General features: G+C 40.0%; 6 protein-coding genes, 1 long non-coding RNA gene and 1 pseudogene across 16 annotated transcripts in view; 6 read left to right on the plus strand and 2 right to left on the minus strand.

Moving 5' to 3' along the window:
- The first annotated feature begins 19,690 nt into the window (after nt 1-19,690).
- On the plus strand, nt 19,691-149,405 carry large1 (LARGE xylosyl- and glucuronyltransferase 1). 3 transcript variants are annotated; one of them, XM_067581470.1, is made up of 16 exons: nt 19,691-20,274; nt 25,743-25,837; nt 60,861-61,047; nt 79,551-79,849; nt 84,868-84,950; nt 94,838-94,961; nt 95,151-95,322; nt 116,506-116,610; nt 118,957-119,069; nt 125,037-125,162; nt 126,966-127,121; nt 133,426-133,589; nt 141,188-141,466; nt 141,646-141,792; nt 144,868-145,063; nt 146,140-149,405. In XM_067581470.1, the coding sequence occupies exons 3-16, from the start codon at nt 60,942-60,944 to the stop codon at nt 146,335-146,337; spliced, it is 2,268 nt and encodes a 755-aa protein (XP_067437571.1). In that variant the 5' UTR covers nt 19,691-20,274; nt 25,743-25,837; nt 60,861-60,941; the 3' UTR covers nt 146,338-149,405. The 3 variants fall into 3 exon arrangements, with proteins under 3 accessions (XP_067437571.1, XP_067437572.1, XP_067437570.1); XM_067581471.1 differs by having other exon boundaries at nt 25,746-25,837; XM_067581469.1 differs by lacking the exon at nt 25,743-25,837.
- On the minus strand, nt 42,691-54,813 carry LOC137175658 (uncharacterized). The gene is made up of 4 exons (XR_010925667.1): nt 54,632-54,813; nt 43,775-43,824; nt 43,488-43,589; nt 42,691-43,330 (listed from the first exon to the last, which is right to left on the minus strand). It is a non-coding gene; the product is annotated as an uncharacterized lncRNA (long non-coding RNA).
- A 12,905-nt stretch (nt 149,406-162,310) lies between the features above and the next one.
- On the plus strand, nt 162,311-171,171 carry LOC137175645 (gastricsin-like). Its single transcript, XM_067581446.1, has 9 exons — nt 162,311-162,363; nt 162,501-162,639; nt 162,747-162,864; nt 163,187-163,305; nt 163,736-163,935; nt 164,025-164,138; nt 164,268-164,415; nt 170,452-170,550; nt 170,655-171,171. The coding sequence occupies exons 1-9, from the start codon at nt 162,311-162,313 to the stop codon at nt 170,811-170,813; spliced, it is 1,149 nt and encodes a 382-aa protein (XP_067437547.1). The 3' UTR covers nt 170,814-171,171.
- A 3,206-nt stretch (nt 171,172-174,377) lies between these two features.
- LOC137175689 (gastricsin-like) lies at nt 174,378-178,826 on the plus strand (annotated as a pseudogene).
- Nucleotides 178,827-186,769: 7,943 nt separating this feature from the next.
- LOC137175843 (protein bicaudal D homolog 1-like) lies at nt 186,770-251,137 on the minus strand. The gene is made up of 12 exons (XM_067581753.1): nt 250,375-251,137; nt 222,779-222,991; nt 222,125-222,277; nt 220,668-220,972; nt 219,599-219,773; nt 216,765-217,271; nt 216,486-216,664; nt 214,687-215,077; nt 213,931-214,125; nt 210,899-211,050; nt 192,721-201,452; nt 186,770-190,562 (listed from the first exon to the last, which is right to left on the minus strand). The coding sequence occupies exons 1-11, from the start codon at nt 250,591-250,593 to the stop codon at nt 200,408-200,410; spliced, it is 3,534 nt and encodes a 1,177-aa protein (XP_067437854.1). The 5' UTR covers nt 250,594-251,137; the 3' UTR covers nt 186,770-190,562; nt 192,721-200,407.
- A 2,002-nt stretch (nt 251,138-253,139) lies between these two features.
- strap (serine/threonine kinase receptor associated protein) lies at nt 253,140-259,886 on the plus strand. The gene is made up of 9 exons (XM_067582447.1): nt 253,140-253,574; nt 254,034-254,169; nt 255,898-255,979; nt 256,117-256,189; nt 256,430-256,529; nt 256,629-256,766; nt 257,161-257,297; nt 257,485-257,634; nt 259,116-259,886. Exons 1-9 carry the CDS (start codon nt 253,463-253,465, stop codon nt 259,175-259,177), a joined length of 990 nt encoding a protein of 329 aa, XP_067438548.1. The 5' UTR covers nt 253,140-253,462; the 3' UTR covers nt 259,178-259,886.
- Nucleotides 259,887-261,423: 1,537 nt separating this feature from the next.
- tmpoa (thymopoietin a) lies at nt 261,424-285,904 on the plus strand. 6 transcript variants are annotated; one of them, XM_067582444.1, is made up of 14 exons: nt 261,424-261,999; nt 270,474-270,591; nt 272,651-272,800; nt 273,196-273,323; nt 277,091-277,183; nt 278,891-279,019; nt 279,327-279,449; nt 280,762-280,854; nt 281,764-281,817; nt 281,952-282,167; nt 282,449-282,583; nt 282,690-282,757; nt 282,912-283,012; nt 284,690-284,829. In XM_067582444.1, the coding sequence occupies exons 1-13, from the start codon at nt 261,757-261,759 to the stop codon at nt 282,967-282,969; spliced, it is 1,608 nt and encodes a 535-aa protein (XP_067438545.1). In that variant the 5' UTR covers nt 261,424-261,756; the 3' UTR covers nt 282,970-283,012; nt 284,690-284,829. The 6 variants fall into 6 exon arrangements, with proteins under 6 accessions (XP_067438545.1, XP_067438541.1, XP_067438542.1 ...); XM_067582440.1 differs by lacking the exon at nt 282,690-282,757 and having other exon boundaries at nt 284,690-285,904; XM_067582441.1 differs by lacking the exons at nt 280,762-280,854; nt 282,690-282,757 and having other exon boundaries at nt 284,690-285,904.
- Nucleotides 285,905-287,719: 1,815 nt separating this feature from the next.
- Nucleotides 287,720-288,358, plus strand: part of slc25a3a (solute carrier family 25 member 3a) — a 10,211-nt gene continuing 9,572 nt past the window's right edge. For 2 of the 3 annotated variants that reach the window (XM_067582319.1, XM_067582321.1), the window contains exons 1-2: nt 287,720-287,844; nt 288,317-288,358. The exon at nt 288,317-288,358 is cut by the window's right edge and continues 133 nt beyond it. In XM_067582319.1, the coding sequence (XP_067438420.1) occupies nt 288,347-288,358 (12 nt within the window). In that variant the 5' untranslated portion in view covers nt 287,720-287,844; nt 288,317-288,346. The remainder of the gene's footprint in view (nt 287,845-288,316) is intronic. The other variant, XM_067582320.1, reaches the window with a different exon arrangement.

Below are 288,358 nucleotides of genomic sequence, written 5' to 3' on the forward strand. Positions count from 1 at the left end.
AAACTACTAAAAGGCCTTTACTTGAAGAGTTTACCAACTTTTATGTAAACAGTGTCACGGCTCTTGTCAATCAGATGTAATTGTCTTTTTAATAGCATGTCTAGTACTAGCATGTGGCAGACCTGAAAACAGAACACTACAGAAATCAAGTCTGAATTAAACAATTGCATATAGAAGAGTCTCTGCGTCAGGACAGGGAAGACTGAATTTTAGCTGTGTTATGTAAGAGGAAAAAGGCAGTCTTGGTGATTTCTTTAACGTGCTTATCAAAAGACAGGCTCAAATGTAACACTAAGATTCTTGGCTCACCTTGTGGTGAAATCACTTTGTGAAATCACAGTTGTCAAGCGTTTCTGTTACTTGATGATCAAACTGGTGTCTGTGTCTAGCAGGGCCAACGACCAACATCTCAGTTTTATCCAAATTTAAATGCAGGAAATTTAGTGACATCCACTTTTTCTTGCAGCAGCCAAGCAGGCCTCTAATTTAAGCTAAGTATGATCATCAGAATGTGAGATGGTGGCACACCGGGTCGCAACAGCTTCTCACTGTCGGTGTGTTTGTTTGTGTGAGTGCTCGTCTGCATCTGTTAATTGCACTCACAGAGACAGCTCCAGTAGGCATGTGTGCACTCGACAGTTTCTGTTATATACTGCATCTATATGAGTGTTCCAGGGGAAGAGTTACAGTCACTCTGGATGCTGCACCGACCACAGCCTTGCCTTCTGTTCCTGCGGTTGTTGCTGTTTGTTGCTGCTAGTCATGTATCTATTGTTGTTGTTGTTGTTGTTGTTGTTGCAGTTGCTGTTCTACTTCTCTGTATCCCCACTCCCCCCACCCTCTTCTCTCTCTCTCAACCCAACCGGTCAAAGCAGATGGCCATCCACCTAGAGCTGGGTTCTGCTTGAGGTTTCTTCCTGTTAAAGGGGAGTTTTGCCTTACTGCTGTCGCCAAGTGCTTGGTCATGAGGGAATTGTTGGGTCTCTCTCTCTGTAAATTAAAGAGTACGGTCTAGACCTGCTCCATGTGAAAAGTGCCCTGAGATGACTTTTGCTGTGATTTGGCGCTGTATAAATAAAATGTGAATTGAATTGAATTGAATTATATCTGCAGCCGGCATGAGGAAGTGCAGTAAGCGCGGTAAGCATGGGGGTATCCCGGTTCGGCTAAAAGCTATCCCCCATCTACCGGCTGTACCATCCATCTTGCTGGCGAATGTACACTCCCTGGATAACAAATTGGATTACCTGAGACTACAGAGGACTACACGGCGTGAGATGCTGTGTCTTTGCTTGTACCGAGACATGGCTGCCTTGCCAGACTATGTACGGCTTCTCCCCCCAAGCCATCAGGACTCTGAACACTCAGGATCCTATGTTTTTGCACTATGCAATGTATCCTGTAATGATCTTGTATATTTCCTAAATTATTATATGTAATATACAATCCCATATTATAAATATACCTTATTTATGCACCACAAAAATGTACAGTACAGTATGCAGTAAAAGATTATTATTTTACCCAAGCATATTCAGCAGTACCAACAAAAGACATGACAATGGCTGACCAGTGTACATCTGTTTTTAGCAATTTTATATCTGTTTTTAGTGGTATTTAGTAACTTTTAGTGTCTGTTGTATATGTTGTACTGTGGAGAATGATATTTTGCTCCTATGTATGCCAAGTGTGTACTACTGCAGTAATAATAAGGAACTTGAAGTAGCCCTCATAGGCACATAAAGCTGAGTATCATCCACATAGCAATGGAAATTTATTCTATGACTGTTTTTAATTTGGCCAAGAGGCAGAGAAAAGCAGAGGGCCAAGAACTGAGCCGTGAGGTATTCCAAATTTAACATCAGAATTTAGATGTGATATTATGATAGCAGACACACTGTATTCTTTCAGACAAGTAGGACTTAAGCCAAGAGAGGGCTAGGCCAGAGACACCAAAATTTAGTCCGTCTAATAGTATACAGTGATTAATGGTATCAAAGGCTCCACTGAGATCCAGTAATAGAAGCACAGAGGTGGAACTTGAATCCATAGCAAGTAGATCATTTACCACTCTGGTTAGAGCAGTTTCAGTAGAGTGACAGTAGTAATTATGACCCGAAGAAGTGGTGCAAATCAGATGACATATATATATATATACCATTCAGAGGGGTGGCACATTAATCCAAAAGTGGACTTTGCAACAGGAGACTGCTGTTTGGTTACACATTTCCAACTGTGAGTCAGTTTTTCAAAAAAGTTAACAACTTACAGTTATCCCCTAGCCTTACCCCCATGGTTATCATTCTAACCATGACGATGAAGGTTGCTTAACTTGAAGGATGTAGTCACTTTAACCCACAACACATGTTTCTCGAACCTTAAAAAGTGATCATTTTAACCCCAAACCATGATCTTTCCCTAAACCTATATGTGTCATTCTGGAATACATGGACAAACAGCCTTTAATTTAGTTTAATTAACTAAGTTTAATTTGGAGGACCTGTTGCTTTGTAGCACGACCGCCACCCAATATAAAGGGCAGAAAATGTTGCTTGGTACTGGAAAAATTTAAAGGGTTGTTGAAGAAGCAGGTCAGTAGGCAGATTTATGTGCAAAAAATATTAATGAAACAGAGGCAAGAAAAAAAAAACTTAAAGGGGACCTATTATACTAATTTCCAGCTCTATGTTTTTATTTTTGGACTCCACTAGAGTAGCTTTGCATAAATCACAGTTCAAAAAACTCTTTATTTATCTTATATTGGCCCTTTATGCAGCCCCTCGGTTCAGCCTCTGTCTCTTAACAAGCAGTCTTAGCTCCTGTGTCTTTAAAGGCCCCCCTCTCAATGAGCTCACTCTGTTCTGATTGGCCAGTTTCCGGAAGCCTGCTGAGGGGCAATAAAAGCATATAGAACATCAAACAAACATAAGTATGGGATTTCTCTGTTATTACTGATAATCACATTGTTTATGGTCACACACACACTCAGCCATGAATGCACCAAATTTAACAGAATGTCATTTACCACAGAACAGTTATACCCTTCTTACCTCAACTTGACAGTGCAGTCACTCATTACTTAGAGCCCCTAATCATGCATACCTGTCCTTACTATCACTAAGCAGATGATCTGCACACACTCAAACATAGACTGAAAAGCCTTTCAATGAAACATAACCTTGTGAAACACAAACTACTCAATTGAAATGACTGCATTAACAGATTAACTGAAACACTGGACTGAAATGAATTATTTATTACATCGAACTATACTGGCAATTTTGGGAAACAGGGCCTAGTGAAAAGGGAGAGCAGTAACTGTTTCACACTTCTGTTAACAATTTCACCTTCTGTCCATGATAATCATCACCATCATCTGTAATGTACAGTAACCACAACATTATCTGTCATTGCATTTCATCATTTCAACATACATGTATTGCCTTCAACTCCATGCCTTCAACTTGTTTAAGTCCTGACAATCTCTCACTCCCTGAAACACACAAGCCATATCTATCAATATTTCACTGGGGGAAGTGGATAAGTGGTCCAATATTGTTTCTTTGATTGTAGACTTACAAAATGCAGTGGCTAGCAATGATTTAAACAATACTAAAAGTCTAAAATCCCACTTATAGCCTGTAGAGGATACAATGTTTGTTACAAAACAGCTATTTGATTTATCCCAGAGCAAGGGCACATGCATAAAAATGTGGTTGTACTGTGTAGCTTCCATTGGAAATAGATGCAACTCAATGAGCAAGCCAATTCTGCATCATGTCTTCCATATACAGCAGACTGGTGTGCTTCTCTAGTGTCATGCCAATATTTTCAGTGGTGATCGTCTTTCATCATGAGGGGGTCAACCCTGTCTGCCACTGTCACTGACAGTTTTAAGGTTGGTTGCTCTGCTGCTGTTCAGGCGTTTCCTGCAGACTTCTGCCTCAGTCACACTCTTCTGTCACGAACTGCCACTCTGAGTTAAAGCCCCGTGACTGATGCAACGGCTCCCTCTCCCCTCGCAACTCTCATGTGGCATGAAGTTCTGTTAGACCACTTAACACATCCACACCTTTTTAGTAGGCTTGTCTTGCAGAATGGATTCAAAGTCGGTGAATACTGAGCACTGTGGAGAGGTGGATACACTGGAGTGCACTATATCATCAGCACATCTGTCCCTGTTGACCTGAGTGGATCAGAGAGAGTGTCTTTGGAGAGAGCACTCAAAGCAGGACTCACTCACTGCAGCACTGAATGCATTTGATGTGATATAACTATCAGCATTAAAGTATGTGGAACTGCACCGGGCTGCAGGCCTCTGTGTGTAAAAGGGGAGGAGTGAGGTGAAGAAGGGAAGAGTTCTATTTAAATCAGCTGGAGAGCAACATTGTGGCAACCAAGGAACACACAGCAAATTTGTAAGCCGTGAAAATAATTTAATGCAATCTGCAATAAATACAATGGTTTAAAAATGGTTGGACTACAAGACAATAAAATTATTAAACATACTGCTAAAACTAATAAATACTGAAATGAAAGTACACTACTAAACTATAAATTACTAAAATGTAGAATATTGAAACTATAAAATGTTGAAACTAAAAATACTAAAACTACACTAAAATTAAAAAAAATACTAATGAAGCCTGATCCTAATAATGTCTTTTGCACAGCGTACAGTCTTTATGGTAGAGAGAGGATCACCCAGCCTGCAGTCTCTGGTCGCCATGGTGGGGCAGCTTATGGGCCTTCTCCCTCTCTCCCTCTTTCCCCACGATTCCACCACGGTGCACCCCTAGGTACACCAACAAAGAGAGGGATACTCACACTGTCCACATCAATGCTGCCCACACCTGGTTCCTACCTGGACCACAGACAGGGTTAACCTCTGCTCCTCATCTCTGCCATTCCTCCTCCAGACACATGCTCTTTTGTTCTTTCTCTGCCTGATTCCTTTGTCTGTCTCTCTCCTCTCTTTCCTTCTTGCCATGTTGTTTGCCTCAGCTTTATTTCTGTGTAGGAGTGTTTGGTCCCTCCTCCTCAGCACGCCATTGGTTCCTTAGGCTGTAGTCTCCTCTTGAATTGGTTCGTACACAGTAAATGGTAAATGGTAAATGGACTGTACTTGTATAGCCCCTTTCTAGTCTTCCGACCACTCAAAGCGTTTTTTACACTACGAAACACATTCACCCATTCACACACATTCATACGCTGAATGGGTACAGGGGCTACCATGCAAGGTCCCAACCTGCCCATCAGAGGAAGCTAACCATTCACACACATTCATACACTGATGGCTGTCAGTGTATGAATGCCATCAGCCATCAGGAGCAATTTGGGGTAAAGTGTCTTGCCCATGGACACATCAGCATGTGGACTGGAGGAGCCAGGAATCGAACCGCCAATCTTCCGATTAGTGGACGACCCGCTCTACCTCCTGAGCCTATCAAACCTACAAGGGCTCAACCAGGTGCAGGTGTCCTGTGGTCACATGTAATCATCATGGCGGCAGTAAGTTAACATGCATTGACTCAACACAGCAGATTTCAAACTGATTTTCAAACAGATTTCAAAAGCATGCAAATAAAACCAAGCAGAACAATAAAAGCAAAGCACAACACTAAAAGCAATTCAAACTAGTTTAATAAATTATGCAATATAAAACCACAGCAAACCATGAACACATAACTAAAACCAATACTTCCACTTTGTGATGTGCAGCCGGCAAATGCTAAGTGTCCCATCAGCTTCAGCTAAACCGAATGTCTTCTACTTAACATTGAAGTAAATAAAATTACATTTAAACTAGCAGTTTTTTAAATGCTGACATCAACATGCTAACAGGCTCACACTGATAATGCTAGCATATTGATGTTTAGCAGGTGTAATGTTTACTATGTTCACCATGTTGGTTCCGCTTGTCAGCATGCTAACATTTGCTAATTAGCACTAAACACAAAGTACAGCTGAGGGTGATAGGAATGCCATTAGTTCTGCAAATATTTGTTCATAAACTAAAGTATTTTACAAAATAAAATTTTGACCTGATGATTGTGTTGTTGTTGAGGTATTTCAATAAAGAACTCAAAAGTCAACATGGTGGCACTAGAGGAAAGGAAAAGATCACCAAAGTCAGCAGAATACTTGGTCTTGGAACTATGAATGTCTGAACCAAACTCTGAAGCCAACTCTTCAAGTAGGTGTTGAGCTATATCACAGCATAAGTGAACCTTGACTTGCTGGTGGAACCAGAGGAAAAGTCAGGGGTTCACCAAAATCAGTAGGATTTATCCTGTGGCAAATTACTAATAACCTAACCTAACCAACTGATATTGCTATCACGAGTGCCATGCCACCAGTATGGCTAAAAAAGATGCACAGTGCATAAAATAGTGGCCTTTAGTGTAGTTACCTCAACTAAAAGTTAAGGAAGGTCTTTATTTGATTTTATTTATTGTTGTAATAAGGGGGCGATTTAGAATTGTAATTCCATTAAGCTGGGGGACTTGTGAGAAACAGATTTTAAAAAGAATGGTCAAACAGGGTGTAGTAGAGGCCCTATCTGTCCCTAGTATATGCAGTTTCTCGTTTATAAAAAAATAAGGAATGATCGTGTAGCAGGATGGAAAAAACTCACCGCTACAATGTCATGATAATTTATATATGGACATTTTTAATAATTATAAATGAAGCAACCAGATGGAAACCAGTAAAAATACTGTTTACAGGTGAATTTGTAGGTGGCGCCAATCCTCACACTGCTGAAACTTTGTTAACTACTGTTAAGAGGCATCTTGCATTCAGTAACATTCTGTGTCTGTCAGTAATGTTACCTGATATTACCGCTTCTTGGAATAAAGAGATTTATAGACTAAATTAATCTACAAATGACTGAGAATTAGAGAAGAAGCAGCAACAAAACAGCTGGACAAACAAGGTGAACGTGCAGGCAGCTGCAGCTGCTTTACTCAAGCACCAAGTAGCTCTAACAGCTTAAAACTGCCCAGTACATTAGACCAGTCTAACAATAAACACATTCTTCCTGCAACAGTACTCATTTAACTACAGAAACATATCCAATGTCAACTTAATGTAACAGCTGTGGTAATGCATCATATGTGAAATCATACAAGGAGAGGTTTCCAATATTTTTCTAAAAATGCAGCACAAATAAGCTTCAACACTGAAAAGAGGTTCTCTCCATATCTTCCAGTAATGTGCAGCTGAATCAGGTGCTTCTCGGAACAAGGACAACAAACTTCAGAAGAAAGAAGGACTGGAGGACACTGATTGGTTTATAGCCTTTAATAGTCCAGACCAGTGTTTTGACTACTCTACACTACACTACTGTGTCTTCATCTAAGGCAAAATGGGAATAGACATAAAAGCAAATGCATAGTGAACCTAGAACAGATGTACAACTTTCATTAGATAGTTGAGTAAACACTGGCTATGGCAACTCCTATCCTTGGATCTATCATCTAATAGATTTAAAATCCTGTTCAACCAGCTATCCCTACCTTTAGTTTTATTGTAAACAAACAAAAGTCAATGTGTCTATCCTTAAGGTTTAACAAATATGTTGAATACATTTCCTTCATCCTAAAAAAATACAAAGCTGATTCCAGTGTAGTTCACTGGAATAGTGTTGGCAGGACTGTGTTGCATCACCTGCATGCACAAGAAAAACAAAACAGGGACCCACTCATAAAAAAAACTGCTCCATAGTGCTACTAGAGGTCAGAAACTCCACAGGGTGCCTTTAATGTAAAAATGCATGTATGTAAATGAGAAAAAGTATGGATTTTAGCGTAGCACAAACTTGTCCCCACTCCTGTTCATTTCCTTTTCCTACAGCACAGTTCTATAAATACTTTGGGATTTGGTTAGATAGCCCATTGTCCTACAAAACACACTTTTAACACTTCACTTCAAAACTAAATGGATTCTTAGGCCTGAACAGAACTTGTTTCTCCTGGTTTGATCCTCGGCTCCTCAAGTCCGCATGTTGAAGTGCCCTTGGGCAAGATACTGGACCCTAAATTGCTGCTCCAGCGTGTGTGTGTGAATGGGTGAATGTTGTATTGTAGAGCACTTTGAGTGGTCATCAGGCTAGAAAAGCACTATATAAATGCAGTCCCTTTACCATTTACCATAGTCATATCATTGTTTGCAGGGCCAGTGTGTCATTAAAGCCTTCTTTACTCTCATTGTGTTCCCTGCTAATCGACTCTAATAGAATTAGCTTTTACCAATGCATCTCATTAGGTGCTGTGAGCATCCCTCGGCTCTATTTTACAACAGCAGCAGTGGCTGAGTTGGCACGTGTACATGAGCACTCTGCATGCTTCTCATAATCAGAGCTCCACCATGTATAAGACACAGGTTTATTATACATTCTGACTCCCCTGCACTCTCTATCAGAGTGGAAATCACCCAAAACTGCACAGTCACTGATGGACTCTAGTGACAGGTTTTTCTTGAACTGGAGGTCCCCTCATGTTTGCTCTTGCAATCTCCAATGTGTGACTGTGGCTATTACCAATGCTGCCATTCTGCCCACACAACGCAACAGCTTTAATTATTTTGTTTTACACCACCACACAGCTACGGAGTTGACCAACTTTCAAATTACACCTAACACGGGTTTTTTAGGTGTATTTTTTATTGTTTTAAAGATGCATTATGAGATTGTATAACAATCTCATAATGGGGAACTCACAAACGCCTGTGCCAAACATAAAAGGGAAACATCACAAAACAAACCAGAAGGAAGAAAAATAAATAAATAAAAAACAAACAAATAAATAAATAAATAAGGGAAATGTTCATATTATGCATATTCTCATGGTTATTAATTTCTACTTTATGCTAACTACTAACAAGAAAGTGTTGTTAGACTATCAAAATAAGTCTGCAAAGGATCCCAGGTTTTGTAAAATTTTCTGGTGGATCCTCTGACAGAGTATTTGATCTTCTCAAGTTTCAGAAACATAATTATATCTAACAAGGGTTTTTTTTAACCCGCTGGCAAGAGATTTTAAGAAACAGACCTTGTTACATCCAGCCTGGCATAAACCAGGACACTCAGTGGGCATGCCCTCCTGGCTATAGGTACATGGAAAAAGTTTGCAGCTCTGGCTATGGCAGTGGTTTAGCAATCATACACCAGGCTGAACTGAACTGCCCCCCCGCCCCAAAAACAAACTCATCTTTTCTCTCTGAGAGATGTCAACCAACACTGTCATTGTTGGTGACATGAATATAAATGTTGACAACCCCTGCTGTCATTTTGTAGTAGGGTTCCTCAGTCTGATTGAGTTTCTTGGCCTGAAGCAGCATGTTTATGTCCCTACTCACACCAGGGGATGACCTGGTCATCACTGACTCTGCCCCCATCAATAACGTACAGGTCTATGATCTGGGTGTGTCCAACCACAAGGTGGTCTCAATGGATTTGACATTCCTGTCATCCTCTACTAAACCTATGTGACAAATGCTTTTTCGGAACTGGAAAAGCATTGACCCAGCCATCATGACTATGGACCTCCAGCACATCACCTGCCCAGCTTCTGCATCAGTGAGTGAACTAGTGGTACTCTATGATACATCTCTGAGCATGGTCTTTGATCTTCATGTTCCTGTCACGTGAGGTCAATTTTTCACACTCTGCTCACTGATTCACTCATGACCTGCAGAAAATAAAAACAGCTGGATATGCCCTGGAATGATGCTTCAGACACTCTGGGCTTACTGTTGATAAACTGGCCTTCCCTGAACATCAAAGAACTTACTCAAAGTCCCTTAAAGATGCTCGGTCACAGTTCTACTCCAACCTAATAAATAACAATCCTGGCAACCCTAAGCATCTTTTTTCCACCATAAATCATCTCCTGAAGCCAAAATCATCTTCCCCAAATGAAGCTACAGAAAAGCAATGTAACAGCTTCATTGACTTTTTCAGAACCAAGGTCAACAACATCCACTCTCTGATATCCAGCTCTTTCTCCCTGCCTCCACCAGTCATCGACCATGTGTCCGGCAGCTCACCATCTCTACTCCATTTTACTGGCATCAGGCAGAAACACATTGAGGAAATCCTCAGGAAGAAACCCTGTACTTGTTCCCTGGACCCTGTTCCCACAGCTCTACTCAAATCAAACATCCCCACTCTCAGCCCCCTGATCACCTAAACTGTCAACCTCTCCCTTCAAACCAGTAGTATTTTCATTCAGCACTGAAACAGCTCTGCTCAGGGTTGTGAATGACCTGCTGATGACACTGTGGATCACACTATCCTCTTAGAGCACCTCGACACCACCATTGGACTGTTAGAGTCTGCATTTAAATGGCTTCAGTGCTTCAGTATTTGAGTATGTCTCACTGGGAGAATGCAGGTCTAGATCACTCCCTGTCATCTGTGGTGTTCCACAAGGATCAGTTTTCAGCCCCATCCTGTTTACCCTCTACATACTCCCCCTTGGACATGTCCTCAGCAGACATGGAATGTCTTTTCATTGCTATGCTGATGATAGCCAGCAGTACATCAAAACTGCCCCAAGCCCTTCTGCAGCTATGTCATGCATCAGCACCTGTCTTCAAGGAGATAAAGGCCTGGATGAGCACACATTTGCTGAAGTTAAACAGTAGCAAAACTGAGGCTCTCCTTATTGGCACTCCACACCAGATTCAGTCATCCCCCATACCTCATCTCACCTTTGACGGCCAGGACGTCCCACTTTCCTCCTCAGTCACTAATCTGGGTGTTAGGTTTGACCCTCAGCTGACTTTTGATGACCTATAAGACATCTATGCAAAACCTTGTTCTGCCATCCCAAAAACATCTCTCACTCCGCCCCTCTCTAACCCTGTCAGATGTAGAGAAACTTGTCCATGCCTTTATCTTCTCAAGATTGAACTACTGCAATGTGCTCTTCACATGGATCCCTGGCAGGAGCATCCAGAAACTCCCGTGCATTCAGAACAGTGCTACCAGGATCCTGATGAGACTGTGAAAACATGAACATATAACACCAATTCTGTTTTCATTGCAATAGCTCCCTGTCTCCTTCATGGTGGACTACAAAGTCCTGCTGCTCACATACAAATCCATCAACGGTCAAGTGCCTCCCTACCTACAGGAACTGATCACACCACAAACCTCCACCCGCACCTCCACCCGCACCCTCAGATCTGCCAGCAGCTTGCTTCTCCAGGCCCCCAGTACTAAGCTCCACACCATGAGGGATGAAGACTTCTGCTCTGCTGCACCACACTTGTGGAACAGCCTTCCCAACCAGGGCAGCACAGATTGTAGTCTCTTTTAAAAAGGCCTAAAAACCTTTCTATTCAGGAAGGCATTTTCATCTTACCTCTTATTACTATTTTCTATGTTATGTGTTGTATGTCATTAATACTGTAGCACTTTGAAATTAAATGTTTTATTATTATTTATTACTATTATTATTATTATTATACCTGAGGCGAGCATCACATGTGAATTTAACACCAATCTGCCATTGATGAGTGGTAAATGAGACACCCTCAACAAGTCAATGATGTATGGCAAATAATGAAATAGTGTTTAACATGTATTAGCCCTGTGTGGTCCTAACTATGGGGGGTTGGTTGGCTAATGAGGCTGTAGCCCTGTGAAATCCTGCATTAAATCAGCAGGAGCCCTTGTTTTTTAATGCTGACTCAGTGTCCAGCACTCTATTGTCTACTGCGTCCTCCTTCCTATTTTATCACATCAGCAGAACAATTGGTTAGTCTGTACAAGCTACACTTTGGTCCAGAACAAGAAATAACTACTGGCTAAACCAAATTACATTTGGTATTTGATATAAGACTCATGATCAATGGATGATGTTGGTGTTGTTCTTCATAGTGAGTGTGTCTCAGAATCAGTCTCACAATAAAGTTGTTTACAATATGTGCAGATGGCAACTATTGTATGGTTAGGTTAGGCAAAGATTAAGGTTATGGCAAATAACCAATTGTTAAAGATCCCCTCTAGACATATATTAAGACATAAAATACCCTGCTTGGTGTATGATATGTCTTTTCCACAGAAATGATAATTACTGCTTTAAAATCCTTAAAATGGCATCGACTCCTTCTCCCTCATTAAAACTCTAGAATCTATGAATATGTAAATATTGTTCATTTCAAACGTTTAACTGCTGGACACAAAATGTCTCGTACTTCACTGAAAAGTCCATTCTCAGTGTATGTGCACTGGAGGCTTTAAGTTCCCACATCACACTTTTGTAAGTTGAACATTGGACCAGGATCGGCTAGTTGTGATGTCACAAATCATGCTCATAGGCTCATCCCTAAAAATCAGATTTTAAATGAGCACAGAGAAACTTTCCCCTTTCAGCAGATGAATGTAAAAACAGCCTTCTAGTGTCAAACTGTCTATGTACATCATTCTGCACAGTGAAGCTTAAACATCCAACTGTAGGAGCAAAAAGAAATTAAAAAACTTTTCTGTCTGCTACAGAATACATATCTGCGTAGTAAATCACTCGTCCTGTGTTCTCCTTTGAGAAATCAAAAGAGAGACATTTATGTATTTTCATTAATTAAGTGGAATAGTGTTCTGTTGTCAGACCTTATTTCGATACAACAAATCAAAGCTTGCATAAAGCAATAACATGGTGTTCTCTCATAGGCAGAGCAGACAGTCACACTGAACCTGATAGCATCCTGCTACACAACACAAGAGCCACAGACTGAAGAACAACCCACACTAGCTTTCCTGCTAACGTCAATTTCTACAAGCTACATTCAATGGGGAAAGTGCACCGCTAACGTCAGTTAACACGTTAGATAGTGAATTAGCTGCTCAGCTGCAGCACATTAAACAGCAGGTAGACATACCTGAAAATGTCACTTTAGTCCAGTTAGATGCTGGTTTGGTCCTAACTCCTCAATACCACTGCTAACGACACACTGTCTGACCATGACTTATAGCTTCAACAGTTTGTTTACTGTGTCTCTCATTTCTTACTGCATATCATTGGCACACTAAATACCAGAACCCTGAAACTGAAGCAGCGAAATGGAATTCAGTCATCATTCATTTTATTATTTACACCTGTGCTTCTCCTACTGTCACATGTCACAAAATCTGATGTGAAAACTGTGGCTATAGTGGCTGTAGGTTCAGTAAGTTACATAGTCCCACATCAAATTTTGCATTTCATGCTTATTTTTTATTGCCTTATGTAAAAAAGCATCAATTTGAATCAAGTGCAAATGAGATCACTAAGAGCTTATATTGCAGTTGACCATGAAGCAATCAGTGGAGACTCAAGGAAGAGTAGAAATGTGTCTGGTAGTCGCCTGCCATTCACTGAATTCATACAGGCCACAATTTTTCATACTGACAAAATGTGTAAATTAGTATTGATTTTCCATGAGATAAATAATAGTTACTGCCATCAATCATCTTTTTCTTTAACAGTCTTTCTCAGAATGAATAGGATGATTGGCTGCTCATCCAAAACTAACCTTTGATGTTTCTTTCAGAGCAAGAAAAGAATCATATTTCAAAGTATCCAAGAAGCTCATCACTTGGACAGAGTGAGGCTGAGCAGAGCAAAGCCAGGCTAGATCTCCATGAGGATTTCCAGGGTTAGAGAGTCCTGAGCTCCTGCCAGCCAGCAGTGCAGCTCAGAGACCGGCTTCCTGCTGGGGGCTTTGAAGGCAGGCTTTAAAGTAGCCTGCCACCACTGATCCCACTGCTAGGACTTTGAGGTCGTCCCCACACAACCCAGAGCCAGGAGAAACACTCTCACACTCTGTGGAATCCTCTAGAAATGTTGATTTCACCTGCTAAGAAGAGACTTAGATTCAACCTTGTCAAATTGGAGTAAAAATCGCAGCCATGTAGGAACATGACGCAACGTAAAGAGACTCAGAAAACAGAATGTGGTTCAGATGTAAGTGATCAAAGGTTGGGATGAGCTGTGTGGGGAGTAAAACCCTGCTTGGTGCAAACTTCAGCTAAGAGCTATTTCGGTTGTATTCAGATTTTATTTTAAAAAGCACAGTTGTTTTTTTTAAAACTAGTGAACTAGTATTCACTGTTTAACTGTCAAACTCATTTAGCTGCTGCACAAATTAAGTGAGTGTGTTCTTGGGGTCTTGGACACGTTAATTGACACCTAGAGCACCACGAAAACCTCTAAATTACATTTTCTGTTGGTCTCAAAAATGAAAGGAGTTCTTTTGTATTTACCTATACTGACACATTAATTATCATCATTGTCAAAATGTTAAATTCTCAGCCTTCAGCCATTGTGTTTAAAGGATAAGTCCGGTATTAATCTATATTTTTAGCCAGTCCACCACTGAAATGCTACAACAACTACTGGATGGATTGCCATGACATTCTGTACAGACATTCATGGTTCCTAGATGATGAATTCTACTAACAAGTTTTGTGCATGTGTATCAATCAATCAATCTGATATATCATTCCTCTGTGCCATAGAGCTCCATTCTTTTCCAAAAACTATTAAAACACATCAGTGAGTCACACTGTTGCACTGGGTGACATGTTCCTTCATTACCATGAGCGACCTGCTGCCAGAAATACTCACTATACAGCAAAATAATCCGCTACTGAAAATAGTCCCCAACAAATGCACTATTTCCTCCTGTTTAAGTTACATTTGTTGAAAACGACCAGCTTTTTTTTAGGAAATTACTGAACCTTTTTTAAAAATGAAACTATATATTTCTGAGCCATCCCTCTCTGCTACTCTGTCTGTGGCTCTGGAGCTGAGAGCCACAGAAAGTCAGACAGTATTGAGAGATGGACTAACATATTGTTGGTTTTGATCTGTTCATTTATGAAAGATTTGAAATTCCTAAATAAAGACAAATCAAAGAAATAAAGTGAAATATAATACATATTGTTATATGTATTTCCTTTGTATGTATGCATGCACTGTGCCAAAAAGTTCTTATTTCTCCCATGGACAAACAAACGCAGTCCACTAATCACTTAATGGATACAAATTACAAGATATCACATCTGTGCTTGGACTACACTCATGTTATGTTGGCAGATCATTTGAGGAAAAAGCCCTCACAATATCATCTTGTTCTAAAATATTACAGCAACATTTTATCATACACTCTTTTCTTGATGTTGTTGTGCAGCTAAGTGAATCAGTCTAAAGTACAGGAGACTGTTAGAAGGTATTTGCACTCTGCAGGTATTAAGTCCCTTAAACTCTAGTATGTTCTTTATGTATTTCCCAGTAGATGTGTTTTTCTCAGCTAGAGTCCAATTACACACAAGTACCTCTGGCAACATTTGTATGCAATGCCAATGAAAAAAAATGGAATGAAAGAATAAATCCAATCATTACCATCATATCAGTGTCTAACACTGGGGTCACATTTCATCATGCTTTGTCTTGCTGCAAATTATGTGCACAGCTCTATGATTACATGATTCAGACATACGGAGATGAAAGTGATACAATGTCACTTTTGACTGTGTTATCAATACAATTCTTTCCCATTCAGAATCACTGATGAAATGTTTTCATCATGACACATCACAAAGCAGTAATATTAAAGGAGAACACAACACTGTTTGTAGTTTATCCATGCACTGATGCACTGAAAAAATTTAAGACTCAAAGATTTATTTGTAACATACACAATTGTACACAGTGTAGTGTGAAGTACTATCTCCATTGACTGTGCATGGTGTGAGAAATAACATTGAGAAAAATACAAATACATTTTTAATAGGAACATTAAATAATGTAATACATCTCATAATAACAGTATGAGTTTACCAAGGTTATCCCTACCCAGAAATGATGTCATGTCACTTGAGGTTAGTTAAGTGAATCTGTTAAATAGTGAAATTCATTATACACATACTGTACGTACTGACATGGCTTTTAAGTAAATATGACTGACACAGTATACAGAATCAAATATACATGTACACAGACAATAATGAATGCCCTTATCAGTCTGTAGTATGGAAAAGAAATGAGTTAGCTTGTAGTCTGTCTGGTAGGAGCTGAATTAACCAAACTCACCACCTTTCTTTTATTAAGTATTGTTGAAGGGTTTCAGACTATTGGCAATGAATAATGGTGTACACTGGAGGACACAAGGGCAAAGCAAAGGATCAACATATAACACTCACTGCACAAAAGACAGAGGTGTACTCTGTGGTAGTAGCTTGGCATACTCCAACATTTATTTTGTGTGTAAGTAGACAATGTCTGTTAATGAAAAACACAAGTAAAAACACTGGAGCACTTCATATTTTACTTAATAGTGAGCAGTAAATAGAATCATCACTGACAGGGGAGTAGTGTGGCTCCTTGTGCAACTATCACATAGGATTGTTAGCAGATAGTATTTGTTTGGTCTCACTGTTGGAAATTTTGAGGGTGCTATTTATAAAGCATCAATTTCACATTCACACACAATTTGGATACAAATTAAAGGACAGACGATAAATAAAAGCAGAGTCTGCAGGGGCGGATTGAAACAATAATTCATGCAAACCACCAGACCACTAATTTTGTAGGCCAACCCTATTTGTTGATGTAACAGGTACCATATTAGTTATAAATTTGGCCACTATGTTCATCTGGGAAAGTTATCCAGATTACAATATACAAAAAATTGGGACTCAAATCTCACTCCAAGCTGAAGTCAAAATTTGGCAGCCCTGTTATATTCAAGCATCAAGCATATCAAAAGAATCAAAAAACACCCACACCCACTGAAAATGAACATAAGCTACAACACTGTAAGTAAGTACAACACAACACAAAAGTTAGATTACAATGTTCACTCACTGGTGTTCATAAAGCAAACAGCACAAAATATATAAAGTCAATGAAATTGAACATTGGCTACATAACTGCGAGTATACTATGAAAGTCCAAAAAACATGCCTCTGTACAAAAGCTTTAACTTGCAGCAAATTTTCTTTCACCCTTCTTCTTCGCAAACAACTTTAAGGTGCATACTGCCACCTACTGTAAAGGAGTGTGTAACATTCTTTCACCCTTACGGGCTGTTGTGTCACACTGTTGTTAGCTACGTAGCTAGCCATGCTAGTCGTGTGTGTGTGTGTGTGTGTGTGTGTTTAAGCTACTGTTTTTGACTGACCTGGTCCCTTACTGGCGAACTTGTTACTTATGTTGCAGCATTTAGCTGCGTCAGTGTCAAGAGCCCCTCTCTTTTTTATTTTCTCCCTCTCTGCTCCACATTTCCTTTTCTTCTGACCGTCCATTTTGCTGGGAAAATTGTTTAAAATGTTATTGGTAGGGAAGCAGGTAGACGGTTGCTATGTGCGTCGCCAAGAGACATGACATCATTTTTGGGGTGTGTGCCTTCATGCTGGTGACACTGCAGTGAGAGAGTTGCACCTGATGCATGGATGAGAGGTCCATCAACTCATCCCTATTATCGCCGGTCAAGTTGACTGTTCATGGCAGGCCAAAATGACCCTCAGGCCACCAGTGTTCCTGACGGGCTGTCCACATGTGAGAGTCTGTGAATATCTCACAGATCACTTGGGAAATCATGCTCACCAGACAAGAGCTAGTGTTGCTGACTTGTGCTTACAGAGGTTTAATACCAGCATGGGTACATGTTCCTTTAAAAGAATGTAATGTATGCAGTTTCTGTGGTGTATTAGAATAAGTTACCTTTGCACATCAAAGTAATACATTACCACCTGTTATATATATACCACACACACACACACACACACACACTATATATATATACATATATATAGACTTGGAGTGATTTTATTGATCATGAATATTAACTGTGTAGGTTGGCTGGTAGTATGATGAAGCCTCATCACCTGGACTCCTGTGTTGTGCTATCCTTGATATTTTTGTAGTTGTGTGTGTTTGCCTTCCTTCTCATAATGTCAAATCTAACAAACAACAAAAACAAACATATTACAGTAGACTATATTAAATAGGGACTGATTTCTGACTTAAGTCTCAGAAGTTTTTTATTTTAGACTTCTTTCTTTAGGTAGAGTTATATATATTTTCACAAATATTAATTTAAAATAATTAGCAGGGAGAAAAAGCCCCAAAAGAGCATATACATTGGGCTACCTTTGATATTTTCACAATGTCAAATATATATATGATAATATATAATATATATATATGATATATATAATAGTATATGATGACATATTCTGACATTCATCTCAGAAATCTGAGTTAAATTAATGTGCACCTTTTTTTTCCACATGACCCTAATATTCTCCCATAGCCTTAAACATTTTCAGACAAGTGCCTCTTCAAGGCTCAACCAAAGGACTAAGTGGGCAACTTCCCCCAGGTCCCCAAACCGTCAGGGGCCCCAAAGGCCACAAGTTCAAGTCACTGAGTGGCAAAGTGTGTCGTAGTTTGATTTACTTATTCATATAAATTGAAATGCAAGTGCTTTAAGGTGACTCCTGCGTTTGTACCAAATTCTGCAAGGCACTGTTTAGGGGCCCTGTGTAAAAATCTATCTTCAAATATTTTAGTTAATATTATGCATAATGCAGCTGACAGAATTTTTACCAAAACAAGCAAAAGACAGCACAGCACACCCATTTTAGCATCTTTACACTGGCTTCTTGTCTCTTTTAGAATCGATTTAAAAATTGTATCATACAAGGCTCTGAGTGGTTTAGCAGCACCATTACTTGATCAACTGTCTCTCTCTCTATACTGTATACCCAGGCATGATCATAGGTCAATGAACAAGTTAAGTCAAAGAAGTATGGAGAGGCAACCCTCTCTTATTATGGACCAAAACTGTGGAACGACATGCAACTTCTGTGAATTCCTTTAAGAAACATCTTAAGATCTAACTTTTTAATCTCGCTTTTAAGGTGATTGTTACATTTTTATTGCTTTACCTTTTATTGAATCTCACTGAAGTGTTTTTTTTCCCTTTTTACTCATTTTTATTGTATTTCATTGCTTGTTTGCATTTATAATGCAATTTATGTGAAGAAACTTTAGCAGCATTTCATGTATGAAAGGTGCTATATAAATAGGCCTATAGCTTATTATCACCATTATTATTATAAATGGTGCATATTCTTAAATAAATTTGAATTTAATCAACTTATAACCAAACTACACTGAGCAGTACACCTAGCTGAAATTAATGCAATCTGTGCATCTAATATGATACCCCTATAAAACTGTAATGAAATTAAATCATTGTCTAAAGGTGTTAATTCAACATTATGGTCATTTTGGATCCATTAAACTGACAGATGTTTCTAATTTTTCATCCATCCCATTTATTTAGGTGATTTAAACACCTCTGTATATAACCAAATGCAATTCAACAGCACCACGAACTCCAGCCTCCAAAATAACCTTAAAGTTGAATTGACATCTCTATATGCTATTGCAGATCTGTTTTATTAGACTGCATAAGTTTTAGGTGTACCTAATAAACTGGCAATGAATAAAAAACTGGAGCATTAATTGGGGAGCACGGGGCCCCAAATGGTGCCTACAGCTCAATTTTTGGCCCTGAGGTCAGCAAGAGGTGTAATCCAGCCCTGCTGAGGTCTTTCAGTCATTTGGTCAGTCAGACTCCAGTCCTACAATCCACTCCTTTTTATCCCGCGTTCCCCCTCTGAATGCAGCGCTGTGATTGGACGCTGACTGCTTGTCAGGAAGAAAGAGCTGCTGTGTTGAGGCCGAAAACTCAGACACAACCAGGACCTGGACGACAGTGGAATACCTCTGAGGAAGGGATATATACTGTACTGAACGCCCGAGCTTCAGAGGGGCACCGGCCGGGTCTCAGTGCTGCTGCTGTCGAGGCCGCCGCGGTTCTGTTTCTCCCCTCCGACTGTGTGTCGCTGCGTGCTGGTCACAGTAACCCATACCCGCTGCTATTAATGAGACTGAAGCTGCTGTGTGGCGACGCAGCCACAAACCTGTCTGAGATTTGAGTCTTTATCCCGCCCGGAGGAAACAGAAGGGTCAGCTGTTGTAGCGGGTAACCGGGGCTAACAGCCGGGTGCCAGACCGGATACCATCCCGATAAGGCTCAAACTACATGGAACAAGTCGGCGGCGGACCACCGTCTCATTTTGTGCAAGAACTGTTATGACTGACCTATAGACGCCAGTGTCTTTTCAAGCAGCACCGTGGGCTTTATTACCGAGGGATTTATTTGATTAAAGCTCAATAAAATCTCCCGTTTGAAGCCTTTCTGCATCAGGTGAGTGGCATCCGCAGTTATACACGACTGACCAGCACGTCGACCTTACCTCACCAGGCTTTGTAGCTGTCTTAAACTGCTTGCCCCCGAGATATTTTTGACTTGTCTGTTTTCACTTGTTATAACCACAAAAAGTCATTGTGCTTAAATTTTCATTCGGGCCTTTATTCTATATGTGAATAATTCAGAGTTAACGCAGCAACGCAGCAGATTTTAGGCTCTCAATCACCCAAACCGACAGAAACCGGGACAAAAACGGTCCTTTAATTCCCTCTCATACAACACTAAATAGAGCAGGAGGAGAGGATTAACAGCACATGGGTCCAGTCAACCCTCCTCTGAGTTCCCCAGCAGTCAGACTCTGACTAATTATGCTTAAGAAATGTGGATGAACAGCGCGAAATATCTTTGTGTTAGTCTGTTGTTAGAAGTATGCTAATTCCCGTCCCTGTCCAGTTACTGCGCGTGCTGTTGGGGAGCACGCGGATGCATAAACAGCTATACTATACGTGACAGTGGCACGAGCAAAACGGCAACAGTTGCACGGAGAGACGTAACAATGTAACAGTTACAGTGTTACAGCATTACAGTGTTAAAGTTACAGCGTTATAGTTAGTGTTACAGCATTACAGTTTTGCAGTTATAGAGTTACAGTTAGAATGTTACAGTGTTACAGCGTTAAAGTTACAATGTTACAACGTTACAGTGTTACATTGGAGCAGATTAGTGGTGGCGTTAAACACGGCTGTTAAATGAGAAAGCCAATATAAAGCTAATCCAGCTAATCATTTTCCATCAACTACTCCGTCTAAAAGCAAGGTGGTTATTATCATGGTTATTATACCTAGTATAACACATTAAATGGCAAAATATATTACATTATATTACATATTACATTTCACACATTAATACATGTAGGCTAATGCAACTATTGATAATTATAAACCTTCAAAACACAAATTGCTTTGTGTCTAGATCAAAGAAATTCCAGGTGTAGAGTTCTGCTAGATCAGCTAAATTTAGTTTTAAAAAGTTTTTATTTTGAATTAACAACATATTTTGCATTTCATAGCTGTTCTGTGCAAAGCCCGTATCTGCAAAACTTCTTATGAGTTAAAAAAAAAAACAGCCATGTTTTCAGTTTTGTCACAGTATATTTTTTCAGATAGTGCAGTGCGTTTTGAAATGGTTTATGTAACATGACATGGAGCATAATTTTCTCAGCCTGTCAGAAAGATTCAAAACCAGCACATTTTGAGTTGTGTGGTTTTCACTCCACAGCAGTGATCAGTTTGTCCTGATTGGGTTAAACTATGTTATGATGGCTGCTTCCACCTGATGCTCATGACCTGGGGAGAAACTAGAAGTACAACTGGAGGCATAAAAAACACACTCCATCATTACAAACTGACAATAATCAGTGATTTTTGATTAATTGTGTAGTCTTTAAATATCACCAAAAACAAACAAAATACTGACCTTAAGATCCCACATTAGGGTTGCAAGTAACAATTAGTTTAATTATTGATTCATCAGATTATTTTCCTCAATCAGTTAATCATTTGGTCCATAAAATGTCAGAAAATAGTGAAAAATTCCAATTACAGTTTACCAGAGCCCAAGGTCATGTCTTCAGATTGCTTGTTTTGTCCATCAAACAATCCTAAACCAATTCAATTTATACACAGATAGGAAACACAGGCAAGCAGGAAATCCTGTCATTGGAGAAGCTGGAACCAGAGAATGTTTGGCACTTCTGTTTAATAAATGACTTAAAACATTATCAAAATAGTTGCTGATTAATTTTCTTTCAATCAACTGATAAATTAATTGGTTAATTAGGCTATTTCAGCTCTATCCCCAAGCTCAAACTGATGTCTTCATATTTGCTTGATGACCAGCCTATCGTCATGAAACAAATGATAACAGAGAATGGTCATACTCGTGAAGCTGAACCAGTAAATGTTCAATGTCTTTGGCTGATCAGTGACTTCAGTGTTTAATGGGTCATCAGATTTATTGGTGGGAAAGTTTCCGTATATCAACTGATTGTCTCGGCACTGTGACAGACATCAAATCGTGTATTTAAACTACATAAAAACATCTATTAACCTATTGCTGCTGTCAGATGAAATATCTCAAATGTCAAGAAAAATAGCATTGGTGACGTTGCATTTATGAGACAATCCAGTAATTCAGAATTTATGAGCATAATACTCAATAATATTCAATAGAGAGTCACACTGAATCTTATGCAAGGTATAGATAAAACTGACCTTTTGCATAAATTTATCTTGGCTGTAAAAGGTCTTTTGTCCATAATACCTATATCGCAAGCATGGTGAATAAGTTGACCTCACCTCAGAGAATTAAGCATTTAGATTTAGACACTCACACCTAATGGGTCAATAACCTTCAGACGATCAGAAGACAAGCAATATCTCCACCTGTCCCTGGACACATAGTGCATCAGTATTATTTCTGTTTGTCTTCATTAATGAGCGTGGAGGCTAACCCTCAGGGGGATGTATGGTGGAACAGCAAACAAGCCTGTTCTGTCCACTGCTTCATTGATTTCTGTGTTCAAGCCCGGCGGCATTAAACATCCACATTTTGGGTGATGCGCTCATCATGATGTAATCATTGGAGATATTCTGGATGTTAATGCTGCTTCACTGAAGATAAGCCTGAAACTGCTGTCTTATGAGCGATGAAGCAGATAGAACAGTTTGACCTCTACCGACACCCAGGTCACTGCTCCACATGATACATGTTATCCCTAATTATTGTTGCACTATTAATACATATTTTGACTTAAGATATTCACAACTGATCTGGCATTTTGCAATATAACATAACATAGCACAAATATGAATCTCTCTTTCTTGTCTCCTCACTAAATTGGGGAGAAAAATAAAAGAAGAGCCTCATCAATAATACTCCTCTCAGACTGTGTATGTTGTCCTTCATACTGTATGCGGATCCAGTGTTACTGCACTGAAGAAAAGATGATAAACAAGTCATTTACTGGAGTTAATTGGAACCGTGTGATAGCATGTCCCCAACTGGATTTATTGCACCTACCAGATTCCTATCAGGGCACTTGAGGAATTTCATTTAAATAGGAGAGACCAGCCAGATGCACACACAGAATACAACCATGTCATGTTAATGTCAGTGCACTCTGATTAGATCAACACTTAATTTAGCTGATAGGGACCCTGAACATTTAGTTCGGACATAACTGCTATTTATGAAATTATTTTCACATTATTCATACAAGCTGATTAACACCGATGCTATTGCCATTTATACTGGTATTAAGAAACCATGCATGTTGTGCATATTGAGGTTGAGAGATCTATGCTATTGTACATGATCTGTTACGGTTAGAATGAGTGACATGCACTTGAGACGATCAATGAAATAGTAATTGTGATAATGGTAATGGCTGCAGTTGTTCAAATGACAGTAAAAGCTTGTGCATTATAATTAAGATGTAACTAAATAATCCCTATAATAAAAGGCTGACTGACTGTTTAAAGGTGTCATTGGGTTTTAAACAAAGGAGTTGTCGGGGTCAAACAGTGTAGGAAACCCCCCTCCTCCCGCATTTCTGACGTTGTAATTCGGGAAGTGCATCAGTGTAACTTTATGAAACGACAATTCCATAACGCCCACTTCAGGCAGTGATTGGCCATGTATGCGGAACAAGCAGCAACTACCATGGCTTGAGGCTGAGGAAGTGCTAATGTCACCGATGGCCGCTAGATGCTCCAAATGACACCCATTCCGAAAGCCTCAACTTCTCTCTAGAAATACTAAGTCAACTTTTTTTTTCATCGAGTTACCATGGTCTGAATCTCTAAGTTCAGGTCCTCTAATAAGTGTGCAGGTGGTCATTTTGGAAATTGTTGCTTTGTTAATAAGATTTGAAGACTTATAGTAGCTTTGATGTCTGCCATGTTGGTGTTGATTGACAGCTGTGATTGACAGTTGGCTCACCTGCTGAGTGTGAACGTATCAGAATTGGCATATTTCAATATGTTTAGTCTAATAATCGTTTTATAACTGCAGGTGCATCCTGCGACTTCTTCAATGGCTCCAGCGTCTGCCAGTAGCAGTAGTTACACCCAGACTAAGCTGGATATGAAGCCTCCTCTCTCGGCTCTGAGTACATTGTTATCATTTCAGTATAAAATAAATAGGTTAAAAATGATTTAATATGCTGCAAATAACTTTTTATGTTGTTCATTTATAATCCATTTAGGCTAATAAGGCTACCAGGTAGAGTGCATTCAGTGCACTGTGGCCGACTTAGTTAGTCTAGACATAACGTTCTATTGGTTGAAAATTAAGTACAATTTCAGTCAAAATTTTTGGTTGACTACAGTCCCAAAGTGTAATTTTACTTGATTAGGATACCTGCCCATTTAGCATAATTTAACTAAAGTAGATAATGTTAGCCCAAGTGCAGCGCTCAGTGTTCCCAGTAAGCTAGCATTAGCTTGGGTCCGAGGTAGCACAAGTAGCGGGGAGTGTTTTCAGAGTGTGAAAGGCAACACCCTGCACTCCTTATTTGGAAGGTCCTGGATGCAATCGGACAAGATGGCGCTGACTATAAGCTGCAACTCTGGGCTTCGTACTGGTTCCATTGTAAACCAACGAGTGATGTCACACCTCACTACATCCATCTTTGTATACAGACTGTACACAAGGGAGAAAGTAGGCGTGATTATTTGTATTTTAGGAATGTCACTCACTAGAGTACAAGGCATGGCCCTTTGTACTTGACAATAGACTGAGAATTTTGAATCAAATGTTGTTTTATCTGTAGTTTGAATTTCAAGTAAAATGCAGTGGCCCTAAATCCTCCCCTGTGCAGGCTGTTGAGTTAGTCATGCAGCTACAAGGACATGATCCCCAACCTGCTTCCCACCAACACACACTGGCAGTGGTGTTTGTCGGAACCTCTGGCCAAGCCAGAGGTTCTGCTACCCAGGTCTCCGTGGTGGTGGGTTACTGTTCTGTCCTTGCACCACCTGTGAGCCTACAAGGATAAAACTCCTTAAATAATCTGAATTTAAGGCTTCTGAAGTTTTGCTGTTCCATTTGTTCACCATGCATTACCAGGTGTCTGTTCAGCATTTCCGCTTTTATATTAATTTTGAAGCAAAATATGAATCATACCAGCTGTTGATTATGTTCCCAGCATCATTATTCTGTTTGTTGCAGTGTCATTTCTTTCATTAACAATAAAAATCAAACAAATGTGGTGATAAAGGAACTAGAAAAGGCTTTATAATCTACAAGTAATTAGTCACCTCTTGAGTTCATATTCTCCACCAGTGGCCGGACTGACAGTCTTTTTAATTTAGACAAACAGCATGAATGAGCTGGCATACTGTGGAATCGTGCTTTTAAAAAAGTCATGAAACATGCAGCCACCCTGTTTATTTCCAACCCAGCAGTGTCCCTGTAAGAACAGAGTGAAGCTGAAATAAAGCCACAACCAAGGCTGCAGCAGCACACCTGGGGGCTGAGCAGAGATCACTGCACACAGGTATGATAAGGACGCAGCAGTTTGCTTTGTGATTTGAGGGAGCATCACAGAAACATGGCCCACTTATTATTCTAAATAATTCCTACACTCTCAGTTCAGAGAATCTCTTTTTCATTGAGAGTTTTCCTGTTCACCTCAGACTTTGAGCCTGTGATCCTGGTATTATCTGTCCCTTGCTCTACATATTTCACCAAGAGCCATATAAGAGTTTAAAAAATACAGAGAAAATGAGATAAATGTGTCAGAAATGCAAATTACGTTCACCATTTTTTTTCTAGGTCATGAAACTCGGCACAGAATATGTAAACCGAGCAAAGATTCAAACCCAGCCCTCAACTGTTTCCAAAGATTTCATTAAACTGAGGTTCATAAATAAAGATATCTCAACTGAAATTGATTAATTAGGTATTCATCTTTTCTGTTCACATTGTTTGGTATACAAATGTTCTGCAAAAAACACCAGGGGCCAGATGCATAAAACTCTGTGTAGATTCATGACTAAAACTGTGTATGTGCTAGTGCAAGCAGATTCAAGGGGTGACATATTTTAGAAATGATTTATTCTGAAAGAATAAATGAGAAATACAATAGTGAGTCACTGATCCTCGGTGGCTTCACTGGTTCAAGCGTTAACTGTCAACTGAACTTAGTTAGAACAGTGCATGTAATGTAAAACAATAACAATAATGTGGAGCACGAGCCTCATTTCCACTCCCACAATTTTCCATAAATGGATGAAGACACACCCTGATCCAGCTGTTTTCATATCAACATGCTGCCTGCTCCACCAGTCTGTACACCTGTCAATGAAACACACGGTAACCAAGGTGTGTTGTCGCCGGTGTTGCACCGGCGAGGTTCTCCAACAGCTGTTATTACATGCAGCCATGCATCTCTTTATAGCGTCATCATTCATTTATCACATGAGCCATTGATATTCCAGAAATGTAATCAATGATTAGTTTGTAGTGCTTGTATCTAAACTGACTTTACAAGGTGTGACGCAACTAAGGACAAAATAAAAGAATATTAACAGCAAAATAAAATGTTGACTCCTGTGTAAATTAAAAGAATGATAAAATTAATCACACAAAAGTAATTGATCAATGTTATGGTTATAAATGTGCCTTTGATTGGCATTTTACAGATCTCAGTGTTTTACTAAAAGATTCTGTCTCTGTAGGCATTGCTTATGCATCTAGCCCCAGATGGGGTCCTGGAACAGAATTCAGAGTCACTATCTGCAATGACCAGCATTTGCCTCATACTTACAGTGTAAGATATCTATTGGCACACACAGATGAACAGGTCAAGAGCATCCAACAGAGCACTTTCTCAGTATATTTAGAACCTTCATAGAGGGTAACTGAACCACTATCTAGGTGATCTCAGCATCATTCACATTGACCAAACTGCTGCAATACATTATCAGTTACAGCTGTGCAACTGTGTCACAGTTGATTCCCATGTTTGAGTTCCTTCTTTGATATCAGTCTGGTTTTGAATATTTTTGACAGTGTTTGACGAAGCATCAGTGCAAGTCAGAAGCACCACTGTTGGGATTGGATTGAACCCAGGTTTCAGTGGCTGGTGGGCAAATGTCATTACTCCAGAGCCACCTGGGTGCACTACATATACAGTACACATGGTTGTTCAAATATCATATATGTGTTGGTTTACACTGTATGGACTAAAATAAATGTCTGTGTTAAGGGTGTGATACACTCCAAAAACGACAGCTTGGTTTGTTGAGGCTGACATAAAAAAATGTTTGTTGAACTCAGGAGCTGAGAATGCTTGAAAAGGTGGGTCTCAGTCCACTTCCAACTCAGCTCTGGTGTGGTCCAAAGTAGACAACTACATGTATTTCTTTTCTGTTGATCTTGTGATTATTTGTTGATTGATAGATTAACTTTTGAGTCTAGAAAGTGGCCAACATTGGTGAAAAATGCACCAAACAGACCAAAACCCAAAGAGATTCACAGAGATTTACCAATATAAAGCAGCAAATCCTTACACTGGAAAAGCAGGGGCAAATGTTTGACATTTATACTTGATAAAGGACTTTAATAATAATTGATTATACAAATTGTTGGTGATTAATTCTCTGTCAATTGCCTAATCAATCACTTGAGCACCAGCTTCTGGCATGAATTCAAGCTAAACTACTATTAAATCTGCTGATCATAAAAACTGCCAAAATGTTATCTCCTAAGCAGTCTATATGTGATTTATATGATTATACAAGATAATTTGGTATCCATGGTAACGTGTATGTGCGCCAGCAGGTGAGCTCAGGAATTATCTCCAATACATCACATACTAGTGACAAGCAGTTGAAACAGAGGTGTGCGGTGTATTTTATCAGTTCCTCATTGAAAAGTGAGTCAAGTGTAGTGACCACACAGTCTGCCGTGTCATATTATGGTACAAGACTCCTCTTTTTGTCTGTTCATCATTATTTTTGACATGAGTTCTCATTTACAGTCAGGTTAATGCTCATAATCAGAAGCTTAAGATCAGGATCAATAAAGTGCAGCATGACCTTCTGTCAATTACCAGAATTTGATTTGCACCCATTAGTCCATGATGCAGGATGACGTCACCAAAACTGCCCTATGAATGAGTTACCGGTCAGTCCATATGTTTACTTTTTACTTATTTGTTTGTAATAAGTCAGTGTGAACGAATCAGATCTAAAATATGTATAATGTATTCTACCATCGAGTCTGTAATCGCTGCTTCCCAAACAGCGATGTTATCATGCTGTTTAAAGGAGTCTGTGTTAGTCAGATGAAAGCCAGTAAAATGTAATAGTGTGATTGTCGTGCAGTATTTCCCAGATGCACAGAGGCAGTGCAGTGACTGTTCATTGCCCTGAGAAGAGGCTGCTGAAATAATCTCTGACATTCAGACTGAATGGAATGGCCGCTTCCATCCGCTTTCCATCCTCATTCTGCAGTGGGCGGTCATGTGGGAGTAATTCAGCGGCTGGTAACAAGGCTGGTTACCGCCAACGTTTTTCTGTCTCATGCAAGAGCAAGTTGACTGTCTATCAGCCAGGAGCTGAGGTTTGGATACAGAAGGGCTTAGGACACACAGAGTGAAGGTTTTCATAATTCATTTTTAAATTAGATACACCAGTGCTTTATTTCTTTTTTTTTCCTTTGCTAATGCATACCTGTAGTAAACTGTTGATCCTAATGGTCAAATCTAAATGTATAGCTTCAGCCTCTGGTTGATGTTTCGTTTGTGTCATTTAATGAGTAGTTTACTGTGTAATCATCCCCTAATACACATATAAACATTCCAGATGTCAGTAACTTCTGTGGCTGTTAAATTACAGGATCATGTTCCACTCTAAATGTGACACACCCATGAATGAGATATAAGAAGTGACAAAGCTCAACGTCAGCCCAAACAAGACCCAGGCCTGTAACAGTATGACATGGACATCTATACTGTTGATCTGACTTAAACAAATCTGTCTCAATGTTTGTTTTTACAGTGTATTTCCACCTTAACAAAATAATTCTAATAACTCTGTAAATCCAGCTCCTTTCAGACATGACCACTGTAACAGTAATTGTGATAATTTGGTCAAATGTCAAATAAAAGCAGTTCAATCAGGAAAGACTGAAATGACAGATGACAGCAACAGAGAAGAACAGATTTATTTGTCAGCTAAGACATGATAGAGTGATAGAATCGCAGCGGAATCTGATTTGTTAACCAAGAATAACGCCCCTAATATAAGAGCAGGAGAAGCAGGGACAGAGAGAGGAGTGAGAATGAATGAATGAGTAATAGACAGTCTTCCTGCTTGAACTTATGCTAAGCTCCATTTGAGTCGCTTTTATATAAAAGTGGCAACAGCAATCTTACGAGCACAGCCCTAGTAACATTTCCATAACACTTCCTACATGGTTCAAGTCTAAATTTAGCTAAGGCTCAGCTACAGCAGCACAAGGTTAATAAACAGTTTTACCCTCTGAAAGGATAAGTCTCTACTTCTTTTATTTTAAAACAATCCCATGGAAAGAAACTAACAACAAATTGATCCTACTAGCATGTATTATGTGTGTATATCTGTCAGATATATCTTATATGGCCTGATCCGTCTTATTTCTCTGTGCTGTAGAGCTCCATTGTTGTCAAAAAACTATTAAAATAAATCAATGAGTCACGCTGTTGCACTGGGTGACATGTTCCTTCATTACCATCAGCACACACACACACACACTGTAGTTTATTTTGACTCAGCCGCAAATACACTGTCCTGCTGCCAGAAATACTCACTTAAACACCAAATGTGGATTCTACTGCTGCTGAAAATAATCCCCAACAAATGCACTATTTCCTCCTGTTGTAGGACATTACTGAATCCTTTAAAAAATGAAACTCTATATTTGTGAGCTGGTTTGGAGCTGAAAGCAACAGACGGGGTAGGGAAGTCAGAAAGTTGAGTCGGATTAACACATCGTTGTTTGGGTTTGGTCTTTTCACTGGATTTGTTGACAATGAAAATATACAATATCACTATCCTTATTCTTTAAGATCACTGTAATAAATGTATCACAAAGAAAGAAAAAACAAGCTCAAATTCTTCTCATGTCAGTCTATAAAGATTTTTTTCCCCCTTCGTAGGAAAGAGATGTAAAAGGAAAAAAACTTACATCAACAATAATATTGAGATCAGCACTCCCTCTCTATACCTTCATCTTTCACACATGCCAACTGCATGGATGTAAGAATTTCCAGCAAAACACTTTGCGTACAGCATGCAAGCAATTAGGAATTAAATGAGAGTCCCAACTTAACATCTTGTCATTCTATACTTGTGCACAGAAGCAGCAGAATTCTCTAATAAATTATGTACTTGATGGAAGCTAAGGGATTCTCTAGGGAGAAGCGGGGTGAACGTCTTGTACCCACCATGTTCACTCATTAAGGCCTCAACTGCAAAATAAGTTTAAAATCCATCAATGATGTAGCCTGTGAGTGAACAGAAAACTTCCTTCATATCATTACTTCCCAACTCACCTCAGAGCTACCACTCCCTCTGTCAATCAGGTGCAGTGTTTCCCATTAATTACCTGGACTCCGGTGGCCCGCCACAGTTTCATAATGAACTGAAAATGTTTTTACACTTCTTATAATAACATAAAAGATCTCTAACAGCGTGTTTTGCGCCATTGCTTCAGTGATGTTGAAGCTGGTGGTGCTTATGACTTTGTTGTTGGGTTTGTCTGAAGATGAGTTATGTGAAATGATTTAGGTGTGTTTTCACCCAGCTGCCAAAAACCGGAGCCCTGCTGGGGCTGCATGCAGATTAAATACGGGTAGGTTTAGCTACTAGCAGCTACTACTACCTGTAGGCATACTAAGCTAACCGTCACAGCTCCAAGCTAATACAAACCTGCACATTCAGTACAGTACAGTACAGTCATATTTCACCCATAAGGAGAGGAATTACTGAAAAACAGAGCAACTCAGTGCTGGTGTTACAAGTGTATTTCATTCAATCTGGGAAAAAAACGGTTCAATATTGTCTGCTTTCAAGTGTCAGTTTGCAATGCAGGACAATACTATAAAAGTCTTGTCTAATGTTATCTAAGAGCAAAAGTAACTGTATTGGAAACAAACAGCTCATTTCTGTTTCCGTGCAGCGAAGTCTGCTGGAGTCATTTGGAACCAGACAGCAGTGCAGCCTCCTCTGCCACCACACATTGTGGTTGGTTTTTCAGCCAGTCACACCAGCCACTGCCCAGATATTTGGACTGGCTGACGGGCTTCACTGCCTCTGAGCTGACAGCATGTTCAGTAACACCCTGGAAGTCTCATTAAATGCAGTTAAACAATCCTTTTTTAATTTTAGCTCAACTGATATCTCTGAGCACAGTGACACAAAACCTTAAACCTGCATCAACTGATGTTTTGTCTTCCTGTTTTCAGCAGAAATAAGTAGTGAACACAGAACACACCAGGAAATAGTTATAACAGTTGGTTATATCCATTATATTTATACAACCAATGTGTTAATGATGAAATTGTTTACTAGGAGCACAAAATTCTTCATAGATCTAACCTCTTAATTAAAGTGCACAAGATTGATGCATTTAACTTTAAAATGTAGAAAATGTTCTTCCAGAGGAGCATGTCCCCAGCCCCCCCTAGAAGGTCTGAGATCCACCCACCACAGTTTCACTAAATCCTGTGGGGAAACACTGAGGTGGCAAATACAACCCAAACATTGTGTCTTCTGGCACGTCTGAAGAAATGACAGAACATTTATGTAACAGACACCTACTGTATGTGTGAATGACAAAAAGCCATTGTGTTAACAGATGGATTAAGACACCAGTGTTACAGATTTCATTTTTTTTTGTGCTTAAGCTAAAAATAACAAATCATGCCTTTGCCTTGAGTCATTTCTTCCTTCTCTATCTCAAATAGATGTTGCAGTTTTCTGTGTTCATCTTTCTCAGATGCCCAGTGACCCAATATCTCACAGTGAGACTGCACAGTACCAAGTTGAAAGAATCTCATTAAACGCTGCTATTTCAGAAGACAAACTGAAACAGTTAAAATAGCTTGTGGCAGACGTTGACTCCCTGGTGGCTCAGTATAAGCTGTTGTCTGCTGGTTTTAACTGATAAAGACAGATATTTTAATAGCAATGAGTCATGATGAATGTGATGACATAGTTGATGTAGTTTGAATGCAGATACAGTACATGAAGTAAGGCCCGTTAGGCACTGAGATGCACCTGGATCTGAGAATTAGCAAGCCAAATCTTGGATAAACAAATTAGCTCATTTTGAATTTGGACAGAAGGGTAACAGGGAGCTGCACTGCAATCAGGCGGAGCTTCAGTAAATATGGAGCCAGGTCAGCTGCTGGGAAGATACAGCCCAGTTAACATAGCTAACCCTGAACACTGGCCAAGGTGCATGCCCCATGGTGCTCTGCCTAGGCTTAGTTCTTTTAAAAGGCTTGTTTAAGAAGTTTAGGATGGGGGATGGGAGGTGGGGATTTATCATGTTACCAGCTGAGGGGCAAAACATTTCTCTTTAGAATTTAAATCCCCTCCAGACATGTTTTAAGACACATAAAAATACTATATATATGTATATATATATATATATATATATATATATTCTGAATCATTTGTGTCTAATATGTTTTTTCCACAAAAAAAGTTAAATAATTTTCAAATTGCTAACACTTTCTATGAAGTCCATTTTATAATGCATTGTAAACATACTTATAATGTGTTATAATCTTCTTATAGAACTGTATAATTATATTTATATATCTAATTATATATATAAGCACTCAGAAATATTCATAATGATTAATAATTATAGTTATAACATAAAGTATTTTATAATATAATTTTTTGCTGTTGGCCATGCGGCCAGTGTGTCTAGTCATCTGTGGTCGTGACTCTAAAAAAAAAAAAAAAAAAAGAGTCAAATTGGAGTAATCTGTTATGACCCATTAAACATATATATTAGTTTAACAACATTCTGTGTGTTGTACTTGCATAGTGTGATAGTGCAGGCCCATGCCCTCTAGAGAGTAACGACCACGCATGACTAGACGTGCTGGCCCTTAGCCAATGGCTAAATTCTTTGGCTGACTGGTTAGCATAGCTGTCTGTGGTCTGGGAGACAGGGTTCGAGACCCAGTGTGGGAACCCTCCTTCACCACACACACTAGATTAATGATATTTTTCTCACTTTACTTAAAGCACCCAATGACCACTTAGAGTAACTTATAAATCACATTATAATGCATTATAAAATGTCAACGAGTGACCAGCAGTTATGAAGCATTATGATACTTGACCTTATGAGTCATTATAAAATGCTTTATAATGTTATAATAAGTATTATGAATATATGAGTGCTTATAACTATAATTACTATACTATAAGCAGATAATAATGCATTATAAGTATGTTTATAATGCATTATAGAAAGTGTTACCTTAAATTCCTTAAAATGACATCTACACCTTCTCCCTCATTGAAAAATCCAGAATCTATAAATATTCAAATATTTTTTTATTTTAAAAGTTTAACTGCTGAACACAAGGCGCTTCACTGTAAAGTCCATTCTCAGTGTATGTGCACTGGAAGCTTCAAGTTTCCACACTACACTTGTGTAAGTTGCATACTGGAGCATGATTGGATCAGAGTTTGTTGTGATGTCATAAATAATGTTTGTTGATACATGCCTTAAACTTTCTATTTTCAGCAGATGAATGTGAAAACAAACTGCATATACATCAGTCTGCACAGAGAAAAGAACAAGATCTATCTGAAGTAACAAGGAGAAATACATATTTTGCGTTCACATAGTTAAAAACCCAATAACTTAGGATCTCACTGTGATTTAAGTTAAGTTTTAAATCATTTTCAGTGCTTTGCTACGTCAAAAATTTCAGGTAGTGTTGCATGTTTCATTTTATGCAGGGCATTGTGTGAAAGGCACAGTTTCATATGAGTACAATTTGAATTGCTATATAAACTGACAATGAAAAACATGAATAACATAAGCATCCTTTTTTTTTTAAAAAACTTGCAAACCCCCTACAACACAATTACACACTGCCTAACAGGACTATACACACCATAGACAGGATTATCCATGCCTTTAGTACATACTGCCGACCTTATTGTCAGTCAGAACATTGATCCTGGATGAGTCTGCAAAACCTTGGTTTACGTTCAATGCCATCATTTTTTTGGATAATGTCTTTCTACAGTACCTGCAAATGGGGTGGAGCTAGACTCTCAGCACAGAGGGTGCAGAGCAATCTTGTCATTCAAATTCACAACTTTAAAATAGCTGATATGCTGTATCCTACCCTATCCTATCCATAAACACAAACTGTCACTTATTGAGCCAAGCAAGCTTATGTCTAAGAAAACATACAGTGAATCCACTTTGTCAGACAAATTTGTTCTGAAGAACAAAAAAAAAAGAAAACAGTGTGCCTGTCTTATTCAAATGTTTCAGCACCATGGACAGCACACAGCACTCTACGTACATCGATTGTTCAGCACCACTGCTGATAGACAGCGACAGGCCAGGTGCACTGTCTCAGTACCATGTCCCTCTTACATGGGAATAACATTGGTCTACAACACAAGACCTATTCAAATATAAAATAGACACAGAGATCTACTATCTAGAGATCTACAACACTACAAAGCCTATTCAAACATAAAATAGACACAGCGGTCTACAATACTATATGAAGCATAAACATAAAGTAGACAATGTACAACACAGCAGACAGGGACACAGGCAGGTCCCGAGATGCGGTAAGCATAGAGTTAAACAACTGATTAATCTAACATTCTGACTGATTTCTTTACTACCAAAATTTAAGTTACTAGAGACTAATTATGGAGGTTTCAGTCACCAATTGTTGCCCCTGCACACTAGTTTAGTGTAGTCCATTTGTATATTCCACCATCCTCTGTAGAACAAATTAATCCAAACAGGTTAATGAACTTTGTATATATCATGGTCCCTTTTTAAAACTTTATCCTCCTCTCCGTCATGGTGGCAAACATGCCAACCATTTTGTCTTTGTCAATGTTTATGTCCCACGCAACACACAGCAAAGTGAAGTTGGATAGTCTGGCCTCATCCATGCACGAACGCAAATAGCCCTTAATGAGCCTCAGACGGCTGAAACTCCATCTTGCGAGTTTCGTTCATTACAAACATAAGAAGACATAAATATCATATTTTGGCTTAAGTTTAAAAATATGCAGACTCACAACATACACATTGTTGTAGCTCATCATTTGTTGATATTATAGTCAAAGTAGAACACTATGAAAAACTAGTATAACATTACTATCAGAAAGGCTGGAATAATCTCTCTTTAAAAAATAAATAGGACTCATCATAAGTTTTGTGACTTTTTTTAGCCTCGGAATCAAGCATGCAAAGTGGGTTTGGAAATGTAATTGGATTTTTTTCACATGACCTCGTTTATGCAGTATACATTTTTTCGGACTTGAAATTCAGTCTTAATGTATTTTGGGTTAAAAAAAAATCAATAAAAAACCCCCCACAAGATTGTGAGGCCCATAGAGCCTGATGGCTCTGTGCGACTGCAGCATTTACACACTGCTTGCAAAGGCTCTGATTATATCCCATTATTGATTTAATATATTAGCAAAATAATAGTTTGCTCTAAGACTATGTCCACAACACATTTTCCCCACATTCTACAGTGACTGCTGGAACACTTTAATAAGGGTTTCCCAAATGTACATTTTCCTGATGGCTACTAATGTAGTAATTAGCTCAGAGACTGACACTAAACTGTCACTAAATCTTAATATTTCTTCATCACATCTTTGATTTATTGAGTAAACAAAGAATGATTCAGTGGTTTACTCGCTGATTGTGGATGTAATTGGCTATTCATTATTTCCCATTGATTGACTTTGATTCATTCTAATTCTGTTAACATTCAATTTTGTGGATGCTATGTTGCCACTGTGCTGCAGTTTCAGTTTCTCTGTGATGTTGTGATAGTAGATAAAGGCAACAACAGCACTCAACAGAACTGTAAAAATGTGGCTGCTGGTTACGTACCCCAAAACTGAGCTCTTGTTCCTCACACAAATATTATCAACTGCTGTGCCAGTGATATGTTGACTATTACCTTTGTGTACCTGGTAGTCTGAATGTAAGCAGATGGAATCCAGTGAGTAGTTATTTTCCACATATCAAAGTCTTGTGTAGCAACATGGGACATTTTAAACGATTCCCTTTTCATCTCAGAAGGCTTTCACAAACTCTCTCTTACTATGGCATGAAGACCGTCACTGCCAAGGGCATGTGCTATTGATTTCTGCATGGGGGGTAGATATTGACCCAGTGGGATATCTAGAGAAAACTACTAAGCTTAGCTGACAGCCAGCTGTAGGCCTCCAGAACTGTCTGCCTGTTCCTGATGGGCTCGTTCCACTCTTTAAGTTTGTCATTCTGCTTCTGTATTACTGACACAGTGGTATGTTTTTCCTTTATGTTTAGCTCACAGTGTTGTTTGGTGTTGGTATTGTGTCCTGTTAAAGCGCCAAAACCTTTTGGTCCTGACAGAGTGCATGCTGACTCCCAGAGGCCTACACTGGATTACTGATTTCAACAGATATTTTCTACATGCAAAGGAGCTCTCAGACCAAGAGACCCAGGAAGTTCTCCAATAAATGCAGTGATAACATTAAGGGTCGGGTATGTTTTAAATTATCTGGTTCCTATGAAGTGTCATCTGATCAAAGTTGTGTTTCTACCTGTTCTGAATGGGTGCACTTGAAAGCCTGTGGTCATAGTCTCATCCTGGCTGCAAACCACTGCCTCCCCAATCTCTCTCCAAGAACTCTGTCTGTATCTCAATGCAGAGAATTGGACGACTGAGGATTGGCACACATTTGTAAGACAACTGCTGTTGGCTGTTACTAGTGTTCATTCTGTCTTTTTGTTACACATATAGTGTTCTCCACAGCTGTTGCAAGTGTTCCTCACCACTGATCTTTTTTGTGGTGTAAATGGTGTTTAAAGTTCAAATGAAGAAAGAATGAAGGTCTATCTGAGTGGTTTCTACTACACTGTGAACACTGGCCAATTTGTTGCGTAAAGCTTCAGGCTCAGGTCAGGTTGAGGTGAGGTGACAATGCCAATTTTCTTCATCCATACATGTTGTGTGCTGCAAGTAAATTTGCAATGCCCAGTAGACATAGCAAAAGACACAGTGTAGCCAGTGTGCTTCACTAGCCTGGTGAGCTAATGGTCAGAAATGTTTGGATTAAATGAAGCAAAAATAGTGCTTTGGATGTCAGGTTGGGGTTTGGTGTCAAACTCCAACCCTCACCAGATGGGTTTGTTTTCAAACCTGTGTAGTTACGTCTGGTTGAATGAGACTCTGGTTGGTTTTCCTCCTTGGTATGATTGGTTTAGGCAGATCTGAATGCAGTAATAATACTCTGGTGTGGACCAAAACAACCACGCTGAGACCCTTTAGAGGAGGTGGTCTCAGTACGGTCAAGTGGAAAAATGATCTGACCTCCATCTGATGGACTACAAGATGTACTCTCCAAGTTTGAGCTTATTGTCTCCTGCAGCCCGGTGCCCTTTGCATGCTGGGATCGCAATTGAGGACTGAACCCGACTAGCAACAAAGTATGTTGTCTTCTTGAGAGAGAGAGAGAGAGAGAGAGAGAGAGAGAACATTCAAAACACAAGTTTACCAACTCATCCACTGATTTGGACCAGAGCAAACCAGCTATAGGTTTGAAAGCACCATGAACACTCAAGTTGGGGTCTCAGTTTCAGCCTCATGCAGAGCTGTAATACAGGTGTCCATAAACAGAAGCGTCCTGTTCACTATTGAACTGATGTAGGGGTTGGATAGGTGTAATCTGGGAAAATGTTTTGCTCTCAAGTCTCAAGTCCTCATTTATGGGCGTTAAGTCTCAGGTCTACAGCTCCACTGGCCTACTGTATGGTATATTAGAATTTTATCATGCATCCAGGATGGAAAGAAGAGATCTTTATAGAAATGAAGGCCATTTCATGCTGTGAGCACCACAAACAAAAAACATTTCATCTGCATTATACTGAGGTGATGACATAACCTTCTTAAAACTTCACTTCACTTTATCTGTCACCATGAACAGAAGCCCAGCTATAAATCTTGCAAATCTGATGATGTTTTATTTATTCTTGAGACACTCAGAGGTGTTGATTCAGTTCAGATGTGTCTGAGGCTGTGGTACATTGTGTTGTTGGACAGTGATTGGATTGCATTATATCATACTGTTAGTTTATCCATCCCCTATACCAAGGGTGGACAAAATAACAGTGGAAAAGGAAATCATACCAGGCAGTTAACTGTAATCAGAATTGTTTTTAATATTTTAATTGAACGAAGGTTGTTTGGATTAGCTGCCTTTTATTTTTGTTTTTAATGTTTGTTCGTTTTTTCTAAACCATGAAGTACCTATATGTCTCCAGAGAGAACAGAGAAACCAACAGCATGTATTTGCCTTGATAAAACAGTTTCTCTTTAGCGTAGGAGGCCGGGGAGAGGTTTTACAAACAGACAGGAAAGACAAATCTGTGTTTGCTTGTGTTGCTTTGTAACGCATAGCTTGATATTATCTGTCGGAGGAGATCAGGGACACAGATTTTTTTTTCTGATTTTCCCATTAATCTAAAAATATTTTACTTGAAAAGACTTTTTGTTATGTTAAACTGTGCATTTGTCAAATATTATAAAACAAGTACTATCACCCCATTATTAGATTTTGTAACACATGTCAGGAGCAGCCTCTAGCTGACTGAATCAAACAAAGTGCATCAAATAAAGACAAGTGTTATTGTTTCCAGCATGCTTGCATGACAAACATGGATAAATGGTGCTTCTCGGTTATTCCTCTGTTGTTTTATCAGTTAAGATATCTGGTGTCACATATGTTGGTATGTGTTAGTATACACAGGTACATTACCTGAAGCCAACAACAACTGTAATTGGTCAGCTTGGGGCTTCTTGTGTTTTCTCCTGCAAGTTTCTGATCTGGTGGAGATTGTAGGGAATGAAAACAGCATGAAGCTAATTGAAGAGAAGTTCAGGAGTCGTCTGCTTTTCAGTGACGCACACCTAAGAAAGATACAGTATATTTCCATTGCAAACATTCTCACTGTGATCACCGCTCTTTATCAGTGAATGAAACAACCTAAACATGGCAATTGAATTAATAGTTTCCTATTCAGCAGTGAGACAAGGCAAAGTAGAAGTTACCTGAATGCAACTCCAGTTTTATTAGTAGCCCACAGTTACTACATATCTGAATGTGACCACAGTTACAATACAGACAGATCACAAATGATCATCCATCCAGTGTAGCGGTAGTGCTGTTAAAAGTTGAGGTGGTGAATTAGCAGCACGCATGTACTGTATTCCATGTTCTGTCTTGTTTTTTGCTTTCTTTTTTCAGCAGTGACTGGTTCATGTGCTGGTTGAGTTAAATTTTTCAAGCAGTAAAAACTGGGCTGCTTTTGAGCTAGACAAAGAAATTCCTGCCTTTAGTTAGGCAGACCTAAAACTTTGTGAAATTGTCCTTTGGCATTCAAGGTTGTTTATCTGTTGCACTGAGATTTATCTTAATGCTCAAGAGATTAAGAACTGACCCGTAGAATGTATTGTTGCTCTTGGTGAAGTCTCTTGCTACCCTTTCCTATCTCTGCAAAATAACCTTCCATTACCTTGCTTTCCACCACAACTGGATACCCTGAGTATGTCAGATTGTCAGATATGAATGTGTACCGTGAATTCCTTATCAGTGTGCATCACTATGGTAATCTTATTTGTCAAGGCTGCATTGGTTATACATTGAAGTAGGCACTGGATCACGGGAATTTGTGTTTGTGTAGTTCTCCTTATGGGTTCATCTGTGATCATTTTTCAGGATTGATTATCAGTGTTGGTATTGTAGCAAATGCATTGTTTAAATGCATTGTTTTTGCAGAATTCTAAGAAAAACAGACAGCATCAGTTGTTTCAGCAAGTGCCCCCAAACAACATGTTTAGTTGCATGTGTCAAAGCCCTCTAGAGGTAAATGGACTGCACTTAAATAGCACCTTCCTAGTCTTCTGACCACTCAAAGCACTTTTTACACTAAATGCTACATTCACCCATACATTAATACATTGATGGTAGGGGCTGCCATGCAAGGTGCCCACATGTGCAGTAGGAACACACATTCACACACCGATGGCGCATCCATCGGTTCAGTATCTTGCCCAAGGACACTTTGATATATGGACTGGAATCAAACCGCCAATCTTCCGATTAGTGGATGACCTGCTCTACCTCCTGAGCCACAGCGGCCCCTACAGAGGCCGAAGTAATTATGCATGAGGAGCAATGGAGGAAATAGTTAAATGTTATTTTTATAGCTACAAAGTCTGCAGAGGGAGGAGGATTGGGTGGATGGATGGGTCAAAAAAAATGCGTAGATCGCTGTTCAGTGTTGGTTTCTTTTAACCCTGATGATGATTCCCTAACACTAATCACATGGTTATTATTGTAACCATGACGATGAAGGTCTCCTAACCCTAACAAAGTAATTTTAATCCAAACCATGATTGTTCCTAAACCCTTAACCATGTTGTATTTGTGGCTAAACCTAATCAGACCTTTACCGTAGCACCATCTGATGAGAAAACAGGTTATTTTGTGAAACAGTGATTTGTAGTGATTTTGGAAGGCAGATGTCATCCTGCTGATAGTGATTTCAGATCAGAAAATGTTTGTTGTTTTGGAGGGCACGGGCAATTTGAAGGACTTGTTGTTTTTGCAGGTGCCGATTGGTTTATTATAGCATTCTTATTTTGAGGGTTTGCTTTAGAATGCTTTTTTTTAATACAAGGTTTGATGTTGATTATCCTCATTTTGTTGTATTTGATACTCCATTTACACCTGACATTAAAATGCAATCTGTATCTGGATATGTTATTCGGATAAGTAAAAACATGTGAACAGATCAGCCAGACCACATTTGGTGGTCAAATCTGAGCCCTTTAAAGTATTTGCACGGTGTCTCTTTTAATCAATAAAGCTATTTACACAGGCCACACATCACCTTACTTTTCACTTGCATTACTCTGACCTGAAGCGTATTTTTACACAGTTTCTTCCATTTTCACTGCATAACTACAGTAATTGTGGGCTCAGAGCACTGCCAAAACGGTGACCTACACTCAATACTGTGCCTGAATGCATCATGTGTAGACACAGAGAACTAAAGCTGCTGCTGCTGCTCTGCTAACACTACACAGCCTGTGTAGACATTGGGTTAGAGAGGGTTCATAAGTTGTTAGTTGTTTGCACTGACAGAAGTGTGGAAAATGTGTGTATATATACTCAGGCACAATAAAGTGTGAATGTTTTGGTTCGAAATTGACTGACCTACAAAAAAGGATTTTGTTTGAACCAGTGTTGCTCGCTAGGTGGTGAATTTGTGAGGGACTTCAACAAGATTAAACTCATCAGTGAGTCATGTTCTGTTTGTGGTAGTCCTTGTACTGCACCCCCTCACCACCCAATCCACCTCAAAACACATACCACAGAGAGTGAACTAGGGCATGGGACTAAAAACAGAAATGGTGTCATCACTGTCTTCCCTTTGGAAGCTGAACACCGTCAGAGTGGAGAGTGACACTTAAACACAGGATGCAGCTTCTAATGAGCAGTGGCATTCAGCTATACAACTGATTAATCCTGCTGACAGTGTACAGACAAACCACATCAAACTATATATAACCGTGTGCTAACTAGTGATGTGCACTTTTAGTCCTTATCGATTAAATTGTGCTCAATTTTGAGTGTTTTCTGAATGGGAACCACCCTTTCTGAAGGTTGTACAGCACTCAAATTTAAGTTTCCTGACCTGACCAGGAACCACTTCCTGGGGACTTGCCAGGTATTAAGTTATTAGTAAGGTCAGCATATACACACTATCTAGTTTTTCTGTCTATCTAGTATCACTTAACACACATTCAGGTTAAATTTACTTTGAAGAGCCACTTAACACTTATGACTGTCAAGGTGAGTGCCAATGTATTTGCTGGAGCTTAATTTCTGGCAAATTCTAGCTTCTGTTAAGTAATTGTACAACACAATTATATTCAATTTCTGAGTTATGATAAGGTTTAAATAAATATGTCGGCCAGTAGAGTATTATTATAATATTAGTCTACATGCTGTGACACCTGCATGGATATAGTTGCTAACAACATTAGATTGGCTGAAAGCTTTTATTTGAACTGTTGGAATTTTGAGGCAACTCAAATATATCGAATGCTTACAGGCTCTGTTTACATGCAGCATCTGACCTTTTCTTAGGGCTGGGCTTTCACACATCAATACTTTTGGATACTGACCCGAATACGTGCTTAGCAACAAGTAGTGAACAATGTCAAGTGTTGAAAGCAGACATCAAATATCTGGTCAGATTCATTATCTTGTCTTGTTGACTTATTCTTTGATCAGACGGGTTCTGCTGTAAGTCATAATTTTACCAATTTCAGCATTTTTACTTATTTTTAAAGTTCTTGCACAGCTGCTTGAGTGTAGACAACACTCTACATTTGAGAATTTCTTATTTAAATGAACAAAACATGTGATGATTTAAACATGCAACACAACAAGCATAACAGGTACCAACGGGATAGTTTTAAACTTTGTTCATGAGAGCTGTGATTTGCTTCTTAATGTAGAATTGAATGACCAGCCAATTTCTGTTTTTAAGTGCTACTTCCTCCAGTTCAAGGCACTTATCACAGTCACTTTTCCCCAGAACATGGCATAAAGTGAAGTAATGAAGGACATCATGTGCTTCTCGACAGCAAGGATCTCCTCTTTCGCCCACATCCTTCTCTTGGAGGATTGGAGACCTGTACAGCAATTAACAAAAACATTACATTTTTGAGCAGTCAGCCTTTGAAAGAGCATACAGTAACAACATCGCAGTTTGATATCAAATTGAGGAAGTGCACTTTTTTTTATAAAATATATATTTCGAAATAAAATTAAAATCTCTAAAAACTCTACCTTTTTCCCTGTTTGGTGACTTGCGATGACAGGCTTGGGGAGGTGTCATGGTGCCCTGCTGTGACTTACATCCTCTGCTATGACTCACATCTGGAGACACATCTGTTGTGTGTGTGTGTGTCAGATTTACAATCTACAGCTGTTATTGCAATGTTTCAGATACATATTTAATCAATATCAAAGGAAAAAAAAAAACCTTGATCGGGACATCCATATAGTAGACAATTTTGTGGTTATCCTTGAATGAACAAGCATGGTCAGATTTAGGATCATATGAAAATACTTACCTTGTGAGTCTGACTCATTCCGCCTCAGGGTTGCTGTCCAGGTGCACATTCTGTGTGGAGGGTTGGAAGAGGGGAGGGAGGAGAGTGACTGTTATTGAAAGCAGAATTAATTCATTTGATCCTGACATGCTCCAATAACGCCAAAGAAAAACATGTATGAGATATAACTATTGTTTAATCACTTTAGATGAGCAGATTTTCTTTTTATGTAGAAATCTGTGTAGAACAATTAAAGGACCAGTGTTTAGGATTTGGTGGCAGATAGCGGTGGGGTTTCAGATTGCAACCAACTGAATACCCCTCCCCTCATCCCTCCCTTTCAAAGCATGTAGAAGAAACTATGGTGGCCATGAAACTCTCGAAAAAGCAAAAGGCCCTCTCTAGAGCCAGTGTTTGGTTTGTCCGTTCTGGGCTACTGTAGAAACATGGTGGTACAACATGGTGGGCTCCATGGAGGAGGACCCGCTCCCTATGTAGATATGAAGGACTCAGTCCAAGCTAACGAAAATGCAACAATTCATAGTTTTAGGGTGTTTTTTGCACTAATGAAAACGCAATAAAGTGGCATATAGGCTGCCCTACATGCTGGAAAATTAGTTAGCCTCCATACACTCATATGTGTGAGACAATGTGCCCTTATGGGATGCCTCTATAGTTGAAAATGCTGCTGGTTTTTTTTTTCTTTTTTTTAAATATACACTTTTAAAAACAGCTTTGTGGCAGCATTATTGTGCCTCATTTTCACTCCTGTTTGGAGCCAGTAAACTCATCAAAGCAGTTTTCAGAACTTGTTAGTATGTAGAAGTTAAAAAGTTGAATGTAGAATTTAAACACATCTTTAGAAAGAAAAAAAATCAATGTGTTTATAGGTTCCAAAAGAAAGTTAAAATGAGGTATAATACTCTTTAGGGTGGAGTGCCCCTTTATTTTTGGTACAGTCCTCACACACATTCAGTCACACCCTGTTTAAAATGTTTTGGTGTCATGGCGGGTTCAGGTCAGATGTGGAAGCGCTGTGAAGTGCAGTCAGTTTCCTTTTGGCGCCCACGTTAACTGATTGGACCTCTGCAGCAATAGTTTCGGTGTCTGATCTATTTTTTCCATGAGCCACAAGCGAATATGTTAAGCTGGGCAGGAAGTCAGACACAGGAACCACAAAACGCTGCTAGAGGCAGTACGTCATTAAAAGGTTGAATCTGCAACAACAAGGGAGATGAGAAAGATGAAGGTACGTTTGCATAAAGTCCTCTTACGGATTGCCATGCCATAAACAAAAACCATCCACAAAAGAAAGGCAAGAGGGCTAGTGCTAGTGATTTATAACATTTACTCTTTTGCAGTGGTGGAGGAAGTATTCAGATCTTAGAATACATCAGAATACCACATTGTGAATAAATAAAATAAAAATATTAATATAAATACTCCACTACATTAAAAACCAGACTTATGTAAAAGTATGTAAGTATTATCAGCAAAATGTGCTTAAATAATAAGAATCAAAATTAAGTGAAATGGTCCCTGTCAGTGTTTTACTATTATATGATGATGTTTTTGGATTAATATTACTGCTGCATTAAGGTGTATATTGCATTTTACTGCTGTAGATTTTTATGGTTGAGCTGATTAAACTACTTTATATATTATTGGGTAGTTTAATCTACAGCCTTACATCATATTCTATAAGATCATCATATGTTTGTCGCTGTCCTGTGAGAACCATGTCTCTCTAAAAAGTCAACTTTTCATGAGCTCAGAAAAACAGCCTGTTTTCAGCTTTGTGACACTGCATTTTCCAGCTAATCCAAGAGGTTTTTTTAAATGGTTTATTTAGCTTAAGAAGTAGGAAAATGTTCTCAACCCAAAGAGGAACACTTCATTCTTCAGCTTATCACAAACAGTCAAAATCACAACATTTGGAGATACGCAGTTTCCACTTGACAGGAAGTGTATGAAAAATTGTAAATCTGAAAAGTAACTAGTACAGTACATAAGTAAACAGACTTGGTTAGATTCCACCACTGTTCTTTTGTAATATAATGTTTGCCTTGTTATTCACTCCAACAGAAAAAGACAGTATAGACAGTGAGGATGAAGATCTCAGAGAGCCAAGGAATGCCAGGGAGAGAAATGATGATGATGTTAGATGATGATGAAGATGAAAATGCCAGGGAGAGAGATTATGAGGATGAAGATCATATTAGGGGAGAGAGGTGGTGATGATGATGAAGATATCAAGGTGAGAGAAGATGATGATGATGATGATGATGATGATGATGATAGGAAGAGTGATACTGATGATGAAGATAGCAGGGAGGGAGATTATGAAGATTAACAGTCTGGAATGGATAGAGATGGAAGTGAACTCGATGAAATGGAAACCAAGGAAGCCATTGAAAATCCAAAGGATATAGCAACAAATAACACAGGCGCTGCACTTCTGTTGGCATTAGAATACCCAACTGATCCTGAAAATGTTCAGAAGTATAGCATAGACTACTCTGAGAAATTTATGGAGTTTTCTTGCTCTATTGGGCCTTCTCAACCAGTTCTGAGGTGTCCCAAGACAGAGGGGTTATCAGTCCTCAGGGAATGGTACAAAGGAAACCCCTGGCTAGAGCGCTCTGTGGACAATGATTCCATGTTCTGTTTTAGTTGCAGACTCTTTTTGAAAGAGGAAAAGTATCAAAGTAAGACAGCTTGGTGAACAGTGGGAGTTAGCAACTGGAAAAGGGGCACTGAAAAAATAAGGAACATAAAGAAAGATGGCGAGATTGAGACAGAGACCACTGGGCCAAGCTTTTGAGAGGGAAGACATGGAAAGCAAAGACAGAAAAACAGAGAAATAATGGCCAGGCTAGTGTAACATTGTATCTTGCAAGGCTAAATATGGCATTCAGGAGTCATGATGAAAGTAGCAGCACATCTTCAAACAAAAGAAACTTTCTTGAACTTGTTCAGGTACTAGCTAAATATGATTCCACCATCAAAATGCACCTTGAAAATATCAGCCACATCAAGTCCCAACAGAAAAAGCCACAGACATCTTTGTTGTCCTAGAAGACACAGAATGACATGATCAAGGCCCTTGCCACCTATGTCAGAAGAGTCATTCTCAATTAAATGAGTGAAAACATCAGGGGCTAAGGCTATGAAAGAGCTGCAAATATGAGCGGAAGATGCAGGGGTCAACATTCACAAATTCTGAGCCATAATGAGAAAACTTAATATTGGCACTGCCATGCTCACTCTGAACTTGCTCTTGGTGGAGAGTGCCAAATCAAGTCGGTTTTTCAATTTATTTGAAAAGCTATACACTTTCATAACCTCATCTACAAAGCGCTGTGCTACATTTGAAAAAATGCAAGTGTCTATGTACCCTGGCCAGAGAGTCCATGAGCTGAAAAGGCTGTCCGACACACGGTGGGCTTGTAGAGAAGGTGCCCTGAGTACTTGCGTAGTATAGATTTTGAATTTATTCTACGCATGAAAACCACCGCACCTGTCTTCATTGAGACTGGCATAGCTTCTTCTGCACTCCAGAGAGAGGACCTTGATCTGTCAGTGTCATATACCATTGTGGAAGAGGTCATGGAAAGAGTGAAAGCAATGATGAAAGATGAGGAATTCAATATCCTCTTTTCAAAAGCCAAAGAACGAGCAGGGGCAGCTGGCACTCAGGTCCCTGATGATATATCTGGACAAGGCAGACACAGAAAGGTACCTCAGAGGTACAAGGACCATCAAGCCCAGAGCAAGGAGGAGCACTACTGGGGAAAGGTGTTCTTAACGTTTCTTGACATCCTCTCCAAAGAGCTAGACCAGAGATTCAAGGGGAAGGATGACACTCCAAATGGGGCAATCCTATCTGGTCTTCACTGCCTTACCATCTTAAATCACTGGAAAGGCATGACAGACGACAGAGCTGCTCTCTCTGCTAGAGATTTTTGCCGGTTGTATGATGTGGAAGAAGAAAATGTTGTCACTGAACTCATGGTGTTCTACTCATCCTATGCGCTTCCAAACAACAATGTCCAAGTTATGCCAAGGTGCCTTAAAGTCAAAGATATGGACACAGTTTTCCCTACCATGACCAAGCTCCTCAAAATATGTCACATTGCCAGTGACAACCGCTTCAGTAGAGCAGTTATTCTCTAAACTGAAGCTGATCAAGATACAGCTCAGGAACAGATGTGGAGAAGGCAGGTTCTCATATCTTCTGCTGCTATCCATTGAGAGGGACATCCCAGTTGACCCAAACAAGGTCATTGATATATACAAACACATAGACAAAAGAAGAATTCTACTCTGATTCCACCACCCTGACTATCCCCCTACCCTGACTAAGCCCCTTTATATACAGCTCATTCTCACTGACATCATCACATGCATGTTTTTGTGAAATAAATGGTTAGATAGTTAATAGTTCCCTGTGCGTTTTATTACAGAGGTACAGTAGTTATACTCACATAATAAAATATTTTAATCTTAACCAGAGTGTGTAATCATTTCACTATGTATCACGACTTTCTGCCTGCTGGTGCCCCACCGCATACAGCTGGTGCCTTTTTTATTTTTTTCATCCTTCCCCCTCAAACAGCCTGAGTCCACCAATAACATCCAGTGAGTCAGACTAACCCCACAATGACAAGAGACCTGGCAGGTGTGCGTGTATGAGAGGGAGTGGTCAAAACCAAAGACTGGGCTTATGAAAGCACCCTGACTGGACCCCATTTAATCACAAAAAACAGAATATGCTTAGCAGCTTACATTTGACTTCAGAGTTATACTGATGTAGACAAAACTAAAATTGACTTCCAAGTGCAAACATTGCACACATTTGACTACAACCAAAACTGAAGTATGAACCAGTGAAAGACAAAGAAAAGAAATTCAAATACAAATTAGTGTCTACATCTTGGAGGATGAAGATCTCTGAGGAGTCTGCTCTCAGGGGGCATTCGATTTTCTTTCAACCTGAAGAATGAGTTCAACATTATTATTGAATAGATGGTCAGCAGTAACATTATTTCAATTCAAACACAATAGATGCACATGTGATAGACAAGGAGAAATGCATGTGGTGGAATAGTTTACAAGTTTCCTGTTTATGACTTAAAATCTAAGTTACTTTTGATTCAGGTTGGCTGTGATTTCTGTCGTACGTATGTCACCTGCTGTAGGACGGCTGTAACCATTACAGTTGAGAAGAAGTAAAGGTGAAGTCTGGCAGGATTGAATTTACCTTTGACCAACAGCTGGTATGACTGGGAGAAAGCAAACTGAGCTCAAGTTCAATGACACATGTGATACACGTATTTTTTAAGTACTGCAGGGTTGAACTGACCTGTAACCAAGAACTGATGTGAATGGTAGAAAGCAAACTAAGCCTGTATTCAGAGCCATGCGTCATACACGGTGTATTAATAAGTTTATGAATGAAAGAGTCATATTAGTGTCATTAAATGTAAAATACAAAAATATAATTTAGCTACCGTGGTCCCCACAAATACAGGAGACCAGACAAGTGTGTGAGATAGTAGCCCCAACTGGATTTTTAAAAGCACATTGACACCCCCATTTCATCATAAAAACCAGAGTGTGCTTGTCATCTGACCCTCTGTTGCTACCGTAATAATTACTATGGTTGCAGTTGTTTTTGAACACTTGCATCAACTGATCCTGTCATTTTTATTAGGAGCACAGTCTCAAAATACCACACAGGCAGGCAAAGCAAATTTCAAGGTCAAGAAAATACCAAACTGTCAGAGCGTGGCTTTCACGGGTTGTTGGGCTACCACAAAAATGGCATGTATATAGTGCAAAATGTATGCACTCTGTACTACATAGTTCCCTTAAATATCCCAATAATAGAATGAAAAATGTAGATTCCATGGCATGTGGAATACTCTTTGCTAACAACCCCGCAATGCAATGCTTCGGCTATGGATAGATATGTAAATTGCAGTCATGCATCACTACATCACTATGTTTTATGGTGCAAAATAATGATTTATTTGTGCCTAAAGTTACTGCTCTCTACAGAGTAAACTATTGAGTGTATGTCACATAGGCAATGCAGGTGTGGTTGCAGACATAGCTCAGGTTGCTCACTTATCAAAAGCAGAATCTGAGTTTAATTCCAAGTTTCTCTAAAAGTAGGCATTCAATAAACCAAAGAACAACATGAAAGTGTTGTACTTGTAACTTTCCCTGAACTATCAGTGTTACTTGGCTTTTGACAACAACAACAAACTTTCAGCCAGAGAGAGAGGGGGAGGAAAAAAAATCACCATGAAGATGAATGTTTCAGTTGGATCTTTTTTGTTTTTTTTCCTTCTGTGTAGCCTCCAGCTCAGAGTTGGCCATGATTAATTGCTTCATCTGAACCACTAAAGGTTTGTGTCCCTCCCAACTAAACAGTAGTTCATCTTAGAGTGTTGTATAAATGTATAGTTCTGCTTTATATGAAAGGGAGCTAAAATGCCAAGTGTAGCTGGGAGATGTCACTGAGTGATAACCAACCACTCAACCCAGAGAATTGCCTGTCAGAACTATGAGTGAGGTTTACGCTGGTGAGGCGATTAAAGGGAACCATTTTCTGAGATATAAGGTGTACATAGATGATACACAGTGTTCAGTGTGGCACATTTTCTTTTTGAGTGCACTTATAGAGCTAGATTATAGGTCTCCATGGTGACAGAACCTCAGCATATCCCAAATTGAACCTGGATAAAGATGTAGAAGAACCTGTGAGAGAAGTGATTTTAAAAGAGAATGCTGGTTAATCATCATGAGTCTTGTTTTTTTGTAGTTTTGTCCATTATTTCTGTCAGATTTTAATGTACACATGCTTTTAATTTTGAGGTTTTTTTTTCCAAAGAAACAGATATTTTCTAACGTAGCTGCTCATCTTGTCTATTAATGGTGCAACCAAGAAAGTTTTATGTCCATTCAAGCTGAGGAAGTTCGCTAACAGTCAGTCACCTAACACTATATAGAAACTGAAACACCCTTCGAATTACCACTCTGCAACTCAATTAAGGGTCTGCTTGGGTCAACCGTATTGTGAATTAGGTCTAATTATACCTGAGTCTGCTCGCTTTGGGTTTGACTGTCCTCGGGTCCCTTTTTGATCGGGTCTGTTTTTTGAAAAGGAATGTGTCTACATTGGATTCTGGTAGGTCTTGCACAGGTCCATTTGTAATATCCTGAAAAATATAATTTCCTCAATTTTGATAACTTCTTATTTTACTCTGATGCATGCCTAATATTTAAAATTATCCATAATCTCACACCCCCTCCTCTTAGAGGATGCCTGGCCCATCCTGGCAGTGGTAGTGCCAGAAGGACTAGAGCATCTATTAGGGGTGACTGGGTACCGCAGTTCAGAAAGACAAATTTTGGTCAATCTGTTTTCTCAGTTAAAGTAGTGGGGAAGTGGAATTCTATACCCACAACCATTAGAGACTCAGGAAGCTTTGCAGTGTTTAAAATTAGCCTCAAGCTTTGGCTAAAGTCAGCACAAGTGTCACCACCAATGATAACCTTGTATTTATTGTATTTATCATACTGATTATATTTATTATCTCACACTGATGGATTGTGTTTTTTTACATAGTGTATTTGTTGTTCTGTAGTTGTTTTTTGTTTACCTGCCCAGTGACAAAAAAGGTGTAAATTAGCTGCTAGCTAACTCTAGGGCAATTACTTTTAATTGTGCACTATCCCATAAACAGAAATGAAGAATAAATGAATGAATTTAGGATTGGGTCCCAGGATTGGCAACTTTTATAGGTAGTTGAACCAGGAAGTCAGTCTGTAAACTGTAATGTATGTTTGGGTAATCACTGTATTGTCTGTCCTTGTTTTGTCCTCTTGCTAGCTTTGGCTAATTTGTGTAATTATCTAAACCAGTATCCCTTGGAATTACATTCATATTGGACCATTCAGCAGGTCACAATTTACACCCAATGTCAATATCCAGTGTGATGCAGGGAGTAGCTGCATGCAAGTACACCAGCACATATGCTTCAATCTACAACACTGATTTCATATGTTGTTAACTTCTGTAGTCTATCACCTGAAAATTCTTAATGTGATGCAAGTGTGAGCTGTTTTCTGAGCGTTGCAGCTAGGGGCGCTATAGCGTGAAACAACAAGAGAAAGCTGACCCTTTCGTTTGGGTTCACTTCTGCTCAAAACAATCATGTTGAGCAGAAGCTCCAACTGAACTTTGTCATTCTTCGTCTGTGAATGAGTCAAAGGTCACACATCACTACTACTATGTTTTCTTTTCTTTCTTCTGTGTAGTAAGTACAGCAGCACACATTCCTGCAAAGACACCATGTTTGTTTACTACTATGGTCATGACAACACTCTGATTAGCTTTAACTAGCCTATATGATAGGATCACCCCCTCCAATGTGTAAGAGCAAACGTTGAGTATGCTTACTGGATCAGACGTTGCCATTTGCATTTCCGTACTTATATGGAGCATGTTCGTGGCCTAAGGGTGTGGAGGTCAGGTGGTAGACTGGTATGTAACACATCTGACTTTGATGCTGGAAACCAAATTTCATGCAAATAAAGTTTGCTTTCTTAACTATTTACATCTCTCCCTAATCTTAACCAAGTGTCTTAGTTACCTAACCTTAACTATAATATAGTTCCTACAGGAAGATAATGGAGAAAGAATGTTTGAAACATTGCAATTGGATGTTAAAAATGTATCTCATCAAACATAATTTAGAATTTTGCTTAATCATCCAATATGAATGTTCTTGCCAAGAAGGAAGGGCCACTGACTGCTCATGCTTCTTGCCCAATTGGACTTGTTTAGTGGTGTAGCTGTGTTCCCACATCTCAGAAATTAATTTGTTACCTCCTATCTTAATGTTACAGATAGGAATGAACCCCAAGACTATGGAAATTAGACTCATGTTTAATAAACCTGAATTATCCTTTAAGTGCTGTTAATTTTGTTGGAAGATAACACAGTTGGTGGTAAACCGTAGCACGGTGGGTGGAGTGCGGATCCCAGATTTGGCTTTCCTCTTAATGATACTACTAATCATCATGACTCAATGTGTCTTTTTGTATTGAGTTTGAGGTGATGTGAAATCTTATTACTGCATCAGGAACAGCTCCCAGGTAGACCTCCTAAGCTGATTTGCATGAAAAGCAGCTTGTGTGCCCATCACGCTCTACACCTTGCTGCTGAGGATTTGTGTGAATTTTCACCTCCAAATGCCTTTATATGCTTCTAAAGCTCCAATGACATACATACTGTAGAGCCTCCTTTGCATGGCAGAGCTCACGTCCCTCCCTGCTATAACAGAATACTAATGAATGTATAGCTAAGGTAACTTAATGAAATGGAGGGCAACTCCCCCTGCACAATCAATATATTTTTCATCCTCTCTGTCAGTATGGCAGGAGGCATTTAGTCCACAGCACGCTCTGTACTCCTGTCAGGACAGTGTGGATTGTTTTGACCTGTGGCCACTCTTGATTATCATGTCAAGAGAAAGACTCTCCTCTCTGCTGGCTTCTGCAGAACAGAGGCAGCTCTTCATCTTTGCTCTTCTGCCCGTCTTCGTGGCAATCACACATGTGCTCGGTCATGCTCAATCTACTCTTATCGCTTCCTGTTCTGTTCAGCTCTGAAAGCTGATGGAAAGTTGGGTCCCTTCTCTCCTTCTAAGCCACTCGGGTGTCTGGGCAGAGTCGATGGTGGAAAGCACATTCTGCCTCTCATGTCACCACTTCTGAGGAGAGTTACGAGTTGCTCCTGTGGTTCAGTGTTAAGGGCAATCTGGGATCAAACCAGAAGTGACAGGTTTAATAAACCATTCTCAGGCACGGCGTCACTGTTCTCTGCAGCAGAAAAGATTTCTTACACCAGGGAATTTCTCATTCTCCTCCATCTTTATGATATGAACGAGTTATATGCTTTTTCAAATTTGATATACAAGATGATTGATAGCTAAACTCTTCGCCGGCATGCAATTAAGAAACAAACAAACTGTGTTCAGCTACATTCAGAGTATTCTTGAGTTTGGTCCAAAGGAACTTTGAGAGGATGCTCTTAGTATTAGGCAAATGGTTAAATGTATTGGATAAGAATATTTTTGGTATTGGAAGCAAAGTATGTGCATTCTTGAGAACTGAAGGGATGATCAAGACCAGGTTTCCACCCTCTTCAAACCTTTTTTAGTTCAAGCATCGGTGTGACAGTCAGCATCTTCCAGGGAAGCTTTCAGTGATTCAGCTCTAGCAGAAAAGACTGCACCAAAAGCTGTGTCAAGCAGTTACAGTTTCATGCTACTGCAACAAAACAATGTCTGGTTGCCTATCATGATGTCTCTTTTAGTACTTAACTCAAGAGAATCTTGGGAAGAGAAGAGGAATTCATGCTATTATTATATATTGCCCCTTGTGGCCACAATAGCCTCTCTTCAACAAATGTTACATAGTCTCTCTGTAACTACAAATTAGTTTATTATTTAAAGGGGACGTATTATGCTTTTCCTTATTTTCAGACATTTATATATATATATATAATGTCACAATGTTGGATGTTCATGTTAAAAGTGGCCGAAGTGTCAAATATAAATAGGTAAACATATGTAGCAGTAATCCCTGTGAGCAAAAGGCACTGGCTTCAGACTGTTCTGAACGCTAGGTTTCCAACGTTTTTTCTATTTTCAGCCTGAGCTGATGTCAGCTTGTGAAGGATTTCTTTATATGGACATCTGCTACATGCACAGCGCGCAAGTTCACTACTCTGCTCTGGGGGTAGTCAGGCTAAGCCATGACTCCATTACACACCGCAGCAAAGTAAAATAAGTAGTTTACCGGTTGGAGGTGTGCTGGTTGTTTGCAGCGCTTCATAAAACATCATCATCACTGTGGCTGTTTCTGCTTGTACTCTTCCTCCCTGCATTATTTCTAACTGATCCGCTGAACAAATAGCTCCAAATAGCTCCATATCTCATTGTTTCGACTGGTTTTTAGCACCGCTAATGAAGCTCTGCTACTTTAGTGAGGAACATGTTTTACTTTCTGTAAATTCTTCACAATAAGAGTCTCCTGTTATTTAGTCATTTAAAAGCTTTTAACTTGAAGCAGTAAAGCAGGAAATGTTTGGTTTGCATTGGCGGTAAAGTTACACAATTCTGATAGTTAAAGCAGCCTGTAAAGAGAAATTGTGTATACTGCATAAACTGTGAATCATGCAAAGCTACTCTAGTGGAGTCCCAGTGGAGCTGAAATGAGCATAATAGGTCCTCTTTAATTTTTGTGACTGCCACCACTCATAATTTAGTAGTAGTGAGTTAAAGGAAACCTCATCAGCCCCACTGCTTGCTGTATTTAAACCTATGTGGCTGATCTGCACCATGACATCACAAGGATACATTTAAAACTGCTGTTCTCAGATCATTCTCTCAAAGCTTGATAGTGAAAGTTCAAAACAGTACAAAAAGGAATTAATCTCTTCTTCATCATCTTTTAGTCAGCTAATTTCTTAAATAATGTGAAGAGGAATGCTTTGTCAAACATGGCTTTATACTCTGCTTGGTCTCTGCAGGTTAAATCTACATTCTGTTTCCTTTTGAGTGTCTGTGATCAACATTTAGTGCCAACTCTCAGTACCTGACTGTTTCTGTTTGTGTACAATCTTGTTAGTACAGTTGTACTTTCACCCTTCCTTCCTGTCACTCCACACAGTAATTCTGCTTTTAGAGAAAGAATAGCAAAATCCACTGTATTGTGAAGCCAATAATAATTATTGATCGATTCCTAAGGCTACTTATAATCCTCCCATCCTTTAACTTTATTATCTTTAACATACTGATTAAGATTGTCCACATATTCATGTATTTTCTAAATAGCTAAAAAGGTTAGGGAACAATCACGGTCATGGTTAAAATAAATCAACATTAACTTTGGTCTTTTATGTCAAAGTCTGATGCTTTGTTAATCCAGCTACCTCAACCTTGCAACATTTTGAGGATCCTCAAGCTTTTGCTTCTGACAGATAAGAGTTATAACTCACACAATGTTCCATCCATACAGCACACTGTGAACAGTTCTCATATAGGGACTGTTTCTTTGATGTCTGAAAACCACAAACAAAATTCAGTTCATGTCCAGTGTATTGGGGATGGAGGCAGAAATCTCAGAGACATGTATCTCAAAAACCTGGACAAATAAAACCAAAACTGTCTGCATGTATGGATACCACCAGACAGAAGAGAGAAAACATGTACTTAGTAATTTGATTGAACTGACTTTATTTTTCATCTATTCCTATGAATTATTGAAGATGGCCATTTTGAAAAAGCTCTGTAGGTTATTGAAATACAGCAGATAAGACTTGATGAGTTGGATTGAACTGGACTTGAGTTGTGTTCATGTTGGGTACCTTTGTCCATTACAGGTCTCTGTTTGGGATGTCTTCCTTTAATCTGCAGACTATTTTTCATAGCAGTTCCGTCAGAGCCATTTATATTTCTAACCTGTATACATCTAGCATTTCTGAGCATTGCCCTGCTTCACTTCAGTGCTCTCCTTCAGAGAACAATTCAATCAGACTCAGCATGTTTCCCCATGGCCTTTTTCAACCAATAAACCACTGCTCCCGTAATCATCACTCATCACTTTTAGTGTCAACACACAGCAATTTACTATTGAGCTGTGGATATAAAATTCCATTTTCTATTAACTTACTGTTGAGCCATGAGGGAAGGTTCTCAATTGACATCTCTAGCAATGACTATAAATTTGAAGTGAGGGTATGGATATCACATTACTTTTTGTACTAGGCGAGATTAGAAAGACTGAATGTGATTCGTAGCTCAACTTGCTCTCACAAGTGTTTGTGAGTTTTAGGGAGGATTGTAGCTTTTATGGTGCAAGTAAAGTTTGACCGAGGAGTGAAAGGGGTAATGTATAGAGCATGTTTGGTGGCTGGTGGCTCCAGGATTTTATGACTGCAGCTTAGTGGTTATCAAATACTGGACAATAGGATGATTAGTCCACACTCACTGTTTAAATTGTCTTTTTGTAATGATAATTTAACCCCCAAGCTTTCAGAGTACAAACTGAAAATACACAATTTATACGGTTATGTGGTTAACCATATCATACCCAGAAATATGTATCATTCAGTTTTGCAATCTAAACGTGAGAATAGTCTGTTTTCACACAAAACTGTAGATTAGAGAAGAGCATGCACAGAAACATACTCAAAATATCTTTTTAATGTCCACTTCATCTCCTGTTCATAATCTGTCAACCACAGATTAAGAACACAGAGGCCTTTGGGCTGTTGAAGAATGTTGAAGAACAATGAAGGTTACTCTGAGCTGTGTATTTATTATGAATGTCCACCAGATCTTGGAGAGCGACTTCCTGGTTCAAATTTGAACTCCTCTAGTTGTGCATGCATGTAGTTTTATAATGCTACTAGGGATGCTACAGTGATGAATTTTTCCCACCAGTTAATAAACTTATGACAACACCAGTGTTACCGTTACACTGGACATTTTACAAGATAAGATATTCGTCCATGACGCTCAACATCTTTAACATTAGATCTTTAGATCTTCCCCTTACTTATGAGTTTGAGGGAGGGCTTCAGGCTGCTGCTGCTCAGGATCACCAGCTGGTCCTCCTGCATGTAAAGCCGAGCTGCGGCGCACACAGACATGGGGATGAGCAGGCTGAGCGGGCAGAGAGCAGGAGAGTTTCTGCCGAAAACAAGCACTGAGACACGGGGAGACATGAGAGCAGCTGCTTGCTAACAGCTACGTGTGTTTACAGCAGAGAGCAGGAGGGAGGACAGGCATCTCTCTCTCTGAAGGAGTTTTGTATTTCTCTATAATGTAGCACATTGATAACAATAATTAATATAAGGTAAACTCTGGAGCCTTCTTTCTGTCCTTACTCACTGAACTCTCTGCTGTGTGCGTGGACAGAGCAGACACTTTCACTTTATAATTGTAACAATTGTAGTAATTCAGAGAGCACCCACAAACAGTCAAATGCACCACAAACTATGCTGCCAAGCGTCATGGTGTGTCTGTGCCATTTGCATGTATGTAAATTAGGTAATATTCCTACGTTTGGCATAAAATTGGCCCCTTTCTATGCAAATAAGCCTTGTTGCAAAAGCAGTCTAATTCACAAAGACCAGCACTAATTGCCACATGCAATTAGAGTGGAGTTATTAGCGTCTTCAGATAGTTGGTGTTAACTACACACACACTCACTCCTCCCTCTCTCTCTCTCTCTCTCTCTCTTTCTCTCTCTCTCTCTCTCTTTCTCTGTCTCTATTGAAATCTTCAAGCTTGTGAGGCTTGAATGATATTGAATTGATACTGAATGATATCAAGGGTGAAATCTTCAAGTCAGGGGGATCAAGTGGGTTTGGGGTGGTAGGTTTATCTCGGACTTTCAGCTACTTAAAAGTAAAAATGTCCTGACAGCTCTGATGCTGCTGCTTGATTACAAACAGTTCCACTGTATAAACCTGGAATCTGTGTGTAACAGCTGATCTGTGTAGATGTGTAGGAGAACACAGAACATTAAATACCATCAGAACCTGACTGATCTGGTGTTAATGAAGTTACCGCTGCTGTGCCGCATGCGTAAATGTGCACAGCCTCTTTCTCAGTTTTATCATTTCATCTGCTGTGTGATGCTGCAGCCGGCTGTGACACACAGCCAGCTGTGGACAACAAACAGAACATCAGTACTGATGTTTCTGCAAAATCCCAGATACATTTGGTGACACTCTAACAACATTATTGTAAGATTCAAACATTAATCTAAGATATTTCAGACCTACCTGATTCACATTAATGGCTGTAGCCTATTCTGATGGACATTTCAGTAGATTATGTTGAAGAAATACTAGAGAGGTAAAAGAGGCAAAATACATGAAAGTTGGTTTGTGATGTTGCAGAGCTCTGTGTCCACCTCTGTTAATTAAAGACACAATAAAGACACAATTTTAGGCTTTTGTGCTCTGCAGTTTTCATTATGGACCAACCTGTGTGCTGAAATGTGGAGAAAAGCCTGAAACACTGGAAAGAGCTCTGCTTACTCAATCAGACGCAAAACAAGGGTAAATTGCACTCAGTTGTAAAACTTTATGGATTTGGCCCTTTGCATTTTACAAATTAGAGTGTTTTTTATTTGATGAACGTGGGTGCTGATATGTGAAAATGAACTAAAGGGTTTTATTTCTATAAAAAAAAAGAACACCATGTAACTCTGGTAACACTGACTACCAAGGCAAGCCTTAATGCAATGAATGAATGTTGAAGATATTTCAAGTGCTTTCGTGTTTAGAGCAAATCATTTTCTTAAACTGGATTATTGTTAAAAGCCGGATAAAGATTAAATGTCTTGGTGGCACCTGGAAGTTATTCACAGTCTTTTTTGTTTGCAGTCTATCTACCTAATATTGTCGGTGTGTTTCTCCATCGTTGACTTGACTTGAAATTGACTTGATGAAGACCGTGAGATGCAATTGAAAGCCTGGAAGAAGCTAGTTAGGGGACCTTTGGTTGCAGATAATTTTGCCACCCTACTGTTAATGCTGTAGTTGTTGAAAACCTGTCTGTCTCCAATCAGTACTGATAACAATCATGGCCAAAATTATTTAAAAAAAAAGATCCCTGTTATTTTTAAAAAAAGAAAAATCTGAAAAAAAGTGAACTAATCAGGCAGTCTGAGCTCCTGTTTGAAACATAGCCTACTACCTTTACTCCATGCATCCCTGCATGACTGGATCTGCTTACTCTGTGGTCTGACGCCTTACTTGGATATGGTAATAAATGTCTTCAGTGTAGGATTTGCAATGTAAATCACAGTATCCAGTGGAGAGCTAATATCAAACAGGGGTCAAAGGCTAAGGAGCCACTGAAATGATTCATAGTCAGCCTATCAAAGCAGTGGTTGTCATACTTGAGAGACTTGTTTAATCTCTTCTAGCCTCATTTAACCCTGTCTCACTCTGCGCTCTTCACATTGGCCTTGCCACAATAAAAAAAACTCCAGAGATTGAGTAAGCGCTGGGAGGAGTGCTAGAAATCCGCTCCCTCTACTGCAGTTTACTGGGTGACACTATGATAATTGGCATCCTGGCTTGTGTATGTGCCAGCTTCCGCAGTGCCAGCCAGAGGTATTATGTTTCATCCCTGGGCAGTCTCTGGTGAAGATTAAAAATCGACTGAGGTCAACCGGGTAATTGGACAAATGTGGTTGTAACGGAAAGAGGATTTCGACTAATATCATATAATGAGACTTCTATACTCTCTGCCCTAGATCACACTAGAAATTGACAAAATTAGTTCAGGTCATCAAAGTCAGATTAGTATGTCACTGCCTGATTTAAGCAACATTTAATAGCTGAACATATCTTCAACTTGGTTGGAAGGTTAAAAGGGGTTGAACCGTTTTATTCTTTAAATTGTTATTGTTATTGTAATTGTCACACTGATATGTAAATACCATATGTGCTGCATATGGGATATCAAATCTGATGCAAATCTGACATAAAGAGGCTCACCAATATATTATATACATATTATTCAAATGTCACCAAATGTGGTATGCAGATCCACTATGTCCTCTAGTATTCTCAAACCAAATTTGGTAAAATCTAATGATTCTTCACCTCTTCTGAAATTTAATATGTAACAACATTTTCCTTTCTATGTCTCATGCTGCCATCTAGTGTTGTTGCAGAGAATAGGTTCAGAACATGCAATGCATGTTCCTGTAGGGAAAAAAAAGTGTGCAAACAAATTTGTGTTACACTTTTGATTCAGAATTGCATTGGCTGCATGGTTTTACCATTGTCTTATTAAAGCCTAGAATTAATTATAATTAAGAGATCGGCACAATATTAAGTAAATGATTCAAAATGTGTCTTTTTACTGAGGAGCTTCACAGATGTATTGTTCATAGCACCAACTGAAGCCGTGTGCTCAGCTGTAATTGTGTCTATACAGGATGTGAAATGTCTGCCTCTTCTCTAACCCAGTTTTCCCTTCTGTCTCCTCTCTTCCAGTGCCATGAATCAGCCTGGACAACAGCTGCTACCCACATAGGGGTCACTTTACCTCTCTTTCCATTTGCTTTGGTCCAGAGGATGCTGGGAATGTGTCGTGGGCGCAGGAAGTTCCTGGCGGCCTCCCTTGCCCTGCTTTTCATCCCAGCACTCACCTGGCTTTACCTGTCAGTCGGCAGCTTTCAAGGTTAGCAGTTAGGCATTTAATAATTGCAGCTGACAAAATGATGCGTTGGCACATGTGTCAACCACAGCAGTGATCACAACAGCTATGTGTGTGGCCTTCCAGCACTTGCCAAAGGTCTGCACCACACATAGATCTCTGACACACTCACACACACATCAGAACTGATCCTTTGTAATATGAGGCAGAGAGATGATCTGGATTTGCCTTTTAAAATCTGTGCTTCTTTTTATTTGTCATTTAACTGTTGGAGTCAACCAACAACACATATTGGATCATTTTTTCAAATCCTGAGCTCATACGGTGTGCCAGGTGTGTGCACATTTGTATGGAAATCGGAGCCTGACACACCGGAATGGTGATTGGTTCCTTGGCTGGAGACATTCCCAAGCGGATGGTTTCTCCCATATGATGTCAAGCTATCGTTGTAAGGAGCCAAACCAACCTGCTGGTGCCCTGTTCTCTTGATTACTCAAATCAGAGGCATTTGTCATTGGTGCTTTGTTTGCAAGATGTTGAATTTCCCTTATTGAAGTTGTGATTAGCTACAGTATCTAATTTTTCCCATTTTGTTCTGTAACAATGGCAGATGGACTGCATTCATATAGAGCATTTGACACTGAGTAGGCCAAAGCACTAACAAAGCAAAATATCTTCACTCACAATAACCTTCCATGGAACAACCCTGCAACGACTATAAGCATTCGCATTTGGGAGGGAACTGTGTACACAAAATCACTTGAGGTTTACCCACATTCACTTGTGATAACTCATAATAACAGTGAAAGTGTGGAAAAATAATAATCCCATCAAAGGGGACATATGCTTTTTGTCATTTTCAGTTATTTAAATACTGTTATGATGTCAGACAGGGATGCACGATAATATCAGCATGTCATTGGTATCGGCCGATAAAGGCTTTAAAATGAAATATCAGCATCTGTCCAAATTGAACATTTCTGCCAATATAACAGGCCGATTTGTCGCCTTCTCCTACACCACCTGGCTGTGCTTCCCTCTGTGGACTGTTTAACCTTCACACAGCTGCCCGACAGACCTGCTGCTTCTACCAGTTCTGCTTCCCCGATTTGTTATTCAGGTTAAAGTGAGAAGAAGCAGTGTGTCTTTCAGGTAGCTGAGGGAAATAGAGCCTGCGGAGGAAGCACTGGGACCGTCAGAAACAGAAACAGTCTACGGAGGAGCTGCTCTGTTCAGCTGCAGAGATAGGTAGTACCTTGGCTGACAGGATGTACCACTCTGTTTGGAAAAAACTTCTTCTTCTTTTTGGTTTATAACAGTGGTTGGCAACCAGCATATTAGGTGCATTACCACCACCTTCTGCTCCAGATTGTGGACCACAGATTAAATCCTACACATTAATCCTGTCTGTCTAATAAACTCAAAGAAAACTACTGCTCAACCCACTAAGCAGGTTCATTAAAGTTTTAATGCTGAGCTCCTGAACTCCGGTCTTCCTAAGTTCATCTTTCATATATTGTCTTTCTTGATCAAACTTAGTACAATCCATAGCCTTGGTTGCTAAGGTTGTTGCTAAGGTTTTTCCATGTGTGTATTGTCCAGTCATATTTCAGATCAGATTTTGGTGCGAAAATGTACAGATAAATAAGAAGCAAAGATATTCCAGTAAAGCCCCAGAATATAAATATAGACTTGCATGATGTGCCCCCTTTAACAATGCAGGAACACATATAAAATGAGACTTATGTCCATGAGCATGCTGGGAGGCTTTCCTACACAGCTACCTTAGGATGCTACATTATAAACGTTTTCATAACCATTTTCCATTTAATCAAATTAAACTGATTAATGCATCAGTTTTTGAATATGTTGAGCTTATATGGATGCCAGATGGCAGATTGCAAATAAATTCAGCTGAGTCACATGTATCATCAACATGTATAAAAAGGATCATATTTGACATCAACACATTTGACTGTATGTGTCTTTAACAAATTACTAATATTAGCCTAGGTAGATTCCAATAAAAGCTGTTATCCACCACTAATTTAATCCAAATAAGAAATATTACTTTAGTCACTCTGTAAAATTAAAGATGACTTTAAAAAAGACTATATTGTACAATGAACAGAAATAGACATTGTCTTTATATCAAACCCCCAGAGTTGTATATACTTATCCCACAAGTCTGAAGAAACAAATTTCCTGTAGACAAAGTCACCCTTCCCTCCCCTTTTCCTTCTGGAGGTGGTATATTAATGAGTTACTGAGGCCTGTCCAAAGTTGATTACTTCCTCCAGACAATATAGTCCAGGAGTTCTTGGAGCCATTTTAATGACTTTGACTCACAGGATTGAAATACTGCAGTAGTGCCATTATTAATTATGATTAAATTGACAATTTTGACTCGGGGTCACAGTCACTGGAGACTGTATATGTGAATACGCTCCAATAATGCAATAGTCACCAAGGTCTGCAAAGTAATTATTAGATTTGGCAGAAAATTCCTGGCGGTGGGGAGTAGTTGCTGGGAGTATGATAAGTTGTGAAAGGACCTGGCTGGAGGGAGTGTCAGCTGTAGGTGAGGCCTGAATGTGTGAGACAGGAACAATGTGCTTCCACTGGCTCAGACTCTCCCTTTCACACTTCCTCCTCCTCCTTCCTTCCTTCCTCTCTCTCTCTCCATCTCAACCTCTTTTCGTTGCTCTGTCTCCATCTTGACTGTTGTGTTTTTCCTCTGCTGTGTTTATCTGTCTGACAGAATGAGAGAGATGGCGAGTCCCTGGGGTCCTTAGTGCTTTGTCTGGATGAGCTGCCACATAAAGCAAACCTGCAGAGGGAATAAGGTCTTACTGATGGAAAATACACTATAGGGCTAAAAGTATGGGGGCACCCCAGTCCACATACTTTGTGCACTTTAGCCTTGGCCTGTTTTTAATGGTTTTGTTGAGAGCTGGGTATCAAACATGAAACTTTTTTATTACCAACTGATATATGACTGTAGCTAGCAATGGGGTTCAATAGCATTCTATCAAATCCAAATCCTTTTAATCCCTATTTAAATACATTTGTAATCAACTTAATATTCACAATCTGAGAAAATGACATGAGGAGCAGAAGATATAACATGTTGATTAAACATATCCCAGCATAACTATTATTTTGATGTACCGCTGCGACTATGTTGGTATTGTTGAACTACTAAAGCACACAGTCCTCTTGTGGTTGGAGAAAGATGTTTCTTTTCACTCACAATTTTTGGCTGAGTACCATCATCATCACAGAGCACATTATTGCTCGTGATTAACTTTAATTAGCAACAGTTCATATAATCTGCCACCAGAGATATTTGTCATTTTAGGCAGCAAAAGTAACAGTTATTGGCAGCAAAGGAGAAGCCTGCTAACAGTACCCGAATGATTTGTGCATTGTTTTTTGCTAACAATAAGAAGGAGAAAAGATTTGATAAGAGATTTGTTAGTGTCAGACTTTAACATATGCACGTATTTTGTCATCCGCTCCAGAATGGATCCAGCTGTCAGAGCCCATGCCTATCTGTAGCTCCACCTATTGAACCAAAAGCTAGCATCGAATTTCTGGTCAGATTTGTAGTCTTGTTTGTTTATTCTTTGATCAGACATTTTCTTTCAATTTAGATTATTTGTTTAGGTATAAATACTGACATAAGTACTGCTTGTGTTTAGACGAGACCGTCCTCCCGAGAAAAACTACACAATCGTCCGTAATGTCAGTCGCCCAAATACGACATATAGTTACGTTTGAGTGACAGATGCCATCTAGAGGCTGTAGTAATTATGACCCAGAGCAGTGGTTTGGCTGAGATGACGTCTACATATGTCAACAAAGTTCCTGATTCAGAGGAGGAGGGGTGGATGAAGTATATAACCCAGCAGTGGACTTTGCCACAGAAGACTGCTGTTCGTTACCTGTTTCCAACAGCAAGTGTCGCATTCCCAACCGTGAGCCATGATGACAAAGGTCTCTTACTTTTAAGGACGTTGTAACTTAAACCCACACTGTATATTTCAAAAATCATGATCTTTTCCTCTGTTTTTGAAGGGTAATCATAATGCTGCAGCATACAAGGGAATTTTAGAGAACAGTATGTTTCCAACTTGCTGCAGCTGTTTGGGGAAAGTCTTTTCTTTCTCTTTAATGCTCTTGCAGCTGAATAGAAACAAATCCCTGCAGCCAAAATCTTGCAGGAAGCCTGAAACCAAAGGAGTGAAGGTGAATATAGCAGCAGAATAATGCGATACATATGAGTGGAATGTTTTAGTGTCCATTCACTTTTTCTGGGTGTCCACATAGGTGATGTGTCATGTGATTTACTTGAATTCTGCTACAAGATTAAGGAATTAAGATTAGTCACAGTTGGAGAATGCATAATAAGCATCCTCCCAGGTGTGTACAAGGTGTAGACACTCTCAACATGTTTAATTATGTGAGTTAAATAGTTTAGTAAAGTGCTGTATTTGCATTCCAAGGATGTTTTCACACCTGCCATGTTTAATTCAGATGAATAGAACTGAGTATTCACTCAGGTCAGTAAGAATGTTGTTATCAAACTGTAGTGCAGACAAACAAACTAATGATGTGAATCACAGTCAGAGGATTCAGTGTTGTTGATGATGTAACTGTGTGACAGTTGGATAAAAATGAGTTAGCAAGGGCAACCATGGAGAAATGAGGTTTTCATGTACTTAGATTTAACTTAATTTATGAATATTTATCTATTTGTTTGGAAAATACAAAAATAACACTCAAGGGTTTAAAATATTCAGTAGTGAGGCTTGCTTTTTAAGTTTCTTGGGTGCTTTTGTAGGGTCAATCAGTGCAGAATTAAAGTGAGAACTGAATACACGAAGCTACACATAGATTCTGGTATGGACGGTAGGAACATGTCAAGGTAATGCTGAATTGCCCTCTCAAGCAATTTAACTCCACATATTGTTAATGGTAAGATCTCTGCAGAGTTGCCAGGTTTGTTTGTTTTCTGCAAAAAGGGTCATTATGATAAAGAATAAAAGAGTGGGATATGTGAGATACCTGACCTGATGATCCGGCAACCCTCAACTTCAAGCTGTGTGACGCATTGTTGACTAGCTGCAGTCCGACAGCAGTAGTAGTGGAGTCTGTGATGAACAGTGGAGATTAAGCAATTAGTATTTATAGTTCAAACATTTCAAACGTCACAGAATTGAAAACTCCTTTACTCGACAAATTAACATCATGTGACATTATATTTAAGTTGAAGGTGTTTGGTGTTTAATTAAACAACTTTATTACTGTAATAAGAGACGGCTGTTCCTATCCGATCTCCTTCCTACAATCAGTGTTTGTTTCTTTTAACTATGACTATTTATATTATTATACTATTTATATATCCCTTACCTTACCAAAAAGTTTTAGTTAGAAAATATTTACCAGAGATGCTGCTCCAGATCACAAAACACTGGGTTTTGAATTGGGTTCATTCTTGACTTTGGAAACATTAGTTTGATAAAAAAAAAATTTAAAAAAATCTCAGTCAAACCACTCACTACATTTTTCTGGAGCAAGACATAAGTACAGAGGGTTCCATACTTGGGTCAAATGATGATAACTGAACCAACCAACCAACTCCATGACAACCGAGAAAACTCCACCCCCTGAGGAAGACGGGGAGCTGCAGTTTGAAGCAATAGTTAAAGCTAATGAGTTCAGTTGTTTTGATAGCGAAAAACATTTATTGTTAATGAGGTGAGATGACTTGTTTTATATTCCTGCTCCAATCATCATGGAGACATGGAGTAACAATTGACAGATAAATAAGTACATGACATCTGCTCGTCTTGTGCTTGTGGAAAAAAAAAAAAAAAACAGTCTGGTCTGAATCAAAAAAGCAGAATATTTGGTGGGGTGTTAGTAGGATGGCCGTTTCCTTAACACTTAAAAGGAGGACGCTTTGCAGGATTCAGTGAAGCCAGGATAAAAACTGAAAATAATCCCAAACCTGTAAGACATAATAAGACTCTAGTGTACTCATCATATAGTTGAATGTCTATTTGCACTCAAATTTGTAGTCTGTGCACTCAGATGTGAAACTGACACAAATTTGCACTTCAGCCTTGACACTGACCACATCCAGATGATTTCTCTCATTCCTCCATACTGAGGCCATCATTGATAAGACACATTCGTTATGAGCATGGCTACATGGCGTGGAGAAGATGTAGACACTGACCTTCCTCAGATTCACAAGTGGGACATCTGCTTTGGGAAACAGTTTCAGATACTGCTCCTCACTGTGGCAACCTTTCCATTTCTGAAGAGCTGAGAATAGCTTCTACCATGCTATATTCCTCATAGAGTCCATCCATATCAATGTCTTTCAGACGGCAGGCCTGGATTGCATCACTGTAGTCTTCATAAGGAGCACCAGTTGTGAGGCAAAACTTTGACACTTTGCTAGTAAAGCTGTTCTCAGATAATTCTGACCTTTCACTCGCATTTCTTGGCTCTTTCATAGGAGACAATAAAATCAGCCTCACATTTCTTTGCCAGATCAGGGGTTATCTGCTTGAGTTGTTCACAGCAAAGTGAAAGAATTGTCCTTTAGCCTTCTCTCAAGTTTCCCTTTCAGTTGAGACATTACCTTTAACACAGAGGTTATGCTAAATGATTTGGCCTCAGGTGCTCCAATACAGTCTGAGAATACCTTTAAAATGTGACTGGGGAAGAGAAATTGCATCTCAGATACTTCAATGCCATCCTCTTCAAAGCATTTCCACAAAATCTCAGAGCATTCCTCCTCACCAAGACCTTGTGACAATATGCTGCAGCAGCTTGCATTCCTCCGCTTCCACAATCTCACAGAATTCCTTTAACTATGTCGTTCTGCTAGCTGAGATGTTAAAATGGCTATAAACCTTAAGCACAACATCCAAGCTGCCTGCTTCATATCTTGCTGCATTGTGCAGAATATGGGCTGAAGAGTTTGTAGCAAGCATGTCCTTTTGAGCCAGTTTCAGCTTCTAATAATCACTGTTGTGTTTTCTGTAGTTAACACTGGCGTTGTCTGCTGCATATGCTAACATTTTTTTCACATCTAGACCAGAGATCTCCAATTTAGCCAGCAGCTGATATGTCATAGCTTCCAACGTTTCAATGCTATCACATAAAAAGTGAAAATATCTCAGTAAAATGGCAAAACACTTCATTGTATCTTTGTTTGATGCATCAGTTGCCACTGAACGATGCAGTTCATTTTCTTTTACATAATCCACATGTGTCTGGACAGAGTAGGGTGCAAGGATATTTTCGCACAAAGCTTTGGCTTTTAATTTTTCCACAGGTCAACCTTGATAAGTCATTGTAGATTTCTTGATCAACTTTTATTGCGCAGTCTACACTCCTGTATGACTGGTGATACTTGACTACATGCATTACAAAGTTCTGCAGCAGAGATTTTGTCATCTTGAGGTGATGAAGCTTCATGGAAAAATGATAAAAGTGAAGACGCACCTATGCCTTGATTATTACTTTTGTGCTTGTCTGTGCTAGTATGTCTGTTGATGGCACCTTTCCTTTAGCTGCTTATGTTCGCATCACAACAACACAATGTGCAGCCTGCTTTTTGTAATGAATCCATGCTCTTCAGACCACTCAGGATTAAAAGAAGTCTTTCGTTTTGGCGGTTCTTTATTATTTGTTAGACCACAAGTCTTAAGGGAATGTATACTAACAGATAGCCTATTTTCTATTTTTATAGATTTATAAAGTATAAAATAGGGATGATCGCAAAAGGAAGACAAATGAGCATACAGCTCAAGGCTGCACCAGTAGACAGACACAGTAATTCAAAACCAAACTGTCCAACCTAAAACTGGACGGATAGCCACTCTAGATGTAAGTCTATTTTGAGGTCCAAGAAATGTTGTAGCATCTCTGTGTGCTGCTTTTTTTGTAAGTGACAAATTTTTACTAGCGCATTTCTATTTGTGGTGAAAGTGGTATGAACCAATTGGTGTCATTTATTAGAACAGCCATTTTTTACTATCTGGCATTTAAAAAAATATATTAGTCTAACACCACAGTATTGCAGTAGTGTTTACCAAAGCAGAATACAAACTAGAGTAGGCTTTTCAGTTCAGCCCCTTCCCTTAAGCTATTAGATCTCCAAAAAACACAAAGCCCCTTGCTTTACCCTGAGACACATGCCAAAAAGCTGATTTTCATCTTCACCGTCAAATTTCATAAATGAATAAGCTGTGTTGTGAAAGCCAATTTTTTCTAGCTCAGGGCTAAATCCAAAATAAAGTCTCGCTTCAGTCTCTCAGATTAGAAAAAGGTTATCCATGCTTCCATCTCATCATGTCTGGATTATTATTAAGGATGTCACAGTGGGGCAGTTTTCACCCTTGTGTAAGTTCTCCCAGAACACCACCAAATACTAGTGTTGCCAACTTTTAAATGGCTTCCCTTGGGTTACAGTGAACAAATGCTTTGACACTGGGAATTTTGGCTTTACACTCAATTTTTAATACTGTGTGGTCTTTAGACATTGCCATGTCTCTTAATGACCACTTCGGGGCAAACAGTCTAACAAGGAATGCATTAGTGAATGAAGAAACCAGTGAATGAATAAATGAGTATTAGCTTGAGCTACAATATTCTTGTGCATCGTAGAAAACAGTTGGCCCCGGAAAACCATATTAGTGAATCCCATTTTCATCCAAGTTGGCAGTAATGGGGGTCTGGAAAATGCACAATTTATTTAAAAATTCTCAATGAAATGAGCAGACCCCCTGTTTTTCCCCAAAGCCCAATATGCAAATAATGTGTCATCCCCATTAATCCTATTGCCTGTTCATTACTTCATTACTTTGACCTTCCTGCCGAATTCATTTAAGTTCCCTTCGAGGAATCGTTGAACCTTGTGAGTCGAGCTTCCATAAATGGACAACAGTCTTTCATATTCATAAGAAAACAGATGCCCACTCTCTGGATCCCCTTTGAGGAGAACATTTTGTGTCGTAGCTCAGAAACGGAAATTAATATCCCTGTGTCTTCAGCTTGACTAAGGCCTTTACACAGACCACCCACAAGAGAACTATATCCTGAAACAATCGAACAAATGATGTATCTGAGAGGTTTGTATTGTTCCTGCAGCCACTTACTTGGCTCATTTACTCAGTAGTCTTCTCTCATACAGAATGCCCTGTGGGGAAAACACACCTCAACTCCTTGATGCCCCACAGGTAACCTTCATAAACCATGTCAACAAGCCAAGGATCCACATGGCTGTAATCTGATGCATGCCTGTGAACATTTTGCAGTTTGGTTGTTTGTTGTCAGTGTCATATGGGAATGAGAAACTCTGAAATTGTGAGACTTCAGCATAAGCCTGGAATTACCTTCTTGGTCATAAAAAGAACTAAGAAGATGCAGCTAAAATAGATTAAAGAAGATGGATTGGTTGGAAAATCACTCATCATGTCATGTGAATAGTATTTGGTGTAGGTGTGATGTAGGACATAAGGTAGTAACATTAACAACATAGTATTCACATGACTTTAAGTTTTCTTTCTTCTATTTCAGTCACTTTCTAATTCCATCTCTTGTCCCAGTTCTCCCATAATTTAATCACCATCTTTGAAGGTGCAGCATACTCTACAGCACTGTAAATTGAGTCATACAGAACATGACAGTTTCAGGTCTCTGTAACTTGATTTAGCTCTGCATCAACAGGCTCCGAGAAGATGTACGGCTCTCTGCTTCACTGTGAGGCTTTGCCCTCCAACAGAAGCATTGGCTGTGGAGCAGGGTGAGGGAAATGATACCCATTATTATGGAATGGTAGTTGGTATCCTTTATGCATCATCGCTGCCATAAACATTTGATAATTAAAAAAACATGAGAGGTGCTACACCTCAGCCGTAAAGGACTGTGTGGAGTACATCAAGCATCAGGCTTGCACGCAGGTACAATGAAGACTTTTACTGAGCAATTTTGACCATGATCATAGAAAATGTTTCAGAGATTTTCTTCACTTCCTGTTTGTGTTTTTATTGTCACCTACTGCTGAATTCATGTCATATAGGAGTTACTGTTAAAACCAGTTTCTACCTTGTAAACACAGCTCATGTAAACATCCAAGTTGTAATTATGACAGGGAAACTTTAACTTTCACATTTTTACATTTTTATATTTTTTTGCAATGAATGTAATTAATATAAAATCTGTTCCTTCCATTTCACTCCCTTTGATTACTATGTGTTCTTTAAAATTTAGCAAATTTTGGCCTTAGGGCTGCATTTTAAAATTCAACATGCTTCAGTATTACTGAGTGTCATTTAGTACCACTCAGGAAACCTAGTGGTGTTGATTCCTAATCAGTAAGAATCTATGGTTGTATCAGCACTGAAGAAAATAGAAAGTGAGATTAGCAGAGCATAAAAAGGGATTTGGTGCATACATAGGAAACTGCCATGTAATTAAAATAAAAGAATAATAATTGTTCAGGTAAATTTTATTAGAACTCAACTAAAAATGCAATACAAAGGGTAACATTTGTCCTGACAGTTCAAGAACAGTTTGTTCATTTGACCAATTTAGTGGTAGTTTAATTTTTATTTAGAAGGCAACAAACTCAAGATGGTGTTCAGAATTTTACATCTCTTCCTTCTAGCAGTTTTGAAAACACAACGGCTCTAAAGAGTTTGCTTAATGCTGCTGTTAATCGTTTATTCAATCTGTAGCCCGAAGGATATAATCTTAGCATGTAACAATAAATGAAAGATGTTTTATTGTAGTTACAGAACTTAATTGTAAAGATAACCACGGGGCTGCAATGTTGTTACAGTATTAATTGATGTATTAGTTGTAGTCTGAACTAAGATCCACTGCTGTAAGCATAGCAAAGCCAAATGGCGGTCTGAAGGTCACAGTCAGAAAGAAATAGAACGAGAGAGAGAAAGAGAAAGAGAAATGCAAATTAAGACACATTACAAACTTAGTTTTACCAAAGCCACTCAACACCACAACACCAGACAAAATAGCAGCAATGAAGCATTATTTTTTACATTTCTGTTTCCCACAGTTGCTTCATGTTTTTTTACTTTCCTGACTTCAGGCTATTCAATGATCCTCGTCATACAAGAAGCTACCTTTTTGCTGGATGAATGCACACTTGCAGATCCAAATGTTTCTCCTCTTCAACCAGTATTCAAAGTTCAACAGCAGTTTTGTGCGTCATTGCTTTTTAGACATATATGTGCAAAATGCATCAAAAAAACCTGGTATCAGATCCTATACAGTGGCATGCAGATCAGATGAATTAAGTCTTAATAAACACCATGCTAAATTTAAAAACTGCGGTGACGCAGTCCTGACGGTAATTTGTGACAGGCTCAGTAAATGTCCCTCTTGGTATCTTTACTGCTGATGATCATGATGATGTCATGACAGGTCTGTACTGCAGCCAGCTTCACTTCTGGCATGTTTTGGGGGCTTCGCCCTGGTCTTCAACAAGTGAAACATGTTGCTGATTTTCCCTCAATCCTTTTGTTTAGTTAAGGATCGTTGTCCTGCTGCATTGTTCAGACATCCTAAAGCTGAAAACCTAACCCTAACCTAACTTTAAATCCAGTGTGATAGAGTAGATCCAAAACAATGACACACTTTGACTGCACTGTATGATTTCTCAAGAACAAAAGATAATTGCTGCTGTAAATGTATTGAGATGGAGAATACTTGTCTCAGCAGGTCTTCGTAGACTAAATATGCTTACTCAGGAGGTGACTAGTCTTATTGACTGAAAGCTCCACCTCATAAGTTATTTACATTCTCCCCATGAATATTCAGGCTGTTGATGCCTAAAGCAAAACAAAACACTGCCTTCCTCCCAATAATTGGGGCATTTGTGTTTTTGTAAACTTTGTTATGCAACTGTGGAAAGCAGCAAATAAAATCTAATGCAAATTTACACCCCAGGACAGTGTTCAGAACTCATCAAAAAGTGAGCTTTCAAACTGGATATTGCAGTTTTGTATTATATATATAGAGAGAGAGAGAGATATTTTGGTGTGAATCAAGGTCATCTTGCATAACTCTGCAGGTTCTCACTATTTACATATTTACTCGTAGTACTCATTACTTTTGTCAATGTCTTGACAGTAGTGGAGAGTCCACTGTAATAAAGTCTTTTGCTTTTCAAACAGGGTACAATACAATATCTACCAACTGTTTGGAGCAATGTATTTGGAAAGCATAATAGTTTCTAGTTCCAAATAGTTTTTTTTTCTTTTTGAGGAAAGATTTTACCACTATGTTTTGATCCCTTCTTTGTTTTTATCAAGTATTGTACTAACATATGCACAACAATGCACATGTCTGCGTAATTTGATGCACGTTACTGCTAATTGCAGAGGGCAGTAATGCAAATGTGTAGTGCATTTAAGCCATGCAATTGACCGTTGGTGGTAATGCGCCTAGAAACAGAAAAGCACTAGCAAAGTGCAAGGAATAGGCAGAGAAGACTGCTAGCTAGGAAGGAAATGCATTCAACAGATTGAGAATGACCCTGTGAGAAAGGAAATAACAGACTGAAAGTAAGAACTCCCTGTTCTTTTATCAACAGGGGCATTCCTCAGGGTTCAATCCTAGGTCCTTTCATTTTCCAAATCCACAAGGGGTTGTATTAATAATTGTTGATTCCACCTTCACGCAGATGACATTATGTTACAGACACATGCTTAATACACTGCAAACAATTAGCAGTTCAATTGCCCAGTCAATCTAGTAGCAATACTGGGCTGTGAAAACATCAGTTTCTTGAAGTGCATGCAAAAGGTGATGCATTGAGATTCTAGTTGGTTGGGTGATGTTTTTTTTTTATTTTTTATAAAAATTAGACATAAGTGGACATAACAAGGTTTAAGTTTCATCAGTAAACCAGTGAGCTTTAAAGACTGGCTTAAACACAGCTAGGCCAAATACAATCATATTTGCAATTGTGATGAAAAACTTTCAATGCAACTGCAGTAAAATCTAATGTCAACTTACATGTATCAGATGTTAACGGTAACTATTACATGAGACATTTTCAGCACTGACCTAATGCAACGTAAATATGTGTGCCCCTCTGTTAACACCAAAAATATAACCACAAATCCACACATTGGACACAGTAGCAGTACAGTAAAGTAAAAAATGATTGATTGTATACATGATGTATTCTGTCATGATATAATACAGCATAAATGAATAATGTTGGTTGGGTTTTCAACCTGTTAGCAGCTGTCATACAGAACAGCATCCATCTAACCATCCAACAACATTCAAGGTCACTGACCCAGACAGTTCATCAGTTTTTATTACTGTGCTGTGGTGAGTCTCTGCATGATACCATCCAGATCATACCATCACTGTCAATGCCAAGATTAGGCAGCTGACACAATCCATCTGTCCCGACACACACATACATCCATGTTGGGGACACACGCACCATACTGTGCTTCAGAAAGGCTGCTATAAACACATGACAATAATCTTTGTTAAAGGGAAATTTCTTTTCTTTTTTCTTTTTTTTTTTTTGGAAACTTGGATATCATCTGAGTACACAGTGACATCACTAAAAAGAGGTCTGACAGGTCAAGAAACACAAGCAGCCAGACAATCAGACAGGTTGGAAACAAACGTCCAGGTTAGACAAACTTATTTGGAAGAGAAACAAAGATAAGGTTAAAATTACTACCTAAACTGTCCGTTTTAAACATCCGTCACAGTTGACAGACCCACTTCCTGCTTCAATTTAGTCCCATCTGTGACCTCAGCACCCTATACATTACTCCATGATACGGTCATATACTGTTTCCAATGCAAACAATATGTGATTAAATTACAGAACATCTTATTGCATACTGACGTCACATATGAGGCTAAATTGAACTCTGACTTAACATAGTTTATTTGAAGGTAAAACTGAAAGTGAATGCACCAAGATAATCTGAATAAACTGCTGGATTGTTTACAACCTGTCTGATTGTCTGACTGCTGTTTCTTACCCTGTTGGACTTGGTTGTAGTGCTGACTTGTTCCCAGAAACAACATTATTTTAATGAGTACAATGTTATTATTCCCGATAGAAATGATGGCGGAATGATGAAAAGTAGAAAAGTCTAATAGGGTTCTGGCATCAGATAAACCTTTTAAATACATTAATCTGTTGCTCAAACTGGATTTCCTGGATCCTATTTTATTTCTCACAAGAACCTTAAACAATGCACCTCCACCAACACAGCCTCTAGAGCTGTTCTCCACTCTTTTTTGAAATTCTGCTTGCCTTTGGGGGTGGATGGACAACATGCCATATGAACTTGAAACATTCCCATACAGTTGTGGTCAGAGTCTTCCTGGTTGATATTTTCCCCTTTCTTTGTCAGCTTTTGCAGTCTGTGTTTATAGTATATTTTTTTAATTTTGAGATTATTGGGTGGATTATATAATATTATTGGCAATCTCTAGCTCTACCTTCACTGAATATGCTGTTAAATGAAGATTCCACCCTTTGATCCTTTGTTAGATATGATTGATGAGTGCTCAATCAGTGCAATGTGGGTTATTTTGTAATGCAGCACTGTAATTCACTCTTCTGTTATACTGACATTCTTTTGACTTGCTAGATTTTTCATTTAATTGTGTGAATATGAAGCCTGACTCTAAAAGAGCATAAGTAGATGCTGAATATTCACTGGATTAAAAATGCTTAGAAAAGCTATTGAACAACACTCATTTTTAAAAAAAAAATACTGAGTCGCCTCTATTCATTTATTCTTTTCTGTATCAAATGATATTTTCTTTTTGCAGTGGTAATCTGTTAAGGGTTAACATTGGGTTAGTGTTTAGGTTAATAGGGAACATTATTACTTGATGCAATTCACTCTGTCCTCCTTATCCAAGCGATTAGACAAAATGGCGTCTGGCTGGTGTAGTTCTGTGGAGGTGTTTCAAGCCGTCTGCCAGGTGAACAGATGCCATCGCATGATGGATGTGTCGCCACCATCCAGCAGATATCAGAGAGCAGGAGGGGGAGTATGGAGCTTTACAGATGATGACAATTAAATCTGACATACATGAATGCACTGGGAGCATGGTATCCAAACAGTCATGAATCACTCAGCAACTGCTACAAGCCTGTCTGTCGGCTGGCTAAGAGGTCAGCTGATTATCCTAAGAGCTAAGAGAGGAGCTTTTTAATTATCATAAGAAGCACAGGCACTCTGTCTGTTTTGTGTACATTATTCAAGTACATTTATTCTAGTACTTAAGTCTAATCTCTCTCCTCCAGTATTTAACTTGAGTCGTATTGTGAAAGTTGATTATTTCAGATACTTTATAGAATCAGGTTTTTACATTTAAGAAGCAAATTCCATGCAGATTATGTAGTTAAAAGACATGCTGCCCAACTTTTACTTTGCCATACCATGCATTCTCATATAATACCCAGTGCTGCTATAATGGCTGGGTAAAAACATTAAGGAGGGGTGATTGGTCATTGTACTATGGCTCACATGGTAAATTCAGTATAATGTAGAGTACATTTCCACAACATTAATTCCATCAGTACAACATCAGTCATGTCAAACTTACCACTCTGCTGCTCTCACTTTCACTTCTTAACACAATACTGGTTCATTTACTAGTTACTTCACATTCCCTTCTTCTTTCAGTTTTTTGTTCCCAATGTAAAGCTGCTCAAAGCTCAAAACTCACTGTCTATGTTTCAAATGAAAAGCATACCAGGAAATAGAAGACTCATGCCCTTTGAGCTGCTGGAAGAATTTTAATGGAAACATTTGTACAGGAAGAGTTTCATTGAATGCAGCTCAACAATGATCCAAAACAGTGCAATGTAAAATTGGATTTAATTGGAATTAATTGGTGAAAGAGAACAGTATTTCTATTAGGAAAGAGAAACTTTGAGAGAGCAGCAGAGTGGTAAGTACGACACGACTGTTGCTGTACTGATGGAATTAGTGCTGTGGAAATGTACATTGTAATGAATTTATCTAGAAAACAAGTGTTGAGTTTGCATTAACAGCATAAAGCTGCAACAGCAAATTAGAATGAGTGCAGATAAGGACATGGTGGCCTCTGACTACGATATTGTAAAATATGCTCATAAAACAGGGGAAATTAGAAATAAAGACCTGTTTCCAATAAAGACTATTTTTCAAGTAAAAGCCTGCTTCTCTCTGCAGTAGGGGTAAATAAAGCACTCATGTATTATGATATATAATTATATGAAATTTATGGTAATAATAATATATAATTTATGGTGATCAAATGTTTGCGTTCTTTACTCCAGGCGACATATCCAATATACTTTGTAACCTGAATCCCTGACTGTAAAACTGTGGGTGTGAACTGCTATTAATACTAAGTAATTCCAATCAAAAAGGTCAGGAGTTAGCTTTTAGTAAAACTTTAAATGCAGGCCACTGTCAGTATGACTCTTGATGTTATTATTTATTATTTTATTACTTATTGATAGATTTGGATCCTTTTACCTCTGACATAAAGCACATCTGCAGGTGGAGTAGATGAAGCCCACACAACAATTAACATTCATCACATTTTATACAGTTTAAATTTACAACATGTGTAATCTGAGCATTAACATGGCGAGTGTAGATGTTAAGTTACAGTGCATTTTAATCAGCTAATGAATGAATGAATAATGAATTAGATTCTTGGGCTTTGCTGAGGCTTTTGTTTGCATGTAGATGATGAGCTTCATGACAAATACCTAAAAGCCAAATGAATTGGCTTGGCTGCATAAAAGACCAGGTGCATCTGCTGCCTTGAAAATGCCATATGCAATCTCTGAGCAGCACAAACAAATGGTCATTGAGTCTAGTAAAGTGGGATTAGGCCCAGCAAATCCACTCTGCAAATTAACTACAGCTTGGACGAAATGGAGTCCAGAAGGTGCTTTGGTTTTCTGCGAGAGGGCTTAACTGCCCTGCATGCTTGAAAGGCCCTGTGTATATACTGGCTGTCTTCATATCTTATGGCCTCAGGGGACAATAAATCTGAAGGAAAACAAAAATGTGCCACTAAATTAACACACTTCATTGGAGAACAAACCAACGAGAAGTTCTATAACGTTACTGCAACTAATGCAAGGCTGCATATAGAGGCCTTTAAACATAAATATTTGAGGAAAAATGTGCATATGTTGGAGTTCATTGGCTTTTTCTCTGGAGGCATGTTCAGTACATGGATGTTTATTTGACAGCATGTTTCAAAAAGGGACCAACATTCTCCCAGTTGGATGAAAACAACTGGTTGTTGACTGAGATGACAGATGGTATCATACTGGAAAGCCATCTATGTCCCAACACCGATCAATGCATGTCATTTGAGCTATAACGCCTCTGGTTCCTCACCATACTGTAATATGTTGAGTTCTCCAGAGCTGTCAGTTTCCTCCTCCCCAGTGATTTTCAGAATGTAAAACCCATTGTATTCTTTAATGATCTTCAACCAAGGCCTCTCACTCTCCTCTGGGAACTGAGATTTCTACAATGCACTGGAGAGAGAGAGAGAGAGAGAGAGAGAGAGAGCTTCATCTTCTCTCTTCCCTCTGTCTCTCTTCAGGACTCAAGGCTGCTTGTTCATATTTGAAGCAGTCAGAGAAGAGGAGAGGAAGTTGCTGCTGACTTGGAATAGATGCACAGAGCTCAGGCTGCCCTGCTAATTGTACCGACTGTACTGATGGAAAGATATCTGTGTACTCCCTATCTTAAGATGCATCAACACTTTGATCATAAATGTAAACCCATCTATTCTCTTAGATATTCTCATTGTGTTTCTCTATTAAAGGAAAATTCACCATAAATTACTTAAGAAGTTATGAAATGGCTGTTGGAGCTTGTGTTTGTGTTCTACTACTTTGGTCCATACATTGAATTTTTGTATAGCTATTCATAGTTCATGAACTATTCATGGACTTTTCATCCAGTATCACCATCAGGATGACATCTTTGGTTCAGAGTGAAATATCTTAACAGCCTTAAGATGCATTGCCGTGATATTTACTCCAGACATTCATGCTCCCTTCATTATGAAGAATAACTTTTCATCTAGCACCGAAATTTCAATGTGTCTAATACTTTGATTTATGACCACATAACTGGAAAAACTAGCATCCTCAGCTTTACTCTGTGCTTTGTGCTAATGAACAAATGTTAACATGCTAATACGCTAAACCAAGACTCAGAGTGCCAAAAGTAGCCCATCATTTTGAATTGAACCTCTAAATGCCACTATGTCGCCACCACTGGTGTCAGTTTCATGGTTTTATCGTCATTTCAATACATTGCACATGTAAAAGATACCGCTGCAATAAGATATGAAAACAAAAAAAAACAACACACATTAAATGCCACAAAGTATGGGTATTAAGGTTGTCACCTACTTTGAAATGACATTCATCTTTCTTGTCCTACCCCCCGCAGTGAAGCCCCTCCCCCTGTCTCCATTGGAAACCCAGTCATCCACGCCGGTGGGTGGAGCCGGCGAGCGCCAGGCATTAGAGCTGCGGGTGCGGGCGGTGGAGGAGGAGAACCGGGCACTGCGCCGGGAGCTCAGCCGGCCACCCAGGAGTCCATCAGCACGCCTTCCAAATGGCGGTCACCGTGGCAACCAAAGCCGAACTCATTCAGAGGAGGGCACTGGCGACAATGAAGGCCAGAAAGCTGCTGCAGTGGGAAACAGCTCAGACTGTGTGCAGCAGCCGGTGGTGGATAAGTGTGAGGTGAGACATGATCAGTGTATATTTGTCATGGCAACTTTAAAAATAAAACCTGTTTTGTTAAAACTACAAAATCTTCCATCAGTAACATACCACTCAAATCCATTTTTGTGTAGTAATGCAGTATGACATTGAAGGTTGTTTCCAGGAACCAGAGTGCCATTAGTACGTTGTGAGACCATATTATAGCTTGGCTTTATTCTCCTATTAGCCTAATCCTCCAGCAGTGATGCTGTTGGTTTGCTGTTGGGAAATGGCTCACTGTCAGAAGGCTGGATAATGTGAGAGCTGTAACAGAGCCCATGCTGTGATCCCCACTCTGATAGTACCCTCACTGCACCACAGCACATCACCTTTTAGCTCAGTGGGAGTTTGACTGGATGACAGGAATAGCCTATACTTACAGGTAGTCAGATATCTTGTTACAGATTCAGGATATTGGCTCAGTACTGTGAAATGGGCTTAGTACAGTACAGTGAACATATACATTAAAAGTGGGATTCTGATCATTTGGCTTTTGAGACTGAAACTGATATCAATATTTGAAAGTTTAAAAATCTGATATATCGGCTTTCATTTTTTATCTTTTCACATACAGTACTGTGCAAAAGTTTTAGGCACCCTAGATGTTTAGATTCTTATCAATAATGCAATACCATCAGGGAGGTGTCTGACATGACAATGACCCCAAGCATACAGCTAGAGTCATAAAGAACTATTTTCAGCAACAATAAGAATGATGAGTCCCGCAACAGATGGTATGGTATGACCCCCACAGAGCCCTGATCTCAACATCATGGAGTCAATCTGGGATTACATGAAGAAGCACCTGAGATGGCCTAAATAATAAATCCACAGAAGAACATTCTTTCTCCAGGATGGTTACAACAACCTACCTGCAAGTTATCATGAAAAACTGTGTTAAAGTGTACCAAGGAGAATTGCTGCTGTTTTAAAGGCAAAGCTGCTCACAGCAAATATTGATTTCATTTAGGTTTCTGCTGTTTACTCAACTTTGTAAGAAGTTAATTGATAAATTAAGACAATTTATAGCACTATTTTTGTAAGCATTCTCACTTTACTTTTAGCGCCTAAAACTTTTGCATAGTACTGTACATACATAAAAGTAAAAATCTATTTCTATAAGCATCCCTAAATTAACCACCGACCAACCACGTGGCTGCTGGAACTTATGGTCTGTATGATAAGGTGTGAGAGTGGCTTGCTTCTTGGTTATTGGTTCCTTAAATAAGAATAAGTAGAAATGGTTTGAGCAGTAATTACACACTTATAACCAGATAACTGATGGGGGGGGGGGGGCACTCAAATAAATCATAGATTGTAATCTGTTAAATTAAAAACGCAGATCTCCAGTCAGTACAGAACCTTACTTTAGTATCTCTGGGAACAACAACATCTTCAATGTTTGTGTATTTGACAAGAAGAAGAGTCAGTGAGTTACCTTGACAACGGTAAAAATGTATTATTGTACTGTGTGCTTTTGAATAAAAACTATATGACGATTTTAAACATACATGTTAACATTTAATGCACTGCACCAGAGTTAGCTTTAAAGCTAGCTTTCATCTGCAGTCCCTTACATAAAACATATAACAGCACATATAACAAACAGTACAAAGCAAAAAAACACACAGGGATGTAGACTCCTGACTACAGTCTGTGTTAGGAGAAAGACAGAGAAGAAGAGAATAACATACAAAAGTACACAGATTGGGTAAAGGGTTAGGGTTAGGGAATGCAAGTGCATATCAGACATTTACTAAAATATATGAAGATGCACCCTACATGTTGGCTGGAAGGAACAACTTCATAATAAACTGTTTATATCTCTCTATAGCTCAGACTAAGAATGCACCAAGAGGTTCAGAGTTTATGATCTCAGTCAGACATATACCTTGTGCTCTCTCGCTGGCAGGTGTGTGATTTGTGTGTAATGCTCTGAAAAAGGATATGCCCTCAGATGGTTGCTCATCACCACCTTCAACTTTCCTCCCACATCAGCCGTCACTCACGCACAGTTCTCTGCTACAGCCAAGCGCTGTTCAAAAGCCAACTGCAGGGAAAGCAGAGCTCCTTCAGGGTCGGACGAGGGAAAATCTAGAGAGGGCAGTCTGACTGTAGCACCCTTCCAGGAGTGCTTTAACATGACCCCTCCTCATTTGGAGGGTTAGCCTAGCTGCCCTGACCCCTGCAGGGAGATTACTCTGGAAGCTCTGAGAGGGGGAAAAAATGCACATGGAGTTTTGACATGTCAAGCTGGCATCGGGGAGAGATATTTGGAGCTAAAATTGGAGTCATAACCCAGGGCTGTGAGGGAAAAGTCCAACATAATGTAGTCAAATACTGTTAAAAATCAGCTAAAGGCACTGGATTCTTCTACAGCCACTACTCTCATTCAACTGCCATACATGGTGAAATGTTTTATTCAAAAGGGAGAGAGACAATCTTATCACCTACTTCAAAAGACCACATTACAATGGAGCTACACAATGAGCAGAAGACATGCTGGGGAAAACCACCAATTGACATAGAAGTAGACATGACAAGTTGAGGGAACAAAAAAATTCAATTACGGCATGTCATCAAAGAGTCCCAGAATTCATTAAAAGAAGTCAGTTTTTCTCACTGCCTAGGTCTTATTGACCATCAGTCCTGTTGGCTGTGAAAACATTTATTGTTGGGTGCAAAGTGACTCTGCATAACACATCATTACAGTGGATTGCGTGGGCAGCCAAACAAGGATTTATCACATTTTTTATGTACAAGGGGCTCTTTACTGATTTGACACGTCACAATCAGTTTACTAGTCATGAGAAGTATTAATCCTGCTGTGAAAACATTGGTATTATGTCTTCTGTTGCATGTTTCAATGCTTTTGAGCTCTATTGCACCATCAGGTAGGGCTGTGTGATATGACGATATATATCATGTGACGAGAGAAAAATGTCTATCGTTTCATATAATGCTCTATCATTGTGACGCAAATCACGGCAGTATTTTTTGTCATTTGGAGTTTGTCCATCTTTTGCACGGATTGCTGCTGCGCTGCACATGCGCGCAGGGTTCAGCCCCGCAGCGTTGAGAAAGAGCAGAGAAGCAGCAAGATGGCAACTATAAATAACAGCAAAACTCAGTAGAGACTGTCTTTATTTATTTTATTTACCAAATTTATGTGCATTCTTTTAATTTCAGCTCAGTGTAAGGGTCTCTGCTACAGCTGCAGGGTCGAGCGGAGGTGTGTGGGCGTGTTTGTGCTCCAGAACATAACCGCTGTGAAACAATCAGAAAAAAGTTTTATTGATCTGATTTACCAGCTTTTTCACTACCGGTGCTCCCTCTCTTCATTCACTCTCTAGTTCACTTGACCACAGCTGCTCTCTCTCTCTCTCTCTTCGTCTTGACTTTTTTAAAATGAGTCGGGTAACTGACAGAAAAGTCTAACTTAACTTCTAATCTTATCAAACGAAGAGAAATGTCCTTCCCTCGTCCTAGTAACGTCTCTGTCCTCCGTCATGGCAGAGTTTACAGCTCTGATCAGTCTGATCTCCATCACGCCTCTGAATCAGGAACGCCTGCATACTGTAGAAGCACACACGGAGGCGGCTTTATGCCAGCGGAGAGAGACGGAGGGGACGGTCCAACTATTTACACATTAAATTAAAATGTGCTATATCAGGATAGGTATCGTTATCAGGATATGAAATTACCTATATCGGGATATGAAATTTTGGTCATATTTCCCACCCCTGCCATCGTTATCTGAGCCTTGGCATGGAGTTTACAAGTTTATAACAAAAAGCCTGTGTTACAAACTGGAGGAAAAGAATTTGAAAGATGTGTAAAGGGAAGGTCTAATAAATGACACTATTGAGTTGCATTGTGGGTATTGTAGGATCCATTGTATTTGGTACCTAACCCATAAAAGTCAGGCTATCTCTGCCTCTTTTTTAATCTTTCTGAGCCCCCCAACTTTATATCAGTGCAACACTAAATCACAAACTGTTAATAAGATCATGCAGAGCTACTCTCTGCTTTGACCTATCCTGGAGTTATGCATGCACATACTGTAGGTTTCTAATACATTGGAAGATTGCAAGAGACATTGTAGATGTATTCACTTTTAGCTGATTGGTTTTCAATGGTGCTTGGGTTCAAACAGTCAGGAGACAATTCTCAATCAGCTGAAAAACTTCTGATTTAGCTAATCAGCATCCACAAATCTGCTGAGAAATCATAGAAAAAAGACGAGAGTTATCAGAGTTTTAAGTTTTCATCAGTATCAAAGTCATCCAGTGATAGTTGTCTTTTCATCCATGCTCACACCACAAACAGGAACTGCTAATAGCTCATTCAGCATACTCTTAATGGTGGCAGCTAAAAAAATGGGGCCGGGTTGTAGCCTACATGTAACTCACTGAATCCATGGCAACATTATTCTTTCTTTTTACAACATCCCCCAAAGCATTATAGGAACTGTAGTTCCAAAACAGAGAGCATGAATATCTCCCAAATCGAAGTAAGATAAGGAACAACACTGTTGTCTCAGTTTTGTCTGAGGGTGAAAACCCCTGGTTTAGATAATTAGGTTAAACACAAATCCACTGGACTCCACTGTAAATATGTGACTTCTGGTGCGACTACCCCCTTAGATGTTAGCATGGCACTAGTGAGTAAAATATTGTCATAAGAACAGTGAAAGAATATCCTAAGAGAATTTTTGTTTCTACAATTTTGTAATTAGTGGTAATTAACAATAAGCCAGGCAGAAACAGACCATAAGCAGTTTGTTTGATATTTTTATGATTGGTGAATTCTGCCCTTAATACTTTGATGTCATGAATGTTTGTATGAAACACTGTTCTCTTTGTGGTTTATTTCTGAAAATCAAATATTTTTTTCTTCACAGCTCTTAATACTTTTATCACCGTGCCACACTCTTCCTCGCTTCTTCTTTATTTTATATACCTGTTAATCCTTCACTCTTTTCATCTCCTCCACAGACCATCCACGTGGCCATTGTATGTGCAGGGTACAACGCCAGTCGAGACGTGGTGACACTGGTTAAATCAGTCCTTTTCCACAGGTACAGCAATGCTCTGTTTTTCTTCACACACACACTTGTTTGTCCTTCAAAAATTGTGTGGACCATGATCACTAACTGCATATGACCTAAGCCTAAATAAAGGTTGCAGATGTTCTGGCGTTCATACTAATGACATTCCAATTTTGGCAACAGTCTCATGTTAAACAACAGAAAGAGTTATATGACAGAAGTAGGTTGTGTCCTCTTTTAAGAGGAGTTTCATCTCCAGAGGGATGAATGCCAAGGTTTCCTCCACTCTCATCAGAATTAAAGAAACCATCAAGTGCAAAATGTCCAGTACTATACAAAACTATCCAATTATCAGTCTAGTTATATGTTGTCATTGGAACCTTCACCTGATGTAGAGGAGAAAACATGCACACTCCAAAGACTCTAAAGGTGTCAGGCTGACAGACGTCCTTGAAAGAAAGGCACTTCCTCATGCTTTCTCAAGACATTTAAAATGTTGACACTGGAATGAAGCAGAGTGTATACTTTGCAGAAATAAGTTTGCATTTCTTGAAACTAAACATTTGCTCACACATAATGTTAATATTAACCTTAAACTCAAGTCCTAATGCAAATTTATCCCCTCAAAGAAGTGCCGACTGGATACATGTCTTGGGTTGAAAGCTCTCACAAGGATGCAAGAAGAGTAAAACACACAGAACTAAATGTGAATTATAGCTAAAGAGCTAAACAGCCACACACACATGAACAGTATGCGTATATACTAGGGATGTGCAGAGAGCCCACTATTTGTATTTATATCTGTATTTGTTGAGGCAGCAAAATTATTTGTATTTGTATTCGAATTAAAGTGGAAAGAGACTTAAAAATCCTGTTTTTGCTTTTATTACATTTTTAATTTTGGAAAATTAAAGTCTTACAATAAGCATTTATGAATAAACTACCTTAAGAAAGAGGTCCCCAAACTGGGTCTCGAACTGGAGTCTCCCAGATCATAGACGACTGTGCTGACTACTGAGCTAAAACTTTACTCTTCACCTCATTGCAGACAGACCTCTAACTAACAAATATTTTTAAAAAATATTTGTATGAAACAAATATTTGTAAAAAACACACTATTTGTACTTTGCCAAATAATGTATTTGTATTCGGGTACACCCCTAGTGTATACACATATACAGTATGTGTCAGGGATATGTCAGTAACTCTAGAGTGGGTACAGTGCCAGTACAGATACAGGTTATGCTCAATCTATGATTTTCATAGAAAACTTTCTTCTAATAGTTTGGTAATTAGTCATCATGATGCACTGTTACATTTGGTAACATTTGTCATTTGTTCAAACACCTCAAAGTTTACATGTTAAGGATAGGTGACTTCTTGTGGCTGTGTATATAAGAAGACTCTCAGAAACAGACACAGAGGTGGTGTGACGTAGATGCTGTGTCTAGAAGTATTCACCCCCTTGGATGTTTTCATGTTTTGTTATTTCACAACATTGAATCAGAGTAGATTAAATGTGGCTTTTTTGACACTGATCAACAGAAAAGAGTATTTAATGTCAAAGAAAAAACAGATCTTTACAGTAATCTAAATTTATCACAAATATTTTTTATTAACAGGACAGCTAAATCATCAATGGTACAGCCAATTGGTTTCACAAGTCACATAATTAGTTAAATGGAAATCACATGTATGTAGTTGAAGGGTTTCAGTTGGTTGTAGTATGAATACATCTGCATCTGGAAGGTCCAAGTATTAATGAGTCAGTGTTGTGACAAAACCTATGAAAACCACAAAGACAAAGGAACACTCAAAGCAACTCAGTGAAACAGTGATTGAAAAGCACAAGTCAGGAGAGCATTACCAAGTTACCAAACATCCCTTGGAGTTCAGTTTAATCAGTTATGAAGAAATAGAAAGAGTGTGGCTCAGGGAGACTAGTGAGGGAAGACACCAAGAGACCTGTGACAACTCTGAAGGAGATACAAGCTTCTGAGGCTCAGACTTGAGAGACAACAGTTGTTCAGGTGCAAAGAGAAAGCCATTCTTTAAAAAAAAAACTAAATGACATCTCTGTTGCAGTTTGCCAGAAGGCACATTGCAACAAAAGCCTGTTTGGCTGCTTATCTTACATACTTAGACAAACAAGACAGAGGTTTGATTAATGCTTATTTGTTAGTATTTTCAATCAGTATGTTTCACTTTTGATGCTAGAAGAGAAAAGAGAGTTTGGCTGGGGTTTCTTGAGTGTAAACGTCCCCAAAAGGGATAAAGAGCAGAGTGTTAGCCTACACTCTGATATAGTAACATAGAGGACCAGCTTCAACATAGTGGGGAAACTCTAAAAAGTGGATGCTATTGTAAATGGGTTTTTTTCACATAAACTGCAGCTCCACAAAATAATGGCCTTGGAAATAAAGCTTGGATACTACTGCAAGTGGTAAGATAATAAGCTGGACATGCTAACGCTGCAGCCTGGGTTTGAGCTGATATACAGCTCAAACCCGAATACAAATACATTATTCGGCAAAGCACAAATAATGGGTTTTTTACAAATATTTGTTTCATACAAATATTTTTAAAAATATTTAGAGGTCTGTCTGCAATGAAGTAAAGAGTAAAGTTTTAGCTCAGTAGTCAGCACAGTCGTCTATGATCTGGGAGACTCCAGTTCGAGACCCACTCATAAGGTAGTTTATTCATAAACATTTATTGTAACACTTTAATTTTCCAAAATTAAAAATGTAATAAAAGCAAAAACAGGATTTTTAAGCCTCTTTCCACTTTTATTCAAATACAAATACAAATACAAATAATTTTGCTGCCTCAACAAATACAGATACAAATACAAATAGTGGGCTCAGTGCACATCCCTAGTTTATACCAATTCTTAGGCTCCTGCTCTTGTATTATTAGTTTTGGAAAAGTTAAAACAAAAATACACCACCCTCCAATTGCCTACAAATTAGTCCTCTTACTGCAGCCCCATGCTCACGACTTCAACATGTGGAGAAATCCACAGCTTGGTAGGCCTGCCGTGGATAGTTATGGATGCTAAGTCAATTGTTAGTTAGAAATCCTGTTAAATTATGTTGAGTAGATCTCCTGTTGGACCTGCAAGATAAATAAAACGAGCTTGCAATTGCGTAACTTGATGTATGAGCACTTATCTGTTAGTGTGCAACATTATTTGATGTTAGATGTGTGTGCCATTAGTCTTATGTAAACATGAATACTGAATGGTTTATTATGCGTCGGAGATGGAGAATTCATTAGTTATCAGTCAGGGTGCATCCAGCATCACAGCGTCCACAGTTAATAGCTCTACATCTTAATTAGCTCCAGAGTTGCAGGTGAATTAATCAGAAGTGCAATGATGATTTCAGATAGAAAGTTAGCTTTGACTCCTGCTGTGCAGACACATCTTTAGACATTGTCAATTATTTTCTTTTTTTATGACCAGAGACACTTAAGCAGCACAGTCCCTGTCTATTGTTTGTCTGAAGTAACATTAGTGTTCTTGTCAGGTTGAAGTTTCTCTCCCTTACAGCTCTGTGGGGGGTCATGAGAGTCTAAACACTGTTTTACTTATGTATAAATATTCTAATTTGAAATATTCTAAGTGTGACTGGGATCAAATGAGAATCAATTGGGCTGAGGCTTGTTGATAAATTAGTATATTAGCTTTGATCCCAAATGAAGAAATCTGCAAGAAAAATCACATCTTTTTTTTTCAGAGTTCTAAATCATTCCAATCAGGACACACAGATGTACACATACATCTGAGCTTACTTTACATCTTTTGAGGATGAACATCCATAAATCTGCTTTGAAATTGTATAAAGAGAATCCATTTGATTGTTGTCTGTACATCTATGGTTGCGGTGCAGAAGGCAGCTGTTGCAGCGTGGCTTTTCATGATGCATACTGGCTGAAATATTATGTTCCTGTTCCCTCACAAATGATCTCTGGCCAAGTATAGACACTAGTTTGCAGCAGCATGTTAACCAGACAGCAGCCAAAAGTTTCATTTTGGTTATTACAGATTTAACATCAGTTAGGCATAGGTGATAATCTACCAGTGAAAACAACCAGAAACCAGATTATTAATTAATTTCTACTTAAAGCTGGAGTGTGGGACTTTTGTCTCCCCCTTCTGGCAGTGAGAGTAAAGGGGGGGCGCTCAGCTGTGGTTGCCTGACACAGGCATGCAGCACGCTCTCATGTGCACCCCAAATGACAGGCGCACAGAGAGGGCCGGTAAAAACATAAAAGTTTTGATGTTCCACTGGCCCAAAAATGTCTTTTTTGACAGTCCACCAGCCCACTGGGACTTGTCCCAAACAGTATGCCCAATAGCTAGTACAACACTGGCCCTAACCTACTGTTGCGGCTGTAAAGCAGGGGATAAATTGTTTTGAGCGTCACCCAACCCTCATGAAATGACTCGTTTCACTATCAGAACTTGATCCATTTGGTCCAATAACATTTGGAACAGCCAGCGTGGGAATGTCATGCCCAACTTGACGGCGGCGATTGACTTAATCAGCATTGTGTGAACTCATTTGGCAAGAGCTTGAATGGAACAGAGATTCATTTATATGTAAAAGTTCTGCACTGCAGGTTTAATAAGACACAGAATGTCCCATCAACATGGTTCATATATGCCCAGAATACTGTGGCACCCACTAGTCAAAGACAGCAGGTTAGAACGCTGTTAAGGCATCTACAAATAGGAAGCAATGCTATATTAAAAATACCAGTCTTTATTATACATAAATATAGTTTTGTTAAATAAAACCACTTTAGGCACAAAACAGGAAGTTGGTTGGCAGCAACAGCCTACGTTAAGGGTCTCACAACATCCAAATTGGATTAAAGGGGCGAAACAACACAACCTAGTGCAGGAGGAGCTCACAATCTATACATTAGTCAGTGTGCTCAATAGTGCAGACAGGGTGCCGTCTTACAGGAATATATGACACTGTTCTTGTTCTCTCTCCATTCATATGCAGATATTTACAGTGTGTTACATATAAAAACGGTCCTACAACATGTATAATATAGTACCACTTACAAGCCAAATTATGGAAAAATAATATTATATAGCAAACGTTGCTGTAGACATGTAGTGTCTATGAAATAAAATGTGTGGTCAGTAGATGATGAGGTAAGAGGAGTTTTAAAGGACAAAGAGATCAACATCACTAATCTGTACAGTTCTGTTCACTGTTGAGTCTTTAAAGTTTACAGATTCCCCCAACTGACTCATCAGGTGACGGCTGATGATTTGGACAGGAGTGGTCTTTTTTAGGTTGGGGACAGGTCACCAGCAGTGTAGCTAATATGCTAACCCCTGCAGGCCGTGTTTAATCAGAGAGGATGTTTAAATGTTGACTCACTGCTGTTATGCCACTGACAAATATATGAGCAGACAGACGCCTGAGAGGTCAGCCTGCTGGATTGTCATCTGATAGTGAGGGGCATTCTGCTGAATGACTGAAACGATAGAACGAGACACGGGACATTGATCGCCAAACACCGCCTGACCCCGCGATAAACTGACCTGAAGCTCTCATCAAATAGTCCCTCCAGCTGTATTTCTTCCCTATATTGTGGACCTGTGATGAAATATTGGATATGCCATAAATTCCCTGTGAAACAAGATTTAAATTATATCTACCATTTCATTCTTTTTTTTCGTTACTGTGCTCTGCTGTCAGTTAATTTGCAGCAGTCTTATGTTGTTTAGCCCATACTGTAAATCAAATATTTGCCACCAGTTCATCATTTGCGTCGATGATGGAGAGCCCAGGAGAATGGCTCTCACTGTGTGACCGATGCTGTCCCACCTGAAAGATGGCCTCTCTTTGCTGTATTCAGTCAGACAGCAGCGCTTCTCATCATTCTGATCTGTCCAATAGTAGCTGTATATTTCCTGTCAGGATAATCCAAGACTGACCTCACCAGAAAATCAACAGCATCAAGTAAGGGTGGATGGTTGGACTTTATAAAGCGTCTGACTTTGGCATTGAGGTCATTGTTCACCTCCGGTCTGCTACAAACAGTCAACATTGGTTTATTTTAACCATGACTGTGATCTTTCCCTTTCCCCGAGTAGCTTTAGTAGTAACCAGACATTAACTTATGAGGAGGTAGATCACCATAGCTCAATTATTTTCGGAACACGCTGATAAATGATCTATTATGTTGTTAAATATGATGTTTTGTCAGGTATATCAATGTCTCGTAAAAGTGAAATCATACTATTAAAGCAGAACGTAAATCACACACTTGTGTAGTTTGTCTATCAGTCACACATTCACACTGTCTCCTGTCAGACTCTTTGAAGTGGTCAAAATTATTTTTTCTAGCAAGTAGCATTTTTCAAACAGTTTTTTTTTTTTTTTTGCTTTTTTGAGCTCTTCATCACCTGTGCAGTAATTCTTTTGACAGATGATTCATTCCACTGTCTGTTTCTGCAGTAAAGACATCAGAAGACGCTTTGGACTGGTTTTCAGTGGTAATTAATTTATTTCCTATGTGGCAGAAAAAACATGAGGCTTCAGAAACTCCTGCAGGTTAAACTGCACTAACCAAACCCTTTTAGGACTGATCAACTCTAACAGATCCTCTATAAGTGGACTTGAAGATAGTCTAGCAACATTAAAGCTACCAACAACCCATAATGCAGCATCAGTACTCTCTCCATTCAAAAAGATTATCAGATGTTGTGAACAGTTATTGCCTAGTCCTTGAATAAAAGATGCTTTTTTAAAATGCATTTTCCTGAAAAAAAAAACACAAAAAAAAAAAACGTCTTATATTCAGGCCAGTATAATAAGACAAAATATATGGAAGGCTTTTTCTGTGAAACTGGAAGTGTGGACATTGCCATTCAGAGATAAACAAAAAAATGACTGAAGAAACAGATTTTGTTTTATGTTTAACAAAGCAAAAGTAAAGTAAAGTAAAGTAATACGGATGTTATATGATTAAAGCAAAGACAGAGGAGCTATGTAGTTCAGCTGGTTGGTTTTGGTTATGGAGGCAAAAGACAGAGCTGCAGACAGGTAAAGTGGTTAGGTGAAGCTGAGTGAAGTCTTTTCCCTCAGCTGTGATATGGACAGAGAGCAGCCAGTGCAGCATCTGCTTTATAACCATTTTTCACAGCAGCTCTGTGGTGTTTGTCAGGTCTGGAACTGTACACACTACCAGTAGAGAGGGAAATGTGTTCATGTATTGGACAAGTTGTACATGATGGTGTGTCTGGATCCAGGTCAAGATATGATAAAGATTTAAGTTAATGTATTTTAACAATGCAATCTCATAAACCTGCTAAAGCAATATAATCCTAATTTGCACAAGAGTGTTTGTAGTTAAGAATTGATACATACCCTACTTAAATTACATTTACTTTATTATTCAGATTTAACACTTTGAGGAGAAAGAGCACTGTTAGTACTTGACCTGTACCCTGAGTCTGGGCTTTGGAATTGGTGTTGGGTGCATCCCAGCTCCTCACACAGTGAAAGTAACTTCCTCTTTTCATGGAGGTGAATGCTCAGGTTCAGGACGATTCCTCTCTCAGCAGATGGAAGCACAATGAATCTCAATTTGAGTCCACTTTGAAAGTCCTTACTAAAACAAGATAACAGTATCACATTATGAAGATTAGATGATTAGATTATCATGGGGCCAGCCCTGATAATCAGGATGTACTTGACATATTTGCTTCTTTATCGGCATAATCCCAAGCATCCAGTGAAAGGCTTGTTGCTGTTTATCCAGAGGATGTGAAGACCCTTTCTGTTTGTGCTGCTATGGCTGACAGCTTGTATGGAACCAGAGTTCCCATACATTTTGACAGCTCCCAGCCTCCAGTACTTATTAAGCAAGTGCAGCTGACATATTCATTCCCAAAGTCATTCAGCATAAGTCACCCCATGGTGCTCACATCCTCAGATCAGTGTCACTATTTCTTGACCTGATTTGGAAGCCCTGAATACCTATTTTGTACAAGCCTCCTCCTTCTCTTCATATGTGAGCTGATGTAAGATACAGCTCCTCCTGGGTCAGACTGTACAGTCCTCTCTGGATGAAGCTTTGGTCATGCTGTCTGATGAATCGTCTCTCTCATTGTGCTGTTTCTCCCTGAGGACTGACCGCACAATCATCCCCAAATTATAATGTTTAAATGCAACACAATCTCCACTCAAGGTCCTCATACTTGCTTGCTCTGGAGCTTTCGGTCTTTATCAGCAGATGAGACAGTTTGCTCATTTGTCATGGAACTGTTGCTCTTGGAGGGTTAAGGTTTTTTGATACCTTGCTTTGAGAAATATTAGCTTTTTTTTGACAAAAGCCTTTTTTTCATTTAACAAAAGAATCCTGATGTCTAAATTTTAACAAGCAGCCAATGCATAATTAAGATGCAAATAGAAAAAATATGAAAATCAGGAAGTATGGATATCAGACAGTAAGTAGGTCAACAAAAATACAAATCTGACCAGATATTTAATGCCAATTTTCAGGACTTGACAGTTGTTGCTGTGGACACATTTTAGACAATATCAAAAAAGTATTGATGCCCTTCCCCAGTCAAAGTCAATTTACTATTCACAGGGAGTGCAATTCAGCAACAGTACTATAATGAATTAAGTGGCTCTGCAGGAGCTTTAAATTTGTCGAAATGGCTAGAGTAGTAACTTCAACTGGGTATCTTGGGATTTTTATCAGAAAGCCTGCATTACAAGTGAGTGGTTTGGTGTTTGATGCAGGAAGGGTCTAATGCAAGATACTATGAAGTTGCATCATGGAAATTGTAGGTATTAAAAGTCAGGATATTTTGGCAGCTGATGCGTTGCAATGGAACAATCTTTTTTTTATGTGCCTCTTGCAAGTCCTCCAACTTGGAAGTGCAACTCTAATCACAGGAAAGTTATAAGGGATAAGTCTAACAATATGCTATAATTTTGTTATTGTCATGAAAACCCATGAAAAGACCAAAATCAACAATGTGTTAGCCTGTGTCTCACTAATTTCTGGCTTCCCTACTCTGTCTGTGGCTCTCAGCTCCGAGCTCATTGGTTCCTACCGAAGACATAAAGCTTTAAAAACAGCTCACAAATATATAGTTTCATTTTTTTAAAAACAGCTGGTCATTGTAGTTTTTAACAAACCTTACTCAAACAGAAGGAAACATGCATTTGTTGGGGACTATTTTCAGCAGTGGATTAATCTACATTTTGTGCTCTAGTGAGTATTTCTGGCAGCAGGATGGTGTGTGTGGGATTGAGTCAAAATAAACTACAGTGTGTGTTCATTCAAGATTCAATATTTCTTTATTGTCATTTCTCAGTACTCACGTATATTGAAATGAAATTCTGTTTCTCCCAGACCAGAAACAGTGCACATGCAGAAAAAAAACGATTTAAACAAAACCTAAAAATATAAGATTGCTAAAAATATACTCAGCAAATATATTAAGAAAGTTTCAGAAACAAAAAGTAAAGGACTTATATAACTACACACAAGTACACAAAAGTGTGAAAGCCTTTAAATAGCAGCAAAGGTAAACATGAGGTAGTGCAATGAGTTTGCAGCAAGGCATTTTACTGTTGTGAAAGTCCAGTGTCACTTCCACTATGTGGTGTAAAGTGTCCAGTGAGGGGTGAGTGTGGGATGGGTGTGCGTGTGGGGGGATCCATAATTTTGATGATCGACCTGGGGGAAGAAGCTGTTGTCACACTTTTTTCCCCGATTAAATAAAATAAGCAGATTTGCCGTTTTTAGTGTAGTTGTCAATGTGTTGAAGTTTGTAAAACACAGATATAGTATAAAGCAGGTTGTGTGTGTGTGTGTGTGTGTGTGTGTGTGTGTGTGTGTGTGTGTGTGTGTGTGTGTTTCCACAGGCGGAACCCCCTACATTTCCATTTCATCACAGACTCCATTGCTCAGCAAATCCTATCTTCTCTGTTCCATACCTGGATGGTTCCTGCCGTTCGGGTCGACTTCTATGACGCAGATGAACTGAAGGTGAGGAACACTGTCTCCTCTTCACCTCAGCAATTCCCAGCTTCACTTAGAAACACTGCAGGATCAGGGCTGCATGTAACTTCAGTTAAAAGCTCTGTAAACCCTGCTTTTTGTTCATGACAGCATTTAGCATCTAATTAGTTACTGTACTGATAGATTGGTGTGTTCTGGTTTGGTGTGGTGTTTCAGTCTGAGGTGTCATGGATCCCCAACAAGCATTACTCTGGAATCTACGGTCTGATGAAGCTGGTGCTCACCAAGACACTTCCGTCCGATCTGCAGAGAGTCATCGTTCTGGACACAGACATCACATTTGCCACTGACATCGCTGAACTGTGGGCTGTCTTCCACAAGTTCAAAGGTAACACAGCTCCTGTTTTCTACCTCTGTGAAAGCTTACTGTATGTCTGTAGTCAGTGTTTTCAACAATCGCCAATTTAAGTAAAAAAGAAAAGAGAGGGAAAAAAGCCTTTGAAACAGCATTATCTGTGCTGGGCACTGTGTACATTGAACATACCTGTGTCACACTCTGCAGTCATTCTGTCCAATGTGTGAATATGCACCAGATGTGAATGAAGCATCTCACTCACAACTCAGGCTCCACTTTCTCTTCTCCACTATCTATATACACCTTGTTTACTTTTCCCAGACCAGCCTGCTTTTCTGAAGCATAGATTCACTTGTGAAAGTATATACAGTGCTGTCCATAGGTGTTTGGACTGTTTTTTTCTGTACTCCAGCACATTAGAGTTTAAATGAAAGAAAAAATATAAGGTTAAAGGGCTGAATTTGTAGAAGAAACAGAGAAGCACAAAAGTAATCAAAACTATTGTAACTCCAATTAAAATATGGCAACTAGAAGCTAATGCCTGTCAAGACATTTTAGTGCGGAATAGTTACATATTATAGCTTTAAGAAATGGTGTTTTTTGATTGGACTGAGGACAGTTGTGCCAAGCTTAGCCATTAAAAACAGTGATCATTCAACTTGTTTTAACACAGCAAAGCACAGCTGGTTTGCTGGTGGAAAACTTTTAATGTGAGGCACCAGCAGTAACTTGCCTTGTAAACAGACAAAGTTATGCACATCTTACCCAAATTGCATTGTCTGTATCCTTGAGGAAACATGTTATATGCATTTCCTTCTTCATAAAACAGTTGCAAAGCCTAAAAACAAAGCATAAACTTTCTGTCTGATCATTAGCACAACCACACACTTTAGTGCAAGACTTTGAGAGAGGTGACAGAAGTATAAATGACTAACTCTTGCTAGTTATAGCCTGAAGAATTGCTGCTTTTAAGTACTATACATACATACATATATATCTTTATTTTCTTATATTTCATTTTATAGACCAACCAATGATTCTATTAATTGAAAACAATAGAATGATCGTTGGTTATTGTTAGTTGTAGCCCTACAGTTTTGAAAGAGCCTCCCCCACACTGCCGGTGATGGCAGAGTGTTGTAGTGTCAGAGAAGCTGTTTGTCCAAAGGTGGGCCTGTCGATCTTTTGTAATCTCTTCTGTCCCCACACATTCTCAAACAATGGCTGATTCACCACTCATGTGGAGAAAATCACCACCATGACTCACCATGTAGGATTTCTCTTGTTCAATCAATATGTGGTTGACACCGGCTGGATAGAAGCTGTGTGTTATACAGGTGGTGTTTCTGTGATGAGCACGGAGGAGTAGCTTTCTGTTTTTCATCAACTACAGTATCGGTGCTGTAAATGAAACTTAAAGATATAGTCCTGTTGTTCATGTTCATTACTGCTGTTTCAACTGAAACTTGCATTAAACGGTATTATACTTTGATCAAGATTTAATTTTAACTAAATTTATACAATATTTTTTCTTATACTATATATTAAATTCCCTTTCCAGTCATAAATGTGTTTTTCTTCTTGTTCCTTTAGTTGGATGTTGTTTTCTTCACTGTACAGAATGATGTATGTGTAGAGTTTCTTTTCACATTCACCTGCTGGAAGTGACGATCAGGCATATACCTGCAAGCCTGAATTGTGACATCACAACCAGTCCTGGTTCAGTATGCAACTTCCATAAGTGTAATGTGGAAACATGAAGCTTCCAGTGCACAAACAGTGAGAATAGACTTTACAGTGAAGTAGGAGACATCTTGTGTCCAGCAGTTAAACTTTTTAAATGGCAAATATTTGCATTTTCATTCATTCATTCATATTTAACAAAAGGGAGTAGATGTTATTTTAAGAATTTGTAACCAGGTAACTGTCAGTAATGTCAGACACAAATTATTATTCAAAGCAGAGTCTTTTTACATGTCTTAAAGAATGTCTAGAGGCGACCTTTTATTGCATATACTTGTGAACGCAATAATTCACAAAGAATAGTTTGACATTTTGGGAAATATATGCTTTTTCCTGAGAGTGAGATGTTCAGATGAATATCTCGTGTGCCTGTTCAGTACAGAGCTGGAGTCAGGACATCATTAGCCTAGTTTAGCATAAAGACTGAATGCAGGGGGAAACAACTAGGCTGGTTCTGTCCAAAGTTCAGAAATACACCTACCAACACCGCTAAAACTCACTAATTAACATGTTGTATCTTGTTAGTGTAATTTCTACACCATAGTACACAATAGAAGTGTAAGATCAACTGTTTGGTTTGTTTGTTTTAGGGGTAGTTACATGCTGAAACATGCTGGAAAAACTGTGCATCCATCTACCCAGTTCTTTTATGCAGTGTATTTTGCTATAGTGCTAGTTGCCAGTTATGGTCAGTGGGCACAGGTTTTATTATTATTATAACTAACACAAAACATGAGGCAACAGCACTTTTATGCAATGGTAGAGATGTTCTGGCTCTTTGAAAATTCGAACCCTATTCTTGAACCGTGACCATGATGCACTTCATTGTGTTTATTTTGGTGAGTTTTCTTTTAAAATGACATCAGTGGCTTCTGTTAAAGTTATCGTACTGACAAAAACAAAAGTTACAAATGACAAAAGTCAGCATATATTATGAAGAAAAAAATCATTTTGAATGAATAATTTCTTTATGATCCCAGATGACATATGAGGTGCCAAGGAGGATGTGATATTAGAGAGTGTAGTTCTAAGAGAGATTAAAGGTTTCTCTATAAGGCTTCAATCGATGGGTTTTATGTGTCATCCCACCATGTCTAACGGTAAAAATGTTCATACCTGTTTCAAATGGCCAAGGGCAAAAAAGCCTGCTGTCATGATCTAGCATCCTTGTAGTCTCGACAAGGTGAAGCGACCAAATGAAGATAATGGCGCACACTTTTGGACAATATCTCTTGGAAGGGATTCATCATGTTGCACTCACATTCACATGAAAACTGACAGAAGTAGGTCTGTGAAGAATATAAACTCTGAGCTTGAGAGAGAGGTTCAAACACCACCTATGTAAACACATCCACACACCTGGGAAATCACTGATTGTCAGATTGTCTGTTTCGGAAAGCTGCAGAAATTGTCTGACACAGCCCCACCTGATTCTGCCATCTGGAAGAGGGCCTCAGATCCAAAAAGTGCTAGCTTGATATATACTCAGGCCTTAAGAGTATAAGAGTGGAGGACAGGCAAGAAGTGTGGAGACGATGGGACACAAAGTCCTGTGAGTGTATTCCTGGGAGGCAAGGTCAAGAGTAAAGATTGAGGAAGGTGCGTAGGCAGGAGGAGTGAAGGAGGCGGTGGTGAGTCACTTCAAAGATTTATGGGTAATGCTGTCCTATAGAGCAGTGCAGTCAGCAGGGGTTTGGATCAATCTTAATTAACAGTTGACTCCAATACAGCACCTCTGCCACCCACTCCCTTTGCTGTCCAGTCTGGCTGAACTGTCTAGCCTCATTATGTTTAAAGCATTACAACAGTCCACTAAGACACACTCAATAAACGTTACTCCTAGACTTTAGCTTTCTTTAAATTACCAGCTTATACGTGAGCTTATAAAGATGGTTAAGAGAGCTGATACAAGGCTGTGATGTAACCATCACAGCTCTTATTCTATATGGTCATTAACTCTACCAACCTCATATAAGTCACCGGCGTAAAAATGCATGATACATGATATCAGTGAGTTTACCTTCAGTAACCACAAACTGTCCCGACAAGGCAACCGAAATCTATGCTTAAGTACGATCACCAGGGACTATTTCTTTGATACAGTAGAAATGGCTGTAAATTCTGAAATAAAAGCCTGTATTCAAATACCCAGTCAGATGGAGGGCATTTGTAGGTGACAACAAAGAAGAAATGCAAGCAGCCAAGAGCAGCTGCTGTCAGACTCTCCGTGTCCGCACTGGAAACACAGAGTCCACTTGAGCTTTGACAGTCACTAGAAGCTCATTCATGGCTCTTGGTAAAAGTTTCTGTGTGGTACTTGTGTTGTAGCTCAGCTAGCAGCTCAGCACAGAGAGGCTCTCCAGTGTCTGTGGGGGAGTGTCAGTATGTAGCCATAGCCCTGCTGTTGATCATGTTAACGTTACCAGCCCTCAATATCTTATAGACCTCTGAATATTGCACAGTTAGTTATCGGTGGGCCCGTGTGTTGTGTTCACTGCCACAGAAAAGGAATAAATCTTTGGGTGAATAGCACAACATCTCGTCTATATTGTCTCTTATCAGACTTGCTAAAGCTACCAGCAACTCTGTGTGAGAGGCACAAACTGAGGCTACCATTAGCAGTGTTCCAATATTTATTCTTGGCGGCATTTCTTTTCTGTGAAACTAATGTACTGTAGACATTGTACATTCTGACTACTTCCTGCTCTTTGAAATATTTTTTCTTTCTTCTTCAGTTACAGATATCATGATATATCTTAGATTATTTCTTTGTGAGATATCATCTATTGCAGGATCGCCTTTGTCGTGATATATTGATATCGTGAGAAGAGTATCATGATAGTATTGTATCGTGAGCTCATCTGTGATTCCCACTTGTGATCAATAACTGAGAAATGTTGGGGAAGCATTTGAAGTTTTGAAATTTCTAAACATTAAATTCATTCAACTAAACCAAATGCCCCATTAAGTTGGTGATCTTGGTAGAAGTAGTGATTTAAACAAAACTAGCTGATTTTTCTGCCATTTACTTACCAGGGTTCCATCTAGAGGTTTATTGTCATTACAACATGATAGAATCCTGTCTGGCTCCCTGAGTGTACTACTCATTTCTGTTTCACTTTTAATGACTTTTTCTGTAAATTAGGAAGAATTCATAGCATTGTAATGCTCAAAGCTATTAACAGTGGCAGTTCTAAAAAGCAGCCTAACAGCTGTGTGTTTCTGAGAGGCAGTGATATTCTCTGTAAGTCAAATATTGGAGTCTTTTCCATTCTGCAGACATCGACTTGTCTTGATCTTTCTTGTTCAGGTAATAGTGCTGCTGTTGCAGTCTCCTGCTGGGAGCTTCTCTTGCTCCTCCTCACTCAGTTTGCTTTTCATGCACCAACACTACTTCCTCAACTTTCTATCATCCTTTGTCTCCATCATCCCACTCTCAAACTTTACTTTTTGATTGTTTTCAAACTCTGTCAGCTTTCGAACAGACATTTTTGATGATCCTGACTATATTTGTGGTGCCTTAGAATTAACTCAATCAAAAGGATCCACAGTGACCACAGATGTATTCTCTTTAACAAGACATATTGAAGTCCCAAGGCTTTCAATTCAACTTGTTTAATAACTTTATTTACATAATGGTCATGGAAGCAATATTGCCACAGAATGGTCTGAAACAATAGAGTTATTGAGCATGAGAGTTCATTTAATGAAAAAAATTAACTCAACACACACTTACTAGCTTACTATGGCTTAGCTGGTATCACATGATCTAAATATGGAATTTTTGTGCAGTCGGTGCATTTGTAGGCATCATCCCCACAGAAGCTCACAGACAGGAGCAGCTGACAAAATGTACACCACACAGATAAACATGCTTATCCTTTTCAAATCCAATCTGATAATCCAATATCTTGTCTGAACTCAGGCTTGGACTGCAACAAACTTGTCTTGAGGACATTGTCTGAATTTTCTTTCTTTGGATGTTGTTTTCCACTGGATATCGACCTAACTATTCCCTACTTGCATTTGTGGGTGTTGTACTCAAGATGTTAAATGGATATTAGAGAACTCGGCATGCAGAGAATGTTTGTCCAATCTAGTGTAATTGTTGCCAGAATGGACCCCATATTTCACAATGGGTTTGTCACATTGTCAATTAAGTGCTGCTTCTATTTTATGGATTATTTTTCCTGCTTGCCTGCAGGCCTTTTCTCTCTTTTTTTATATTTTTGGGCATTTTCTTGTCTTTAATGGACAGCTGAAAGTATATAAGCAGACAGGAAACAAGGGAAGAGTGAAGGACATTGCATAACGACAAGGGTTCCTAGCTAGAGTCAAACCAGGGATGTTGCAGTTATGTGGCATGTGCTGTAACCACTCGGTTACCAGGGCGTTCCTGCAGGCTTTTTCTTTCAGCCTCTGTACTGTGTTCTCCATATGACCCTGGCAGCACTCTGAAAGGTGAAATGTTGAATGTGTGCCCCTTTTTTTCCCTGACTGCTGATTGTATGTTCTTGCTGATGGGCTCCAAGGCCACTCAGAGATGGTGACGTACACCATTTATCCATCCATTGTCAGAAATCACTGGTGCCTGCCTGTAATTTATTAGAGTTAACCCTCCAATTCTAATCAGCAGATATTCTGGGGTTAGGTGTGGAGCCCTGGGGAAATTAGAGCACCACTCAAGACCTCATATTTCATTTTAGCCTCACTCCCACATACCATGCCCTCCAGGGAGTACAATCCATGACCCTTGCCACTTTGACAAATTTGAGGCTTTGTACCAAGGGGGAGAGGGCAGGTAGGTTGAGGTCAGGTGTTTAATGTAGAGGTGGGGAGGAGATTGAATAGTGTTGTAATGCATTCGAACTCATTCATTCTTAAACATCTCTCAGGAGTTGTGTATAGAGCCCAAGTCAATTTCTCTTCACCAGGGGTGTTTCTATTAAGCCATGTGTGAACATACTCTACATGTGTCTCAGAATTGCTTACTTGCATTAAGGTGTTCTCCCATGTTGCCAATCCCCTTGCCCAATAACTCTCACCTTCCTTTGAGTTGCAGAAGCAGTCATAATATATGAGCAAATAGAGTATGTTCAAATAATGAATATGTACTGTAATCTTTAAACATTTATATTGCACCAATAAGAAATGAATTAAAGTAATGGATGAAATTCAGTTCAGTATATCAACCAATAAATGTCGCCATTGACAGGTGTGTGTAGCACAGCTCTTTCTTGCCTAAAATGAATTGAAACGAATTGTCTGAGTTTCACAAAAGAAAAACATAGCTGGCCGATTAGAGCCTCAAACATCAAGCAAGCATCAAACAGAAACATCAGGTGAAGAAGCTATTTTAGTTCCCCTTATCAACCGTACCTGCTTAGTACAAGGTGGAGCAAATTTGGCTTCCAAAATACTCTGAAATTGAGTGACTCATGGTTTCAACCAGGTCTGGAAATAAACTGCTTGGGGATTTTGGTTCGTGCTAACTCAGTAACATCATTCAGGTCTTTCAAAGCTTTAGACATGCACCCATGCTGCAAAATCCTCTGTTCGGCAGCAACCCAAAGGTTCTCTCATGGGTTGATAACTTTCTTTAACCTTTAGGCCTTAGTATGCTTAAAAACTTTTAACTAGATAGTATGACTTGTCGTCTGTCAAAAGAGAGTGTTTTTTATCTGGTTTGATGACCAAGAACCTGCTGTTAAAGACTCATCCTGCCTGCATCCCACTGCCTTCCTGATGGCTTTCCAAGAATCCTGTGTCTTTTGAGTGTCATTGTAGTTTCAACACAATGAATCACAATTGGAGATAACTGCGCTCATTTTTTAGAAAGTCTCTCCTGGAAGGTAATTATTGCGTTGCACTTAGATGTTCACATTAAAAGCAACAAAAGTAGTTGTGCTAAGAATATTGTCTATTCCACCCATGTGTGCAAACCTGGCCAATTACTGCGTTAAGTGGCTGTGATTACTGGATAATTGGAAAGTTACAAAAGTTGTTGGACACTGTTACCCCATCAGCCCCCCACTCCTCTGATCCTGATGTCATGAATGGTGTTTCAGATGCTGTACGACAATCCAACAAGCACTTTGTTTTAAGCAAATTGTGGCCTGTAGGCTCATACCCTGATATCTTGTGACTCATTGTTCCCACCAGGTGTTATAAACATTTTGGTTTGTGCCAACTCCTTAACATCATGCAGGTTTTGCAGATATTTAGGCATGCATTCATTCAGCAGAACCTCCTGTTTAGCCCAAAGGCTCTCTCATGGATTGATAAGAATCCCACTGCCTCATAGGTGTAGTTTTGCTGTAGAGCAATGCTCTCTTTTTCGGAAACGCCCTGTTCATACTCACTCATGAGTTAAGATTAATTTCATATGTAATTAATTTAATATCTATGAAAAAAAAATGGTGAAATTACACCACGTTACATTCACTGACTACACAAAATGCATGACTCCGTCTGTGCCTGCTGCAAGAAGGAAGAAGGAGGGGCTGCACACAGCAAAATCACTCTCACACTCAGATGCATGGCGCTTTCAAAAAATAAGTAAAAACAATCTTCTCATGTGGGGGCAGATTTATTTGCTTGCATCTCCTAAATAAATTCTATGCATAGTAAACACTGGCCTCAATTCAGTGTTTCTGAGAGGTCCAACAGCACAGAAGGCTTTTATTTCAGGAGGAAGCAAGTGTTTGAACCAAACAAGACTCATGAATAGGATTTATCATGCACACACAGGCTCTGCATCTCCCTCTGTGTTTTTGTCTCTGTCTCTCTACATTTACTATGACACACTAATGCATACATTGACTAAAAGGCACATGCCAGGGCAGTCACTAACCATAACAGTGTTCTACACACACGCACATGCCTGTCACAACAAAGACATACATTAAACACAACTTTTCTATTCCTTTCATCCACCATTTTCTATTCACCAATGTTATATAATTCATGTAGCAGAAGCGCTACTACACCTACCTGCTGTCTCCATGAATTTGCTGAGGGTGACCTATTTTTAGCCTCCACTGAACAACGCAGCATTGGACAAGCTTTTTAGCACCCAAAGCTACATGCAAACACAAAGCACTTAAAGATGTAAGCATGCTCAGTGGGTTTACAGGCCGATGTAGTGTAAGTGGTGCATTAAAGAGTACATTTACATGTGGCTGTGCTACTGGGTGAGACACAGTCAATAATGCAGTGGAGGATCCTCCTGATGAGATCCTGGCACTGAAGACACAATTGATAGATGGACTAGAGCAAGTCAACAGACATGTGCAAGTAGTTTAGGCTTTTAATATCTGACTAAACCTAATTTTAGACAGATGCAGGTAAGGCTTAAAAGCTGCAGTTGTATTATAGCGGAACTCCACCAATTTTACACATGAAGGTCAGTTTATGAGAGTACTACACAACCTGTCAAAACAGTTGTATGTGTATGTGGCTCTGGAGAAGGTTTAAGAAAATAACCTTGATGTCATCCAGGCTTCTAGACTACAATTTATACTATGTATAATGGGAAATGTGGGATTCGGGGTTTTTAGAGCTTGACCCATCCATTTTTCATTCTACTCCCATCTGGTCACAGATACAGGACACTTAGATAATGGAAAAAAGGCACATTTTAGTAAAGGTTTTGTCCCCTCTGCTATAGCGGCTTTAAGTTCCTTTGCCCACTTTTGTGAGTCCACTAACTTCATGGAAATAATAAAAATCACATTGTGTACCCCATTAAAGGTACAGGAAATTTTACGTGTAGTAGTAGTATTAAGTGTAGTACTTTTGTACTTGTTGTACAGACTCAAAGTGGCAGGTTCTCACAACTTAGACTTGTAGGCACAGTAAGTGGCGTGATGGTGAGCACACAATTAACATATTCAGCTTTGATTGGGCAGTTACTTTCTCTTAGTGTTACTGTATTGGCGCACAATTAAGTGATGTGTTTCCATGCCTTGTTTCAATTCAGTCAATTCACAACGACGCACCTGTCGTGCCTGCAGTGTATTCATTTTTTCATGGACTTGTTTGAATAGGTCATCATTTCCTATTTTCATACTGTCTAAGCATCCAATAATGTTCAGTTCTTTAAGAGTTTATATCAAAAACAAACTCTCTGCAGATGTCCAGTTCAGCTTGGAAACTGCCATTGAAAATGGAGAAATGTATGTCCCCACGCATTTACATGAAGTCGGAGGGCATGCGCAGAAAGAACGCAGCCAGAAAGTAATCAGGTTTAATTGTTTACATTTGATCGGTTTATGAAAAGCCTTAAACTACCCCTCTTTAACTGATTGAAATTTCAATCGGTTTGAGACTTTTTATTCTGATTGAGACGTTTATATGGAGCATTTTTATTATTTGGGCTTTTAAATCGATTATGATTTGAATATTAGGCTCCTTGTAAATATGGCTATAGAGAGCTGTCTTCTCATCCATTGCAGTTTAAAAGATCACTGATGAACGAAGGTCAAATATGAAAGTGAGAAAGGGAGCTGCACTGAGGCGTAAAATAAGCGCTATGTCCAGCCATGAGGTTCAGCATCTTAGCTGTCTTTACGGGAAAACAACAGCTCACACTGCCTGTAATCATGTTTAGAGAGAATTACAGCTACCTGAAATTGGTAGCTGCTGTTGTGGATAATTTTAAACCTAACCTCAATTCAACATCAAGTCATTGTTCAGGGTTCAGTGTGTTGCTGCGGCTGTGGAGACTGCTGTCTCTCATTACCACAGCACACTGAAATAAAAGGCTGCAAGCCACTTCTGTTCTCCGAAACTTTTGGTGTGATTACACAGTTAAATATCACCCTTTAACAGCTGATGACACTTTGACAATGGTGTCAAAGAAACCCCTTTTATTAGCATTCATACAGCTTCTTCTTTCATTGTTTTATCTTTGTTATCTACCATTTAACCCCACTTATCTGTGCTGATGTGAGAGACAACAGAAATAGAGATAGAGAGAGGAGGGTGTAGGCAGGCAAATGGAAACAGAACCTCATCAGTGAACAGGGACTTGGCTTGATATCATTTTGATTGACACAAGCAATAATTGCCCATCACTGGCCTGATGAAGTCTTGCCAAAAAGCTGGTGAGCTGGAACAAGCCCCATACACTGACAGGACACTGGGATTGTAACCCATCTAGCATCCTGCAGCCTCAGGCCCAACAGTCCTGAAAGCACGAGGGGTTGCTGGAGCTTTTCCTTCAGAGTTGTCTGTCCCTGGTGGCAAAACCCATTCGAGAGTGGTCAGTTAGATAAAGTGCTGTACCTCGTCATCTACTAAATAAGCTGTCAGTGCCCCTGCACAGTTTTAAGTGAGGATCTACTCCACAGAATATTCTTGTGCAAGGAGAACACTTTATTTAAGCAGGTATTGTTTTGCACCATCAACAGTGTCAGTCAGGGACACTGAATATTTCTTTAAAGATCATTCAGGTTCATAACAACTTGGGTCTTACCAAAGTAATTGCTGAGATCTGGGAACACAGCAATGTCGCTAATAAGTCCACCGGCAAGAAACAAGCAGTCACTTTGCAACACATTTGCATTCTTGTTGTTAAAGGACACCATCTAACTTTTTGATTTGAAAGTGTGAAACTTAGAGAAGTAATGTTGAAAGTGAAGAGGTAAGAAAACAAAATATCCCAAACTTCAATTGAAAGAAGACTCATACATCAAAGCGAGGGCCAAAAGCCCAATTCACTCTGGTCCACTTTTATGTTGGTATGTGATGAAATTGATGAATTACCCCTTAACATTTCACTCTCCTGAAATGCAGTTTCACAAGGGAACTTAATTTGTTGAAATCATCCTTGTCCAGGGGAGTTGTGTAGGGTCAATATTGGACTGTACAGTTTGTCACTTTATGAGTTAGTGAAGCAACACTTGAAGTTTGTGTTGGAAATTCAAAACCCTCCTTTTTTTCTTCTCTTTTTTATGATGTAAGGCAGATACAAACAATATTTACAAAAAATTAAAACAATTGACGGAGCTGACTGATTCAGGGCAGCTCTTCAGACTACCTGAATGTTAAAGTAACATTACTGCCCAGCAACACCAGTATTAAAATCAATAGTTGCTTTTGCCTGGTGATAAGTAGACTTATAGCTGCTTGGGTACAATGGGTACACAGCTCAGCATCATGCAACATGAGCTTGTAAGCTTTAGCTCAGGGCAAGAAGACAATGAACTACAGACAGATTGCCACACATACAGTATTCAGATTTCAGGCATGACAGGAGTGTGGCATATAAAAAGACAGCCAGTGTACCTGTGAGAATAGAAAAATGGTCTGGTTTTCCATTTCTTGTCGCTAATTTATTACATTGTCACTCAATAAAAGGATTCAACACATGTACATCATACAATCTTATGCACATTTACAGATTGTTGCATACATGCATGATCAAAGTACACATTTCAAGATTGGTTTGGTTTTATTCTGTCATAAAACAACCTACACATAACAAATACTAAGTACATTCACCCATCTCTCCTCTCTCCCTTTCATTAAATAGGAAGTTTTACACCAGTTTTTTAAAACTGTAATAGATTCCCAGGATCTGCTGAGCTGTTCCAAATTTTAGCCCCCACACATTGAAAGCATTTAAGTCCAAAAGTACCATATTTTTTAATGTTGACTAAATTTTGACTATGTTTAGTATTATACAAATGCTGGTTTCTAGTATGTATCAACAGTAAATAGACTGATTATACATGAATGGCTGCAAGATGCTGACTTTGTTGACAAAGTTTAACCATTGTAGTGATTTGACATTATTTTATTATACTCTTATAAACAAAGATATAACAAATCATCTTATCTTACACAACACGTAAGTGGGACTGTTGTTTAAAATGACCATGATAACAGAAATGACATGTGTCAACACACATTAACAGTCTGAGTACACATTTAGAAATTTACATGTACACATGCATAGATTGAGTTTCAGTGTCACAACTCTCTACACTCATTTGCAAATTATATTGCTACAACATTGGCCCCATAAGCAATGGCAAACAACCTATTTGTTCATTAACGTTGCAAAAATATCCAGACTGCATGGATAGGTATTTCTTTAGTACCACATGAAGGACAAGTGGGGAATTGAATGTCAACATTGGACACAAGCTTTCACATAAGATATATTACTATAAATAGCTGTGAAATTTGCTGAGGACATTCAGGCTCCCCAGAAGTTGAACCCTATTGATTTAATAATTCCTTGGCTTTCCTATGGAACAAACTCCAAGGCTCCCAAGAAATTGGTAAAAAAAAAATAATGATACTGATATCAAAATTGATCAAAAGTATTGATCTCTACTGGTTCTAAAGACAGTTGTCAGGCCTATCTCCAGATAATGTTGAAATGGTTTATTGAAACAGAGGGAGTTGTAAGCACGCCCCCTTTTCTTTACTCTCATTTTCTCTCTGCTCAAACGGACAAGGTAGATTAACCATGAGCCAACCACTGGGCTGTTCAGTGGAAATGGGGTCAGAGCCACTAAAGACTGTTGACATTATAGAAAGACTAAGGTACCATCAAGTAACAGCTGTGTAGAGTTGTGGCACACAAATATTTCAGCTTCAGTAATGTCCTTCCATGGATTTTCCAAGATACACTAGTGGGGAAAAGACACATTTTACTCATTTCATTCAGTTGGCTGTTGGTTGTTTCCTAGACTCCTGGTCACTGTTGGCTTTTTAAATGTTAAGAACACACAAGTAGCAAAGATAGGAGAGAGCAACAAGAGGAAGGACATGAGAGATAGTGTGAGAGCGTAGCTGATTGATGATGGAAGGCTTCGCAGATGAGAGCTGGCTCTATCAGCGAGGCCTTAAGAGTCTGAAAAAGTGTTAAAATATGAAAATTGCCTCCTCAGCTGCTTCCCCATGAAACATAATCCTTCAAGTTTGTGGTTATTTAAAGGAAGTCATACACCCTTTAAATTTTGTCTGAGTTTACTAAATTACTCCCAAATCTGCAGGGAGAATTTCCACAGCACAAATATAATAGATGATGTGTCTGGATAATGGGCTGTCTGGATGTTGTTCTTATAACATTTTCAAAACGGCAATACTTTTGATTCATATGCAGAAAACCCAATTTAAAGCTTTGGGTAGTCATGACGATGCCCTATGCTACATTATGACATTATACCTTCCCTCAATCCCCCGCCGCCTGCAATCAGCAAAACTAATGGCAGGTGATGCTTTGGCAGCGTAACCTCCCCAGCTACCTGTCCTTGAATTAGGAACACTTAAGTGTATTGCAGTTTTCCAAGTGCATGAGACATAATTTCTTTCTTATTCAGCAGTTCAAACCTTGTGTGACAGAAATGCTTTTTAGCTGATCACTTGGCGTTCAAGGACACCGGGACAGAGACGGTGACTTGGCTCATGCCAGCTCAAGAGTTAGCATCTCATTTCACCTTTTTGTTTTGTTTTCATCATATATACAAGAGCCACAAACAACACACATTAGCTTTCCTGCCAAAGTCTTCTTCTCATCTACAAACATGAACACCTCTTGTCCTGCACCTGAACAAAGCAACCAAACAAACAAACTCCAAGTAAAAGTACACTTTCACTTGCAAAATGTCAGTTATCAGGCTAAATAGTTGATCAGCTAGTCAGCACACTAAACAGCTTAAAATCCTCTATGCAAATTGTCAGCTAGTTTAGATGTGAAGTGTGTGGTCCTTCTCTTCAACACCACTGCTAACAAAATACTGTCCTCAGGACTCTTCATGGCTAGGCTAGGCTAAAGGAGCATTTCACATTGACCTTTTCCCTGCTTCTTCATAATAAACATATTGTAAGGTTAGTCCCCCCCAACAAATACAAACACCCAGAACTTATTTCTCAACAAGCACAGTTTATTCATATCACAACTCAAAATGCAACTGCTACATCTTTTATGGCAAGTTGGTTAACAATTCATCATGTTATTCCCCTAAAAACATAGGTGACATAGGTCCTCAGGTTTCAATACACACTCCGCTCCAACTCTCTTTTGAAATGTCAAAAGAAGAATAACATATTCAGTAACCCAGCCAATACATCTAAACATGCAATATACACACATAACATGCACACTGGAGTGGCTGTGGCTCAGGAGGTAGAGCAGGTCGTCCACTAATCGGAAGATCAGCGGTTCAATTTCCGGCTCCTCTAGTCCACATGTCGATGTGTCCTTGACCCCAAATTGCTCCTGATGGCTGTGCCATTAGTGTGTGAATGGTTAGTTTCCTCTGATGGGCAGGTTGGGACCTTGCATTGTAGCCCCTGTACCCATTCAATGTATGAATGTGTGTGAATGGGTGAATGTGATTTGTAGTGTAAAAGCGCTTTGAGTGGTCGGAAGACTAGAAAGGCGCTATACAAGTACAGTCCATTTACCATTTACCATTTACACTCCAAAGCACATACCAGTCTGGAAGCTTTCCCCCTAGAGCTGCCTGTGAGCCTCACCACATCCCCGCACCTTCACAGCATAAGCACATGCACAACACAATCAGCCTTTCGCACACTTCACCCAACAGCCCTTTAGTAGCCCACATAACATAGTTCACACATGCCATTTAATGCAGCCTCAGCCCCAGCTCCTCAATGCTCCAGGGAGAAATATCGACTCACACCATAGTCAGGCAGACTCCCGCCAGCAGTTGGCGTCCAGCCAACATGACCCCCCAACTAAGCTCAGCACATCCTTATGATGTCATCAGCAGTGGGCCCGGCCACCATAATACCCAAGGTATGTTGTGTGTGACTACACACACAACATACCTTTAAACATACAGTGCAGCTGTGCACCCCACCACAGTCATCTCAGCTGCAGTGCCTTATAGTATTATAACAATACATTTAAAACCCACTGTGATGGGAGACGATTTCATCACTTCAGTAACAGTATTGATTGTGGCATTCATTGTATCAAACAGTGAAAACTAAGGGTGTGGACTAGAGCTGGCTGATTATGTTTGAAGACATTATCACAATGTTGACGAAAATATTTTATTGATTAGTTTATATTGATATACAGACGGGTCATAAATTAAAGTAAAAGCCAACATAAAGTGTCTTAGTAAGGTGTTGGACCACCACGTGCCACCACAGCTTCAGTGATCCTTGGCATTGATTCTACAAATCTCTGATCTCTTCTGGAGGAATGAACATCATTCTTCCAAAAGATATTCCCTCATGTGGTGTTTTGATGATGGTGGTGGAGAGCACTGTCTAACACGTCAGTCCAAAATCTCCCATAGCTGTTCAATTGGGTTGAGACCTGGGGACTGTGAAGGCCATAGCATATGATTCACATTATTATAGTCATCAAACCATTCAGTGACCCCTCGTACCCTGTGAATTGGGGCACTGGAAGAGACCACTCCTATCAGGATAGAAATGTTTCATCATAGGATAAAGGTGATGACTCACAACAACTTTGTATTGATTTGCAGTGACCCTTCCCTCTAAGGGGACAAGTGGACCCAAACCATACCAGCAAAATGCCCCCCAAAGCATAACAGAGCCACCAGATCCCCTCACTGTAGGGGTCAAGCATTCAGACCTATACTAGTTTTTCCTTTAATTTGTCCCCCGTCTGTATTTCAAGACATGAAAACCATAAGAAAACCTGCAATAAACTGTGTTCCACTATTCCACTAAACAATCTTTGTTTTCAAATGCAATTTAATTGGAATCAAGAAGTTAACTGAACCGAACAGAATTTTGTAAACAGATAACACAATATCATATTTTGATTTAATCCTACCTATTCCCCAGCCACATAGACTACACTCAAAGAAATGAAATAATGAAATACATTTACCTAATTTCCCACATAACTAAGTTGAATAAATGAGAAAATGTATAGAGAATTGATCATTACTAAATACTATCAAACAAATCTCACCAAACTGTATTAAATGCTACATCATTTGGTTATGTGGAATTAACTTAACACACATTTTGAATTTACTCAAGACATTTATGTTAGATTGACTACACACAGTTATGTTAAATATACATAACACAGCTGAGTGGTATTAAAGTTATACACAATAAACAAAGAAATACATAAAAAAAAATTCACAAACAAAATTAAATAATTGCCCATATCTATACTCTAGTGCATTGCCTGAAAGTCAATAATTAATAGAGCCCAAGGTGATCAAATTGACACTTTTGGAATCACCAATGTTCACAACTGAAAAACTTCTTTCTTCAGGTATCTTTTTTGTCTAGTAAGCAGTCTAATATGCCAAAATGTTCAGTTTACAGTGATATGATAACAGGTAGCAGCGAATACTAACAAATTAGCAACAGCATGTTTAGTGGTTTTCGTTGACTGATGACAAAATTTGTAAAAAATAAATAAATAAAAATAAATCAATATGTCTTTAGAGATCCTTATCAGTCTAGTGATATGAACACAGACAGCAGCAGATAGTGGCAGATACAAACAAATTAGAAACTGCAATTTTGTAGCAGTGGGGGCTGAGATTGAAATGATCAGAATCGATTAATATTCTGTCTTCAGATATTTTAGATATTTTAGATATTTGTAGCCAGCATTCCAAAATGCAAAAATGCTCAGTTTGCAGTGACATAACAGAAATATCAGCAAATGCTAATAATTAAGAAACACTATTTTGTCTTTGGATATCTTTTTTTTGACAAGCCAGCAGTCCAAAATTCAGAGCTTGCATTGATATGAAAACAGGCAGCATCAAACTTTAACAGAAACTAACAGAAAACATTTGACAGTTCTGGTTGAGGGAAAACAATGATCAAAATCAGTGCTTCCATGTGAGGTAGCAATGGGAGGATGAAGAGGTGGAGTGAGGAGTGGATGTTAGGCCTGCTGACCTTGGCATTCATCTTAACTTGTATCAGCTCCACTGACTCAGCAGTAAAAACTCCCACTGATCTCCTGATACCTCTCCACAGCTAATTTAAGAACTGCTCACTCTCCCCTCAGCCTGCATGCTGAGACCTAGATTGTGGATGGCAAGGTGTGCTGTGTGAGGACTTACATACAAACTATTATGTCCCACTCTGTAATGCATTTTACCCTGACTGTAATCGCTAAATAGCACATATTGGCTTTAATCTTTCAGGGGCTCACAAGCCAGAAAGCCAGTCGCTAAATTACAAGATCAATAGCAGCTAAACAGTGTAATGTGGATTAATCTGTTTTGAAGATTAAAAAAGCTGATTCAGTAGCTGTGGCTGACAGCTGAGTACTTTCTTTTAATATAGTGTGAAGAATCTGTTTTATAGGATATTTTCTTTGATATATTATTTTAAAACAGAGCCTTTTTCTTTTTTTTTGTTGAAACAGAGTAGAGTTGTATTGATTTTGTTTCCTTTTCCTTGCCTGTCATGGCTCCCTGACTTGAAACCCAGTATTTGACTGTTTTTGAAAAAGCTTCTGGTGGAGGCTTCACGGTCAGTCGCACATAAGTTTTTCTCATTGTGAATGTTTAAATCCAGTCAAATATAGGCTTGTCAAGCTTAATGTGTTGATGCCTTGGGGTCATTTAAAAAGGACAACACGTTATTTTATTAAAATCACATCAATCATGCTTCCCTTTTCATTTTGCTAGAACATGAACAGTGCCATGGAGAATGGTAAGACAGTTGAACATTTAAAGCTGCAGCAATCAATATTTTCATAGTAAGAATGTATCAAACAACTGTATCAAGAGAGAATGTGTCAAACTATGTGAAAAATGCTGATCGTAGTGTCAAACTGACCAACCCTGCAGTTTCCCTCAGCTCTACAGGAGCTTTTTAGTATTTTTAGCTCATTGTTATGTTTTTTAGCCAGCAATCTTGACTGTCATCAAACTGGTTTCCAGCAGCAGCAGGCAGCTGTTTTATGTGAAAAAGCTCCACTGTACACTACCTGCCCAGCGCCGAACAGCAGACAAACAGTTAGAGACTAGCTGGTGAACAAAGTGGAAAAGCTAAAGAGACATATTTTTCTCAGGAATCGGTGGAGACCAAAACAGAGCAAAAAGCAGAGTGAATACTGGACTTAGATTCATCAGGTGAACACAAACATGACTCCAAATGAATGCTAATGTTGCTGTTGCTGTCCCGAATGGCCAACACGATCAGTAATTCCAGCATTAAAGATCTAAAATAAACATGATTTGTACACCACTGTTAAAAAGAGAGTTACAAACTGCCAGTGTGGCAGCAGGGATGTGGCTAAAGGGTCAACAGAGCACTGATAGCTTAATTACACCACCATAAAGCAAAGGGTCCATGTGATTCTGAAAACATTTAGTTTGAGTTAAATGCAATAATGGAGTGTTCTTTTCATGTAATTCCAGCATGATTAAAATGTCATTAACTGTAATTAATCACACAGGTTTATTGCTTAATTGCAATCAAAAAGGATTAACCTTCATAAAAATATGAAGTAGAATATAAACAGGATGGATCTGCAGTAAAATTGTCTTTCCATCACTGATGATGATGAGATGAAGCTAACAGGCACTTTTTGATGATCCCAAACCAAAGAAGAATCACCTGTAAGGTCTGACCCAGTAAAAGGAGCAGAGCAGTGTTTTGTTTTTGAGCTCTAGTCGTCACCTTGATGTTCTTTGTTTTGCAGCCTTTTCTAAAGGGGCAGCCTGCTCTCTGCTGCCTGCTCCAATAAGCTCTCATTAATCTTCCTTACAGCTTTCATTAAAGCTGCCACCGCTACACCCATGCCTGCTCTCTGGGCTCCTATCTCCTCCCTAATGCCTATCTCCTCGACCTTTATCTCTGCCCAGCTTGCCTTCCATAATCTCTCTCCCTGAAGCCCATGTACATCCCTTCCCCTCCCGTCCCTTCATCTTGTGGCTCTGTCCTCTTTATTTCATACTGCCTCATACCTTTTTTTCTAGGGGCTCAAAAAATTTAAATTCCTATGAGCTGAGCATTGAATTCAATTTGCACCTTTTGTCATGGCAGCGGTGTGCCATTTCTGAGGTGGCAGTTAAAGGTGCAGTGTGTAGAATTTAATGGTATCTAGTAGAATGGACTTGGCAGAAATGGAATGTAATATTCATAAGTCTCTTTTTATTAGTGTATAATCAACTGAAAATAAGAATTGTGTTTTCATTAGCTTAGAATGAGCCCTTTATATCTACATAGGGAGCAGGTCCTCTTTCATGGAGCCCGCCATGTTTCTACAGTAGCCCAGAAGAGACAAATCAAACACTGGCTGTAGAGAGGGCCTTTCAAGTTTCATGGCCACCATAAGGCAAGGCACGTTTATTTATATAGCACATTTCAGAAACAAGGCAATTCAAAGTGCTTGACATAAAACATTAAAAGCATCAAGACAAAGTGCACCGTAGGTTCTCCTACACGCCTGGAAGGGTAGGGGGAACCTGCAACCTCACTGCTAGATGCCACTAAATTTTACACACTGATACTTTAAAGTTCTCCCCCAGTTTGTCGTCGACTCAGACATAAAAGCTCACATTATGAAGGGATTATGTTTCTACTGGCTCTGTGTTGAACTAGTTGACCCTGAAGTGTCTGCCGCTGATCCCCTCCAACCTCTATTTCTGTCTGCACACAATCCAAAGTGTAGAGAAGCCAAGAACAGCCAGTTATCTGGAGATCATGACTCAATTATCTCTTTATCTCAGGATAAAACCAACTGCAACAAATTATGTTTTATTGAGTTTAGAATTAGTTTTTAAAGCTGCTATCCTAAAATTTGATTATCATAAAGTCCATAAAGTAGTGGGCTTTATTTACCCCATCTGCAGAGAGAACTAGGGCTTTATAGGAGACAGTTTTGTTCTGTTTTTCTAAAAATGTTTGATCATATTTTAAGATGTCATCCTGTCTTCTGATCTGCTCGTTTTAATTTGCTGTTGATGCAAACTCAACGCTTCCTATTTACTTGTTCACAATTAACTGTATAATGAACCACAAGACACAAAAAACATCTATAATATAATATAAATCTATGATGAAACCAACTCAGGTAGACCACTATATTTTTCTTTAGATGCTCACATTTGATTTGAGGCAACAAGTCAACAACTTTGCCCTTTTATGTGTTTAAAACTATCTGAAAGTATTTTGAAAAAACAGAAAATCACTAGCTGATGTAAGAGTAGACAAGTCAGGTAGAGGGAAGTCTGCACACCAAAAGAAGTCAATTAAAATTATTCATCATGAAATAACTTCTGGATGCTGAGATGCAATATTCAACTCAAATTTAACTGTTTTGAAAACCACCACATTACTCCAGCCAAAACCCTCAGGACATAATACATGACTACAAAACAACAAATTCAAGAAATAAGATCGTGGAATTAACTCTGCAGTGAATTAGAAGGAATTAAAGGAAAAATATATATGATATAAAATGGAGTAATAGAACTTGAAAAAGCAGTAATGGTGTTGTGTTTGTCCTTTGTTCAGGTCAGCAGGTTCTGGGTCTGGTGGAGAACCAGAGTGACTGGTACCTGGGGAACCTGTGGAAGAACCATCGGCCCTGGCCTGCGCTGGGCAGAGGTTTCAACACAGGTGAGTACAGGAGGACTTCATGTTGGTGTGTCGAGGCTTCTCATGTTGTGTCCCAGTTCTATACTACACTAAAGATAAGCAGGTTGTCAGTATGTAGTGTGTTATCACTGGAAAATCTTATCAAACCACACCCACACAGTCCTGATGGAGTTTTGGAGTATTAAACTCTTCATAAATATTATTTGATGTTACTAGTACGAAACATTATTCAGTCAAAATTTACTGTATAGAGAAAATACTAATTTGCCAGTTTTTCAGGGCCTATTTGTGGGTGGTGAAAAGACAGCTGCAAGTACATCTGAAAAACAAAGCAAGTATTAAATCAATTTTAAGATTAATTAGCGGCAGCATTCTAAAATGATAATTGTCTTCGCATGTATTGCATCATTTCCTGCTAGCACAAAACTGTTAAAGGTACGGTCACATTAGACTGCTGTCAACATCTGTTGAAACCCATCCAATGGACAAAGTCAAACATGCATTTACTGTTTCAGTGTGATGTCCAGCCCATTTGTAGGTCAGAGTTCAGCTTTGTTCCACTTCGACTGGGCGGATGAGGTTGTTGGGCCAATAGAAACACTGCTGCACTGTTTGGAAATGGAGAAGTTATTACAAATATACCAGCATGTTTCATCACCATTTTTAGTACATTATAAAACACTGTTTACAGTTCATGATCGCTCTGTTCAATATTTATTTATTAGCCACATCAGAAAGTGACATCACGTCCTTTTCAGGCCGGAGTGGAGGGAAATTTCAATGAGGAGAAATGTAATGTGACTGAACCTTAAGGACATTCATTTATTTTATACTAGCTGCAATAAAAGTAAGTATATGACAGAGGAGTGAGAAATATGTTCATATAAGTAAGATGAGACAGACTATTTATACTGAGGTACTGTAGCTCTTCCTTTAATATCTCTGCTTGTATTGGACCATCATTGGTGTTGTTACAAATCATTAAGCAGTACTGCTTTATGGCAGTATTCCATTTTTTAAATTTTTGCTCCAGCACATTGATTGGTATTAATTTGCTTAACTAGTCAAAGGCAGCTACTCCTCTCTGTTTACTGTTTCTCAATTGATTTTCCAGAAAATGTATTATATCACAATGTACTAGACATCAATAATGCAATATAAAATAATACAGTGATGGATAATGGATTGGTTCAAACCAAATGAACCATCTTTAATAAGAAAACATTTTCAATGCTGTCTGCCTTTTTTTTTTGTTTTCTGTCTTCTTTTTTTCCTCCCAAAATTTTAATCTCCACATTTCAAAGCCTAACAGTGAAAACAAAGAGTGTGCAGTGAGGCAGTTTCTTTCCCTGCAAGAAAACAGCGAATTTGCACAGGCATTGATGAAATATGTAGGCGTCCACAAGGCTTGTTAAAAGTTGTATGAAAAAACATTTTCAAAAGGGTGTGGGGGTATAATTTCACACAGCCCCTCAGAGCAGCTGATAGTAGGATTGATTGGATTCCATTACACCTTGTTGTTATTTTTCCCTGCCTATATTTTTTCCCTCCATCAAATCCAGCAGCTTTTTCCTTCAGGAGACATATATCTCTCTCTGTGCTGTTTGGAGCAGAAGGATAATCTTTCTGTTGACTATAACCCAAAACAAACAGCGTGGCCGGCTGCAGCAGCTTTGTGAATTTTACAGCATTTCAGCAGCAGCGGTGTAAAACTCACCTGAACAGGTCTGTTTTGTAAAGGTTCTGTGTCCTGCTATTAAACTTCCTGCCAGTGTGACTGAACAGCACATTTCAGAAATAGAAAGGCACGTGTTGCATTTACACAGAACAGCAATTTGACACAAAGCCTCCAGTTCAGCTGCGGTTGGTCGGCTTTGTGGCGGTGGCCGTGGCAACAGATGGAGCACAGCAGGATGTGAAAGATGGTTTGTTTGTTCCGATCCGAAAAAATTACTCACCATGTCCCTCCCTCTGAAAATTGGCTGCTTGATTTTATTTGTAGCAGCCAAGAAGATTTCTTTTATTAGCAAGGGGCCTGAGAAAAAAGTTGTTGGTTGTGTGGTGACAAAGTTAGCAGAGAAAGAAGAGTGATTTGAATTTCCAGGAGGATTTTAACATGTTTTCTACATCCAGTGCCAGTCTGTCGCTAAGCTTAAAGTCTACAGCTTTATCTCAGAAAACACAAGGCTGTGATTCAGAGCCTCATGATGGGACTTTATCACCTTTACCAGGCAGCAAGATACTAATCTCTCTGTTTCTTAAGCTACCATATCTCACTGTGTTTGTGTGTGTTTGTGTGTGTGTGTGTGTGTGTGTGTGTGTGTGTGTGTGTGTGTGTGTGTGTGTGTGTGTGTGTGTGCTTTTTAGGAGTGATTTTGCTTCTCTTGGATCGGCTACGTAAGCTGAGATGGGAGCAGATGTGGAGGTTGACTGCAGAGAGGGAACTAATGAGCATGCTGTCTACCTCTCTGGCTGACCAGGTAACACAGATGTAACCACACGTTGTGACACCTCAGACCTGGAAACGTAGGATCCCACTTAAACCACACATTTGAATACTGGGCCAGTAATGTAAACTAAAGTTAAACACCTTTTGTTTGCAGTAAGGAGTTCAGTCTGATTCAAATATGTTGTCCTGTCCATGTCTAAATACAAATGTGTTTATAACAGTTCCAAACAGTAGGATGAAAAGCCTGCAAAGATCTAGCAAGATACTAGCAAAGATCAATAGAAAACAAGGGTAGAGAAGGTAGCAGCTTCTCATTTTACTTACAAATGTTGAACGGCAGATCTGGTAAGATTCAGTGAGGAATTAGAAAGAATTCGTACTCAAGTGGTGAATTTATTCTGTCCTCATGTAACGTTCCAGTATCAGACTAGGCAGATAGCTAACAGAGTCCAATAAAGACCTAACGCTGAAATAGTTTTCCACTCTTTACTGAATATCCTCTGGTCTGATTGAACAAACTGTAAAACTGAAATGGAATCACAGAGTAAACATGTTACATAAATACATTAAATTGTTGCCATCTTTACAGTACTCATATTATGTGATGTTAGCTAACTTACACAGCCTGTTAGCTCTTAATTAGCTTAAAGCAAACCCATTATGCTAGTTTTCTTATTTATCTTAAGCCTCTTTCACACATAGTTCCCAGTAAATTGCTGGGATAGTCTTTCAAGCACTGCTAGTGAATTGGACTATTTACACATGCAGCTACATTCAGGAGCATTTCTGTCTTGCTTCTTTTCACACATAACATGGCAATGCCAGAATAGAGGGGGCAGGGGACAGTCCAGCAGATGGCAGCAATACAACACTTATGGATGCCACCCGCAATAAAACTACATGGACTGAGAGGCGCCCCCTTACTTCTGAATCTGTCCAGTTTCCAGCCATTATTGCTTGTTTTCAAACAAAATAACTTATATTAAAGAACATATTGCCTGTGAATTATCAAATCACCCACAAAATCATTGGTAAACAAGTAAATGGGTCTTGTGATTGGTTCACTCACTCCACATGAAAGCGTCTTTTGTCAGACAGACGTAACCCCTTCACGTGCTTGTCCCTGCAATCTTACTGCTTTCATTCACAACACAGCCATACCGGCATTTTCCCTGAAATGTTACTAGGTCTTGAGGTGGGAAATTTGCGGTACAGATTTCCCTGAATATCGATCCATCTGGTACCTGGGGAAACTGTGGAAAAACCAGCTTGACTTGAGTCATGGCTCAGTGTGATTACTCCCAAAACAATGGAAAAATAACGTTAGCAGAGCAGAGCAGTGAACTTGTGCGCTGTGTGTGGAGCAGATGACCATATAAGGAAAAGTCGACATCAGCTCGGGCTGAAAGTAGAAAAAAACAATGGAAACCGAGCATTCAAAGCAATCTGAAGCCAGTACTTTTTGCTCACAGGGATTACTTCTACATATGCTTTCCTCATTATTTGACAGTTTGGCAACGTTTAATATGAACATCCGACATTGTAACATTATATATATATATGACTGAAAATAAGCAAAAATATAATGGGCCCCCTTTAAATGCACAATATGTAATTTTCTGCCCCTCGGGTTCTCTCAATAAAAACAATAATAAAACACTGAGTTTGATGATGTCATGAGTGTGGGATCATGGGAATTATTTTGTCAGTTTCTCTTGGTTAGGATTCCTTCAGTTTTCCTCATTCAGGAGGTTTTTACCAGAGCTGATTATCCACAGAGGTCTCCTCCTCTCCAATACAAACAGAACCAGTGAATAAAATAGGTAAAAACACTGAATAAAGAAGTTTCACATTAAAAATCAGTGTTTATTCTACACTGTTCAGATGACACAGGACATCCAGCTGTGAGCCGAGCTGCTGCTAACGTTTGCTCAGCTTGTTTCTCTGATAACTTAAGATCCAGACATTCAGGAGGTTTTACCGCCGAATTATCCGTAGAGGTCTCATCCTCTCCAGAACACCAGAACTGTGATTAAAACCGGTAAAAAAACCCCCACTGAATAAAGCATTTACACATTAAAAATCAGTGTTTCTCCTGTGCTCTTTAGTGGACACAGGACAGCCGGAGGGGCTGAGAGCCAAGCCGTTGCTAACGTTTCAGCTTGTTTGTTTCAGCGATGACTAAAATCCTTCATCAGGTTAAAAGGTTTAGTTAAAAATGACCAAGATCTAAAAAGTGTATCGTAAAAATGTGACTTAAAACTGGATAAAAAGTCAATTTATGACAGCTTCTGGCAGACAACCACAACACTGATGCATGTGTGCAAAGGGGATATGATGCCATTGACAGGCAACCAAATGAAACAGACCATTACCTTGATTAAAATTAGGGATTTGTTTGGGGTTGAACATTGTTGGAAAGATTTGGGATAATATAACTACACAACTCTTCAAAATATATAACATAGGTCTAGTTGTTTTCTAAAGACATTTTAATGCAGAAAAGTTACATGTTATACTGTAAACTGTACATTTTTGTTACAGACCAAATGCAACTGTTCTGCAGTACTTAAAGGCATATGTGATCCATATTTCACCAAGGAAAGGAAGGCAATGAACTGCATGCTTGTTCCAACCACCAGTCAACTAAAATAAAGACATTTCCCTAAAGCCTTGGCATTGATTCTACAAGTCTCTGGAACTCCTCTGGAGGGATGAACACCATTCCTCAAAAACATATTCTCTCATTTGGTGTTTTGATGATGGTAGTAGAGTGCTGTCTAACAAGTCAGTCCAAAATCTCCCATAGGTGCAAAATGGGTTGAGATGTGATGACTGTGAAGGTCATAGCATATGATTCACATCATTTTCATATTCATCAAATCATTTAGTGACCCCTCATGCCCTGTGAATTGGGGCATTGTCATCCTGGAAGAGACCACTCCTATCTGGATAGAAATTTTTCATCATAGGATAAAGGTGAACAACTTTGTATTGATTTTCAATGACCCTTCCCTGTAAGGGACCCAAAACATGCAAGCAAAATGCCCCCCAAAGCATAAAGGAGCCACCAGATCCCCTCACTACAGGGGTCAAGCATTCAGACCTGTACCAGTTTTTCCTTTAATTTGTCACCCCTATGGTACATACTGAAGGTCATAAATAGGTGTTATCTTACCCTGTGCTGTGTTCCATATCTAACACTGAAAGGGCATACACTGAGACCTTGGCGAAGGATTTCTCCATTATCTCGGAGCTATTCAGAGCTCATCTAGACGAGAGGTACGTTTATGAGATTTTAATTAAACCTTCATTAAGTAAAGTCCCGCAAGGTATGTAGTTTGGAAAATGAACGGGGCTTTGGAAATCGTTTCAGCGTTCCATCTGCCTACTGCCGTATGAGCTCCTCCAATGGACTGTCAGGCCTCTTTATCGCAGCATTCATTATGTGGCTATAGAGTTTTTATGTCTCCCATTAGAAAGCTGGAATCTGCCACTGAGACTGTTGTCTTGTGAACCCGCAAAGATCTCAAAGTCAAGAACTCTCTCAGATGTAACCAAAGTAGGTTTCCTCAAAGCCATGTGAAGACTTCAGCTTTATGAGTGTGATTACACATAAATTAGGAATAAAAGCCTGAACATCTGGATATGCACAAAACACTGACAAGACTGAAGAAGAGTCAGGACTGTTAAAGTGGCCCCATAGAAGTAACATCTGGAGCCAATGTTTCACAGTAGTATTGTTTTTAAGGTGAAGCTGTCACCTGGGTGATATTTCTCCCCACTAGCACTGTTCAAACACACAGAACCTGATTTGAAACTTTTGCAATTTCCAAAGATATCAGATATATCAGGCTGTTTTGGGGGGAAATGTTTATCTTAATATTTTCATCTGATTGAATGGTGCAGCCAAGTGCTAGTTTTGAATATTTCACTCTGTGTAAATATCATATAGCCTCAGTGAGGACCTGGAACAAGCTGATACACAATAAGATACTGTCAAATAGTGTGGAATTAGATGATATTTCCAGCCTCGCAGCTACTTACAGTAAGTGGAAATAAAGGGGGAAAACTAGATTTCAAATAGCTAATATCTGGAAAACATCTGATTTAGGCTGACTCACTTTATTAGCAAAACATTTCAGTCCTCAGAACTTCATCAGGCAAAATTCCTACACACGAGCCTGCCTGATGAACATCTGAGGACCAAAATGTTGTGTTAATGAAATGAGTTGAAGTGTGCCGGATTCTTTGGTTCTTTTAAAGTCAAGAGATTATGATCCTATGCAGCTGTCACTAAGACTTGATAGTGTGCAAGAACTTTTTTTGAAATTATGAACAATTACAATCAAATCACTGAAAATGGGGTTTCTGTATTTTATTTGTTTGGCAGACTATGAACATTTAAATTTTCTGACATCACTAAGGCTCAGAGTGTCCCATCAACATGGCTCTTTATATCCCTGGAACCCTTACAATCTCCTCTATCCCTTCATGTGTGGATATCTGTGCTGTGTTGAAAACATCTGAACATAAAGACAAAACATTACAAAATTCTTTAGTTCTACTCACATGCAAAGTGATGTCATACTGGGTGACACATATAGTGGCTATAAAACAAGCAAGAACCTTACGGTTCAAAGGGTTAAAACACCATAGCTGTGTCTTTGTTTTTTTTCCTTTTATGTCAGTTTTTTTATTGCATTCCTATGAAACAAACTAGTTTCCCAGTTCAAAGCTTTAGATTTTTCAATGATGCTTTAGCTTTCAGCTCATCATTTGTCTCAATGATCCCTGCTGAGTTTTCATTTTATACAAACTCAGTTTTGTTTTAATGATTGTTATCATGATTTTCTGTGTTTTTCTCTTCTATTGGCTGCTTTTATATTGAGGTGCATTATTTCCTCCTGGTTGATGTATTACAACCCTCTGCAGTCTGCAGAAATACATACAGCCTCTGATACACCTACTTTTAACTATGTGTTCATATGTGCATGATGGCTACTCAGTGGCTGTGCACAACCTCAGAAATGTACACTATGCATCTGCAAGATGCAGTTACATCTATGACTGGTATATCGGTTAGGGTTGGGCCGATGGGTGATGCCATCGTCCATCGCCAATGGCTGACAGTCATCGACCACTGAGCCTCTACCATTGTAACATCATGATTTAAACCCCCCCCTCTGTCCATCTTTTGCGTGGATTACATTACTCTTATTCACAAAGCTTTTATTGCACTTACAGTAACACAATGAGTGTAGTTAGTTGTCGTCACATGCACCCCGCCCGCAGTGAAACAGAGGAGAGGAGAGAAACTTAGTGCGACCATAAATGACAGCAAAATGCAGCAGACACTCACACTGAGCTGAAATGAAACGAGTGCACATAAATTAGGTAAATAACATAAATAAACAGTGTCTACTGTGCTTTGCTGTCATTTATGGTCATGCTGAGTTTCTCTCCTTCTCTCCTCTGTTTCACCGCGGGTGGGGCTGAGCGCTCTATGCATTTGTGAGTGTGTGTCCTCTGAGTGGAGCAGAGGAGAAACAGTGAACCAGGTGAAGTACTGGAGTTGATGACAATTACGCTCGTCACGTTACTGTAAGTGCAATAAAAGCTTTGCGAGTAAAAAGCCAATAAGAGTAATTTATCACCCTTACGTCACAGCTGCATGCTATACCACAAGCCTAACACATCACTCCTGCACTGGTGGCATGCATGTGCTTCTTTGTGCCTCTATAACTGTAACATGAATAGAATAATACATACCAGTATAATATACCATACAGCACTTTGACATATGTGTGTAAGTATGTTTGATCAAATATATACTGTTTTAAACACATTCTCAAACACAGCTTTGTGTGGCCATCAATTAAACAGGCAGCAGGGTCAGATTAGACTGTGTGGTGCAGGTCTTTAGATGATGAAACATAAGGCAAAACATAAGGCTCAGTCCATGTGTGTGTGTGTGTGTGTGTGTGTGCCCGTGCAGGATATCTTCAATGCTGTGATCAAACAGAACCCATTCCTGGTTCACCAGCTGCCCTGCTTCTGGAACGTCCAGCTGTCCGACCACACCCGCTCTGAGAAGTGCTACAAAGACGTGTCAGACCTCAAGGTGAGACCCTGCTGTCTCCACTGTGCATACACTCAGTCACTTCAGACATACAAGACCTGACCTGCATTAATCACGAGTCTCAGAGCAGAAAGACTGTCTAAGCCAGCCCCGCACTCTCAGTGACACACATTTGGTTCTGTTTTTGGCAGGCTAAAAGGATTTTATGGATTTTTTTGCTAACCTTGAAAAGGCATCCTGTCTTTACAGGCATTTGTAGAGCTATCGCTTTAGTAGTTCACAGTGGGTGGACAATAACACAGCATGTACACATACAACATATTTGTATGGACAAATTCAAATAAGCTTTGTGTCCATTCATCAGATCAGATTCATCTGATTCTTTCAATTTCAGCCTTTTTTTCCAGCAAGGAAATGCAACTAAATTAATGTAATTAGGCTCCCTGACAGACAGATTTAGGACACCTCAAAGCTTCACCAATTATGCTCAATAATGCCTGGAGGTGCTATTTAAATGGTTTTGTCAGCGTCATGGCTCATTTGATATAATTGCTCCAAGCATAAATCAGTATGCCTTTCAAATGAATCAATATCAAAATACTAACATTTAAATGATTGTAGATGGACGATCGTTGATGTTGTGGTCAAATATCTCAAGCAGGCATGATACCAAGATAGTTGGTGATAGACGTCAATGTAGGCTCTAAAAGAACAGGAAGTGGCATATGAAAGAAGTTGAGGAGGGAGGTGGAGGTGAACATTCTGCTGCATGTTTATGAGGACAGCAAATTTTATGATTGGTTAAAGCTCCTTCACTTGAACAATGGAATTTCCTACAGCACTTGATGTATCAAAGCTGAAACTGTAATATTTCAAAAATTATAAAATAAATCAAAAAGTTGAATGGAAGTTAAACATGCTAATGTATCTGCTGATCAAATTGGAGCAGGTTTGACGCTTGTTACATACTGTATATTTTGATATTGCATCTATAGATGTGCATTATAAAAAAAGTTGAAAACAAAATTTCAAACATTATGAAACAAATATTTTTAAAATAGAAGCTGAACCTTTTGAAGTCTGAACAAAGCTTCTACTGCACATACAGTATATGGAAGTAGTTGAAGGACAAAAATGTGTCCTGAGGAATAATAATGATGTCAATAAAATTGTGCATTGCATTGTGCAAGTGAGCACCTGATGTCAGTTTACTGTCAGAATTTGTGTACAGGGTGCGGCTGGTCAAGCAGAATCGGGTGGTGGTTCTCCACCGTGACCTGCTCACACCCTACAGACCCTTGACTTTGTTATGAGGGGGATAAAAACAGCTGGGAGCCGTAATTTGCCTGTTATTTCTCACATTTTCAAACACATCATTAGCATTTGACTGTACCCTTTTTTTTCACTTAATGGGCCATCGTTGTGTCATCCTAACAGGTCTCCCAGCCCCTGCAACCTTTGACCAAAACAGATGCAAACACAAACAGTTAATAAAAATTGTGTTTTATGAATGGAGTGAATGGCTGGTACTATAGATATTTTGGTTTGTTTATCACTTTTTTTGTTTATTACATGATTCTATTTGTGTTATTTTATAGTTTTGATCTTCAGTATTGTTCTACAATGCAGAAAATGGTAAAAAATAAGGAAAAATTAGTAGGTGTGTCCAAACTTTTGACTGTATAAATGGCAACAAACTAAATCCCAGCACAGGTGCATCACACTTTGGTAGAATTCATCTTTTTACATGCCTGTGCATTACAATGAAATGTTCTGAACATAATGATTTCAACGGTAACCTGATAACCCTCTCACTGCTCTCCTCTCTGTGGTTCTTCTGACCAGGTCATCCACTGGAACTCTCCCAAGAAGCTACGAGTGAAGAACAAGCATGTGGAGTTTTTCCGTAATCTCTATCTAACCTTTCTGGAGTATGACGGCAACCTGCTGCGGCGAGAGCTGTTTGGCTGCCCCAGTGAGGCTGACCACAACAGCGAGAACGTAGGTGGAAACCTCTCAGTGAGACAAGATGACGCCTTATTTGACTGCAGTTGTAAACAATGAAGTGCTGCAACTGTGAGCGTTAACTGATTTAATTTGTGAATTTCTCAGATAAAATTGGAGATATGCAAGGAAAGCTGCTGGTATTCAGTTCTGTGGGTTTTTTTTTCTAAACAAACAACTGTAATAATTAGCCTCGGGCACTGGAGGTAATGCAGACTCCTGACTGTGAGGCACAGTCAAGTCATAACCAGTGTCTATCTGATGGGGCCTCCTCTGTCAGCTGGGATACGATGCTTCATTTTCACCTCGGTGGGGGGAAAATGTTGAAGGGAAGAGTTAATGAGGTGAACTATGGGCCCTGTTAATCCACCCTGTTCATCAAACCTGCAAGAGAATAAGGACATGGTTAGACAGGAGAACAACACACTGGAGCCCACTATAGACTCCACGTTATGTATTTTACAATCATTGAAAAAGCAACAAGGGATCAACCACTTTTAAGCACTGTTTGGTAAGCCAGTTAAGCAAGTAGCAGCACTTGTGCGACAGACAACAATGGATGATTTTACACTTAAACAGCAGCCAGAGTCACTGTGGACTGAACAGATGGACTCTTCATACTGTACGCATCACTGATATCTTGTTTCTGGTATGAATTTATGGTTACTGTGAATGAAAGGCCTAAATTTGTGTGTTTACTAGCAAATTTTTCTCAACCAGAGAGCATCTTAATGCAGATTAATCTGGCCTGTCCAAAAGAGGCGAGTATCGTCTGCCTGAGGGAACTTGAGCACTTTATTGACAATCAAAACAATGTATTAGTCAGAATGGTCGACACAGACAACCATTCACCTGAGAATAATAAAAGGAAAACCCGCTGCCCATCTACCAATACGGATGATTTGTTCACATGTATCACCTCTCCTCCTACACGGGAGATGGAGCTCATTCACTCAATGGGAAGCTAGAAACACTGGATTTAATACGACAAAATATTTTGGACATTAAAGAAAGCCTGGAGTTCAACTAAAATCAAGTAGATGATCTGTGGAGGGACAACGACCTACTCAAAAGTAATGTCATTGTGTGCAATGTAGAATGGATCAAGTTAGGGAGGAAAATAATATCCTAAAAGAAACTGTCCTCGACATTCAAATGCATAGCCTGTGCGATAATCCTAACAGCTCCAAGCAAGCTTTGAAGGAGTTTTTTTTGAACTCCTTAAAACTTCCTTCTGAGTCGTTGACAACATCACATTCCACTGCAAAAAGCAATGAGGGGCCGATGCCATTAATTGTTAAATTCGAACATTACCAGCTTAGGGGTGTAATGGTACACTAAGTTCACGGTTCAGTATGTGTTCGGTCATGGTTCCGTACAATATCAGTACAGCAGGAAAAAAAAAGAAAGGTAGAAAATAACATTTTAGTCTTTCATTTTGAAAAAATGTTAACATCCAACAATGCCTCATTGGACAAAACTATTACTGAAACAGTTTAGTTGTGCTGCAGTGGAAAAGGAAAACAACCTTTATGTTTCTTGCAAGGAGTCAGGACACCTGCTGACAGCTGTTTTATGCTGATTTATGGTCTAACTGTATATAAAGTAGTTCAAACCAGCTTCACTTCCAAAAGGTACAATGTTCAGCATGAACAATAAATTCCCCAAAGAAATTTCCGAAGGGCCTCTCTCCAACCAACATCCAGTTGGTTCAATACACTTGACTTACCAATCACAAAATTTAACTGGAAAAACAAACAACTGAGAATAAAACTCACAACACTACAGAAAAGTAAACAGCTTGGAGGTTTAATGGCCCAAATTTCCTCCACTATTACCAAGCTATTCAACTACAATACATCATGAAATGTATTCACTCAAATGTTTACCAAGACCTATTGTTAGAATGCAACGAATTGTCCATCAAAGATCTACCATTTCTCTCAACAACAATCAAAAAACATAACTACTACAGGAACACAGTCATTGCCACAACTCTGGAAGCTTGGTGGAAAATCAATAAGGTCACCAATCATACAGCCTCACCATGTAAATTCACCCCAATTTGGAACAACCCAGACTTTGTGATCAACAAGTGTACCTTCTCTTTTAAGTCATGAAAAATCAAAGGAATCACTCACTTAGAACAATACCATATTAACGCTCCATGAATTAACCTATGGAAATTTTTAGCAGCAGTGCTCAGAATGAATATAGGGGAAACACTGAGTTGGAGCACCTAGTGGCCGTCTGGTGCTTCACACCTCCTCCTGAAGTTCACCACTGGTCAGAAGTTGGTTTTTACAGAACCAGCCTGCACAGGCTGTAGAATTATGTAAATGTCAGCTCTGTGGTCAGTTAATCACATTATAATTTTCCATCATGGTATTCCAGAGTTTTTTTTTTGTCGACAGTCAATTCTAATGTGTCCTTAACTCAGGAAATAGTTTGCTCACTCAATTTTTCAGAGTTTGAGCAGCGATTTAAATCCCATTAAAGTGATGATTAGACTAATGAAGTCACTGAGGGATTGGCTCCAGCAGCACACTGCAGACTGGGCTCCTTTAGGGCCACAGTGCCACTGCAGCCCAGCCACTCACTGCAGCTCCACTAATCACAATGTTCACAAAGTAGAGAGATGCCACACACCAAGTCCTGCTGACAGCCCCTCAAGCTGTTTCCCCACTGTTCCCCAAAGCAAAACCATTGTGCTTTGTTGAGCTTCAGTGATTCTAGTGTGTTGATCACATCCTCACTTGAATTGAAATCAAGTTAGATAGACTTGCGGGCAGAATGCTGACATCCATTCATACCTGGGCTGATGTGTCGCTCTATTAACACATCACTTTTGTGTATGCACACACTGTGCAGTGGGCTGCAGTTTTGTGCTCAGACAAATCCTATATCACTGTTTGTTTTGTTTCATCAAGTTGACAAGAGAATGGATTGGAAAAATACATTTTACTTGCATTCAATTGTAACAGCTTGGTGCCAGATTGCCTTATGTAGGACTAGAAGCCTGAGTATGTGTTATGCACTGGCAGACTGGGACATAGAAAAGCCCTCAAAACTTAACCCATACTGCTCCATCATAACCAACCCAAAGATATATCACGTATATGATAGTAAAGCTCCTGGTTTCAGTGCTCTCTGCCCATGGAAAAAACACAGTCCCAGACATATTTTCCTCCTTCATTTTATTGACCATGTATGCTCTACATGTAATTCTGAATATTTCCACCAGCTACTGATGGCAGCAAAGTGTTGGTATGCTGGCATGTTGTAGGAGAGTGGTCACCAGCCTTTTTATGCCCAAGATCCCTGGCCTCATCCTTGGTGAAAGGCAAGATCCACCTGTTTGAAGCACTGAGAGAAAAAGACAGACCAGATTGTACTTCCAACTTGAGGCCTTTTATTTAGGCTAACTTTATTTGAATTACATGAAATGCTTTGATCCAACTTTCAAATTGATGCAATCAAGAAAACACTGTGACTAGCGTATCAAACAGGCCATAGCTGTCTTGCTTTCAGAATTTTGCAATACATCATATCTTCAATTCTAAGTTTCATTTAATTTCATTTCAAAACACACAAAATAAAAGCATTTGACCTATATTCCATCTGTATGAGGAAAGTATTTTGTTCATAGTAGACAATAAAGAAAAAGAAATCAACATACTTGCAGTGAGCAGATTATATGAAGCGCTATTGTTAACTGTTATGCTTATCCGCTGAAGCTTCATACAAGTTACTACATTTACCATTAGCATTTTAGAAAGTAGAACTGTAATGTGTGCTAACAAAATTCTAAGTCAGTGTAATTAAGCTAAGTGCAGTTCTATGTCCCATCTTATCCAGCATCACTTTTGACGATGTCACCAGAGGGTGAAATGATGGCTGTGACTGAATACTGTTTGTGAGTGCTTTGTAGCTTGGCTCATAGCTACAGACAGTCTAGTCTGAGGTGTCTGTCAGTAAGGCATCTCATGTACTTTGATTTTAATTATTTTCATCTGTGAAAACACCATTTCACAGAGGTAAGTGGATCCAAAGTAGGCACTCTCTCAGTGCACATGTGGTCTCTCCGCTGACATGTCCCCAAAAGTCACTGTCCCTTGATCTGACTTTCACTTATGTCATTTTGCAAATCAACCATCCCCATTTCAACTCCACTTGGCAAATTAAATACTTGCTGGAATTTGGCTGCCACTTGTTCTATGTCAATGGGCAAGAATGGGTTTGAGACAAATGCAACAATATCTTCCATGACGTCTAACTCACCAAAATGCTGATTGAACTCTGTTGCCACTTTGTCCAGGTGAGCACAGTACCTCTCACGGTGAAGAGCATCTGTCTTTGATGGCTTGTGACATTTTCTGCAGGTTGGGAAAGTGCGTCAGCCTCCCATTCTTTAGATGTGTGGTCCAAACACTGAGCTTGGCCTTGAACACATTCATTGCGCTTATCATGTGGGGCAGGTGTTGGTCTTTTCCCTGGAGCTTGTTGAGTGCATCCAGTTTTGCCAGTAGGTCTGTCAGAAAACTCAGGTCCAATAGCGATGCATCATCTGACAGTTCCTTGTGCTCCTCATTCCTTTTCAACAGGAAAGTCTTTATCTCAGGCAGCAAGTCAACAAAATGCTGCGGCACTTTGCCACAACTCAACCATTGGACATCAGCATGAATGGAAGAAGGTCTCTGTAAGCGACATCAAGCTCATCCAGTAACGCCTTGAATAAGCGGTGCTGAAGCGCTTTTGCTTGAATAGATTTTATAAGTCCACGACCTTCCAGCTAAGGCCTGCTGATGAATCACACAGTGATAATTCACAGTTGGGAAAATCAGGGACATTACAGCACAGTGCTATAAAACCAGCACGCACACAGTGCATTGCCAGGGCCCCATCAGTAGTAATTGCCACCAGTTTATGAATGGAGATATCATTTTCACAGACATATGTTTTAAACTCATTGTAAATATCCTCACCTCTCATTCTCTCCTTTATGTGCAAAAGAGTGAGGAAGTCCTCCGTTGTTGTAGAATCCTGGAAATCCATTCTGACAAATACAACAAGCAGAGCTGTGTCCATTACTTCCAGGGATTCATTGAACCGTAGTGAAAAATATTCAGTGACAAGTCCCAACGCTTGATCCATGCCCTCTGACAGTGACTCGACCCTTCTTGTCACTGTTGCAGGGCCAAGTGGTACACCACAGAGTGCAGTTTTGATGTTGTCTTTGTTAAGCCAAAAGGTAACTTACAACAAATAATGCTTCAGTAGCAGCCTTATTTTTAACAGCAGGTTTTGTGAAAAGCGATTTCTGGGCCTTCAACCCCGATTTCACCTCGTCAACTTTCCTTGCATGGATTGCACTCTTCGGGGGGTAGCTGTCTTTGAATTTCTGGTGGTTAGTGTTGTGGTGCCGCTCTAGATTTCCTCTTTTAGACAGTGCTTGAGTTTGCTGGCACAACATACATATATACTTGTCTTTCACCAAGGCAAAAATAAATTCCTCTTCCCATTCTGGATGGAAACTGTACATTTTTGTCTTCTTTCATGCAGCCTCCGCCATGCTAGCTTGCTACCTCAAAGGCTATCACCAGCAAGTGCCATATATTGATGTTTGTGTCAGTTAATGTACTGGTTCTGGAGAGAGAGGTGCTTGCAAAACTGAACATTGATCAGGCATAATGTATTTGTGTATTTATTTTTCTCTTATTTTCAGGAGCTACAGGGAAAGTCTCAAAGGTTTACCAGTCGATCGCAATCGATGCGTTTGCAACCACTGTTGTAGGACAAGCAACAATGTTGTCCTTTTGTTTAATGTGTTGCAGCCATTTGTAGCTTACATTTTTAAGGTTTAAACATACACTGCTGCTTCAGAGGAAGAATTTGCCCCGTCCATTCAAATGCCACAAAAGATGCTGCTGCTTGCAATCATTCAAAATGTAACGATAATGTATGCAAAAGGAGAAACATCATGACTAAACAAGAATGCAAACATACAGATTTGAAGCAGCAACATATCAACAGTGCACATTTTGAACACTTTAAACCTTAAAAATGTGAGATAACAATAGTTTGATGAACCCAACATCATATATACAAATATTATAATAACCCTGGTAAAGTGTGGAATATATGAAGTGACAAATTATCTGTTTTAGTCATATGGTGATCATTGCGCAGAATGCAGTTTTTATACAGCATGTCAACAGACTCTGATGTAGCCACATACTCAAGGTTAACTTTCTGGTCCATAAAGCTTTCTCACTGTTTGTGTCCTCCTCTCTATCTGCAGCTCCAGAAGACTCTGTCTGAGCTGGACGAAGATGATCCATGCTATGAGTTTCGTCGAGAGCGATTCACCGTCCACAGAACACATCTCTATTTCCTCCATTATGAGTACGAACCCAGCTCTGACAACACTGATGTCACCTTAGTCGCCCAGCTCTCTATGGACAGGTACTGTTCTACTGTTCCTCTAATTATTTATTAACCTTTCCTTACATTTAAATGGGGTGCTCTCAAAAACTGCCTAACCAAGAGTTTACCCCCACTTTCTGCAGCAGGTCTTTATACGTGGTCAAGTGTTCAGGGCTTCAAGTGCTCTACAAATTCTATTGAGTAGCCAAGTGGAGGGTGTCATTTTATGCATAGATAAGGTTGGATAAGAGAGAGTTGGAGCTCTTCCCAAGCTTGGATGAGCAACCACTTCAATAAATATTTGGTTCTTGTAAGCCTGTGTACATAAACACTTATGTATTGTAGTATTGGGTGGGGGGAGAAACATCCAATCATAGAGCTTAAAATGCTATTATTTGTGCCACTAACAGCAGAAGCTAAAGATTACACTTTGTAGGAAGTGGCTCACTTTCTGAATCAGGGTTTCAGACTTTCGGATTCAGTTTGGGATGAAATCAATAACTGTAGGGCTCTTGAGTATCAACATATTTAGAGCTATCCTCCATGCATAACTGATGGGAAACAAAAACAGAATTTGAAATTATAAAATCTGATGGCCATGACCTCAACATATAGGGCCCTATTTTAACTGTGCAGGTGCAATGACAAGTGCAGGGTGGTGGGTCTTGGACACAGAACGTGTGGATGTCTCTATGCACACCTGCTGTTTTGGTTCATGTATGTGCAGCAGCGCAAAGTACAAAAGGGTGACTATAGATCAGTGGGTGTGGTGATTATTAAATACTCTCTCAGCTAATCACATGGATCACACTGCTCTCATGGCTCTGAAACAGCTCAGCCAGTAATAGTTAAGCATGATAACGACTGCTCAACAAACAGAAAGCTTTTCTTCAGGAAATGTCTGTGGAATGTCCAGAGCACCACAGCATGAACACACATCACCACAGATCTGCAGCCAAAGACAGATGGACAGTCAGGGACACTGGAAGTAGGGGTGCTGAGGGGGCTGCAGCACCCCCTGCTGGCAGGGATTGTAACTGCAAGGCAAAAAAGTTCATTAAACACATCAATAAAAAAATATTTTTTGAGAAAAGGATTTTAACATGAGCAGTCATGTACTAATACATAATGAACATGGTTGTTCGTTAAATGGTTGAATTCCACCCTTTAGTTATTTTTAGGTTTTTTTTATGATATTTGATTTCATTTTAGAATATTCAATGTAATTTCTGTGTATCTGATGCACTAACACAGAGCATGTAGCTAGGCACAAAGGATCACAGATGTTAGTGACCGGTAATGATGGGTTAGGACATAGAAAAATATGGACGTTAACAAGGACGTTAATATGGACGGTTTCTGAAGAGCGGTTTTAAAGCTCAAAGTGGGCGGCTTCGGCCGTCGTCATCTTGGCACTGCCTGACTCCACCTAACTCCAGGCTGATCCAAAATGAGCAAAAGAGGTGGAGCTGAGGTGAAGCCAGGTTGCTGAAACAAGACACTTAGTGACTAGCGACCTGTCACTCAAAGTGGTCACGTCCTTAATCATGCATAACTTTACAGGTTAATAAAATTTAAACAGGTGAGTTATAAAAAAAATTACAGTTGTCATGAAAGGGGAAATAGGCTATAGAGACCAAAATGTTTTTTTGTACCAGGCTGTAAACATTTATTTCTGCTGTAAAGTTGGGTATTTTAACATGGGGGTCTATGAGGATTGACTTGCTTTTGGAGCCAGCCTTAAGTAGCCATTTGAGGAACTGCAGTTTCTGGCACTTTCGTATTGGCTTCATTTTTCAGCCATGGAGGTTGCTGCTTGGTTAGGTATCACTAACCAGTGCCAAACAGCAAAAATCCTCACCCTGCCAGAAAACAGCTGTCACAGATCTGGTAGTGCAACATACTTCGAATGAGAGTAAGAGGATGTCTCTGTAGTGTGGAGTTGCGTTTTGGAGTGCATTCTTCAATGAATGTGTGCTTGTGTGTGTGTGTGTGTGTGTGTTATAGTTTAAGTGCTTTGTTCTGTTGCTGCCCGTATAGCGTGCCTGTGGCTCAGTCAACAATAAATCATATTACGTCATGATACATCATATCACATTTTGTTAGCGAGACGTCAATACCTGAATAGCTTTGACATACAGCATGTCGGTGTTCAAGTTTGCTGTCCGTTGTAGTGTAAAATGTTCTAAACTGGTGTAAAATATTGTTGGCCATTGAAATTAATACAAAAAATAATGAATGTTGTGCAGCATTTAATATGGCATAATTTCTCTCAGCACCCCCAATTCTGACTGACTTCCAGTGTCCCTGGATGGAGTTTGATTTTCCTTCAGTTAGTAACTATAATAACAAATACAAAAAAAAAAAATTTGATGAAGCTGTTTATATGATTGCATCAGACCGAAGCTATTTCAGCAACAATTCTAATATATCTCACATCGTAAATGGTCACAGTCTATGACACAACAGTGTTTGCACTGCAATATATTTCAAGAATAAGACATGAAATGCTACTTTTGCTAAAAAAGAAAGTTGGAAAAGAGAACCGATCAGTCTGATGTGTGTAAAGGTGTGCATGTGGTTATTCTGTAGTAGCCTGATGTCAGGTGGTTTAATGAAGGTAAACACAGTGAACAGCCGTGTTTAGTGGCACTGCGCTCTGGTGCAGTATTTCTCTAATCAGAGGCTGCAGATTTATCAACATATGAGTCCTGCTGCCTTCAGATGCTGCAGGGATTTAATGAACTGAAGGAGAAGCTTCTCATACTGTATAAAGCAGCTGTGGACAAGAGATACTGTAAGAATCACTCACATTCATTGATAGATCAATGCACACTGATTTACTGACTTTCCTGCTTCAACCACATTAAACATTTTCTGTATCGATTTCGGTTGGAGTGTTTAATTGAAATAACTTCTGCCTCTCTGCTCTGCGTGTGTGTAGCTCAGCCCCACCCTCGGTCAAGCAGACACATAGACCTGCAGCTCTTTATGCATCCATGACATAGAGACAGAGAGCAGAGCGGAGCAGAGGAGAGAGACAGAAACAGTGATGTAACCTGGTCGCTATGCTACAAGTCCAGACCTCACACTCTGCACACTGTTACTAGCTGGGGGCTACACACCCACTACCACTACCCAAAGGTTGATGTCCTGAAGCGTCCAGAACACAGTAAAATAATAAGAAAAGAAGTACATACAGGCAGGGGGCAGGGTCTCTGAAGATAAACACATTGCCACACATTTGTAGTGGGTCTCAAGTGATGATTGAGAAGGACTATTCAATTCAATTTTTATTTATATAGTGCCAAATCATAACAAAAGTTATCTCAGGGCACTTTTCACAAAGCAGATCAAGACCATGCTCTTCCATTACTTTTGTATGAGTCTACACATTGGTTTTTTTTAGGAAAATCCTGCTTAGCATACCTTTATAATATAAATATTTAAATTATTAATCTGCACATTTGCTACACGTATTTAGTTTTCTCTTCTTCATAAAATTACCAAAGTGTAAGCGGATTGATGTTGCACCAGAAAGAGATGTCGTTCTGAGACATTTGTTTTCAATCTAGGACCAAATTTGAACTAAAATACAACAACTGGCTTTATGCTGCTTAATTTGAACAAACCTCTCACCTGTGCACTCTGCACTGGTCACCAAAATACCACACAGACGGGCAAAGTGAGATTCGAGGTCAGCAAAATACCAAACAGTCAGAGCACTGCTTGCGCTTGTCATTGCGCCTCCACGAAAATATATATAATATTGTTAGATCATTCAGGAGACTCTCTATGCTGAGAAACTTTTAGGATATCATTGACAGATTGGAATTAATCATTGACCAATTTGCAGCTGTGTTCTGTCATTCATCACACAGATACTTCCACTGCTTGCAAAGTTGATAGCTTCAAGGGGAAATTGTGAAAGTGCATGCCTTCATCTCTAATTTGTAAGACTCATCATATTGCCATTATTGTGGAGTGCAGAGAGGAAGAGGTGCAGCTGAATTGAAACCAATTTTCATGGTGCAGCTGTTCCCAGCCATGTTGAATGTTTCCTCTGCCTCCACTGATATTTTTCCTATCCAAGGTCTTTTCCATGTACATGAACACACATGAAAAGACTCTTAGCTCAAATTGTAGATGGGCAACTAAGCAGGTTTATACTTCATGTGATGGAGTTCATTTACAAGCCATGAAGCAGAATGGTTGTCAGTATTCTACTAACACCATGCTGAGACACAATGGGGCATATTAACAGATCTGCAGTATCTGATGGGCCATACCACGTTCAGCTTTTAGTGGATTTGAAACACCCCACTGTCAGATTTAATAGAGAGCATTATGTTAGTTGTGAGGATACAAAGAACATCCAGGGATTTTTACCATCGAACATTATCAATCTGCCATTTATATGCTAATGTTGCAGTTTGTTTCATTGTTAACAGTCAGCAGGAGTATTATAAGCACATTTTTGCAATGAGCATGGTGTTTTTCCTGCTAAATTTGAAAAGTCCATATATCCATTAGTTCTGTGCACCTGCTACCTTTTCTCTTTCTCCTCCTCATAATGGCATTGCAGGGTTTTCTGCCAGAAAAGTTGTTAGGTCCAGCAGAGGACCTAACAGAAATAAAATCCATTTAAGTGTTCTCAATACCTAGCCAGACAACGGATGCTACAATTATAAACTGAAAGTGTCTGCTCTGTGACCGTCCATAGCAGCAGCAGCAGAGTCACAGCACAGAATCGCAGCACAGAGTAGCGGAGTTAGACATCTGTCCTCCCTCCTGCTCTCTGCTGTAAACACACGTAGCTGTTAGCGAGCAGCTGCTCTCATGTCTCCACGGGTCTCAATGCTTGTTTTCAACAGAAACTCTCCGTTCTCTGTTTGCTCTTGGTGTGTCTCTCTACGGATGGCAGGCGGGTTGCTCCGGTTCTGGTTCTAAGCGGCAGTTGTCCTCTCCACACAACTACTTCCCTCACTTTTCAACACTTTAGGGATTAATTGCATATCTCTCTGGGACAGAAGGTGTTTTGCCCTCCAGGAAGGCAGTTCGGAACAGCTATAGAAACACTACTACCTGTAGATGTTCTTGGGCAACGCTTCATACAAACCAGTTCATTCCAAGCATACTTTGACTTTAACAGTACTGTTTGCAACCATCTTACCATGGTATTAGGAGTAAATACTGTACAACACATTTTGCAACTGAAACAAGTCAATGCCAAGTGCTGGAAGTGGATTTAAAGCTTGAGGATAATCAACAGTCTCTTTAATGATAGTTGTCTTTAACTGCAGATATTCTTAAAATCTACCAAACTCCATGTCCATTATCACCACGTCAAGGACCCGTTGTAACATATGGTTAAAATGAAAGATGTGACAGCTTTTCTCAAGACAAATCATGAATTTTGAGATCACCAGTAGAGTTAATTAATATGTCAAAGTTGACAGAATTGTTTCCGCTGCAGCCACCCCCCTATTTCTGCCTTCTGACTGAACAAATATATTTGTTTTTAGTGTGGTTAATAAGGTTGGGGATATTGCATGTCTGAAAATGTTCTCTGCTTGCTGTGTTTGAGTTCTTGCTGGCTCAAGGATGGTGAAGGGGGCAGAATAAAGCCCGGAGGTGTGGAATTCCACCAACAAGACTGTCAGCCAGGCTGCTTGTTTAGTAAGCATCCGATCTCAGCAGAGTGGAGAGATTCATCAACACATATTGAAAATTCCTGCTGATACCATTGTAGCAAAACAAAAACAGACTGATTGCTCTTTCAAATATGTTTTAGACATCCCACAGGCTTTCCTAATGTGCTACGAAATGTAACCGTCGACACAAAATAGTTTATCTAATCTAATAAATATTCACAGTATTTGTGGAGTATGTTCACTCTCCCAAAGGATTAAACCTTTATATTTGAATGACCACATGGTTCTTTAAATCCACCTCAGGACAAACAACACTTGAGCCCTGTTTTAATATTGCCAGTGTGGTGTGTGTCCTGCTCAGCTATATATTATTGTGGAGTGTGTGTAATAAGCTTTGCCTCCTCTAGGGGCTGCTAGCTGGCTTAAGACTTTGTCTTGTTTTAATGAGGCCCATGCTGTGGAGGGAAATATTGGCATTCTAGATCCAAAACAGTGTCAGACACTCAGCAAATAACACAACCCCACCTTCAGATAGAATACCAAATGAATTTACTGAAGTAGAAGCATGCAGAGTAACTAGAAGGCGAAAAGGGAGTGAGAGGAGGAACTTGAGTTATGAAATCAAGGCATACAGGCTTGAGAATTTGAAATACTGAAAAAATACCTAACTCGGTAAAGTGAAAAACAATGACTCTTCATTCCAGCTTCACCACTTTACTGCAGATATTGTGTATTCAGAATGAGTGACACTGAGCAGAGGCCAGCCTGACCAACAATGTTTTTAAAGCTCAACTCTTCAAAGAAGTCTCCCGCTAAGCCACGGTTCCTCAAGCTTTTCTTAACGTAACAAATATCAAACAAATATCAGTACCCCATTTGCATATCAAGTCCAAGGTTGAGTAACTCATTATTTCATATCTTAACATAAAGCAATTAAAGCTGTGGGCAATAATGGCTAATTGTAATGGTAATGTTGTGTCACGTCTCACTTTTTAAAGTCACAAAGAAATAATGGAAACAGGAACAACTGAAAACAGCTGCAGGGCTCCATAGTTTGCAAAATCTTCTAGATTCCAGATAAGTAGCAGCTACTAGAACACAAACATCCTCTCTTAGAGCATGGATGCTCTGTCCTGTGTGTAGAATTGGAATGATTACTGCTTCTGGTTAGGACTGGGTATCGAACCTCCTTACTGTTTCATTACAGAACAAAGTGTGTCATGGGTAGTATTGTGTATCGAAAATTGTCAGGTAACTAATGCTTGGTCCGATGTTTAGTCTTGTTTTACTTATTCTTTGCTAATTTGTAGACTGCATTTCATTAAAGAAATGTTCTTATACACCAGCTTGTGTTAAAACAACATTAAAGAGTAACTCCACTCTAGATTTTGGAAGGAGGAAAACATGTCTGCATTCTATAAATCTCTTGAAAATCTGACCACACCCAACATCACAGTTGGATGTGGTCAGGTGTGACATGCTGTTACTTTTTGTAGCATGGAACTATAATGTCACTCTACATCACTAGAAGTTAGTCAGATTTTGTTAAGAAAAAAAAAGATCCTGTCAAGAGGTGTGTCACTATTCCTAAGTAGTAGTGAAAATCAAGCATTATATTGGCACTGGTATCTAAAAATGTTTTCTGATTAAGGTGATTTTTCTGTAATTCTGTAAAAATTTCAAATGATGTCCACCCTACTACTGATATGTCATGAAGTAACAAAAGGTAAGGAAACAAGAGAAGAATGTGTCTGATTTCTCAGAATTACATTATAAGTTATCTTGTTCAATCAAGTTGTCTAATCCACACAAGTTATTATCTAGTTAACTGATGATAGTGTGCTGTGTGCACAAGATGTTATCTAATATGTTGTTTACAGAGCATATGGACCTTGTGCACATTTGTGGGGTTTCCCTATGAACATATATTGCATAGTAATAAACATTTATGTTGCCACTTTGCCTGTGTTCCACCCTGTGCAGGCTCCAGATGTTGGAGGCCATCTGTAAGCACTGGGAAGGCCCCATCAGCCTGGCCCTGTACCTGTCAGACGCTGAGGCCCAGCAGTTCCTTCGCTACGCTCAGGGCTCAGAGGTGCTGATGAGCCGCGGGAACGTTGGCTATCACATCGTCTACAAAGAGGGACAGTTCTACCCGGTCAACCTTCTGCGAAATGTAGCCATGCGGCAGGTCAACACACCCTACATGTTCCTGTCAGACATCGACTTCCTGCCCATGTACGGCCTCTACGAGTACCTCAGGTAAGAGGAGAAAGAGAGATGGAGGCAAACCAGCCGTGTCCAAAGTGTTATTAACACCTTTAAAATAGGCATTTAGGTTTGGAAACAAGATTTTTAATGCATTTTTAATGCTCAATCAGTCTTTTTCTGAGCTCTTGTACATGTAATAACAACATAAGCCTCTGTGTGTGTTTTTGTAGGAAGTCAGTGGTGCAGCTAGACATGGCCAACACCAAGAAAGCTCTGGTGGTTCCAGCCTTTGAGACTCTGCGATATCGTCTGTCCTACCCAAAATCTAAGGCTGAGCTGCTCTCTCAGCTGGACATGGGCACACTCTTCACCTTCAGGTGAACCTCCTCTCTGTTTTTGTCTTCAGATATTCATTCAAATAATACACTACATTAGCAAGTTTCATTGCTTCCTCTGTGGTCTGATATATATACCGATTCAGCTATCCTTACTCAGTCCTCAGGACCACATTCAAAAAGACCCACTGGCAATTGTGCTGAGCTAGCAATACATAAAACATAAAAATCCAATACAATTGAGAAAAGATAATAAGCAATTAAAATGAGGGACAGTTACATTAGGGCTTACAGTTAACTTGTTGGAATGTTACTGTAAACACATTTGAAGGTGCTGTTTCCTCACTGAAAAAATATGCAAATACATGAACATTTCAAATACACATATTAACAAGAAACATGGCTTTCTACTGAGAATACATACCCTACTTGAGTGACATTGAAACATATTATTTCTCAGAGACAAATCTTATATTCTCAACTATTAGGCCTATCTATTCAAGTACCTTACTTAAGTGCAATTTTGAGGTACTTGTACTTTACTCGAGTATTTCCATGTGATGTTACTTTCTACATTTCAGAGGGAAATATTGTACTTTCTACTCCACTACATTTATTTGACAGCTTTAGTTACTTTTCAGATGAAGATTTGACACAATGGATAATATAACAAGCTTTTAAAATACAACACATTGTTAAAGATGAAACCAGTGGTTTCCAACCTTTTTGGCTTTTGACGTCTTACAAAAAGCAGTGTGTAGTCGGGGTCACATACATGTCTATGAGTTGTTAACAGCTCCACCAAATAGTGATTTTTCCATCTAAACTTCTCACATGCTTTCATTTCAATAAATGTTCAAATGATCCAATATTTCAGCAAAGATCAAAGATTAGAGAAAAAGTCCAAAAACTGAAAACAGATTTGTGTATCAGATCTTTGTTTTTTCTTCTTTCCTCTCCCATTAATCATCTCACCACCCCTCAGATTTATCTGCTGACCCTTTGGAGGGGCCCGACCCCTAGGTTGGGAACCACGGGACTAAACTAGCTAACTGTATATAAAGTATTGTAAACTAGCTCCACCTCCAGCAGCTACAACAGTAACATGCTGCTCTAACACTGATGCTTCACTATTAATAATCTAATGATGTCATATATAATAATATATCAGTCAGAGGGACCAAACCACTACTTTTACTGCAATACTTTAACTACATCAAGCTCATAATACTTATGTACTTTTACTGCAATACTTTAACTACATCAAGCTCGTAATACTTATGTACTTTTACTGCAATACTTTAACTACATCAAGCTCATAATACTTATGTACTTTTACTGCAATACTTTAACTACATCAAGCTCATAATACTTATGTACTTTTACTGCAATACTTTAACTACATCAAGCTCATAATACTTATGTACTTTTACTGCAATACTTTAACTACATCAAGCTCATAATACTTATGTACTTTTACTGCAATACTTTAACTACATCAAGCTCATAATACTTATGTACTTTTACTTAAGTAGGATTTTTCATGCAGGACTTTTACTTCTAATGGAGTATTTTTACATTGATATATTGGTACTTTTAGTTAAAGGTATACTATGCAGGATTTTTTGGGTGGTTTTTATAAACACAGCATTCAAAGTTGACCCTTCCTCCCCCGAGCAAGAGACAGAGAGAGCAGCAGTGGTCGAGTGAGCTAGAGAGTGAGCAGCGCTGGCGAGAACAAACCCGGTGACTCAGAGAAATAAAATGTTACTTTCTAATTGTTTAACAGTAATTACATTCTAAAGCACAAATAAAAACACCCACACCTCTGTACAACCCTGCGGGAATGTGCCGCATTGCTCTGTTCTGTGTGTGTGTAGCTCAGCCCCGCCCTCGGTCAAGCAGACACACAGATCTGCAGCTCTTTATACATCCATGACACAGACAGAGAGCAGAGCAGAGGAGAGAGACAGAGACAGCCATGTAACCTGGTCGCTAGAGGTTACATGGCTACAGGTTATTGGCTGGGGGCTACACACCCACTGCCCCAAGGTTGACACCCAGAAACATCTTGAACACAGCAAAATAATAAGAAAATACAGGCAGAGGGCAGAGTCTTTGCAGATAAATACACCACAACACTCTTCTAGTGGGTCATAAGTGATGATTGAGAGGGATTACTTTTGTATGAGTCTATACATTGTTTCTTAGGAAAATCCTTCCATAGTATACCTTCAAGTAAAGGATCTTCTTCTTCTTCTTCTACCACAGCTAATGACACAATCGTGACTCAAATGAAACAGAATTAGCAAGAATGAAATTTTTTTTAAAAATGAGAGAAATGAATTTGTTTTTAACAATGTCTCTCTGGTGTTGTGTGGATTATCCATGGTAGTAGGGACATAGGAATTTCTGCAGGAAAAAAAAAATCTAATGCTGTGAGCACCATTAACTTCACCATTCCATTCACCTTCACAGAAGAAGCAGAAGTCTCATAGACAGATATCTCAAAACCAAAACTTTCTGCATGAACTGACCCTTTAAATTGATTGTTACTTCATTCTGAGTGGGATGAAATAGTAACCAGTAAAATATTGCACTTACACATTCACTTATCTCACAGTACCAGTGTGAGATGTACCAGGAACACACAGCTCCTCTGACACCTTACACTGTGGACTTGATGCCAGTAAGATTTTTCTGTACGTTAGGACAAGCGGGTTGCTCGTTTTTCTCTGGTGTGCAGGCTGTCAGACTTCCTTCAGTCACACTAACTTGCTTTGCCTGCCTTGAATTTGCAGTCAGTAAATACCTCTTTTATCTTGACGGTTGGTGGAGAAAGAAGTGTTATGATGGCACAGGCAGAAAAAGACACCACACAATTTTTTTTCCCCCCCCATCAACAACAATTTGGTCTGCAGTGTGAGGTAAACAAACACTCTATAAATAACAAGATTTTTAAGAGCTTCATTGATCCAGGTTGTAACCCAAATGCCACCTAAAATTTTATAAACTATAAATCACACCTCTCACAAGGACTGGACCAAAGCATATGAGCATGGTTCACACTCCTTCCATCAAAAGTTTGATGAAACCTTTTATTTTTTCTCCCGCCAGGTACCATGTGTGGACTAAAGGCCATGCACCAACTAACTTTGCTAAATGGCGGACAGCCACCACGCCCTACAGGGTGCAGTGGGAGGCCGACTTCGAGCCCTATGTCATGGTGAGGAGGGACAGTCCTGAGTACGACCGCCGCTTTGTGGGCTTCGGCTGGAACAAGGTGGCTCACATCATGGAGCTGGATGCACAGGTAACTGACACACCTTCACTTTATCCAGCTTTTATCTGTCTAAACTGTCGGCTTTATGTCTTAGTATACTTCTTCTCCTTGCTTGACTTTCTGCCATTCTTGAAAAATAAAAATATCTTAAAACTAGATAAATGTAGTTGTTAAAGCTGCAGACAGTCAGCTGATCTCTTCTGTGGTGTGTTTGATATGAAATCTGTGCATCACACATTTACTGTACAGCAAACACCCCTGTAGACATGCTGCTGCAGAAAAGTCGGCATGCATCTAATAATGATTAGGCTTTATTATTAAAGCTTTATTAAATTGACTTAGGTCAAGTTTGGCAGAAGTACTCAATATCTCTTTTTGGAATGACATTCAATGAAATGCCATCTTATAATGAAATAGCCTCACTGGCCCTGTCAAAGTAAAGTGCAATTACTAAAAGTCTTGTAGGTTAGTTTGAGTGTAGTGTGAGAGTTCAGTTATATCTGTGAAACTCGGTTGCACCATACAAGTTACTTACAATGTCGTGTTAACTATAATGCAAAATGTATACCTCCTCTAAAAAGGGGTGAGTCATGTCTTATTTACTGTTGTCTTGCTAAAATAATTAAGATGCTAGAGATGATAGAGAGACAGGAAAAGTTTATTTGATATTTAGGATACACTTTGTTGTTGACAGACTACATGCTTTCATTTATGATGACACTGACATGCATGCTCTGTGTGCTGTACAGTGTTACTTCATGCTGCATTTACCGGATGTGTGGATTGTCACTGGCACCACTTGGTGTCATGGAACAGGAAGTTGTAGGCAGTTTAGGTGTTGACTGGTAGAAAGCTTTACCCTTAAGTGTTGAATTTTTCAACATGAATTTTTTATTCATGTTATTTATATATTTATAACCAAATAAACATGTGGTACAGCTGTTTTCATCTTGGTAAAATAACTGGATTGATTGAATTACAACAATTCATGCATGACTAGCAGCATCTGTCAAAGGTTAAATGTTCATGCTTTAACTTTATATTTGCAGTATGTTGTGATAAAGAAGCTGTAAAGCAGCACCACTCAGCCACTTCTCTCTCTACAGGAGTACGAGTTTGTGGTTCTGCCCAATGCGTACATGATCCACATGCCTCACGCGCCCAGCTTCGACATCACCAAGTTCCGCTCCAACAAGCAGTACCGGGTCTGCCTCAAGACCCTGAAGGAGGAGTTCCAGCAGAACATGTCGCGGCGCTACGGCTTCGCCGCCCTGAAATACATGACTGCCGAGAACAACAGCTAACCACCACTGCAGACCCTCACACCCCCAGCTCTGAACTACTGACACACTCCACGGGCTGGGGAGGGGGCAGCGCAGGAAACAGACAGCCCATGTGGGGCCATCAGGATACTTTGAGACTGGAGTTTCTCAGACTTTGTTAGAACGTTTGACCCTCAAAATGGAACTGCAGGGGTCTTTATGTCCGTACTTTGACCTCTGCCAGGATTTAAAAGCTGTGAAAGACCATATGAGTGACTGCTGGGCCTGAACCCCAGCTGTGTGTGCCCTGACAGACAAACAGGAGGCAAAGAAAGCAGACATTCAATGCCTTGCCATATTTGTAAGACCAGTGATAAAGTTGTGGGCTAGGTGTAACATTATGTATGTATGCGTGTGTGTGAATGTACTTTCAGGTAGATGAAAAGTGTGACTGTGTGTGTGTTCCTCCAGGACGGCGCTTAGCAAAAAGCTTAAGGAGAGCTGAAGATGTGAAGCATCGTGGGCTTACACTCTGTTTGCACGCTGCAAAGACGAACGCCTTCCAAGTGCCATGAAGTAACACAAAGCAGCCGCAGTTTGACAAACAGCAAACTCCGACTCAAATGCAAATCGTCACCAGGCGGCGAGATAAGACAAAGCGGTGAACGTGTCCACACAGATTTTGAAAATCTCATTGTGATGAGTGACACACACTCAGATATTGAGGCGGCAGCCAGGCAGCCCAACATCTGCTGTTGCTTAATTTGTTTCATAGCTGATACAGATCAGAATAAATCCTCCTCCTCGTATGACAAGAGAAGTTAAGTGCAAGGATGGCTGGAGGTCGTCCACACGGTTGATATTCAGGGTATCTCCACATCAGCCTGAGTGTGCCACTAGCAATTCTTTCCACTGTTTTGTTACGACGACAGAATCTGATAGCATCTGGTGCAGTGTGTTGTTGTTTTTTTTTTGTGTGTGTGTGTGTGTATTGTGCGGTCTGCACAACCACACACAAACTCAGACCTACTGGAAGTGAACCCCCCCCCCCCCTCCTCCCTCCCATACACTGTGCAGCAAAGCACCAATCACTGAGCTCACTGTTTACTTTTCTTTCCAACAATCCACATTATTTATCAGTGTGTTTACAGCCCTAATGGGTGGAGCCGCCGTGTCTCCCCGTGCACCGTCAGGAAGATGTGAGGAGGACAGGAAGGAGAGTTTTAGCTCTGAAACAGCATTTCTGTGAAAATCACCCACTTACAGTCAGGAGAGTCTTTCTTTCTGTCACTCTCTCTCTCTCTCTCTTTCTTTCTCATTCTGGCCTCTAGTTTCACAACATTATAGTGATATCACCTAAAAACACTGCAGCGGTGTGTGTGTTCTCCTGTTTGTGTCGCCACACACTGATGCAGGTTTGTTATGAATATTCTGCCTTCTCTCTTCAGCTGTTATTAGTGTAGTAGCTCCTGTGACAAACAACAAATCTCTACAGTTACTATAATATACTGATTCTATATGATAAAGATATCATCAGGATGTATGTTACTACATGATAAGATACATTAAAAATGATGTTGGATATAGCCATGAGGTATAAATGCAATACAGATAATAGAGAAATATCACTAAACTTACTGTAGGAATATGTTTAAAAATGGCAGTGATGTTAGAAATTACATTAAAAAATGTACAATACTGTAAGTCCTGACAGGGTTATTACAGGAATATTATACTGGTTATATATGATTGTTCCATGCCAATCAGGTTTGACTTGACTCCAGTCCAGAGGGTGTTAATGCACCTGAAACCATCTGCTGAGGTAGTTTGAACAACTGAATTTAGTCTATCGCCAATGATACATTTAGACGTTTTTCTTCTTATATACTGTAGATAGATAGATGTCAAAGAAAAATTGAGTACTGCTTACATTTTTAATGTAGTGTCCTGCGGGTTTCATGCCAGAGAAATATTATCAATGAAGAAATTGCTAGGGCTGCAACTAACGATTATTTTCATTATCGATTAATCTGGCGATTATTTTCTCAATTAATGGATTGGTTGTTTGGTCCATAAAATGTCAGAAAATTGAGAAAAATGTCAATCACTTTTTCCCAAAGCCTGAGATGACGTCCTCAAATGTCTTGTTTTGTCCACAACCCAAAGATATTCACTTTACTGTCATAGAGAACTTAATAAACCAGAAAATATTCACATTTAAGAAGTTAGAATCAGAATTTGGACCTTTTTTTCTTAAAAAATGAATCAAATTGATTAATTGATTATCAAAATAGTTGGCGATTAATGTAATAGTTGGCAACTAATCAGTTAATCAACTAATGTTGCAGCTCTAGAAACTTCACACCGTCGGATGTGGTTGAAAGCTCTGGAAAAAGGCTCGTAAGGGGAGTTGGGATTGTTTGTCAAACTAATGTTTTCAAGACCTAGAAAGCACAAAAATGCAACTGAAGATGCAATCTGAATAAAAGTTTTCTACCCCAAGGAGTAATCACAGAGTAACATACTGAGTGCTGAGGAGATGTCTCTGATCTTAAAGATGTATTTTTTAGGAGTTTTCCCCTCAGATTCTTGTCCAGCCAGGACATCAGGTAAACATGATTTGTTTCTGTGGAAGCTGAACGATGTTGGTGGTTGGATAATGGTCTTTCCCCCCCCAGCACATACTGATGTAAAACTAGAGGTCTCTCTCTCTCTCTCTCTCTCTCTCTCTCTCTCTCTCTCTCTCTCTCTCCCCCTCTCTCTCTCTCTGTACAGGATAGCTGCAGAAGGGCTTGGTGCAGTCACGCAGGTGTCTGTGTGTGTGTGTGTGTGTGTGTGTGTGTGTGTGTGTGTGTGTCTGTCTGTCTGTCTGTCTGTCTGTCTGTCTGTGAGTGAATAAACTGTCTGATTGTACATGTATGTTCAGTATGCAGATGTGTGTGTGTGTGTGTGTGTGTGTGTGTGTGTGTGTGTGTGTGTGTGTGTGTGTGTGTGTGTGTGAAGTTTGACTCTGTGTGAATGTGTGTGTGTGGTTTTTGCAGGGCTGGGGAGGAGCTGCAGTGTGGAAGTAGGACAGTGCTGACTGATGCTGCTACCTGAATAAAAGCAAAGAGTCAAACACTAAGTTGTTACTGTCTTTCATCATTTCTTACTGCATGAATAGCAATTTAGCCTCATGAACCCAAAGTAAAAGGATTCATGGAAGCACTCACTGATACATCTCACGCACACACACACACACACACACACACACACACACACACAGCAGAATAGTACAGGGGTGTATTTATAGTTGCAGAGCTTACCACCTTTCCATTTTTGTATGTCAAAGTCAGTTTTCTCTTCAAAGGGAGCACCGCTCAGCCTATGAAAATAGGTGTATGATCTTTCTGTGTCCTGGAGGAGCTTCATCAAGTCTGAAAAAATAACCCTGATGATGTCATAGTAATGTCATCTCAGCATGGGCCTGGAGACTATACATTTATCAAAGAATGTGTTTCAAATTGGAAGTATGGAGTTTGAAAGACTTGGGAGTTCACCAGACAGTGAGTGTCTAAGGAAAAAGGCTACTCAGATGCATTATGGGAAGTGTCAGATCAGGTTTCTGGGGTTTGACCCAATTTTAGGGACTAAAAGTTAGGATATCTCTGCCTTTACTGCACAGTTTTGATCATTCTGTTTTAAATCTGTGCCTTGTATGTAGTATGTAAGTAAGAAAGTAAGTATTTATGGAGGTACAGTTCTTAATGGTTTTGACAACACTAACCTGTGATATTGTATATCTAAATGTTGAAGTTATTAGTCACTGTTATAATCTTTATACAAGCATACTGAGTCACTTCGCATGTGACTTGTAAGCCTGTTCCAGCAACAAACGTGCATGTAATGTGTGACGTCCCCTCTGCCTTTTGCTTAAGAGGTTGCTTTGGCTTCTTGGCTCAGGAGCCAGAGGGCAGGGTTGGAGAGGACATCAGGGAACTACCTGCACCTGGGTAGTTTAGGCCTCCAGCCTATTTAGGTGTCTTCTTGTTAATGTCTTTCTCTTCTTTCCAGGCCTCCACCAGCCAGATGGGTTAGACTAACATTATTAAACTTTATATTAAGTTAACAATAAATATAATTTTTAGAAGCTATATTCACGTGTGAATCCCTTCTTTGTCACTGACTCTGAGCCAGTTCGTGACAAATGGGGGCTCGTCCAAACTTTTTGGGTTAAAGTCTAGCCTGAGTGTGACAAATGAGGGCCTTTTCTTTGGTAAACCTTATCCTTTGTAAATTTGACTCAATTTGGCTTTTTGTAGGATTAGTTGTTGGCCTATCATGTTTAAAATCTTGGGTATGTTGTGATATCCATATGGCATGTGTGTAGGCCTTGGTAGCATGCCTACTGTTGCCAATGTGAAGGGGTTTCACACATCAATCAATCAGTCAATTCAATCAATTTTTATTTATATAGTGCCAAATCACAGCAAAAGTCATCTCAGGGCACTTTTCACATAGAGCAGGTCTAGACCGTACTCTTTAATTTATAGAGACCCAACAATTCCCCCATGAGCAAGCACTTGGTGACAGTGGGAAGGAAAAACTCCCCTTTAACGGGTCGAATCCTCAAGCAGTAAATATGAAGTTGTATATTATTTTATTCCCTGAATTCAGGTTTTGGGGTAGGAACTGTTTGGTGGGGTTTGGAGTGGAGGAGCAGCACTTGTCCCCTGTTTTGGTTTTAGTTACCTAACTTTGTTTTGCCTGTTTTAGTTCAAGTGCTTTGAATCAGGTAAGTGTTGGGCCATTTGAACTGCAATGACTTGGTTGGGAAAGCCATTTTTGTTGACCCATTAATCCCCTGTAAGGTTTGGATGGCTTTTTCCCAATAGGAGATTGGTCATGTAAATGTTTAGTGTGGCTGCGAACGTGGGTAGAGCAGTTGTCTCGGGAGCACGTCCCTGGCTGCAGAGAGGTCGCTGGTTTTCCAGTTACTTTTCTGCCCCAGCGGTTTGCAGTGCATTCTTGTTGCAGATAGACAGGGTTGGGGAGGGTCTGGATTTGATAGTGGCTGTCCCATACCTTGTGTTGTATTTATGGTGCCAGCACTTGTGTTTTAAAGTAATTTTGGGGGAGTTTGTATTTGTTGCCCATAGGGGGTAATAATGGCTTGTACTGTGCCAGTAGGATGTCTGATTTTCTGGTTTCCCTACTGCTAATCTGTGGATTGTTTTTTTTACCAGAAATTTACACCTGCTTTCCAAAATCTGTGAAAAAAGACACTGTTTCATATTGTAAGGTGGTAAATGCAAGGAACTGGCCCATTGAACATGGTTTGGTGTTGAGTGAGTCAGGCAAGCCTCAGGATGAACAGGTACCCAATTTGGTTCAGAAGTGGGGAACTGGACTTGTATTACAGTGAGATAGTTACCTTTTGTAATGTTGAGTGTCACAACTTTGAGTCTGGCAACTTTGGTAGAAGATGCTACAGTTCATGCTTCTGTTTGGTTTTGGTTGTGTATGAGCTTTGGTCGTGCAGCAAGGTCCTCTTTGTGTTGGTACGTGTGTCTCAGGATGTTTTGGTGGCTTGTAAGCCTTGGTGCTTTTGGTTAGAGGAACCTTTTGTATTGTTACTTTGGTTTAGTGTCTTCAATTCCAGTTTTGTGGTTTTAATAGCTGGGATTTTGTAAGGACAAGGCATTGTTGTTTTTTCTAGTTGCAGACAACCTTGTTGAACACTCGAGCATACTTGGGGTCATGGGTTAATACCACTGACCAGGAAAAAAAAAATCCATCAGTGTTTTTAGATGGCTGTTCTTACAACCTTACATATTGGACCTAACACTGATATTTGAAGAGGTTTTGTTCCTGATGCCTTCAAATGCCCTTGTATTTGTTTGCTTATCCCTCCGTTTCATCTGTTCTTCCTATTCAATCTGCCTCTTAATTTGCTCCTAAGGATCCAAGGCTGCTGAGGTGGGACTGGGTGATGGGTTGAAGCAATGGAGGATGTCTAAACTATTTGGCTGAGATGGTTTGTTTACGTTATTGGTGCACAGATATTGACTATGGAAATGCAGTCTGGTAAATATAAGTCAAAGGAAAACATGAGTGTCATCAAATAATAGTAACATAACTTTGTAAATGTAAGATTTAAATGGTTGACATGAACAATAGCCTGTGTTTGCTTTAGGATTCAGTTGGATGGTGGACCTGGAAGTTTTTAACCTCTGCCTTTTGTTTAAGAGGTTGCTTTGGCTTCTTGGCTCAGGGGCCAGTGGGCAGGGTTGGAGAGGATGTCAGGGAACTACCTGCACCAGCGTAGTTTAGGCCTCCAGCCTATTTAGGTGTCTTCTTGTTAATGTCTTTCTCTCCCTTCCTTCCAGGCCTCCACCAGCTAGATGGGTTAGATTTTGGTTTTGTTTTGTTTTGCTTGCACACATCACATACTTCATTCATCCATACATTGCGTTCATGATTGATTTAACTGACTAACAGTATTACATTTTATATTAAGTTAACAATAAATGTAATTTTTAGAAGCTTTATTGACATGTGAATCCCTTCTTTGTCACTGACTCTGAGCCAGTTTGTGACAGATGTGACTACCAGAGGGCAGTGGCATGTAGTGTTGTAAAGCTTCTCAACATTACACCATGAGGTTTCATGGTTCAATGCACAGGAGTCCTTGTTTATTCCCTCTTAGACGTGTGTTTAACCACCTCCTAGTTTTTATATTAGCTCATTGTCAACAAATTATTCTTTCAAAACAAACTGCTTCCTTAAAAACCAAACATTAAAAAGCCTTTATTGCCATGGCTACATGAATACAAAACCAACAAGAATTGACCACACACACTGCTTGTCCTCGGAGTCAAACAACCACACACACACAGACATGTAAAACCTACAAACAGATCTCAGTTAAACCAACAGAAAATCCGATGCAACGCTTTCTGCACCTGATACAATGAATGAACACATGTCCAATAATAGTGCTGAGATCATACAGTATGTGAATATAAAGTAAAAATTGAAATGAAAATATAAAATGACAGGTCTGCATTTTAATAAATGTTTCTGTTCAGTGAAATAGAATTTCTAAAATAAAAAAGGAAAATCACTTTATTTTCTTGATTATCCTTGTCTGAAACTATTGGAATATTGTACATGTCCAGCCTCAGACAGGGACACGGTCTTATTGATTTGTTTTGGAGAAAAAAATGGGTGTTTACACTGTATTTTATGATTCCCATAATTTCCCAATAATTTCTTTTCTGTAGATTCATAGGAAAGTTCCCGAAATGGACTGTCATTGGTTCTTATTATTGGTAAAAATGGAAACTTCCAATTGATTCATTCAAATCAATTGCAGTTTTATGTAGTGAGTCATTTGGTCAGTGCACAGCAGCTCAGCTGAAAAAGAGAAACTAAAAAAAACAGTTGTAATTTACAGACAAGCATACAATACAACAAATACAGAGAATAAAGTGTCCAATAATAAATTAATATGAAGTTGGGTTTGAATGGTTTCCTGTCAGTTTTTCCCATCATTAAGATGTTTTGCTCTGGAAATCAACACCTGCTTATAACCTCAGAACATACTTTAGTCTATATTTCCTTATAATCAGTACCAAATTACATGGTTCTTGCCAGGAAACATCATAGAAAGTTATTAGGTTATGGGACCTGTAAAGTAAAATGTCACCAAATTAGCATATAAATATGTGTGTGTGTGTGTGTGTGTGTGTGTGTGTATGCGTGCAGGTGGGCGGACAAGCATGTGTGCATGTGTGTGTGTTTCTCCTGCCTGTAGACCTGCTGTGGGGATGTTTCAGGATGAAAGGACAGTGGGCTGACCTGACTCTAAGTGAACGGAGAGTAGGGAGAGCGGAGTGCCCAGTTTATCTGCTCCCTGGTGTCTAACTGTCCCCGGTGAAGCCGTCCCTTAACTTCCCTTTAATGAAGGTCCCACGACACCATTTCTCTTATCACAGAGGCTATTAAAAGTTTTAGAGGAGCCGCTCATTAATTCAATTTAAAATTTTATGCATGAATTTCAGCTGACTTTCAGATGATAAATTCAGAGGATTGGAGGAAGTTAGCTTTGCAGTGATGTGCTGTTGCCTCTGTTACCAAAAGGAGAGATTTTTGAGGGTGTAGCTGCACCTACAGCTGTTAGCTTGTCAGAGGGCAGTTAAACTAAACAAACTGGAGGAAAAGCCACATATTGGCCAGAGATTACCTGTGATGTTGGCCAGATAGAGATCAAATAGTGACACACGTTGCCTCTCAGTATGTTTCCTTATTACCCATAACCTCCACATTAGAGGTCTGTACCTGTACCCACATCTTTGTGGGTGTAAAGTTGGGTTCAGTTGGGTTGAATCGCAACTATATTTTTGGTACACATTGGCTACACTCAGTCTCTTCCCTCTTCCCACTGTGCATGATGTATGTATTTGATACACTTGACACACATGGATGCAGATGATTGGCACAGACCAAGAGAGAAAGACAGACCTTTTTTTATAGATTACATTTTAAAATAACCAAACCTAACCTGAGCCCAAAGCTTTACACAGCATATTATCATATGCTCCTCACACAAGCTTGGCAATCTAGAACTAATCGAGTTCAGCATGTCCTAACCCGTAAGAATCTAGTCTGAGTCAAGCCTTGTCCAACAGTTTAGCAGCCAGTGGAGTTCCTCCACAGCCTTTTGACTTCTACAGCTACAGAAGCTGCAGTTACTTTGCTCAGAGGAGACACAGAACAAAACATCATACAATTCCATACTTACAGGAACAACAACTTAGTTTTAATAACATTGAACATCACTAAAGAGAAGTCTGACAGGTCAAGAAACAGGAGCTGTCAGACAATCAGACAGGTTGGAAACAAACCAACAGGTTAGACAAACTTATTTCTCTTCAGAGAAAATGAAGGTGAACATTAAAATGATTACATAAACTGTCTGCTGTACATATCCATCACGGTTTTTACAGAGCCACTTCCTGCTTTAGCTTTGACCTACTGTACTTACTGAGAGTTTTCCTGTTCAACAAATAAAGTGGTTTAGATCATCTGGATAAACCTGGTTGGTTTCCAACCTGTCTGATTATCTGATTGTTCATGTTTGTTCTCACGTCCAAGGAAGACCATGAGATGTAGGAGCTTGTAAGTGGACCTTGAGTTTAGATGTTTTTTGGCAAATTATTAGTATAGTTTCCTTTTGTAGAAAGTGCACCAATCAAACAGTAGAAATAATATTAAATATGTTCATGAAATCATGAAAAAAGATGGAGCAGCGTCACTCCAGAGAGACCAAATCTCATCACCATCTCATTTATTCACAGAACTCCACCTAAATTCAAAAAGTAATTCATTCAGGACCAAACACTAAATGTTGATTGGTCATCTCATCAACATACATAAAGGAAAGAAGCACAGGGACTCAGTCCTTACTCTCCTGCATTCGTCAACCGCTGTAAACATCTTTTTATCACTTACATATACCAGTACGTTAATTATTTATCATATTTGCCAGACTGCATGTTGCAAGTTGTGTTCTTTTAGTTTAGAATGAGAAAATGGAAGTGCTGTCTTTATGTTCTCTAGAGGCTGGTTGAATCTTACACTGAATCATGGTTCAATACTGACACCCAGTGGTCTTTTAGTAGGCCTCTGTATTCTTTAGACATCAAATCAAGTTCACAACTGCAACATTTAGTGCATGCTTAACAAAATATAATAGAAAGTCTGTCTACGGCTCTATACAATCTCATGCAATATAGTACAACAGCCATGCAATAAATCCTACATTCACAAAGCTTATAATAATAAAATGTTGTTGAATCAACTCCACAGTCATTTTGTATCTGTAATTAGTGGTGCTGTTTTATTGTTGCATCACGTTAAACATGTTTTTATGAGTCTGTTGTCATATGCAAACAGGAGTGGACAAAACATCTTCCAAGATATGGAGTCTAGTTCAACACCAAAAACAACTTGTTTTTATGAAATTATTTAATTTCATTTGATTTGTCTTGTGTAATTTAATTTGATATAATTTCATTTTATTTCATTTTTAAGGAGGACTCTTAGTATTCATTCACTCTTATGTCTTATGTGGTGTGAAATCAACCTTTTTTCCTGTTTTCACACAGAAACTATATCTCAAACAGCCTCTGGAGTCAAATCTTGGTCAAGTTTGACAAGTATAAATAGAATGATTTTTAAGCTAGACCAAGTCTAATGTTGTATGGATGGAGTAAGATCAGTAATATCGCCGCTTTTGTGTTTTCATAAACGTAGGTTTTAAACAAAGACTTTTACTACAAGGTCTAACACTTTTTCACAGCTAGAAGTGCAGCAGAATCAGATGAAATATTATCTTTTTTCAATGTCTGAATATTACCTTCAGTCCGCTATCTTTTGTATGGCTTACAAATGCTTAAAAGACATTTAAAATGCATCAATCCATCCCATCTATTAGCTACTGCTTATCCTTTAGAGGGTTGCAGGGGGTCCCAGCTGACATTGGGTGAGAGGCAGGTGATACCCTGGACAGGTCATCTATCATCACCACTGTGCCCTAAACAATAATGCATGATAAAAAATTAGGCTAAAATTTAATTTAACTGTAGCTTTTATTGACTAAAACTAATATACATTTTTGTCAAAAGATGATCAGATAAAAGAAATCAGGTACCAAAATAAACACTGGCGAGTAGAATCTTTTTTATTGCTGATGGGAATGCTAACCAAATCTATGACATGAATGATCCTTTAAAGAACACTGGGTGGACCAACCAGGATTTACTGAGATCTGTATTTAAGAGTACTTAAAGAGTAGGATGCTCATTTGTTTCAAACAAAACTTTTTAGAAGGAGATCTCCACGCTCTAATCTTTTCTTTCCAACAGTGCTGGATTGTCTGGCAAGAAGGAGCTACTGAAATCAGTTTAGGGGAGGAAAACACTGAAAGAAATAGAACACACCCTGTGTTTTAAGAGAGGGGAAGTTGCCTCCAGAGTGAGAAACCACCAATGGAGGATGAACAGCAGCTCTGAAACTAGCAGCTGAGGGTTCAGCACCAGCGGGTGTCACTGGCCGTCTTCCCTGGTGTGATGCTGGGTGCTGTCTCCCAGAGGGCCGAATGCAGTCTCCTCACGTAGAGACATAATGGAGATTGTCTGGAGCGGGCCAATTGAAGCAATCAATCACAGTCTGTAGGCCCTCTCTCATGGACAGCACAGCTAGCAGCAACGTGCACACTGTTTATTACCAAAACCAACCCCTTCTGTTCCTCTGACATCACATCCCCTGGCAGGACAGGATTACCACTGATTTTTAATAACTGTGTGTGTGATCTTAATCCCATATGGGTACCTATCATTTGTAAAGTACAAAGGGAAACACCTTTCACATACTTACTCACACACACTATCAGGACATGCTGTACCTGCATTCAGTGTTTGAAAAATTGCTTTGACATTTTTGAAACTGCTGTGACATTTTATGAATATCTTTTTGTGCGCAGAGACTGCTGTTCTTTGTTACTGCTGTGATTCTGAGAACTGGCTCACAGTATGAGGGAAAATTCAATGTCTGTCACTCATGGAGTGCAGGAGCAAGTGACAGAAAAAATATTTGAATGTACAGTATGTCACTGCCAGGAAGCAGCATCACCTTAAGTGTCATTCCTGTTCCTTCACTTTTAGTTAAAAACTAAGTAAGAGTTCAGTGAGGACTGACATTAGGAGCAGAACAGAGCTCCGATCAGCATTGGCTTACCAGATGAATACTAACATCCACATTCGTAAAGGTATACCTGGCAGCCTGTATAGGCTAATGTCATTTCTCACTAATACTCTGCTGATTTCTTCCACCACCCCAACATTCTCTCTATGTGACTTAATTGTTGGTATTGTTGAATATTCAGGTTGTGTATCATTATGTGTTGGGATGATTAGAGCTTGTTGCTACTTTGAGAGCTCCCTCAGTGAGCAGAGCCTTTTCCAACAAAATAGGAAAAAAATAAGAAAAAATACAAGAAGGTGGGGTGCAAAATTTAGTTAGCATAAGGAGGCTTTTTGCATTTAGCAGAGACGACATACTGTACATATTTTTGCTGGTTCTCACTTGTCCACAGTACCTCCCTGAGGTTTAAAGCTCAAAATATGAGTCGTTTATAATTCAACAGTGGCTGCAGCTGCATAGGGCCTTCTATATGTGCTGTGTAAAATCTGCTTGCCTTTATAGTTTTACTTTATGTCCCCTGATTTCTATATGACAGTTTTAATTTTGAAATCTGCTATTTTTAAATGCGGGAAATCGAGGATGCAGATCTTGATTTCAACACTGCCAGTGAGATAGATGCCACCAGTTCTGGAGTGATTCTTCCACCTGTTGAATGTCCCCTCTGGGAGAAGGATGTGGCAGGCCTTAGGGCCACTATCGATGTTACAAGACCATCTGAGTCCTACGACTGAGACATTTATTTAGCTGTATTGAACTATGTGCTAAGTCATGTACCCTAGATGCAAACATTATGTGTTTCAAGGGTTCAACCAGTTTCAACCACCAACAAGTTTACAATGAATATGTTTTAAATGTTTATTTGTTGTGACTGACAACAGTGAAGCCACATTGTAAAAAGAAAAATTCAAACTGCTTCTCAGAGTTCTGGGTAGCAAAATGTCGGTGAGACAACATGATGATAAGCCAGCCATCTAGAAATGATGTAAGGAAATTATAAATCTTATGAAATCTTGTTGCAAGATTCGCTTCAAAACATTAACATTTGATTGTCTTTTATAAATGTTCAACAGTACTGCCATACAGTGTTTTTATGTTTACTTGATTAATTCCTCTTTCCAAATATGGCAAGATCTTGGAACTCAGTAATACTAAGAAATGTATTTATTTAATCAGAACTAAGAGTAGTAAAACAGTAGCAGTTGGTGCTAAATATTTATCAAGTAAATATTAGGTAGTAGTGTAACCTTGAAACACAGAGGCAGTTAATGGTAATTGTTTACAGATTGTTAAGTTCTTGGCCTAGATGAAAAGCATCCATTAACCTTTTTCAACTAATCATAGGACCTCATATGTCTTACAGGTAGCACAATAGTCTTGGCATATGCTGAATGTGGGCCATCTTTGTCATCTCCATTCCCCTGATCTTCAGCTATGAAGCAAATAGATAAAAAACAAGTGTTATGTTACAGTTTAAATTTAATTTTACCTTACTGCAGTGCAGTTCTTTACAGAAGTGGATTAGACAGAGGTGCGCTCAGATACAAGAGCTGATCCAAAAAAATTAAATCAAATGTTTGTGTGATTTCATGAGGTTTGGAGCTAATTATCTATCTCAGCCAAGTAAAATGGTTATAAATGGAATTCTTCGTTGTTTGTTATTATTAGCAATAAGTCTTTAACGTATAATGGAGATATAGATTGGCCTTTGTAAAAGTTTTCATGAAGAACTACAGGTTTAGGAAAAACTGAATCATTTGTATGTATCATCTATACACAGTGGTGGAAAGTAACTAAGTACATTTACTCAAGAACTGTACGTACCCAGCAGTTTATAAAGTAATTAAATTAGCTCCACCTTTACCAGCTGTAACATTAAAGTGATGAACACATTAATACATCAATAATTATAGTCCAATAACATATGTATGATTCTGAAATGGGCCATTCTGCATGATGATTACTTTTACTTTTGCTACTTTAAGTATATTTTGATGCTAATACTAATGTAATTTGACTTAATTAAGATTTTGAATGCAGGACTTTTACTTGTAACAAAGTATTGTCACGTTGTGGTATTGCTGCTTTTACTTAAGTCAAAGATCTGAATACTTCTTCCACCACTGCCTATATGTATGCTGACTGTGATTATGGCCTTGCTCAGACAAAAAATAAAAAAATAAAAAAACTGCCAGAGAGCTGGCTTCTGATTTAAAAACAGAAAGTACCCTGGCAAATAATACCTATTACCATCAGCAGGATTTTTCAGGGAGAATAAAACTTTAACTTGTTCAATATCAGTATAATCACAGGTGGCAGCTTTTTTTTTTTAAAGACTACAGGCATTCATTAACTTCAATCTTTTGTCACGAAAACACCCAAATTTGACAGCTTTTGAATTTTTTATCAGCAGGAAATCAAAAAGTATATATCTTCAGCTTCATAAAGGAAGTCCTGAATAAAGTTAATCATCTCCAGCTCAAGCTGATGCCTGGTAGTCACTTTGTCACTCAGTTGAGGAAGAATAGATGTTATGATAAACTCTGCGTTTACCTATGATGAGATAAAATCAAGATGTCATAGATTTCTTAGCACGTAAGTGTTTCTGTTCATAATAATAAATGGTCCATATTGTTCTGCTCACTTTTACATCTTCCTCTGGAACAAACGGGTCAGCAGATATCTGGGTGCTACCTGGTCATACAGCTGCAGGCCTTCCCTTAGTTGTTCCAACATAGGCTGCAACCTCAGCACTGCGTGGAGTATGATGGCAATACAACTGTAGAAAATTAAAAAATTCCCACAAACTTCCTACATGTGTATTATATTTTCCAAGACAAACAGAAATACATGTCCTAGCATACCGAACAATGGACTCCATGTTCTGAACTGAGATGGCGCCAGTATATCCAAAATTTAGGATTTCATCAGATAGAACATGAGCATGTTAATGAAAAATAAAATTCCATAAAATCTAAAACCTGGCCATCTCTTGTTCTACAGAAGGTGATCCTTGTTCCTGCTTTCTTCCTTGCTCTTGCTGTCCCTGCGAGAGGTTGTGTATGAGCACATATATAAGGCTCTGTGCAGCTGCAGCCACTGTCGAATTATAGTCGAAATTCTGGCAACACAGATGTTAACAAAAATAATACACATTAAAGGAAAAACTTGAGCTGGGCATTGTAAGGAGTGTAACTATGAGTATAAGGAGTGAACACTAACGTTAGCTAAATAATAATAGCATAAAGTTAGTTAACGCTAACCCAATGCTTAGTTTCCAGCTTTGGCAAATTCCCTACCTAAAGACGTGTTTCCCTTTATGTACGTCCCGTATGATACAAAAATTGCACCTTTAATAGGCATGATCAAATTTTTATTTTAATTGTATGTCCTTAAGCTCTAAAATTTATATAGCAGTATGTTGTTTTCAGTCCTTGTTTTTTTTATGCAAAAAACAAGGACTGAAGTTTAGGACTATGTTTTATCAGAACAATAAAAGCTATCAAATTTAAACAATGTCAGAAGTGATAAGTTATCTAAGTGCTGAGATAAAACTTTTAAGTTAAGGTGATATTGATACTGAAGCCTAGATATAACACATTTATTTTCCATTCCATTTTCCAGTACAGTTGCACACAGACTATTAAACTTAACCTTGATGTTGATATTGGATAACTGGATAAAATTGTACTAAAGTTGCATCTTGAGGATTTCTTACAGCATGCAGACAGTTTTTGGGGAAAACAAAAGTGAGCTCTTACAACAAAGACAAAGAAACAAACTAGAAAATCTAAATGAATAATTCAAATTCATTGCTCTGTGCTCAGCATCCATTTCTTTAAAAGACAAAAAACTGTGTGTAATGCTCGGAGCAGACATGTAATGATTTTTATGTGAAACAAGCAATATTTATCACTTTAGTAGTTGTTACTGTTAAAATGCTAAATTGAGATATCCATATGAATTATTCAGTGTTAACACTATATTATTTAATCGGATAGACCCATCTGAATAACATCTTGTATCAGTTTTTACAAAAAGGAGATTTTTGGCTGTGTTTATGGAATGTTGCTATCAAAGTTGGATGTGCAACTTCAGCACATAGAATCTAAGAAAAAAAACACTGAGGGTCACCCTGACTCAGCTGATATGGCTAAATTTGTGATAATGATTTGGCTGACATGGGGCTTAACAGGTGTACAGTATATAAAGTCTGTTCAGCTCCACAGAGTTGTACCCATTCAGTAGTGTTGTGTGTACAGGAGGAATCATGAAGTGTCTCGTTGCTGTTTTGATCTGTGTGGTGCTCGCTGAAGGAGTCAAGTAAGGAAACAAACCATGTATTTCTCAATTTTGCATTAAACAGACTTGTTTCATCTGTGAGCAACATCTGGCCTTTGACTTCAAGATCCCTTTAGTTAGAGTAAGACTTTTTGTGTCTTTGCTGCCTTCTTTCTCAGAGTCCCTCTGATGAGGCACAAGTCTATGCGTGAGGCCCTGAGAGAGAAAGGGATTGAGCTGCCTTACCAGGACCCCGCTCTCAAGTACAGGCCTGAGTTCGCTACCTCTGCCTACATGTACATCAACAACTACGCTGATGTAAGAAATCACTTCTTTCACACACTATACACACAACATTTTGATTAAAGAATTAACTGACTGATGGGTTTGTACTTTCTTTTTCCTCTAACTGATGTGTTACCCAGACCACCTACTACGGAGCCATCAGCATTGGAACACCGCCGCAGTCCTTCCTGGTGCTGTTTGACACTGGCTCTGCCAACCTGTGGGTGGACTCCGTCTACTGTAACACTAAGGCCTGCAGTGAGTACAAATCAACAAGCTTCCCACCACAAAATCCCTCATCTATCACTTTCTCCAGGGTATATTTGCATGTGAAACACTGTCAGAGGACTTAAAGCTGACATAGGAGAAGCATGCAGAGCTTCCAGTTTGCCATCTTGTTTCCAAGAGATTATATATTGTACATGTAGATTTTTAGTGTAATTCCAGTCATGCCATCTAGCATTTAGCTTGTGATTCCTATAATCAAGTGAATTTTCAGTATGTCAGAAGGCTCTGCACAGCATGAGCACATGTTTATGGCACTGGCTTCAGAGATAATCCTGATCTATGCCATTTACAGACACACACAAAAAGTTCAACCCCCAGCAGTCCTCCACCTTCACTGCCAAGGATCAGTCTTTCTACCTGCGCTATGGGACTGGAAGTCTCTATGGAATCTTTGGATATGACACTGTCACTGTGAGTCTGAACCACCATACTAAGCAAGTACACTGGTTTGAAGTTGTTGCCTTTTTTTAAAATTCACTTGGAGCACACTGGACTAGAGTAATAGATACTGAAACATAGAGCCCGTCACAAACTAGAATGTTGAGTTGGTGATGGAGAAACAGTCTCACAGTAAATACATCCCGAACAAAGGTGTAACCAGAGTAGCATCATGCTGGAAAGTGTAAACACACAAAGACCAGTGCAGCAATTTTCGTTTTAAGTGTTGAGTTAGTGAAAAGACAAGAAAACTCTATTCATCGCAGAGAATTTAAAGGATCATTTGTAATGATCGTACAGTCAGTAGTCATACCTATCTTGACTAGGCTGTAGCTTGAATGAGTATACAAATATATGATTTTCTTGTCACACAACATATTGCTTTGTATTTCGGACTTTGTAGATTGCCAACATTGTGATCCCTAAACAAGAGATTGGTCTGAGCACAAAGGAGCTTACCGAGAACTTTGTGTTGGCCAAGTTTGATGGCATCCTTGGCCTGTCCTATCGCGCTCTCTCTGCTGGAGGAGAAACCCCCGTCATGGACAATATGATTGCTGACAACCTGCTGGATGAAAACATATTCGCTTTCTACCTTTCCAGGTACTGTATATCTGACACCAGATGTTTAAACGTAACAGTAGATAAGCTAATATGGCCAGCAGCTAAGTTTGGTATTGTTGTTGGTTTAGGGAAGGAAAAGAGGGCAGCGTAGTGTCTTTCGGAACAGTGGACACCAGCTTGTACCGGGGCTACATCTATTGGACCCCTGTCACCACTGAGAACTGGCAGATTGCCGTTGAAGGGTCTGAATCTTTCAACATTTTTATCAACATGAAGTGTCAAATGACTGCCTAGATGAATGATTATTTTGTGTGGTGATGTGACTGCATGAGAAACTAACTTGGCGGTTTGGAATGTGTGGTGCACTGCAGCTTCCAGATCAATGGTCGGGAGACCGGCTGGTGCTCCCAGGGCTGCCAGGCCATTGTGGACACTGGAACCGCCCTGTTGGCAGCCCCAGCCCGGTTCATATCTGGCATCATGCAAGTCATTGGAGCCAAAGAGAACCAGTATGGAATGGTAAGACAGACAGACACTCTCTCTCACACACACATACACAGATGAAGCAGTCAGAAAGTAAGCCACCATTATTATCCCTCACACTTTGTCCTCAGGTTGCACCATTTAAAAGCTACTAGTGCAGTGCCTGTTCAAAACATTTTCTCAATACCTAGAGAGAGTTGTGCCCATCGTCTAAACACCTCTCATGCAGACTACCAGTAGATGCTACAATTTACAGATGTTCCCTAAACGCCTCACACACAGGCTATCAGTAGATGCTAAAATTTACCATGCGGCAACCGTGGGACTGAAAAATAAAGCCAATGCGGAAGTGCCAAAAACTGCAGTTCCTTGAATGACCACTGAGGCTGGCTCCAAAAATGAGTCAATCCCCATAGACTCCCATATTAAAATGCCCAACTATACAGCAGAAATAAACATGTTTACAGCCTGGTACAAAAAACAGTTTTTGGTCTCTATAGCTAATTTACCCTTTCATGACAACTGTACAGGGGGTGAATGTTTTTATAATTCACCCATTTAAATTTTATTAAGCCATGATGGAAGACACGGCTGCTTTGAGTGACAGGTCCGCCAGCCGCTAGGTCGCTTGTTTCAGCCATTCGGCCCGCCTCTTTGCCCATTTTGGATTGGTCGGGAGTTAGGCAGAGTCACGCGCTGCAAAGATGGCGACAGCCGGAGCGGCTCACTTTGAGCTTCAACACCACTCTTCAGAAACCAATGGGTGACGCTGTCCGTATTTCTGCTGTTGAATCCACATGCAGATGAAGAAGCAGAAGCAACGTATTTATTGTTTTAAAAATTATGATTACACTGTATGTGTGTTACTATTTTACATAGATCATGATGAATTGTTCCTGTCTTGTACTGCAACTCTGCAACATCAGCAGACTCATCAGCTAAGGTTAAAGGAAAGTTCAGCATTATATTTGTAAAGAGGAAGATGTAGAAATTAAAATTCGTTGGAGACAGGATGAGACATGTGATCTGGGGGTCAGTTGGGCAGGATGGCTCTTGGACAGGAGAACTGAAAACAGACATGATGTTATCTATAAATCTGTATTTGATAGTGACAAGGTTGTCTAGTACACCAGGGCTAGACCCAAACGCACGACTCGAACAACAGTTCCAAATAACAAAGTCTTTTAATAGCAAGTTCGGTACACGGGCAGGTAGTCAGAGAAGGCAACAAGACCAAAAGGGCTAGGCAGAGGCAGAGTCAAAAAAGCAGATCCGGGGTCAAAAAGGGAGCTTGAGATAGACATACATATTCGACCCAGACAAGATTCTTACTCCAGGAGGAGGTACAACTGGTGACTAGACAGCGAAGGCCCTTCTCCAGCTCCTGTTTCAGCCTCTCTGTCTGCCTGTTGGACTGGGAGTGATAGCCAGAAGTGAGGCTGACTGTGGCTCCAATGAGTGTGCAGAAGGCCTTCCAGAACTTGGATATAAACTGTGGCCCCCGGTCAGACACCACATCCCTGGGGAAACCATGCAAGCAGAACACAAGATGCAGGACCACCTCAGCCGTTTCCTTGGCTGAGGGTAACTTGGGCAAAGGTATAAAGTGAGCCATCTTAGAAAATCTGTCAACCACTGTGAGAACAACAATGTTACCTGCAGAGGGTGGCAAACCAGTGACAAAGTCCAGTGAGATGTCTGACCAGGGGCGCTATGGGATGGGCAGAGGATGGAGGAGACCAGCAGGAGGGTGTGAGGAGGTCTTATTCCGTGAACATGTAGGGCAGGCTGCTACATACTCTCCCACCTCCTTCTCCATGGCCGGCCACCAGAAACGCTGCCTGATGATGAACAGGGTCCTTTTCACCCCCGGATGACAGGCAAAGAGGGAGGCATGGGCCCAGTGGATAACCTGTGAGTGAACAGAAGGGGGAACAAACAGCCTGTTCGGGGGACAACCCACAGGAACCGGGACACCAAGTCCAGCTTGCCTAACTTGTTTCTCTATCCCCCATGTGACCGCCCCAACAACACAGGAGGATGGCAAGATATTAGAGGGCTCTAGACAGGAGGGTGCAGGGTCAAACTGGTGGGACAGTGCATCCGGTTGAGTATTCCTGGATCCAGGACGATAAGACAGAATGAAACTGAATCAGTTGAAAAAGAGAGCCCACCTTACCTGCCAGGGGTTGAGCCTCTTAGCAGAGCGGATGTATTCCAAGTTTTTATGGTCTGTCCAGATGAGAAACCACTGCTCAGCGCCCTCCAGCCAGTGCCGCCACTCCTCCAGAGCCACCTTAATAGCCAGCAGCTCTCTGTTGCCCACATCATGGTTCCTCTCTGAGGGGGACAATTTTCAGGAGAGGAAGGCACATGGATGGAGCTTGTTATCCACTGGGGACCGCTGTGACAAGACCCCTCCTACTCCCACATCAAAGGTGAGGATGGGAGCCGTGGTGACACTGGTCTTAAGTCTCTGAAACGAGAGTTCAGCCTGGGGAGTCCACTGAAACTTGACATTAGGGGAGGTTAGTACATGTAAGGGGGCTGCAATAAAACTAAAACTCCTGATGAAACGTCTATAGAAATTGGAAAACCCCAGGAAACGTTGCAAGTGTTTCCTGGAGGTGGGAGTGGGCCAATCAGGCACAGCACTAACCTTGGAGGGGTCCATCTGGAGGTGGTCCTGTGTGATGATGAATCCCAGGAAGTAAACGGAGTTGACATGGAACTCACACTTCTCAGCCTTGACGAAAAGCTGGTTATCCAGGAGCCTCTACAGGACTCAATGAACATGCTGTATATGAGTCTCAGGGTCAGGGGAAAAAATCAAGATGTCATCCAAATAAACAAAAACAAAGTCATTTAACATATCTCTCAGGACATCATTAACCAGGCTTTGGAAGACAGCAGGGGCATTAGTCAGTCCAAATGGCATCACCAAGTACTCATAGTGCCCACTAGGACTATTGAAAGCAGTTTTCCACTTGTCCCCCTCCCTAATCCTCACCAAAAGATAGGCATGTTTGAGATTGAGCTTGGCAAAGATCTTAGCTCCCTGTAAGAGTTCAAATGCTGAAGAGATGAGAGGGAGCGGGTACCTGTTCTTGATGTTGACCTCATTCAGACCACGATAGTCGATGCATGGTCGGAGGGACTTATCTTTCTTGTCCACAAAGAAGAATCCTGCCCACGCTGGAGAGGAAGAGGGCCGAGTAATCCCAGCCGCCAGGGAGGCTGAGATGTACTTGTCTATGGCCTCACGGTCCGGGGCTGACAGGGAGTATAAACGGCCCTTAGGGAGAGAAGTCCCTGGGAGCAGGTCAATAGCATTTTCATATTCTCTGTGAGGAGGAAGGGAGGTAGCCCGGGACTTGTTAAACACCTCCTTGAGGTCATGATAACACTGGGGAACCTTGGCTAAATCAGGATAATCAGACTAACTTGGGCTTAGGGCTGACTGATGCGAGCTGAACAGAGGGAGGTTGAGACTCTCGGGGACCATGAGAGGGAAAACAATTTTTTAGGCACCCCTCCCCCCAACCCATAATTTCCCCGGTGGCCCAGTTAACTTGTGGGCAGTGCTGGGATAACCAAGGGAACCCCAAAATGAGTGGGTGTAATGGGGAGCTATAGAGGTGGAAACTTAGCTGTTCAGTGTGTCCCTTAGCTGTGAGGAATTGAGGGGGCTCGGTGCGGTCAGTGACTCTATATAATAACCTCCCATCCAAAGCGCTGGCTTCTAAGGGTTTAAAAAGAGGAAACACAGTCCATAAAACTCTCATCAGCACCAGAGTCTATCAACACCTTGAGTCTTTCAGAGAAAATAGGGGAAATTATCTCTACATCAGTCAAATATCGTGGCTTATAGTTAGGAGAGATTGTTTGGCTCACCAGCGCCCTCCTCTTCACCGGAGAGCTCGATCTTTTAACGGAAAGGAACTCAGAAAGTGGCCAGGCTGACCACAATAAATACACTGCCCCTCCTGTAGACGTTGCTGCCATTCCTCCAGGGACAGTCTGGTGCGTCCCAACTGCATGGTTTCCTCCTGCCCACCAGAGGGTGCTGCTGCCACTGGAGAAGGTGATCAACACGGAGAGGAGCATTGGACAGGAGGCCCCCTCCAGGAGGGAGAGGAAAAGGACAGACGGGCCCTCTTCATTTCTCGTTCTCTCAGGCGGTTGTCAATCTTAACAGCTAAAGCAATAAAGGAATCCAGGTCAGAGGGGCGCTCCAGGGAAACCAGCTGGTCCTTAATGGCACCGGCTAGCCCATGGTGGAAGGTATCGAACAGGGAGGGGACATTCCACCCATAGTCAGCTGACAGGGTGCGAAACTCAATGGCATAGTCAGCTACCTGGCGTTTACCTTGGCATAAGTCCATGCAAGCCCGGGCAGCATCCGGACCTGGAGCCAAGTGGTCAAAAATCTTGGACAGAGTGGACGTGAAGAGGTCCAGAGAATGGCTGCTGGCTGCAGCTCAAAGAGGAGTCCACACTGTACCGGAAAGACCTGGCAATTGTTCTTGTTCCCCAAAAAGCGCTCTGGTCTGGACAGAGGGAGAGCTACAGAAGAGGACACAGTCACAGGAGTGGGAGGAGGAGAAGTACGGGCCGGTGAGGAAGCAGCTGACGAGACAGGAACTGGAGGGCTGAGTTTACCCAGGAGCTGCTGCATTTGGATCAGTAAGTTTACTCACTTGGTTAGATAGCGAGGTGTGAAGCCCCTCGTAACAGGAGTTGAGTTCCCAGAGGCCGTGGCAGACCGAGCTCAGCTGCTCCTCATGCTGAGTGAGATGCACGCCCTGAGAGTGCAGAGCGGCTTCTAGTGTGGTTGAGTTGGCTGGGTCCATGGTGTGGACAGTTCGTACTGACAAGGTTGTCTGGTACACCAGGACTAGACCCAAACGCACGACTCGAACAACAGTTCCAAAAAACGAGTCTTTTAATAGCAGGTTCCGTACAGCAGGCAGTCAGAGAAGGCAACAAGACCAAAAGGGCTAGGCAGAGGCAGAGACAAAAAAGCAGATCCAGGATCAAAAAACACTAGAGACTGTAACAAAGAAGATAATGCTGGAACGCTTGCGACAAAGGGCTAAGACGAACCGGCACAGGGAGCGGGGATCACACAGAGCAAATACACAAGAGGAGTGAGGGTAATGAGACACAGGTGGATGGTGACGAGGACAGGAGCGGGAAACACACAAAGGCAGGAAGTGGATCTGAAACGAGAGGAGAGTTAGCAACCAAAATAAAACAGGAAATGTAGAACTAAATGGGAAAGAAAAAAAACAGAACATAACCTAAAGACAGGACGAGTCATGACAGATAGATTAAGAAAAGGACTGTAACGCCCATTTAAGGTGTATAAAAACTCGTTGTAGGCGCTCCTCGAGGAGCCTTTTTCTTTGTAACCTCATCCTGTGTGTTGCACTGCGAAACGCTCCTTCTTGTACAAGAAAATAAATTCTGTTAAATTTTGATACTTCGGCTCCAGTCTCTATTGTTTTAAAGGTTATTATGAAGAAAATTTTTTAACATTTACGAAGGTACTTTTTATATATTTCTGAACGTGCCTGAGACATCCTGCACTAAGTTTTGAACGTACATGCCGAGTTTCATTCACAGCACACAGTTCAATAGTAGAGCTTAAGTCTCTTAAACGTTTTCAAGTCATTAACACTATGGATGCAATCCCCCTCGGACCACAATGTGGGTTGCAATGGTAGAGTGGCGCTGTCAGTATTTCCACTCGTTGACTCCACGGGCAGAAGAAGAAGTAAATCAATGTTGTAGAAGCAACATTACTTATGAGGTATTTTTATATATTTCTTAAGAACCGCTCATCCAAACAACTTGACACATCAACATTGCACTTCCTCGTTTCCATCTGCCAGGTAGGAAGTAGATCAGATGAGCGGTTCTCAAGATATGCGAAGGACAAACATACATACATACAGAGATTCCTTGCTTTATATAGAGAGATTATGAGCAGTCAAGTCAAGGTCACACAGCTTGCCTGTACTTTCTGTCCCTTTCACACAGTATCTCTTTGTTGCCCTTTGTCTCTAGTTCGTGGTGGACTGCAGCCAGGTCAACAACTTGCCAGTCCTCTACTTTGTCATCAGCGGCGTTCCCTTGCCTCTGCCTCCTTCTGCTTACATCATTCATGTATGCATAACATTAGCATGTATTTCTGTATGTCTGTACATTCCATGGTTTGTGTTTGTGGCTGTGTGTACAATGATATCCCTATCTCCTGTCTCTACCTCCAGCAATTACTGGATGGAAAACCAAGCTGCTCAGTGGGAATCTTCCCCACTTTCTTGCCCTCTAATGAGCCTCTGTGGATCTTTGGAGATGTGTTCCTCAGAGAGTACTACTCCATCTATGACCGCACCAACAACCGTGTCGGCTTCGCTGAAGCTGTCTAAGCATCATCAGTGTAACCTAACCTGACCTAAACCTGATCAGACAATGATGATTAAGTTTGTGTCCACTCAAAAACTGCTAAGAGACTGAGGCTTTTGTACATCGCAATCAATCAATTCAAACAAAATGAGTTTCATTTCAGTTAATACATTTGTCTCTTTAAAGTACAGCACATATTATTAGGATACAAGTCTTTAAAATCTTTAATTTGGTATATACAGAACTTGACAAAAATACTTTAGTTGGCTTTGTATGTTCAAAACAAAGTAAAATTAAATATGCCCATGAATGCACAATTCTCAAGCAGAATAAAGGTGAAAATGCTCACTACAAGTGTTTCAATGTTTCATCCCTCTAAATAAGCCCTTGTTATCCCAACAGCACAGGTCCTGGGCTGAGGAACATCAAAGGGTTTTCTTCTTGTATAATTAACTTTGGGCCTGTGTGTGTGTTTGCGCGTGCACACGCACGTAATAGTAATAGATGTAACAGACCTTCCCAACAGACATACTGACTTGTCATAGCAGGACAAGCAATAGGTGAAACTGATCACATTAATGATGGCTCAGTTCCATTCAAGTTCCCAAGGAACAGGTGAACCATCATGCACTGCATCATGGGATTCAGCCATTATTATTGTTATCAATTGCACCTGTGATTTTCTTGCTTTGACATGTCAAAATGTCCTCTGTGAAAAAGGTCCATTACACCCCACATAAAATCCCAGGACATGGAAAGACATACAACTCTGTTCAACCATTGAGAGAATTAAATGAGGATAAATTGTTACTTATCAGATGGACTGTTTGTTTTAAGACTAGTCGTGTAAAAGCAAATGTTCTAGTTTTAATTTCTATCTTTTATATGATTTTATCATTTCAATGTAGCAGTAAAATTGTATGTATTGTATATAGTGCACAGTGGTGAAACTAAGTCGCCTTGTTGCATTGGTGCCAATGTAATGTGACTACTGGTGCCAGACATTGTGAAACAATATATTTCATAGCTAAAAGTGACAGTTTTTCATTACAACATGAAAACAGTGTCAACCTGAGCATGGTCTGTGGGTGTAAGAGCATAAAGACCTTTCCACCTGGATTCATACACAGACAGAGGAGCTGGAGGTTTCCTATCTGCCAAAATCCTAAAATAGTGCCTTAAGAAAACCTGGAGAAAGAAGGTCACTAATGAGCTCCTCACCCACCCAAGTCTTCAAGAAAACTATGTTGTGGGTGTGTCATACACAGTGGAAAATCACCACATCAGTTCAGCTGTATCCAAGGCAGCTGCCACCAACACACAAGTAGAAGGAAATCCCATGTTTGATTTTGGGTGAAGGGTTGGAGAGAGAAATGGAGAAACAGAAGGATACAGAAGACAGGTAGGGAATCAAAGGAACTGGAATAGAAAGTGGACAAGGAGAGAGGAAGATGAAAATCCTATAGCTGGGCAATTTAAAAAGTACAAGTGCACTGGAGAAATGATATTGTAATTAGCGGCTGCTGCACCATTATCAGGGGTGTGGAGGTGCGGGGTGTGGGTGTGTTTATTTGTAACTGCTGTTAAACAATCAGAAAATAATGTTTTCTTCCTCCCATTCCCCGGCTTTCACGCTACCACTGCTCGCTCTCCTCATCCACTCTCTAGCTCTCATCTTAAAATGAGTCAGGAAGGCGTCAGCAGCAAAACAAGTGTTTGAAACAGCTGTACTGTATTGTCAAACAGCTACAGTAATTAGCGAAACTGGCCATTTCATTACTTTATATTCATGTAATAAATATACAAATGTCAATTAGATTGTTATCTGCATGAGATATAAAGAAAAAGAAAAAAAAATGGTTACAATAATCATCCGCTTATAGTGATTAATTTGACCCAGACAGACGTGATCACTATAAGCAGTTTCCACTGTACTAACTAGCTGACGAGCCAGCCAGAACGAGCAAAAGAGATATAAATAGTGTTATTGACAGCTCTTTACATACTTTGCTTTTATATGCCCTTTAAGCATTTGGAAACAATCATATCAGTAGGCATAGATTATTGTTTATAATCAGTTAATATCAGAGAAAGGGTCACATTGTGTTGATCATAACACAATTTTATATCCCTCAATTCCTCAACATGTAGATGGATATATGAAATTTCTTCAAAAAAGGCTGGCAGCTCTGCTTTAGGCCAGTCAGGTGAGAAAATTTTACCAGTTTAGACAAATGCAAATTTAAACTGGTTGATCACTCATTAAGCCTTGAGTTCTTCTAAATCTGAGTTTAATAAAATAACATGTTACTGAAAACAGGTGAAGAGAGGGAGAGGAGGAAGATGGAGGAGACTGACAGGGCTGAAGGAGCAGGTCTGATGGAGGTTAGTGATCAGAAGAAAGTGAGTGGGAGTTCATCAGTCTGTGTATGAATAACATACTTAGGACCTGCAACTTATCTAAGAGAGAAGAGATAGCATTCCTTGACTTCAATACCTTTGCTTGATCTGTGCCTGTTGTAAGTGGATGGAAAGCATTTAAGTCATATTAGATCCGTGCCTATAACAGACTATGAAGAGACAGATCTATTGTGTTGATTTCACACCTATTGCGACTAAATTCATGACAGACATTTTGGGTCCATTTACAAAAAAATTCTTCCCCCAGACCTACCTGGTAAAGGCTTAGCCCCCCTATCCATAAGTCTCTAGTGATGCCCCTGATATGATGTCTGTCAGAGTAAACCTTTATAAAAGTAGTTAAAACAATTAATAGGCGTGATCAAATTTCATTTTAATTGTGTGTCCTTAAGCTCTAAAATTTATATAGCAGTATGTTGTCCTTGTTTTTTTGGTGCAAAAAACAAGGACTGAAGTTTAGGACTTTGTTTTATCAGAACAATAAAAGCTATCAACTTTAAACAATGTCAGAAGTGATAAGTTATCTAAGTGCTGAGATAAAACTTTTAAGTTAAGGTGATATTGATACTTAAGCCTAGATATAACACATTTATTTTCCATTCCATTTTCCAGTACAGTTGCACACAGACTATTAAACTTAACCTTGATGTTGATATTGGATAACTGGATAAAATTGTATTAAAGTTCCATCTTGAGGATTTCTTACAGCATGCAGACAGTTTTTGGGGAAAACAAAGGTGAGCTCTTACAACAAAATATTAGAAAATCTAAATGAATAATTCAAATTCATTGCTCTGTGCTCATCCATTTCTTTAAAAGACAAAAAACTGTGAGTAATGCTCGGACATGTAATGATTTTTATGTGAAACAAGCAATATTTATCACTTTAGTAATTGTTACTGTACTTCCCTTAAAATGCTAAATTGAGATATCCATATGAATTATTCAGTGTTAACACTATATTATTTAATCGGATAGACCCATCTGAATAACATCTTGTATCAGTTTTTACAAAAAGGAGATTTTTGGCTGTGTTTATGGAATGTTGCTATCAAAGTTGGATGTGCAACTTCAGTACATAGAATCTAAGAAAAAAACACTGAGGGTCACCCTGACTCAGCTGATATGGCTAAATTTGTGATAATAGTTTGGCTGATATGGGGATTAACAGGTGTACAGTATATAAAGTCTGTTCAGCTCCACATTGAGTTGTACCCATTCAGTAGTGTTGTGTGTACAGGAGGAATCATGAAGTGTCTCGTTGCTGTTTTGATCTGTGTGGTGCTCGCTGAAGGGGTCAAGTAAGGAAACAAACCCTGTATTTCTCAATTTTGCATTAAACAGACTTGTTTCATCTGTGAGCAACATCTGGCCTTTGACTTCAAGATCCCCTTAGTTAAAGTAAAAATTTTTGTGTCTTTGCTGCCTTCTTTCTCAGAGTCCCTCTGATGAGGCACAAGTCTATGCGTGAGGCCCTGAGAGAGAAAGGGATTGAGCTGCCTTATCAGGACCCCGCTCTCAAGTACAGGCCTGAGTTCGCTACCTCTGCCTACATGTACATCAACAACTACGCTGATGTAAGAAATCGCTTCTTTCACACACTATACACACAACATTTTGATTAAAGAATTAACTGACTGATGGGTTTGTACTTTCTTTTTCCTCTAACTGATGTGTTACCCAGACCACCTACTACGGAGCAGTCCTTCCTGGTGCTGTTTGACACCGGCTCTGCCAACCTGTGGGTGGACTCCGTCTACTGTAACACTAAGGCCTGCAGTGAGTACAAATCAACAAGCTTCCCACCACAAAATCCCTCATCTGTCACTTTCTCCAGGGTATATTTGCATGTGAAACACTGTTGGAGGACTTAAAGCTGACATAGGAGAAGCATGCAGAGCTTCCAGTTTGCCATTTTGTTTCCAAGAGATTATATATTGTACATGTGGATTTTTAGTGTAATTCCAGTCATGCCATCTAGCATTTAGCTTGTGATTCCTATAATCAAGTGAATTTTCAGTATGTCAGAAGGCTCTGCACAGCATGAGCACATGTTTATGGCACTGGCTTCAGAGATAATCCTGATCTATGCCATTTACAGACACACACAAAAAGTTCAACCCCCAGCAGTCCTCCACCTTCACTGCCAAGGGTCAGTCTTTCTACGTGGGCTATGGGACTGGAAGTCTCTATGGAATCTTTGGGTATGACACTTTCACTGTGAGTCTAAACCACTAAACTAAGCAAGTACACTGGTTTGAAGGTGTTGCCATTTGTTAAAATTCATTTGGAGCACACTGGACTAGAGTAATAGGTACTGAAACATAGAGCCCGTCACAAACTAGAATGTTGAGTTGGTGATGTAGAAACAGTCTCACAATAAATACATCCCGAACAAAGGTGTAACCAGAGTGGCATCATGCTGGAAAGTGTGAACACACAAAGACCAGTGCAGCAATTTTTGTTTGAAGTGTTGAGTTAGTGAAAAGACAAGAAAATTCTATTCATCACATAGAATTTAAAGGATCATTTGTAATGATTGTACAGTCAGTAGTCATACCTATCTTGACTAGGCTGTAGCTTGAATGAGTATACAAATATATGATTTTCTTGTCACACAACATATTGCTTTGTGTTTCGGACTTTGTAGATTGCCAACATTGTGATCCCTAAACAAGAGATTGGTCTGAGCACAAAGGAGCTTACCGAGAACTTTGTGTTGGCCAAGTTTGATGGCATCCTTGGCCTGTCCTACCCATCTATCTCTGCTGGAGGAGAAACTCCCGTCATGGACAACATGATTGCCCACAACCTGCTGGATGCCAACATATTCGCTTTCTACCTTTCCAGGTACTGTATATCTGACACCAGATGTTTAAACGTAACAGTAGATAAGCTAATATGGCCAGCAGCTAAGTTTGGTATTGTTGTTGGTTTAGGGAAGAAAAAGAGGGCAGCGTAGTGTCTTTCGGAACAGTGGACACCAGCTTGTACCGGGGCTACATCTACTGGACCCCTGTCACCGCTAAGGGCTACTGGCAGATTGCCGTTGAAGGGTCTGAATCTTTCAACATTTTTATCAACATGAAGTGTCAAATGACTGCCTAGATTAATGATAATTTTGTGTGGTAATGTGACCGTATGAGAAACTAACTTGGCGGTTTGGAATGTGTGGTGCACTGCAGCTTCCAGATCAATGGTCGGGAGATGGGCTGGTGCTCCCAGGGCTGCCAGGCCATTGTGGACACTGGAAGTTCCCTAATGACAGCCCCAGCCCAGTTCATATCTGGCATCATGGAAGTCATTGGAGCCCAAGAGAACCAATATGGAATGGTAAGACAGACAAACACTCTCTCTCACATACACATACACAGATGAAGCAGTCAGAAAGTAAGTCACCATTATTATCCCTCATACTTTGTCCTCAGGTTGCACCATTTAAAAGCTACTAGTGCAGTGCCCGTTCAAAACGTGCCTGTTCGGAACATGCCGGTTTCTCAATACCTAGAGAGAGTTGTGCCCATCGTCTAAACACCTCTCATGCAGACTATCAGTATATGCTACAATTTACAGATGTTCCCTAAACGCCTCACACACAGGCTATCAGTAGACGCTATAATTTACCAAGTGGCAACATCCAGGGCTGAAAAATAAAGCCAATGCGGAAGTGCCAAAAACTGCAGTTCCTTGAATGGCCACTTGAGGCTGGCTCCAAAAATGAGTCAATCTCTCTAACAGTTTTTGGTCTTCATAGCTAATTTATCCTTTCATGACAACCGTACAGGGGGTGAATTTTTTTTTATAATTCACCCATTTAAATTTTATTAAGCCATAAAGTTATGCATAATGGAAGACACAGCTGCTTTGAGTGACAGGTCCGCCAGCCGCTAGGTGGCTTGTTTCAGCCATTCGGCTCGCCTTTTTGCCCATTTTGGATTGGCCGGGAGTTAGGCAGAGTCACACACTGCAAAGATGGCAACGGCTGAAGTGGCTCACTTTGAGCTTCAACACCACTCTTCAGAAACCAATGGGTGATGTCACGGTGACTATGTCCATATTTTAAAACAGTCTATGTAATTTACCCATGTTCCCTAAACGCATCACATGCAGTCTATTGGTAGACACTACAAGTTATTGATGCTCCCTAAATGCCTCACACACAGAATATCTGTTTTGAGTTGAGCTGAATTTGATTAGATGAACCGTTCAAAATGTGCCTGAGACGATGTGTTGAACACACATACAAAGTTCCTGCGTGTGAGGAGCAGGAACAGAGCTTAACTTTACTCTAAACTTTTTCAATTGATTCTCTATGGTAGGTCTTATCACTACGTTTGTAATCTCATCTCTGACCAAAATGTGGGTTGCAATGGCAGAGTGGCGCTGTCCATAAGAAAATAAGAAAAAAATAAGAAACAGAAGCAATGTATTTATAAAGGCACTTTTTATATATTTCTGAACGTGCCTGAGACATTCTGCACCAAGTTTTGAACGTACATGCCAAGTTTCATTCACAGCACACAGTTCAATAGTAGAGCTTAAGTCTCTTAAACGTTTTCAAGTCATTAACACTATGGATGCAATCCCCCTCCGACCACAATGTGGGTTGCAATGGCAGAGTGGCGCTGTCAGTATTTCCACTCGTTGGCTCCAAGGGCAGAAGAAGAAGTAAATCAATGTTGTAGGAGCAACATTACTTATGAGGTATTTTTATATATTTCTCAAGAACCGCTCATCCAAACAACTTGACACATCAACATTGCACTTCCTCGTTTCCATCTGCCAGGTAGGAAGTAGATCAGATGAGCGGTTCTCAAGATATGCGAAGGACAAACATACATACATACAGAGATTCCTTGCTTTATATAGAGAGATTATGAGCAGTCAAGTCAAGTCAAATCACACAACTTGCCTGTACTTTCTGTCCCTTTCACACAGTATCTCTTTGTTGCCCTTTGTCTCTAGTTCGTGGTGGACTGCAGTCAGATCGACAACTTGCCAGTCCTCTACTTTGTCATCAGCGGCGTTCCCTTGCCTCTGCCTCCTTCTGCTTACATCATTCATGTATGCATAACATTAGCATGTATTTCTGTGTGTCTGTACATTCCATGGTTTGTGTTTGTGGCTGTGCGTACAATGATATCCCTATCTCCTGTCTCTACCTCCAGCAATTACTGGATGGAAAACTGTGCTGCTCAGTGGGAATCTTCCCCACCTTCTTGCCCTCTAGTGAGCCTCTGTGGATCTTTGGAGATGTGTTCCTCAGAGAGTACTACTCCATCTACGACCGCACCAACAACCATGTCGGCTTCGCTGAAGCTGTCTAAGCATCATCAGTGTAACCTAACCTGACCTAAACCTGATCAGACAATGATGATTAAGTTTGTGTCCACTCAAAAACTGCTAAGAGACTGAGGCTTTTGTACATCGCAATCAATCAATTCAAACAAAATGAGTTTCATTTCAGTTAATACATTTGTCTCTGTAAAGTACAGCACATATTATTAGGATACAAGTCTTTAATATCTTTAATTTGGTATATACAGAACTTGACAAAGATGCTTTAGTTGGCTTTGTATGTTCAAAACAGAGTAAAATTAAATATGTCCATGAAACTGCACAATTCTCAAGCAGAATAAATTTGAAAATGCTCACTACAAGTGCTTCAATGTTTCATCCCTCTAAATAAGCCCTTGTTATCCCAACAGCACAGGTCCTGGGCTGAGGAACATCAGAGGGTTTTCTCCTTTTATAATTAATTTTGGGCCTGTGTGTGTGTGTGTGTGTGTGTGTGTGTGTGTGTGTGTGTGTGTGTGTGTGTGTGTGTGTGTGTGTGCACACGCACGTAATACTAATAGACGTAACAGACCTTCCCAACAGACATACTGACTTGTCATAGCAGGACAAGCAATAGGTGAAACTGATCACATTAATGATGGCTCAGTTCCATTCAGGTTCCCAAGGAACAGGTGAACCATCATGCACTGCATCACGGGATTCAGCCATTATTATTGTTATTAATTGCACCTGTGATTTTCTTGCTTTGACATGTCAAAATGTCCTCTGTGAAAAAGGTCTATTACATCCCATATAAAATCCCAGGACATAGAAAGACATACAACTCTGTTCAACCATTGAGAGAATTAAATGAGGATAAATTGTTACTTATCAGATGGACTGTTTGTTTTTAAGAAAGCAAATGTTCTAGTTTTAATTTCTATCTTTTACATGATTTTATCATTTCAATGCAGTAGTAGAATTGTATGTATTGTATATAGTGCACAGTGGTGAAACTAAGTTGCCTTGTTGCATTGGTGCCACTGTAAGGTGACTACTGGTGCCAGACATTGTGAAACAATATATTTCATAGCTAAAAGTGACATTTTTTCATTACAACATGAAAACAGTGTCAATCTGAGCATGGTCTGTGGGTGTAAGAGCATAAAGACCTTTCCACCTGGATTCATACACAGACAGAGGAGCTGGAGGTTTCCTATCTGCCAAAATCCTAAAATAGTGCCTTAAGAAAACCTGGAGAAAGAAGGTCACTAATGAGCTTCAGCCCCCCACAGCCCCCACTGTTATACAGTGGAAACATCTTATCAACTGCTTATATGGATCAAAAAGCTCAGGACAATCAGTTTTATACAAATGCTGTTTAAATAATTTGCTTATATTAATCAATAGTCCGCTTACAGTGTTCATTTTGGGTCTTTTCATAAATGAAAACATGGGGAAAAAATTAAAATTATGGTAATTCTATTTTTATTTTTATTTTTTACGTTACTCCCATGATACACATATGATATTGGAATTAGCAGCTGGGGCACCATTATCAGGGGTGTGGAGGTGCGGGGTGTGGGTGTGTTTATTAGTAACCACCATGAAACAATCAGAAAATAGCGAAACTGGCCATTTCATTACTTTATATTCATGTAATAAATATACAAATGTCAATTAGATTGTTATCTGCATGAGAAATAAAGAAAAAGAAAAAAAAATTGGTTATAATAATCATCCGCTTATAGTGATTAATTTGACCCAGACAGACGTGATCACTATAAGCAGTTTCCACTGTACTAACTAGCTGACGAGCCAGCCAGAACGAGCAAAAGAGATATAAATAGTGTTATTGACAGCTCTTTACATACTTTGCTTTTATATGCCTCTTAAGTATTTGGAAATAATCATATCAGAAGGCATAGATTATAATCAGTTAATGTCAGTGAAGGTCACATTGTGTTGATCATAATGCAATTTTATATCCCTCAATTCTTTAATCTGTAGATGAATGTACGACATTTCTTCAAAAAAGGCGGCAGCTCCGCCATAGACCAGTCAGGTGAGAAGATTTTACCAGTTCAGACAAATGCAAATTTAAACTGGTTGATTACTCATTAAGCCTTGAGTTCTTCTAAATCTGAGTTTAATAAAATAACGTGTTACTGGAAACAGGCGAAGAGAGGGAGAGGAGAAAGATGGAGACTGACAGGGCTGAAGGAGCAGGTCTGATGGAGGTTAGTGATCAAGAAGAAAGTGAGTGGGAGTTGTTTAAGCTTTCAGTTAAAATTAATACTGAATTTTATGACATAAGCTTATTACTCATACTAGGCATAAACTAGCCTAAATGATTTTATTACATTTTTAGTTTTAGAGGTTCACACATCAAACATCAGTCTGTGTATGAATAACATACTTAGGACCTGCAACTTATCTAAGAGAGAAGAGATAGCATTCCTTGACTTCAATACCTTTGCTTGATCTGTGCCTGTTGTAAGTGGATGGAAAGCATTTAAGTCATATTAAATCCGTGCAACAGACTATGAAGAGACAGATCTATTGTGTTGATTTCACACCTATTGCTACTAAATTCATGACAGACATTTTGAGGCCATTCAAAAAAAAAAATCCTCCCCCCAGCCCCTCTTGGTAAAGGCTTAGCCCCCCTATCCATAAATTTCTAGTGATGACCCTGGTAGTTATGCTTTATTTCTAACATTCACGTTTCCATGCCACACATTTATGGTAAAAAAAAAAGTATTTTCCACCAGATTCTTAGATACAAATTCCAAAGTATGCATGCAAAATGCAACATCATTGAACTTCTTAAGAAGAAACAATCTGTGTGGCTTTCCTAAAATCATAATTTGTATATTTTGTAAATAATATATTCTGTAAATTTAAAATGAAATATCAACACATATTACATGCATAGACTTTTGATATTTAGTATTTAAATAGTATATAATAGTATATTCATTCATCCTCTGGATCCTCATGGATATCCTCAGCAAATTTCATGGCAGGTTGTTTTGTTCTGGGACAAAGTGTCAGACGTCACCATCCACAAATTCATTCATGCAAATATCACCGCAAACCCTTTTCTGGGAAACACATTTCATTCATGGCATGAATTATTCATTCAGCATTTCTTTCACAATTACACCCATTCTATTACCAAGGCAACAGACCTCTCAACAATAACACATACACACACATACACACACACACACAAAGCTAGAAGCTAAAAGCTGTTTGTCCATCTCACTGCTCAGTGGCCAGTTGCTTTTCTTTTCTGTTGCAAACAGGCCAAAGAGCCAAACAGGATGGAGGTTTTGGCACTGAAGCTAGTTCCTTTATTATATTTCATTTTAATTGGGCTTCACAGGACACACACACTGCAGCATTCCCTTGACTGTGTCTGAACACACACGCACGCACACACACACACACGCACAGAACACACCCCTGCACCGCAAAGAGGAATCGATACTGGAGGTAAATAACATCTGATAAATGTAATTTCTTTACCTCCACTCTGCTTTTCACACATGCTGCTGTATCGACGCTTCATTTAGTGACATTTCCAACACAGGCTTTTGAAAGTTTAGAATCACTTGGGGTAAAGTTAAAATATATATAAAACAAGAGGTATCCACCACAAAAACTGGAAGCCGTTGTTGGGTAGCCAAGGATTGTTCTTTACTCTCTGTCAATGTTTGTCCCAGAAGAAAAAAAAACAAAACATTTCACCTATATGTGTTATCCAGTTCCAAAATCATTGATGCATTAATGTGCTGTTACAACAGCCTCATTCTCCTGGTTTCAGGATTTCCAGCAGATGTTGGGACCTGGCTTTAGGGATTTGCTCCCATTCAGCCACAAGAGCATTAGTGAGGTCCAACACTGATGTTGGGTGATAAGATGAGGCTCACAGTCAGTGTTGGGGTCAGGACTCTGTTCAGGCCAGTCACTGGGAGGAACATTTCTTTAGGGAGCTTGCTTTGTGAATGGAGGCATTGTCATGTGAATCAGGAAAGGGATAAATACAAACTGTTCACTCAAAGTTGGAAGCACACTGTTGTGTAAAATATTATTGTATTATTGCTGTAGCATCAACATTTCCCAACCATGAATAACAACCTCAGTCCAAATGTACATGAAAATACAGTGATGTGCACATACTGAAACGCTGTTTAAAAGGGAGCAGACACAAGACCTGTTAGACCATGAGAGAAGAGTGTATGGATACAAAAGTGAAAATACATGTATGTGAAACTTAATTACACATAAATACTGTATGTGGCAATGTGAATATGTATATGTGAGAGTAACACATACATATGTATGTACGAATGAATGATTGGGAAAGTCCCAAGCCACTTTCAGTTCACACGCAATGTGTTTTATAGTTTCATTGACATCATTATTCATTGCAGAGTTTCATCAAAGTTCTCTCTTCAAGTGAGAAGTAATAACCCTGCTGCTTGTCTTCTGAAAAAGCCCTCCAGTGTCAGAGTCCACAGAGTCTCTGATAAGAGAACAAACAACAGGGATGGAGAGCAGCTCTGCATCACTAATCACTTCACACACACACACACACACTCCAGCACTGACTGTATAACATCCCAACATGATGAAATAACAATTCAGACACTCAGCTGTAAGAGTGTCCCAGCAGGAATTTACTGAGTGTGTGAGAACAGTTTATTTTATTCCCTGTTTTATATGTACATGCATTTGAATATACATATATATGTGCTACTTACTTTGGTTTTACATAATCACATGAAAGTGTTGTAGTATTTTTTATGGACCCCAGGAAGAATAGTGGTTGCATTAGTAACAGCTAATGGGTAATAAACTGTTTCAGAGGTGAATAATTTGATGGTGCATGTCACTCAGAATCTGCCCTCTATGTGTAAGCATGCAAAGAACTACTCATAACATCGAGTGGACAAGAAGTAATATAGGTGGTTATGGTTTCTCACGGGGTTAATATGAAAACATCTGTGACACTCTGATCACAGGATAAGAAGACATGTTACTGTGAGGTGGCACAATCAAGTCAAGTCAGTCAAGTGCAAAAAGTGCAGGATGCAACTTAATTTTTAGGCCTGTGACAATGCCTCTGTCATTTAAATGACTTGAAAACCTATTTTCCCAGTCAGCCTTTTATTTTGTGCCATCAGCGTCCACACTCACACTCTGCCACACTGCTGGAGAAAAACTGATTTGAAGATAATGGGCCTCATGCAGGAACATTTTCGTATTTTTGTCCTAAACTCTTTTTGTGTGTGTGTGAGGTTCACTTGTACAAGTGTTACATGTCAGATTCAACTTGTCGTAAATCACTTGTACACGGTGAGCTGAAGACGCAACAGAACTGGCTCATATTTAAATATAGAGACAGCCTATTTACTTATTTTATATCATCCTTAGGTGAAGCCTGATATTAAAAAAATGGTCCCAAAATGCAGCATGAAGGGGAAATAACTCCTCCTCTTCGCCCCCTCATTAGAAACAGGTGTTATACTTGCAGTTGAGGCCCTCTCTACAGTTGCTCATGGTCCAGAATGTACCATATATTTGGTTTTGGACATACAGTGTTCTGATTTTTTGAGGTTGTTGAATAATAAAAGTTGATAGCAATGATTAAATCTATACCAGCTTCACCTCTGACTCTATGGATGGTGTTGGGTAGTCCACCTTATCTGGTTAAAACAATGGAATTGGAAGAAAAAAACAAACTGCAGGAACAAGAAATGTTGGAAAGTGTGGGGAGTTTTGGACTCCACCTTTACGTCTGCTGTAATAAGTCACTGATTCTTATACATTTGCGCCCTCTAGTGGTTAAAAAAATACCTCACAAACGCACGGAGCCACTGAAACTTGGGACTTCTTAGTCAGTCTACCAGCTGTGTTTGGGACCATCTCCACAACTGGACATGATCAGGAAAAGAATGAAAAAGATGGAGAAAGGTAAAGATGCAGAACCATAGCCACTAAACTATCCATCATTCATATGGACTATTCATAACTATCAAGGAATTCCAGAAAATTGGACCTACAAACTCGAGGTTACCTGCTAATTCATCCACACATCACATAGAAAATACATTCATAATTTCTTCTCATTACGACAAAAATATGTGAAAAATTATCATGAAGAGGTCAGCGCACTGCAACGTAAGAAAAAAATGATCTTCACCACATTGACACAAACAGTATGTCAAATTTAAAAAAAAGAAAAGAAAAAAACTTTGCCCTGCAACATAAAGAAACACAAAAGAACATGTTGATGAGGATTCTGGCCTTTCTTCCAGCACCACCCCAATCAGAATAGTTGCAATGATATTTCCTAATCACTTTCATTCTACAATCTTCAACTAGCTGACAGGTGATAATATGGAAAGAAATGATTTGTGTTTGTGGTTATGTAATGCCTGTGAGACTGGATGAAGATTAATGAGTGATTCTTACCAGCATCTGTCAAACACAACAGTTTGCATCCTACACTGACAGCTTTCCTTCACTCTGCTGACTCTCTTGAAGCCATCTGAAGGCTTTAAACTATAGATCTGTTCTATCTGCAGTCTTTATTGTGTGACTGCTGTTGCACAGCAACCATTTTTTTCTGTACATTTTTTGGACCTCTTCTCCTGCATAGTTTGTACTACAGAAACCATTCAAATGTTGGAATGTTCAGCTCTTTGAGGACGCTATTGCTTCCATTCGACTATTTTCTACCTCTAATACCTTTCAAAATATTATGTTTTTTTTCATCATTTCTATATAATGGCAGTGAATAGGAGAAATATTCACTCTTCAAACCTACTACACTTTCAAGTTCTACTACTTCAGCAGATTATCAGCTACAGACTTCATTTAAACTTTAAACAGGTCATGAGACTTTGAACTATTAAACTTGCATTTAACTTTTTGACATATCTTTTACAGTTTTTCAATTATCACAGTTTAAGTTTTATGCTTTTTTTTCATTCCTTTTCTGACTTTATAATGGGAGTGTAGTAGTATTGTATTTATTGGGACAATGTACAGTTTTAAACATAGATGTTAACATTTGATGTACTGCACCAGAGTTAGCTTCAAGCTAATTTTCATCTGCAGTCCCTTACAAATAAAACATATAACAGCACAATAACAAACAGTACAAAGCAAAAAACACACAGAACACATTATATAAAATACAAATCTACACACAATAACACATCACATACACCCACAATGTCAACTAGAAATTAATAATGTAAACTTGTCAAATTAAAAACAAGATTATTAGAGATTATATGAGAAGACCATGCGCTGCTTAGAGTGTGTCACATGACGTCCACTGATCCTCTTCCCATGTTCTGCTTCAAATAAAATGTTATGTATTCAGACCTTGCTACTTCCAGAAGTTTCACTTTCATACACAATTTATTAAAAAAATGTGAGACCTCTCTCTCTCTCTCTCTCTCTCTCCCTTCATCCACAATTCAAACCACCCTCTGTCTCACATGCATATATACTTATACATATATACTGAACTGTTTGTTCAGTCTGGTTTTCAAAATTACTGCTATGTGACTGACAGATTTTTTTGGTTTCATCACACAGCTGGTTTAGATTGGCTGATTACACTCCATTGCTTTTTGTCAGTTGACACCTCTCTCTTCCCATTTTAAATGTCAATCATTTCAGACCTTCAGCTGCTTCAGGTTTCATTCACAATTCAGAACTACACAATATTAGATGTTGTCACTGTCTCTCTCTCTATCTTTCACACACACATGCACGCACACACACATGTATATTCCTACCTTTCTGGTTTCTGGTCATTTTGAAGAAACAAAAATCAAATTGAACATTTTCTTTAAAGGTCTTTTTTCATGATGTAACTGCAAATATGCATTTTTTTATGTTTTTAATTGCCAAGAGCAGGCCTGCAACCCTGACTGATGTCTATCCATCAAAGAGGGGACCTCACTTTGTTTACACAAATGCATACATGGACCTTTGAGGAATCAGTTATTCTTTCTTACAGACACTCAACTCTTAACACTCTTTGAGAGCTTACACTTCAACTGGAAGTCCAACCCCTTTCAGTTAACTACAGGTCATATCTGTACTTTTATCCAACTTTAATTTCAATCCCTTTTAAGTCATCTTTCCACTTTTTAAATCTTATTTCATCCTTCAAAACCAATGACATCACCAACATGCAACATCATGTTTTTCTTCTATGGATACAACAGGTAGACAAGAAAAAGCAAACACAAGTATGAGTAGTTTATTTCAGATTTGAAAGGGAGACTATTAGAGCAAAAATTTCTGACACAAACATATTGCAACAATATTGCTTATTAATGAGTCATCTCTTCTTCACATTTTGCCATTTTGTATCAAGTAAATAATAACATCCTGACAATGTGGTACAGTCATGTGAAATCATTATTAACCATTTTTACTCTTTACCTCAGTGTTGCAGTTTCAGGCTGCTGTAAAAAGCCTCCATTCGTGTCCTCAGAGATGATGAGACAGTTCGACCTAAAGCGAGAAAACTTGCAGGACTGAGGTGAGATAAGCCCTCTCATTATGACTGTTCTGTGCAGGAATTCACTCATCATCAGAGTCTGATCAGAGCTTAAAAAGTCCAACCTAGAAAAAACCCTGAACCTGAGGGGTTTAGTTTTCTAAGAGCTTTAGTTTAAGTAAAGTTCAATGATGCAATTGCAAGTTATTGTTCTCCCCTACACTACTAAGTAAAAACTCAAAAAGTCCAGCTCATATCCGTTTGGGTCCTCTTGGCTTCAGCTTTGGCAGTTGAGCAAGTGAATCAGCGTTCGTGGATGGATAAGAAAGTCCCACTTTACTGCAAAACAGCACAGAGGCCTCTGGCATCTGGACCAGTGGACTGAACCAGTTTACATCCAAGCATGGTCCACTAAAACAAGAAGACTTGTATGTTTCTGCAGTGTTTGATATGATGCAACAGTCACAGTCACACATAGGTTTTTGGAATGCATTGCTCCAGTTTGTGCTTAATATTCTATTGGGGATTTATCATCTGAAGGGAAGGATTGGATGTGTAGGAATAATAAATGTAAAAGGAACAAAACATATGAATGAGTGGTGTAATGATTTTACAGTTGGGTTAAAAAAAAAAACTTCCTGAAAACACAATGCAGTTGTGTCTCTTTTCAGTTGCTGCCTTTTCTTTTTCTTTTTAAGTCTGCAGGCTCTATAATGGTGTCGGCACAGGTGCGTATTTTCCTGAGGTGCACTGAGGTGACTCCACTGGTTGGTTTGGTATCCTGGTGACTCGTGTTCTCTAACCAGCTGACACGTGATCACACACAAAAAATGAAATTTTATAATGTTTATAGCATCAATGACTTTGAGACTTGAGTGATTCTTAAAAGCATCTGTCATCAACAGCAGCTAGCATCCTATACTGACAGCCTTTCCTTTACTCTGCTCATTCTCTTCACAGCCATCTGAAGGTGGCAGATATTTGCTCCATTTGCAGTCTCAGACTGTTGCAAACCTGTCAGTTATGATTCAATATTCTCTACAATGTCTAATGCAAATCAACAGGTGTGTTAGATACTGACATATTGAAAACAGTTCACGCAGTCCCATGATAAAGTGTAGTTGAAATAAAACTCTGTCCCCTAATAACTCAATCAGGTGCAACCAGCACCACACTGTTGCAAAATAACCACAGAAATGTCCGCACTTATGTCTACATCAAAACTACCTGCTATGATTAATTGTTCTGTACAGTTTCTAAAGCAAATCAATAGGTCGGGCCAAAGTGGCTGAGACGAGCAACATGTGATAGATTATTCAGGTTAAATTTAAAATGTTTGTTATTTTAAAAATCCTAATTTATTTCCAGGATCACATGTATGTCGCAATATGAAGTTTAAACAAGCAAACTGTCAGCAGTTATTTTGGAGCTGTCAAACAGTCAAATCTAATTGATCAGAGCAGGATGGTGCAAGACTCACTCATTCTTGGCACCAAGATAGCAGTGCTCTGGATTGGCATCGCTACACCCTCTACTGCACCTCCCCTCCCACTGAGTCACCGAGATACCAAACTGGTTACCTTGTGAGGCAGCTGGATTCACAAGAGCATGCAAGAATCCATCTTGTCAGTCTTCAAGTTATGCACTTGTGGCTGAACTCTCATCAGTGTCCTAGAACTACTGGCAGCTAAGGCCTGGTTTAGGTGTGACAACAGCGAGACGCGATGATAGGTGGTGATAGACAGATGGCTCATCCAATCACCTGCCAAGTATTTTTTGAAAATGCTTGCCCTTTTCCAAACAGTTTCTAAGGAAGACTTCTCAGATGGTTCTGTGTAAACCATCTGGTTATCAAACCAGTGGGTCAAATGAATAACCTCAGTGCCTACCAGGAAGAGACCAGTTTGCCAGTGTGACACTGTGCTTCGTGCCCTGCACTGGCAAGGCAATAGGACCCCTAATGTTCTCAAAGAGTAATCTAACAGTAGCTCCACAGAATGCACAGTTGATTAAAACTCACTGTGCTACAGATGACCTTGAAAAAATGTTGAATCAACATAAAAAGTAACTGCAGTCTAATATTTCTGCTTGCTCTGTCATCTAGCAGTTACTGCATTCTTTGCCACACCCTGTGTAATGCAGGTAGCCTACTATTGTGCTATTGAGGTCTTGTAGTGACATCACCATCTAACGCCATATGCCATATTAAAGTAATACACTGGCTCCATCTTTGTTTGGTTGTTGGTGGCCAATTTCCACCCTCTGAAAACTTGTCTCAGCTGAGCTCTAAAAAGCCAGAGAGATACAGCTGTAAATATGGGAATTACACCTGAATTCAACATTAAGGTTCAGGTTAAGAGGAAACACAACTCGATGGGGAAGCAGACTTTGACATAAAACTTGGCAGAAAAAAAACATTATTCTTGGCCCTGCTAAAATGTAAATGCACTAATACTGACTGCAACCTGTGACTAGCTGGTGAAAAACATCTTTGATAAGACTAACCCAGGTGAATCTACTGTACAGCAGCTACCTCAGCAGTCAGTATCCATTCACTTCAATACCATAGCAGGGAAGAGAAAAGTGAGTTTTCTACCCATGACGTCAACTGTGGAACTGGACCTCGATAGCATAAAGAAACATCATAGCTGGGTTTGGTCACAAGTACAACAGACCATACATGACCCTGACATGTGTAATGATATGATCAGAGATTCAACAGACTTTAACCTTTCAATCCACAAAGATCAGTGCACCAATGCTTTTCCTAAGTACAACATCCAATGTGGAGTTGCTCTTTAAATGGCTGTTTGATTTCTTACATATATGCAAATTATGAACTGCTGAAACCGCATCTGCCCATTGTCTAAATTAGTTCAATTTTTCATGGAGGATACACAATCACAAAAATACAGATAAGGTTTATGTGAATTTTTGGTGAAAGTCTGAAGAGAAGAAGCATTAAATCAGTGAGCAGGAAAAGAGCATGTGAAATAATCCCAGCATTATTGTCAACAGCATCCAAATCTAAAACCTAGCTGCACATGCATATGAAATACACACTAGAATTAACATACTTGTATGGTGCAATACTGTTTGTGATACACTCATGATACACATTTTAGGACTCTTCAACCAAATGTTTACACGTACACACACAATAACCACTGTGGGTGACATGAATAGAGGATGATTTTGATGAGTCAGAATGACTGGATTAATACATGGATAAACAGGTACTGTATGGGTAGTTCTGGCAATGACTGTGTCAGGAGGTTCGTGTGGCTCTGCTGGCAGTAGCAAGTGTCACAGTATCACTTTTGCTTCTCCAAAGCAATGTAAATGTGAGCCAGGCACTCCCTGTAGAGGCATTGTGGGACAGTTTTCTAGTGGGTGAGTCTTCAGTGTCAATGGTCACGGGTCAGGGATTGTGTTGTGTCCCAGAGTGGACAGAGAAATCCAGGCAGGAGGCACACACGGCGGGCATCTGCTGAGCAGACTGAGGGTCAGTGATCCAAGAGGGGTCGATGCACTGCTGCAGAGAACAAGAGAGCAAGTAGAAACTAAAGTTGAGATACAAGGTGATGCTTAGGTGTCCAGTGATTTTACATAGACAATAATTCAGATACAGATGCGTGGCAAATTAAAGGAAAAGCTAGTATAGGTCTGAATGCTTGACCCCTACAGTGAGGGGATCTGGTGGCTCTGTTATGCTTTTGGGGGCATTTTGCTGGCATGGTTTGGGTTCACTTGTCCCCTTAGAGGGAAAGGTCACTGCTAATCAATACAAAGTTGTTCTAAGTCATCACCTTTATCCTATGATGAAATATGAAGTCTCTGATATCTTCTGGAGGGATGAACACTATTCTTCAAAAACATATTCCCTCACTTGGTGTTTTGATGATGGTGGTAGAGAACGCTGTCTAACACGTCAGTCCAATATCTCCCATAGGTGTTCAATTGGGTTGAGATCTGGTGACTGTGAAGGCCATAGCAAATGATTCACATCATTTTCATACTCATCAAACCATTCAGTGACTCCTCGTGCCCTATGGATGGGGGTATTGTCATCCTAGAAGAGACCACTCCCATCAGGATAGAAATGTTTCATTGCAGGATAAAGGTGATGACTCAGAACAACTTTTGATTAGCAGTGATCCTTCCCTCTAAGGGGACAAGTGGACCCAAACCATGCCAGCGAAATGCTCCCCACAGCATAACAGAGCCACCATATCCCCTCACTGTAGGGGTCAAGCATTCAGACCTGTACCAGTTTTTCCTTTAATTTGTCACCCTGCTCTACACGCAAAAAATATGTGAGAATAAATGTGAAGGTAATCATCTAAAACACTTTTGTGTCTTGTGAACATATCACATTCCTTTGAAATAATTACCTTACAGGTACACAACCTCTTTACAGCTTTATAGCAACCATAGCAACATTATACATATCATGTGCTGTGTGAGACATCTAAAGTTACAAAAAATATACAAATAACCAAATAGATTTGTTTAGCTTTTCTAGCTGAATGCCAGGATGCAAGGGACACTTATTTATATGCAAATGAAGGTCACATAAATAATGTAAAAAAAAAACCTTAAGATGTCACAAATAAAAATGCATGTGGCTCAGGTTGCTAGGTGATAGAAGCTAATATGGCCTAAAATGTATCAGAAGAATCCAGTCATATACTCTATTCTAGCCAGAGGAGGTGGCTCCTTCAGACTGATAGAGGTCCATCTAACTACCTAATGAACGGAAGGAAGGGGTAATCAATATGTGGAAATCTTCCTAAATCTTCCTCCTTTGATGAAAAATGTCACAATAGTTTAGACATAAGCGGTAAAAAAAATCACGACAGTACAGACCTCTTGAATCAACTTAAAGTCTCTCCTTTCTCAGGGCACATAGAGCATGAACATACCAAACTCACAGCCAGTATATTATGACCATGCAGTCCAAAAGTGTTAACATTCACAACTATAAAATGCAGTGCATTATCTTGTGAGAAAAGCAAGTGAGCAAAGGACAAAGGAAAGAATAAGGAGAGCTTTTGTGGAATTACACACTCAGAATTTAAACACTCAAATAAATCAATCTAGTAAATATGGAGTGATTTCAGACACAGACTATGTTTACTTCAATTAAATTTACTGTAGAGATAAATTGAAAATAATAATAAAATGTTATTAACTTTTTTGTCATGCGCCATGCCTTGCAATTTTATTTACACATAAAATAGCTGCTGTGCTGATGTTTTAGCCAAAAGCTCCATTTGTTGTCCATAATGTAAGTTGACACTGAGGACGATTGCTTACAGAAAACAGGTGAAAAACAGAATAACATCGCTTGCACAGATCCCATATGTAGCCCACCTTGGCTTTCTTCTCTTTTTGAATGGTCAACCCTAACCCCTAAACCTAACCTCATTTAGTGTAACCAAATGTGACCTTAATATCAGCCTCTTATTGCTGTTGTCTAATATTTTACAATATTATCTAATATTATTCCTTTAACAGTTTTCATTAGTCAGGAACTTTTGCTTTTTAAGGAAGCACTCAGCATGTCCTCTGTCTCACAGCTAAGACTTTTTTTTTTCAAATTTGAGTGAATGGGTTCTACAACTGCAGGGCAGTGAAAATCTGTCCCTGCAGTCTACTGGTAGTTGGTGTGACTGTGATTTTGCTATTACCTGTGAAAAGAGCTGAGGAGGCTCAGACCCTCAGCTGTGGGGAGGGTACGAGGAACGGCACTGTGGCAGAAGGCTACTGACAATCTGCAAGAGACTGACGCTGTTAGATGGACACATAGAACACATATAAACTGTCTTAATAAAAGTTTTTTTAAAAGAGGAAAGTCAAGGACTTGACACTTACCCACACATCTGTAAGGTTATGGTTGGGTTGGATTTTGTATTTTAAAGGAGAGTGAAGTTATGTTCTTTCTCTCTAAAGTTTGAGTGCTTGAATTGAAGGGCTGAATAGGTTAAATATATGAGTTTATATTGTGGAAATAAATATTCCTAGTGTCGGAGAAGAATGGAGGAGATTGATAGTGATGACCCAATCACAAATTACAACACACAAAGTATTAATTCATAGATATTTACAGTATATTTTAACATAACACTGTACAGTTAAAGCTTTAAAATACTTGGTATGTACACGTGCATATAAAGTGGTCAGAAAGTAAACAGGCATCAGACACATTCAGTGGTATGACATTTAACAGTCTGGATGTTAGAACAGCAGGGTTTTAGCTCAGAGGTGCTGCTTACAGTATGCTAGGGCAGAACTCCCAGTATGACCAAGAAAGTATGACCACAATAAAACAAAACTGAGATTCTTAGTGTTGTGTGATATGGTTTGTATTGCAAGGTGATACTGTAACAACAGACTGGAGTTTTAGTCAGACAGACATTTCTTGAGGGCAGAGCTGCTCTGGAGCCAGAAATTAGGTTAGTTTTTATTTTTGAACATGGTGTGTGGAGCCACAGAGACATTTTTTGGGTTAAGCAATGCTAGACTTAAGTCCAGCAAAAAGTACATGGGATAAAAGAGGGGGAGAACTACAGTTTATGCAATGTTAGCCTGGGGGACCTAAGCATATTTTTCTTCAGTACTTCGGGTGCTTCATTGTCACTCTGTTGATGTGTATTTAACAAGACTAAAAATTTATAGCCACACTAGCAGCTCTGGGAGGCTGTACGGCACAGCGGTGCTTTGAACCACATGCTAACATCAACATGCTAGTTCTCCATTTTAGTTTAGTGTGTTATTGTGCTAACATTTGCTATTTAGCACAAACACAAAGTGCAGCTGAGGCTGAGAGGATAATTTTGTAAATATTTGGTCATGAAGGACAAATCAAAACTTTGACCTGATGCTGGCACTAAATGAAAAATTGCTCAAGTTTTTATAGTTCACCCTGTTGGGAACATGAATGTCCATACCAAATTCCATTGCAATCCATTGATTAGTTGTCAAGACACATTTCACTCTGAAATGTCAACCTCACAGTGTCACTAGATGAACGATTACCAAGGTCATTAACATTTATCCTCTAGGATATTTAGGTTGGACAAAAGTGGTGGACTGTCCTGCTGACATACAGACCAACAACCAACACCACCATCATTGGAATCATCCCACTACCATTGCCAAAAGTGGATGCTGTATTCAAAATGAAGGACAAAACTTTCCAATCAAAGTTGCTTATTTGTTTATTATTTGCCATTGGGGTACCTATTTTTGGGTCTCCCTGAAGGGCTAATGTGATTTATGCAGTATGTAGATATTAATCATATAATAGCATGTTATCTTTCTGTACAAAGTACAATTAGTGTAGATGTCATTTAAATGTTCTAGTGCACTTCTAAAATATTTGACTACCATGGTCAGTAACTGTTTTAACCATAGCTACATTTATCAGTTTTGCCAATTTTTCACTTTTTTCACAAAAATTACTGTTCATTGGCTCTGCCCACTGAAGTTGGACACAAATAATAAGATGATAAGAACAGCACTGTGTTGCTCTATGAAATGTCTGTATGGCAAAATTCCATCCATTTGACTGTAATAAACCCAAATAAGAATATGACAATTTAGAGTCACAGTCAGAATGAATTATTGTAAGTACAAACTCATAAATCACTTACTACACTAAAGAATGTCTTCAAGAATTCTTAAACACCAAATAAGCAGGCTACATGAGTAAAATTATCAATGGAACATTTTTGGGAAAAGAATTCCAAAAACCTGTGAACTGCGCATGGATATTAGTACAATATTGTAGGGAACGTACATCAGTATCAGACTGAACAAATACCCTTTGTACTTACCTTTAACCCTGTCTTTTTTATGTATTTCACCTGTGTGTAGCAGTATCATGGTCATCTAAACCCTAAATAAGGCTGCCCATATTAGTGCACCAATACCCACATTCAAGACTCTGGGGCAGTATACAGATTAAATTGGGCTACTGGTACTCCAGTATAAATATCTCAGGGATACCATGGGGCAGAAAACAACATTTGACAGACTTCAGGTCCTCTCCCGTTAGTTAAATTTTCACCTAATTGAAACTAAGCACAATAGAGCTTGAGGTATGATGGTTGGCGAATTGGGTGACATGTACAGTGTGTGTTTTTGTCCAGTGTGTGTGTGTTTAGGCAGAGTGGGGGTATCACAGAGAGGAGGTCACACTGGTTTCCATCTTTTACCTCAGCCAAAATACAGCTTACACCCATCAAAGATTCTAATACTCCTAGTTCTATTTGAGTCCACTCTTGCCTCACCTCAAAGACAATAACTCTGATTCTGATGCAGTATCTCTGACTACACTGAGTCAAGAAACTAAGCTATGCACTGATTTGAGAATATCGCATAATAAATATCGAGTACGTTCTTCTTAATACAGCATTGGCCCCAAACCAATTCCACATGGCTGAAGATATATTATAGCACCATAAAAGTGAAAATCCAAATCATACTTAAGTTATACTGTCATAGTTTAGATTTTTGAAGGTTTGCCCGACCTCTCAAACAATTGTGTTACATTCATTTCACTATTGTGTAAAAATCAACTCAAACTTCACTGTATTACTACACTGCAACAATGTAACTGACTGATCTAGGACCATGATACAACATATCACAATCCTGCATCACTATCTCCTGGAACATGGACATTTCAGTCACTGAGTGGCTCATAAAATTTGTAAAGGAAGGAGTAAAAAAAAAGTTGGGGGCAAAGATAAAAGAAAACATAAATTTAATAATGTAATACAAACCATGTAAAAAATATCAATTTCTATATCTAATACATCAATATCTAATTTGAATTCTGATTTTTTTCCACTTGTTGAACAGAAGCTATGTAAGGGAGAGTGCCATTTTATTCTGCCACCAGTGATAGCACTGAGCACAGTTGGTTTTATATTGACTGTAATGGAAGACGCCTTTCTCTGTGAGGGCAAATCATATTAATCTAACCAAGAAAGGTTATGACGTTAAGAAAATTGCCCACCATCCAATAAGTTTGTACTTTTTTACCAGAAATGTCCATGTTCCAGATGACAGTGATGAAGGTCCATGGTAAGTAGTATCATGAGCATGCATCAGTACTACCATGTTTCAAGTCAGTGCATGTTGATTTTCACACTGTGTGAAATTAATAGAAACCAGCAACTTCTTAAAAGGTAAATACACATTCAAAAACCTGACACCATGCGACATATTTTAGAAAATGGTCAGCAGTAAAGTTTGTGATCTGTAGTTCAAGGTCAGGCTTCAAAAAGAGCTGACTATGAGTGCAGGAACAGTCAGGGAGGGGCATAAAGTGAATTACCATCCAGCCCAACACTGTGTGTGTAAGACCTTTTCTTGTCAAATGCCATTTGCTCTTTTAAAATCAAAGTATATGACTACAGCCATAGAGCTTCAAAAGCTTTAGCAGAAAAAATAAAGGGAAAATGTGGGCCCATCATGGCTTTCAAAGGAGCCAATCAGAAATCTGGAAAATTAAGGTGCCTGTCAAATGAGTTTTTGCCCCATGTTGCATAGTGAAAGACGTTTGTGTTGTAGGTAAGAGGGTGCATCCATTTACAGTATAAGACAAGAGTCAACAGAGAACCGTGAAATCGTCTACATTGGTAGATAAAGAAGGAAAGAAGAAGAGTGGTGTTTATAGGTTCAAATGATGGAAAGGGGGAAAAGGAAAGTGTACATTTGGGGAACAGCTGAGGGGGATATAGGGCAATATTTGCCAAGTCTGTATTCTGGACAGCCCCCAGACAAAAGATACTTATCTACTGACAGTTACAAATACTATCTGGCATAGCTGAGTCATTATTCACCCCACTGAAAGCAATCCAAGCCAAAAACAAATACATAAAAACCAGCATTCATAGCCTGAGGTGCAGGTGTGGAAAAGAAAGAAAAGCATATTAAAAAAAGCTTTTGTGTCCGGACAAAGACAATCAGCCAGAGCATGTACTTGTTATTAGGCTACACTGTGAAGGTATAATAGGTACTGTAAGGCACACACAGACACAGGGAATACGGTATCATGTGTGCTGAACTGGTAGGATTTCAGATACGCTGTTAGCCAAAAGTTAAAAGTAAAGAAATAAATTTGCTGCCAGCTCAGATCAAATGAGATAATCAACATCAATTGTGAATCCAGTACAGAGGTATGGATATATTTGGGACTAGCTTGCTGTTTAACTACATATAACGGGTAAATAAACACTTCCTGGAAGATGTATTTTCAGTTTTACGGACCAACTCGGAATCATTCATATTGTAATTATAAGCTTCTGAGAGGGAAGAACTGATCATGTAAGCCTCCAAGTTGTAATTACAAGTGAAATGTATCAGGAATTCTGACAGCTACCATATCTCCCACCTAACAGATAGAACTACAAACTGATAGCAAAATGGCTGCAAAGCCACCATCATTGCCAGTTGCATCTAAATAAAATCCAATATCAATCCAGTGAATTAAAATGGAGCTATTAACTTTGCTAACAAACCACTTCAAAAGTGGAACACAATAAAAATAGCTGGGGTTTTATATAGTGTGACTACAAGACAACTTATTTTGGAATAATGTGTGAACTCTCCATAGTTGGAATAACTTAAGGTTTTCCCGTTCCTCCCATTCTGTTGACACTGCATGAATGCAGCATAAACTAGCAGTTTCTCCATGCTTGCAGTGTTTGTGCTAAGCTAGACTTCACACACACTAGACCTGTCTTTGAACTGGACACCCAGTTGAAACTGATACTCATCTTAAGGTAAGATGTAAAACAAGCATATTTCTTAAACTTTAAGTCTGTACCTTTAACTTTGATTTCAACTTAACTCTAACATTAGGTGCAGTCTAAACAAAGTGATCTGTTCTATCAGTCAAAACTATGTCATGATGCTAATAGTCAATCTGATTTTGGTTACTGACTCATTCCAGGTTGAATGAGGTGTGTCATGTTCCCTGAGTTTGGTGCAGTGCCATGAACAAGCCTTCACATAACCTGAATACATTCAGTCTGTGTTGCCGGACAAACCTCTGCAGATCGCTTCAGAGGCACAAGAGGGTGCTACATTGTTATTGTACCAGTATAACTGAAGTCAGCAATGATGGTGAGTCACAGTGGTCTTGAATCACTTCCTCTTTCTGCTAGTGAGTGAAAATTAGGATACTGAGTCATGTTGTTTTTCTACTTTACTTCAGATCACATGGTTTGTTGAGTAAATTCCTAATTTCATGATATGGTTACTCATCTCAAAAAACTGCTGAATTGTTTTCATTAGTTTTAAGAAAAAGATATATACTGATTTAAACTGATTAAAGGATTTAATCGCCCAAAACTATCAGTGTCCCTGCGAAGTGATCATCTTTTAGTAAGCTAATAGTCATACAGCAGTCTAGTTCAATGTCCAAACATGTTACAAAAATTAGGCTGCAAAAATAGCCCGCAAGAGTTGAGATCTTATGTTGCATGAGAACTGAATTTGGCATGGTGGCGCATGACCAAAAAGAATCAATTTTCAAATTATTGTGAGATTCATACCCTGCTTCAAAAAGCAGCTCATTTCATATTTGAAATTGTAACCAGTATAGCTGGTAGGGATTTGTATCTCACTCAAAGACACTTGCAGTTAAAAAAAATCTCTCAACTCACTATGTCACCCTGTTATATCAGGGACAGCAACTGACAGGTGATATGCTGGATAATTTTGGCTGGTTGAGGATTTCTTTTTAATAGTCAATCTATTTTTCTAATGTAAGTTATGCCTACGTTAAGTTATGCCTTTAATAGTTGATATACTTGAGGCAGGTCCAAATAAGGAGAAATGAAGAGAAAGCAACTTCATACTATTTAGAGACACCCCAGAGCTAACTCTAAGTCATATCACTTCTTTGTACAATGACTTTACTATGGGATTCAGCTGATTCTACACTGGTCATATGCCATGTTTGAGTGCTCTCCGCCTTCCTTCCTCCTTCTCATTCGTTCTTCTTTGTCACAACCTTCCATGAAGCCTGCACCTCTGTGAAGTCAATTTTTCATGTGGAAGGATAAGGAGTCTGCAGTATAAGAGCATCCAAATGTGAACATGCATAGCTGAGTACATGGCAACCTCTGGGTGGTGCTAGAGATGAACAAAATATGCTAAAGGTTGAACTGATGATGGTAACAACCCTGGACAAGAGATGAAGAACACTACTCACTGAGGTGCACTTATGGATTGCTTTTGGAAAGCAGGGCCCACCATGACAGAAAATATTCAATGCATACCAGTGACTGGTCAGTCATTCCTCATCCACGGTTGTCTCATCATACAAGCTGTGTGTGTCTTGTGTAAGATTAGAGAGTGAAAGCTGAAACAATAAAGGGGTCAGTATGCTTCAAGTCTCTGTTGGATTGACGAGCAACATCTCAAATACCCTCCCCTCATACCTTTCCAAAGAAGGAACTGAAAAAATCCAATTTTTTTGTATCCGACAATGCAACAAGCATTCCAGCTTCACGCAGAGATTGGTCAGGTATGTGGAGGTGTAAAAGATTCCAGACTATCTCTGTTTTTGTTCTTCACAACTTCTACTGTCACTAGGGCAATGAATGCCTTTGAGGAGAAGGCATGCTGAACATGTGTGCTGTTATCCCCATTTCTTCAACTCCGTCTATGATGACAGGCTTTTATCTCTGCCATAGAGCATGGCCATTCATAACAGGTATAAACACCTTTGCGTTCAGACATGTTTGGATGAGACTTTGTACGACCTAGTTCATTTGAAGCATACTCATCCCTTAAGCATCCAAGTATTTCATCAACAAAGAAGAATCCTTGCGCTGAAAGATATTTGGTTTACAGTGTTCGTGTATACAGTATATGAGACTCACTACCATTTAAAACACAGTGGATATTACACTGAATATAGAGGGTATTTATTGTGTCATGGCACTCATTCGTACCTGTGAAAAGTGTCCGCCAAGTGTCCAGTCAATGTCTGAATGCCTCTGTGTTTTAATCGCTTCATGCATGTGTGGTCTCAACCTGAAGAACCTAAATGCTAAAAACTCTCATTAAAAAGTCTCTATTAACGTCCTCCTGGACCAATCAGCAGTCTCAGAATAAAAGCAAGGCGGGGCCGCTTGTGCTCCTTATGTCAAATCCCTGAGCAAAGTCACTGAACATTCAGAACCCATTGGCCAAAGCTTAGGCACAGGAAAACAGGAAATGGGAAAAAGGAAACCACTCTGTCCTCCTCTCTGTGAGCCCCCATTTTCTCAGGTGACGGAAAGAGAGGGATGATGGGAGTTGCAGTTTTATTGTCAATAAGGAGCCTGGTGGAACAATAAAGGTTTTAGGCTGTCAGTGTCGGGGCCGGTAGGAACTGTAGTATCTGGGGTAGAGGGGAGTGTAGTGGCTGGAGTGGCTGTAGGAGGTGGAGGTGCCTGAGGTGAGGTAGGAGCTAGAGGGGGTAAAAGCGGGAGAGGAGCTGTAGTAGGCAGATGAATAGCTGTGGGAGGAGGAAGAAGAGTGGGAGGAGGAGTAAGGGGAGGATGAGGAAGGGGTGTGGAGGACTGAGGAGCGTGTCAGGCTGGACAGGGGCCGAGTTCGGGGTGAGGGGCTCCACAGGGAGCGCCTGAGTCCCAGAATAGGGGAACGGTAGGGAGAGGAGGGGCCAGATCCTGGCTGGGCAGACCTGGTGGTGGTGGTGGTGGTAGAGGTTGACAGGGGAGAGGGTTGAGAGTCTGGGGTGTAGTGCCTGGAGAGTCCCGGGCTACGGGGCAGAGCGGGAGAGATATTGACACTGAAACTTTGGGAGTCAACCATAAACGTCCGCACCCCCAGGGTCCACTGGGAGTGAGCCAGCCTCAGAGGGGTTGAAGGCGGGGTCTGGGATGAGGAAGAGGAGGGGGCCTCCAGAGATGGGGGGCTCTCTGGCGCCACAGGGCCAACCGATGAGGTGACTGCTGATGATGACGGACTGCGAGGGGGTATATGTCTGGTAGGGGAGGTGAGAGCTGAGGCCAGAGCTGCAGCAGCTGCACTGACCATGGATGGGCTAAGGGGGACAGAGGGATCATCAGAAAATATTGACGTAGGACTAGTAAGGCTGGGAGGGGGGAGGCTACAGGGGGCCAAAGCTGAAGTGGAGCCATGGGCAAGGTTGGAGGCCGAAGCCGAGACTGGGGGACTTACTTTGGGGGTGCTGGTCTTCCCGCGGGTCAGCCTGCTCCCGCGGGTCCGGTGGGTCTGCTCTTGATCAAAGGCCAAATCCTCCAGGCGCTGGGTTAGGGCCAGTTTCTGCTGGATGGCCATCCGCAGGAGGGAGTTCAGCGTCTTCTTCTCATCCTCAGCTGCAGCCAGCTGCCTTTGCATCTCATCCAGCTGGGTCACATACTCATCACACCTGAAGAAAGCAACATTTCAGCAGATTAATACCAAATGAAAGAGGGATGGAAAGGACCAGGAACAAATGTGGAAGTGATCAAAAGCAAGGTGAAAAAAAGAGATCATGAAGCTAGAAATATTCAACATTTTTTGGAAAAACGCTCACTTTATTGCCAAGAGTTAGCAAAGAAGAACTATACTGTTTCCATTTTTTGGCTTGAGCTTTTGAATGGACTAAACAAACGAGGTGTAACATGTTAATTAGTGAACTTTGGAGATGTTAGTAGGCAGATTTTGTTACCTTCGGACAGGCTAACTGTTTTCCCATTTCCAGTCTTTGTGCTAAGCTAACCTTGATGGTGGCTGGCGGTAGCTTTATTGTCTCCGCCAGGTGTAAGCCTGGAGGGGATCATGCGTTTGGTTGTGTGTGTGTGGGTGTGTGTGTGTGTGTGTGTGTGTGCATATCTGTCCACAGCTACTCGCATACTACTGGACACATCAGATTAATATTTTTGGTGCATAATTTATGATTGTATGCTTAAGGACCTCTTGTGGTTGTGGTGATTCACAATTTTTGAAAAAACTATTTTATAACGCCATTGACTGCTCTGTTTTATACTGCCATTGACTCCTCACTCCTCTTAACCAGCCGGTAGGGGTCGCAAGTAAATCGACAACTGCTTCAGTTTGGAATCTTGTTTCCGATACGGACAATCAATTATGCCTTTTTGCCACGTTAGATCAATCGGTGCCAAATTTCAGTACGTTAAGAGCGGCTTGTGTTGTGAATTCAAATAAATATTGATAAGATTCCTTATGAGCCTATCGTTAAGCTTAGACTTTCGTCTTTTCAGTAATGCTTGCCATTTTACGATATGCGTTATGACATAGCCAAAGGCATTTCCAGCAATCTACTAGGCTTAAAACAAGGCTTACCTTATCTATTGCAGGCCACATTTTGGCCTTTGTTGTGGCTCAAAGACTGATATCCATAGATTCATATTGAACCGTGTATCTGCAGATTAATTCCATACCCAACAGGGCTCCAACATTGGGAAGGCCTTCAAAATTTGTTTTTTCTGCAGTTTTAAAATTATACATTATCAGCATTATAAGTAAGTTATTACTGTTGGCTGAACAAATTGTTTGATAGGTTACCACCATCTTCTTGTTACTGAGGATGTGAGACATGGTCATAAAGTAGATCCTAAAAGTCAATTCAAACTGTCATTTGGAACAGTTTACACTGTAACAAAATTTGAAACACTAACATTAAGTCATTGTTGATTTATAAGTATTATACAATTTTATAATAAGTATAATATTTTACAGTCTTAAGGTGCTTGTAATGTACAGTGTTTCCCAACTAATAACTTTTGAAATATGATCAGTTTTATGACTGTGTTTACAGACATTACTGATGCAATTAAATCTCTAGTAGCACCAGAAAAGACTTAGACTTAATAATTTTAACTTAGACTTAATAATTTTGAGTTATTATTTAACATTACTCCCTGTATTAAGACCAGTCAATCAGTTTGAGAGTGATGGCAGGTTCTAATCCTCTAATCCTAATCTAATCCCCAATACTGGGGACAATACTTTTTCTCAATATTTGGATTTTGCCTTTAAGTTTTTTTAATCTACTTTTATGTTGCAACAGACTGGGCTAACACTTGGAGACTAATGCAGCTTAATTCTACAAATAAACATGATTCCAGGGAAATCTTATTCTATTGTCTTTTATTGCAAAATATAGTCAGACAATCATTTCTCGAAATTAAATGGCTTTCCACTTTTGTCTTATGCCCAATTAATGAAGACATAAAAAAACATAATGGAAATAATGTTCTCTAATGTTCTGAAACCCTATGGTGAAAACTTCACACAGTAATTGCGACAAGGCTGAAATATGCTTAAACATGCAGACTTTATTTAATGTGTTATAAACACATTAAACAACATTATTGATTACCCTAATAGCCACCAGAGATGCATGTGTTTATGTGTGGCGTTGCTATGGTTTGCTTGTGGCAAACAGTCTGGCAAACAGGAGCAGATTGCCCAAGTGCCATCATTCCATGTGGTATGTGGGCCAGAAGAGGATATGGAATGTGGGCCCGATAAGGGCCAGACAAAAAATGAACTGTTGTCCAGATATGGGCCAGATCTGGTTTATTTTTTTAGTTTTTGGTTGACATGTGGCATTGCTATGGTTTGCTTGTGGCCCGGATCTGGCAAACAGGAGCGGACCGCCCAAGTGCCATCATTCCATGTGGTATGTGGCCCACATGAAAGTGTCGGGTGTGGGCCAGAAATGGGCCACAGCAGTTTTGCCATCTGGGCTGTGTCGTATATTTGCCAGACCTCGCCTAGATATGTTTAAGATAAACAGGCCACATTTGCTGCATCATATGTGGGCCATTTCAGGCTCACATTCAGATAAGCCAGTACCAATTGTGCCACATCTTCACCTAAAGTGGCCCGCTAATGTTCAGCAATATTTGGGCCATATTTACTATTTCAAATGTGGGCCACATTAGGCTCACACTATGACAGTCGGTGCTGACTGTGCCATACAATTGCCAAAAGTGGATTTGTTGTATAGTATTTAGGCCATATTTGCCATATCATATGTTGGCCACTTTAGGCTCACATCAAGTCAAGCCAGTGCTTACTGTGCCGTATCTTTTTCAGAACTGGCCTCGGTATGTTTTAAGATAAGATTATCGACTGGGCCAGATCTTTGCCAAAGGTGGCCCACATTTGTTTTGTGATATTTGGGCCATATTCATTATGTATCACATGGGCGACTTTAGGGTCACATCCAGTCTAGACATCGCTGAGAGCACTGCACCTTTGCCAAAATTGGCTCACATTTGTTTTGGGATATTTGGGCCATATTTGTTATTTTACATGTAGGCCACTTCAGGCACACATCCATTTTGTCCAGGCCAGAAGAAGGCCAGCAGTGCTGTATCATTGCCTGAAGTGGCCCACTTCCGTATGCTATCTGGGTTGTGACCTTCACCAGTGCTGTCTCTGTGCTATGATGCGCTCTAAATCCTGACTGAAAGTCCTCAAATAAACTATTGTTATGTAGAAAGCACTGGCTTGACTTGATGTGAACCTAAAGTGGCCGACATATGATATGGCAAATATGGCCTAAATACTATACAACAAATCTGGCCCACTTTTGGCAATTGTATGGCACAGTCAGCACTGGCTATCATATTGTGAGCCTAATGTGGCCCACATTTGAAATAGTAAATATGGCCCAAATATTGCTGAACATTAGCAGGCCACTTTAGGTAAAGATGTGGCAAAATTGGTACTCGCTAATCTGAATGTGAGCCTGAAATGGCCCACATATGATGCAGCAAATGTGGCCTGTTTATCTTAAACATATCTGGGCCAGTTCTGGCAAATATACGACACAGCCCAGATAGCAAAATTGCTGTGGCCCATATCTGGCCCACACCCGACACTTTCATGTGGCCCACATACCGCATGGAATGATGGCATTTGGGCAGTCCACCCCTGTTTGCCAGATCCGGGCCACAAGCAAACCATAGCAATGCCACATGTAAATCAAAAATTAAACAAATAAACCAGATCTGGCCCACATCTGGACCACAGTTCATTCTTATTGAACAAGCCCGGTTTGCTTATGGCCCAGATCTGGCAAACAGGAGCGGACTGCCCAAGTGCCATCATTTAATGCGGTATGTGGGCCACATGCAAGTGTCGAGTGTGGGCCGGATATGGGCCACAGCAATTTTGCTATCTGGGAAATTACCTCCTGACTGCATTGCACAAAGGACTTCTCTCTGTACTTTTCTTGTTAGATCTTTTGACACAATTGATCATCACATCCTATTACAGAGACTGGAAAATTTATTTGGCATTAAAGGAACTGCATTAAGCTGGTTTAAATCCTATTTATCAGATCAATTTCAGATTGTACATGTTAATGATGAATCCTCCATGAAGGCAAAAGTTTGACACAGAGTTCCACAAGGTTCTGTACTTGGACCAATACTATTCACCTTGCATATGCTTCCTTTGGCCAACATTATTCTGAAACACTCATTGCTATGCAGATGATACCCAAATATATTTATCAATGAAGCCAGATGAAACCAATCAGTTAACTAAACTCCAAGCATGCCTTAAGGACATAAAGACCTGGATGATCTGCAATTTTCTGCTACTAAACTCAGACAAAACTGAAGTTATTGTGCTTGGCCCTAAACACCTTAGAAACACATTATCTAATGATATAGCAACTCTAGATGGCATTACCCTGGCCTCCAGCACCACTGTAAGGAATCTGGAAGTTATTTTTGATCAGGATATGTCCTTTGTCCTCCCACATAAAACAAATTTCAAGGACTGCCTTTTTTCACTTACGTAATATTGCAAAAATCAGGCACATCCTTTCTCAAAAAGATGCAGAAAAAATAGTCTATGCATTTGTTACTTCCAGGCTGGATTGTTGCAATTCCTTATTATCAGGCTGTACTAACAAGTATCTAAAGATTCTCCAACTGGTCCAGAATGCTGCTGTACATGTACTGACAAAAACGAGAAAAAGAGATCATATTTCTCCCATCTTAGCTGTACTGCATTGGCTTCCAGTAAAATCCAGAATTGAATTTAAAATCCTTCTCCTCACCTACAAAGCTCTTGATGGTCAGGCACCATCATATCTTAAAGAGCTCATAGTACCCTATTACCCCATTAGAACACTGCCCTCACAGAATGCAGGCTTACTTGTGGTTACTACGGTCTCCAAAGTAGAATGGGAGGCAGAGCCTTCAGCTATCAGGCTCCTCTCTTGTGGAACCATCCTCCAGATTCGGTCCGGGGGGCAGACACCCTCTCTACATTTAAGGCTTAAAACTTTCCTTTTTGATAAAGCTTATAGTTAGGGCCGACCAAGCTTACCTTGGATCAGCCCTTAGTTATTCTGCTATAGACCTTGACTGCCAGGGAACTTCCCATTATGCACTGAGCTCCTCTCTCCTCCTCTCCATCGGTATGTATTCATATACCATTACTGCATGTTACTAACTTGACTTCTTCCAGCTGTTGCTGCTGTTTGTTGTTACTAGTCAAGTATCTATTGTTGTTGTTGTTGTTGTTGTTGTTGTTGTTGCTGTTGTCATCATGCTTCTCTTTCTTTCTCTCTCAACCCAACCGATGGCCAAAGCAGATGGCCGCCACCTAGAGCCTGGTTCTGCTTGAGGTTTCTTCCCGTTAAAGGGGAGTTTTTCCTTACTGCTGTCGCCAAGTGCTTGCTCATGGGGGAATTGTTGGGTCTCTGTAAACTAAAGAGTACTGTCTATACCTGCTCTATGTGAAAAGTGCCCTGAGATGACTTGTTGTGATTTGGCGCTATATACAGTACTGTGCAAAAGTTTTAGGCACCCTAGATGTTTAGATTCTTATCCATTATGCAATACCATCAGGAAGGTGTCTGACCGGTCCCAAATTTATTCATGACATGACAATGACCCCAAGCATACAGCTAGAGTCATAAAGAACTATTTTCAGCAACAAGAAGAATGATGAGTCCTGCAACAAATGGTATGGCCCCCACAGAGCCCTGATCTCAACATCATGGAGTCAATCTGGGATTACATGAAGAAGCACCTGAGATGGCCTAAATAATAAAACCACAGAAGAACATTCTTTCTCCAGGATGGTTACAACAACCTACCTGCAAGTTACCATGAAAAACTGTGTTAAAGTGTACCAAGGAGAACTGCTGCTGTTTTAAAGGCAAAGCTGCTCACAGCAAATATTGATTTAATTTAGGTTTCTGCTGTTTACTCAACTTTGTAAGAAGTTAATTGATAAATTAAAACAATTTATAGCAATCTTTTTGTAGCATTCTCACTTTACTTTTAGTGCCTAAAACTTTTGCACAGTACTGTAAATAAAATTGAGTTGAATTGAATATAAAGTGGCAGAAATTGAAAATACAGTACCTCAAATAGCACAGTACTTGAGAAAATGTACTTAGTTACATTGCACCAGGAGCTCCAAGTAGTGCTGTCTTTATAATATAAAGGTTGTGTTTTTATGAGTATCCTGTCTTTCAGGCATTTGGACACGTTGGTGCTGCCATGTACAGTTCAAATCCATGCAGGCCAGCTGTAGTATAGCGGCAGAACTCTAACCAGATCCCTCACAATGTAATTGCGCAGGGACTCAGAGATGCCCTATACAAAGCCATCGGTGAAATGAAATCACTGAAAGAGCAGCATACAGCACTGAAAGAGGAGAACACAGCACTGAAAGAGAAGGCTTCAGCACTGAGAGAGCAGACTACAGCACTGAATGAGGAGAACACAGCACTGAAAGAGCAGGCTTCAGCACTGAGAGAGCAGACTACAGCACTGAATGAAGAGAATACAGCACTGAGAGAGCAGACTACTGCACTGAAAGAGCAGACTACAGCACTGAGAGAGCAGACTACAGCACTGAATGAGGAGAATACAGCACTGTAGCTCAAACAAAAGGACAACCTCCTTAGCAGGGTCACCAAAAAAAGGAGGGCTTGAACCAAAGCCCTGGACCTGCTGGCATGCAATGAAAAAGAGATGAAGCCGAGAGACCAACAGTGGAAGAGAGCATATGATGCTCTGGAGGTGAGCCTGAGAGAGGAGCTGGCTCAAAAAGAGGAGAGGTGGAGGAAAAAAGACCAGGAGATGGAGAGAGAGAAGGCCCTGTTCCGTCACACATTGTTCACAAAGGGGGAGGAATGGAAGAAGAAGATGAGCCAGTAGCCACTAGAAATAAATAATAAAAATAAATTAGATCGCCGACCAGCTTGAACGCCAGTTTAGCAGTTTACTAACATTGCATAGCAACTGCAGGCAGCTGGGAACTACTTTCTTGTAAATGACTCTTGTAATGTGGTTATTTTAAGGACCAGTGTGTAGAATTTAGTGGCATTTAGCGGTGAGGTTGCTGATTGCAACCAACTGAATACCCCTCCCCTTACCCTGCCCTTCCAAGTCTATAGAAGAACCTATGGTGGCCGTGAAACTCACAAAAAACATGTAAGGCCCTCTCTACAGCCAGTGTTTGGTTTGTCCTGTTTGAGGACCTGCTCCCTATGTAGATATAAAGGGCTCATTCTAAGCTAATGAAAACACAACGTTCCACTAGATGTCCGTTCCACTAGATGACACTAAATTCTACACACTGCACCTTAAAAAAAACTGTTTTTATTGGATTGTCTATAATTTCTATATTGTAATATTTGGTAACTGTTTTATAAAAGTAATATGTCACTCCTGGCGGTGATATATTGTGATTATATCACAGCAAACGGGGTTGTCTGAACAACGCCCCTTAGCTGTGATATAATAAGGTATGGAAAAAGAGTCACAGTTTTCTAACTGTTTCATAAACTTTAACAGGGGAATCTTCCTCTCAAGTCCGTTTATGACTTATTTATGACTTATTTTGATATTGAGCTTAGTCTTTAAACCCCAGCAGAACATGCTCCAGCACTGATATCTGCTCCTTTGCCATCCTATATACCATGAAATACAGCCCTGTCCACACACTTAACTTGTGTCAAAACAATGCGGGGGGCTGCAATGAGTGGACACGTTGTTTAAAGGATAGGTTTAGGTTTTTTCACATCTGTCTTAATACAATACTGATGTGCCATTATGTATTGTACATGGAAATGGGTCTTTGTTGCTATAACTATAACTCTACATACTGACTCTGAAGCTGTTCTCTTGGAACGTCACTACACTGTAAATGAAGAAATAAGGGACAAAATCCACAGCCCTCGTTCTGTTCAAAAGTGCATTCCAAAGTTCAGCTGAAGCTAATGTGATGCTTCAGCAGTCTCAGTTACCTAACTTGATTCAATATATAAAGGCAGGAGCAAGCCAAGGTGGTCTGGAGGACAAGAACAGCTGGAGATCGACCCCAAAACACTCAAACAGTTTGTTACCAAAATATTTGCATCCAAAAACACAGACTGCTAAAAATACTCCAACTATCAAATCTGCAAAGAAAACAGAATCACTTTAAAGTTCCTCATCTTCTTCTTCTTTGGGTTTTATTGGTGGTTGGCAACCAGTTTATTGGTGCATTCAAAGATTTCTCTGAGCACGGCCTTAGCAGTAAAAGCTGGATAACGTCAGCTTATCAGACTTAATCAGACTTATACACCACCACTACCAGAATGTATCCCTCCACCACAGCTCAGCAAGGCACTTCACTCCTCAGAATAAAAGGAGGGAATTTCATTCTAAATAGGCTGTAACTTTAGAATATATCCACTTAATTTAGCTAACTGAGGCTGCAACAGCCGCAATGCCAACGTATTATCTTGTGAGTGTATGATCTTTGGTAGACGCAATTGTAGCGGACAAACACAATACCGACGCATGCATCTTGTGCACGTATACTCTTTGGTAGAGGGGGTATGACGCCATTGACAGGTGACCAAATGAAACAGACCGTTATCTTGATTAAAATTGCAGATTTCTCTGAGTTTGAAAATTGTTGGAAACATTTGGGATAATGTAAGTACGCAACTCAACAAAATATATAACATAGGTCTAGTTGTTTTTAGACATTTTAATGTGGAATAGTTACATATTATAGCTTTAAGACAGACTTGAAAAAGCCCAAACCTATCCTTTAAGGTTCCAGTGAGAGAATGACATACAATCCAGGGATCAATCCAGGAAGGAAGTGAAGTAACACATTTGAGCACTGCACAAAAACTATTCTATCTTTCATTGCTAAAATCACAAGGTAAACAACAAAAATACAGTGTTCATGTTACAATGTCAGGAATGTGCACATGAATGTGATTGGCAAATGCAGTGCCTTGCCAGATGACATTGTGTTAAGTCGCTGCACAGACTTATTTGAATGAAATTAATCAAATGAATGAGAGTTTTTTTTAATTGTTGGTCTTGAAGCGACTTTAGTATCAACTAAGGAAAATTCTAATTCTATGCTAGAGTAGTATCAATTTTCTCATCTAGCTCTCGGCAAGAAAGAGAACCAGCAAATATCCCAAAATGTCAAAGTATTCCTTTGAGATCAGAGAGTTTTTTGATTGTAGGTTTCAGGGAAAATGTAGCTGGCACAAATTGATACATGAAGAAATGAAAGAACTGATATAAGAAATGCAACTGTTCAGTGTTTTCTATAATAAAATTGGAGAGGGGTTGATATTTGCAACTTTAAAGCTACACACATTAATGGATTTTTTGGCCACTTGGAGGCAGAGTAACTCCCAAACAGATGGAACAGAATATTATAAATCTCATAATCTTATGAAGTTATTATGGCTAATGTATTAGCAAATACTTACTATACACATCCAGCTGACACAGAGGAACATGATTCATTGTTAATGTAAAGAAATAAATTAGGTAGTGGAGTTGTAATTTCTTGTATTGGGTCTCTGACCTGGTGGCGAACATTGCCCGTAGAGAGGAGAACGTGGCGGCATCCTCCTTCAGGGCCTTCAGCTCGTTCCTCAGCTTCATCATGGTGTCAGTCACCATGGACTTCTCCGCCTCATACTTACTCTTCAGGTTGCCCAGAGCCACCTCTGCCGTCTGGGTAAACACACACACACAGAAAATACATGGCTAAATTATTTTTATTAGTGTTTTTGTCATTTCCTAGAGTATAATTTGCACTGTGTGTAAGTCCAAATCAGAACAGGTGTCAGAGCTATTTTTTATCCAAAGGAAGACATTCTCTGAATGGACAGCAGCTCTAGCCTGTACACTGTATCACTGAGGCACATATCTGTCTATGGAAAAGCCAAATAAAACAGACAATATAAAGTAATAGCAATAGAGGAGAGGTTTGGGACAGCGAATCCAATCAAGCTTATTGATTGGTGTGTTTCAGAGAAGCACAGGCCAGTAAACACTTGGACTATTAACTGCTAGACTCATTCCCAAATGGCATTATTAAACCCAATGCGAGTGGCTGCTTTCTTGTTACGGGAATTGGGTTGATTTCTTCTGTGTGACTGGTGGACAATAAAATGAGGATGGGGCTATCAACTAGACAGCGATACTGGGATACGGTTGTTTAAGCTGATACAAATACAAATGGGAAAACAACTTTTACAAAGACTTCATCTCCATCTCTAACAAACAGACCCCCCCTTTTTGTTTTTGTGTGGGGGGGTTCTTCTCTCTCTCACTCTCTCTCTTTCTCTTCCTTTAAATCTGACTTAATTATTGACAATTAATGACTATTAATAATGCATAATAACAAATATAGATACAAAGTAAACAATGGTATTATGATAACAAGTAGGATGATGGTGGTGGTATAAATGATATTATAAATATTAAATAATACTGTGCCCAAGTCCTTCTAGTAACAACAAACAAACAACAATAATGACAACAATAAAAATGCATATTATAATTATATGTCTGGGTTGGACCTGTCCTCTGCTGCCTGCCCTCTGGTGCGGGTGAACCCGCCTCTGGGTTGCTGGCCAGGGGGAACCTACAACCACTGTACCACTGTATGTTCTGACAGTCCCAACTGTCTTGTATGTTATGTTATATTGCACCAACCAATAAAGAAAGAAAAAAAAGACGGGGAAAAGGAGCATCAACAATAGTCTTTATTACAATGTCACTGTCATGCATCCTCATTACACTAGAATGTGATTAAGCTGATTAAAGCTTCCTGAACGCTGACATACAGTAAGGATTAATCAATCATATGCTAATATGATGGTCCATCTTATACTATCAAACACTATATGATAATATCACTTTTGCATTTTTGGGCAGTACATTAGAATAATATCACTATGACAAATGATACTAAATGTATTATAGGAGTTACGTTATTGTAATGTTGTGATCCATCTTATTGCTTGTTCTTAAAAGCTGTGTTACATTTAAGCCATATACTTTTCTTAACTTACAGTATCTGACTGTCACTCAGCATTAGTTTAAAGGATAATTCTGGTTTATCACAACTTGCTCTTATTTTCATGGTTTGGTATTCCAACAGACAATAATATATAGGTCTGAATATAAGAAGATATATTTCTCTGGAAATTACATTTGAAAAAGTGGTCCTCTTATATTCAAGGACTAGGCAATAACATGTTCATAAGTTCAGATATTCTTTTTAAATGGAGAGAATACCAGTGTAACATCAGCCCCTTCAGAGAGTGTTGCATTATGGGTTGTTTGTAGTCTTACTGTTGGCTAGTGGGCTAGTGAGTGTCCAGTCCACTGTTACTCATCAATAAAAGTGTTTAGTTTGCTCAGTTGCAGGAGTTTTTGAAGGTTCATGTAACATGTTTTTTCTGCTATGGAGAAAATAAAAAAATGATGAGTGAAAACAAGTCCAAAGCTTCTCTCAGTGTCTTTACTGCAGGAACAGACAGTGGACTGAGACATCTGGCAAGCAGCCAAGAATCGCTGCTGTCACAGATGATGAGGAGATCAAAAAGACAGACAGTTGAAAAGTGCTCACTGCTGGAGAAAATCATTTTGACCAAGAGCCTGATAGTGAGTATTTGGCTAATAGAAAAAGCTACACAAATGTGGAATTTACATTCTGCTTTAATGGCATTATTTGACTTTTACAAGATAAAAGGTTTCAAGGATGAAGACTTTCTTCTCCATGGATTTAAGATATCTCAATAAACTTTCCCAACAATACTAGTGTGAAAGTGTGTTGTATCTTCAAAAAGTATTTTTCCAAAGACAGGTGTTGGAAAAGGGGTGACGTCTTATAATCACGGTCGTCTTATATTCAGGCAAATATAGTATTTGAGAAGGCAGTGACATCAGCAAGAGAAGTCAGATGAGTCAAGAAACATGAGTAGCCGGACAAGCCCTGCAGTTAGTCAATCTTAGAGGAGAAAACAAAGGTATTGTAACAGTATAATAATTACCTAATTATCCATTGTAAATATCCATTACTCTTCTTGGTTCAACTTTGACCTACCGTATTTAACATACCTGTTTGCATAGCAACATTTCAGGTGCACTCACTTTAAGTTTTACTTCCAAATAAAGTCGTTTAGATAATCTGGATAAACTGTTGGTTTGTTTCCAACCTGTCTGATTTGAAAGTTGTGATAAAATGATTGTGCATTTAATGATCATTTACATATTGCACAAACCGTCATACATAAAAAATTCCTTATTATTGGCATTGTGCAAATACTCTGTGCTCCTATTGGTCAACATCATGGAACATGTTGAGTGCTCAGCAAAAGAAGGTAAATATATTGTAATTCTCACGAGTCCTTTTGTCAGGATGTTGTGAGGCGTCCCAGATGCAGCATCGGTTGCCGTCCACTGTGATACACTACATGAGATAAAACAATCAATTGTCGCGCCCAATGCCCATTTTCAGTCCCAACAGCTTACGTATGTCGGGTCAGGCTATTATCGGGCTGATACCGTGTATTCTGAACCTGGCATTACATGTCCTCTCACCTGTTTGTTAGCCTTGAGCACCAGTCTGAGGGTGGCTATCTGCTCTCTCTTGGTGCTGAGCAGAGACTTGAGCTTCAAGATCTCCTCCATGCAGCTCTCCTTGTCCTTGTCCAGCAGAGGAGCCAGTTCCCTGGCTGTAGCTCTCTGTCTGGACAGCTGCAGAGACCTGTCCACTGCCCGTTGGAGATGCTTCACCTGGGGGAGGGCAGCAGAGAAGTGGAGGAGAGAGGAGGATAGGACAAGAGGAAATAAGAGGATACACGGTGGTATAATTCATTTTGGAGGTGCTTCAGAGGAAAGGAGAGAGGAAGAAGGGAAGGAAGTTAGAGAGGGGTGGAAAGTGGAGAAGAGAGATAATGAGGAATTTGGATAAAAGAAGGGATTCCGTTTATGGGAGAGGAGAAGAGAGGACAGATGAATGGGAAGGAAGGAGAGGAATGATAATACACCGCTGAAAAAGCAAGATAAGAAAAGAAAAAACAGACCTTAGTTTTCTAAAAGGTGTTACATCTAAGGGAAGAGAACCAATCAAGAGGAGAGCAGAGAGGAAGGAAAAGTAGAAAATAAAGGGGAGAAAAGGACAAACAGGACAAAGTGGGGGAAAGTGAAAGAGGTTTGCCTGGGGGAAAAAAAGTGGTTCATTTGTGGTTGCTGAAGGTGATTCACCTGAGAAGGGGAGAGAGTTAGTGGACAGAAAAGTTGAAGAGAGGAGAGGAAAGGAGGAGGACGGGGAATTCCACTGACACTGTGTTCTACCTGGTCTCTGATGATAGCGTTGAGGTGGTAAATGTTCATTGGCTCCCTGCGCAGCTCGCCAGCTGGCTCAATGGCAGGTGATGACGATGATGACGATGATGAAGAGGCACTGATGCTGGGTGAGCGGGTCGGAGGTGTGCAGGGTGGCAGGCTCTGCTCAGACGGCACCTGGAGGCCCTCCCTGTCCCCTTCCTTCTCCTCTTTCCTCCCCTCCCCAGATAGGGGTTCTTTGGATGGAGACGCCGAAGGGCTCCGCGACTCTGTGGGAGTTGAGGTTGCCGAGGCGACAGTGGCCAGCCTCCTGGCGAGGCGTGGTGTGAGGAGCACTTTGCTGTTGTCCGAAGACATGGCTTTGAGACAGGCACTGAGGCCCCTGAGGCCCCTGCCTTGTCTAGAAGAGAGAATAAAATTCATTTGATTACTTAAACCTGTAGGACGTGTATCTGATACAGACACTCACCAACTTTGGGGTTTGAGCCTACCTATTCCTGTTTAAAGACAGATTCTTTACTTGTTACAACACACTGTTGCAAGTGTGAAGAAACTGTCTAGCTTAGGGTTCTCAAAGGGTGGTCTGCTACCCAGTGGTTGCAAACATATTTTGTGTGGCCTGATAAAACTGAAATAATAGAGCGCTCTGTCTTTTCTCTTCAAACTTCCCCTTAGCTTGTGTTAAACATGGGGGCCTTGACAGTCTGGCCACCAGATTTGGAAACTGGCTGACACTTACAATGTCTCCTCTCTGGTGGGGAAGGAGTCAGACCAGGTAAACCCAAACATCTGATAAGGGTGAACTGGTCTGCAAGGTCCTTTTGCAAGGCTAGGAGCACTGCAGCTTCTGTGGTAGCAGAGACCAAAACATGGGTGTGGGAAGAGTTTGGTGAGGCAAAGAACTTTCAAGACGACTCAGGAGAGTTGAAGAAATGAAAGGAGCATTTTGAGTGGGTGTAACTGAATCATCCTTCAGAGAAGGTTCAGCCAGATAGCTCAGGCTAAACCTTACCCATCTCTATGGCAGTGGTAATGTTCTGCAAAGACAAAACTGGCAAGCTGAGTAATAGAAAGGATTCAGGAGTATATGAGACTCGCCCTGAAACTGAAGGCTCTGGGTGTTGTTGGGAGTCCTGGGTGGCACATGACCGGCAAATAATCTCCAGTTATTACACAACTCAGCCCTTCTCATGCTTATGCTACAGCACTGGGACTGAGACTACAACTGATTGTAAAACCTCGAATCCTGAAGGACCAATATCTATTTTGTCCTGGTAGTGGAAGAGTGAACTCTCTTTACTTCTGAGAGACAAGTGGGATGGTCATGTGTGTTTGCCTATCCATGAAGACTGGATAGGCAAAGCTTTCTATAGACTTAAAGACAACTCAGTCCATGCCCCTCAGAGTGTCTTATGGAGATGCTGTGGAAATATTGGATGCTAGGAGGATGGTATTAACTTCTTTAAGTAGTTAAGTGTTCTTCCAAAGTCCAACACCCTCCGATAATGTGAGAACAAGTAGTACTTGACCACATGTATCAAAGAAACTGAGCATCCCCTGGCTTGAAGACATGGAGTTCTGCATGTATAATAATAATAATAAGAAGAAGAAGAAGAAGAAGAAGAAGAAGAAGAAGAAGAAGTGGGAGAAGAAGAAGAAGAATGAATAAAATGTAGCATTTTCAAGGGTGTATTTTTGGCCCTCCACTTAAAATAGGCTCTCCAATTGTCTCAGTCACTGTAACTTTGAGCAACCGTGCTCAACCCTTTGATGTTGTATGTGTCCTATTAATAAAACAACAGTCAGACCTGTAGTAGTCCAGCATGACGCGGTTGGGTGTCTCGTTGCTGCACAGACAGACGTGGTGGTACAGCTGGGCAAGCTCCTCGCTCAGCGTCACCAGCTCGTCCTGAGCTGCGTTCAACGCGCTCTGACTCTCACTGGATGCTGACTGAGCTACCTGCAACTCCAACTCCAAGCTAGAAACCTGAGAGGAGAGAGGAGAGGAGAGGAGAGGAGATCAAATCCTTTATCCAAGTAAATATCTCTCATTCCATTCAAACAGACAGTCAGTATGAAGTGATTACCTTCTCCCTTCCCTCCCGGCAGCTCTTCTCCAGTGAGGCGACCTGCCTCTCCAGTCTGTGGAGCTGAGAGTTTCCCCTTAGCTTCTCCTGTGCTGCGCCCTCCCCACACTGAGCCAGCCTTTCCCGTAGGGTTTTCACCTCTGCCTTGAGCTCCACCACCTCTGTCACAGCCACACGATACTTGCACTGCATGATCTCCAGACCCGGCGTCTGGTATGAAAATACCTGACTTTTGTTTACTGTCCCACTCTTATCCTCATCATTTCCTTCTTCCTCTTCAGCGTCCTCCTCACACCTGTCCAGCTCAATCAGGGCCTCTGGGGTGAGCTGAGAGGCTTGGGCCTCCTGGGTGAAGCGGGCTCCTCGATGTAAGCGGCGGAGGGCAGTGACTCTCTTGCTAAGGCGGAGGGCCTTCTCATGCTGTTCAGTGAGGGCCCCCTGGGTATGTTGGAGCTGAGTCTGGGACTCCTGCAGGCTGGTCATCAATGCTACTTTATCACGTTCAACCTGAAGGGGGCAGCAACTCGATTAGGGAAAAACATCTTATATGGTACACGATGATCAGTATGGTGTTTAATATTATGTTTTTTTCATTTAAATGTTCAAATATTTTTGGCATCCCTCACTAAACAGCCAAAACAACTAGGGTCCCAATCACTTTCTGCACTTTCATCTCCAATACAATAATGCTAGATATTCTAGATATCAGTGTCTGCCAATATGAGCAGTTCATAGATAAACTCGATCGTTCCTAAGCTCCTGCAAGACTCATCAGGTCTGCCACAAGCACTTGAAACCTGTTTGATGTTCATAAAAACTAATCCACAACAGCCAGTAAGAACAAAATCCACCAGAAGGATGAAGTACTTTTGAAATGGCAACCACTGAATGGTTCAGCCTTCAGGTTCAATGTACAGGAGAGACCAAAGTAAGGCTTAGAGAAATTCACCCAGAGCTAACATGTTCTCAATGATAAGTGTACCAACAAAGAGACCAGCTGAGGAGAGCTCATATCAGGTAAGAGACAAACATGTCAGAAAGAGAAAGATACATAAAGTGTGTAATTAAAGGACTCCTGTGGAGTTTTGGAGGGTTTACAATGTTTTAGTGAGTGGGTTCCCATTTTGTTTGAATCTCCTACTCTACTAGTGCTTGTATGAGGATGAGATGCAGAGGAGGATCACATCATTTGGAAAAAGGTGAAGCAGCAGTCAAAGCAAAGTGATGATAAATGACACCAGTATTTAAAGATTAGACATGAATATCAAATGATGTGATGTCCCTCATCAATATTTAGTGGCAGTAATGCACCAACAAACTGCACCAAAAAACCAGTAGAGCACCCATTTCACAGGGCATTTGGTTAAGATGTATACCATATGACTGCAACATCTCTGGTCTGATCTCAGGTCACTTTTGCACACATGAGCACATCTCTTACCAACTTTACAACTGGAAAGACTTTTAACATACACTGAGTCATGAAAAACTGTCTCAGATCTTTCAGACTGCATAATAACACAACATGGATGGGATGTCACTCCACTTTTTCCCTCAGGTGTAAAGAAACAACACAGTAGCACAAAAGTGGACTCATTAACATTTAAAAAGAGCAGCTTCGACAGCAATGAAACCCACCCATCTGCTGGAGAGTGGTCGATAGTGTAGTGTGTCAGCTGAGATATAAATAAGCTCTTCCTGCAGCCCAGCCTATCAGAGAGACTGCAGACAGCAGGGAGAGATGGGATTACACCTACAGGAACTGAAGCATCCAGATGCACACACACATATGGATGTGCGTATACACACATGCTGGTGCTCTGAGCATGATTTGATGCACTAAATAATTGTAAGGTAATTGTAAGGTTGAGAAATACTACAAGTTTGGGAACATATAAGAGAAAGGTGTTTGGAAAGAAAACAAAAACAGATGTGTGACTGTGTGTGACCAGAGAAGACAAAGGGAGAAGGTGAGAGACAGAGTGCTTTACGCAGTGGGGATACTGTGTGTCAGTGTGGTTTACAGTAAATTATTCAAAAGCTTTGATTTTATAAAGAGGAGTTGGCTGCTGGGTTATCAACCCAGCAGACGCTGGTTTTGTGACAACTGCAGCCAAAATATGCACAAAATTCTAACTTTTTTGGTGTAATTTTACAGAATATTTAACATAATGTTTAAACATTGCAGGTAAGTGGGAAAAAAATAAATAAGTAATACAACATGGTTCAACATTTTGGGAAATTCCAACCAAGAGTGAAATGAGAAGATATCAGTCTCACGTCTGTGTGTTAACTATGGAGCTGGAGTCAGGACATGGTTAGCCTAGCTTGGCATAAAGATTGAAGGCAGGGGGAAATAGGTAGCATGGCTCTGTCCAAAGTTCAAAACTACACCTACTAACACATCTAAAGCTCACTGATTGACACGTCGTTGGTTCAATCCGTTAAAAAACAGACATGTCAAAGACGTTTGTCAGAAAGACCCAAGCTGAAAAAAAGGTAAGAAATGGTAATAATAAGGATATAGTTACTTTTTTCGTTGTTGTCTGTGAGAAGCAAATTGGGAGCTAGCGTGATGGTATAGCAGCAAAAAATCTTTTTTGTGAAAGGTTGGGGTGGGTGGTTGGGTAGTGTGTGACTTTGATATGGGAGACTGTTGTTTCCTTCCTGTGTCCTACCAACTAATGACTTTGGTGTCTTTCAAACACAACCATGAATGTTCCCTGTGTTGATCAGTTTCAAACTGTGTTCTGTGCTCCTCTGTGACAGCCTTATAAATGCTGGCTGTCTCTGAGTTAATAATGTATAAGTGGATGATCTGAGATCAGACCCACCGTCAACAGCTGTTGCTTGAGCTTCTGGATCTCTGTCAGGTTCATCTCACTGAAGAGGTCTGATGTCGCCACCCCTTCGGCTTTTCGACCCGGGCCTCGGCACTCTCCGTTAGCCCTGGGCACCGACCCAGTAGGTGTCCCCGCTCCTGACCCGCCCAGCAGGTGACCATTACACCTAGAAGATCAGAGATGAGCATCTTTAAAATCCCACATATGCACTTTGTTTCCCTCATATCAGGGAGAAAAGTTGAATATGTATAACCAGCACAATAAAGAGAGTACAATGGTATAAGCCTTTTAAAACTTCATAAAATGAGGTATTATCAAATACCAAAGATACAGTCTACTTTTCAAAGGATGTTTACAAACATAGCACAAAAAGTAAGGAAATTTGTGTTTGGTAGATTATTTCTTTGTTGTAACAATGCTTCTTGGCAATAAATCTTATACCGTTGGAAAGCCTGTTTATTTCCCTTTTAAATGGTGCCACATTTGTAACGAACATGCATTTGTGGGATGAGCAGCAGAGCTGAGTATGTGGGTTGCGCCCATGAAAAATTTGCCAAATCTTCTCTGCCAATGCCAAACAGCTTATTTTGCTGTTGCTATTGACTCTTGTTTTGAGCTTCTGGTACCCCCAGGTGCTGCCAGGAGGCCTGCCATGACTGCCCTTTACCATCAGGCCCGTTTGCGCAGGTGTCGGCAACAAGTGCACTGCAACCTGAACATGTGGAGGAACGTTATGTTCAGCGATACTTTGAAATGACACATTTAATACTGTTAAAGCTTTGAAAGTGTTTTGTATTGTGTTAATTTGAGAAGCTATTCAAAATTGACACATTATCCGACATATTAGGTTTATATGTATATATCCGGGCTCAGGTCAGGCCTCAATTTGAGGGCAGTGCAGGGCTCTACTTGTGATCACTAGTAACATAAACATTACATTTCCTTTCCATTTTGCCACAGTGGTGTCATGTTTGTCATCCTGCAATATGCACCAGTTTCATAAGACAGACCACTTTAGAATAGTAAGTCTCCAGATTCTGTTCATGAAATATTAAAGCACCTCGTTGGCTCTTCTGTGCTAGGGGAGAGCAGAGTTGTTGGGGTGGCAGTGCCGCTGGGCGGGGCGGAGGTGAACATCAGGTGTGCACTGCCGGTGTAGGCCACATCACACATGCTGAGGTGGTGAACCAGCTCCCTGCGCAGGTGCTTCTTCTGCTCACGCTCGCTCTTCAGAGACTCCAGCGCCTCCTCCAGCTGGGCGTCAGAGATGTCCTTCAATCGCAGCGCGTCCTGTAACTGACTGTTAAGGAGCTCTGTCTCCTCCTCCAGGACCTTGATCTCATGCTTCAGGCCTTCATACTCCACCTGAGCCAAGATACAGGGAAGGAGGACAGGTAGATTAATGAGACGATGTCAAGAGATTGGCTAGTCATTCTACTGGGCCTCTGGCATTGATGAATTGAGAAAGTTCATCTCTGGCTACAGCTGCATGAAAAGGAAGTTTTCTGTCTATAATTTATTTATTTTTAACATTTGTATAAATTTGATCTATGGTTAAAGGTTAAAATACTATGTGGTGTTGGTGCTGTATGCTGTAAAAAGAGTTTTTCAAAGTCAAAAATGTTCAAATTGTACACTTAAACTACAGTATCACTTAAACTTTGACACAAAAACAATATTTTGGGGGAAACACAAAAAATGTATTGTTAACATTAAAATGTCAAAACCCAAAAAAACTGACTTTTTCTCTTCTCTCTACTCGCCTCTGGCTTTTGGCTGTCCTTTCTTCTCAGCTCAACCTTGATTCTAATCCATTTTGTTCTCCTTTTTTCCTCTCTCTCTCCTCTCCTCTCCTTTTGTCTCCGCACCTCACCTCTCCCCCCTCTCCTCTCCTCTCCTCTCTTCTCCCCCCTCTCCTCTCCTCTCCTCTCTTCTCCCCCCTCTCCTCTCCTCTCCTCTCTTCTCCCCCCTCTCCTCTCCTCTCCTCTGTCCCTCATTTCAGAGCTCAGGTGCTTTTACCAGGCAGCCCAGGAGAACCTCAAAGTAATTTGTCACTCTCTGTCTGAGAAGGCCCATCTGTCCTCTGCTTGTGTGTGCATGTCTGTGAATGGTGTCTATACCCAAAGGTTATTCTGGGCATCTGTTACCTGCTGATTTAATTTTGTTGAGTAGCTTGGTTACATTATCACAATTCATAAAAAATATAGCCTTTAGTTCAACTGAAGTCATAATTAATGCTCCCTTTTTGCAGTTAAAAATCATGCCAAAGAGATCTTTAAATGTATTGTTAACATTTTTGATTACTGAAAGGCAGAAAAATGTACTTGGAGATATATATGACAGTATGTGACATGTGCTTTGCAGTGCAGACATACATTGTTTAACAGAAAAAACATGAAATTTAGTTTATTTATTATCTAATATGCAATAATGTAGTTGTAACTAAGATTCACATTCCACTATTGGCCAAGCATAAACTTGTGATTCATTCTGTATGTGTATCTGAAGCATCCGTACCTGATTCTGTTTGAGTGTTGACACCAGTTTCTGCAGAGAGATGTTCTCCTCCTCCAGCTCCGTGTAGTCCTGGAGCAGCCGTGACTCTCGAAACTTGTACTCCCTGATCTCCTCTCGCATCCGGCTGCGCTGCAGCTCCAACATCTCATTACTCTGCTGAGACAGAGCAGGCAAACAGAGCTGAGGCTCAGCTTTCTACATTTCCTACCCTACAGACGGTCTTTGCTTTGAGTATGCTTTTAATATCAACTCACACTTTAAATTCAAAGTAAAGTTACTTTGCTTTTTTGCTTATTTTTAACTTTTTATATTATTTGCTATTAATTTTGTGTCATGTAATACTTTAGATGACTGTTTCATTCATTCATTCATGCATCAGCTGCTGAGTAGCAAACTTTTCAATTTAAGAAACCATTAAACTCACACTGTCTATTTCATAACATCCATGTTTTCTTATTGTTTGTTTTCTGGGTTTGATGTTGTAATTTCATAGCCCAACACTCTCTACAGGTTTCAGGGGTCAGAATCTTCATGAATGTATCAACAGGGAAGAGTTTTCCCTACATCCAGCTGTTATTAGCGCATGACAATAATGTAATATTGACCAAAAATGCAGTATCAGTAACTCTTGTCGAGTGTGCTGCAGTACTGTACCTCCCGCAGCTCCTGTAGCAGGGAGCTCAAGTGCTCGTTGTCAGTCTGTGTGTTGGCGGTGGTTGCCCGGCTGTGCTTCAGCTCTGACTGGAGCTCCATGAGACGACCCATGTAGTAGGCCTCCTTGGTAGCAGACTCCTGCAGCAGAGTCTCCTCATTGGTCTCCCCATCCTCTGCCACCTTACGCTGGGTGGAGTAGGCCTGGCCAAACGCCTGGATGGAGCAGGAGAGGAAAGAGTCTGAGTCATCTGGATAGAATGTGTTGTGTTTAACTGTTTCATATGCCTGTATGAATAATGCTCTCTATTTGAAGAGCAACATCCAACACTCACCTTTGTTGAATGATACACATCTAAAAGGTTTTCTGTCATGTTATCATTTTCTGATCAATTTATAAATCATTTATTCTACAAGTTATCATAAAATATAATGGAGAAACAGAGAGCAACTTGCCATTTGTGAAGCTAAATAACAGTAGGAATTTTACCTGATTTTTCAAAGTTAGAACTCCTCAGTTGAAAAATATCATCAAATCATTTCTTGGTGTCACAAATCCACTTGCAGTCATGTAATATCCAGATATGTCTGCTGATGATGAGACAGATATATTGATATTTGATTTATGTTTAACCTCTTCAATCCCACTGTCTCACTCAAGGGTCAGTCACTACAAACTCAAGCTATGTGGCACCAAACAAAACATCATTTTCATGTGAAAACGACTTGTTTCCTCACTAGCATGTCAAGATCATTTTAGTAGAAACCTCTGTCCACCTGAATCGTCAGCGCTGTGTATTTGGCTATATTGACATTTAAAATGAGTGATCACTGAGAAGGTTTGAGCCAACAAGTCCTTCTTAACTTTCCTACGACACAGCCCCCAACCCTCACTGGGTAGCTTATGTCATTGTTTTTCAAAAGCTCCGTTTACCCCGTGCACACCGCCACATCGAGCCAGCATTTTAAGATTTACACACTCTGAGGCCATTGCAGAAAAGCTCATTTTTTAAGGGAGAAAAACTCTGTTTTAGTCTGGATGGAGGGCTGAAACAGCTTGGAGGAAAGTCCAGTCAATGTGTGATTTTGCTTAGGCATGAGTGCAGGAATCACTGTGCATAGGCAGAATGTACACTGTATATTTTCCCACAGGAGCAGAGTATAAGTACCATTAAACACAGTCAGCTGGGAGTCTCAACAGCCATTGCTGTTCTCTGTCCTTCTGCTCACCAGGCCAGACACGTTGAGGTCTGTTTACTCAAGATTAATGAGCCTCCACTCCAAACATGTAGTCTCCTACTAATTATGTTCATATGCAACAGTAATTGTGTTGACCAAAATGCAGGGAAAAGATTGACAGGTTTGTAGGTCAGATGGTGTAAACATGCTGGTCTGTTCATGTGCCAGCTCATACTAGAACTACCTTTAATTTTACTTTCACTAGAACTAACTAGAATGAAGTTGAAACACAGAGATATTGTGGGGGTGACTGTACAAATATAAAAAAGGACGGGTTCACAATTTTTCAAGTATGTCTTAAAACAACAGTCAGGAGCCCAAATAAACAGCGAAACCTGTTTTTCTTGCTTTAATCATTCCTCCTGTTCATACTGACCATTAGAAGATCCCTTCATAATGCACTTACAATGGAAGTGATGGGGGACAAAATCCACAGTCCTCCTTCTGTGCAAAAATGTGTTTAAAAATTTATCTGAAGCTGATATGAATCTTCAGACTCCAAATGAGTCAAATCAAGTAGATATCTTTCAATGTTACAGTCCCTCTTTTTGTTACTATACTTTCACCGCAGCTCAACAGGGAAACACCGTCTGAGGAAACACAAAGAGGGAATTTGATGCTAAAAAGACTGTAAATGTGTCAGATATCCACTTGATATGACTAACTCAGACTGCTGAAGCCTCATAGAAGCTTCACAGAGACTTTTAAATGACTGTGTTGACACACTGTGGATTTTGGCCTCCATCACTTACATTGAAAACACATTTGAAGGATCTTTTAATAGTCAGTATGAACAGGAGGAATGATTACAGTGAGGAAAATCTCTTTCACTGCTCATATGAACACCTGACTGCTGTTTAAAGACTTGAAAAATTGTGAACCTAAAAGAAAAACATAATGCAGGCAGCCTCACATTTCAACAAGGAGTTGGTGGAGACCAAAACAGCTCTAAAAGGAGAGTGAATACCGGACTGAAATTCATCAGGTGAACACAAACACGACTCCAAATTAATGACAATGTTGCTCTGTGACTGCTGGATGTGTAAACAGGCAGCTAACATGTTAGTCTTTTAAACTTTATAAGGTGATAATATGTCAATGTTGTGAGGGCAGCTTGTTGTGCTGCCCTCAAGTGGCCAAAAATCAATTGTTTCAATTAACTATAATGTGAGTTTAAAGCCCATATATGCATGATTTGAGCATTCCCTTGACTCCCTCAGTTGGGGTATCAAAACAGACAGTAGCAGTGGTTCACTCCTCCCACTGATCCAACCTGGGAACACTGAGATTAACTGAGAGCAACACATCAACTAGTTCGATTGCCATTGTCTGATTTACCCACAAACAAAACTGCTATGATCACATGAAAATTCTACACATGGTGGCTTTATATATATAAATGTGGATGCTTTTAGCTAATCAAAGTTGATTTGGTGTGTTCAAGCATCTGAAATGTGAAGCTGCAGCTTAAAATATTACTACAAATAGTACAATAAAACTGCACAATAATGCTGCAGGCAATACGGATGAAGCTGTTCTTTCAATTTTTCTTCTGTTCTGTTTCAAGCTGTCATGACAGCTCAAAATTACAGCACACGTCTCCACTTGTCAGCTAGCAGAAAATTTCCATTTCACAAGTTGTGATGGTAAAAAATATCTCATCTGAAGGCGCTGTAGGCATCCAACTGTAGACATTTTAAACCACGACAGGCAATGAAGCAGGAGTGGAACTGGGACAAGATATTGATTTTACCAATGAACTCCCTCAGTAACGTCCCAGCTCATAAAGCTGGAGAAGGGTCACTGGTAATGTACAGCATGCACAGTGCAACCAGCTGTTTCATGGCCACGGCTCTTCCAGACTAGTCATTATTTTGACACATCACACACAGAGCAACAATATGCACATGTCAATATATGGCACCATAACCACATCCATTCAATAAGCACAGCAATAACCTCAGGCTGCAACATGCCATCAGGATAAAATATGACTAACACACATTCAACTGCCGTACATCAGTATGGAACATAGAAGAAGGACATCACAGGAATCCAGCTACAGAGATTGGCTGAAGGCTTCATAAATAAAACCCGGGTACTAGACAGTATCCTCTGTGATTTCGCTAAAAAAATAAACTAACTGAAATAATATTTCTTCCTTGGGGGCCGTTATGGGCTCTAGCAACGGCTGTAAGTGAGGGTGAAGGCTGCTCAGTCAATTTCTTGCTGGCATGGAGAGGAGAAGACAAAGAGGGCCATTTTCCTCACACCACTGTAGACAACAGCTACAGTGATACAGGCACACACACATACACTGGAGCTGGTTTGAAGCCCAGAGTTGCTGGTTATGGTTGGCTCCATCTTTTCTGTTTGGAGCCAGGAACTTCCAGATACGGAGTGTGGGGTGTTCCCTTTCACACTCTGGAAACATGCCCCGCTACCTCGGACCCAAGCTAGCGCTAGCTCACCGGAAACACCGAGCAGTGCACACTTGGTCTAACATTAGCTACTTTAGCTAAAGCTGCAGACAGAGAGAAGTTAGCAAACTACGATGGCTACTTTACTAGGAGGCAGGTAAACATACATCTACACTTGAGCAGCTCCTTGTATACACTGACCACCCCAAAAAACCTTAGCGCCACCTCCAGGCAATGGCAGATAAGAACGTAGTGCCCCAAAAAAGCACTGGTACAGTACATTCCTCTCATTATTAAGCATTTTTTTATACACCACAGTGCAGGTATCATAATCAAGTAACGTTAAACTTAGTAATTAAAATATTGTGACAATAATCTCAGTGTGAGTCCCAGACCCGGGGACAGCAGTAGGTGAACCAACTATCAATCACAGCTGTCAATCAACACCCACACCGCAGACATCAAAGTTATTATAAGTCTTCAAATCTTATTAATGGAGCAATAATTTCCAAAATGACCACCAGCACACTTATTAGAGGGCCTGAATTTAGATTTGACATTGAGATTTCCTGTCTCGCAGTGACAGTAGGACGAGTCATCGTTCATTGGCAACGAGAAGGCCAGTAAACCTGACAGTAAACATCTAATCAGAGTCACAAGGAGTCAGCACTTACCACAAACCACTCCACACCTCAATATCTGAGTGTGATTCAGCACACAGAGCATGTAAGAAAAACCACTGTCTATTTGAGAATCCACACAAATGTCACCCCCTCCTTCTTTAGATAAATAGAGGCTGTGCTTTATTGCCTGGAGTGAGTCAGCAATATTATTGGGAAGCAGAGAAACTCAGAGCTGTTCTAAACTCTGATGAACACACTTCAGACAAATTACTGCTCAAGATAAACTAAAAAAACAGTTTTGAGCCTGTCTGGTCTTGTGCGTAAAGATCAACTGAACTGAAAAATGCAAACATCATCCCCATAATGACCCAGAGAAGACTAAACCAGACTTTAGAAAACATTTGCCCGCTTTAATAACTCACTGGACCTGAGCTCAGACTGTGAGATGTATTCTCACAGGAGCCTGACATAGACTCTTTGATTGTGGACTGTGCCCAGTCTGCATCCTCAGGATCTATTTTAGAATATAAAGAGCTCTTTGAAGTGAACAGTAGACTGTTCTTGACATTCTCTGAGGCTGCAGAAACTGTCACATAATGTCAGGGAGCTTTCAAAACATACAGCATTAATATTTGCTGTGGACATGACTTGTATTTGCTACATCTTCTGTTTCAGTTTGTTCTGGTAAGACAGCTACAGCTTTATAGTCAATTTCATTTTGTGTGCCCATATTTCTACAACAACATTTTGCACCAGACTCAAATATCTCTGCTAATATTGGAAACACTGCCATGACATTTTGTACAGTCCCCAGGGTTCCACAGAGTATAAATACTGATGACATTGGTGATCCCATGATATTCCTCTATAGCCCTATCCTCATGTCAAAATTACATTTTTTCCAATACTTTCATTTGACATTCTCATCATCCTTGCTTTACTTTATGTTAAGTGCTAAGTGGCAAGCTAAACTTCAGTTTGTTAACATTGTCATTGTGAGCATGTTAGCATTCTGATGTTAGCATTTTCTGTAAAGATGATGTCAGACACAGCTACCACCATTGTTTTCTGAGTGATACACCTCTTCACTAGACAGATCAATAATGAGAAATGGTGTTGAAGCAGCGTTGGCTAGCTAGTTTGCAATACTAACTGTATCCAGTTATACTGCTAACAATTTACACTATTCTAAGTCACAACCTGCTCTATTTAGCTGTGTGATGAGGTTATACATGGTGGGTAGCAGCAGCTTGTTGTGTTGCCTATAGACTGGTAGAATTGGAGGGAGCTGGGAGTCGTGTGACAAGGCTGCCAAGTGGGAAGCGGCAACCGCTTGCTGTCTGGGAGCACCAAGGGATTACAGCAAAGATTCAGAGCCTATAGGTGCCATAGCTAAACCACAGCACCTCCTAAAAAACTAAACAGCAGGGTCACGAGACAAGACAACAAGAACTGTGATTGGTCAGCCTTGGCTACTTGTGTTTTCTCGAGACTGTCCTCCCAAGACAAACAACACAATAGGTTGTAATTTCAGTGGCCAAAAAAATTACATTTGAGTGACAGATGCCATGTGGCAGCCATAGTAATTATGACCTGGAGCAGTGGCACGGTTGAGATGGCGTATACATATAACAAATTTCCTCATTCCGAGTTGGTGGGTTGGGTGGATGTTATAATAACCCAACAATAACCCAAGAAAGAGAGAGAGAGTGAATGAAGAGAGCGAGCAGCGCTTGTGAGAACAAAGCCAGGAATCAGATAAATAAAACATTATTTTTCTGAATGTTTCACAGCGGTTATGTTCTAAAGGACAAATAAACACACCCACACCTCCGCACAACCCTGCAGGAAGGTGCCGCATTGCTGGATTTTGTGTGAATGCAGAGCTTCATCCTGTCCGCTGTGGCCTCTCTGCTCTGCGTGTGTGTAGCTCAGCCCCACCCTCGGTCAAGCAGACACACAGACCTGCAGCTCTTTATACATCCATGACACAGAGACAGAGAGCAGAGCGGAGCAGAGGAGAGAGACAGAGACAACGATATAACCTGGTTGCTACACTCACATCCTGCACGCTGTTATTGGCTGGAGGCTACACACCCATAAGTGATGATTGAGAGGGATTACTTTTGTATAAGTCTACATATTGTTTTTTAGGGAAATTCTGTATAGTATACATTTAGCCATAGCATTGTCACATCATAAAACGTTATATTTTAGCATTGATTTGTAACTGTTTTGGAAAGAACAGACAAATGATGTTGTCCTGCTGATTACTGCCGGTAGGAGCGCCAGATTAGAAAACGCTCCTATATATTGTTCAAGAGTCACATGGTCAAATTATGTATTTGGTCGTTTAATTTGGAGGACTTCTGGGTTGACCTCTACAAGTTTTGAAGTGAAGACAACATAAAGCAAGTAGAAGAAAGACTCAGTAATCTGCTGCTTTTCAGTCTTTTCAGTCATCTGGCAAAGACATTTCCACTGCAAACTTTCTGCTCACTATGATCACCACTTTCTAACATATGATAGAATTCAACAACAAATGCATGTTGGATTCTACTTATTTGTGAATTGACCCCCCTGGGGAACAATAAAGTTTTATCTTATCTCAGTTGGGTTTGTGCTGTATTTCTTGAGTAGGGTTTTTTGCACCCAGTATGTAGTAGTCATTAGAGGAATTTTGTCTTTGGGCACTCAAGTATTGGGTTCAACACACAGCTGTGATGGCAAGTCAGGGCTGCATTCCTAGCCGAGAAAAGTAAGCAATTGTCAAAAGAGGCATGAATCTTATTTTTGCCCCAAGAAATTGAATCTGGCCCTGCATGCAGGTCAGGAGTGAAATAAGCACATTTATCTCAGCTGATAAAAAGTTAGAAGTGATTTGTAGGAGCTTTTAACTGGCCAGCGGTGATATTTTAATCTGCTGTTTGCCTCTAATGTCGCTCTGAGACCAGTGTCCTAGTTAGCTGATACAGTGCCTTACTGCCAACTCTGACTTCATCCTGTCTGGGACTGAAAGAGACAAGGACGAGGGCAAATCAGACAGCGAGGGAGAAGACAGGGACAGAGAACCAGAGTCAGAGAGGCAGAACGGTGTCCTACTAGCCCACTGTGACAGAGCACACTGGCCTCACAGGAGGAAAATGACAAAAACACACTTCATTTTTTCATCTCTCAAACCTTTGTCTCTCTCTGTTTCACCTCCCTCATTTGCTCAATCTATTGTACCCATATCCAAGTCTCCCCTGCGTCTTCAGTCAGCTGCTCTGTCAGCATACTAATGCAGCTGGACTGAAGATTTTCCCATAAAACCGTTCCTGGCTGAGTGACGCTGCAGGAACAGCTAAGACATCAGAGTGAGTTTATCATGCAGGGACTGGGAAAGAGTTTGGGTTTTAAAACCAGATATTCACCATGTGGGAAAAGGGAAAAGTGCTTAACTACTTAGTCAACTCCACAGTGTCCTGCTTTGACATCCGGGTATCATTTATCCAGCAAGTTTATCATCTGTTAGATCAATCATGTTTTAGTAGAAATTTGAAAGATCTGATGAGTTTAATGCCGGTCACTGTTTGGTGCACATGAGGTTAGTTTGCTCATATATTTGACCCACAGTGACACTAAAGCTAAATATAGACTGGCGCATCATGCAGTCCCTGATTATAATTGAATCTGTGTAATTCGAGCCAGCACAGACAAAGGCAGCCTAGACATCTCTAGCCTCATCCTCCCAATTATCTTATTCACATTCTTGCTCTCTCACCATTTCTGTCTTTCTTTCGTTGTTCACAGTGTTACTCTTTAAGGTCCATGGTCTTATCAGCCTGCAGACAGACTCAAGTGGCACGCAAAGCCCTGACACACAAACATCACGTTACTTGTCCCTTTCCAAGCCACTCACAAACAATCTTTGTCTGAACATAGAAACCAGCTGCAGAGAACACATTAACCAGAGAACACACTAAGTTTTTTTATTTTAGCTGTTACAAATCAACATTAATTAGCTACAGCTGATCTAATCTGTTGCTTGTGTTATTTTAACCAGAGACAATGACGGTTAAAAATGTTACCTACATGTTTCCTATGCCCCTTCACACCTGTACACAGGTGTAAAGTACAAGTGTACAAGTGTGCAATGGACAAGTGTACGCCAGGACCCTGTAACATCACTGTTGGGTGTGGTTACAGGTGCAACAGAACACATTTCTGACCAACATAGCTACTGTAATTCTTTATGAAACAGCCTCAATCTATGGAGAGCATCACTGAGCACGCTCAGAGCCAACTGAGTTGTTGTCATTGAAGGTAATCTGGGGTTTGTAGAGTCATCCAGTATCAATGTCCTGTCTGGCATTAGTGTTAGATCAGACAGAGCACTGAAATTGAGCTTGTATTATCTGATTAGCATCAGCTGTTTCATTCATGCTTCACAATCATTGGTTCATGCATCAGTTGCTTGGCTACCCCCTACCAAGGAACATCCAATCATCCAGTCATATTCATGCAGATGCACAGCATGGCCATCATAACCTAATACAAAACCTGATACAGTAGGTCGTAATGCAAGTGGCCCAAAAACGACATATAGTTACGTTTGAGTGACAGATGCCATCTAGCGGCCATAGTCAATATGACCCAGAGCAGTGGCACAGTTCAGATGACATCTATATAGGTTGACAAATTTCCTCATTTCTTGGGTGGTGGATTGGGTATAACCCAACAGTGGATTCTGCCACATGGACCACTGTTCATTTCCTGTTTCCATCCACGAGTGTCACATTCTCAACTGTGACTTGGGACGGTGTTTTAAAAGGTGTAACTACATTGTTGTTGCCATGACAATGAAGGTGGTCTAACTTTAACCCACCCCACATGTTTCTCTTACCTTAACAAAGTGATCATTTTAACCCAAACCACAGCATTGTCACATAATAAAACATTATTTTTTAACAGTGATGTATAACAGTTTTGGAAAGCACAGACAAATGATGTCCTGCTGATTACTGCTGATAGGTCACCAGGTTAGAAATCACTCTTATGTGTCGTTCTGAAGTGCAGGGAAAAACAACATATTTTGTTGTTTAATTTCGAGGACTTGTTGGTTTAAAATGTTCTGTACACATTGTCTTATATTGCTGTAGTGTTTTAAATATGTTGGAGCACAGACACAGAGGGTCTATGTAAAGGGAGAGATTAGCTGAGTCACCCAAACATCTCTAACCATGATTTAATCAATAGAAATTTATATTCACCCCCAAATGCAACAAAAACAAGGGAAATTAAATATTAACCTACATAAGGATGTTATAGACATTAGCAAATGTATCATATTGTATGATGATAGCAAACAAAACACTTTTTTCCTTTTCAAGCCATCTTAAAGCCCTATGATAATGTTGCCATAATAACACCAGAAGCCACAGATCACTAAGCGTATGAATGACAATATGAATTTTGTTGCAGTCATTCCAGACTTTCTGACCAATGTAGATTTAATTTGGACATCAGTAAAAGCTTTAACCTTGGCACTGATGTGCAGACAAATGCAGGTGTTTTAGCTCAGTGTCTGCTGTGTCATTTCACTGTGATCCTCCCACCATGACGTCTGGTCAGATTGATAGGCAGCACATGTCGCTGCCAGGGCTGTGTCGATGCTAGTGTGTGTGAGTGTGTGTGTTGGACCCCTGCTGCATGAGTTGCCAGTATTGTGAATCAAGGTCAGTTCACTGCCAATTGTACTGCAATAGATGCAAGTCAAACACACACATTCACACACATGCACACATTATTATTTAAAGCCTTTGCTTCCATGCTGGGATTCTGATTTAAAAAGCATGCAGACAGCAGGTGTTCCCTGACCTTTCCAACCTCTTCCTGTCCTCTGAAGACCCTTCACAGTGTGCACACAGGAACTTGCTTTAAACAAGATTCCTGCCAGCATTTTTCTTAAAGTGTTTGTTCTAATAGCTCTACTCTGGTAACCTGAAGTTAAAGGAAACAAAAATATAATCCAAATGCAATTTTACCGGAGACTAGAGTTTGAAGATTGAATAAAAAAACCTTTATTTAGAAGCAAAGGCTTAATTTCTTTAGGCAGATAAGTGAATAATCGTATATCCACAGTAAATGTGATGACATTCTGCTTATTGGATTATGAGATATATGTGTGTAACATTGACTTTTTGGCCTCTAAAAAGCCTGGATGTGCTCAGTGAATTTCAACCCACTCAACCTCTTGAGCCACAGCCACCCACGCGGCTTACCCATGGTGAGATGCCACTTTTTACCATTCTTTCTACAACAATATTTCAATGCACCATCATATGTTCAATAACTAAGTGAGTTAATGATGATATGTTCAAGACTGATCTGGTGACAAAGTTAAGAGATGGTCTTGTAGCCTCATGGTTTAAGGTGCTAACCATGAACCACAACATCCTTGGTTCAAGTTCAGCTTTCTGCCCCTTGTTTCCTGTCATTTCTCTGCTGTCAGTCCTCTAATAAAGGCATAAAATGCCCCAAAAATACTTAACAAAGTTTCAGACTTTGTTCCATGGTTCTGCCAAAGGCATTGAACTACAGAGTACAACCATGACCTTGGAAAATCATTTTTGCTCTTGCAGTATCTGGAGCAGCTCCAGAGCGTCTCTCGATGACATCATAGTTTACACCATGCACTCAGTCAGAAAGCCTTCACAGCCAAACCATTGATTTAGGATTAATTCTTGCAGAACCAAATACTATGTGCATAATTCACAACTTTGCCAAGTTTATCTGCTCTCTTGAGCTGATTGTGTATAATACTAACACACTTTCTGTGTGTTAGGATTGAAATACCAAAACATCTATTCAGTTTTAGAGTGGATTTCTCCTTTTGACAAATTCATTTCTTGATCATTTGAGTGTTGTGGAATAAAAATAGGGAGCTGAAAATACTTTGCCATATCCTGCATAGCGGTAACTATTTAAAAATGATGAAACTAAAGATGGTGTGATGTGATTTCTAAGTCAGCCTCTAAAGGAAATAATAAGAATTATGGCCTTCATTTGTAGGAGAGGACATTTATCTTCCTATTCTCTCTTTTTTCCACACTAGTTATCTGTGTGGACAGCTCAAAGACACATGGATCAATATAAACCCTGCAGGCGTGGGAGGCCAGTGTCCTCTTTAATCTGAGACCAAGAGACGGAGACAAACAAAGACAGCAGCAGAGAGGGAGAAGAGCGAAGGAGAGGAAATAATGTAGGAAAATCTTCATACTGTGACATTGTTTTTATTTAGATGTTCGGTCTCTTCATCATGCTAAATGCTTATTTTGGTTGTCCAAAATAAACCACAATACTGCTGGAAGAACCAACTGCAAACACTACCAGACAGTGTGTGCTTACAATAGTAATCATCATCAGGCTATAGGTTTAACTCACACATGTTAAGACTATCAATAACTAACTGAGATATCCATAATGTCTACCTCTGGCACAGAATGTCAAAAACGTCCAGGTTAGGTAATCTTATCTGAAATAACTATCAATACTGTATGTTCCATTATATTTTTCACAGCAAGATCTGTGGATTATCCAGAGTAACACAGACATTGTAAAACTTTTTCACAGTTTGACATGACAGTAGGAGAAGCACAGGTGTAAATAATCGAATGAATAGGGGCTGAATTCCATTTAACTGCTTCAGTTTCAGGGTCCTGGTATTATGCATGCTGACTCACTGTCACACTGTCAGAAGAATGGAGGCATTGTTAAAGTTATTAAGCAATGCTTGTGTGTTTCCTTTGACAAGTCAAAGTGTCTGCTGTGAAAAAGGTCTATTTCTGAAAATGTTGCTGTTTTAGCCATGCTAGCTGCATGCTTCTAGGGATGTCTGTCAGTCAGTCAGTCAGTTGGTCCACTACTTTGGTCCAGACTGAAATATTAGAACTATCAGATGGATTTCCTTGATATTGTCATGGATATTCCCCAGAGGATGAATCCTAGTGTCTTTGGTGACACCCTGACTTTTCCTCTAGCACCACTATGAGGGTGACATTTGTGGTTCAAAGTGAGCCTGATCGATGGTCATGATATTTACAACAGATTTTCAAGATCCCTAGAGGATACATTGTAACCATTTTGGTGATCCACTGTCTTTTCCTCTAGCTCCACCATGAGGGTGACTTTTTAGATCTAATTAAACATCTCAACAACTATTGGATGGATTGCTGTGAAATTTGGTTCACATGTTCATGGTCCCAAGAGAATGAATTGTAATCATTTTGATCTCATGACTTTTTGTCTAATACCATCATCTGGTCAAAATTAAATTTTGTCTAACATTTTCTTTTATGACTAATTATCCGCAATACTAATGACATTCCCATCATCCTCAGCTGTACTTTTTGTTTAGTGTGAATTAGCAAAGTTTGCATGCTAACAAGCTGAACCAACACAATGAGCATGGTAAACATGCTATCTGCTAAACATCAACAGCATTATCATTGTGAGCATTTAGCTCAAGTACAGCTTCACAGAGCTACATGCATGCTAGCATGGCTGATCATTTCAAGCAAGAAAATCTGCCAATGGGGTTCTTGAAACTAGCATAAAAATCTAGCCACTATCAAACACAATCAAACCTTAAAACTAGTGCTTCATATAGACAATGAACTGTCAGAAATTCAAGTTAAAGGACCAGTGTGTAGGATTTAGTGGCATCTAGCGGTGAGGTTGCAGATTGCAACCAACTGAATACCCCTACCCTCCCCCTCCCCTTCCAAGTGTGTAGGAGAACCTACGGTGGCCACGAAACTTGTGAGAAAAAATCCGTCTCTAGAGTCAGTGTTTGGTTTGTCTGTTCTGGGCTACTGTAGAAACATGGTGGTGCGACATGGTAGGCTCTGTGGAAGAGGACCTGCTCCCTATCTATCTACTAAAGCAAGAAATGTCTGTCTGTATGTCTGTATGTCTGTGTGTCCTTCACGTATCTCTTGAACCGCTCATCGGATCGACTTCACATTTGGCGAGTGCTTTGCTGGGGGGAAAAGGGAGTGCCATGTCGAATTTGGTGCAATTTGGACACGCAACAAGATAAATATTAATAAATTTAAACTCTGAATAAACAAGCCATCAGTCGCTCCGCTCTACAGCTGCAGGGCGGGGCTTCTGAGCTCTGCGACTGCATGTTATGATCAGAGCTGTACAACCCTGCCATGAGAGAGAGGAGGGAGGATGTCTCTTCATTTAATAACATTTAAAGTGAGGCTTTGTTGTGGGTTTCCTGACTCATTTTTAAAAATACAAGAGAAAAAGAGAGAGAGGGTGTACACGTTGAGCTGAGTGATAGAGAGACAGGCTGAAAAGCTTTCCCTGAGAGAGAGAAAGCTCCTGAATGACAGATATACAACATCATTTTCTGACTGTTTCACAGCAGTTACGTTCTAAAGCACAAATAAACAACCATGAAACACTCAACAGGTGATTTACTATGGAGACAGATGCTCTTTTGGTGTTATTTGGACGCACAACATGTTTAATATTAATAAGCCTTGAATAAACAAGCACAGCAAGCCCAGCTCTGTGTCTGAGTGTAGCGGGGGCTGTTTGACATAAACACCATCACATCACAGTGGGGCAGGGCTTCTGGGCTCTGACTTGCTGAGTGGGACAAAGTCTCAATTAAACTGCCCGAGAGAGAAGAACCAGTGCACACAAGAGAAAGAAACAGAGGCAGAGGCAGTAAAACTAGCCAATAGGAGCATAGACACATTTGATTGGCAGCAGAATCAACCAATGGAAGGCCATAAACTGCTTCTACGGTTCAACTTCAGTTTAGTCTCACTGGTGAGATCTGCCTGTTCCACACAGGTATGTTTTGAACGGGTACTGCACTAGTGTAGATATAAAGGCTCATTCTAACGAAAACACAACAACTCTTATTTTCAGGTGGTTATATGCTAATTAAATATACTTATGAATATTATATTCCATTTCTTCCACATCCATTCTGTTACATGCTACTAAATCTTGCACACTGGTCCTTTAAAGATGGTTGTAACTAGACTATTTGTCACCTCAGGTTATGAGTTTATGAGTTGTAGCATTCATTTTATGAGCGTTAGGCTACCAGGGCCTGCCTTTTCATTCGGCTCAGTTTAGGAAGTGATATTTTCAAACACTTTAGTTATGGTCTGATTCTTGAAATAAGCAACACAATTGTTTTGTCTTTTAACAGAGATGTGGTATATCGTGTGACAACTGTGCAATCCACTTCTCAGGCTTGTTTCTTTTCAGCTCTAACTGAAAAACAGATTTAATACCGTCCTAAGATAAATTAAGACCAGTTAACTTGAAACAAGTCTAATAACCTCGTGCATATGGTGCTTGAAAAGATTATTTATCTTTGATAAGAAAAAATAAGTTTTAATCATCTTAAAATAAGAAATTATAACTTTCCTGAATTTCCTTTTTTTGCAGTGTAACAGATACATGAATGCAGCAGCACAGATTCAACATCTGCAAGTGGCTTTAATGCAGAACAGAGAACTATGAGTTGATATGGTAATGTCACAAATCCTAGCTGCATACAGATGAATCCTTGAAGCATCTGTACTAAATGTGCTGTATAGTGCAGATTCTGTGGCATGAAAAATATCAACATGCTGCATGACCATTTCCATAAATCAGACATTCAATACGTACTTCAGTTTATACTAAACACACTGGACATATCAGACTCAGTGATACATGTCATGTTGTGGTGAAGACGAAATGATGTACAAGCAAATGTCCCTTCAGTTCACTCTGCCCCTCTTTGTTCTCATGTCATCGCAGCTGAGGTGAGAGTGTGTGCATGTCTGTGTGTGTGTGTGTGTGTGAGAGAGAGAGAGAGAGAGAGAGAGAGAGAGAGAGAGAGAGAGAGAGAGAGAGAGGGGGGGGGGGGGGGGGGGGGGGGGGGGAATGTGATAGTGTGTGTTGGTCTGCTGGGTGGGTAATGGCTGCATCCGTCTCATATCCAGTAAAGATTGTGTAATCCTTTTGGGAAGAAGCAGGAAAAAAGAAAAACAGCCACTATGCTCCATCCATCTTTCTCTCCCTCATCCCTCTTTCATTAGCCTCTGGTGTTGTTTCCAGAGGAGAGGAGGGGAGAGGAGAGGAGAGGAGAGGAGAGGAGAGGAGAGGAGAGGAGAGGAGAGGAGAGGAGAGGAGAGAGAGGAGAGGAGAGGAGAGGAGAGAGAGGAGAGGAGAGGAGAGGAGAGAGAGGAGAGGAGAGAGAGTGATGGAGGTAGGAGAGGAAGAAGAGGAAGGAGAAGGGGAGGGGATAGAGGAAGGGGAGGAGGGATAATCACATTTGATAGTGCTTCATACCACTCCCTTGGCATAGGGCCTTTGTTTTACTATCATCCCATCTTTTCATCCCTCTATTGTTCACCACACCACTCCTCCTTCTTGTTATTCAAGCTTTTCATCCAAAGCAACATGGAAGAAAGAAATGAACAAGAAAAGTATAACACGCATATAATCCAGTTTGTTTATATAAGAAATAAGACACGGTCTCCAGCAACCAGTTACCTCAGTTTGTAGTTTAACATTTTAGGTAATAACCTTATTCGCGTTCACTCCAAGGGTGAGATGAGAAGAACGATAACAGTCTATGTCTCATCATATGAGAGTTAAAAGTTTCCAACTTGTTTATAGCACTATATGACGTTAGATACTGATATCCAACTGGGCATTCGTCACTAATACGTAAGTGTGTGAAAACACATGGAGGCCTAACTTTACCCAAAGTTCACTGAAAAATGTTACAAGTACCCTGTGGAGTTTCTGACCGCTAGATGAGTGGGTCCCTATTTTGTTTTGTCTCGTGCATGCACACAAGGACGTATGCATGCCATGTATGTAAACAATGGTGGATTTACTAAAATCAGCTTTGCAAATGATTTAGTACAGATGATGATACATATACAGATGATACAGTAGGTCAAAGCTGAAGCAGGAAGTGGCTCTGTAAACTATGATGGATGTTTATAACAGACAATTTAGGTAATAGTTTTACTTTTATCTCCCAAATAAGTTTTTCTAACCTGTCTGATCAATGTTATTATTGATGATGACCAAAACCACAAAAATAAGACCCAAGTTGTAGTAAAATGGACTTAACTTAACTAAACCTAAAAACCTAATTCCACACACAGGAAACAATGAAAACTGGAGGTCGGTGTTCAGGAATCCCCATTAAATCATTATGACCTCATACTTACTGAATAATTCACCATGTCTCATCCGCTCTGTATATGTGTGTGTGTGTGTGTGTGTGTGTGTGTGTGTGTGTGTGCTCATGCGGACATATTTGCAGACATGCATCTTTCAGACATCCAGTCTGCTCTTAAGTGCTTCTGAGCATGTGGCTCCTTCACATTCATAACTAACAGTGAGCGCAGCGGTAGAGACCAGAGATCAGAGTTTGTTTGAAGCTGACACACTACAGGAAATGGAGAAAATACACGGTACAACCTGTACTATCAAATACAGTCCCACTACAAATTACAGCCTCAAAAATGACCATGATGTTGAATCAACCCTCTGTGATATGGGCTCAACAATATTTTAATCAGGCTTAATCCAGGCTTCTAATGTGTTATTTTCATTGCCATCATGTTTTTCCCCCACTATGGACAAACAAGCATCCATAAACCCACTACATCCTAAACCTTGGTGAAGGAGGTAAAGCGCTGACTGGGAGTCAGTGTCCGGTGACAACAAGCCAGGAAGGGAGGCGTCCCATTGGCTGTATGACGTCACAGAGGAGTAACAGAGCGTCCCCGTGGGTCACTCGCTCCTGTTCTGTTTTTAGCCTCCACTGATGCATTCGCTGTATTTTTCATCAGCTGCTCTGCTTACCACACCCGCAAATGCATCTCCTCCCACTTCCTCCTACAACCTTCCTCCTCCTCCACCAACTCCCAACCCTCCCAACCACACGCTGCCTTTTGAAAGACCTGTGAAGAACCCTTCAGCCATGAGCTATCACTGTGGCCAAACATCAGCAAAACAGGACATTTAAGCAATTACTCTAGAAAAACAGCTGTGATTTATATCAGACAGGACCTTTACTGACTAAACCTTTAACCCCACTTAACTCACAGCTCTGAGGATTCCTGCAAGCAAGTGCAAAGGCTTGTTTCCAGAATGAAGCAATGAAGTGAGAGCTTCTTCAACCCACAATGCTATTTTCTTCATTTGTATAAATGATCTAGCAAATGACAAATTATGATTACAGTGGTTATGATGCTTTCCATAATGATGGTAATATAAAAATAACGCCACACAAATTGCTGCATTATAACACACTCACCCTAGAATCACCTCAATTTCCTTGATAAAGACCTGATACTTTATGATACTTATTTCTAACATCCTTCAAGGAGAATTATCTGTAAGTAAAAACAGATTTTTCTATTTGAAAATGCAGTAGATGCAGGACTTTTTCAACCCTGAGTAGTGTCTGCAGGTTTTCTCACAGGCAGCTTACAGCCCAAACAGAGCAGCATCCATGTTACCTTGAGGGTAAACCCCGGGGTAAAAAGTGTCAAAAATCACTGTGTTTTACCAAAATGCTCTTAAGTTTAATTGCTATGAGCAGACTTAACAACTGAAGGAGACTCAGATGAGCATATTAACATTTTGATCCACTCAAGAGATTCTCCCATCTGGATTTTGGCAGCTGGACAGTGACATCATGGTGAGGTACTTTAGTAAATGAAAAGTGAACCTGTAAAAGTGAGGGGGAATAAAAAAGGATTTTTAAGAGTGAGCCAGACATGTCTCCCCTATTCCCAGTGGAAATAAGGCATTTGGCTGTGCCTGCTATGGATACTGTACTGCTGCTGGTTGTAGCACCAAGCTCTCAGCCAAGGGTCAGCTGAAGCACACTGACCCATTCAGATAGACCGCCATCGATCAGAATTTCCCTTCTTGTGGGAAAAGTTGGTCCTCATAAGTATAGAAAGAGAATAAGAAACTTGGTCTCAGCAGGACAGAGTCTCTGTCTCTGTCTCTGTGTGGTGGCACTGTTTTGACCACAGCAGATGCCAAGTGGTGCTAGAGGAGATAACTACTGGCAAACTGATCTGAAGTAAAGTGGAGAAGAAGCTCAAACTCAAGGCTTAACTGTGCGGGCAAATATTTGTATATTCTCAGTTTCACAAAATGATGAAAATGCATGTAAAAAGTATGTACATCTCAAATTCACCTAAAAAAAAACAAAAATGAGGAATAATGAGGATGGGACAATGTCTATGTTGGTATGATTTATTATTTAAAAAAAGGCAAAGATAAATCTGCCTCATACTCTATAATTGCTGGAACTCCTTTGTGTTGCACACCTGAGCTGGCATTGAGCCCGAGCACAGAGTGGAGGAAGCTCACTGTACAAATCAATGGGATGGACTCCTGTTGAGCTAATTAGCAGCGAGCTGTAGCTAGCTCTTTACAGCTCACTAATGGAGCCATGTGAGCATTCCACCTGCTGCGAGACCCAAGATTATTACATTAAAGCAGCCGGTGCGTGTCCCCCAATTAGCTAATGCACATGACAAGAACAAAATGATGTGATGGCTGAGAGTGAAAACTCAAGACCCTCTCAGCAGCTTTGGACAAAAATATCTTCATCCACTGTATGTTTTAATTGTGCCAACTCTGGTACAGTACATCAAATAGTAACATTTATGTTTAACACTGTACATGGTCCCAATAAATACATAAATAATAATAATAATTGGCCTCAGAATCTTATCGCCAGAAGGGACTGTATGATAATTATTAGGGAGGAACCAACTGAATAGACTGCTGCACTGTCTGCAGCAGTCTCTCTGACTTTAACCATTTACTGACAGTGATTGACTTGTGACAGATAGTCAGATATGTGAGTTGCGGCGACACAATTTGCTGAGCTTAAGCTCCTCAGCTGCCTGTGAGATGCTGCCTCTGGCTACTGCGCTCATTCAGTGACTACTGAAGTACCTGTTCATGTAGAAAGTCTTGGTTAAAAAATTAGGAACAGCTGGAATATTCAGTGAGACACTTTACATTGTTTTTTTTTATTATTCATTTCTGATGTGCAATTTGGTGACTGTGAAAATAGAATAAAAAGGTTTAAATTGAAGTATACCATCACAAATTCTTTATGCAGTTTTAGTTATTAGTGGTGAAATAAATCATACTAATTCAATACTATTTTTTATTATTTTTGTTTATCCACTGTTTGATTTGTTTTAGTAATTGTTTTGGGAAATAAAAGCAAAATGCAGTCAACCAATGGGCTGAGAGCACAGTACTTACTTCTTCTTATAAAATATTTTTTATCTTATGCAAGATATTTTCACTTTTCAGTGAAAAAAACAAAAACCAACATTGGATTTTTTCCTGTGATGGTTTGCATGCCTGATGTTGCATGGCTACACCCTCTAAACCTTCTTGCCCAACTGAATACCACATAGTAATGTTATTATATTCCATATTACAATGGTATAAACATAAAAACCTATCAGGAAAACTTAGACATATGTTGTTTTAGGTGTTTGAGCTAAAAACTGATGACGCCTGGTCTAATATTTAGTCAGCTGTATGTACAGATAAATGCACAGAAACACAGATAGTAAAATATCTTGTGAATGGTATATGAGTTGCTCGCATGAGCCATGAAATAGTAATGATTCTGTGCTTGTGTGTTGAAAGTATGCTACAGTGAATCATTTATAGAAGAGGCTTTTTATATAAATGTAGATTTGCACTCAGTGCCCTTTATCTCAGCTATCTCCTGACTAGCTCTGACAGTGTCGCTGATGTGTCTGCTCTGTCTCCACTGTTCATGGAGAGTTCACCCTCTGAGGTGGAGAAAATTATTTTTGGTCTCATATTTTTATTTCAAATGCAAAATCAAGGTGCAAAAACAACTGCTTCTGAAAAACACCTTAACAGTTTAAATTTTCCTCTAGTGCTACTGTGAGGTTCACATCTGTGATTTTGAGTGAAATGTCTCAACAACTATTGGATGGATTGCTCTGGAAATTTGGTTTCACATTCATGATACCCTCAGGATGAACTGTAATAACTTTGGTGATCCTTTGACTTTTCATAGTGCCATCATCATCGTAAGATAAATTTTAATCTGTCCAATACTTTAGTTTATAACCACATATCTAGCAAAACTAATGACATTCTCATCAGCCTTAGCTGTACCTTGTGTTCAGTGCTAAATAGCAGAAAACTAAGGCAGCAACCATTATAAACATTACCATAACATCAACCATGTTAACTTTTTAAACATGCTCACTGTTACTGCCACTATGTGCAGCCTCAGCAGCTAGCAACTGAAGGTGGATTTGTAGTTGGATTCATGGTCAACGGCAAGAGATTAACAAGAGTCCCACCAAAGCAACAACTACCAAGGCTTGAAGCTGAAACCAATGCTGAAGAGCCACTGACAGCTGCTAGATGTTCCAACTGACTCCCATTCAAAAAGCCTCAACTTCTTTCTAGAAAACTAAGTCAATCATTTTTTTCAACGACTTATTATGGTCTCTACATTCAGACCCTCTAATAAGTGTGCTGGTGGTCATTTTGGGAATTATTGCTCCGTTAATAAGATTTGAAGACTTATAGTAGCTTTGATGGCTGCCACATGTGTGTAGATTGAAAGCCGTGATTGGCAGTTGGTTCACCTGCTGCTCTCCTCGGCTCTGGGACTTGCGCTGAGTCAGACTATTGTCGTAATGTTTCACTAAGTTTAATGTGACTTGATTATGATACCTGTCCTGTTAGCACAATTTAGCTAAAGTAGCTAACATTAGCCCAAGTTCGCATCACTTGGTGTTCCCAGTAAGCTAGTATTAGCTGTAACTGTGTTTCCAGAGTGTGAAAGGCGACACCCAGCACTCCTTATTTGGAAGGTCTTGGCTCCAAATGGAAAAGATGGTGTCAATGATAAGCTGCAACTCTGGGCTTCAAACTGGCTTCATTGAAATCAACAGGTGACATCACACCTTGCTACGTCTGTCTTGATATACAGGCTATAGTCCCACCATAGTTACCTACAGCATACTTTTTGATTTATAGTGTAGTGTCAGAATTCTCCCTTTGATATCAACATCATTACACAAATCTATCATATGTGATCAGGTGTTTATATTCTCCATAATAACTGCGTTTACATTCTGTCATTCACTTTGTGATGAGGGTGGAAGGTCCACCTTGTTTCATTACTGAGTTTGAAAGTATTCATGTATGATTCACTATGATAGAGAGTGGGGGTTGTGAGCAGAAATGGCTTCACTAGGTGTGTGTTACTAAAAAGAAGAATATTTTTTCAACTTGTTCATGTTGTATTAACTCTCAACAATCTCCACATCATGCAACATCAGAAAAAAATGATTAATTACAGTTCTTGCCCCTATGTCGTATTGCTGCCATAGCACTGAAGCCTGACGAGTAATCCAATTTTTGCTGCAGCATACGTCAGCTACAGCATAACCTACAGCATAGTGTTGAAGCCTACACACATAGCTGTGGATGCTATGATGTAACCCCTTAACGCAAAATTATAAATAAAATTTAAGCAATGAGGAAGGCGCAGCAGCTGCTGAAATTCATGAGACTTTTTTTTTAAAGGTACTCGTGGGCAAAAATCAAATGTGCAAGTGCCAGTTTAATTCAAGCAGTGGTTTCAAAGAACAAGGTTTTGCTTTTCCTTCTGCATGTAACGTTGATCCATTACAGACAAGCAAGAGAAAAGACTGGTTTGTGTCAGTCCACAAACTTGTCTGCATCATTAATCGAAAATATCGAAAGCGTTGTATTGACCATTTCACTTTTGAAGAAGCTGCAGTTTTGTTCACCGGGGGAAGCTGTCCGTCAAACAAGCTGCTGTGCATAGTTGCTTGCACCTTGGAGAAACTTCTTCAGTGTATTTAAAACAAGTTGAAAAATGCTGAAAAAAGATGGTGGTGTAGACACACAGAATGTGTATTTTTTTTTTAGCTTTTATAGGTAATAAAGCTGCTGTATGCTTTCCCATGTAATACCATTCAGCATTTCTTCCAATTCATTCTCAATGAGGGATGACATGACAGATGAGAAAGGAGACAGTGACTCAGGAAACAGTCACATGGCTTAACTTTAAAGGTGTTTGTCTTTCTGAGAAACTAATAACCTAATTTAGCGAGGTTTATTCTTCCCACATCAGCGTGACCATTTTCCCCGAGCAGCACGTCTTGCGACAGAGAGGATCAATAGCTGTCCAATGAACTGAAATGAGCTGAAATGAGAGGTATTGAGTTAGCGGGGCTGAAATGGAGACTAGATGAAGACAATGTGTGTATAGATGGGTTCAGCCCGTGGGAGAGTTTATAGAAAGTGAAGATGAAGGATGAAAATGGTTAAGGACAGAGAGAATCTTCTGAAAATTAAATTTTGCTCTGGGCGTCTTGTATTAGACCAAGGTGACCTCACTAACAACTCACATTATGAGGATGCAAAAGCAACAACAGCCTTATCTTAAAGTTCAAATGTCATGTTATATTATTACAACATACATATCTGCTCTGTGAATCACACTTCCTGCGTTCTCCTTTGAGGAAAAATCAGGAACTAAAGGATAGATTTATTTTATTATTTGACAGAATACTGTTAGTTCTCTGTCTATGTAGATAGAGACCTTATCTCTGTATAGATAATCCAACATTTTCATAAAGCAATAACATGGTGTTAGGCAGGGCAGACAGTCACACTGAGCCTGATAGTATCCTGCTACACAACACAAGAGCCACAGACTGAACAACAACCCACATTCACTTTCCTGTCTCCTTCCTATCTAACTTACAAACATAGACACACATCTTGTCCTGTACCTTACTTGTTGAACGAGCCACCAAACAAACATTCACCAGGGAAAAGTGTACTGCTAGCGTCAGTTAGCAGACTAGATAGCTTATTAGCTGCTCATCTGCAGCACATTAAATAGGATGTAAATATACCTCTGCTTGAGGCTAGCAGCTTCAGGCTACATTAGCTGCTAGTAGCATAACACAGCCGGATCTTAAACTGCATCACTTTTAATTCTTTTTCAACTGTCTGTCGTGAGGCTGATAATGTTATAGGAGTGCAATGCTAAATCTCTGGAGTACTCTTTTATGTCAGTAAACTAACGAGTGGTCATTACAGGAACTGCAACCCCTGCACAGGCTCCAACATTCAGCCATGGTGCAGACTGCTTAGTGTGAATGAATAGTTTGACTGGTGGTATCTGGTTTTATGTTTTCATAGGAACTAAGAATAGCCTTAGTAAAATGTGTTGACAGAGTCTCCGTTATTCTGGATAATCCACAGAACTGACTCTGTTTCTTGAAAGAAAAGTTACTGTTTATTTTTTCTCAGAAATCTCAGACAGAGACAGATATCTCAAAAAGAAAACTATCTGCATGGCTAGATACAATTAGAGGTAAGAGAGGTAAGTTGTTATTATAGATGTAGTGAACTGACCTTTAACAATTACATTATGTCACTCACTGAACCCCCAGCTGCTCCAGCTGAGCTGCCAAGAAGCCAACAGTGCTGTACTATGGTCGCACTGGGAAGCTTCCAAAAGTGAGTGTGTTCAAGCTTCACTTCCCTGGCTGGTATTTACTCCCACAGGCCACTGGTGTCATTAACAAAGTGTCCTTGTCTGTTTAAATAACTGTTAAAAATAACATACTGTTGACAGGTCATATTCATGAACTGGTACTGTCGTCTGCTTCCTCTATGCCTCAATGCCATTTACACACACACACACGCAGACATGACCTTCAGGATGTAACTGCACAGTCAGCTTCTGAGTTCAACCCCAATCTGTATTACAGATAACAAACTGGTGGAGTAGTGTTGCCAGACATTACCCTACATGCTGGAAAATTCTGTTGCATATCAATCAGAAAAATGAGTTGATTGCAGGTCAGTCTGGCGTTGCTCATTAGCTGACATTGATTATCAGACTCAGTGGAGGTAAATCACCTCCTGAGGCCAGGGGGTGAAACAGAATACATGAACACGATCATCAGAAATTGTGCTATATATTTGGAAAAGATATATTTGAATGATGGTGGAGGTTTGACGAACTAGAAGTCATAATTTTAGTGTTAAAACAAGAGTCAAGAGTGTCCCTACTGCCCTACTGGAAACACAAACTGACTGGGAAACAAACTTTGACACAACACCAACCTGTATTATTAACTAGCCAACATTTAACAAGCAGCTTGTATGCCCTCATGGTTTCTTCAATCCTTCTAACATACACATATAGTTTAAAAGTCCTTGAAGTCTTTTCCCTCGTCAAACTGGTATGTTTGAGGACCATAGACTGTAAAAAACATATGAACATAGTCACCTATTGGTTTGTGGAATGCTGTGTTAATGCCTGGAGTTAAGCGATTTGGAGCCAGAAGTGACCATATTTGGACGAGAGGGTGGAGCTGACCCTAGCGCTAGCTACTGGCTTGGTTAGCGCAGTTCATTTACAATGCTAATGTTCGCTAGCGAAAAACAGGCCTAAAATCATTAAAACTATGTTCTGACCAGAAAAACTGAACAGCCAACTCCTTAGAGGGTCTTTTAGTGCAACCAAACGCTGAACAAGACTTTTGTAGATGACCAGAATGTTGCAATTAACTTTCATGAACTGAAAACACACTGTGAAATTGAGCGATGCCTATACCCAGTGAATCTGGGGTTACGCCATGGTTACGTTATCTTATCAACGTTGTTGCCATGGTAGCGACTTGTCAATCACAAGGTAGCCTTTATCGTGTATTTTACTCTAAATATGACCATAATTTAAGCGATTGAGACCATAAACTCATTAGGAAAGTGTTTACTGAGGTAATAAATCAAGTGAGAAGTAGGGTCATTTTCTCATAGACTTCCACACAATCAGACTTCTTTTTGGAACCAGTGGAGTCTCCCCGTGCTCATTAGAAAGAATGCAGGTTTAAGGTACTTCCACGTTGGCTTCACTTTTCAGACCAGGAGCTACCCGCTTCTTGAAGACAAATCTCACCTTTGTGTGGTTTGACCGCATTTTTGCCACATTCTGATGTGCCAAGCCAGGCTCATTACTGCCCTCTGTGGTAAATGGATGATGATGATGATGAAACATCCACTGTAAAACGGTTGGTAAGAAACAGTAGTTCGTATTTTTTCCCCCATCAGCCACAAGAGGCAGCAATAAGCCTACGAGTAGCAGACAATGAGTAGCAGACAGCAGCTTCCCTAAACTTTTCAACACTCTCTCAAACTAGTCTCCTAAGTCACAAGACCTATGTCTTATCATTTAAATTTAGTAAGTCCGACTAAGTGTCTCACAATTATAACTGTGGCTATTTCTGAGTCAGATGTTTGGGACAATATCTATCTCTTATGACTCAGTAAGGCAAAATAAAAACCATAGTTGTGACTTAAAAGTTAAAGGGTCACTCCGTCAAGTTTCCTTGTTAAAAGGCGTGCTACTCAGCCTGTGGAAACAGTTGTATGATGCTTCTGTGGCTCTTTTTTAAAGGAAACCTATGTTACAAACTGGGGGCGTAGAATTTGAAAGACATGTGTCATTACCAGGCAGTAGTGGTGTAATGGAACATAGTTGATCCATGATCTGTACAGATCGCCCCCCACAATTTGGCACGCATGTGAACCGCAGAGTAAAATTGAATGTCTCATTGGAGACCAAGTAAACAAACTGCTGTAAGGACAAGTCATGGACAGACAGCATGTTGATAACAGGGATTTTGAAGTGCAATGACCGAACCAGCATCTAACGGGTCCATAGTGACATCTGCAGGTATATTTACACCTGCTCAATGTGCTGCAGCTGAGCAGCTAATTGGCTAACTAGCTGCTAACTGACGTTAGCGGTGCACTTTTCCCTGGTGAATGTTTGTTTGGGGGGTCGTTCAACAAGCTAAGCTGCAGGACAAGACGTGTTCATATTTGTAAGTTATCATCGAGTTTTGATGAAGTTTCATTCACTACCATGAGGACAGTATCATGCCTCATATTGCAATTTGATTTAACAATTGAGCTTTGAATATTTTATATATTTTAAGATTTTAATTAAACATTGGACAGCTTAAATGTTGTTTTCATTTAAGACCAAGGGCAAAAGTTCCTTGCTGTAAGTGTTTTACAGAATATATGGAGAGCAAAGTTTTCTTTTTCTTTTTTTTTCTTTTTGCTGATCAGAAAAATTATCTGATCCATGACTCAAATCCGTGATACAATCCGAACCGTGATGTTTGTGATCCATTGCACCCCTACCAGGCAGAGAAGTAGGGCTGCAACTAACGATGATTTTCATTGTAATAGTGATTGATTAGTGATTGATCGATTAATTGTTTAGTCTATGAAATATCAAAAAGTAATGAAAAAACATCCATTAATTTCCCAAATCCCAAAATAACATCTTAAAATATCTTGTTTTGTCCAAACAACAGTCCAAATTTCAGAGATATTCAGTTTATAATGACATATAACAGAGAAAAGCATTAAAATTCCTCACATTTGAACTGGAACCAGAGGATTTTTGGTGTTTTTCGCTTGAAGAATCACTGACATGATTATTCAATTCATTCAAATCATTGCAGATTATTTTTCTATCGATCTAAATCGTTTCAGCTCTACAGAGACGATCGAAGAAGAGACTCCACTGAGTTGCATCATGGGAAAGGTATGATCATACCTTTTTGACGACTAAAAGTCAGGATAGCTCAGTCTCTGCTGCTTCGATTTTGATAATTCTTAAATTAATCTGTTTCTCAAGTCCCTATAACTTTATGAAAGTGCTGCAGTAAATTGCTGGTGAGTCCCTTTAAGAATGTTAATTTGATCGTTTAGGGCATTTTCCTGGCGGGAACGATCTTCCATAAACAGAAAAATATTTGACAAGTCATAGGCGACATGACTTGAGCCTACTGGTCACAATCCATGTTATCTGGGCCTCTGTTGTTAGGTGTTCAGCAGGTGTAACAAAGGGTAATGAAGCGAATTAGAGCCCCCAGAGCCATAAGTAATCAAAATTAGTTGATTTATTCATATTAATAATAAATCAGCTTAAATCTCTTACAAATCTTTTTTTTTTCTTTAACTTGTAGTCTTCTATGCCTGAAGAGTGCAAGTGTAGTGTAACATCAGACTATTTGTGTAGCCTAACGAATTCTTCCTCCGAGGCGAAATGACTTATGAAATGGGTCATAACTAATAATCTAATGCTTTACTTTGTGAGTAATGAACCATACGAGCCCACCTCCTGCAGCTGCTCCAGCTCCAGCCTCAGCGCCTCCTGCTCGGCCTCCAGGTCGGCATACTGCTGCTTCAGGCTCTGGTTCTCCTCTAGGACCACTAACCCGCACTCCGCCGCCCGGATCTTCTCGCGGTTGGCCTCCGCCAGCTCCCGGTTCAGGCGCTCCACCTCGGCCCGGCACTGCTCCACCGTGTCCCCGTATCCTGCTCCACCGGCAGCCATCGCCCCTCTCTCCCTCCCTCTGCCCTCTCCTCCCTGCGTCGGATGAGCAGAGAGCCCCGCCGGAGGGGGAAACAGCTGAGGTAGACAACAAACCCCCACCGCCTCCCCTCCGAGGACTCACACTGCTGTTTCAAATCTCATGTAATAAAGGACAATAAACATCCGCGAATATCCACAAAGCTCTGTCATCATCTCCAGAGAAAGTCATCTTGTGCCTGTGATGCTCTGAGTGATGCAGCCTCTCATCATCCGCTGCCCGCATCCTTTTCCCCTCCCTCTGTTTTTCTGCTTATTCACCGGCTTCAGGTCGCCATCTCTGCCTGCAGCCGTGAAGCAAGGCACACTCCCCGCTCTCTGTCATCCTGCCGCAGGCTCACAGGTTTTGGATCCTCAATGAGAGGAATACAGCTCTGCCTCACCATCACACAGAATAACAGAGGCGACATGCGCCCGACGATCACACAGCACTACAGAGAAGTTTCTCTGCAGTTATAATGCCTACAACATTCTCCTACTCTGTTGGCAGGTTACTAATATAATAATACTGTATAGACTAATAATAATAATAATAATAATAATAATAATAATAATAATAATAATAATAATAATAATAATAATGCTTATCCATGAGTATGAGTAGCCTATCCAAAAGGAGACATTAGAAGGATGCAAACATTAAACAGTGAAGAAAATACTATTTCTTAAAGAGGAATTAGTGGTGCAGTCATTCAAAAAGCACAAAAGAGGTGCTTATTCACGTCTATAAAAGTTATAATATTCTGGTATTCTTTCTGAGAAATTTCGGATATGGGTGCCCGAACAAATAACATTTTTATACTTAATATTTTATCTCTATAATATTGTATCACTTTGCAATAGCAAGCTACCATCCCTACAGTGAGATGCATTTCATTATTATATTTTATGGTATCTTTATAAATATTAGGCCTATTTTACAACAGCATTTTGAGAGAGAACACGGAAGAGGAAAACCTACAACTACCAACAGTTTATTGTGTAAATCAAATATGTTTTATTCGAGTATTTGGAGAACGTATGAGTCTCCTGCAGGGGGCAGCAGTATACCAGTGCTGCGTTTCTCCTCAGGTGGAGCACTAGAAGAAGTCGGTGTCAAGCTTTCAAAATAAAAGCGCCAATAGATTTCTATTGCCCTGCATATTCACAGATAAAGCTTATATTAACAGTAAGTGTCATATAAATAATGGAATATGCTATACAGTATTGTGCAAATGGTTTAGGTGGTTTGGAAAAAAAAGAACCACTGGAAATAATAATAAAATGAACGTTTTGAAAAATACTGCAGGTCTGTCTGTAACTGTGTTATTGTCTACTAAGCTTTTTATTAGCTGTAATCTTACTAAAAGTGTAATTTTACATGACCTGAAGTAATCAACATTAAATAAACAAATAATTTATTTTAAAATAAATAATCAGATGAATTGTAAAAGATAAAATACATAATATAACTATGAAATTGTGAAATAATCCCAAGTTTTTGCATTTTTTCAGGTAATCTTTATTGTATTCCAATTTTCAAAATATCTTTTTTTCCCCCCGAAGTCTGTTTTTAATGGATTTTTTTCCTCAAAGATTGTTTTATTTCATAATGTGAAATAATTTCACAATGACATAAATTTCATCACTAATCATCAAAAATTTCAATCAGTCAAGACAAACAGGGCAGTGCCACTCATGTTGTTTAGCTCACTGTTCATACTGCAAAGCAAATGTCATACATAGTACTACCCTGTTTGCTTGTTTAAAAAACACTATTCCGAAATCAAAACTGCTAGAATGAAACAAAAATAAGCAGCAATTAATTCTGTTATTGTGAAAAGAAGCAGGATGTAATAATATTTTATTATGATGAATGGATTATTCCACAATTTCCTTCTAATATATTTTGTGTTTACTAATATGATTAGTTTTTCATATTATTATTTCTTTAGTCCCCCTTCACTCAAAAATATGTTTTTCTTCTTGTTTATACAGTTGGATGTTTGAGCTTCACTGTGCAGAATGATGTATGTGCAGAGTTTGTTTTTACATCCATCTGCTGAAAGCAGAAAGTTTCTCTGTGCTCATTTTAAGGGGTGGGCCTATGAGCATGATTTATGACATCACAACTAGTTTGGAGCCAATTCTGGTCCATATTCAATTTACACCAGTGTGATGTAGAAACTTGAAGCCTCCAGTGCACATACACTGAGAATGGACTTTACAGTGAAGTAGGAGACTATTATGGGTGTCTAAAATGTAATTACAGATAGGGGTGTGATTCGATTAAATAGAGAAACACTTTCCATGTGAATTGGCCATGGCCTCTCTCTCTCCAGTTCATCAGACACACATTATTGTTCCAAGCAGAGTATTGTATATGTCTTGGTGCATGTGTGGAGGGGATCTTTGGTGCTGACATTTAAAACGTCTCTGAATCCATAGGCTTACGTTTGTTTTATTAATAGCTTTTATTCTGAAAATAAATTTACCGGAAGTGATACCCCCTGCTCGCGGAACGCTGGCTTATATCGCGTCAGCGGGAGTTGCTGCTTTGCACGTTGCTAGTTAGTTACAATGTTGTAGCTATTAGCACGATAGCCATTCCTTAGCTGGGAGGAAGACCCGCCGTTTAGTTTGACAAACATACAACAGAGTTAATTCTGACTCATTCACAACCAAACCAACTACCAACTGTCGGCCAACTGAAATTACTCAACAAATTTCCAGCAAGCTCGTTGTGTTGTCTTTCATTTAGCCCGCTAGCCTACCCAGCTAGCTAGCCACTAGCGTTGTACCCGGTGTTACCGTCTCCTCCCGTGCGAATCGTCTCCTGCCCGGCTGGAGGATCATGGCAATGAGACAGACTCCCCTCACCTGCTCCGGGCACACCCGGCCTGTGGTGGACCTCGCTTTCAGTGGAATCACTCCCTATGGTTACTTCCTCATCAGCGCCTGCAAAGGTGAGTCCATGAAGCATATAGGGTTTATTAAATGGATGAAAAAGGTCTTAACGTCTAACGTTAGACATTCAAAGCGGTTAACGTACAAGAAGTAAATCCAGACGGGTAAGGTTGTAACTACTTTACTTAGAATCCTGTCTGCTTTGTGTAACAAAGACCTGTAATGTTCATGTGTCAGTTGGTTTTATTGTAATATTCGGTGCCACATTTTTTTAATCGACTGTCATTGTTTGGTCTGTAAATTAGTCACTCAATGTTTGAATGAAAGGGTTTTCTGGGAAGTCTTGAATTTGGCTCCCTGAAAGCAGCTTTCTCAAAGCTAAATCACACCTCTTCAAAGTGAGGCAGTCTGAGACACCTGTTGACTGCAGTATCCACATGTTTTGTCACAGCTGTCATCTGCTGGTACACAGTCTGGACATGATAGATTTGAACCCTCTCTGCTTTCCTTTTTTTCAGATGGCAAGCCCATGTTGCGCCAGGGAGACACAGGGGACTGGATAGGAACGTTTCTGGGTCACAAAGGCGCTGTCTGGGGAGCCACTCTGAACACAGACGCCACCAAGGCAGCCACAGCTGCAGCTGACTTCACAGCGTGAGTGGAGAGTCCAGTCTTGTATGGGGCTAAAACACTCCTGCCTACATGCATGTCTGGAAAAAGATGTCTAATAATACACTCATCCGGGATACAGCTCTCTCTCCAAAGACATGCAAAGACACATCCGTGTGAACTGTTAGAGTTTTAGTAAAACACAAAGTTTGCATGTGATGTGGTCAATACTCACATTTCCACCTAGACCCTTCCTACTAAATATATAGATTTTACATCATTTTCATAATTAATGTCAATTATAACAAAGTGATTAGTGGGTTATCCAGCTATTGTTGGGCTTAACTCATGTTTTTCAGCATCACAAAGTTGGATCACTTATAACTGGTAACCATGGTAACCTATACTGCACAGCTCAGCTGCTCCAGACCAGAGCTGATTAGAATCAGATCAAAATGTGGAAACAGCCCTTCCACTGACCAATCAGATCTCTGGAAAAATGGATCCTACAGTATCCTGACATGGATCAAGTACTGAGTTTACAATGAAGTGTCTAATAATAAAGAGCAGTAGAGAGTTTTAGATTAGTAGAATCACTTTGCTCACCATGATAATCATGCCAAAGATCAAATAAAGGTTTTTCCATTTTGTGTTAAAAACAGGACAAACAAGGAATATAACCTACCGTACTGACAGACTGAGTAATCAATGTATTTTCATATTAATAACTGTGCCCAATTTCTTTTATTCCAGACAGGATTCCTGTCCAGGCAGTCATTGCATTAGTGTAAAATATAAAGTTGGTGTTCACTAGCAGAATAACATCACACTGATTGCCCTTATGTCCTGCATTTATATAGAGCCTCTCTAGTCTTCTGACCACTCAAAGCACTTTACATTACATGCCAACATTCACCCGTTCACACACACATTCACACACACATTCACACACACATTCACACACCGATGGCACAGCCTGTGGGAGCAATTTGGGGTTCAGTATCTTGTCCAAGGACACTTTGACATGCGGTCTGGAGGAGTCGGGGATCGTCTGATTAGTGGACGCCCTGTTCTACCTCCTGAGCCATAGCCGCCTCAGTCATATAAGAGGACAAAACGTATGCAATTAAACAAAAATGATCAACTAAATAAAGGGGTATGGACACCATGGCTGGTGCAACAGGCATGAATAAGTTGGCCCCATGTCCGGGTGCAGCCACACCATTTGCATCTCCCGATGGTCCACCAGTGTTGGTGTTATGTTTTATCTTTTTAATGACAGCAAACCAACAACAGATATGACATTCTGTGTAGCCACTTGTCTGTCCAAAAACTTAAAAACACATGAAAGAGCTGTACTATGTCATTGTGATCAACATGAGAGAGGGAACCTAAAGACCTGTCTTCTCACTGTGGTGGCAGCTGCTCTCTAGCAGTGAGAAGGAAATCATGATATGAAGGAAGTTCCGTTACACGCTGATTCATTTTAAAACTTCTTTTGCAATTGAACGTTCATCTGTATGGCGTAATTAATGTGCATCGTCAGAACCAGCCCGGCTTCTCAGTAAGCAACACTAAGTACAGTTCAGCAGACTGTTAGATCTGGCATTAATAATCAGTCATTGGATTTAGATTTTTGCCATTGTTTGGATTCCTGTATTGTGTTTTGTGTATTTGCTTCTAAAGATGCTTGTTGCTTTGCTTTTTTTTGCTTTCAAACATACATGCAAAGACTGATATTATTAATGAAAAGATGACCGCTGTGCTTTTCAGAAAGGTGTGGGATGCAGTGAGTGGAGACGAGGTCCTCACACTGGCACACAAACACATCGTCAAGACTGTCACCTTTACTCAGGTCAGTGCAGCGTCTGAATGTGGAGGAAGTGTTCAAATCCTGTACAAATGCTATATGCATTGATGAAAGTGATGATGATGATGATATTGGGATGTTTCTGAAACTGTTATTGTCTCTCATTTACTTGTGCCTCTCAGGACAGCAACTGTCTGTTGACCGGAGGAAACGACAAGCTCCTGCGCATCTATGATCTCAGCAACCCTGAAGCAGGTGAGCGAGCACGTCAGAGAGGAAACGTGTTCATACAAAGATACATGTAGATTTATTTTGAAGGGTTGAACATGCCTCTATTTTGGGGGGTTTCTTTATCATTTCCTGTAAGTTCTGCTCTGGTCAGAGCAACACTGACCCCTACTGGAGACATATCTCATTTAAAAACATGTGAAAAACTTGTCAGCTAGTCAGTAATAAAAACATGTCATTGACTGTTACATGTTTGTGTCTCTTCAGCACCACAGGAGATTGCAGGTCACACCTCAGCCATCAAGAAAGCCCTGTGGTGCAACAACGACAAGCAGATCCTCTCCGCTGCCGACGACAAAACCATACGGTCAGTGAAATTGCTGCTCATGGTTTTACTACTTCATCTCATCATCCTGCCAATGAAGCACATTAATGTTGTAGCCTGTGTGTGTGTGTGTGTGTCCAGGCTGTGGGACAGGACCTCCATGGAGGAGGTGAAGACGCTGGCGTTCGACACATCAGTGAGCAGCATGGAGTATGTGGCTGACGGAGAGATTCTCGTGATCACATACGGAAAGACGATCGCTTTCTACAATGCTCTGAGGTACACTGCAGTCTGACACACACCCTTTAACACACCCACACTAATGGGAATACAATGGTATTCTGTCCACACTATGTTTCCAAGATCCACATTTCCACATATTAGAACAGTTACATCTCTTATCTTTTTCTTCTTTTGGTTGTCAATCAACAAAATAATGCATCACAGTCAAGGAGTGTGGCTGAATGAATAGAACGTAGACTTCTTGTTATCGTAGCAGTGCTGCTACGTGGAAACAAACAGCTGAGTCTGTTATGGTTGATAATCCAAAACTCTCTCTTTCCATCTGCAACTTGAGACTAGTGAATTTAAATGGATCCACTCTGAATAGAGTAAGAGACTGCTGCTTCACAGTGACATAAACTGTTGATGTAACTTTGTTCACATTTTCCAGCCTGGACCTGATCAAGACTGTGGAGGCCCCAGCTCCCATCAACTCAGCCTCCCTCCACCCAGAGAAGGACTTCTTTGTCGCTGGTGGAGAAGACTTCAAGCTTTACAAATTTGACTACAGCACCAAGGAAGAGCTGGGTGAGGAGCACTGATGAACTTTTACTCCAGATGTTTTAATGATTAAGTCAAAATCCAGAACAAAGTTCATTTAAAAGATTAAACAAAAAATATGTAAAGACTAGGATAGGTAAAACAGGATGTCCAAATGTCAAGTCACATTTTTTACAAGTCCACCTAACACTGTTGCTGTTCTTCCTGTCTGTAGAGTCCTATAAGGGTCACTTTGGTCCAGTGCACTGTGTACGCTTCAGCCCTGATGGTGAGCTGTACGCCAGCGGCTCTGAGGACGGCACGCTGCGACTGTGGCAGACAGCGGTGGGGAAAACCTACGGCCTGTGGAAGTGTGTCCTTCCCGGTAACTCTCCAACTTCACTAGTTTAGTACTTAAGTAGTAGTTTAATGCTTTAAATAACAGGCCACCTGTATGGAAGTCACTGAGGAAAAACTCCAACTTCTCAAGAAGTTCAAATATCAATATGTGATTGCACTTCTTCTAATGTCCTGGTGGCAGTGATTGATATTGTTTCATTATTACTCCAGAGATTTAGTGTTGTACTTCTATAAAGTCGGAGGGCCAGAGACAGATTAAAAACCAGACCTGCCAACCTGTACACATTTTGACATGAAAGTACGCTGGTATAATTTGTCACTCTTAACTACACAAAAAGCTGCTGATGTCTGAGTTCAGTTGTGCACATGCAGTTCTCAAGTCTAACAGCAGGAGGCAGCAGCATCTAGTCTGCTGAAAAGCAAAAGAAGAAGAAGAGTTGAACCAATCATAGCACCGGATTCATTCCCCCTGCCTTCATCCAAATATCAAGTGGGGATGAATCAAGATGACAAATGCATGATGTCATTTTAAGAGACTCTAATCATCATCAACATGACATGGATTTTATCCCTGTTGTTCCTCCTCCTCACTCCAGCTGCTTCTTTTAACTCCTTTGCAGAGGGAGACGGACTGAGGTGGATGTGGAAAGTTGAAATTGTGAATTGAGTTAACTTAAGTTAAGGCAGACGTGCCAACCTCAGGAAAATATTTAATGTTAATAACGTTAGCATAATGCTATGTCATTTTCAAGCTAATGTGCTTGTTCACCAGGCATTTAAGTGTGTCGCAGATTGTTAAACCTGACTTTTCTTAGTGTGTATTCATAACTATTATTGCAGCCAAACCTGTAACAGTAATGAGAGGAGCACATGTAATAATATATATAAACTATAATATATATAATGTAAACTGTATAAATGCAGCAGTAGTGGGAGGTTAGTGTGTAGCCTGAGTGAAACTGTCTTCCTTGGTAATCTGTGTTTATGCAGGTGAAAGACAAATGGACAAACAAGCATAAATGAGCAACTAACAGTGTTGGCATCAGCACATATTTTTGTAAACAAGCTGTTCTCGGTATCAAGAATTATCATATCTGTGTCTGTTTGACTGCTGCATCTATGCAAATTAAGTACAATAATTCATTGTGAGAACAACAGTGATTTGCATCTGACACATCCAGGTCACTGAAGTAAAACTCATAAAATTCATCCAGGGTTGGCAAGTGTGTTTGTCAGCTGTTCATGTGACGTCTGTGTGGACAACCAGGACTGTATGCACCTAGATGCTCTGACTGCACATGTGTGGACATTGTACAGACACCCATGTAGTATGTACATCTACATGTGCCCTTTTTTGGGGGGATATCAGGGATGTAAGGCTGTAGGACATGTTTTTTTAACTGTAAATCAGTGGATTTGTGCAGCAGCAGTATCGTGGCATTTCCAAATGCCAGGATGATCCTTCTAATTCTACCTTTTCTCTTTTTGTTTTGCGTTACTCCTCAGACGACTTGGGGACAGAGAACTCTGAGCAGCTGTACCCTTCGACCCCTGAGATCAAAGCCTGAGGACAGAGCGCTGCTGTTTGGGAAAACTGGATGAGAAGGAAAAGAGACGAGCGGAGGGGTGTTCCAGCGTGTTCTATCAGGCCCCAGCAAGGAGCAGAGTCCAGAGCATCTCCATCTATCAGGAACTGATGTGGATATTATGACTGGCCTGTCTGTCATAGAGCAACCATCTTACACACATACACACACACACACACAGACACAGATTTCTGCAGTCACATGGACAGTGTGGGCTGCAGAGTAAAGCAGTAGAGCCGTGAGTGTCTCTGGCTCATCGCTGCCTGCTTTCTCTCTGATCAGCCCAGTCCTCTATGTCTGCTTCAACTTATTTTAAATTCACAATCCCCTAAACCACATGATGCTAAGATCAGTTTTGGTTTCATAATTAATGTATTTAATGAGCTGGACCAATGCCTTTTTGTTTTCAGTTCAGTTACAAGAATACTGGAGGTTGTTGCACAGTTTGTGCTAAAGATGAGGAGCTTTCATTTCTTCAGAAACATTGAATATTCACAGTTGTTGTACTGGTTGAGTATAAAAAGTTAAATGTCCAAATAAAAGTAAATATTGTTTTGTGACAAAGTGGAAAGGGAAGAAATGTCACTGGGTTTTTTTTCCATTTTGGTTTCTGTGTCATTATTTGTGTCCAGTGATTTAAATAAACAAATGCATTACTGTTTTATTTCAGTTATGCACAAAAAGCAAAGCACATTGTTGTTGGTCGTCTTAATTCTTTTCTGTTGTCACATGTGCCAGATGGGGTCATGTAATCATTTCATATCCAATCTGTAATATGCAAACAAAAGCACTTCTTTATAACAACATAAAGCAAATACATTTAAAATCATAGCAACACCATGAACATGTTCATTAATATTATTCATTGTCTTGCTGCTTTTTTTTTCTGCTTTATGCAATGATCAGTTACATATGTCCAGTGTCAAGTGATAAATATATAGAATCAATGACACATATACATTAAAAACATTCAATTATGAAATACTTATAAAATTGTCTAAAATAATGCATGGTATAAATAAATCAATGCACTAGCAATAATAAGGAAACACTTGATCATCATGACTGTATGTTTACTGTTTGTCATTATTGTAACACTCATGTTACAAATGAATTCTATCAAACTAAGATCAGGAAACATGGAAAATGTATGGATATGAAATTTACCAGTTACAGTCAAAAGATGAACAATGAATACTTTTATTTTTGTGTCTGTCCATTTACACGATCCATCTCACAGAATTAGACAACAATGAAACCTAAATATTTCATATTCACATTTGGTTATTAAATCTTCAGGTACAATCATTGCAGTGTCTGGTTCTGTTGAAAATAAATTCCTTTATGTTGTTCCAAAACTTCCCCAGAAACACCTGCTGTTACTGCCTCTGGCTCTAGTTTACAAACTGTGCATTAATCATCGATGTCAGGAAATTTGGAAATGATTTTTTACAGGGGAAAATGTTGTGTTGGGTTTAAGATGAACTTCCCCGACCTTGTTTGAAATACAGAACTGAAGGTGTAAAACCAGCTCTGATGCAAACTGTTAATTCCAGAGGATTTTTTTCTTTGGGTGAAACTTTATTGCGGTTACTGAAGTTCTTTCTACATTTGTGCATTTTAGATCAACTTTGAAACCGGGCTCTGTTCTGATCACATGTTCATGTGAATAGACTTAGTTACAGAAATAATTAGTTGTATTTTACTGGAAAGATCTAATTTTGAGGAAATCTTCACTAAAGAGATTACATCAAACATTTCAGTCCGAATTTCGTAATAAATGCTCTTATTATTATTGAATGCTCTTATATTGTAATGTTAGTGTTGTTCAACTTGTGTGGTGAAAAACTGTGAATATAATAATTTTTACGAGAATAAAGCCTGTTGATAGAACTTTGAAAGCTTTACTAGCAATTTGGGAAGACTAATCGCATCCGAAACTGTAAACTACTTTATCTTTTGTTATGTGGTTTAAAAATTCCATAATGATTTTTTTTCAACCATTAGATCTTAAATACGCTGATCAAATAAACAAAGTGTAACATTTCTATGGTGTTTTTTAAATGAAGCTTTCTGTAAGCGGTGATTTAAAAACACTGACTGAGAAGCGTGTCTCAAAGTTGTGACGTGCGGTTCATTTTCAATAGTTGCATGTTTGTCCCGCCAATAAGAAAGGCTTTTCAAACCACGTGTGACCAATAGGAGCCCGCCTCTACAGTTAGTCACGTCCGGTCCGGGTCATCCCCCGATGCACGTTTACCTGAACAGTCACTCAGCAGCTGCTATTTTCATTTCTCCTTTCTTCTGCGTAGAGGAGGAAGCGAGAGCAACGACAGCGACCCATATTCGTCCTCTTTTTTATTGCTTCTTTTTCCTTTGAGGCACACTCCTTTCTTCCGTAGTCAATATTTTGCTTTGCGAGTTAATTCCGGTAAGAGGCGCTGGTTAGCCGCTCCGCTCAGACCAAACCTCCCCTGATTTTATAGCATTTCTTCCCTTCAGCGTAAGCTAGCTAACGTACCCCGGCGACTGTAAATCTGTCCCTCCATCCGCACGCCGACATGCCGGAGTATCTGGAAGACCCGTCTTCGCTCACCAAGGACAAGCTGAAGAGCGAGCTGCTGGCCCACAACGTGGAGCTTCCGAGCGGCAACCCGACCAAGGACGTGTACGTGCAGCTGTATCTGAAGAACCTGACCGCTCAGAACAAGCAGCGTGTTACGGCCGCGACTCTGGACGCCTTTTCCAGCGATGAGGAGCTGCCGCCGCCCGTCGTCTCCAGCAGAAGTCGCTCCTCCGGCAGAGTGAGTTTAGTCTCAGTTTGTTCCAGCACTTCTTTTATTTGCAGGATCTTACGTGGTTCCGAAGCAGGGTGGTCCAAGTTTCAGCAACTTGACTTAAAAGTTTAGTTTCTTTGTGTCTGGACCATCACGAACATGTAGCTTAAACACACCACATTAATTCTGCTACTAATCAGCATCTGCTGATTACTTTTTAATTAATTAATTATCTGTAAAGCAGAGATATAATAATAATGCCCATAAAGTTATCAGATGCTTTAAACTACTTATAATCCCTGACTAACATGCAGTAAACTACTCAATCAATCATCTATTGTGTATTCAATATACATCTGCTCATCCTCTACCAGATGTTTTTTATCAGGGGCCCCCACCCAAAAAAAAAATCTCAGTTGTTTTCTTCACCAGGGCAGAGGGATATGTTAATATATGCTTTCAGTGGTCACCATTCATTTTCTCCCTCAAGCAGATCATTTTAAAATTTACTGTCATTAATTTGACGCTGGTACCGTCTCTATATTCTCCCCAAGACCCCCCTGCTGGTTCACGGACTCTAGTTTGATATCCTTTGCTTTTAGATTTAAAAGCCTCGTCAATCGGTGGCCAAACCCTGTTCAGCCCACAAACCGGATTATTTCAGCTTTCACTTCCCCTCCAAAAAGTTCCCGCTTTCTCCAGCTCTAGCCTGTTGGAGGAGTGTTTTCACTGCTGCTGATAATAACAAAACTACAGCTGCTGCAGATTTCTCAACTGATACAACCAGCTGCTTATCTGTTGGCATATCTGAAGCCTAGACCGGGTGGAGTTTCTCTCCTGTCTGTTCATCTGTGGCTCTTTGACATGATAATTGAATCAGTTTGTGTTTTGGGAGCATTTTGAGTTGATAAATGGAGTTGTTGCTGCTTTACTTGTTTTTACATGAGATTAAATCACACCCAGATACAGACACTGTGAAAGCACTGATGAAGAGGCTGATGGCTGTTTGTCATGAATGAATGAATGAATGAAGTATCTGTTGTTGGAGTGAGAGTCTCATCTACAAGTTCAGGACTTTAACTGTTGTTCTGTTGAACGTGGGCGTCAGTTCCTCAGCATTCCTCTGTTCTTTTAATTATAATAATAATAATTAATAGAGTTATGAATCCCCTCCAGCCACAGACTGCCTGCATACTTCATGCTTGTTTCCTGCTGACTGTGTGTAGAGGATTGAACTTTACTGTACAGATGACATCAGGTTGACAGTTTTTTTGTCATTTAAGTTTCTTTCTTTTTTTTTTATTTCTAAACAAATCAAAATGGATCATGGCAGGTTCAGTCAAGCACACGACTGGTCAATAAATGAAGTTGATTGATAGAAAATGAATTTGTTAATTTTGCCCATTAATCATTGAAGTCAGTGTTAAGTCTATACTCCAAACATTCTCTGCTGTCAGCCTATTATTATATGATAATAAACTGAATATCTTTGAGTTAGAGCCACAACCATTAGTCCATGAATCAGTTAGTTGACAACTATTAAATTAATCATCAACCATTTTGATAAGTGATTAATTGTTCTGAGTCATTTTTTTTTAAAGAAAAAAAAAGTCCAAATTCTCTGATTCCAGCGTCTCAAATGTGAATATTTTCTGGTTTCTTTAGTCTCTATGACAGTAAACTGAATATCTTTGGGTTGTGGACAAAACAAGACATCATTTTCAACATTTTTCACCATTTTCTGACATTTTATGGACCAAACAACTAATAGATTAATCAATAAAATAATTGTCAGATTAATGGACAATGAAAATAACAGTTAGCTGCAGCTCTTTGGACTGTTGGACGTACAAAACAAGAAATCCAGAGACGTCACTTTGAACTCTGGGAAACTGTGATTAAAAATGAATAGTTTCATTATAATCTATAGATTAAAAGATAATCCAAACGATTGTTAGTCCTGCATCAGATGTCTGGTCAGATCCTTATTCTTTCATCAGATACTTCCTGATCTTCAGCTAGTTTTAGTCTCTTTACAGAAGCTCGGGTATCGGCACAAGAATTCAAACATTTCAAACAGTTTCACTCTCAGAAATTGTGAGTTCTGCACGGGTCTGATGTTGCAAACCCGCACCTGCAAGTGGCTCAGTAGTGAAACCAACCCGTTACCATTAAACACACACACTCACTCACTTTAAAGTGCTTTATTTTTACTTGTTGCGCAATCATAATGTGCGTCTCTGCAAGAAGGGCAGAGCTGCACGTTCACTGACACTCACACATGCCAGAGCACACACACACACACACACACACACACACAGATATGCAGTCATAGATACTGCAGCGGTTTCTCTCTCATAACATACAATTAAAAATAATTGCATACTAATTTTATAATGACTGCTCACTTGTGTGCCTTTTAACAGTGTGCAACAGACTCTGAAGAGTCATAGTGATCCACTGAGCTCTACACTAAAATAAAAACAACAACAACTGGCAGCTGATTAAAATATGAGCTCATTTAGGTGTTAAAAATACTGCAAATCATTTAGATTTCTTTATGTTAGGACTGTGTCACAGGTCAGCAGAGACTCATGTAATCCTTCACTGCTGCAGAGCAGAGTTTTCATATATGACAGGGTGGGAATGTCAGGGTGTGTTACAGTGTGGATGTGGATTTGCAGTCAGACAAGTGTGAAGCAGGAGCTGTCTGGGCTTGTTTAGAGGGTGGTCTGGACATGATGTTTGAATGAAGGATGTGAACAAAACAAAGGCGATGACTGAAAAACGACATGTCAAACAGCTTTTTACGGCTGTGTGTGGGAGGTGACGCTACGCTGTTTGTGAGTACAGGTGGTTCGCTGCATATTTCCTACATCAGAGAGGATTTATATTCACGCTCTCTCCTCTCTGAGCTCACAGTCGACTTTATTCACAGATCTCAGGTAAAGGTCAGCTGACTGTTTGTTTTGCTGTGTAGCAGCACAGCAGCTCTTTGTGTGTGTGTGTGGTGAAGATGATCAATCTTTCATGAGTGTTTTTTAGATGAATAAACGCCGAGAGGGGAAGTTGTTCAGGGGGCCGACATCACAAGTCAGACGGGTCCCACCAGTTGGTTAGGCACTGATTCCTGTGTGTGTGTGTGTCTCATAAAGGGAACTAAATTGTGAAGTATGTGATATCAGGTGAAGGTGTAGTATGATGAATGCTGGGAGCTGAACTGATCCTCACAGTGTTTAAACAGCAGCTCCGCCCAGCTTTACCTCATCTTAACATGGTGGCTTCTAGAATGTGATCTTCATGTGAAATACATCAACCAAACCACATAGTGCTGATTTTTCCAAAGTTTAAATTCTACTCAGTCACATGCTGAAGAAGTTATGTGTGAACCTCAGTTAAAGGACAAGTCTGTTTTAAACCAGCAGTCAGGAGCCCACATGAACATTAAACCTGCTGTAATCATTCCTCCTGTTCATACTGACCATTACAAGATCCCTTCATAATGACCTCACACAATCCACAGTCCTCCTTCTGTGCACAAATGTATTTAAAAGTTCATCTGAAGCTAATATGAAGCTTCAAGTAGATATCTTTCAACGTTCCAGTCTTGTTGTTACTATACTTCCACCTGCAGCTCAACAGGGAAACACTGTCTGAGGAAACACAAAGAGGGAATTTGATGCTAAAAAGACTGTAAATGTGTCAGATATCCACTTGATATGACTAACTCAGACTGATGAAGCCTCATAGAAGCTTCACAGAGACTTTTAAATGACTGTGTGGACACAACCTGGCTCCATCACTTACACTGAAAGCACATTTGAAGGATCTTTTAATATCCAGTATGAACAGGAGGAATGATTACAGCCAGGAAAACCTCTCTCACTGTTCATATGAACACCTGACTGCTGGTTTAAGACTTGAAAAATTGTGAACCTGTCCTTTAGTTATTCCAGATAATATAAGTATGTTATCAACATAAGTTGACCTAAATATGACTTGTTTCCTTATGAACCAGAGGTAACTGTTTCATTCAGTTTGAAGGACTTCATCACCCAGAAGTCACTAAGGTGTTAGCCAAGTACATTCTCTACTGGTTAAGGAAAAACCCTCAGGTTCAGCTACTGTTGACCAGTCCTTTATACTTCTTGTATGTGGAAGACACATTGCCAGCAGCTGTGCCATGTGAGTAAACAAACAATCCAACCATTTGTAAAGTCAGAGTGATGAACTTGTGCTCATTGTGATGTAAGGTGATAGCAGTGTGTTTGAACCTCATGCAGCAGTCAGGGCTGAACGGCTGCTGCTGTTATCTTATTGGGTTTGGCTTCTTCATTGAGGAAATACTTTTCTCAGGAAAAGGAATCCGTGGTTAGACTGTCACCACGTGTCTGTGTGCGTGTGTGTGTGTGTGTGTGTGTGTGTGTGTGTGTGTGTGTGTGTGTGTGTGTGTGTGTGTGTGTGTGTGTGTGTGTGTGTGTGTGTGTGTGTGTGTGTGTGGAGAAAAGTCAAGCTTGTGGAAAGACACAGCTCGTGTGTAATTAGTGTGTGCTTACGGTTCTGTGGTCTTGTAGTGTTGAGCTTGTTTGTCTTGTGAAACTCACATGTCTGACTGATTATAGTGTGCAGGTAAGAGCTGGAGGTGGGTGTGCAGCACAGAAATGCATTCCTCACATTGTTGAAATAGTTTGCTGAAGTCTCCGAGGCTTTTCAAAGAAAACCTTTAAGGCTCAAATACTTTCTGTCGTGCTTGGAGAGTTTTCGCTCTTTTTTTTTTTTTTTTTTACACAGCTGTGTTGATGAGATTTAGAAGAATTAGTGGTACAGTTAGAAGAATAAACACCTAGCAGAGTAAATAACGGCCGACCACACATACTCCGTTGTTACTCAGCCAGGCAAAACAAGAAAACAAAAAGTGTCTCCAGCGAGTGGAGAGTTACATCATCAGCCACACGTCCTGGCACGTCTCAGCCTCACACTACTCTGCTTTAGTAAGCAGTTGTAAAGGAAAGTGTGACAGCGTTTCGTAGTGAGTTTACTCCACAGAGCCGTGAGCTCAGGGCTCAGTTATGCCTTTAAAGGCCAGGGTGTGGTCTGCCCTCCTCTTCCTCTTCCTCCTCCTCCTCCTCCTCTTCTCCCGCGCTCCTCGCTCAGACCGCTGTGATTATGAAACAGCCTGGCTCACATCCAGACCAAACCCTGCCCAGGGCCCGCTGAGGGCCAGACGCATAGTAAGACAAACTCTCTCTCTCTCTCTCCTTCTCTCTCTCTCACTGTCTCTCTCTCTCTCTCTCCTCTCTCTCTCTCTCTCTCTCTCTCTCATTTATTACATGCTGTGAACCATGGCAGCAGCTCACCACTGAAGTCGAGCATATCATCTCTTTGCATTCCTCACATTTTCCGTTGATTTGCCGCCAGCTGAATGAGCTGCAGAGTCTCTGAGTCCCAGATGTTCATTTAAAGCTCACGGTCACTTTGAGACCTTTTTTTATGCGGTGAGGCAAAGAATCCCAATAAGCAGTTTTTAGTTTGGTGTTTTTGTGGGAAGGTGCTGCTCCACCTTCACACACTCTGCTTCAGCTCAGTGTAACAGCAGAGAGTCTGTACTGACATCACAACAGCTAGCTGCAGGCTGTAATATGCTTCTCATTGTCACTACATCTGTTTCTGTATGCATACATTCCACAGACATGCACTGCCTCACCCACTAAGAGCACACTGTTTGCTTATTACATCTACATGTGTTTGTGTGCCAGAAGAAGCTGCACGTTTTCACAAATACATTAACTGGATACTTTTTAAAGGGGAATTTTCCATATAAAGTGTATTGGGGAGTAATATTGCAGTATGTGAAAAAAGTAGTTTAAAGTCTCCAGAGGGAGGTGTGCAAAGTCAGATAAATGACCTCAAGTGATGTCACTTGAGTCAGCGTGGGTTGGGGGCTGTGGAGTTAGAGAGGAGTGAGGTTAGGCTACAACTAGCATACTGGCACACACCCCGATCTGTACGGTCGAGTGAATCGAGTCGGGTTGCATCGTGGGTAATGTAGGCACAGCTTTTGACAAGGAAGAAGAATGTGTGGAATAATGCTGCATCAATTTTTAATCCTTTTCTTAAAAAAAACTGTCCGTCTGAGTCAGACGTTGTTACAGGAGTGTCAGGCCGCGTTCAGACTGAATCAGGTGCTGTGGCGCTCTGCTGCAAGGTTGAGCAGAGGTGTGTGGGCGTGTTTATTTGCGCTCCAGAACGTAACCACTGTGAAACAATCAGAAAATAACATTTTATTGATCTGATTCACCAGGTTGCTGGCTACCACTGCTCCCTCTCTTCATTCACTCTCTAGCTCGCTCCACCAGAGCTGCTCTCTCTTTTTTTTTTCTCTCGTCTTTTTGAAAACGAGTCGGAAAGCCGAAAGCAAAACTTTACTTTTAACGTTATCAAACGAAGAGAAATGTCCTCTCCTCCTAGTAACGTCTTTGTCCTCCTTCATGGCAGAGTTTACCACTCTGATCAGTCTGATCGCTGGCTGTGATTGGCCACCTCAGCTTGACGTTGGGTTGAGTTTCTCCAGAAGTTGATTCTGGATTAAATCTCTCATTGCAGGCCGGTGCTGCACCGCTGCAGGCTAAAGCACTACATCCATTCACTGCCTGATATGATCTGAATACAAACTAATGCTTGATCGGTGGAGTACTTTATTTTAATGTCAATTTCATTAAATGTGCACCAATGAAAGAGCTACAAACACAATAATGGTAATATTTGTCCTTACTGCAGGCTTCAACAACAGAGTGTCAGCCATACTCAGAATGTGGTAAATATTTCAGCGTGACAGCACAGAATAATATTTGTTTAGATGTGTTTTAAATAAAGAGAAGAGGCAGTGGCTCGGGGAATAATATCTCTAATATTTTCAACTGTGTGTGTGTGTGTGTGTGTGTGTGTATATGTATTATAGTCTGTGTGCCTAGAAAATAAAAGCAAAACTATTGTGTAACCTCAGCTCACCTTCTGCTGGAATCAGTGAGCAGCGTTAGCTTGTATGGAGTGAACGTATGGTCCCAGAGGGAATTGTCAATGTGAGGCCACATTCTGAAGGAAATGAAGTCCAAATGCCACATTCTTCAGTCGCCACATAATCTTAAGCCGTACTGCTGGGTGTGGTGTTGCAGGGTGACTGCTGGAGCCATATTTGGAGGTTAGAACCCCTGAAACACCACGCAGACAGCAGGTGGAAACGACGTAGGTGCTAATGCTAGCTTAACACTACCTGCAGCCGCTTCACAATAAAGAGACGACACTTCACTCCCTCACAGACTGAAAGAGACAGACAGTGTCGGAGCTAGCGGACGATTCTGTTTTTTAAGCTCATAATTTACATACTCTGTTCTGATTGGCCGGTTGTGCTCTCACGTTGCCACTACACTGGCACACAACAAAGGAGTTCACACAGCTGGACGCTGACCGATGTTTGTTTCTTCAATGTAGCCGTAAGATGTTTCATACATTGCATCCCACAGTGGTATGCTCACATTGTGCTCCAGCAAAACATTACATGCATGCATGCTTTATCTACTCAGAGCCTCCTTTTGGCTGTGATCCGAGGAGAAGAGGCCGCTGGCTTCAAACACAGTGTAATTTCCTGTAGGCTGGTGTGTGAGGGGACGGCTTCATCCCAGCAGGTTGTTTACTATCAGTCATCAAACGCCTGCAGCATCTTTTTCATCCCCTCTTTCTCCCTCTCTCTCTCTCTCTCTCTCTCTCTCTCTCTCTCTCTATCCCTGTCTCTCTCTCTAGTAGGAAATTGAAGGAAACTTCACCCATGATTTGTAAGCGTGCGTGTGTATGAGACATGTGCCTCCGCATATCTCCTCATAGGTCATGCATGTGATGAAGCAGTTGTGGAATTTATTTTTTTTTCTCAATGTTGAATCCACTCACATACTTTTTTTCCCGCATTTTTCTAAGCAGCCAGTCAGTGATGCTCATTGATAGTAATCTGCTGTATAATGACCAACCTGATGAACAGGTTTCTGTAACTATCCGGATGCTCGACAAACACTTTTCCTCTGTTTTGAAGTTGGTCGACTAAAGCAGAAGTTCACAGGAGGGTGTTTGGAGGTGAAACGGTGGGCAGGGTGGGATAGTTTGGACTTGAGTGTGAACTGAGCAGCTGTTGTGTCCTCGGCTGTTTTTTTTTTTTTTTTCCACATTGCTTGAAATTGGCATCATTCCAACATCCCCGGGAAGACAAAAAGCCTCAGAGGTGGACAGAAAGGTTCTGTTGGACCTGTGTAAGCGAGTGCAGAGAGTTTGACATGAGAACATTGTTTTAACTTCAGCAGGCAGCACACCAGTCACTCTTTGATGTCATTATGTGCTGATTACACAGCCTCAGGACTGAAAAAATAAACCCATGACCTTCCCTGACCTACAAGGGCAGGAGTTGACTTTTACCGCTTCATTACCAACCGAGCTGCCTTGTCCTCCCTTTTTCACAGAAAGCCACCAGGAAAACAGACAAGGTTCGGCCAGATGAGCTGGACGTGACTCTGCTGAGCGACGAGGGCCTGAGGGACGAGCTGTTCAAGCACGGGGTGGACGTAGGGCCCATTGTTGGTGAGTCCACACACACACACACACACACACACACACACATGCGGAGGGATGTGTTGTGTCGGTGCTACTCACTCCACACAGGTGATGGAATTCACAAGTGGCTTTGACATGTTGGTGAATAGCACGCCATGAGGAGCTTAGAGCTGGAACAATAAGTTGATAACTATGAAATAATTTGAGCTGTTTGGCTCATTTTTTTAATAAAAAACACACCCTGATTCCAGCTTGTTGTTTGGAATGCTTTTAGAGTGAAGTATTGAGTATATTGAACAGCAGCCTGAAGCCAACGTCACTAACTGTTTTAAGGGGAAGATCGAAAGTAAAAACATTAAAGATGAAAGGAAGCTCTCTACGGATGAGCGTCATGGACGTATATATCTTATCTTGTCTGGTGTAACCGGTAACACTGGTGTTGTCACAGCTTTATGAACAGGTGGGAAATATTTTCTCACCGTGGCATCCCTGATGAAATGATTTAATGAAGTTAGTAATAAAGGTCTGACTCTCTGCAGCCGAGGTTAGTTAAGGTATGTGAAGTATTTCCTCCTTTGGCTGAAGGTTTGTGGCATGCAGGCTTCCACACAAGTCAGTGAGCTTCCAGAGGTCTGTCACCACCACCGCTGCTGCTGGTGCATCAGTGCTCATATCACACCCTACAGCTTTGCTTCAGGGACCCACCCGCGCTTTTTAGTCATTTCTGCTGTAAAGCTGGTTAAACCAAGTGTAAGTGTATGTTCTTGAAGTCTTAAGAAACAAAAAGCATCTATTTGGTTCTTTGGCTGCAGCTGGTTGTAACTGTTTGGAGCTGGACTTCTGAAAAACATGAAGTTGCCCCCTCAATAAACTATTTCTAAATACATAATGTTTAGTTTATGTCCCCCTTATGCACCCTGCTCAGTGCTCTGAATCGTTGTGTATATACTTAACTAAGTGGGAATTTTGGAAAAGAAAGTTAAAAGTTTACGTCATCCTGATACCTTTGCTTGCTATTGGACTACGTTTCCCAGATTCCATCACTGTAGCATGTGAGTTAGGCTATGTCCTTCAGTGAGTGAGTCTGTTGACTGCTAAACACACACTGAGCTGCTGCTGGAGTGCAACAAAGCAAATAGTGCACCCACGGCTCTGTAAGGTCCCCAAGGTTAGCAACAACCTGACCAGGCTCACTTAAGGCGGACTGATCTTTAAGGTGGACCAGCTATTCTCATGTTGTTGACAGTTCCCTGGTGCTGAAATAAGTTGCACATTATACAGACTAACTACATGCTGCTCTCTGCTTACTGTAGAACTCCCCACAGTCTCAACAGTCTGTCTCCACCTGATGAGTGTCAGCTGGCCTTCCACCCGTCTGTCTGACAACACACACACTACCACTGGAGATAATACAGCTGGCTACACCAGCCGTGTTTTCTCTTAAATGTGAACATGACTGTGTATCGGGCTGAGTGGATGTGTGGATAAACAGATGCAGAGTGCACTGTGAGAGTGGACTGCAGCTGTTGTGCTGCTCACATGCTGCTTTTGTTGCACAGCCACTACAGACCAGCTGTAACAGATGCAACACTGATGATTGTAAACAACAACATGCTTCATTATACAATTGTACTGTATCACCACCCAGCCCAACACATTAGAGTTAAACTGGTGTGAGAGTTTGCAGCTTATCTTATGTTTTGGGATTTTGGACTGTTGGTTGGATGAAAGATGTAGGAAAGCACAGGTCTGTCAGTAGTTGATTAATCTGCAAATATTTTGATAATTAATCAATTCAACCACTTGTCAGCTTCTTAAATGTGAGGATTTGCTGTTTTTCTTTGTTTTTATATATATATATAAATAATAGTAATAGAAATATCTTTGTGTTTTGGACTGTTGGTTGCATAAACCAAAGAATCTGAAGACCTCAACTTGACATTTTTCAAAATAATAATTGACAGACGGATAATGAAAATAATTACTAGTTGCATATTTCTATATTTATCGTGCAGTTTGCCTCTAACATGCCAAGACCTCCTGTGCAGCTTTAATTAAATTTCTCCCCCTGCTGCTCGTCCTCCAGCATCCACCCGAAAACTGTACGAGAAGAAACTGCAGAAGCTGCTGGATGACGGTCCTGCACAGCCAGCGAAGCCACTGCTGGTCGTCACGGAGATTCAAGTCAACCACAACGGCAACTCTGAATCAGACCTGTACAGTGACAAGGAGGACGGTAAGAGCAGTCCATCAGAACACAACATCCATACTGATTGTATGCACAGGAATAGTGTATACTAGTGATATGATTAGCTAAAATATGCACTTTAAAATGTGTTTATATTCAACCAGCTATGTGTCAAAGTAAACCTAAAAGACTGAAGTGTTTTTCCGTGAAAAGAACTGCACCGACAAGTCAGACTGTCACTGCCTGCAATACAGAGAGACAGTGCATCTTTGAAAACAAAAATGTAGCTTCAAGTCTCTGCAAGTAGATTTTCACTGTTCAGAGATGAGCTGAAACTGACGATGTGAGTGTAAGTAATGAAAATAAAAGCATGTGCTACACCTTGGAGCCCAGCCGGCGCTCATGTACATATAAACTTTGTTGTCGTCCTCTTGTCTGCTCAGAGGTGACAGCAGCACCAGAACCAGAACCCGTGGCAGAACCTGAACCGGCTCCGGTGGTGGAGAGGCCAGTGAGGAGCCGAGGGAAGACTCCCGTCACCACCCGCACCCGCAGCAGCCAGCACAACACGGTGAGTCAGTCCTCATCCCCAGTCACTCAGTGAAAGCCTTTCCCTGTGGAAGAGCATTTGATGGAAAGGTTTCTTATCTAACACACTACGTGTGATGATAGTGATCGCAATATCTTTTGTGGTTATGTGAAATGTAACTTCTCTGCAGATTTGATGGGGTCAGAGAAGGTGAGATGTGTTGATGCAGATCTGTGCAGGAGACAAGCAGCAGCCTCGCTCTCTGATAGCAGTAGTTTGGATGTTGACAGGGTGTCATTTATGTCCCCGGCTAACTATAAAGCAGAATGCATGGGAGCTGTGTATTTCCTGGTGAAATGACAGGGTTGGAAGCCTTGTGCTTGAAAGCAAGCTCTAATGTTTGCAGCGTGGGCCGTTTGCAGTTTGCCACTTTTGAATGTTTTTTTTCTGTACTACAGTAATCTGAGATCCACTATTATGAGATAGGCCAGCGTCTGTCAGAGGACAGTATTATTTGATAATATCTTCAATAGCACAAACACTGTTTCCTAATTCTTACCCATGTGTCTTTAAAAACGCTCAAAACATACGCCTGCTTGTTTTATACCTTACCTGATAGGTTAGGTATAAAGTTTAGGCTTCTGTGAAAGCTGTCAATCAAACTGGGACTAAAAGACTGGACCGAGACCAGTTGGAAAGGAGGGTCTGGGTCTGGAATGGTCTGGCTTCAGTTCTTCGGGGGTTTGAATTGGATTAGAACTGCAACCATTAACACAAAATGAATCTGCAACTATTTTGATAATCGATCATTTTTCATTTTCATTTCATTTTTTGAAGCAAAAATACAAAAAAAATAGCTTTTAAAGCTTTTCTGTGTGATCACTAATTTTTAATTTAATAGACAAAGAAAAAAATCTGCAGATGAATCTATAATTTAATGAATAGTTAGTTGCAGTCCTAGTTTGGATGTAATGTGAAAGCAAAGTAAGTTATGATTTCAGCATCAAGTCATATGTTGGGTCCATCTGGTGTTTGTGTGAGTCGTCATAAATCTCTTTAGCAATCTAAGTAATATTGCAAACATCATTTAGTAACTATGCTAACATGTCCTATGTGTGAGGATCGTCTCCATCAATCACAAAATGCAAAATGTTTAAAGCAGAAATGTGTTGTGTTTTGGTGGATTTTGGTAGTTTCTCTTTGAAAACAGAGAGAAACGTAGCGACAACACATGTTTCTATGTGCTGCACGGTGCTGCATGACCCGCTGTCAGCTGCCAGGATCAGATTTCCCTCTGGGTTGTTGTACTGCTGATGATTCAGGATGATATCACCAAAAGTGTGCAATGAATTCCCTACCTGTCAGTCTGTATGAGCTCATGTTATAATAAGTCAGCGTGAAACAGATCAGAACTAAAAAGGCATCAATGCTTTATCTTCTTGACGACAGTTGTGGAGGTGAGCTGTGGTCTTTCTCAGCAAGAGTATATTTTGAATGAAGATGTTCTTCTTTTCTACCATCAGAACTTTAAACCACAGTTATTTGCAAACGCACGCTGTGATTGGTGGAGAGCTGATGGGTGAATGTTGAAAAGAGCAGCTGCTATGTGACTTGAGGAGCAGTCTTATCCTGTTGGTTTCCACTTAATTAACCACATTCCTGCACTGCATACTCTGTTATTACAGCAGACAACATAGATTCTCTTTGTCTTATTGAGTCCTAATGGTGATGGCAGCATGTGTGAATCTCTGCCAACAGTTTCTTTAGTTGTCTTTAGTTTAATAAATGGATGAAAACTCACAAAGAAAGCCAGATAATGTAAACATTTTGATGTGTTTTTCTGGTGCGAGCGCACACTGAAGCAGGTAGGATGGGATACCCTGCAGCTGGATTTAATTATACAGCTTCCTCTTGACACAGGCAGAGGAAGCTGCTTTTTTCTATTTTATTGGAGCGCAGTCACACCCAGCTCAGCGCGAGCCTGCAGGTTGAGCGTCCGTGCTGCTCGCTGTATGTCAGACTGGAAGCACATGATGCGGATTAGCTGCTGCCATGCCATGTCGGATACCCAGACTCCTTCACACGCCGATCTTTCTCTTCAACCCTCCAACCCCTCGACGTCTGCTCCTCATTTCCATCCCTTATTTTGTTTTTTTTCCTCTGATAATTGGCGTCCATGTTTCAAAGTTATTGTAATCATTAAAACTTGGACGACCTACTCCTTAAAAATCTGCTCCTTTATCCTGTTTCAACCTTCACCCGCTCTATTAGTTTGTGCACTATTAAATCAGTACAAAATGTTATCAAAGTATGGCCTCTTTTAGGAAATAGCAGAGTGAACTGATTTCCCATGTGTGTAGGGTGGAATCCAGCAGTGAATGTGACTGAGCAGCTCCTCCTGCTGTCCACATGGTGAACGTGCACCTGGTGAGCCGAGGCCTCCAGGAATGAGAGGCACGTGGGAACCAGTGGACCGCCAACAATAAGCTGATATGAGCTGAGCAGGAGGGGCTGGAGTGCTGTGTGTGTGTGTGTGTGTGTGTGTGTGTGTGTGTGTGTGTGTGTGTGTGTGTGTGTGTGTGTGTGTGTGTGTGTGTGTGTGTGTGTGTGTGTGTGTGTGTGTGTGTGTTAGGGTTAGGGTTAGGGTTAGGCAAGTAGTCCCCAGGGGTGTGTAAGTGTAGGTGGTTCTCTCCTAGTTTTTTTTTGTTTGTTTGTTTTGGTTCTTTTTTGATGAAGTTTCCAGTAAAGCAGTGGCAGCATTATGTAATCTATACAGTGTGCATGTTTCTCATAGACAGTGTTAATGACGTATAGTCTGAGCTCTTGTATGGTTTGGATGGACATGAAACTCTCCTGGTTAAATCATCAGTACAAAAGATGAACAACTGTTAGAACATATCTGCTTTATTAGTTAGACTGTGGACAATTTGGGGCAGAGGATAACTACAACTCCCAATGTGCATTTCAGCAAGAATTAGCTAATCACCGAGCCTAAAATTCGGTCACGTGCGTCTCTGAGGGCAGAAGCTAAAGATTACGGTGTTGAGAAACCTGATTTTACAATCTCTGTTTGCTTTTAGTTTCTGGGTCACTTCTGAGTGAATTCAGCAACTACAACTTTTAAATTCATTACAATCCGATTCACGCACATAGCTACTTCTCCACAGCAACAGCAGCAAAGGCATGGAAAGGAAGTGTGAGTAATGTAAACTACTGGTCAGAATATAAACCTGTAGGATGGTTACATCATCCAGGAGAGTCCTGAGTTTCTATGTTCACTAATATTGAAGAGCTCGTTTAAATAAATATCTGAAATGGGAATACAGAACCAGCAACCCCTCACACATTGTAACTCTATACAGTTGTAGATATTCCAATGTTCACATTGATCCAATCAGAAGAAGTTATGGTAATGAAACATCTGGCCTGTAGTGTAGCAGTCAGTTCATTTTCCCTCTCCTCTTGTTAAAGAAAGTCATGTATTTTAGTTCCTTTTCTTATATGAATTTCATGTTCTTTCTTCCTCCTGCTGTGTGCACAGTGCAAACATGGTTAGATACTCCATCAAGACCTTCAGTTCAGAAGAAGAGTTTTGCTGCTTGTTCAATATAATGTTCTGTTTATGCTACATTTTGCTAGAACATGAAGTCCTCATTCAGTCGGTGTTGTCAGTGCTCCTGGTATGTGTTTCACATCAGTAGTGCACATTTAGGGCTATAAGTCAAACTAAGGTATTTTCATTGTCTACTGGTATGCGCATACTGTGTGTGTGTGTGTGTGTGTGTGTGTGTGTGTGTGTGTGTGTGTAGAGAGAGCAGTTGATGGATGAGGAAGATGATGATGATGATGAAGACCCTGTCCTGATAGTAAAGCGCAGATCCAGGAGGTTATCCCATAGAACGGTGAACACTGTCATTACTAATTAAACCCACTGGTGAACACTTCCACACCCACTGTACACTGAGGGTCAGATTTACTGACATAAGAACTTTTCTTACAGAAGTGATGTTAGTAAATCCAGCAGCATACATGTCACAGTCCTCCCTTCCATGCATATGCAGTGAGGAGAGAAAGTGTGTTTGGGACTGAATACGTCACATCTGCACCTGAAAAACTGGGGCTGATAAGAACACAGAAGGAAACTTTCTCCTCTAGTCAGGAATCTTTGTCCACCTGCACTACACCTGGCTTCAAAGGGCTGTTTGGCACATGCAGCTTCTTCTGTTCTGCATCATTCTTCCATGTCTGTTCTAACTGTTGGAAAGTTGCCCACAGTGCAAGAGAATATAGCTATTAAAATATGTATGTCCAAATATGAGTGTATGCCCCACATAGACATATGGTTAACCTACACTAGTAGTGTTTTTTTAATGTTACTTAGCACAACTGCAGTAGAGTTATATAATTACATAAGAAAAAAACTATGTAGACCACTCTGACCTTTGCTTTACACTATGATTAGATGAACACATGCTTTCAGATGGTTGTGTAGTTGAAATATTGTCCTTGAATACCATTGTATAGTTTCCATAGAAGAACCATGCATGGCTGCTCAGGTATCCCTGTTAAACACTGTCTACATTTACATTACACATGACTGCTCTAGTAGATAATCATGCTCATATGTGGCTGATTTAACTTTTTATCAATCCTTCTCTAAGATGTATCTACACGTTTATTCCTTTAAGACCTGGAACAAAAAGAGACGTTCAAACCCACCTGACCAATCACTGCATCAAGATGTCAGATTGTTGGTTCCAGAAAGGTCCAGAAATTGTCAGACACAGTTCCCCAAATTGTGACATCAGAAAGGTGTAGAGGGGTGGAGTTTCAGATGCTGCTGAACATCTGACAAACAGCTTAACACTTCTGTCTATTCCTCAACACTGATAAATATGTTCAGACTGCAGGAGAGTATGATCTGTTTGTAGAGCTGGGTATCAAACCTCATGATGTCTTTGGTACACCCTGAAATGTGCCTGTTGCACAGAGTATCAAAAGCCCTAACTATAGAAAGTTGGTGCTGAGTGTCTGGTCAGGCTTGTAGTCTCAGATAGTTCTTTCTAATTTTAGACTGTATGACTTGATCATGACTTGTTTTTTGTAGGAAACATACACAGCCCTGTATTAATATCCAATCTTTATTACATACTACTCATTTAGTCATTGTGTTGCTTTACAGAGATCATGTCTGCACTTGTTAGAGTTTCATTCCAATCCAGCCACCTAATAAATTTCCTCTGGATGAGAAGTCAACATTCAGTGTTTCACTGTGCAAGAGCTATAAAGGAATGAAACCCAGCCTGGGGCACTTTTTTAATTTCAAACCAACAATTTACTAATCAGGTTCAAACTGACTACAAAGATCAGTTTCCTCAAAGCAATCCAGTTCAATCAAAACTGTCAAAAAACTGAACTTAAGTTTATTTCCCAGCTTTTTATTGTCACTGTCCATCTCAGCTTATTTCAACCCCTCATTTCCCTTCTTCTTCTTCTTATACATCCATCCACTCTGTCTTTTATACTACGCTCTCTCTTTCTCATTTGTCCTCTCTCTGTGTGTAATTGTCACTTTCTGTCCCGATCATGCAGTGTTTCTCTCCCAGCAGATAGTGCCTGAGGATCTCAGGTTTGTATTGACAGATCAGGTTCAATTGGAGTCTAACAGAGAAGTTCACCACAGGCTGGAGCGTCCAGCTCGGGCTGAACCACCCTCCACCTCGTCCAGACCTGCTCAGGTAGCTCTGGGCTGCTCACTCACTTGATACTGCATGGACTCCCTGGTCTGTTGCTGATCTGTTGAGGAGATACAGGGATATGCAGTCTCCTGTTATCTTGTCACAAACTGCACCTAAGGGTGGGGCATGTGTATGCAGATATGTATATCGTAGACAAAGCTGATGGTCACAAATGAGTCACTTGCTTCTTTATGATCAAGAACTATCACATGGGCTGTTTTAGTGTTTAGCTTATTTATTTTCCTGAGTCACTCAACTGTACCATTCAGTAAAAATCACACCAAGTTTGTTTCACTCACTGACACAGCTGCCTCAGAGTCCAGCAGGAGAATCTCTGACCCGTAGTGTGAGAGAGAGGAGTGTGGGCAGCAAACCCAGGCTCGACCAACCAGAGAAGGTCTGCAGAGCTCTTGGGAGCCCCCGCCTGAAGGTGCCCTCACTTATTCAGGAAGATGTAGGCCGTAGCGTCTCACGTCTCAGCTCTGACTATCACTTACATTGATTCAAATCCAGCTAAATTCCTATCAAGCATTGACAGACTGAAACCAATACAGTGAAGTGAGCTTGAGGGTTGAGTCAGATGGAATCGCCTGTGTGGTGACAATGTTCCTTGTCAAACAGTAAAGTGAAATTAGTCCTCAAGACTAAAGGCCTCTGTATGCTTCAAATGAACTAACATATACAATCAATTCCACTGTCACTTCAACCTCTCCAATAAGTGTGTCTTTATAGTTTCAACATGATGGATAGCTCCATTCCTGACCTCAGCACTCTGACTACTACACTACATGACTCCATGATTCAGTAGCATTCTCTACTCAAACCTCAGGGGAAGAGTCAAAACACTTTAACAGCAGGCTCTATGTTCAAAGGTATTGTCGTGATCCCCCAGTTTATCCAGAAAGATCAAATGTTTGATGACGACACCATCATTTAAATCATATTTCCACAGACTATGTCAAAAGGCCCGAGGTGACGTCCTTAAATGTTTTGTTTTGTCCACAACCCAGAGATATTCAGTTTGCTGTCATAGAGGACTAAAGAAACCAGAAAATATCCAATCAGAGAATTTGGACATTTTCTTTCTTAGAAAAATGACTCCAAACAATTGAAAGTATCAGAATAGTTTACAGTTTCTGTCAGTCGACTAATCGTTGCAGCTCTAATCTTAAACGCTGGTTTTTGCTCAGGGCAAACTTCTTATTTTTCCTGGCAGAACGTAGACATATGTGAGATTACACAACCTGCTGCTGGGTGATGGGTAACATTTTAACTTTCCCTAAATATTTGCACTTGGAACACTGTGACTGAATCCACACAGTAACATACACAGTGCTGCAGTCACAGATGAGGCTAAAAATTGGATCATACAAACAGTGCCAATGTTTAGACAGTCTCTCCTTGGAGACATTCATATTGTTGCACTCATTTGTATATGAAAATTGAGAGAGAAGTAACAACCCCACCTACTTTCACACATCCACACACCTGGCCAATCAGTGTGTAGAGTGAGTGTGACTGTTGAAGTTACACACATTGTCAGCCACAGTCCCCCCTAACCCGCCATCAGAAAGGAGTTTCAGATGCCTGACAAGCATGAAGCATACTGAGGTCTTAACCAGCTTTGACTTGTGGATACAGTCAGTCAGTGGCTGCTGTGGTTTGAGCTGGAAGTTCAGTTAATTATTAGAATCCTAAAAAAAATGTTCTGCCCAACCAAACCTTCTGTTTAAAACCTGTAGCTTCATGAGGAAGAAATGAGGCTGCATCTTCCCAAATCTAGCAAGGATTCTCCTCACAGGCCAGCCGCTCTTCTCAACACCGCTCTACTCGAGGTTAGCTTTGTGTCGTTGCATCATCTGTCTGAGCAGCAATATGTTTTGCAGACATTCAGATTTTGCATGTCCACAATAGATGAACTGCTCTCAAATAACTGTTGAATATCTATGACGAGGTCTATTCACTCAACATCACAGTTTTGCATTCACCTTGTCTACACTGGCCACACACAATAAGCAGTGAGCAGCACAATGCTACACTTACACACCTCAGTCCAAAAAAAATAGACTTGAACCTTAAAAAATGAGCGATGCTCAAATCTGCTGGATATGTTTCATAATGTCCTTATAAAGCAAATCTGGCACAGTGTGACATTAGATACAGTTTATGTTCTACTTTGTTTATTTGCAGCTGTAAACTAATTTTGAGCTTTGTTTGTTGATGAAGCCAACAATATGACAACAGTTAGACTGGATGACTATGCTCAACATAGTTGAAGCATCTGGTACTGACATTCCACAGCTGTTTAGGATAAGCTGTAGTTTTTTTTAAAAATGCATAACAATGACAGCCTTGCGAGTGGTGTAGGTCTTTAAATATTTTTGCTAAACTGTCTTGCACATGATGTCCTAACAAATATGTTTTCCAGCATTTTGCAGGGAAAATAAATAGATTACAATCATAAATCATCACCAGGCTTGAAAAAAATCTAGATTTTATTTTTTGCTATTAGCTTAGTTCAGGTATTAAGGTCACTGTGAGATTGGAGCATCATTGCTGCATTTGCGTGACCAATGTAGACGGCTGCTTTGATAAAAAACTGAAGCAAATCCGTTCTATCAGATGCATGTGAGATGGAAAACTACACTGACATATGCAGCGTGAGTGTGGGCTGTGTAGACAGGGTATCATATTTCAGTTTGAATTGTGATTTCATTGTGTGTGTGTTTCTGTGAGTATCTCAGGAACCTGAGCCAGCAGTAGAACACTGTGTCACACCTCTGAGACCAGCAGCTAGGGTGCGTCGATTTGTGTCACACTAGAATTAATCTGTGAACACATTTATATCCTGTATATTGATTGTAATAGTAAATTCTACCTTGTTTTGCCTCATTTTAGTGTATTTCTGATCTTGTATTCTCTAATAAACCAGTCTGCTTTCTACAAGTCAAAGAGCCTGCCTGAAGAGCACAGTCCACAGCTGGCTGCCAAGCCATCCAGGCCTTCATCTCCTTTGGTTCAACTCACCAAAATTGACCCAGTGACGTTTAGCCCAATGTGTAACATCTCACCCATTAAGAACCAGGAGTCCCACTGGTCTGTGTCAGAGCAGTTTGGATGTCAGTCTGGCGGTGGCTCTGCAGCAGGGGTACAGCTCAGCTCATACGTCTGGTGGCAACACCTTTTTTTTTCTTTTTTTCCCTCCACACTTTGTTGACTGAATGGTGTGTTATTTTCAGCCGGGGTGGTGAAACATGAAGGGTAAAAACCGTCACATCCTATATTTCAGTGTATGGCTGTTAATGATGAATGTGTCAGTTGTGTGTTTGCACGTGTGCAGCTGCTGAGGGTTTGTGCAGGGGACAGTTGTGTGACAGCTGAACTGTCGGTCGGTTCAAATTCACAATCACACACATTGTTTGGGAGCAGGAGGAGTGTGTCCCTCCAGATGTCCCGCTGCATAAAAGGAGGCAGCAGAAAATCTCCAGCTTCCTGTCCACGTGCAGCCCCGTGAAGATGCCCAGCTGCACGTCCGCTCTGTCCAAGCAACAGCTAGTCAGACAGGTAGATTCACCTGTGCAGTGTTCACAGGGCAGAGACTGTGTTCTGTCACACTCACAAGGTGGTTCAATAGTAAACATGGTGGTTGACCCAGCCTTTTTGTTTGAAGTGGTCACATGGTGAGAGGTGTCCAGTGTCAGGCGGGGGCCCTCTGCTGGTCCAAACATGCACCTGCAGGTGATTATAGTGGGGTCATGGTGAACTCTTTGCCTTCACACCAGAATCCATTAAAAGTCCTTTTGGAACAAGAAGTGTGAAGCTTGCTGAAGCTGGTGAGACGTATCCTGCATGAATCACTGATGTTAACTAACCTGGTTGTGTTTGTCTGCAGGTGGAGAAGATCGCAGCCAGCGACCAAACCCCTAAAGTGGAAGAGAATGATGTTCTGAAAGAGCTGTTCACCAACAACATCAACAGTCCCACAGGAATCAGGTAAATACTCTAACTCATCATTGTTTCCATCATCAGATGTGTTTTTAATAGTGTGTGAAGTAGTAGAAAAAGACCAGAGCCTGACCAGCATTTAAAAAAAGGTTTTATATGTTTTATTTATTGTTTTTGTTTTATATATACATTTATGATCATTTATAAAAGCAGACCAAATCCTCACATTTGTTGTTCCGAACATGTAAAAATAAAAAAAACTGATAAAAACCAAATAAGAATAATAATAAAATAAACAATAAACCTAAACAGCAACCTCAATAAACAAATTCTCATAAACAACGCAAATTAAATATTACATGTTCAAGAAGGAGTAGGAAGAAGTATCCACCCAGTGTCAATAAAATCAAACTTCAACAGTTAACACAACCCTTCCTCATGCATGCACCTCTTCAAAATCATTATATGTATATCTTCTTGAACTGATTTATGTTGGTACTTTGTTTTAGCTCCTCATCCATGCTATCCTTATGGCTCTTATTTGCAGTATGCATAACAGCTGTAGGTTGCTTTTTATAGGTGTAACCTCCACACAGTAACTCAGATACAGTAATACAAGTGAACAATACAGAGTGAACAAGGCTTTGTCATCCAGAATGTTACTTGTTTTTATTAGTATTGCACCGCTCCTTGCCAGCTTCACTCACACATATCTTATATGAGGTTTCCAGCAGATCTTGTGGTCTAATATCAAACCTAGAGATGTATTTTCATACACTCTTTCTATATTGACATTGTCTATCATCTTCATATTGTAACCAGCTAATGTGTGGTATTTCATTATATTTATTTGAGTCAAGCCAGTAATCCCATAATGCAACCAACAGCTCCACACCTCCAGATTTATAGTCTGACATCACTACATGAACCACACAGTCATCATCTTTCTACATCTCTGACTTTATGTCATGTTAACAGCAGCACTTACATTACAGCAGGACATACAACTGATAATAAATGCAAAATCACACGTCACAATTATCAAACTGCTGATCAGTGCAATGACGTGTCCAACTGTTGATTACATCTGATTATACTCTCCACCTGTAAAACAAGCTGACTGACTCAGTTCATTGGTTGTGATTACAGTTTAATCATTCAGCTGGTCAACAGTGAAACTATATCATCCTTCCAACACTGTACCATGTTTTACAATATGAACTTTTTTATTATGACGTTTAAAATCATAAAGGGTAATGATTAATGTTGCTTGCAGTTGGATGTTTCCTGTCAATTGTTTTACAGTCTTTTATAATCATATCAGTAATGCTTTATTATAATAATGATAATAAACTTTATTATATCTCTTTCCAAAGCAATGATACAATACAAACAAAGATATGTTATCAGTGTTACAAAATGCTTTATGTAAAACTGAGATGAAGATAAACATCTAAAATGAGCAGTATATAAAATATTGATAAGATAATTGATAAGAATTAGTTTTAAGAGGTGATTTAAAATAAAAATAATGATGGAGACTTTTTGGGCCATGTGAGATTTTTTTTGTAGTTGCAGCAATGACTCTCCTCACACAGTTATCAGTTCATACCATCTCATATCAATGCTAATCATGTTCCCGTTACAGCTCTGTATAACATGTGGAAGCTGTGCTGTCAGAGTTTAGGAAAAAAACATGACACTGAACTCCTTCTCTCTTTTTAGCGCCACCTGTCGACGACCCATCCGAGGAGCCGCCGGTCGCCCGGTGAAGTCCAGCGACCTCTGGAACGACGAAAACTACTACTTCTCTCCAAAAACCACCAAGACCAGCAGCAACTCCTGCTCCTACACCGAGAGCCGCACCCTCAACAGAGTCAGCAGCCTGCCCCCCTCCACCTCCTCTACCTCCTCCTCCTCCTCCATCTCCTCTTTCTCCACCTCCTCCAGGCTCCTGTCCGCAGCGCCTCCCGCAGGTCAGACCAAAGCAGCGCGTCGCAGCGTGTCTCTGTGGATAAAGCTCTTCCTGCTGGCCATCGTGGCTGCTTTCCTCTTCCTGGTTTACCAAGCTATGGAGACCAACACTATCAACCCGTTCGCAGGCTCAGAAACAGAAGTGACCAGTGAGAGCACAGCGTAGAGAGTTCAGGAAGAGTTGTGAGGTGGGGGAGGGGGAGAGAGAAGCCTGCCTGCTTCTACTTTTTCATTTTTAAGTGTGAATCTGAATTGTAGCCATTTTTGTTCACAAGCGCTGTGAAATGATCTCTGACATCATCGGCCCTTGTTTCCTCATGTTTTGTCTTTTTTTTTTTTCCTTTTATTTCTAAATAAGTTTTCTGTGAATCCATAAAGAGAAGCGATGTAGCCGCTTCAGTGACACTTCAAGGATCTCCATGACACATCGTGAAAGGACAGTACCGCCTCTGCTGTTGTTGTTTTGGTCCATCCTTGACCTTTGACCTCACAGTCTGCGAGGTTACAACAAAGCCAGCCACTAATCAACTGTCAGAAACACAAATAGAAGCAGTAGCTTTGATAGAAGTATGTGGACTCACTACTATTGCCGTATTTTTATTATTTTTATGTCATACTTGCATGGTGCGTTTATATGTGTGTGTGTGTGTGTGTGTGTGAGAGAGAGTTGAATGTGTGTGTGGTTGAGAGATTTCTGCTCACACTTTGCCTTAGTGTCTGTCTGTTAGTCATTAACAGCCTTGAAGATGGAGTTTGAAACTAATTTTGTTTTGTACTCGACCATCTTTGTTAATGAGACAGGGAGGCTTGTTATAATCCAAATACTTCTAAATCTTGTTAAACCCTACGATATTTTCTTAAATGTTCTCTTATAATGAAATAAAAATGTTCCATTGTATTCTACTTAATTATGTATTCACTGTCACAAATATTGAATATCCACTCAATAAACTATTATGTTGTTAATGTGTCTGTTAGAGCATTTTATTCATGAGTGAACAATATGTGTGTACACTGTAAAAAATTACCATAAAAGATTTCACAGTCCTCCTTCTGTACAAAAATGTATTTAAAAGTTTATCTGAAGCTAATATAAAGCTTCAGCGTCCAAATGAGTCAAATCAAGTAGATATCTTTGAACGTTCCAGTCTTTTTGTTACTATACTTCCACCTGCAGCTCAACAGGGAAACACTGTCTGAGGAAACACAAAGAGGGAAGACTGTAAATGTGTCAGATATCCACTTGATATGATTAACTCAGACTGCTGAAGCCTCATAGAAGCTTCACAGAGACTTTAAATGACTGTGGATTTTGGCCTCCATCACTTCCATTGAAAACACATTTGAATTTGAATTTTATTAGCCAGTATGAACAGAAGGAATGATTACAGCGAGGAAAACCTCTCTCACTGTTCATATAAACACCTGACTGTTGTTTTAAAACACATTTTAACAATTGTGAACTTGTCCTTTTAAGGTAACTTCTAATTTTACTCAGTCACAACTGTGATATTTTTGTAGCTCTAAATTACTTAAGTTTCTCTGAGTTCAAGTAACTTTTAGTTTTGTCCTATCCTTGATTTAGTCTAAGTTAAAGAAACTCAACATTTTACCCACTTAGATTTAAGAACTTGAAGTTATGTTTCAGTAGTAGTAAAACACTATATGTCTTATCTCTAGTGAGCTCCCTCACAGCAGAGGTTACAAAACTAGGGGTTAGGACCCCCATGCAATCCAAGGATAAATCTGAGGGGTCACAAGATGATTAAAGGTATAACAAAGAAAAAAAAATCTTTTCTTAATTTGAAATACTGTATACTTTCAGGTTTACATACATTCAGGACTTTGTAAACTGGCTCGTGAGGGTTTTTATCCAAGCATACTTGCACTTGCAGAGTCAGACTAAATTTAAAAGACAATACCAGTGGCTGTTGCATAATAGCCCTAAAACACATGTAGTCTAGTAGTTCTATCACAGTGTTTAGCTTTGTGAATGTGTTTTTCCTCACTGACAGCTGTTACTTTATAATTATTTCATTATAAAAACCTAAGGCAACACTTTTTGTTTGCAAATCCATCACAGTCACACTATCATGTCTGCTTTTACTGTTACAGTACTCACTACACTGCAGTAATGTAACTGACAGAACTGAAACAAATGGTTTCTTGGAAGATAAGAAAAACATATACTTTGATTAACTGTAACAAGTGCGATAAAAAAATGCAAACAGCAAACCTGGGACCAGATTTTACTCTTCCATAGGAAGACTGCACATAATGCATAAAGAGTGACAGAAATACTAATATGTTTTAATGCCAGCAATACTGGCTGCTTGTGAAGGACTCAGTCTTCACATGTAACCAAACACACCCACCCCAAGGTGCTTCCAACCACAACTCAGGTGTGCGGTGACGTCACTAAGTGATCATCTCTAGAGGGGGCTTTAAGCAGTATTACAAAGAACAAGAGTAGAAGCAGCTGTCAACAGGTAATCCACTTAGGGTTCCCCTCATGTTTGTCATAAGGAGTCAAACTGTGTCACACACATAATAATAATAATAATACATTTAATTTGTCCCGCACTATTCATTCACAGTGAAACCGTGAGTGCTACAGTATTAATGAATAGAACACACAACAGCGAGGAGGAACCATATGAACAGAATTCAGGCTGAAGTTCCTGTGAAGCACCGCCTTAGTTTATGATGGGCCAATTTTGTGATTGGACCAGAAGTGTTGATTGGCAGCTCTGCGGCGTTTTCCTACGGGACAGAGAAGCAAATGAACCCGCCCATTCTCCGCAATGACGTAACGAAAGGACAAATGGATTTACCGCGAGGTCATTCGGCCTCTCCGAGCCGCCGGTTGCAACTCATCGGAGCCGCCATCTTAAGACACTGAGAGAGTGAGTGAGATTATTCATTTACACTTGTTATAATTATTACAATACTACTTTGGAAGTTATATGTAGAGGAAGTATTCTTAATGAGCAGCAACATCTAGCAGCCGTTTTGTTAATGCGTCCTCTGCCTGTCCTGTAAGGGGGACCCTTCCAAATGGCAGCGGTCAAGTTAGCTTAGCATAGCAAGGTAGCATCCGCTAGTAAAAAAAGGGGGAACATGTTACATCGCTGGGTAGGAATACTGCTTTGGCATTTTTGGAGGTCCACTGATTTTACAAATGGCTAAGTAACTTATATAACGTTTGGTGATTATTTGTGTAGCTTAGCATTGCGTGTTTGTTCAATAGCTTAGTATCTCCCGTTCACGGTCATTAAGACGTCAGAAGAAGCTAACCAGCACGTGACCCAGTGTATCAGCTCAGGTGCCTGCCAGTTAGCTCGAGCTAACGCAGAGTTAACATTTTTCTCATTGCAGCGCAGCTCCGGCAGCAGGTAGGACGCCACTATGTACCCGACT

This window comes from Thunnus thynnus, chromosome 23 (genome assembly GCF_963924715.1).
Source record: "Thunnus thynnus chromosome 23, fThuThy2.1, whole genome shotgun sequence".
NCBI lineage: Eukaryota > Metazoa > Chordata > Actinopteri > Scombriformes > Scombridae > Thunnus > Thunnus thynnus.

Coding starts and splice junctions, on each gene's coding strand:
- large1 (XM_067581470.1), top strand. CDS start 60,942: ATGCTGGGAATGTGTCGTGGGCGCAGGAAGTTCCTGGCGGCCTCCCTT. Junction 141,467..141,645: donor GGCCTCTACGAGTACCTCAG/GTAAGAGGAGAA, acceptor GTGTTTTTGTAG/GAAGTCAGTGGTGCAGCTAG. Junction 145,064..146,139: donor TCATGGAGCTGGATGCACAG/GTAACTGACACA, acceptor CTCTCTCTACAG/GAGTACGAGTTTGTGGTTCT.
- LOC137175645 (XM_067581446.1), top strand. CDS start 162,311: ATGAAGTGTCTCGTTGCTGTTTTGATCTGTGTGGTGCTCGCTGAAGGA. Junction 163,936..164,024: donor TTCGCTTTCTACCTTTCCAG/GTACTGTATATC, acceptor TTGTTGGTTTAG/GGAAGGAAAAGAGGGCAGCG. Junction 170,551..170,654: donor CTTCTGCTTACATCATTCAT/GTATGCATAACA, acceptor CTCTACCTCCAG/CAATTACTGGATGGAAAACC.
- LOC137175843 (XM_067581753.1), bottom strand. CDS start 250,593: ATGGCTGCCGGTGGAGCAGGATACGGGGACACGGTGGAGCAGTGCCGG. Junction 222,278..222,778: donor TGCTACAGGAGCTGCGGGAG/GTACAGTACTGC, acceptor CTGTCTCAGCAG/AGTAATGAGATGTTGGAGCT. Junction 211,051..213,930: donor TGCTCAAGGCTAACAAACAG/GTGAGAGGACAT, acceptor GTGTTTACCCAG/ACGGCAGAGGTGGCTCTGGG.
- strap (XM_067582447.1), top strand. CDS start 253,463: ATGGCAATGAGACAGACTCCCCTCACCTGCTCCGGGCACACCCGGCCT. Junction 257,298..257,484: donor CAGCACCAAGGAAGAGCTGG/GTGAGGAGCACT, acceptor TCCTGTCTGTAG/AGTCCTATAAGGGTCACTTT. Junction 257,635..259,115: donor GTGGAAGTGTGTCCTTCCCG/GTAACTCTCCAA, acceptor GTTACTCCTCAG/ACGACTTGGGGACAGAGAAC.
- tmpoa (XM_067582440.1), top strand. CDS start 261,757: ATGCCGGAGTATCTGGAAGACCCGTCTTCGCTCACCAAGGACAAGCTG. Junction 273,324..277,090: donor GCAGCAGCCAGCACAACACG/GTGAGTCAGTCC, acceptor GTGTGTGTGTAG/AGAGAGCAGTTGATGGATGA. Junction 277,184..278,890: donor GGAGGTTATCCCATAGAACG/GTGAACACTGTC, acceptor CTCTCCCAGCAG/ATAGTGCCTGAGGATCTCAG.